At 37.5% G+C, this 288358-nt stretch overlaps 4 protein-coding genes across 5 annotated transcripts; 1 reads left to right on the forward strand and 3 right to left on the reverse strand.

Annotated features, from left to right (window-relative positions):
* Nucleotides 1–4920: 4920 nt before the first annotated feature.
* Nucleotides 4921–49818, reverse strand: prmt3 (protein arginine methyltransferase 3). Of its 2 annotated transcripts, XM_055037072.1 has the most exons (16): nucleotides 49722–49818; nucleotides 49351–49474; nucleotides 48200–48282; nucleotides 48067–48116; nucleotides 47848–47953; nucleotides 47444–47597; nucleotides 46879–47020; nucleotides 45458–45523; nucleotides 43575–43696; nucleotides 40128–40227; nucleotides 30812–30890; nucleotides 23898–24085; nucleotides 22311–22397; nucleotides 14762–14812; nucleotides 13377–13464; nucleotides 4921–5380 (listed from the first exon to the last, which is right to left on the reverse strand). In XM_055037072.1, the coding sequence occupies exons 1-16, from the start codon at nucleotides 49816–49818 to the stop codon at nucleotides 5271–5273; spliced, it is 1647 nt and encodes a 548-aa protein (XP_054893047.1). In that variant the 3' UTR covers nucleotides 4921–5270. The 2 variants fall into 2 exon arrangements, with proteins under 2 accessions (XP_054893047.1, XP_054893048.1); XM_055037073.1 differs by lacking the exon at nucleotides 49722–49818 and having other exon boundaries at nucleotides 49346–49446.
* A 755-nt stretch (nucleotides 49819–50573) lies between these two features.
* htatip2 (HIV-1 Tat interactive protein 2) lies at nucleotides 50574–56180 on the reverse strand. Its single transcript, XM_055036322.1, has 7 exons — nucleotides 55846–56180; nucleotides 54253–54442; nucleotides 54065–54172; nucleotides 52985–53122; nucleotides 52154–52215; nucleotides 51299–51528; nucleotides 50574–50903 (listed from the first exon to the last, which is right to left on the reverse strand). The coding sequence occupies exons 1-6, from the start codon at nucleotides 55956–55958 to the stop codon at nucleotides 51312–51314; spliced, it is 828 nt and encodes a 275-aa protein (XP_054892297.1). The 5' UTR covers nucleotides 55959–56180; the 3' UTR covers nucleotides 50574–50903; nucleotides 51299–51311.
* Nucleotides 56181–91738: 35558 nt separating this feature from the next.
* Nucleotides 91739–97159, forward strand: dbx1a (developing brain homeobox 1a). Its single transcript, XM_055036859.1, has 4 exons — nucleotides 91739–92094; nucleotides 92182–92283; nucleotides 95347–95549; nucleotides 96509–97159. The coding sequence occupies exons 1-4, from the start codon at nucleotides 91794–91796 to the stop codon at nucleotides 96800–96802; spliced, it is 900 nt and encodes a 299-aa protein (XP_054892834.1). The 5' UTR covers nucleotides 91739–91793; the 3' UTR covers nucleotides 96803–97159.
* A 388-nt stretch (nucleotides 97160–97547) lies between these two features.
* Nucleotides 97548–218512, reverse strand: nav2a (neuron navigator 2a). The gene is given in 50 exon segments (XM_055036821.1): nucleotides 97548–101408; nucleotides 102057–102257; nucleotides 102615–102733; nucleotides 103143–103339; nucleotides 103420–103491; nucleotides 103662–103813; nucleotides 104669–104904; nucleotides 105053–105227; nucleotides 105611–105706; nucleotides 105780–105880; nucleotides 106773–106959; nucleotides 107043–107196; nucleotides 107931–108103; nucleotides 111962–112134; nucleotides 112746–112869; nucleotides 112947–113030; nucleotides 115324–115398; nucleotides 116314–116337; nucleotides 118490–118542; nucleotides 122703–122885; nucleotides 123770–123927; nucleotides 124420–124482; nucleotides 125259–125324; nucleotides 126603–126633; nucleotides 126636–126737; nucleotides 126740–126878; nucleotides 128110–128329; nucleotides 130524–130683; nucleotides 130686–130871; nucleotides 130874–131218; nucleotides 131627–131936; nucleotides 134402–134531; nucleotides 150535–150657; nucleotides 156421–156837; nucleotides 157162–157270; nucleotides 157350–157405; nucleotides 157407–157457; nucleotides 158345–158728; nucleotides 158730–158837; nucleotides 158839–158973; nucleotides 158975–159092; nucleotides 159095–159232; nucleotides 159235–159477; nucleotides 170778–170911; nucleotides 172555–172611; nucleotides 173629–173872; nucleotides 174556–174628; nucleotides 183921–183973; nucleotides 186598–186715; nucleotides 217774–218512. Coding segments are annotated over 50 exon segments (7371 nt in total). The 5' UTR covers nucleotides 217969–218512; the 3' UTR covers nucleotides 97548–101282.
* Between the last annotated feature and the right edge of the window lie 69846 nt (nucleotides 218513–288358).

Here is a 288358-nt window from a genome sequence, read left to right on the forward strand (position 1 = left end):
GTGCAGCTTCCACGCGTGCATTGACACGTCCCACAGGATCACCGGAACCCGACTGGGACGGAAAATATGGGTTCATGGTGGAGTTTTAAATCTATGCTGAGTAATAATCTCGATCAAGGCCTTTTACAGTAATAAAGTTTGGTTTTTATGCCTTCCGCACCAAATGGGAATTGATTTATTGAAAAAGAGAAAAGAGTTAAGAAAGAGTTGAAACTTTGGCTTTTAGGTATCTGATTTGAGGGAAAATCAAGGGTTAAGTTGAGCTAAAAATGACCTGAACTATAAATAGTTTTTCACACACCCCCCCCTCCCCTCCCCCCCCCCCCGCCCCCATCTTCCAGCTAGTCGGTTTTACGCACAAGGTGCTTGAGACGAGATGCGTCACCAATAGAAGCATTGATCAAGTTTAACCAGGAAAAAAAAAGAAAAACGGGGCAAAGTCTATACAGAGCTACTCGTTTGTTAAAGTCTTCCACAGGAAGAAGCTTGTTTTATGAACTCACACGCGTCAGGAGGACCCGGAGCCAACCACTGGAGCCTCCACTGGATGCGGTGACAGCTGATTCCAAAACACTGCATTGCGCATACCATTGTCCTGCTCCTTCTGTTACTGGAGGATGCAAAGATAAAAAAAAAGTCAGGATTCTGGTTGTAATGTCTTTATGTCTCCTTTGTCTCATCACTTACAAAGAAATCGTGAGGCCTCGTCTCCTCTTCTAGTCGTGACAACAGCAGGCCGCCATAAAGTGAAACTGCAGACACTAAAGAAAAATGAACTCCGTAAAACTAACTCGTTATATTGAGACACGAAGCCGAATTATTTTTTTCCAGCTCCGATCTCTCATCTCGGGTCAAACTGCTCTGACATTTCTGCTTAATTCGTTCAAATTGTCTTTGGGTCAGATCATGTTTCATCATTTTAATGATCAGATTTTCTACAAAACAGATCATGGAGAACTATTTTATATTCTCAGTTGTCAGATTTGATGTGACCCGTCAATGATTCCAGCTCCAATTTGACGCAGTTGCCATGACGCAGAGAGCTGTCTGCGTCACGGCTCCATTTCGTACTCGAAACAGTTTGGTACGAAATAGCTGGGGAAACAAGGATAATGCAGCTCCACATTTAAAAAGAAATGTGATAATTGGTCACAATTATTCAGTTTTATTCAAGTCATAAAATATTATTCAAGTTAATATTTTAAGTTCTAAAGGTTAACAATTGATAAAAAATTAATTGCTTGAGACCTATAAACACATTCTCTCTGTTTTCAGTGCGCAAATAAAAAGGTACAAAAAGGCGAGTCCAAATGGTTAAACCAATCAGCGGAGGCAGTTGCCCAGGGCGGCAATAAAAAGGGAGAGAGGGAGTTTCTAGAAAAATAAAGATAATTTTATTTTTATTCTTAAGTTTGAAAGCTCTAATTTAAAAATGTCAATTTGCTACATGCAACTCATTTCAACTTGTCAAATTTACTTTAACATGGCAACATAATAAATTTAAAATATTTATATTTTCTTTGAATAAATTTAATTTGATGACTTTTTGTATCACCTTGTTTTCTTTTTTCAGAGAATCTGAAGGAAGTTTCTCTGGTGAATCCTGGGAAACTGGATTATGTGGTTTCTGCTTGGGGGAAAAGATCTGATAATTGCTCTCATGTTAATTAACATAACAAACAATTAGGCAATGATGCTTTTCAAACCATCCTGCAAGAATCACCCAGTTTGCCTCAATCTTGCTCCAGAATATCACCTTTTTGTCTTTTTCCTATTTCTGTAAACAAACCACTTGCAGCATTTGTTTAAACTATGATATATGTGTTTGTTTTTCCAATGCAATTTCATCCATTTCAATATTTCACAAATAGTTTTATAATATTTTCTTAAATTGTCATTAGTTTTGATTAAAATATGAGGGAATGTGGCCTTGGATCCAACTATAATAAATCTAAGCGTCTTCAAAACAGTGAGCTATTAAACGACCAAACTGCAAAAGAATGAAATGAGAAAAGAAAATAGAGCGTCAATTAGAAGTCTTTAACATAATAAAATCATAATCATCAGCAATAATTGCAACCATTATATTCCAATTAGACTTTATAATAAGTTTATATCTATATTACTGTCAGATATTTCAGCAGTAAAATGGCCAAATTGGAGTCACTGATTTTATAAACAGGTGTATAGAAATTTGTAAAGTGATGTTGCACTTTACTAAAGAAAAAGTAAAAAGTTACTGTCCAAGAAATGACTCAAGTTCGAGGATCCAGACATTTTGCTCCAGTAAGAGTAAATAAAGTACTTCATAATAAAATGACTCAAATACAAATAAAAAGTACAGAATAGTGAAAATTCTCCAAAAAGTACATTTTTCCAAAAAAGTTACTCACTTAAATGTAACTCAGTAAATGTAACTAGTTACTACCAGCCTCTGCCTTGGCTGGGCTGCGCTGAGCCCATGCGGGGCAGCTGCGGGTTGCGGGGCAGCTGCGGGTTGCGGGGCTGCTGCGGGTTGCGGGGCAGCTGCGGGTTGCGGGGTTGACTCGCTCTCCTCCCCGCGCTGGATGCCGCGCATGAGACTCCGGCTCTTCTTCATTTGCACGCTGCGCTCCTTCCGCTTGTAAATCTCCCTCCGCTCCAGATAAGGAGCAGAAGCGGCTGGATTAGCCGCCGCCAGGACTTTAATTACATTGTCAACAGAGAATAATTGTAATTGATTTCTGCTTCTCGAGCTCAAGGACTGACGCACACGCAAGAAACAGTTCAGATGTTTCATTCATCACTCCCGCAGAGAGTGGTTTGCACGTTTCAGCTCCTAAAAATGCGCATAAATGTAATTTAAATGCATTAAGTTTCTGGTTTGTTCCGCTAATGAAAGTTATCGTTTGTGAATCTTACATTGACAGAGAATAGAAGTTGATTGAGTAGGCATCATGGAGGAGTGTGTGTGTGTGGAGGGGGAGAGAGGGGATGTTTCCGGTGTCCCCTTGCGCCTGTTAATTACGTGAGATGGCGCAGTTTAATTGATCAGGTTCGCTGTCGCCTAGGAGATAAGAGGCTGCAATCATTGCCAGCGCGTGGGAGGCGGTGATTCAACAGAGGGGATCAACCATCATCATCATCATCATCATCATCATCATCATCATCATCATCATCATCATCATCATCATCATCATCATCATCCCAGTTTCTGGTTTGTTTTTCAAGTTATTCGAAGATCTACATTCACTTTCAACAAAATTATATTCTTATTTATTCATTTGAGAAATTATCAACTTAAATCAAGCTCCCATATCTTGCTGAAAAGTTACTTGTAAGTCATTTTTGCCTTCTTTCAAGTGAACTAGGATATTTTCACTACAAATTGGACAAAAAACACTTTTCAGTGTTTTTTTCAGTGTATTTGCTTTTGAGCTGCATACCAGAAAACACTTTTGAGAAGCCAGTGTCACTCATTCTAGCGCCATCATGTGGTCAAAATCATCAGACTGAAGAATCAACACTTTCAGGAAACAACCTCCATCAAGTGGACAGTTATTGTTAGAAATGGGGAGTAACTAGTTACTTGAGTAAAAAAATTGTTGCATCAGTGCGATTCTTACCCGAGTAGAATCTCTAAGTTCTCTACTCACTTGTGCATTTTTTGCAAACAATACTTAAATTCATCCAATGTTTAGTCATTAATAACTTTATACAGAAAAATCCATTTGAGACGTTCTAGCTTTCAAGAGAGAAATATTAAAACGTCATAATGTAAAACCCAAATCTATTCCAGACAAGCATCATTCAAATACTAAAAGTAACAAAAGTGGGCAGAACAAATCATTAAAAGCATAATAAAATGTGATGCAAATACACACAAAAAAAAGGTATAAATTTTGATTAAATTCTCAGAATCCTTTGAAGAATATTTGAAAGCATTCAAATGTAACCAGTTTCAGAAAAAAATTCAGAAGTAGCAGCAGAAATACATCAGAAAACATGACCACTACAGACAATTATATGGTTCAGAGTTCAGGATTCATCATCACAGGCAGAAAAATATTTAATTGTAAGCAGAGCTGCTCAGTGAAGTTTGTAAAGAGGTTTAAGTCTGCCTTTTTTAAGCTAAAGTACCTTTTCGTATTGTCCCTGGAAATCCGTGGAAGATGGATGATGCTGCCGGTGAAGTCTTGTGCAGTTCAGAATAAAACAATAAGAGGAAGAAATTCTTGGCAAAAGCACATAATCTCTTCACAAAAGAACAGTCAGCTCTGAGGGCCTTTTACATTTTCTACTCATCACTGAATAATAATAAATAACATCTTCTTAGTTTGTAGTTTCTGTCTAATGAATTTAATTTGAATCAATTAGCAAAGCAAACATTCTTTAACAGCTTTTTTTCTGCAATTTTGTAGGACATTAATCTCAATTTCAGGTATCTGGCTTTTTCCGCCTTTTGTTTTCTGTTTTTAGGTGAGAAATTAAATAAAGAAGTTTGTTCAAATCAAAAATCCTTCACACAGGAAATGGCAGCGCTCCCAGGAGAGCAGTTGCCAAAATGACTAAAGTTTTAAATCATCAGTCATAAGTTGGCTCCAAGCAAGAGTCAGGAGAAATTATCAGCACTTCTCATCAATCAATATGAACTCAATGTGGACAGAGGTCACTTTATAAACCACAGACATCTTCACAGCAAAGGAAACCATTTTAACGTCTTTCTGCCAAAAAAGATGAAACTGAAAGTGGGATTGCAGGAAGAAAACCGTTTGGAGTTCAGGTGAAGGAAAAACATCTTAAACTGGGTCATTAATTAAATGGTTATTTATTGAAATAATTCAACAAACTTAAAGTTTATAGGCGCAAAAGTAAATGTAACAACTGAATTCTGAGATTAAGATTCAAATTCTGAAAAAAAGTCAAAATTCTTAGATTAAAGACAGATATGAGAAAAGTCATTTATTTCAGTGGCCTTATTCCTCTTTTGTACAATTTTACTTATGAAAGCCCAAACAATAAGTGTTGCATCTTTTTTGTGTACTTTTATCAGTAAGTGATAAAAAAGTTTTCCAACTTTGGGAACATTTATCCAACTAACTTTCTAACACATGCTTACAATGACACAAAGAATAAAAAGAATGTAAATAATAATTTTAAAAAAGTAGACACAATGCTGATGAGCAAATTATCAAGACTTTGTCCTTTATTTTGCTCAGTACATGAATTATCAAAAAAGTAAAATAAAATCAGAGCTATAATTGGTTACATAGACACTATGATGGGTGACATCATTGGAGGCTGTAAGTCTGCTTCCTGCCTGGAAGGTCAAAGGTGACAAAGAGTGAGCGCGGATCCTTCTTGTTTTTACGCACGGTGATGTTTCCCTTCAGCTCTTCTCCTGAAGCAAACAGGAAGACAAACAACACACTGGTTTAGATTAACATACAAAATATGGAAGGCCCTGTGGTTCAACAACATGAGCTTCACAGCTGAAAATGTGCTGATGCTACGGAAGAAGAATAGAGGAAAAAGTAATTTAGACTTTATTTTTACTCAGAATTCTATGTGTGACCATCTATGTAAAAATCCAAATATCCTTATGAGGATGTCAATTCTGTTAGCATATGAAAAATAATCACATAACTGTTTCGTCCACATTATAGGATTTGTAAACCTGCTATTTATCCACACAAAGTTAGGCTTGAACAAAATTTATTTGGTAGATTTTAGTTGTAAGAACGGATTTGGCAGATGAAGCAAAACAATTTATACAATTCTGATTTTGAGATAAAAAAAAAATTCAGAATTCTCAGATTAAAGTTCAACTTCTGAGGAAGAAAGTTTGAATTTTGAAAAAAGTAAGAATCCTGAGAAAAAAATCAGAATTTTTAGGAAAAAGTAAATATTTTGAGGAACGAGACAGAACTCTGATACTAAAGTCAAGATACTGAGAAAAATTCTGAGTAAACTATTCAAAATTCTGAGAAAAAAAATCACAATTTTGAGAAAAGCGTACTAATTCTGAAAAAAAAGTCAAATTTGAGGAAAAATAGACTGGTTTCTGAAAAAAAGTCTGACTTTTGACTCAAACCTCAGAGGAAAAATGTCCAAATTTGATAAAAGATTCCAAAAAGACTAAAGTTAGATTTCTGAGCATGAATCCTTCTTTTTTCCAGTGCTCTGAATCCACACTCCTCTTTGTGTGGAAAAATCTGCATGTCTTTCACGACAGATGCACCAAAACAACTGTACTTGAAAAGTTCATTTCATTTCTGTTGACTCCAAAGTTCAAGCCGCTGTAGTTAGTATTTACGTTTGGGACATTCTCTACGCCATTAAACACAACAGCCTACCAACGCACCCATACATCAAACTTGAAGTGAAATGAAAACGCACCAAAAGACAGAAAACACCGAGTCAGACATCGATCAGAGCGTTCCTAACAAAATGAAAGTCTTCCTGATGCCCTGCAGCAGAACGCTGCTGCTGACTGCGCGAGCTCGGGCCTCTGCAGCATGAGCGCTCTGCTGCTTGCAGAAATGATGATGTGCATGAAGCCAATATGCTTTAATGTGTCTTAATAAGCAGGACTGTGCATGGCAATGCAGATGCTCTCATATCTCCAGATGGCAGATGCGAGGAAACACACCTACAGCGGCGACGCAACGTTATGACGCATAATCGCTCCGATTAACTTCCCGTTTGACTGCTGGAGGTAAATGAATGTTTAGTGAAACGGCAAACCGCCGTCCTGCCGCGCTGCGCTCCGCTCGCAGGACGGGAGGAGGAAAATGCTGACTGCGCCCGTTTCTCCCGCGACACGTCCGTCGTCGCTGCTGCCTCGTCTCACTCGTTACCGTGGCAACGTCACGGACCCGAGGCGCCAGGTCCGACGGCGCTGCTGCAGTGGCGAACAATGCAAAACACGTTTTATTCCTCAAAATATTCTTAAAATGTGTCAAAGTTTCATAAATATTTGCAATTACAATCTAATGAAAAATATTTAAATCAACCACTCTGATTTAGAGATTTTTTTTTTTCGGAATCAAATATCTTACCAGAATCTTACCATTTTTAGTAGTTTCTGGCAAATATCTTAATTCGTTAAAAAAAAGGCGAAAGTAACTTAACAAGAAACTGCAGGTATGTGTAAAAAAACAACAACAAAAAAAACCCCAAAAAACAAATAGAAAACATTTTGATCGTCTGATCAAAGCTTCTTCCACACATTCTGGCAATATTTTTGTTTCCTGCAGCGCCTCCTCCTGGTGCTTCTCTTACAAATTAAAACAAATTTTGACTAAAGATTCTTTGATTTACTTTTTACACTTCTGATACCGATGCAGACATCTGAAGTTTAGTATCGACCAATATCGTTTCAATACAGACAATCAGTGCTGAATTGACTCAAAACATTTCTATTTTTTAAAAACAGACATAAATGTACAGAATTATAAATTTATTTGAAAACTCTGCGGCAGTACGGCACACTTAAATACACAAATGGCTTCACAAGATTGGTCAAATGTGTAAAAACAACTTTCATTTGTTCAACTAGTGCAATTAGGAGTATAACAGAAAATGTGAAATAGAAAAACTGAATTAAACAAGGGGTTGACTACCTGAACCTTTTAAATGGTTCAGAATTACAATTAGGACTTATGAATATGTTGCAAAATAAATAATAAAGTTTGACGTCACTCAGAGCACAAAGCATGGAATTAGAATAGATCTGCCATTGTGGATTGGCTTCATGGTCACCGATATCCGTTGTAGAATTTTAAAAAATCTTTACCAAAGAAAAAAAAGACACTGAATGCCACAGAGGCCTGAGTTTTGACAACATTCTGGTATAAGACAGAAAAAAACGGACTTTTCCCCTAAAACAACTTTGCAATTAACTGTCCAAGTAATCCTCAGTGTTTCAGATTGAACTGGTGAAGCATACAAACAATCATTGACAGAATGTGTGTTAAGTCAGGGTGCGACTACAGCGGCCCTACTGCAATCAGTCAAACTAAACTCCCCATGGAAGAGGGGCCTGGGAGCTCTGGGTAAACTGGCCGCTCAGATCCCAACGAGTTAACCATGTGTGGAAATGAGTCGAGGAACGGAGCAGGGCTTTGGCTGCGGCGTCGTACATCACCATGCCACTGTCATTAAGCACAGGCAGACCTCTGGAAACAGCTTGTCTCAGCCAAACGCTGCTTTCCTCCATGAAATTACAATCAGAATATACAGCTCTGCAGATTGGAGCTATTTATGTTGCAACCACTCTGCACACATTTCTACTGCATCTGCATCCACACACTGCATGCACTGGATTGCAATTGTTATCAAATTGTTTAACAATTGCATCATCAGACAAACCAAAATGTAAACATTTCCACTAAAGATTACGAGAATAAAGGCAAAATAGTAGAATGAAGTTAATGTTTTGAGGATAAAGTTGTACAAGAATAAGGACAAAATAATACGAGAATAAAGTGAAAACAATAGAAAAAAATCATAATATTTCAAGAATAAAGTTGCATGAGAATAAAGTCAAAATAATATGAGAATAAATACATCATAATTTCAGTAAATAATTGTACAAGAAAAAATTCTATAATACAAGAATAGTCATAATATTTTAAGAATAAAATTGTACAAGAATAAAGTCAAAACATTTACTCTCTTATATTTTACTCTTAAAATGTTATCACTTTATTCTCAAAATGTGACTTTTTTTCTGACATTGTTGATTTTATTGTATTACTTCAACTTTATTCTCATACAATGTTATTCTCAAAATATTATGAATTAATCCTCACAATACTCTTGTATCATAATATTTTAACTTTTTTATTTTCTATTTTTTTAGCATGGCCCTTTGTGCCATCTAAAAATCTAGGATTTTTCCACTTCCTAGATCCTCCATCTTTAGTGTAGAGTCAGTTAAAAAAAAAGAGAGAAAAAAAGAAGTTGTATATCACAAACACCAGCTTCCACACAAATCCAGCCCATGTGTTGAATAACAGCCACAATAAACTCGAAGCTCGACTTTGGCAGTTCAAGGACCTTCAGGGTTTAAACAATGGAGGAAGAGGAGGAGGAGGAAGGCCCAAAGCGCATGAACAAAGCGCTTGGGGGGGCGGGTAGATATGGAAGAGGTCCACCTCCACACAGGACAGAAAAGGTGAGTCATAAAAGCAACAAAGACCACATGACTGACCAATAAAAGGCCGGACAGGAACTCACACACGTGTTTCAGAGGATCTGAGCTCCTGTAAGCCGCCTCACCTTCAGCTTAATGGGACTTTAACTCACAAATAAAAGTATTAAGCAGGTAAAAATGTAAAAAAAAAAAAAAAAAAGAAAAGAGAAGCCCATCCTTTTCAATAGCGGAGCTACACAAACACAACGGAGCATGACAAATGATTTGCTGTTTAATTTATTATGCTGCCAGCCAGGAGGATTTGCTGGGATGTTTTGTTCCAGGCTGCTGGCTGGCTGTGTTCGCCCCTCTCCCAGCACAAACCTCCCACAGCAGCACAGTGCAAGAGTTAATTACTGCTCCGCTCGTACCAACGCATCAAATAAGATCCGGCCTTTGTCACAATAAATCATCACAGCCAGAGCGAACATCAAACAGCACGATGTTTTGGCCCGGACGTTCTGGAGATGTCAACAGTCAAAAGGAGAGGAAAGAGTTCAAGCTTCTTCAAGGTCACTTTCCTGCAGGAGAGTTTATGGAAGTTTTGTGACGCGGTCTGTGTGCTGTAAAGAATGCCGATGGATGCCGTTAAAAACTCTATGCTGGGTTTACGACTAACTGGAGGAGCAGATCAACACCCAACACTCACTTTCTCCTGCCATTAAACTGCTCCAGTCCTCTGATGTACAGGTGCATCCAAAAAATGAAAGCTTCATTTCAGAAATTAAATTCAAAACGCAAAACCTATTTGTAGTTTAATTACATGAGAATTGACATATTTCACATATTTTTGATCATTTTCATCATTAATAGCCCAATTTCTCACTGCAAAAACACAAAATCTTACCACGTAGTTTTGGTCTAGTTTCTAATGCAAATATATTTATACACTTGAAATAAGATATAACTAACTTACAAGAAACTTTTCAGCTTGTTTTAAGCCAATAATTCCTTAATATTGATGAAAAAGTATTAGTCCCCCTGGCAAATTATTTAACTTATAACAAGGGCATAAATATCTTATCATACTAGAAAAAACAAACTTCCAAGTACATTTTTCGTATTTTAGTTCCACTGGCAGATTAGTTCACTTATAACAGGACATTTCTCCAGAAACTAAACAAAAAAAATACTTGGAGATATTTTGTATTTTTGCATTGCTGTTTCTTAGAAATCTTTTTGATTGTAGAAATGTTGGCCAGCTAAAAGATATGCCTGCACTCATCGAGAAGCAGCATTCAGTTTCCAATCGCCACAAATCTGGAACAAACTTCCAGAGAATTGCAAAGGTGCTGAAACGCTGAGTTCCATAAAATCTTTAGAGTTGAATTTGATTAGTATCAAGCGCAACATTGTTCAACATATTTTATCATTTTGATGATGGCATTTGACTAGTTAATTGCTTGTTTCATATGTTTTTGTGGCAGGAAGCACTTTAAACTGAAAGATAAACCTTACCATTTCCCCTAAACATTTGGTTGCGGCTCATTTTGCTCGAATTATTCCATCAGCATGGAATGGATGCAATAATCAGCCTGTGGTTGTGATGTGCAACTGTACATCTTTGAAAAGCAGAAGTGGAGTCTCCTGCAGAACCAACAAGAATGCCTCGCTAAGTAGTTTAAAGATGGCAAGTCAACAACAAAACACTAGCAGCCATTGTTCAGCACATACAGCGGTAAAACCAGCTGACCAAATGTGCTGGGGTTGTTAGGTAACAGCGATGGTCTTGGCTGGCGTTGATGCAACTTATGGCCAAAAAAAAACCAGTTGGTTATTTTAAGAGTTTGCGTTGTTTTTAGAAGCAGCTGATACTGAAACAGAAGTACAAAAACAGGCAAAATGTGGATTTTCTATAATAGATCCACTTCCTTGTGTTTCTAGATGGAAATAGCTCAGGACTGCAAAGAAACAGATTTGTCAGGCGACCTCAGAGAATATCCTGCTGAGTTTGGCATTAGGACGTTGGAAATGGATCCACTGGGTTCTGGAGGTTGCAGAGAAAAACCGCTGAGGTTCAGGCTTACTGAAGCAGAGCCCACTGAGGTGCGATTAGATTGGGATCTGTGGGGTTTCAAGGGCGGGCCATTGCCAAAGAGTCGTTGGTGCATTGTAGCTTTTTTAAACCTTAAACTCACTAAACCAAATATTTATACTTTCCAACAAAACTATTTTACATAAATTTTATGCTTTTCGAGACTCATCCTTTTCAATCCTATTAATAGATAAAAAGGTTCACTATTCACTGTTGATATTTTTTATAGTAGTCATACAATTAATAAATAAATGGATCAATAACACATGGGATAGAAAAGAAAGTAGTTAGATGTGTGTGAAAATTTGGGAAAAAAATCTAACTACTTTCTTTTTCCCAGTTAATTCCCCCCTGGAAAATACAATGTCTTATTATTTCATTTATAACAAAACATTTTTCCCATAAGTAAAAAAGAATCTGCTGTAAATTAAACATACTGCATTTTGATCTATAATCAAGGATTATTGACCTAAAACAAAATCCTATCTTGCTGAAAAGTTACATGTAAGTTAGTCTTGCACTGTAAAATTTGGTGGTTTTGAAGTTAGGAATGCAGAGAAACAAATAATGCATTAATTTACATGTTTTTTTTCTTAAACATTTGGCATCACCTTCCTCTTTCAAGTGATGTTTTCACCTATTTAATACAATAAAAATGAATAAAAAAATCCCACCAATGTTCTGACATGAAGTTGTATTAAGTTCTCCAAGTTTTTGAGAAGACTCAGGAAGTATAAACACTTCTGTATGAAAGGCACCCCGGCATTTGCGACCAAAGTTTTGCACTGAGTTGATATCAATCTCAAAAACAAACCTGTTTTATGCTTCTCCTTGTAATTCATTGTTCTCTTTTATATCCCCTGAATTGTTTATCTGAGGCAGCAAAGCTTAAAGTGTCCCACAGCACTTGCGCAGCGTCAGTTTTTGACGTTCTTATCAGGATGGCAGCAGGCGGCGGAGCGCGGCCACAGGCTATCGGACCACCTCTGTCGCAGCGTGGGTCATTTATTACCGTAGATTTCATCTGATTTCTGCTCAGGAAGTCGACAGCCAGTCCTGAGCTTCATTCATCGGCACATCAGGGTAGAGTAGTCAGGCGGTTGTGGGTTTGATTCTCCCCAAGTGGCCAAGCAGTTTGTGTGTTAGTGTAAACATTCGCAGAGTGACAGAATCAAATTTGTCATCTTTTTCAATTATTGATATTATTAATTTCTTAAGCTTAGGGCATAAGGCTTTGTTTTCTGAGATACTTTTCTTTTCAAACTGTAACAGAAGAATTTCCCTCCATTTCAAACTGTACATAAAGCGATTTTAGAAACATTAATACTGCTATTCTTTTGTGTCATGATTCTGCAGCAGTCAAGCTGATATCTGATGAAGTTTTACATGTTTTCTCTGATGTGTGATTTGTTCTGATCCTTCCCTATCTCTGTGGGTGACGGATTCAGGGCGTCAACAAGCCTGTCTGAGTCGCTGTCACAGATTACCTGCTGCAACTTGCAGAGATCCAACCTCAATGCATGAGAGAGCCAAGTAAATAAATCACAGCTGAAGGATATACAGCAGGTAAGAGAAGTGTCGAAAAGACTGGCAGCTCCATTATTTCTAGAAGTGTAATTGACATAAAATTCTCACCAGACATCTGAGAACCATGAATTATGTGTGATAAAATAAAAAAATACAGAAAAAGAAGGTGTGAATAGGTGGTGACACCAGTAATTAAGAAAATAAATTAAGTCATTTAGAAAACAAAACTGAAAGAAACCAATAATGCACTTTACGGCTCTGAACTTTCAGTACGTTGAAACGTGCTTAAAAGTTTTCTGAACATCAATAATTAATTAATTGATGTTTTGTTGTGTGAACTAACAACAAAAGTGACAATAAGAACTATTTATTATGTCTTCCTTAGCTAACTGTATGCTGTGACATGGGATTAAAAACACAAACAATACAAATTTTAACTTATATCCTCAAACTGCATGTCATAACTACGTTTTCCCATATTTTTAAGTTCATTGGTGAACACCATAATTGGATAAACAGTGGGAAAAAATAGTGAAAGTAACAACTCGGACAGTTTTGGAGGGGTGTTTTAAATCATTAATTGGAATTGATCATGAAAGAGATGAATAAAAATGATTCCAATGAGTGGTAACTGACCTGCTTTAACAGAAATGGGCTTTTCCAGAAGGAAGACCGTCTGTTTCCAGTGGGTTTTTGTAACTTGAGGGCCTGTGGAGAATGTTACCTAGTAAAGAAATAAAAGATTATTTCAAAACATGAGGAGAATCAGTCTCCTCTACAGTACTAGGAATATATAGTTTAACTGAAACATCTAGTAATAGAATCAAATATTTCAATCCTGAAGAAGAAACATTGTTCTCAAAAACAGTGAATTAAAAATAAGCAATACAATTAAACTCACTAGATTTAATATTATGGAAACCTACATAAAATCTGTTTTTAAGACTAAAATATAGCATTAAGGCTGCAGTGTGTAACTTTTATTTTAAAAAATCCCCATTTGTTGAAAAGTATGGTATCAGACATAATGCTAGAAACAACCAATCAGGGCAGGAGGCAGGCCTTAGAGCTGTCAATCACCCTCTGTAAGCCGCTTGCTCTGTGCTAGTTAGCTAGTTAGCACGGCCACCAAGGATGGCAGGTAAACGGTTTAGTTCCTTAGCAGTGCGTTTATGAGGTTGATTGACAGCGGTAAGACCCTCCTCCTGGCTCTGATTGGTTATTTTTGGTTCAGCAATAGAAGCTAAGGGAGAAGGTGGAGGAGATTGAACACTTAACAGATCATCTCATATTACGCATCTTCGTAAAAAGCTTCGTAAGTCATCAATTTCATTCTGTAAAGTGAATCTGTTTCCACTAGTTGTGCACTATTAGCAGTTTTTTGGCTGATATCTGATTACCGGTCTTTTACATGCCAAACTTGCCAATCCCGTTTTTGAGCGATAACATTTTTTTGTCTGAAATACAGCAAGAAAGTTGCTGAACCTGTTAACTGTAAACGTGCAGACATGACCTGGTGGGCTGGTCTGTCAGTCTAACCCAGACATTTACCAGAGTAGATAAGATCGGTAGATATGATCGGCTTCACATGTAAAAATTGGCCAATCAATATGTCCCAAAATTAAGAAAATCGACAGTGATAAATCGGTGCACCACTAATTTCTACAACTAATTTTAAAATCCCTGATACCATAACACTCTTAAAGCAAAAAGATATTACTGTTTTCACATTGTTCCAGCTTCAGCCCCCAGTGGAAACTGTAATTTACTGGTTTAGCCACTGCATGCACCTTGGTTCCCAGGTACAATGGAGGTGCAATCAAAAGGCACGTCTGTGTTGCTCACAGAGCTTGGCATCAGCTGTTCCAACTGGTCAGGCTCTGCTGGGTAAGTGCTTGTATCAGCAGTTGGCAAAGACGCTCGTCGATTGCCAGTGAACGCCTCAGGGAGGAGAAACACGCCAAGGCGTGAACATAATTGAGTTTCTGTTAAATGGCTTGGATGTTGCTGCTGCTGCTCACCTTGTTGCTGCAGCCTTTGTCGAAGAAAATGTCAAAGAAGCCGACAATTGCCTGCAATGAAATATGAGGGTTGTGTTAAATTGCGGCAGTAAAATAAACCCCTGAATTTGTTTGACTACACAGCGGTTCTGGCATGCAGAGCAGAAAAGTCAGGTGTCAATGAGTACAACAGGACTTAATAGGATGTTTTTGTCCAGGAAAAATATATTAAAAACTGTTTAAAATATTTCTCTAGTGGTTTTCTCCTGGCAGATGCCAAACTTTTGCAGCTTAACTACAAACTACAGCTTCATACTCCAAAAAAAAGACACAATCTTAGTTTCTAGTCGAAATGTTTTAGAACATCTGAAAAAAGACAAAACTAACAAGAAGTTTTTCAGCTTCCTTATTATTGATGAAAAACAAATAGTTTAACTGGTAGATTTTTTTCACAACATAAGAAAAATGTCCTACAAATAATCTGCCAGTGGAACAAGTAGTTAAATTATTGACTAAAAACAAAGTCCTATATTTTGATGAAAAGTTATTTGAAATTCATTTCAAGTATATTAAGAAACTTACATCATAAACTTGATGAAAATACATAGTAAGATGAAAATACATAGTAAGATACTAGCAAATATTAGAAAAATCCATTTAATGACATGTGAATCAAAAACTGAATAAACATGTGTTTATTCAAATGCAACCAGATTATTGGCTTCATATGAACTATTTTTCACTTTCTCACCTTTCAGATCCACCAAGTGTATATGATCTCGGAACTAAAATATCCCAATTGTTAAAGATATTGCAAGTATGTCTCCTTAAACCTCAATTCTAGAATAAAACCGGTTCAGTGTGGCGTTGAGTATTCATGCTGAGTCTGCAACACGCCCCATGTGCTTTCCTTCACCTCATCAGAGACTTGTCACTGGACAACAGAAATAAATTATGAGGCAGCCACCAACAACGCAGAGGACATTTTTGCTGATGACAAAAAAAACAACAATAAAGATTGCTGCAGTTCATAAAATTAGCAAAGGTGGCTACTTTGATGGGAGTGTTGCAATAATATAAAAAATCCTCAGGAGAGAAGGGGGAATAGGTTATGAGAAATAACTCTTAAATGTGTTTGCTCCAGTGGAGAATAAATGTCTGGATGAAGAAATTAAACAAGTGACAGATTTTCTAAATTGCATAATATGCAAATTTTGCACCATTTTGCACATTTTGCACCATTTGGTACTTCCATTTGGGTTTCTACTGCTTCTAAACTCAAACAAAAACATTCAGCTGGTTTTTGGCAGTAAGTTAATGTTTTTGGTGTCAGAAAAATGAGCCGTTTCAAAAACCTTTGTAGTGTAACGTCACAAATCAGCAGGCACTGACCCTCACCTAGTAATCTGAATGATGTAATGGTCCAGGGCACCAAACAGGCCAGGACCTTCCCTGCATCGTTGAGTGAATAATTTCATACATCTACAAAAAACTGAGGGTAAGTCCAAGGCCAGAGTAGCTTTAGGCGGCAATAGCCAGATTTGTAGGGGGAAAAAAACACCCGCAGGCATGTTTTCTTCCTTCATGTGCCCCTCCTGAAAGAGGAAAGCCACTCTATCAATCTCAAGAGCACACTTGTAGTGGCAATGATGCAGAACTAATAGCTTTTAATCCTGACGCAGCTGACAATGTGGAGGCCAGCTCTCCTAGATAAAGAAGAACCGGATAAAAGGAAGGAAGGAAGGGAATATGCGAGACAGCGGAGCAAAGGAGGACGTCAACATGAACGGGAAGACAGATTACTAAGAGAGTGGAGGATTAAATTAACCTGTAACATCATGTAAATCCAGAGGAAGCATTTCTTTAAAAGATGCTTACAACACATGAAGAAAGAAACTAATGAAATCCACAAACAGCTTCAACAAAACAAAGTTTTTTATAGAGGATAAGGGATATGTAAAGTTGTACAACCTCAATGACCACATTGTTCAATACCCTCCCCGCACCAAAGCTTCAATCAACCTTTATTGACTCAGACAAGCAGAGGCAGCACCGCTAGCTCACAGCTAAACTGCCAGAAAAGAAGCCAAAGTGGATAAAAGAGCATGTCAACCCAATGCAATTATGCCGTTTAATGAATAGTACAGAGAAGCTCATAGCTGAGGTAATTAGGAAATTAGCTTTAATTACTCATCAGGCAGAGCAGACTCACCTCTCTCAGTCAGAAAGGCAGAGATCACCCTCAACGCGGCGCGCTGATGACAAGGCCTCGTAAGCGAGATTGATTGTCACTTCTTCGTTGTGCAACTTTCACCAGACAGCCAGGATGGGCAATTATAATCTGCGCTGCCGCGTGAAACTTGGAAATATAAAACCGACTAAGCAGTTTGGCAACTCGACACTTCATTAAAATCGCATTTGAGAAAAGGAGGAAGAAATGTAACAGCCTCAGACATTAAACACAGAAGATGTGAAAGTGTTCAGATCAGCCATTAAAGACACTGATGACGCACATGCTGTACTAAATCTAACAAATCAGTGCCTTTCAGGCTTCTAACCAAAGAAACGGAAACCATCAACTAAAAACTTTTGTGCAAGTTAATTCAAGGTGTGAAATTATTCTGAGATTTGTATTTTTGTTATAGTTTCTAGTGCAAATATCCTAACAAATTTGAAATACGACAAATGACTTAATGAGTTAACTTTTCAGCAAGATAGAGGAGCTTGTTTAAAGTCAATAAATCCTAAATATTTAGGAAAAATGAGGGAATATTGTCTTTTTATAGGTGCAATAAGATCTTTTCAGTCTTATTTTATTTTATATTGTACTTGGAATTTCTAATTGCACTTTCTGAATCATTTTAAAGGAAGTTTGCTGGAGTTTAGTTTTTACATGTTCTGTTCTACTTCTGATTGCATTGACTGAACAAATTAAAGTTGTTTTTACATGTTTAACCAAGCTTCTGATGCTATTGGTGTTTTTAATTGTGCTTTATGGCTCACAGTTGTCAAATACAGTTATATTTAATTACATCTACGTCTGTTTAAAAAGATAAGAGTTTTAAATCAGTTCAGCGCTGCTTTCCTGTATCGAATCGGAATCGGAAAAAAAGTGGTTTGCGTTTATCTTGGATATTTAAAATGTCTTCCAATTCATGTGTTAAACATTCGTAAGAATTTGATGTTTGAGAATGTGTTCTTGGATTACTACGCTATTAGCATTATTAGCTGAAAATGGTCTCAGATTAACAATATTATCATTTATCACAATAACTTCTGGAACAATTTATCATCAGCAAACAGGCCTAAGAAAGTGCAAGGAAAAGACGGAGAAAAAATAAGTGAAACCTTAAAGTGTAGCGAGACAAACGCCCCAAAAAAGGACAAATAAGAATGAATGCATTTCATTTTCATCAGCGCTAGCCTTGGGCCTGTGCTCTTGTCTGCGATAAAGGATGACAGCGGGCTTCCTGACGGCCCACAGAGGAGGATCAGAGATGCTGCGGCTCTCCGGCCCCCATTCTACGGGAAGAGCGAGGGGAAAATTAATAATTATCATCATGGATAACACCAACAGGGAGCAATTCATCATTGCTCTCCTTTTGCCCGACTACATGTCAGTGAGATGCGTGGACCGGCCAGATACTATTATACGGCGGCAGAGGGGGAGGCTGTAGAAAAGGAGGCGGGGGGGTTAAGTAGAGGCAGGAGGAGGGGCAGTGAGGTGGAGGGGAGGGAAAGAGGGCTAATGTGCTTTTGATGGGGTTTATCCAGGCATGGAGGCGTCAAGCATGACCACCTCTAGAGCAAGACGGCGTGAATTCCCCCCACAGACGTCAAACTCTCCTCTTGGCCTTTCAGCACTGCAGCCGAGATCAAACACCACCACATCTCGTTTCCAGCACGCCTACAGGTTGCTTTCCTCACACGTGTTAAACCAACAAATCTACTGCAGGTTTTAAGCTGTACACCTTGGCTTTGTGTGGTTATTTTAGAAATATTGTGGGAAAAAAACGAAAACCTAAAGTAATTTTATGTAACTGGAGTGTTGCTTTGATTAGTTCATGAATGCTTGAGAAATCCTTTAATCCCCACGACTGCAGACTAGCCAGCAATAATTAGTAAATACCTGGTTGGACTGCATATCTGCTGAGCTCACTATACAAGATACTTCTCAGTATCTTGTATAGTGAAAGCATTTTCAGATACTTTCTGAAAATGCAGTTTTAGAAAGAGAATAAATTTTTAAAGAGACAGAGACCCAATGTCAAGGGTTACATTTTGAATTTGACATATTTAGCATTTTTAGAACAACTAAAGGTAACAAAGTTACTTGATTGTGCAATAAAACAGTACTATGTGCCTGGAAAATAATAATAATAATAATAATAATAATATAGCCCCTTTAATGTTGCACAAATTAAAGTTCTGAAAAGATTATTTTACCTGAAGTAGTTTATTATTTTACTTGTAACTTAAATCTAACTGTGTAATTAATTGGCTTTTAATTGCAATCTGTTTTCATAATGTCCAACAAACAAACAAACTGTAAAATAACGTACAAAATGTTGAAATGAAATGTGAATTTTAAGCAAATTTAGTTTTGGGGAAAGTTTGCTGAGTTTTTGAATATATTTAGGCCTCCATATTTGTAATCTCAGGCAAAAAAAGAAAAATAATAATAACTAATAAAACTAAACCAAAAATACTGGGTAGGTTTCAGTAATTTTACAATGCAGCAATTGTAAATGCCCTGGAATTACGTTTGGGTTGGTAGGTAAAGGGATAGTGTTGCTGGAGTTGCTAGGTGACGGACTGGGTTTTCCTGGCGTTGCCAGCTGAGGGGCACTTCCTGCTGATTTGTGACGCTACATTTCAGAAGGTTTTGAAACGGCTCATTTTCAAGAAACCAAGAAACCTTAACTGAGCGGATGGGTGTTTTTTTAACACCGTCTTCAGACACTTAAATGGAAGTAGAAAATTGAGCCTTTACATAAATAAATAAACAAAAAATGATCAAATAAATTTGTTTCTTGATCAGTCTCAATCAAATGAACAAGAGAAAATTGCCTGCAATGTATTTTTAATAACAACTGCAGACTTTTAAGACATAGTTTCCACTAGGATGTTCTGTATTGTGTAAAAAGAGCTTCAAAAAGTAATGAAACAGCTTTTCAGATGATCTTGACTTCAACGTTCTGACTTGGTGAGGTACATTAGATAGTGGATTTTTCCATTAACAATCCCTTTATTAATGTACTAAAGTTTGTCCTTGAAGTTGACGAGAGCCTGACCCGACACTCCAGAAGGCCACGGCTCCAGACACACAATTTAAATTTGATGGAAAGCAGGTTAGAGATGGATTGCACAGATTTCTTTCCTCCTTCTCAGCACGACCACAGTAACCACGTCAGCAGCGAGACAGCACTCTTCACATTAATTACACACAGAAACTTATTCTCTCCTGCCACACCATCAGCATACATCATTGGGCAAATTTCAGGTAAGCGATCATGACAGTAGGAACACCGAAGAGCCAAAAATGAGACTGAAAATGAAACGTCCAGCATATATGTGAAAGCAGGCGATGTAAACGTGGCACAAGGGAGGGATATTTAAAAAAATTAAATAAATAAAAAAACACAAAGCAAGAGCAGAAGGATTTGTCTTATGCTGGAACGATGCAGACGCAGGGGTAGTGCTGTTCATTTAATGCAAGGTTAGGCAGGCTGAGCTGATGAATGGACTGTCGGCGGCAGAACAAAAGCAGCCGTTCAATCACAGGACAGGAGAGGCAGCAGCTACCCTCTTACCAATCCCAAAGCACTGGTCCAGGACCAGTTTACCCTTCACACATTATAGCCCTAACTACCGGTAAGACGCTATGCCTGTTCTGACAACAGATCAGTATTGTAAAGGTGGAAATGTGAAGAGGAAGAGGAAATCAAAGTGAAAAATCTACAGAAGATTTGTTTTTGTGTGTTTAATTAGAACAGAAAGAAAGCAGCTACACATAAAAGGAAGTGAAGGTAAACATGTGATCGAATCATTCGTTTTGCTGCACTGGACTCCAAACACGTCTGGACTTTAAAGTCTAGAAATAGAACTGGGATGTTTTCAATTACAGAGCAGAGAAGACAGGAAAAATGAGAGGATGTTTACGAATCCCATTATATCCAGCAGCTTCACCCAGAGAGCACAGGCCAGATAATAACTACTTATTGATTGTCCATTAAACCAATACACCCGACAGTGCAGCGCAAAAAAAAAAAAACACAACACAAAGCCACTTGGACACAATGAGGTCTGTTGCAGACTGATCACTTCACACAGCGTCAGGGTCTACAAAACTGGAGCCACTCTGTAGTTACTGCTTGCATTGTGGAGAGAAATGTGGCTGAGACACAGTGGGAAGACGCTGCCAACAACCCACAAAACACACATAGAAACTCGTTTTCACAATCTGCTTTTACTGGACGATACATCCTGACACAATCGTTCACTCAAACTTCTTCTAAGACGTATTGTTATTTTAGTTTCATTACAATATTGACAAAAATATGCAGAAATATGAGGAGAATGAGGATTTTTTGCAAAACACTGCAAAGTCTTACCAAGAATTTTTATTCAGTTTCTGTTGCAACAACACTTACTCCACAAAACCAACTAATAAGTAACTTTTCAGAAAGACATATGAGTCGATAATTCCTTAATATTGATTTTAAAAAGTGATACTTCCAATGGGAGATTATTTCACTTACAAAAGGCATTTTTCCAACATTATATGTGAAATAATCGGTCAAGGGAGCTAGTACTTTTTATCAACATGAAGTAATTATTTACCTAAAACATGCTCATATTTCTTCCTAAAAAGTTACTCATGAATTAGTTATTATTTCATGAGTTCTAAAATATTTATTCTAAAAACAAGACCAAAAATGCTTGGTTTGATTTTGTGTTTTTGCAGTGCATAGTGCTGCAGTGAAGCACTGTTGTATACACTTATCAAATAATATGAAATTAGCATCTTAAATGTATACGAGTGCTTTATTGATCTGATTTTTGCTTGATATTAATGTCGTCTTCACAGAAAATTAAAGTAGATTTGAAAAGAATCATGTAGCATAAATTTGCAGTGACAATTGCTTAAACTTCAGTTTAAAATAACAGACTTAATCTTCCAGGTAATACACATTTATAAGCTTTTCCCTATAAACACTGGACATTATTTGTAAGATCTTTTTAAAGTCACATTTACTAATATCCTTGATTCAAGCTGACAGCATCTTGAAGCCAAACATTTAGTCATCAGGGTCTGAATGATGCCTTGTCTGCCTGGCATGTTTTTTACACAACATTTCTGGAAAATGACAGGTGAACAAACGTGTTTCCTGCTACATTTTCTTTTCTTTAATGTTTGTGATACGCAAAAAAAAAAAAAAACTTACACCAAGATACCAGATAACATTTCTGCAGCATTAAATTATATAAAACGCGAGTTAAATAGTTGCTTTCTTCTCAGTAATCCAAAGTGGTGATAATAAGGTGAATACTTGTTTGTAATTCTTACCGTGCAGTTTGTGGTTTTTGTTATCTTTAGCTGAAAATCTGTAGAAAACTCAAGTTCTGACAGGCAGACCGTGTTACAGTCCAATGTCTGTTGAAACAGAACAAATATAATGAAACATTAAACAAAACGGTAAACAACATCAGATCAAACAATGCAAGACAAAGCAAAAAATAAAATGGATTTATAAAATCATTATATCATAAAATTATTTTGCATTTTACATTTCATGTAAAATTCCTAATTGCACTTTTTGAAAGGTGTGTGACAGATTGCTTTCACATGTTTGGGCCATTGTTCTCGTCAGTTTCAGCTTCTTTGTCATTTATTTTTACTTTGGGTGTTTTACTTCTACCTGAACTGACTGACCAAGTAAAAATTTTTTACATTCTTGAAGCCATTTGTGTATTTAAGTTATAAAATATATTTGCGATTAAATACATTTACGTCTGCTTAAAAGAAAACAAAAACATTTTAAGTCAATTAAACCAATTTTTTTTCTATCGGATTGGTATCAACCGATACTAAAACTTAGATATCGGTATCGGAAGCTGATGGAGATTCCTTACATTTAAGTGGCAGCAAGTTAACATTTTTGAAGTAAAACAGTTCAATCTATTTTCACTGAAGTACAAAAAACTTCATCTGTTCAGTGGGAATTTATAATTCCACAAAACCGCTTGCTCTCAATTTTCCGGAATTGCAGCCAGCTCTAATGGAATGCTACTGGATCGTATCAACGGGAGGCAATAGATGAGAGTCCTTGTAATTTGGGCAGAGGGGGTGACTATTTGTCACTTGAGGGGAGAAGCTATCGATTAGAGGATTCAAATTCCATTACGTCAATGTTCGCCCCTCATTCATCACCCGCCCTGATGGCTGGAGGACGCAACACTTATCAGAGGCGCTAACTGGCAAAGGAACACAGCTCCGGCGCCGTAAGAAGGGCTTTTCTGGGATTTCTTTGTTCTCACATGAGACACGATTTCACTGTGTTTGTTTGTGGGTTTTATCTCAGAGAAAAGCCTGCAATCAGTTTGTATTTGTAACGAAGGAACTTAAACAAGGATTAGGCAAATCCATCATCACAAACACTTCCTGAAACTCCAAGAGCCCCTCTCTTAGTCTAGAGCTAACTCTGGTTCTCATTCTTCATATCTAAAAGCCTCAATGTTTCTGTCTCAGCAAAGCACACCAGGGACTTACATAACTGCTTCCCACTGCATTTGTGTGACTTACTTTTAAATAATTAGGATTTAAGTTCACTGAAGGTGCTGTTTAGACTGCTTTAACCCAACTCTTGTTCATTTGCGTAGAAAGTCTGGTTTGTTTGTAGAGGTGTGAATGCGCCATCAAACTCTGATGGGGACCAAAACAGTAAACCCTGGTCCGCTCCGCCTACAAACCTAGTGCAGTCTGAATATATATGTGAATGCCAAGAAAACCAAAGCAGGAAGTGGACTACAGCACATGGCACTCTGGGTAAATACAACCAAAAGAAATGCGACAGTCCAATACCAGAAACGGCTCATGGTCTTTTCATATTACTGTGTGGAGAGGTTCTGATTTTTGGATTGTCAGGATGTTTACCTGTACAACAGCAGGTTCAGAGATGAGTGTCTCCGCCTGCACCACTTCCACCACCGCCTCAGGCACCACCACTGTCTTCATGCACGCCATATTGAAGCCGTATACGTCCTCCCAGAATGCAATGCGGTCTTGGTGCTTCTGTGCGTCTCCCACAGCTGCCAGGCTGATGTTACAAAGATCTGGATACACTGGAATAAGAAATAAAAATGACACACTTTTAAAGACAAGTCAAAACTTTAGTTCACAAAAAAAAAAACTATTAATTGAGAGAAGTACAATTAAATCTCAAGTTTAAAAGCATATTATTCAACCCAGAGATGTCAAAACTATTTGCAAACCTCAACAACTGTAAGACTACAAGTAGTTGTTGGGCCCAAAAGTGGATCTGTTCTGAAAAATGCAAAACCAATTTTACAAACTAAACACAATGTTTTAATGATATGTACCAGTCCAATTTATGTACAGAAATTATTTGCATTTTATTTGTTTATTTAAGAATCCCTATTGGTCTCTTTGTTGTTGCTTAAGTTTTCGAATTTAAGATTATTTTAATTTGCTCACATCATTTATTTTTTATTTTTGATGAGTGAAAATTTCACCTTGATTTTGTTTTAAGGATTTCAATATCAAATGGTAAATTGTATCTGTGCTACTCTTAAATTGTGGCCATACAGAATCATTTCAAGGGCCGCAAAATGTCCCCGAGCCACAATTTGGACACCCCTGTGGTAATCCAAGTTAAAAAAAAAAAAAAAAAAAACACATTTAAATAAAATAATTTAAAGATTTAATTTATCATTGTTGTCGGGACTTTCTTTCCAGACAACAATGATTTAATCCATTAAGATATTTATTTTACACTAAACAAAAGAACATTAATCATAACTAGAGGAACGGGAAGAAAGTTTCAGTCTGAAAAAGTCAATTCGGTGATGAGTTGTTTTTTTTTTTTAATATCAACAAATATAATGACTAACAAACCATTTTACAAATTCAATCATAGAACAGTCGGGCATGCAGTGGGTGTGGACATTTACATCAATTTTATGATTGCGCCGTAATGACTGTATCCATCACATGTGAACAAAATATGGCCTGATGACCACTTTGTCCTACTTTAACTTTTCATACTTCATGTTGCACAGCTCATCCCAGAAACAATGGTGCACCGCTTTGTCCCAGAATGCAACATATGGCGAATTAAAGCTCTTACAGCAAAACAGAAACTAGGTTTTTATTTAAGATGTTTGTTTTTTTATTCACCTGGCTGATGGACGACATCTAAAAGTTACAAACTATCCAAGATTAATACACTTTTAATTTCACTGGATAAATTTGTAACATGTTGTCAAGCACTACAAAAAAAAACTATAACCACTAAAGTTTCATCATTTATGTTAATTCATAAACTTAAAAAATAACTTACTAGAGAAAAAAGATTGTTTATACATTTATGATACCCTATAAAGTTGTCCTCTCTATAGATATACTTTTGATATAAATGTCTAAGATTTACATCATATTTCAGGCTATAAAGTAACAAACAAAAAGGTCATTTTAATTTGTTTAAAGCAAAAAGTTGACAAAAATGAAAGAATATCAAAGCTTTAATCAGTTGCTGACAAATCGAGAAATATGTCAAACTTTGAGTGCAGCTATTTGCAGGTAATAAATCAATCCTATAGAGGATCAGAAAATAACATTAATAAAGGTAGACATTGAAATGAATTAGTTCTGCATTTTGTTTTATGTATATCGTTTTATGTTTGTGTTGAAAAATATTTGCATATTCTAACAAAAAAACTTTGTAAGTGTGTTTCTGTCATTGCTGTAGGACAATAAAGTGCAAAGCGATTCTTTTCAGCCTTTATACTATGCTTGGCATAATATACTAAATAATAATAGAGAAAATAAATTTTTAAATCAGACAGAAAAATGCAACCCACTTTCTTTTCTTTATTGTTCTCTCAAGGCTTCAGGGTAAGAGTGATAATAAATCTTTACAAAATCAATAACAGCATTACTCTGCTTTAAAATTTAATTCAGCAGCGAAACTAAATTATTCCCAAAGAAATAAAAAAAAAACAAAGATACAAAGAAAAGGTATGATTAATGGCTGCACCACCACCCAAAACGTCAGCGGAGTTATTGTGAAATAAAACAGGAATGCAAGCAAAAAATAAACAAATAAACAAGTGACAAATTATGTAACGGTTTTATTATTTCAGATGCAAGAGTTTTCCTAGATTTGTTGCCTAAATAAAATTAAACATAAAATAAGTTGGGTTGTACAATGTCATAATATTAATTTATTATTGTTTTGTCTTTGTAAACTCTTTGTGTAAATTACCAAATGAATAATTTATGACCTAAAATGAACATTAAGTGCAAACTTTAATGTTTGGTCATTGCAGTTCCACATCAGAATACTCATATCGGTTGTGAAAAGGCTTGGACGGCTAATATCCTTGGCGATTAGACACAAGATGCTTGAAGCCAAATTTATTCCTGCTGTGAAGCAACATTAGCCAACACCAACGGCCTGACTACTTTCATGACCATAAGTCAAAACTAAACCAAATTAAATGTAGGAAGAATGCAAAACAAAGTCAGATGATTTCAACAAGAAGTGGAACATGATACAATATTGTTATTTTTACATATTATGGTAGATCTGATAGAAAAAACAAAAACATCAGTTTCAAAACTAAATATTTCTAACTTTTGAAACTCAAAAATTAATTGTTCCTATGGATTTTTTTAGATTAATCTCAAAATTAACCTAAACCTAATCTTTCTAGCAAATTTGGGATTTTTTCCAACTCTGAAATTTTCACCTTTTTTCTCATAAATCTGTGAGGTTCAGCTAAAAAAAAGTTTTCTAGCAGATTTTCAACCAAAAATATACAAAACAACAAAATGTTCTACATCTTTTTATGAGCTAACTAAATGATGCAATATTCTACTGTTAACACATGGTTTGCTACATCTTTCCAAACCTTTTAACTGTTAAAAGTTGAAAAGACTGCATTAAAACAAAAATCTTTGGGAGAGACGATGAACACCTTAAATTTGACAGCTTGCACATTTAGCAGCTTTCTTCAAATACTTGAGAAATATTCTCAGCCCATGATGATTGCATCGCAAATCATGAATGTCACTGTGACTATGGATGCACCGATCCACTTCTTTTCACAAATATCAGAGGTTTAGCATCAGCCAATACCGATCCGATGGGAAAAAAAACATCAGGGAATCAACTTGAAACCTCTCTCTTTTTGAACATAGACAAAAATGTGAAGAATTACAAACTTGTAGAATTTGGTGCAGACTTTCTACAACATGTAAAACATAAACAGTAACAACCCTCCTTTCAAATGGTTCAGAAATGCAGTTAGGAATTATAAATATTATGTCAAATAAATAATAAAGCATGGTGTTGTTTCAAGCACAAAGCATAGAATTAGATTGAATAGATCCACCCTTATGGGTCGGGAAGATTGTAACGATGCCCAATCTGAATTTCTTTCAGATATTAATATTATAATATTAATATTAAATCACTGGATCTCCTGAAGTACTTTATTTGAATCCCTTTGAATCCCCAATTTTTCAGCAGATTCTGAAGATTTAATAATATAAACCATGCATGTAGGATGTTTTATTTTTCATTCCAGGTTATGCGTGAAGAGCCTAACATGATGTGTGAAAGGACAATAACAGACAACTGATTATCACCATGTTTACGGATAATGTACTCAATTATTTACACACGCAAACAGAAGCTTTGTCAGTTCATGTTTTTCTGACTACAGATGTGAGTGAGCAATGATGCAACTGACTGGTGAAGGTGTAGGTGCTGAGTAGACAGAATCAGGCAGGCCCGTCTGTAAGAAAGCAAGAGCGACAAAGCGCCGAATGCGGGCGTAATGTGCAGAAATACGGAAAAACGAGGAAGGGTAGCATCAATAGATTCATGGCTTTGACATCTGCGTCCTTCTCGATTCGCTGCTCACAGGCCGTTTGTCAAGAGCCGCACTCCCCTTCACCCCCACCCTGTACTTTAGCTGTGTTTGCCCCTGTCCACCCCCCATCCCATTGGTGGCCTGTGAAAGAGGGAAAAGAAAGTGCAGGAAGGTGGGGGGTTATAGTACAAAACAGATCTCTTTTCCCTGGACACTGTACTGTGCCAGGCATGTGGGGACACATTTCAGGATGAAGGGGAAGTTAATGTTGTGGGGAAAATGGGGGAGCTGCTGTAACTCTGCTCTAATGTAGCTTAAACACACATATAGCAGCAACGCTGCAGGCCTGGACTAATAACTCAGCACAGGCATGTGCACAAACACTTTAAATCCAAAAATACGCGTTGGAATAAAACTGGAGAAATCCAACACAGCACAGTGACTTAATGGATTTGCAATTTTTTCAGCACTGCACTCAACTTTATATTAACTAATACAACATAAAGGATCTCCAGTCATAGCAAACAGTGTTTCCTGCACACAAACATAGCAACATTTTATTAGTTTGCACATGATGTGGTAAATATGGGTGATTTAACAAAGTTTCCAATATTTATTGGACTTATTTTGATTTGTGATTTTATTAATAAACTCTCTTTATTTGACGTGTTTTTATTTTTATTTGTTTACACTGCAAAAGCACAAAGTTTTACTAAATATTTTTATCTAATTTCTAGAGTAAATGTCTTGGGATTCTTAAAATTAGATAAAATTACCTTACAAGTAAATTTCTAGTAATATTTGGAAGATTGTTTTAAGTCAGTAAATCCTTTATATTGATGAAAAAGTTCTACTTTCACTGGAAGATTTTAATTTTGACAATACATTTTTCCTTAACTAAAAAAAATCAGTGGGCAAAAAAACTCCAAACAATATGGACACTTTAGGGCTTGGGCCTAAACAATATTAACTGGAATTTACTTTGACAACAAATTGGAACTCTTACCATAATTAGAAATTTAGCACGATAAATGATAAACGATTCAAAAAATCATATCAATTCTCCAAAATTCAACCCAAAAGCTGCAACTGAGGGAAAAATGGAGAGTAAAATTCTGGTTAAAAATGCCATGAAAGCCTCATAATTACCAAAAATAATTTCCTTGTCAAGAAATAATAATTAAAGACAAAACTCGGAAGAAGCCACGCCCCTCTTAACACACCTCCATTATCAACAAGACTGGAGGTTGCTTATCGGACTTCTCCTCTACTTTAAGACACGGTGTGTAAAAAGAAGATAAAAGTTTCAATTTGAATAGGATTTTATTAATAAATAGAATTGATTTAGAACATGACTGATATTTACTTTTATGATTATTTAAAATGTTTATTACGGTAGGTTGCTCTGACAAACAGCTTTGGTGCTGCAACAACACGGATGTTTAAAATATTTTTAAAAAGACGAAGCGGAAGAAGCAGAGCACAATTTAGAAGAAAGAAACTTTATTCCTCCCTTTGGGGAATGAATAAATTTCCTCAGGGGAATTGTAGTTTAATTAAGTTTGTCAAGTAAATTTAATTAAATTGTTCAATAATATTTATTGGTAACTTAGTATAGTAAAATTTTTAAAACTTGATTTAGTTTTAAAAGAAAAGATAGTTGACGGTTTGTCCCCTGACTCTCTCAGGCTTAGTTCACTAACAGGGTGTAATTTGTATTATAGCTGAAGCTATTAATAAAGTGGGTACATTATGCTTTTCGGGAAATAAAAGAACTTTTACAGTTATTAGGCAATAAATTAGTTGTGTAAACCTGAATTATGCGCTCAGTTTATTAACATATGGCTTGATTAGAAAAGTGCTGGACAGCAGCCACTGGCTCGTTAAACCGAGAGAACGTTGATTTCAAATTCTCGCTGGTTTTGGAGCTGAAAGCAAAAATAATTCAGTAAGACAATATCTAATGCTAACGTTTGCTAATTTTAATATTATTTTTATAACTATTAAAAATACATATATTGCAAGTTGGTACCAAAAGTCATTTAGCACTAAGTTAGTGTTCAAGTTCAGTTTGACTTGTAAATTCAATTACACTGAGAGAACTTTCTCTACTGCAGTTGGGGAAGTTAGTTCTTTTGGAAGATTGGAGAAATGGTCTGGACGGCGCTCTCTTCATGACTACTGTCTTCAAATGCCGTCTTCAAAGCACAACTTGAGTTTTCAGACTCAATTTTCTCCTTTTCCCAGCAAACTTCCCCAGTCGGGGAAGGTTCGAAAAGAAAAGCGTCAAAAATATGAAAAATATCTACTTTACCTTTAACCATTTGAAGCTTTGAGCATTAGACCCAGGAAGTGACAGTGAGCTCAGACCATCAACGTCTAAGTTATGAAGAACCATACGCTGACCTCTGACCTGTACGTTTTTGTCCCACTCAGGTCATGTCTCACCCGTCCAAATCTTCCTTTCATGCACATTTGTCTCTATAGGTGCTTGTCATTCTGGCTGCCCCTGTATGTGTGTGTGTGTGTGTGTGTGCGTGTGTGTGTGGGGGGGTGTGTGTGCGTGTGTGTGTGTGTGTGTGTGTGTGTGTGTGTGCGCGCATGTGTGTAAGTGTGAACCTTTTCATGTCTCACGGAGCCAGTAAAGGCAGTGAGGTGGAACCGTTTCCCAGCATGGTCACATCTGACACAAATCGTTACATTTGTGCCAAAGATGTGATGACAAAAGAAAAAAATAAAATTATTTCAAAGTGTGTCAAGTTAATATCTTTGAGTTTCTTTATGTCACCTCATATTCACTGTTAAAAAAGCCCATTTTTTATTCAGTAGACAATCATATTTGAGGCTAGCTGCTACTGAAGCAAACCTAGAGCAATCTAGCTAAAGGACTGAATATAAATTGTATTTATATTTTACAAAACACAAACATCAAATATTTATACCACTTACCTGAACCACCGTCAGCCAAGTAACAGTCTCTGGCATACAGGACAGAGTCCAACATGGATTCAAAGAGCAAGAAGTAACCCTGGTGTTAAAATAAATAAAACCATAATTACTACAGGAAACTTAATTTTAGAGCTTCAAAAGTGAACAAAACAAAAATGCAACTCCAACTTCATGATCAGATTAATATAAATATAATATAGTCATTGCAATAAATCATGTTTTGGGACAATTTTCAAGTAGTGTAACTGTAATACCATAACAAAGCAAGAATATATTCTCAAAGATCAATAAACTTTAAATTTTAATGAACATTTAAACACTGGAAGTGGAAGACATTTTAAATATCCAAAATAAATAAAACAACAGAACCAACAAATAAAATGAATTATGAAACCTCTGTGAACAAAATTATCCATAATTATCCAAAACACCAGATGAAGACTTTCGTCATCCAATCTTTTATAGAAAGAGAGAAAAGAGAAACTTGTGAGAGGCCTAGAAATAAATAAGAATTTATAAGTTTGGGATTCAAAACTTAGGAACTTTTACAGGTTTTATTAGAACAGTCTGAAGTACAAATCTTTCATTAATGGAACATTTTTATCGGCTCAACATTAATTCAATAATTCCAGATACTCCAATTTATCTGAGGTTATTTAATACAATGGTGTCGCCATTGTACTTTAGGAATAATAGTAATGTGGGTTTGTTTTGATCCAAAATGTTCCAATAGTCTCCATATTAATATTGGCTGTAAAGCCAAACTGGCATTTATTCATGAGTTTAAACGTGATTATAAATGATTAGCAAAGCTTCTCTTTAACTTTATTTAAAATGTGATTTAGGTATGGTACATCAAGGTTGCTCCTTCAACAGATGATTAATGAATGACTTAATATTTAGTTTAAATTCAGCATTACCACAGACATTTAAATTAGCAGTAGCTGTGAATTGGGTGCTGCAGCCACGTGACCAGATGTCTAAAAATTTGACCCCGAGTTGCCCTTGTGTTCTGCTCCAGAAGACAGCACATTAACCGTGGTATTATTCCATTAATGCTGAAATTGAGTTCTGTCCACCTCTCGTAGGTTCCTGCCTGAGTGGCGGATAGTGCTGACAAATGGCTTTTTCTACCTGCTGCCCCCCAGCAAATGTATAAACCAATCAGATCAGCCTTTCCTCTAGAAGTTCAGCCCAAAAATATGTTCTTTTTCAATATTTGTTACAACTTATGGGAGGACATATCTCCATCTGGGATGAGAAGATGGAGTAACAATAAACTGTCCCAGAATTTAACTTGATAAATGACAATATTGCCATCTTGAAACCATTTCTAACTATTACAATAACAATATAATATGAATGCAAGTACACCCTCTTGAAAATAAACAAACTTTAATTCCCAAAGAATGCATAACATTGGAACTGGAAGACATTTTAAATCTCCAAACTAAATAAAGAAATGGGCTGTGAAGTCTCAATAAAACAAAACTGGCATTAAAAACATTAAGACATTAGCCTCTGGCAGGGAAAAAACTCAAAACTGCTACTTAGGACTTTTGTTAAATAAAAAAGAGAAAGTACAAACTAACCACTTTCTACTGTGTTAAACACTTGCAGCATTTTTCAAAATGGCGGCTTTAAGCAAACTATACCAACAAAAATGAGACGAATGATGTAGGCTCAGTATCAACTTCAGCTGTTACTGCTAGAAACTGGAAATCAGGCCTGGAATCGGACAGACTCTGATCTGAACCTTCAGAGTCACATAAAGATGGTTACAAAGTCAGTCTTCTATCACCTGAAAACTATAATATTCACCACAACACTGGAACAAATTTCCAGAAAACTGGAGAACAGCCTCAAAAATCAAGGCTGAAACCCCAAATGTTTAAAGTTGCCTTTCGTTAGTTGTAAGTGCATATGCAGTGCATATGATCAACATATTTGATTGATTATTTTGTTGACAAATTCTAATGTCTATTGCTGGTGACTATATCATGTTTTTATGACAAAAAAGCTGTTTGGACTGCCTTGTTGCTGAAATTTGCAACACAAATGAGCTTGACTTGACTTTGAAATGAACAGCAATATGTTTACAATTCAGGGATTCAAACTGCTGCACAGACAGAAAGCTTGATCAAGTGATACTTGCCACCACAAAGTTCCTGTTTTATTACAAGAATGAAAGGAATGGTTATTGAAAAACATTAAAGTCTGTTGAAATTTAGAGATCTGATTTAATCTAGCTGGTTGTAGAGCTGAGGAAATGGTTCACAACTCCAACACCAGAGAGCAGATCAATCTAAGTTGGATGTTTACAGCTTCATAGTGAGACAGCTGATTAAATTTAGCCTCAACTCAACAGTCAAAAGAAAAGGATGGCTTGAGCTGCTTTTGGGAATCCAATACCTCTACTTTCTCTAGAATGGAGGTAAAGAGGGACAAGGAGAGGTGAGGGCCAGGGTAGGAGATAAAAACTAAATGAGGAGTGTGAGTGTGTGTGTGTGAAAGGATATATGATTAAAGACAAAGTGGAGAGTGGGAAGAGCAAAACAGGGTGATAGTGAGAGAATGTGGTGGGCAGCAGAACAGTAACTCAATGAGATAAGAGGCTTATTATTCAAATAAATACAACATTTCACTGGAAGGAGGAGCGCATACCAAGTCAAACAGCTCTGATTTATAACCGCAATACCAAAATCTTCACCATCTCTGTCATGGGCTGGAGCTGATAGTGATGACAGTGATGAAGCTGATATAACAATCTCATCCTCTGTCTTTTTATCAACGCTGGACCAGACAAAGCCAAAGTCAGGCCCACAGACCGTCTACTGCTGACTGCTGTGGTCCAGTCAACGTCCTTAGCAGCTGAGCGGATCGTTTTTAAAGCCTTCACACGGTCTCGTAATTTAGAGCCCAATTTCACGGGACACTGGTTCATGAAGGAAAGAGGATATAAGAGGTATGCCTGAAAGCAGAGTCACACCTTATTTTTATCATCAACAATCTTCCTTAGACATCCTGAAAGTGACACGTCCTACACAAAACCCTAATTTAAGCATCTGCATTGTAAACAAAAGACATAAAGAAATGTAGAGGCATGAGTGTTCAGTCACTAAATATCAAGAATAATTAGCCAGTAATGGACATGTGATCCTATTGAAGAGGGTTGAGGTCACCGAAGAAAACTCTCAGAATTCAGAGTTTAGATTTTTCATCTCAGGATTCTGTCTCGTTTGAAGGTCATAATTCCGAGATTAAAGTCATAATTCTGCAAAAGAAAGTTATAATTCTGAGAAAAAAAGTCAGAATTTTGAGATTAAAGTCATAATTCCGAGATTAACGTCAAAATTCTCAGAAAAAAAGTCAATTCAGAGATTAAGGTCAGAATTTATTTTTCCAGAAGAGGCCATAATCCTCTTCTGAAGTCATAAATGAAAAAAAGAAGGCACCAAATGATCAAAAGCAAATCCTGCTTTAGTTAGTGTTTGGTTACTTAAAACAAAACAAAAACAGTCCATTCGTTTTCAGGAACATTTCTCATTTTGCCTTTGGTCTACTTCTGATTGGTTAACGATCCCATCGTGATGACTCCTCTTCTGGAACCAGAATGAGTCCTGAGATTCGGTCACAAAGACGTGTTTTTCCTGTCCGATTCAGCTCTGACACGTTTCTTCTTGCATCACACCTTTTCTGTTTTTGTCTCATTTTTACGTGTAACTAGTTGTTGGCAACATTTACCATAAAACTGCGCAATTTAACATTTTAAAAATATAATCTTCTTCCTGGTTACATGCTAATGTCAAAAACACTAGTTTTTTGATGAATGGTTTTGTTTTGTTTCACAAAGCCACAATGGAAACACTTTTTTTTTATAGACAAGCAACCACCAGGTACGAAGAAGACTACGACAGGAAGTCATTGGAGGATGTTGGTGTTTTGGAAAAATGTGAATAAGTTTGTTTATGGGATACAAGTGATTTTAGTTGTGTTTTTGATATAATTTAAACACAACAATTGCAAAATTGTGTTTTTTTTCCAACATTTATAATAAAAACATAACTAACTCCTTGGGAGAAAAGACTCATCCCACTATTATAATCAATTTAAATGTAATATTCCTTATGGAAAAGATTAAATCCATCAGTAAACTGATTGTTTTTGTAAAAATACTTCCTGAAATCAATAAATGTCTGAAACAACACCAATGAGCAGAGGCGTTACTGTGGGCCAATGACTCCCTTGGCAGATGGCAGTGTAGCCACTGTGCATTTGCATGAAAGCAGCTAATGAAAACCTAATGACAATGGGCCGAAACAGCTTATACACATTAACATTAGCATATAAAACGCATTCCCATGGGGGAGCTAGCATTTACATATACAGCTCAAGTATACAAAAATAAACACAAAATTGCAAACACACTTTTATTTTTGTGCTTTTCTGTTGAAATTATATCTTTGTTATGTCTTGTTTAAGAACAGGTATCCGCAATGAGAAGAAGAACTTTAAACTCTTGTAGTTATTCAAAGAAAAATGAACAAAAATGTCATCAATCTTTAGGAGAAAGTGCCTGTAAAAAATCCTCGTCAGCACTTTTCACTTTCACTGCCTCCCCGCTCTCCTTTTGCGTTCAGCTCTCATCTTCCTCAATTACAGCAGATCATCATCACGTCCAGTCCCAGGAGGGGCCGATCAAAACAAAAGCAGCTGAATAAAACGCATGAGTGTGTTTGTGTGTGAATGGATGTGTCTGTGTGGGAGCAGCACAGGACTGGATGGGGAGACGGGATTGTTTCATGCTCCGCTGAATACTGATGGAAGCAGCTCCGTCGCTTTGCTCCTCTTCCATTCAAACATATAGGATCAGATTCTTAATTAGCACAATCACATTACACATATCCTAAGATACGATGTCGCTTGGTAATATCATCAACTAAAGAAAATGTACATGAAAATCAAAGCAAAAGTAGGAATATGATAGTAGAAGGTTAAATCTTGAATCATAAATTACTAGACAAAAAGGCCCCAAAAAACACTATGAAAGACAATGATATTAAAAGCTAATTTAGGAAAAAACATAATTCCTTTGCTCTCGTTTTGTTAACGTTCCTGAAATTAGATCAAATTATGAGTTCACAAAGTTGTTGCGAGTGTTTGACATGAATTTTTGAGAAGTTTGCCTTGAAAGATCATTCCCACTTGTGTTTTACCACCAACTGGAAGCGAAAACATCTAAAAACAATCCCTGCTTCCTCTAATCTCAGTTGTGTGTCTCATTCATCATATCACTGATAAAAGTCCAACTTTATCAATGATATGATGGGTCAACTATCAAACAGTCTCTTCTGAAGTGTGACTTGACTGACAGAAGAACTATAAGAAACCCGAGCAAAAATTAGTTAATTAAAGTTTTGTAATGCAAAATAATAGTTTAGAGTCTTGAGGTTGGAAGTATGCCAATAAATCCTAATTAGGCAGACTTGTGACTCAGTACCCGTGTGTGTTTGTGTGTGAGCGTCTGAGTGACAGCCCACCAGACTGAAGGACAAGGTGACTGATGAGTGCCTCGCTTTTCTGAGACAGTTTAAGGTTCTTGTTACATAACGTGACTAAAGCTGAAGAGTTTCCATTAATAGGACTTCACAAAATTACCAAACAAATATTCAGATCAGAAATGCTTTATGTTTTTAATCATAACTAACTTAACTAGAAGGATAATCTAAACCAGTAACAGAGAAGGTTTCTTGTTCCTGATTGTTTTCATTGTTTAAAGCTAAACACTATTTCAGCTCATGGTGAGTAAATAAAGTCCAAAATAACCTTACATTGATCAATATGTTCACAATCTTGAATATTGTTAACTTTTGTAATTTTAAGATGCAAAGAACTTTGAACAACCATCATCTGTGATCGATGTTGGAGCGACAGTCTTAATTTGGCCTTTGGGTAACTCCGCTTCCCTCCTTCCTGACAGCGCTATCCCGCGCTCTCTTATCTTCTCTGAACTGTTTGCTTCTTTGGCGTGGAGAGAAAGAGAGCAGATCAATGTTGTGAGTTATGAAATGACAGAGACGCTGCTGAAGGCACTCTCTCCATGAGACAGACCCTCATTTTCCCCCTTTCTCCTCCACCACCTCCACAAACACATCGCATCCGTCAAATATCTGGCTTAATAGCCATGTAACAATCGTCTGTCTGCTTAGACACACAGCGGGATTCAACCCTCTTGTTTTCTCTGCATCGTTAATTATTAATTACAAGTAAATGTAAAGTAAATATTTTGACATTTGACAGTAGCACCGATACTGATATCTGAGATTTAGTATCGACCAGTATAGAAAAATGTGTGCTAAATTGACTTCAAACATTTCTTTTTCAAAAAATATAAAGACATAAATATACTGAATTACGTAATTATTTTTAAATGGTTCAGAAGTGCAATTAGGAATTTTAAATAAAATGTACAATAAACAATAAAGCATGATGTCACTCAAAGCACAAAGCATAGACTTAGAGTGAATAAATCGGCCCTTGTGAACATCACATATTATCACTGATACACACACCAAAAAAAGTGATTTATTGCTTATTGGGACTGTATAGACAACAGTATCGGATCGTTGCATCTCTAGTATAAAGTGTTAAATCTCTTATAAAATACATTTTTTTATTCAACTAGTAGTTTTTGGAGTTTTTCTGGGTTATGATGAGATCCTTTATTTAATAACTGATAACTGATTGCTAATCAGAAAATATATAAATATTGTGATTGTACAATTATTTATACCTAACCAAAACTACAATGTGGCCAAAAAGCACCAGAAAAAACTGATCATTTTAAAATCTTTTTAAGGGAAATGGTGCAACATGTTAAGAAATGTGGTTCTTTCTTACATTACAGAGTGAAAGAAATCTGATGCTGTTTATACAGTCAGCAAAACATGTTTAAAAATGAAAGCGCCAGAAGAATTTGTTTGGATGGATTATAGCATTAGGATTAAATTAAATACACCTTTAGTAGTTTTTTTCCCATTAGAATCACTAATCCATTAATTTACAAGTTCTCCAAAAAGCCCATCTTTCAAAGCTCTGCTGATTTTATTATAATACGTCTCCCATTTTCAAACCGAGGAACATAAAGGATTGACTTATTTGTTGGTCTGCTCATATTTTCAAATAAATGATGGCGTCTGTTGTGAGTATAAATCAATGGCTCCCCAGATAGAGCAAGCATGAATGTGAAGATCTATTAATTGAATAAAGTTCTAACTTATTACAGTTTGGTGATGCAATAAATCAAACAGTCTTCTCTAAAAGTTTCTTATATATTTGGCTATGCTAACACATTTAGATTTTAGACAATGCATGACCATATGAAGAATAAAACATAAGGAAATCATACTTTTGGGCCCTTCCACAAAGCAAATCTTTAAACATAATTCTGAACATAAACAGCATTTTAAGAGCAGCCCTTAATACTTCCATTTGGGTCTCTCCTGCTCCTGTAAGCGCAAGAGTTTAAAAAATTTCTGTCAGTAAGTTCATGCTTTTTGGTGTCTGGAAAATGATCAGTTTCAAAAACCTCCAGAACGTAATGACACAAATCTGCAGGAACTGCCCCTTACCTCGCAACCCCAGCCCATTACCTAGTAACCCTAGCTAAGCTCTACTGAAATCTACTAAAATCATTAAAATTGATTTGGTCAAAAAATGGAATGAAACACATTTTGTGCAACCCAAAGACTTATCCTAACCTGTTCAAGGAAGCATGACTGGCCACAATCAAAAACACCCATAGTCAATAGAAGTCAAAGAAACTCAAAATATGTGTTTTTTATTATCTAAACTACACTTGGTATTCTTACATTTTACAAACTGAGGAATCTGTAAAGTTTTGGAAATTTTGACAAACTTCTACAAACACGGTTCCTTTGATTGATCTAAAGCTTCAACAGTGATAAAAACAAACAATTACAAGAAGTAACAGTAGAGAAATCCCATCCACAGTGACTCTCCGTTAATAAGACACGACCTGAAGTCATCGAAGTTATATACAATCTAAAGAAACTGGTCAGAGCGACTTCTCCTAAGACTGCTGTCATTTTTCCTGTTCATGCCGACAGATCAGAGAGCAGCTTTTTAAGTCTGAGCCATTCTGAGAAATGTCTGCCATTGCCGCCTTGATGAGAAGTGACTGGGGAATTCTTAGATTTATTAGCACTCAGTGAGCCAGTGTCATCAGAGATTACGCCCCCTATCCTTCACTGCTCCACTGGCATGTCAGCCTCCGAATTTCAATTTCCTCCACGAGAGGATGGGAAGGCTCTGGCTGGCGACCTGTGCTTGTGACCCTGGGGTATCACAATGAATAGGCGGGGAGGGGAAGAAGGGACAGATACGGGATGCTCATGAATTAGGGATGAATTCAGTGGTGCATTCAACTTTGGCTTTGGCTGTATCGCCACGGAGCATCTCACAGACAAATGGCAATCAAGGGATGGAAGGCTGGCCTTCCTGGTTATTTATTCAGAGGAGGAGCTAATGGACAAACTTAACTCCTGTTCTTATGACGCCACGTTCATGGCGTCTCACTTTCGCAGGCTTTTGGGGTGACATGCCATGCCCTATCAGAAATGGTGCTTAGCATTGACTTTTAAACATAGCTAAATATACACTTTGATTTAAAGTTTTCACTTGTTCACATCTTTATCCTTTAGTTTGGACAATAAATCAATAACAATATATAGTGTGATAGACACATGAAAAATATCGACACACAGTACACCTGATAAAACATTCACTGAATTCATTCTGGGGGATGAAGGCGGAGGAAAGGCTTTAGCTGCTCATCCTCTCACCAGCTCTGCAAGGTTGGTGGCGTTGACTAACTCATTCACTCTTCTGTTTACCTAGGAACAACCTGCTAAGCAACTTGAAAAGTAGCAGTTTCAGTTTTTTCCCCATTGTGCCTCAATACGCTTAAAAATTTAAAACAAGTGTGGAATGAAAAACAGGAAAAGAATAGATATGAGTCATTTTCCAGAAAATTTAAGGTAACACAGACATTAGAGATGAGAATCTTTCAATTTCTATTGATTCAATTCAGATTTTTAAGATGGCTATTTGATCCAGAAACAATTTTTAATTCCATCAATTTTCTAATCAAAAACTATTTCCAATTTTTCGATGAACCCAATTTTTCTATTCCAAAAATTCAGTTTAAATTCTATGACAGAAAAGAGAAAAAGACGGCGTAAACAAACAGAGTGCAAAAGTGGAAGTTATGTTGTGCTAATGAAACTGTACTGACCATCCATTCTGAGATGATGATGTCAACCTTCTGCACAGGAAGCTTGATGTCCTCGATGCGACCTTTAATCAGAGTGATGATGTTCTCCAGCTGGTTGGACCTGCAAGGAGACATGTTGAAACGTACGAAACTGCAGAAACACTAAAAATGTTTAGTTATGCTATTAAACTGTTATCTGAACTTTTATTCCAAGTTCAGATAACTTGTTGTTTTTAGTTGTTTGGATTGAAGTGTTAAACAACTAAAAACATTACAGGAAGTAAAACTGTCCCAAACTAAAGTAACTTGATAAAATCAGAGTTTTCCCCCTTTTTTTACTGCAACCTCTGTGATATGTTTATCACGTTTGGTAAATTATCTCTCAAAACTTATCCCATGACTAGAAGAAACATTTTTTACACATCACACAAGTCATGTGATCAACAACCAGACGTTACTACTGGCGGAAACAACAAAGAAGACAACAGGAAGTGGTAGAAGGATGTTTTTTTAAATGATGTATCGTTTTAACAAACTTATTCAGGTGTTATTTAAATTGCATTTATTTATTGGAAACAGCAGTAGTGAAATTGTGTTTTTGTTGTTTTTTCCAAATTAGCAAAATATCAAAGTTTTACGCACATTTATAAAGGAAATGCAGCTGGAGAGACAGCAACTTTAATACACTGGTAGCAGTGTAAACAATCAATAAATATGATGAAAATTTTCCATTTTATTTTTCTTTTTTTTTAATTTTCAAAACTTTTCATTGATCCGCAGTCAGCATCTTTACTCCTCTGCACTCAAGTCTCCTCAGACTGAAACAGAAACCTGAAAAGGACAAAACTGTAAGTATGAGCCAGCAATATGTCTGCTTCAGGTACAAACTGTAAGATCACCGCTGCCGTTGAAATGATCCCTCCTTTCTGAGCGGCCCGTTTGGGTATCAATCTCTGTGAATATTCCATTATCGTGACAGCTAATGTTACAGAGGACAGAACAATTACTCACAGAGGCCCAGGGAGCATTTCTGCAGCAACGATCCTTATCTTAAACTGTCTCTCCCATCTTGGCTGCTCCTCTAGTGCCGCTATCACCTCCTCCCAGAATCCAACACTCTCCCCTGCACCCATAACCCCCCACCATCTCCGCGTCCTGTCCTGCCTCCTCCACCTTTCACAAGAAGGAATCACTGTAATCTCATTATTGGGGTAATTTAGAGGACAATGTCAGGACTCTGGGGACAGAGTCGGTATCTCGGTGTATTTGTGGGGGTGTGAGAGCAATGTTCACAAATAATTACTTTCTAGTGTAAAATGTTCACCATGTCATATCATTTGTTTTCATTACAGCTTACATGACGAAGCAAAGGGATTAATACTTCAATGAAAAGTTTTAACTTAATCTTTCATCAGATTGTGTTACTGCCATCAGCCCACATTAAACAAAACAAATATAATTTAATGTATACAAAAATGATATCCTGTTGTATTTATCACCTTCATTTAAACACTGCTCCTTTCAAAATTCTTGGAGATATTTTTTTTTTTATCCTTTACAGGTGATTTATTACAATTCTCTGAACAGGGTGAGATAGATCTGTGGGTGATAGAAAACCTCCTCATGAGACCATTATTAAAAAAACTGTCTTTATTCAGAGGCTTCTTCAAAGGTGTTGTAGCACAGACCTCTACAGGAGATCTTTCCTGCCCATAGCCATCTCCATCTACAAAAATAATTTTTAACTAATGAGTTACAACATTTCATTTCCATTTGAGATCAATAAAGAAAATGTTAATTTTATTAAATAAAAACCTACTTAGTTTATCTACAAAAAAAAGTAGATTTGGAGGTTTAGTAACACTTTAAGGTACCTTCAGACACTCAGTGCAGCGTCTTTTTTAGTTGTGTCTATTTTACACTTTTACTAATATAAAGGCACTTTTTATAAATAAATTGGATTGAAATTTGAATTCCCGTCTTTTCATTTATTTTTTTTACGGGATTTAAGTACCCATTAGAAGAGTGACTGAGAAAAAGAGAACACATCAAGCTTTTCATTTAAACTTTGCTGACAGAGCAGAGACAGGAGATGGATGCTCCTGCCCAGCCAATAGGCACAACTTTAATTAGAATCCTCATTTTAACATTGAGAGGAAGTACACACACACACACACACGCACGCACACACATACGAAATACCAGCTTTAAAGTTATGCACCAAGTCATCACTTGATATTAAATGGTGTCTCTTTGTCACTATGTCTATATGTGAACAAAAGTGTGAAAAAGGATCCAAGCGAGCGAGAATTAAGGGCATCTTTCTTCACTGCTGGCGAACCTGCTACATAACCCGCACACTGACACACACTTCAACAGCAAGTCAGTGGTCTGTAAAATTAAAACATCCTTTCCCTTCAGCAAACCCTGTTGTTTTGCTTATATGTCGCTCTCTTACATAACGGTAATAACAGCAGTCATAATGGCCTCTAATTCAAAAATGCGTTTCAGTAGCAGGGGAGTGATGGCGACTGCAGGTAGTCATAGTAAAAGCAGAAGCTCCAGTAGAGGTAAATGGACTCCAATAGTGAGAACCAGCAGCTGGAAAACTGGAAACACACTGAACCAGAAATCTGACAGAGAACTAATTCACAAACGGTAATAAATCGCGGCTTTTGTGTGTTCTGTACGTTTGTGTGGATGTGGCTGCGTCGTTCGGACTGCAGCAAAAAAAGCCAAGGGACAAACAAGACGAACTGCAGGTGTAAATTATGTACATTATGGCGATGCCATTGACAGCAGCTCTATTGAAATCAGCCAGCTGCAACAAATAAAAGGTAGATGGAGGTCACACTAAGCTCTACTTACTCCTGCTGTTGTTGGCTGTATGCTGAAGAAAACATCCATCTTTAATTCAATAATATAAGCATGAAACAAGTAGTTTCATTGACATTAAAGATGCAGTAACCTTTACAAAAATATGTTTTTTACATACTTATTCAAACTGTCACCATGTGACAGCAAAGAAGAAGAAAAAAAAAACCTAGCTCCTCCATATCTAATGCTACTATTGTAGTCTGCAAACATGCACCGGTCCCAGTCCAAAACATCCAATGAGAGCCAGGAGGAGGGTCTTAGTGCTGTCAATCAACATGTAAGCTGCTAAATGCAGCAATGGTGGAAAAAAGCTAAATATTACAGGAAAACTGCTGGCTATGCTAACTAGCTCTAGCTTAGCATGAGAGTGATTGGCAGCGCTAAAACCCTCCTCCTGTCTCTGATTGGTTGATTCTAACTTAGAGGTGTATTTCTACAGTTATCTGTCTTATATTATACTGTCATGACATAATGTTAATTATGACAAATATGTAAAAAAATATTATTTTTAGAAAAGGTACATACTGCAACTTTAAACTAAAAAGTTTCATTCACTTTTAGTCGAATTACATTCCATGCTGTTCGTCTCACCTGACAATGTCTATTGCCTGATAGATGATCTCTGATTGATCCACTGCAATCACCTTTTTGGCCCCAGCTCTGGCGGCAAACATGGACAGTATGCCAGTCCCACAACCCACATCAAGCACCACCTGCAGAACAACAACAGCAGGCGATGATTACAGGTGGAGGCTTCATGCTGAGCCCCAAAATTTATTTCTATCACTATCTGAAGGAAATGATGAAATCTAGTCATCCAGTGAATTTCATAATAACCTTCATACTTAATGACATCTATAACCCAAGAAATACTTCAGGGCTAGTGATGGGTTTAGTGATGATTGAATCACTAAACTAACTCAAAACAATATTGCTAAAAAAGTTAACTTCTGTTAAAATGTAAGATTCCTTCATTATAAAACACCACAGTGGAATTCATCCTTCTTTCTTTGCTAAAATGAAATAAATGATCTACTGATCACTGATCAAGTTAGTCATAGGAAAATTTGAAAAACCAAATATCTGGCCAATCAATTGGTTCATCTTCACTTATTTTCCAGAGTACAAAACAAGTCAGACACAAAATTATTGTTTTAATTTTTTTTTTTTTTTATCAAAACTAAACTAAAATCAATGAAATAACTGAAATTGAGAAAACAATTTCATTAACTGAAATAAATGAAAACGGGGAAATATTATAGCTAACCGGAACGATATAGTGCATTTATAAAAGTAAAACATACTGAAATTATAGCAATATAGGAAAAAAAATATAAGTAAAACTAAATGCTTAACTAACTGTACATTGAGCGTATCAATAGATAAAACAGTATATAGAATATTCAGTATATAGAAAATTAATTAAGTATTCTGGACGATGTAGGCAGAGGAAAAACTTCTCATTCAATCTTTGGTTACCTAGCAACAACTTGTTGAGTAACTTGCGCAGCAGCAGTTTAAAGTTTTATAACTGCTTAAAAATAAAAAATAAAATAGCTTAAGTGCAAACTGTGGACAAAACAGGAAAGGTCACATCACCAGTTTGGCAGTATTTCAGACATTTAAAACAAAAAACGAATCGATTATCAATAGAATGACAGGAAACGTTTATATTTGTATCAGCCTTGATAGTACCTAATAAAAACTAGGACACACACTCTAAAAACTAATTAAAACTAACTGAATTAGACAAACAAAAGGTCACAAAGATGTAAAGCTAAACTATAATGACAAGCCCAAGCCATAATGAGCTTGGTTGGCACAACAATTAATTGTTTAAAGTGAAATTCTAACTGGTGCTGGGGAAGCAGCTACAGTGTATCCATCAGTGTTTGGTTGCATCTCTATTCAGGGTAACTCAGTGAGTATCCTGCTGTCTTTGTGAGTTCACAGAGTGTCGCAGGAACAATGCTGACACGACACAACTCCTCCTTTCTTTCTCCAATCCTGATGATACCATTGTGCTCTCCTCGCCGTCTGCGACTGTTAAAAAAGACACTTCCTTCTCTGCTGACTGAGTCAAGCTGACAGCGGTAATGCAAGTTCCCATCAACACAAGCAACCTCTGTCCTCTGCAGCCTCATCCGAACCAGCAACTTCCCATATAATGAAACGCTATGTCCTCCTGGAGCAAAAAGCTGCGAAAAAGAGCAACATGCAGGGGGTTTGGCGTTCGTGGAGGCGTTCTGGGTTTGGTAGTGGATAACACGTCTGTTATCAGGACCAGGCAGTCGACGTTTGAGGCGTTAATAGAGAGCTGCACGGCCTCTTAAATCAGACATTGTCTCTTTATTAATGTCCTGTCTGGAAAACGCAGACCTCCATTGCCTTTAATGGGATTTTCTGTACATTATAGCAGTTAAAGCACGAATGTAAACAAATTAAATCACACATGCTGCATTGCATTGGCTTACCTTATCTCTAAACACTTCTCGGTTCTTGTACATGAAGTCACGATAGCTCTCTGTCCGCACTCTGTCCTGGAAAATGGAAAAAAAATAAACGCAGCAATATCAGTTAATATTCTGAGTTAAAGTTGGTCCACAAATGTGAAGGATATTTGAAGAATAAATGCAAAAGTTTGCAATAGATGGACAACTGTTGCAAAAACAAAATCTTATCAAATATTTCTCAAATCTAACTTACATCCAACTTTTCAACAAGATAAAGAACCTTGTTTTAAGTTAATAATTCATTAAAATTGATAAAAATGAAATAGTTCCACTGGCAGATTATTTCACTTATCACTGAAAAATACATTTGTCAGTGGAATTAGTACTTTTTCATCAATATCAAGAAATTATGGACTTAAAACAAGCTCCTATGTTTTTCTGAAAAGTTACTTTTAAGTTAGTTTTTTATGTCAACTGTTCAAATATTTCTGCACGATAAATTAGACAAAAATACAACATGGCTCCTCTATTATCCCTTTAACAACGTTTTTACCAGAGTTTCACTGAGAAGTAGTTCCTATAATGAGTTCAGCAGAAGCTCAGTTCCACCAGGTGTTTGCTAATTTCTGCTGGCTAGTCTGAAGGAGTTGAATATGGGAAATGCTGCTCTGTGAGCCGGAAGCTTGTTCAAAGGCGGAGTTAGGTCCACCTGGGCATTTTGGAGCCGAAGGGTTGCAATGGAGATTAAACAACGTCTCAAACATGCATGAACAAATCAAGGAAACCCTCCAGTTATGTTTTTGATGAGGGAATAATATCATAACATGAAGTAAAGCTCAAAACACTACCCCTTTAAATCTAATAAGTATTAAAGTTTATCCAAATATGTTTAATAACAATGATATGGTCAAAACAATCAGTTGCCTAATTATTAAAATCAAACGACTGTTCCAGGAGAAACGTACTTTTAATCTGAAGAGAACCTCTCTGACACAATGACTGCATGGTGACGCTGTTTGACCAGGATGACCTGGTGAAACCAGCGTCATCGTGTTCCTGGCCCCTCCTCGGGCTCTGATGAAGTTTTCAGACTGACGCACACGCAACGCAAAAACTTTACAGCGGTTAGCACCAATCAGGAGGAGGAACATGTCCAAGAACTGCAGTCAGGACGAAAACACACACACCCAGATGAACGTGTGCTGACACTTTCAGGTTTCAGCGCTTTAAGGCGTGTGAAAATTAATTTCCATGTTCTGTACGGACTGCAGCGTCTCACATGAGAGCCCCCCACTTACTGCTGACTTGTCACTTTTCAGAAGATGTCGTGTCCTCATTATGAATCTCTGATGGTTTTCATTTACATGCTACATTGAGATCTTCCAACCAAGTTACGAGCCGACGAGCCCAGCCTCACAACAACTTATGTGCAGGACTCAGACCTTAAGCATTTCCTCGTGGATGCCATAATGGCCGTAAGAGCTGAAGTAGGCTTCGTCCTCATCCTCCCGCAGCTCGGCGACGGCGCCCAGGTTGCCGGCCCGGCTGGGTTCTGAGTTCAGCACCAAACCCTGAGCCAGCAGCCTGAAACAAAGGCAGACAAACCTGCAATTGACTTCTAGTACTGGGACAAAGACAGCGACCAGAAAGGAGGACGTGCAGACAGGACAAAACAGTAAAAGAAGAAGATGGGAGGCATTCATCTTTCTAACTCTCTTCCACTCCCTCTGTAATTTTCCCTTTTCTCTTCCTCCCTTCAGCTTCCCTGCTGCAGTGGAATTTTCCCCTTCTTTTTTTTTTTTTAATCTTTCCTCTTCCCTTCAAACTTCTTCCACAGGGAACTCAGATCAAATTTTGTGCAGAGATCACTGTGTCCCCCTGGTGGTCTAAAAAGGGAAATGCAGGAACATGACACCACTTACAGGACACATTCTGATAAGTTTAAAAAGATATGGTTTCCCACTGAATAAAGGATGAGAAAAAGGGAAAGAGAACTAAGTCACTAACGTTAGTTTGTGCACATCCTCCATGAGTCTGGCCACCGCCTCTTCTGAACGCTGAACTCGTTCTTCAGCTGTCATGGCTCTGCAGAGCAGTTCATCCCGGGAATCGCCTCTGGATGACGAGCACGTGTCGTCGGTGCCACGCAGCTCCTCCGGGTCTGACAAAAACACATAGGCATGAACGCAACACGTAAACACAGTTAAAACCAGATGGTGATGTTTGTTTTGTTTGCAGTTTAATCACATCAGCTCCACTTCAAAATCTAAGCACATAAATGTGCTTTGAACCAGATGCAATCTGCACCATCTTATTAGGAAAGCGGACAGTGCAATGCAAAGCGGACTCATGGCTTCCAGACCAACAAAAAGAAAATATGTGGCAGTGATTTAGAAGTTGCTTTTAGCTACCTGTCTGCAAGAGTGGGTCATCCTGAAGGACTGGTTTTAGGAAGTCTTCACTGTCCCAGGGTAGGAGGCCCTCTGACAGCTCCATCAGGCAGGATGCAGAACATTTCTAAGCATGCAGACAAATGAATACTTCTGTGTTTTTTTATGATTATACAACTCAAAACCTGTTATTACAATAAATATGTAAATGCTGCCACAGAAATGACAGACAGAACTTACTGTTAAGCGAATGAAATTAATCATTTTTATATAACCGTAGTCATCTAAACCTAAAGGGAAACAGAGCATGAATGACCCCAGCAGAATAAAACAATCGTCTGGTCCTGGGCACGGTTTAATTTTGTGTACTTACGGTGCTTTCTTATGATGTCTACAAGGTTGAGCTGGTGTTCAGCTGCGCAGTGCTGAAGGGTTGCAGAAACAGAGTCCAAAATCCTGAACACAAGTGAAACACACAAAGTTTGTTTTAGGAAGATTCAAACGAGCTATAAAATCCATCCATTTTTTTCCGCTTATCCGCGATCTCGTTCTTCCGGTCATGACCCAAAGCTCATGACCATAGATGAGGGTGGGAACGTAGATCCACCGATAAATCGAGAGCTTTGCTTTTTGACTCAACTCTCTTTTCACCACGACAGACCGGTACAGCGCCCGCTTCACGCCAGACGCTGCGTCGATCCACCTGTCGATATCTAGCCCTGGCTGCCCTTAATTGTTATAATAAAAAATTAATTATAGTTAATTTTCAACTATAAAAGTTAAAATTAAAAACAGCTTCTCTTATGTAAAATATGTCACATCTTAATCTATAAAGTGTGTTAGTTTTCCACCTTTGTGTATGGTTATATTGTCATTATCCCTGTTTTACACTTTCAGGTAACCCAGAACTTTTAAGAATTTTTAGGAGGAAGGAATTTTGAAAAGTACAGAAATTACAATAGAATAGTATATAATGTAATAATCCTTTATTAATCCCACAGTGGAGAAATTCATTTGGTACAAAAAAACTGTAAGAAAATGCACAAATTTGAATATATTTTTTATGTTTGTACAAGATAAAACAGCCATTTTTAGGTGAATCTCAGAAATTTTTAAGAAAAAACTTTGACTTTTGGAAACTGAGAAATTTTCAAATTTTTTCTAGCAAAGTTTTGGATTTTTGGAGCTCAGAAATGTCCTTGTTTTTTTCTAGAAAATTACTCAGATTAGTCTAGAAAAATTATTTAAAAATGTTCAACTTTTCAAACTTTTTTATTTCTTTAGAAAATTTCTATGATTAATGTAAAAATGTCTGAGTTATTCTTGTAAATTATCACCCTTGCAAACACAGACATTTCCAAAAATTTCTGACAATGTAGAAAATTTACTTTTTTTCCTATCGACAATGGATAGGAAATATTCTCCACAGTAAAATGTAGCAAAATAATTTCAGTGCTGTTGAAAAATTTAGAAATCGAGAAAAAGCTTCAAACAAAAACTTGTAAATCAAAAAAATCACCTCACTTTTCACAGAACAAGCAGGTAACTGTCTGTCTCTCCTCCTCCATCCACTGCCATTGCTCTTCATCGCCGTCTACATCATCATCATCATCATCTTCGTCAGAAAGTTCAGGCATCTCTTCAGCATCTATCAGAGTGAAACCTCATCATAACTTCAGAGAAACAACAGCTCCAGTCCGACAGCGAACAGCAGCAGCGGCCATAGAAATCTGCAGCAGCAGCATTAGCTGCTAGCACGGTTAAACTGCACTTAGCCGTAGCACACGTCTCGTTGCTCAAATACTCAGCAGCAGGCGTGTATAACCCAGTAATAAACCTTTACATTTAAAATAAAATCGTTTGAGATGCTTTGTTTTGCTGTAGAGCAAACTCACGTGGGTCTGTGTTGGATGCCATGATGTCGCCTTTGGAATCGGAGGACTTCCTGATGACGTATCGTGACGTTCCGACGGGCGGGCTGTAAATCAACATCCCGACCACCAGATGTCACCAAAAAGACGGATTTTTCTTTTTAGGGTTATCTTTAGGGTTATCTTTAGGGTATGCTTTGCTTTTGCAAAGCTGCATACAAGGAACACCTGAGGGTGTTATTGTGATGTCAAGTTGAAGAAACTGTTCAGCTGCTGGGAGAATCAAACCAGCACAGCTGAAACTCATCGTAGCTAATTGAAAAAATGAAACAGGTAAATTATCTTACTAATCTTAGTTTAAAAAACTTTAATATGTAATTTGCTATCTGTATTCTTGCATAAGTTGTGTTGTGTCACCTCATCAGTGTTCAACTAATAATGTTTTGCAGAAAGTAATGTATGCACTGAATAATTAACTTTTTGCCCCGTTCATTGATGGGACAATGTTCGGAGTACGGGTCCTCATACAGCAAATGAATTTAGAGCTACGTGTAGCCATTTTCAGCCACAAGAGGGAGATGTTGCATCATCGACAAATATTCAAACTATGTGAAGTAATTAAAAAAAATACATCAGTCAAAGAAGTAGAATAATTGGATGGTTCAGTATAAAGACAGGAACATCTTTTTAATATTTTCATAAAAACTAGGGTGCATTATATTATGAATATTTATCATTGATGCAGAGAATGTGAAACTAAGTTGTCATTCATTACCTGAAAATTGATTTCAAGATCTTTTTTCTTGCATGAGGTGCATGAGTAAAAGACAATATTGCAATACTCACAAATGTCTGATATGGCACAGGCATAAACACTTATAAATGTGAAAATATTTTATTGATTTTTAAACACACACATAAATACGTAGCATCATTTACTGAATATTTGCAACACGTATTCTGTGTATAAAATGTCAACACAGTCAGCTTAAGGCGGAGGTTTAGTGTGTTAGAGCACAAATGAAAAGGCCAAACAGTTTGGCATATTCCCCTGATTTACAACACAAAACAATAAACTGTACTTTATGTACAGTCTTTGATTGGAAGTAGGAATAAATATAAGAATATCTGTTTTCAAGTACTTCAAATATGTCTTGATGAGGCTCTTGCAGAACGTGGTCATATATGTACAGCAGCCACAATGACCTGAAAATACAAAAATAGTTTTAGCAAGTTAGTTTTAAATTAAGTGCCTGGTGTAATGCACTTGTATCACAATTAACATTTACCAATATTTATTGATCAATTAAGATAATCCAAAATAAAAGATGGGAGGAAAAGCTTTGCAAGAAAATTTAACAAGTGATAGTAGATCCAGTTTGACCAAAAATTATTCAATTTTGAATGTTTGTCATTTACTGTCAAAAACTAATTGATTGAATTAAAACCTTTTCAAATCTTCCAAGGATGTGAATAATTCATATTTTTATTCCTATAAATGTTATAAGTGTTCCTATAATTTGTGTGAACAGTACATATCTGACTTCCAGAAGTATTGCTAATTCAGTTTAAACAAATAGCAGTTTTTCAGCATTTTGTACCTTCCATGCTCATTTATTTCCCATTCACTTTTCCTAGACTGGCAATGTCCTTGTTCTCCAGAATCTCCGCCTTCTGCTCCGGCTGCAGCAGAGTGTTGGACACCATCGCTTTCGCCACCGCTTGGATTGAGATGGACATGGAGTTGGAGCAAACGGCAGAGAAGGCGCCGAAGAACTTCCTGGCGAGCCACTCTCCGGGTCGACTCTCCTGTCTGTCGACTAACAGAACCCTGTTGGAATGAAATGGTACAGTCCAGAGACGCTTTTGGTTTAAATTCTCAGTGGAGTCATAGCTGTAGGACAAAAGTTAAATCAGTGGCCATTTTATTGCAATTTTTCACATTTTTAATTTAAATACAGTTTTCTTCTTTTAAATCAGGGATGTCCAAAGTGTGGCCCATGGCCCATTTGTGGCCTTGGAGTAGTTTTGTGTGGCCTCTTGACATAACTTAAAAATAGTTTAAATAGTTCTCCAGAAAATTGAGTTGGTGCAGATGGATACTTTTTTGTCTTTTTTGATTTTCAATAATTTAATTTAGTCAGTAGGGCCACAAATCGCATCCAAAAATTAAAATGGGCTAAATGCTGTTAGCAGTTTTCAAAGACAGTTATCAAACTAAAACTGGAACCTTGACCAAAAAGTTAGGAAACTGTACAAGGTTGACACTCTTAATCAGACTTTTCACATTAAAATGCATGGTAATTTGTTGCAAGGTGGAAAGAATTTCCCATAAAATAATTTAGAACTGAAAAAAAAAGAAGAAAAATACAAATAAACAACCTTTGATACAAGTCTGGACACCACTGCTTTACATACTATTTGTGTCTATTCTCTTAAAAAATGGGATCACTTACCCTGGTCTGTAAATGGCTAATCTGTCAAAACCCAATGCCTCAATTTCAGCTTCAACTTGGCCCTGGAAAAAAACATCTATACCATCAGATCTCTTATTTTCTGTTTTACCTGAAAGAAACATGCTCAGGAAAAGGGATTTCAATACATCACCACTGAGAACAAATATGTTTTTCATCCAGTTTCTACAGGAGTTTAAGTCAATAATTCCTTAATATTGATGAAAAAGTTCCTTTGTGAGATAATTTCACTTAAAACAAGACAATTATAAGTGAATGTCTTATTTAACATTAATTTATAATATTAGTGCAAATATATTTGCAAATATCTTTTCCATAGAAACTAGACCAAAAGTACTTGGTAGCATTTTGTGTTTTTGCAGTGTAGATTATTTCACTTTTAACTTTAAATATGACAAAACTAACTTACAAGTAACTTTTCAGCAAAATATATCAGCTTATTTTAAGCAAGTAATTCCTTAATTTGATGAAAATGTTCTTGTACCACAAGAAATTGAATAATCTGCCAATAGAACTAATATATTTTAATCAACATTAAGAAATTATTGACTTAAAACAATCTATTATGTTTTTCCAGAGAAGTTACTTAGTTAGTTTTGTTGTATTTAAAATGTACTAAAATATTTGCACTATAAACTAGACAAAATTAATTGATAAGATTTTGTGTTTTTGCAGTGTAATTGCTGAAAAGTTACTTGTTACTTTTGACTTTATTTCAGGTGTACTAAGATATTGGCACTAGAAACTAGACCAAAATACTCTTTAGATTTTGCGTTTTTGTAGTGAAGTAGTACAAAAAAGCTAATGACTGACCTTGACTTTGAGGTAGAGGAAGCTACTCTTTTTATCGGCTCCTCTGGAGGACTCCAGGTGAAACTGTGAGCAGCCTCCAGCCTTGGCGAGCTCTGCAGATTTCAGAACGTAGTCATGATCAACTCTGACGAATCCGTCCTAAAAACCAGAAATAATAACAGGAGATAAGGATTCAGTTTGCCTTTTATACCTCAATCATTTGGAAATTACTGACACCATTTGCCTGGTGTCACAAATTAGCATCATACCTAAATTTATGCTAAACGTAGATATAATGTTCAAACTAATTATCTTTAACATCTGACTAACAAAAAAATAATCATTTTTCATACTATAGGGTTGAACTTTACAATGTCTAGCTCAATATTTTCACATAGGCTAGCTAACTCAGCTACGCTTGAGAGGCAATGGCAACCAATCCTAAAATAAATGTTGATGCTTAGTTATTGCCAGAGTTGGGTAGTAACTAGCTATATTTATTCAATTACATTTACTTTAGTAACTTTTTGGAAAAAATGTACTTGTAGTATTTTTACTATGCTGTACTTTGAGTAATTTTATTATAAAGTATCTCAGACCTTACTTGAGTAAAATGTCTGGATTTTCTACCCACTGAATGAAAAACATGTTTTAACCAGGAATTCACCAGACACAGACACACACCTACACATTTTGCTAGTTTTTTATTTGAGAAAACTGATTTGAAAATGTTTTCCTTTTGCCTGATTTTGTTTTTTGTTACCAATATGAATTATTGGCATTTTTGTGCCTGAAATAACTAAATTTACTCTTATCGTTATGTTTTGGTCAATCTGATGGAGTAATTTTTAAATATTCAATGATCAATCATTTGATCAGCTACTCACTACTTGAGTAGATGTTTTCCCAAATACTTTGTTTACTCTTACTTAAGAAATATCTTGCTACTTTTTACTTGTACTTGAGTAAAAGCAAGTTGTAGTGTTGCTACTCTTACTTGAGTACAATTTTTGGGTACTCTGGTCATTGCTACTGTTTCAACAATGTTGAAATTTGAATTAAATTACAGCTCATCGCCCACTTTATATGACATTTACTTACAGCCCCTGCTTTTGCCCTGGTTGTCCCCAGGCAGCAGTAGCCCACATCATGGCCCTTGAAAGCAGCAGCATAGTCATCGAGTTTTTCAAAGTCAACCACTTCCTGTATCTGCAGGGATAAATTAAAAAAGTCTCAAGAAGAACATAAAGGGTTACGTTATAATGTAAAAACTGCATCCAGACACCAACCAGGTTGTTATACGCTTTATCTTCAAAGCTCAGCTGTCTTCGTCCAATGAGGGTTATTTTGGAGAAAATGTTTCTCTCCAGCAGTTCTTGCAGCAACACTTTCCCTGTTTCCCCAGAAGCTCCCAGGATAAAACAGCTCTTGTTCTGACCCCTGAACTTCTCCTCTGGGGTCTTCATGTCCTCAGCCATGCTATGAGACAGACGGACATGAGGCAGAAGGGCTATCACTTATCTGGAACAGGTGATGAAGTGCCAAACGCTACAGAATTTTAACGCGTTTCAAATAGAGCTGGACAGTTTTGATTTTAAAAAAAGTGTTACTTATCAGTCAATATTGGTCATTTTTGTTTTAAATATCTGAAATAATGGCAAATTGGTAGCAAAACATTTCCTGTTTTATCCATATTTTAACTCAAAACTTGTTTTTCTTCATTTTAAAACAGTTATGAGGTGCCAAAAACCTTAAGCTTCTGCTTTACAAGTTACTAAAGGGTATTTCTAAGTAACGGGGTGAGTGATCTAACTAGCTATCTGTCTAGTTAGTTAGTTAGTTAGTTAGTTAGTTAGTTAGTTAGTTAGTAGTTAGTTAGTTAGTTAGTTAGTTAGTTAGTTAGTTAGTGCCACCCACTTTGCTTTGCTAGCAATGACAGGTTGAGCGACTACAGCTATCTCTGCCTACATCTCCCAGAATGCTGTGCGGTTGTTGATAATAGCTGTGAATGTTCTATATGTCAAATATATAATCAGATGTATTATCTACTGACAAACTAAACGTTTTTAAACAGTTTTTAAAAGGAAATCCCCAAAAATATGGCCACTTTCTAATAGATTTCTTGCTATATTTTGGTTTTATATTTACTCCTGGACCAGGTGACACAAAGCAGAATATAAATATCATTCAAATTTTTGCTAACTATATTCTGAAGTATGTGATTTAACTGTGGCATTGATTTAATTGTCCGCTTTTATAAATAAACTAATAATGGTTTAAATGTGCCTGAAATATAATGTCAGTACAAACACATCGAGCAGAAATGATTGACAAATGGTGAATTAGTGACAGTAAATCATTGTTAACACAACTACTATAAAACTAGTTGTGAATAAGTAATCCTTTCTATATCAGCAGAGCAAATACTTTTAATTTATGTGTTATTCTAAATGACAAATCTGTTCAATTTGATATTTATTTCTCATAAACCTTTAAGTAGGTTTCAGAAATGCACCAAATAACCACATTTTAACACAGAATCTTGGAATCAGGCATTAAAATATAAATGTATTTTAATGCTCTGTTAAATAAAAGCATTTGTTTTATTTACTACCACTTCAAAAAGCTTTGATCTGTCAGATCAGGGCCCCCTGCTGTTCAGGAGGCAGTACCAGTACGCAGACACCTTCGGCCGGCTCTGCCTTTTGCTAAGGAAGCCTGACCAAGATAACGAGTCCAAAGATCCCGGATTGTTTTATTTACCCCGATCTGTCAGCCAGATGTCTCTGACTCATATAAACAGGTGAACCAAGAGGAAACATGTCGGTCCTTGTGTCCATTAAAGCAAAACGAATCTTAAAGAAATCGCGTATTTTATTTACCTGCTGTATTTGCTTGGAGAAGTGTCGTCGAAATAGTAAAGCACCGCTGCAACGATGGCAACAGTGACGGTTAAAATCCCAGTCGCTGTCCCCAGGGTGGAGCAGAGTTTCATAACATAAACCAGAGATTATCAGACACTTCCTGGTTGCTTCATGTCCACAAGCAGCTTCCTGCTCCGGCAAGAGCAGCGGGGCAAATAAAAACCCTCAGAGGCTCTCACGTCGGACTACACGGGTTAAAACATCTATTTCTGAAACCGTAGATAAAACAGAAAGACGCAAATGGCTGGATCTGAGGCTGCAGCAGCCACCGACCAAAGATAGCGCACTGGAGATGACGCATGCGCACTGGAATCTGGACGGTTTGACGCTCGAAGTGAGATGTCACGTTTTGGACCAAAGTTTATGATCCCAGTTTAAAACTGAGATTCATCTTAACCCATGGAAAAGCATCAGTGAAGTAAGCTATATGTTTTACTGGAAAATTAAATTATCTTATCGGAAAGAAATTAAGAAATGTCCAGAATGACTTGCTTTTAATTTTTTCATCAAAAACGAGTTTACTGTAGCAATAAAGGATATTATATGCTAAGACTAATAGTTTAACAAATTAGTTATTTTAAGCTTTCAATTACAAATTTGTACTTTTCAGGTGGATCTTATGTTTAAGAGCATTAAGAAAGCATCTAATCTGTAATATATTCAGTTTTAATCAGCTCTCCAATACAGCAGGATACTGAAATACTGATGACATATGAAAATACATGGAGAAAAGCAATAAAAGACCTTTGCGTCCCTTTTTATGTTCTTAATATTTGGGACAGATGTGTAAAATGAGCAAAATGTTCAGTCTATCTCTATAAAATAAAATCAAAAGTTGTTAAGCATCAGCTTACATGTGCAAAACATTGTTGATATTTCGCTAATGTTGAAAAAACAATTTCAGAATACTAATTCTTCCACTAAATATGAAACACACAAATAAGTTTGTTCACTGAAAAGAAAACATGGTCATTAAAAACATGCAGCGCCACATCGTCCTTCTACTTCCTGTCATCTTCTTTGTATTTCTGCCAGTTGTTGATCACACGAACTGGTGTGATGCAAAATAAATGTTTGTATAGCAGTTTGGCGAAATACAGAAATTTTAATACGGCTGAAAAACTGCCTCATATTTTTACAGAAAATATTTTATTTTTAATTTTTTTTTTTCAGAAATTAAATTTGTGCAATTTTATGGTCTATAAAGACGGAAATCCAATTTAGAATCACTGGCAAGATTTTAACATTGCTGTTGACATTCTCCATTCAATTAAACGTCATTAATAGGAATTTATTGTGACAAAAATAAATTATCATACTAAGAAATTTATCACGATAAATGATAAACGATACAATGAATGCCCACTACTAGCATATAAAATTCAGAAAAATAAATTGGAGTTTGCGTTAATATTTTATCACTGGCAAAATATCACTAATCTATAAATAGCGACTCCTCTTATGATCAAGTTTCTGCAGAAACGAGAATGGTAATTTAATATTCTACAAGTTAAAAAGTTAGTTTTGTTATTCTTTGAAGGAAATCTAGAGTGGAGTGAAGGTTGAATCTTTGAAAATGTTTTTTGCCTTTTGTCAGACCTCCAGGGGGTTTCATTTGCCAAAAGCTGCGCACAAAGAAGGCAAGTGCAGTCACATGCAATGAATTCATCAACACCCCATGTTTTTAACACCCCTGCCACTTTGAACACAAGGCATCGACCCAATCTAATAGAAAATGATGCAGCCAGGGATGATCCTTTAAAGATGTCAGCAGTAAAAGACAGAAAGAAAATGGGCCGAGGTTGGAAAGAAGAGGCCTTAAACTGGCACTCTGCTGAAATGAAATGTCGTCTCTTTGTTCCTGAACCGCAGGGGCTAATTGGGTCCAGCGGCAGGGAAGAGAGCTGCTGCTGGGGTCCTGTCTGTCGCACCTGTTGAGTCATTGTCTCTCACATTGATTAGATAGGAAGTTGGAGTAAGAAGGCTTATGCCTCTGTGGGTGCGTGGCAGAAACGTGGTTCAATTTCTTTTTAGAACGCCACTGTTGGAGGTGGAAATACCATTGGTGGTAAGTGATCAATTGCGCTTAACCATTGATTAGCAGACACTAAAAGACATATGGATTAAGATTATTTTTTTCCCTTTTTTTCACGCCGTCCTCGTTCTTCTAACCAAAGGCGCAATCCTTTCAATGTGCTCTTTATTATTGCGTAATATGATTGATTCACTTCTTGACGCCAGGACTGAGTTTCTGGCAGCAGATTCTACAAAATAAACCTTCGGAGTCTAATTTATTGCTTTTCACACAAAATAAGTAACCTATGTTTCCTGAAGTGAAGTCAGATTTAGGCAACACGTTTGATTTTACTCAATGTGCTTAACCAAACACTCTGGACAAAAAAAAAAAAAAAAAACAATTAAATCATGACATGAAGAAACAGCTGGGCATTTTATCTTTGTAAAATATATTGAAAAGAATGTATTGGTATTGTCAAATTGTAACGTCTTCAAATTAGATAACGAAAACAATATGGCCCCAAAAATTCTGCTATTTTTATAATTCTGCTATTTCATCCAAGATATCCGAATATCTTGGATACGATGGAATTCATTCATTTACTCATATATTTATTCATCAATTAATTATAATAGATTAATAAATGTATGTATATTAATTATACATTGACTCATTCATTATTTTATTCATTCATATATTTATTCATTATTTTATTTATATATCTAGTTATACATTATTTGATTCATTTAATTTATTTGTAGATATTTATTCATTCATTTGTTAATTTATTTATGCATTAATTCTGGCTGAAATGGCTCTCCATGCATCTCATCCAAATCTCATCCATTATTAAAAATAATGGATGAGATGCTTGGACATTTTACCTTTAAATTACAGCTGCACTGCAAAAATACAAATATGTAAATATTTCAGTGCACTAACCTACAAGTACCTCGGATTAGAATCTTGTTTTGAGTAAATGATTCCTTAATATCAATTTTTCAAAAAAAAGTACTAGTTTCATTGGCAGATTATTTAATTTACAATATGGGAAAAATGTCTTGTTATAAGCAAAATATTTTGGTAATCGAAACAGAACTATTTTATCAATATTAAGGATTTATTGACTAAAACAAGATCCTACATCTTGCAGAAAAATAAGTTAGTTTAGTTTTATTTCAAGTGTACTTTTCAAGATTTAGTGTTTTTGCAGTGTGAACTACATGTAAACACTCATGTTTAGAATAATGGTATCGACAATTAAATTGACTAAAAACCCAAATGACTGCATGGCTATAGATCAACATCTGACTTACATTAAACAAGCAAATCAAACAATAAGCATTTTGCATTACCTGATAAGTAAATGAAAAATTTCTTAGCAGTTGTTTTGATTCTCCATAACCTGAATTTAATAAAAATATTTCATGTTTACATTGTTATTAAAGACATATTTATTAGCAAGTCATGCATGCCTGCATACATATGTGCCACATGCTGTACCCATACACAGCTTAAGGCTTAGCAGTCCAGCTCAGACTCTGAAGTGTGATGCTAATGATGCTAATTAATGGGCCCTGACAGCACAATCTGTTGCTCATTGTCTCCCAATAAACAGCTTTACAGTCCGCAGGAGCCGCGGAGGGGATGAAGGTTTAATCGGAGGCCTGAGACAGTGAGAGTGGGACACATCCACAGTGGAGGGTCAGTCCTCCCGGGACAGTGCTGATCTTGAAGTGGGGATTAGTTCAATTAGAGAGGCTCTGTCTGATCAGAATGCAGGCTTCGATGTGTGTGTGGTCATACTTGTGTGTTTGTTACAAAGGAGACCTTAAACCTGATTTGTGGCTGTCTACATTGATGCAGCTGGTGTGAACAATAGTCAAGATGATGCCTCTTTGCTTCCCAGTAACCTTAGCCATAGATATCCATTTATTATCATAAATCTGTGAGCTAATTATTCACATTTGTGCTTTATTATCCAAATAAACACCCGATCCATGAATATTTCAGTAAGCTTAAAGTCAAAACATTACTGATGAAGGTGTTGTTTCTACATCAGCCTTAGACTTCATTTGTAGTCTCCACCCAAACCAATTTGTAGTCTTTTGATTAAAGTGTGTGCATTGTGCAACAATATGAGTTGATCCAAAATCAGTAATTCATGCTTAAATGTATTTTTTTTCCTGCAAGGTTACTTGGTCTTATTAGTTAAAATGTGGGAGATTTATTTAAAATTGGTGCAGTTTTGCTACTTAATGGCAGATTTAGTGAACATTTAATATTGTCCTGTCAGCACTTTCAGGTGTTTACCATTTAAATTGCTATTAAAATGATTATATTATATATATATTCACATATTATGAACTATTGTGTTGAATATGTGAATCTTAAGATATATGTGTAGCAGAGAAAAACATAACTAATGAAATGATTACTAGATGATTACTAGATGATTACGAGACTGAACTTCACATCAGTATTATTCGTAAAACATAAAATTTGATTAGTATAATTTTAAAAAGTTTAAATACTATTTCTGGTAGAAACATAATCCAATGGTAAGTGAAGAGAAAATGGTTTAAAGATTTCTTTTAGGGATTTTTTTTTTTAATTTATGTAGTCTTGGTCTTTACATAAAATATCACTTGGGATGCATTCAGTTTATGGATGTGAGAAAATGTGAAAACTTCAAAAAGTATAAATACTTTCACAAAACATTTAGAACTGAAATTGTAAATTTTAAGTCAACATGTTCTCTCTGCATTAGATGTGCCATTTAAAACTTACAGAACAGATTAAGTCATTCAAGTCGTTTTTGTTGTGCTTGCTTCTTCGTGTTATACCGGGAATTACTCAAAGTTGCTCTCTTTCAAACATCTGCATCGTAAAATATAACTAAGATATTTAGAAGCACCTGAAACGAGATGCACTAAAGTTATTACCAGGGTCTCACTGGCCACAAAACCAAGCGGTGGCGGGAAAGAAAACAAAACATTTCACCAAAGAAACGTTGCAGATGGTCTTTGTTGCAGACTCAGGCTTGAGGCTCAGACCTTTGCAATATGTTTGAGACGAAGCAGAATGTCTTCAGCAGCAACAAATGAAACATCCTTTCTCTGAGGAACAAAGAGTTCATTAAAAGAGCAAATAGATTATCAGTTTCTTTCAGCAGAGCGTCTAAAAGAGTGTGAAGGACCGGGCAGCTCCCAGCAGGTAGACCAAAGACACATCTGGCTAAACTGCTGCTTTTGTCTCATGAAATCAATGCTTTTTGCTTAAACTTTTCCTAAAATATGCTTGAGAAAATCCCATTCTTTTAAAAGTTAGATGTAAAACATCTGCTTGCAATTAAGAAGTGCTTTCATTATGATGTGTGTAAAAAATAAGTCTCCATTTTTACTTATACTTCAACAACAAGCTGCATGGTACTCTAAAGTGCTTTTTCTATAAAAATGAACTGAATCTTTTTTTAATTTGTTGTTTTTTTATAGGCTACATCCTTCACATGCGTGTTTGTATTGGATTTACGCTGGAAACAAACGAGGTAACAAAAAAAAAGTTCTAAATATTAAATGAGTTAAGGTTGTTAAAACATTTAATACAAAGTGTCTGTTTTCCAAATGCTTCCACTGCACATTGTTATGCAGCAAATATTACACTTGGATCTGTGATTCAGCATAAAACTGCACTTAATTATTAAGTGCATCAAAAATTTAAAAATCCCATGTCTTTCAGAGCATTAGATCTATTTTTAAGGCAAAAATCAGAACAGCAACTGACTTTATATCCAAATAAGCTACTTCTGGCCACGTCCCCCTAAACATGTTTCAGGGGTGTATTTCATCGCACATGAAAATGGCTGCAAACAGATGTATAACTATCCAAGTGTACATCTTTAAAGAGCATTAGTAGAGCCTCCTGCACAACCAGCAAGAATGCAGGAAGTTGTTTCTGGATGGCAATCAACAACAAAACACTTGTCTTTTTCAGCAGCCATTGTACAGTGTTAATACCAGCTGACCAAATGTGCTGGACCTCTGCTTGAGTTCCTAGGCAATGGGTAGTGCTCTGCTGGGGTTGCCAGGTAACTGGCTGGGTTGCTAGGTGAGGAAAATTCCGGAGGCTTTTAAAATGGGTTATATTGCCAAAAAACTGAAGGGTTTTAAAGCATTTTGGCTGTTTTGGGAAGCTGTAGAAACTCAATTGGAAGTATAAAAAATGTTCAAAATGTGACTTTTAAATAATATGTCCACTTTAAAGGGGAAAAAAATCCCCAGAACATCTAATTTTGTCAGATTTTTTCCCATAATCAGAAGAAAGCAAAAGTAAGAAAAAGGAAAAAAGACATTTAAAATCAGGATTCCAAATGTTAAATTTTAATACCTTATAATTTCACCCTCATTTAAATGCAAATGAACAATACCACTTGTAGGATATACTGCTGTGATATTGCTAATGCAGTGGAGTTACTAAAACTACTTGTTTTCACAGCTTAGTGTATGATCCTAATTATACTTTAGCATTTTTTACTTGCAGCTTGATTTTAGAGAGACTTTCCCAGGAGAAAATTAAAACTTGAAACAGTTAAATGTGCTGGGTTCCTTTTATAGGATAATAATGGCATAATGCACAAAAGCCTCTTAGTGGATATTTGTGTTTGGATTTGAGTTTTTACCATCAGATGTATTTGCTGTCTTAAATCTCTCCTTTGTGGTGGGGCGGGTAAAGCTTAATGACTCCTTTGAACTGCCGCCATCTTTAGCAGAAAGGCTTTGGGAATGTCGGCCAGCTAACCTTTAGTCTGTTCCCACATCCAGCAACAGTGAAGGCCATGTAATACCCAGCTTTCCATTCCTGTCCAGCTCCTGTATTCTTCATGGCTTAAACATTTTTTTTCCTCCTGCCAATGCAAATAAGAGGAAATAATGATAACATAAGCAGCCACATAAATGAATTTTCAGAACTTAAACCAAGACCATTTTTTTTAAACAAGTAAACATAAAGTTTATGAAGAACCCGAGTGTTTTTAAGGGATTTTCTTTAATTTCAGGAAAAATCTAAATTAGTTTGAGCCAAAACCCATTTAGAGACTGCAATCTAATGTCTGCTTTTTGTGTAGCAACACATTTTTTTCCTAGGTAACGTTGAAGTGCCCAACAAATGTGTTTTAAGAAACTTAAACTTGTTGTCAAAAAATTAGTTTGTTGGGTTTTTTAGCATTTGGTTGTTTTTAGAAGCAGTAGAAACAAGATGGAAGTTTAAAAAAAAATGCAAGGTAAACTCTTATGAAACCATTTAGCAAAGTAAAATAACTCAGCCAGGAGGCAAATATTCACATTTCCTTAAGAAAGACCATGAGTAGAGATTATGGAAAGATTTGAAAGTGGTATAAAAGGTCCATCAGAACTGGAAGAACACCTAAATTTAACCCTTAAAGTTACAAAATCTTTCAAAATCTTCACTGACTTAAGGTAGCAAACACTAAATATTATCCCCTAAGCATAAAAAAAAGGTGCAGTAGCATTCTTATCATGTCATTTGTCCTGCAAAAATGCCACCAGTCTTATCAGTAACCCTTTGAAGCTCTTACATATTCATCTTTACTTTCCACCACTGTTGGTGATGTTCTCTGCAGTCCTGTGATGCATCAGAGAGGAAGGGAGATCATGTCGGATCATGATGGACCCACCACAGTACAGAGACCTCCCTGCTGATGCATAAACACAACTACAAATACCTCAGCTAGCTGGACAATCATGGCGTGAATGGAAGCTAATTAGCTGGAGCCTAATGCCAGTTTACTAACACCTGTATTAGCGTGCTGGCTCAGCGGGGAGTCAGGGTTGGCCAACAAGCTCTAATCCCTCATAAGCCAGAAGTGCTCCTCCTAGGAGCATTAGCTTTAGCATATTCTGGTTTAGCCAGCTGTTGGTCACCAGAGTTCAGAAGAGAGGAGGAGATTTCCTCTGGGATACAAGGGGCAAAATTCACTTCAATTGTACCTATTATCAGTTATATCAAAACCTGATGTACCTGATTATAGGTACAGCCATTTATTTTCACTGATAAACGGCTGATAGAAAATAAAAAAGTTAAACTCAATACTTTTGTCATCTTAGCTTAAACGGAGAAACCAGAACCAGTAGGTAATGTTTTAAAACCACTTATTCCACTAAATCATCTGAAACTACAAGTAACTCGAGTTTTCACCACATGTATGAAACATTTAACACACTTTTCCCCTCCTCCACCTGTTGCTGTGCACTTCTGGTCTTCTATCTGAAAGACGGCAATTGACAATCCCTTGCAACCAGTGTTGGTCAATTTATTTGGAAATTGCACTTCATTCATAATGTTGAATACTTCCCAAGAAAGCAATTCATTTATTTTAATTACTTATTTTCAAAAATAATTAGTTACTTAATTACTCAGTTACTTAAAAAACATGCACGGCCTGAACAGGCACCAACAGACTATAATTTTCTGTCCAATGTGCATGTTTGCTAAAAAAATAAGTTCTACTTTTCTGGTCAAGTATGTCTGAAAGAAATGAAAATGGCAGTGCTGTAGATACAGCTCTAACAATATGACATAATATTGGACAGAAAAAGGAATAGATTTCCACAAAAAAAAACAACTCAGAAATGTTGAGTATAGTCTCATAAATTTGCAAGAAAAACTTGGAGATTTCAGTTTTGAAAGTGAAATATTTTTAAACTGAAAATTTCCCAAAACGTTGTGCTTTTGTACTTTTGAATCTGAGATAAATTTTTTTTCCTACTAAATTTCTGAGATAAACCTAAAAAAGATTTCTAAGATTTCATCAAGAAAAATGTCGACTTTTTAAACTCAGACACTTTTTTTCTGTAAAATCTATTTTTTTACGAAGGAATTTACTCCTTTTTTTTTTTTGCTTTTTCTACGTACAATGGCTCTAATACACCATTGTAGTTATAATCACTCTGGTAGCAGTAGAAATATTTTTTAGTAATCTAGAAAATAGATAATAATGTACCGTTTTGAGTTTAATTTCCTATGTAAATACCAATACTGGTGTTTTTAGTCGAGGTTGTGATACCATGAGAATGACCTACCAGGCTATGGCGAACTTATATCCTACCACATTTGAACATCCACAAAACAATTATCTTCCTTTTGCTTTAATCCTCATATCATGATCACTTTGCCTTGGAGGAGCCGTGTGTGTTTTTCTGTTTCATGTCTTTGCTCTTGCGTTTCTCCCATCCTGTCCATCTGCCTGGGTGGTGGAGTGATTACCATTTGTGCATCAAAACAAGTGAGAGGCCAGGGTGGGTGTGTGATGGATTAGTGAGCTCTGCCATTAATATCACGACTGCACTGGCTACATTCCCTCGGTCTGCTGATAATTTGAGGGGAGGAGGAAAGCGGTTGGTCCATTAGCCCAATCTGTTTGCTTAGTAGCAGTCCGAGTCTGATCCTCTATTTTCCGTCACCTTTTTCCAAGAGGATCTCTGGCTTTTGTGCCAGAGGAATGGGGAGATAAAGGGTGGGCCTGAGTGGTACATTGATTCAGAGATCAGCATTCTTCAGGCTTTCTGTACTCCTACCAAACTAATCAGCGTGTGTAAACACAACGAGACGCGTTGAGGGCTGCCGGCTAAAAGGCTGGGGTCTCCAGGGTTGATTAGGAAGAGCTTTTTGATGGACCACACTCAGTGTCTGTATGCTCTGCCTTGGACGCAGCTTGACTCTTGCATCACTCTGTTGTGCCTGAGTGTGGGTGGCTGGGCAGACGCTGATGCACACGGTGTTAAAAAGACCAATCAGGTGAGTTCTGATGTCCAAAAGGATTTGCAGAAGAGCCATCAAGGAAAAGAGAAAGTGTAACAAAAACAGTTAGAATTCAAATGACTTAATTTGAGCCCTAAATCTTTGTTCAGTTTCCTGAAGAACAAGTTTTTGATAAAACAAAAATAGATTTGTTTGAAAAGGAATGAGAAGTTTACCATCATAAGCAGAAGTTGTTATGAGTGCTATAGTCTTTCCACATGTCTCAAAGTCGTAAAACCAGCTGACCAAACATGCTGGATCTCAGCGTAGGTTGCTAGGTGACGGGCTGGGCTTTGCTGGGGTTGCTACAGGTTTAGTTGGTGATATTACATTTGGGAGATTTTTGAAATGGCTCATTTTCCAGACACCAAAAACCATAAATTTATTGCCAAAGTACTGCCAGTTATAATATGTAAAATACATTTTTCCCTTGTCATACATGACATAATCTCCCAATGGAAATGGCACATCTTATAACCAATATTAAGAAATTATATAATTAACTATTCCCTATATCTTGCTAAGAACATATAAATTAGTTCTGTCCTATTTCAGGTAATTTTATTATGAAGTATTGCTGCTCTTATGTGGGTAAAATTTCTGGATTCTCTATCACTGAGTGAAAAACAAACATGTTTAACCAAAACTTCGCTGGACAGACACTCACCTGGCATTTTGGTTGAAGTTTCAGAGTTTTTTTATTGAAAGAAACTGATTTGGAAACATTTTCTTTTACCTGATTTTGATATATTTTTGTTACTTATATGAATTATTATAATTTTGGTCCTTGAAACATCAACATTTCCACTTATCTTTATATTTTGGTCCAGCTGATGATGTAATTTTTAAATATTAAATGGTCGATAATTTGATCAGTTACTCTGTATTTTTTACCAAATACCGTTTTACTCTAACTTGAGTAATTTCTTGGATGGCTATTTTTAATTTTGCTTTACTTGAGTGCAATTTTTAGGTAAGCTGTCCACCTCTGCTTATATTCTCAAGTCATGGTGACAATTTTAACAAATTTCTTCTCCATATAAAAGTTACGTACTGCAGGTTTAAAATAACAAATTAAGATCATCGTTGACACGAGGGGCTTGTGTTATAACAACCTATCAATCATCAGATCATAAGCCTCGTCCCACAGGAACACCATTCTCTCTACAAACGATGACTCAACATCGTCTTTACTTAAAGCGGACATCAGCTCAGATGTCTCTATCAATTCCCTAGAGTTATGACCCCTCTTGAAGCCCCTCACAGCCAATTAGGGGAAGCACACCTTCAATGACAATCAACAGTAGCTGGTTAGCGCTCCACATGCTGCCCCACTAGTGGCTATCAGGACGGATAAAGCCTAATGGGCAATCACAGGGGGGCTTATGTTGCAAATCAGTGCCGATCCGTGGAGCTCTACAGGGGATTCCTGTCCAGTGTGGGCTGATGCTGGAGCTTATGATCCAGTAATGGGAGTTCTGGTTGAGATCTGAGGCGGTCCAGAGGGAATGTGGTGTCAAACTGGCCCCAGCTTCCTCAGGCTAAAAGGTCCTTTGATAGGTGAACGGGTGCAGCTGAGCGGACGTGAAGGAACAGGTCCCAGCTGATACGATGTGTCACTGCTAACTTGTACAGGAGCTGTTGACTCTTTTCTTTTAAAAGGGCAGACAGATTAGAAGACTAAACCAAGAATACTAGACTTGATAACATTTTATGTTTGTGCAGTGCAGTACTTTCTTAAAAAGCACTAAATATATTTAGATTTTCTCACAAGTACATTCCAATTAGTATTTATGGAAACACAATAGTTTGGAGTATTTCAGACAGTTGAAAGTATCGCATGTAGTAAAATTAACCTTTGTTAAACTAAAGTTCACCAACTTGTCTTATCTGTTTTGTCACTATCAATACAAAGTTTCATTTTCTAAACTTTCCACTCAGGGATCTCTAGCGCATAAATATGGAGGATGATTTGGGACATTGAACTAAAATCTGACTTTTTCTCAGAATTTTAACTTTAATCCTAGAAAGAAGTAGGTAAAAATTCTGACTTTTATTTGAAAAAAAATTATATTTGAAATAAATGACGAGTTTCAATTCAGCAAATTTGTTTTTGTAATTCTAATTTTCATAAATGTGTGTTCAATGGAAACACAGCTACTGTCAACAGCTGCATTTTCACTGCAAAACTTTGTCAATATTCTGCGATACGACTAACGTCAAAAAACACGCTTTTGCAGTTTCTGTGTTTCCATTAAGTAAGAAACATAATTAAACTCACCCTTAAGAAAATTTTACGCAATAAGTCATTATGCCATCATCCTCCTTTTGTGATGCAAAAGTAAAAAATTCACTTCATCCTTGCACTATAACTTAAAAAAATGTCATGTTTCCATTCAGCAAATTTATTTTTATAATTCCAAATTTGTGTAATTTTAAGGTCAATTGAAACACAGCTTCCATTAAGAAGCTTCCATTAAAAATGTGCTCAAAACACATTTGTCTATATTCTGCTAGTATTGAAAAAAGAAAACTTCACATTTGAAAATAAGAAATGTAATTAAAATCCTGCACGAATCAGTTTGTTCATGCAATGAGTCATAAAAAAACACACAGCGCCACTTCCTGTTGTCACGATGTTGATCATGTGACTCGCCATGTGAAAAAAGTTTCAACACAGCTGAAAAACTACCTCATCCTAAAAATGTTTTTAGTGAAAAATGTGTTTTGTTTGGTTTTTCGAAATTGGTGTGTTTCCATGTAGCAAGTTTTCTTTTGTAATTCCAACATGCCTAATTTTGTGGTCACTGGAACCACAGCTAGCATCATAAGTTGCGTTCACATTACAAATGTAAGCAAAACTTTGCCTATATTCCACTGATGTCAACAAAAAAGAACTTTGAAATTGCATTATTTCCATTAAATAAAAAACACAATAAAAATTAATGTGAATAAGTTTGTTCAATTCCAATTTGTGCGATTATATTTTGAATGAAAATGCAGCAACTGTAGGGGTAAGAACTGGTTTTTGTTCATCTTTGTTGCTCACTGTCCCAACTCTTGAGATGTCATTGTTGCCTTTTCATGTTGTAAGTGTGTTTTATACATATCTGAGAAGGAAGTTTTGGCAGATTTGTGTTTGGGTGGGTGTATTCTGTCTGTTTGTCATGTCAGACGATGGGAGGGTGGACGCGTTGTGAAGAATGGTGAAGGCAGGTGGTGTGACTAAAGCGAGGACTGGACCGAATTGGAGGAGATGGGACCGGGTGTCCCCAGTCGACGGGGCCTGTCCAAAGCCGGGCGGCGCACCACACCCACCCAACTGTTCCTCTTTCACCACCCTTCTGCCCATTTCTTCCCATCACCCTCTCTCACTCTATCTTGCTTTATCTCTCTTTCTCTTTTCTTTTCGGGATGCATTGTTAACAAAACGGTTTACAAACCCTGGCTGGTACATTATCCACGACCGCCTCCTGTGAGATTGATTTAGGCAAATGGATTCAGGAAGGGAGGGAGGACACAGAGAGGGGTGTGTTCCTCCATGCAGCAGCTTTAGAAAACCACCACATGGGCCACATTGAATATTCCTTTTTCTTTTGCATTTTGAAAATGCCATACATTAAACGCTCATTATGCAGCCTTTATGTGCCAGAAGTCTCTCTGTACGGGTGAAGCGGCTGAAGACAGGCTATGATCTCCCTGTGCATGCATGTATGGCCCATCGTTAGAGGCTTTCTGACATGTATGACATCATCATGACCGAGAGATTTGACTTTCATGCTGCCTGGCTCGGGAAACGGAGGGAGTGTCAGAAGCAACGGAAATGTTTGATGCAGTGAAACAAGTTGGCAAAGATTAGTTTCTACTTATTTTTTGCTTATCTGTTTATGCAGGTATGTTTTACATTCATAAGAGTGATAAACTTGTAAAAAAAAAAATACATTAACAGACACAAAGTAATTTGGAATTTGAAATTTTTTACTCAGAATTCTATCTTTAATTTCAGAGTTTTGACTTTCTCAAAGTTTTTACTTTTTCCTCAAAACTCTGACCTTTTCCTTCAAAGAATTATGTTTTCTCAGAAGTTTTAACTTTTTCTTAAAATTCTGACTTTAATTTGTGAATTCTGACATTGTTCTCAAAATTCTGATTTTAATTTCAGAATTCAGACTTTTCTCAGAATTCAACATTTGTTTCTCAAAATTCTGATATTGAAGTCAGAATTCTGACTTTAGTCTCAGAATTCAGATTTTTATCTCAGAATTCTGACATTTTTCTCAAAATTCTGACTTTACCATGAGAATTCTGACTTTTGATCTCAGATGTTTAGCCAGAATTCTGAGGAATAAAGTTGGTGTTTTCAGTCACCCAATCCTCTTATTTATAATTCAAACAGATGTAACTATGAAAGTACAAAAACAGACATATATAGGTGAAGACTGATTACTTTTGTCAATAATTATCTGTCATATCTGTCAGCTCGTCATCATTTCCATCTATATTTCATTTTTTGTCACATCTTTTAAAGTTACAAATCAAAACAGAAGAGCATCATAAAAGCAGAAATCAGTTCAATTTATTTTTTATTGTTATTTTTGCATTGTTGAATCTTTCATAAACATCAATGTACATCCACAAAAATTTTATATAATAAATATATGTTCTGATTTAAGAATAATAGTTGCACAGAAGTCTTTAAAAGAGCTCTTTAAAGTTTCATCCAACAATTATTCCATAATCAAGATGCAAAATGAAAAACCACCATTCCACCAAGTTTTAAAAAATTTGTGGAAATTTGATTGGAAATCATAAATCATTACAGGAGCAATGTGATAATAGCACTAGTATATTTTTAACTAGACAAAGATACCTGGTAAGATTTAGTGTTTTGCAGTGTGGCATGATCCCTCCCATCTGCTGAAAAGCAGTTTGAAGCACATTGAATAAAAATGATGTAATCTGCATAGAAGTGTATTTGCATTCCTTCCACCGTTATTAATTAAAATGGGAGATAAAAACGAAACATTAATGGCCGCCTCCTCGGTTCTTCTTTTGTAAAACCAAAGAAAGTTTCATTTTTTCACTCATGATTGATCTCTTATTTTGAATTTGCTAATTTTTCTACTCATTTTTGCTTTTTAAACAAATCATTTCACTTTGGACTCCACTTTCTCAGTCTGCTTTCTTCCTTTCTCCAACAATAGCATCCTGTTTCTACGGGTTCTAGAGGTGCGTGTGTGTGCATGTATGCACTGAGGGGGCCAAAGGTTGAACTGGGCATCCCATCATGATAAATCACTGGTTAATGAGGAGTCCATTGTGTCCTCTCACATTGTCTCCCCTCCTCTCTGTCCCTTCCTCCCCCTCATGTCCCTTAGACCGCTACCTTCGGGTTGTTAAGCTGACACAGATAATGAACTGGCTGCTTTGAACTGTCCTCACAATATTGACTGGTTGCACACAGCAGATGTCTCCCTGGCAGAAAGCAACTGGTAAAAGCACATTAGGTTAACAAAAGGGGCTTTGCTTTTGGTGGGTGGGGACTGCGGAGACAGTGGCAGAGGGCTCCGTGTGGGTGTGTCGTGTGGTGGGAGGACGAAGGGAAGGGTGGGGCAGAGGGCAAGCTTTAGAGTTGACAGATCTGGAGGATTATATGAAAACAACAGAGTAGTCGATTATATGGCAAAGAGAAGAAGCAACAGAAACATGACGGTATGTTTTTAAGAGAAAATCCTCACAACAGGCTTTGGGGACTTTTTGTAGGAAAATAAACTCTAAGTGCACTGCGAAAACACAAAATATTAAGTGTTTATGGGCAAAACTAACTCATAAGTAACTACTGAGCAAGATATAAAGCGTTATTTAAGTCAATCATCGATTAAAATTTATTTTAAAAATACTATTTAAAAGTAAAATTGTCTTTGATTTTTCGTATTTAAAGTGTACTAAGATATTTGCACTAGAAATTTGACCAATAAGACTTGATTTGCAGTGCGAAAGCAGATATACTGCAAAAACACAAGATCTTACCAAGTAATATCGGTCTATTTTCTAGTGTGAATATCTTAGTACAGTTGAAACAAGACAAAACTAACCTAAAAATAACATCAGCAGCAAGTGAATAATTCCTTAATATTAATGAAAATTGCACTAGCTTCATTGGTGGTTATTTAAATGAAAAGAAGAATATTTTTATGTCATAAGGGAAAAAAACTCCAGTGGAACTAAAACTTTATTATTGACTATAAACTTTATTATTGACCTGAAAAGTTATTGATCAGTTAGTTTCATTTTATATTTTCACTGGAAACTAGAACAAAAATATTTACGATTTTGTGTTTTCGCAATGACTACAAAGAAACTGACTTAAAAAAAACTTTCCAAATCTCAAATTTGCAGAGCGATAGTGTGAGTAGGGCTCACAACTGTTTACGTTGCGTCATATTCTGTTATTTTGAACTACAAATGGTCTAATTTATGCATAAACGTAACAATCATCAAAATTTGTCACTGATGGGTTCATTAATTCATGGCTCAGATAACAAAATGATCAGTGAAAGCGGCTCGGCCTGCGAGCCGGCTGGTTTCTTTCTGGCAGTGGGACGGGTGGCTAATGGGTCAATAATAAACCGTGACTAACCGTCTCCCAGAGGAGCGGCCCGGCCAGACACACACTCTCAGAAAGCAGCAGAAAGGTATGAGCTACCAACACTGATTACCATATAATTGGAGCCATTGTATTTGACATGGAGAATTAGCAGCCTGCTCGGTGGCTAACTGGCCTTTTATTCAGCTGTGGAGTGGACAGGATGCACACGCAACCAGAGGCTCCTGTGTACAGCTCACATCAGTAGCACAACTGTTACAGTCTTATCTTTAGAAATGTCTCTAGCATTTAAATGTGTTGAACAACTTCCAACCCAGAATTTTTGAAAATGGATTGCTTTTTACTCTGCCCTTCTTTTAGCAAAAAAAAACAGAATATTAAAAAGATAATAGAGCTATAACTGATTATATTCTGAGCGTATCATCAGGACCGAATGGAGAAACACCAACATTTGCTGTTTTTACTCATATTTTCATTATTTTAGGGGCTATTATGTTGTCATGTTATGCTTAGAATTTGATTTTAATATTTCGTCACCTTCCTGAAATAATGGCCAAAACCAATTTTTGCCAAAATTGTTTTTTTTGAGGAAAAAAAAGAGTCTGCTTTTCTTTTTTTTTTTTTTTTTTTTTTTTTTTTTCTTTTTCTTTTTAAATAATTATTTCGGGGAAAAAACAACATTTTGGCAAAAAAACAAAAAGGCGATTGTTGTAGGAAGGTGACAACTTTTAAGAAAAAGAAATGGATTGGTGCTTTTGGACATACATTTTATGAACAGTACTTCATAAATAATGTACATACATATCATGAAACAATGCAGAAAATATGGACTGTCTGTGTACATACAGCTTGTACCTCTGCCGTCCCCTCGTTAATCACATAAGCATAGTCACAAAGTCGGCCTTCTGTCACCTGAAGAACATTTACAGGCTAAGATCTCAGGAAACTCATCCATATGGTGTGTTCACAGGTCTGTGTAAAAAAATATGAGACAGCTGCGGCTAATCCAAAACGATGCTGCTGACGTTCTGACTATTCTAAAATGCATGGAGAAGCAGATTTCAGTTTCTATGCACCACAAATCCGGAACAAACTGATTGCAGAGCAAAAATTTTTTTTTATTTCCTCAGATTTTTGCCATATTAAACTTGGACTGACCAATAACAAATATGTGAGAGCAATACAGACAAATTTGACACACCTGCTCCCCATTGATTTCTTTTAGCTGTTACATGAACTGTTCATATTTATTATTGAGTGTATAAAATAAAAAAGGAAATTAAAATTGAATATTCACCCTCCAAGTTTTAGAAATTTGTTTTTTGGGTAAGGACAACAAGTCTTTACTTTAAGTCTCGATCCTGTAAAATAACTCCATCACCGCTGTTTTCTTTAAGAAATAAACAGATAAAGGCTGATTCTTTGGACTGAAATGTCTACAGCATTCTAAAAAATTTGCAATTTAAATCGAAGATGGCAGAGAATTTATTTGAACAGCATTTCAGAACCAAAGTTGAAGAATACATGAAAACTTTTCTTCTTTGAGTTGCATACTAATTTGAAATAGTTTGGATTTGAGGAGGGTTAACTCTCTGTGGCGTCTCTTTAGCCCACGTGTGGCTAAATGATCACTTCCCTTTAAATCTCTTTTCATGATCACGTTTCTCTCCATCTCTTTCCTGCCTCACTGCTTCTTTTTAAACCGAGGAAAGAGAATCAGGGATGGATTTTTTTGTGTCCCCTGTTGAAGGTTTTTGTGTGAGGACGGCTGAGTGAGCGTCTGTTACAGAAAAGGCTCCAGACCACCACTGGATGACCCCGCTAGGAGCAACAAAACCCAATTGGTCACGGCCGCCATCAGCTAATGGGCCAGGGAGGAATAGTCTTGGGTGGGTAATGACTGTATTCTGCAACTCTTCTTCTTGTACCACTTCACCTTCGTGTTCCCCTGCTCTCCTTTTATTAAGTCAAGTTTATTTGCATTGCACATTTCAGCAGAGGTGAGCAAAGTACCCAAAAGTTGTAATCAAGCAAAAGTAGCGCGACTTCCACATATTTTTACTCAAGTGAAAGTAAAAACAACAGACGTCCAAGAAAAATAAGATTTAGCAAAAAGTATCTGATCAAATTACTAATCATTTAATATTTAAAAATTACATCATCATTCGGACAAAAATGTGAAGTTAAGTCGAGATTTTAGTGAATTAAGGACAGAAAAATAATTCATGTAAGTGCCAACAAATAAGAAAATCAGGCTAGCACATTTCTTTTTAAAAAACTTAGGAAACTTTAACAAAAACTGTTACTTCTTCACTCAGTGGGTAGAAAATTCAAAAATTTTACTGAAAAGCAGTGGTACTTCATGATAAAAGTACTCAAGTAAAAGTAAAAATTACAGCTACGTAAAAATGCTTTATTACACATCAGAGATGTTGGTTAACGTTACATTGATTGTTAATCATCAATCCTCTAGTGGACCCAGCTGCATGTTGTCTGAAAAAATAAAAGTAAACCATCATCTTATCACCACTTCCTGTTGTGTTCTTCATCATTTCTGCCAGTGGTAACATTGGCTATTGATCCAAGACTTTTATGATTTGAAAAAAGTGTTTTCATTGAATTTTGTGAAATATTTCTTTTGCAATAAATCCCCAAAAAGCACAAAACAAAACAAAAAAAAGAACACCTAGTAACAAAACAATTTATTTTTCAAAAAACTTGAATTTTCAAAATTGACAAATTTCCATTATTTTTGTAATTTCCATTTGCGCAATTTTATAGTCAATGGAAATGCAGCTACTGTCGCAGTGATCAATAAAAGGGATGAGTTTCTCTAGATCCAGCTGAGTCCTCTAATCCTGGAAATTATCTTCAGGTCATTAAAGGCCAACTTTGTAACTATCTTTATGTGACTCTGAAAGTTCAGGTCAAAGTCCATCACTACACCCAGATTTCGGTCTAATCTCTGGTTTCTATCTGTAATAACTGATCTAGATTGTTCCTCTTTGAATCCAAAGATAATGGGGTTTTTTTCTGTATAAGAAACTCAAAAGTCAGATTTCATTGCATAAATATCGGCTGAAAAAAATTTTTTGTAAGGATGGTTGCAGATGGTGACAATGTGTTGGCTGGCAGAAAGCGGAGGCACACGAAGCAGACAGGCAGAGGAGTGGTTGTGGTTGTGGTGGTGATGGTGGTGGGCCGTGACGTCTTTCAGGCACTAAGACAACACCACACAGAATGATAGACTCCTCCGAATTGTTTATCGCTCTCAGGCCGCCCCCTGAGTCCCCCCTGTCTCCCTCAATGGCACCCTTAGCTGCACATGACAGACTCTCACAGGTAGCGAGTGTGTGTGTGTGTGTGTGTGTGTGTGTGTGTGTGTGTGTGTGTGTGTGTGTGTGTGTGTGTGTGTGTGTGTGTGTGTGTGCGTTTGAAGGGTGGAGTATTAAGGGGGGGTAGTATTTTAGAGATAAAGCCTCCGAGTCCTATGGTTGATTGCCCCACTATAGACACTAACTCAGTGGCTCTGAAAGGCTCCCTCAGACACCAGTGAATAAACTCTTACTATTGCGCATCCATACATCACCCTCCACCCTCCACTCTCACTTTAAAATTTTCCAGGGATTTGAACACAAACTCTAAAAACCCTCCTCCCTCCATTCTGAAGGTTTCCTCACTTCTCCAGAAAGAAAGTCTTTGCTTTCATGCTTGCAAATGTTTGTGACTCACAAAGACGCATTTGGAAGTCAAAACTTCCATATTGACCACAGAGCACAAAAAAAGTCCCTGTTGGGATATTCATGACGAATCTTACAGACACAAAATCTTACCAAGTAATTTTGGTCTATTTTCTAGTGCAAATATCTTGGTACACTTGAAAAAACGACATATGAGTTTATTTCAAGTCAATAAATCCGTAAATTAATGAAAACTGGTAGATTATTTCATTTATAACACGAGAAAATTGTCTTAATAATAATCTACTAGTGGAACATGTACTTTTTCATCAGTATGAAAAAATTATTGAGTTAAAATAAAAATATTTTCTGAAAACTTACCTGTAAGTTAGTTTTTCTTATTTGAAGTGCACTTAGATTTTTGCAATGAAAATTAGACCAAAATATTTGCTAAGATTTTGTATTTTTGCAGTGTTGAGCGCTTTTTAACATCTGTGCAAACTGTTGTTGCTTTTAACTACATTTATCTACTCAGTAAACCATCTTTTTTAAAAATCTCAACTTAAACACTTTTTTGCAGAAATAAAAAGCAAACTAAAGCATTTCAGTAAGCAGACAGATAAAGCCAAAGTATTGACCCTTTCAATAATGCTCAGCTGCTTTTTCTCAATGCTGTGGACTGGTGCAGTGAAGATGAACACGGTCAATACAACCTCAAAGATCTGGGCGGTGACGTTTTTCCACACAGCAGTTTGATCGACATCGTCTATCACAGGCAATGAACTCAGCTCTTGAGCTCCTTTCTTTTTCTGCTTACGTAAAAGCTTTGCTTGGTCTGTTATGATAATTGACCAAAATTACCAAAAAGCAAGTTAAGCTAATAACACTAGATCTCTGACTGTAGCTCCATTTCCATTAACCATATATTTTGGCAAACTGGAATTGCAAAAATAAATTTGCTTAATGAAAACATGTCAATTTCGAAGAAAAAGTCATAATTTTGAATTTGCGCACTTAAGATGAGGTGGGTTTTAATGTACCACACAAAACTGCAAAGGAAACACTTTTTTCATCACTTGAGTCATGTGATAAACAACCAGATGTTACTACTGGCAGAAAAGACAAAGAAGACAACAGGAAGTGGTTGTAGGTTGAAGGCGCAGATTATTTTTTTAATCACTCATCACTTGAAATAAATTATGCATTTGTGACTTTACTTGTTTCTTATTTGATGAAAACAACAATTGCAAAATTTTGAGGGATTTTTCCAACATTAGCAGAATATCAGTAAACGTTTGGCACATTTGTAATGGAAACGCAGCGTCTCCTGCTGGCTGTGTTTCCTTTGACCACTGAAATGAAAACTGAAGTGTGTTTGAAAAAAACCTCATGTTTTTTAATGAAAAGTTTTTGCATTAGGATGAGGTGGTGGTTTGGCTTTGTTAAAATTAGTGTTTTTCACAAAACTGCAATGGAAACTCTTATTTGGCAGTGCACAAATCATAATAATCAACAACCAGATGTTACTACTGTCGGATAATACAAAGAACATGACAGGAAGTGGTAGCCAGAAAGATTTCGCTTTGTCTTTATTAAAGACAAAGCGAAAGCAATCTCAGATTGCTTTAGCAAACTCATTCACATATGATTTTAAGTGTGTTTTTTATTCAGTTGAAACACTGCAATTGTAAAATTGTGGGGGGGGATCCACATTGACAGAATATCTGCAAAGTTTTGCATTAATTTGTAAAGGAAACACAGCTTCCCCTGCTAGCTAGCACGAGCCGGACAAATTTGTCAGCTGTCTCAAAATTTGTGTATTTTGAAAAACAATAAAACACTTTTTTTCCGTCACACCAACCATGATCAACAACCAGATGTTACTTCTGGTGGAAATTACGAAGAAGACAACATGAAGTATGATTGTGCAGTTTTTTTTTTAAATGACTTATGACTTGCAAAGAATTATACGTGTTTTTAATTATTTCTTAATTAACAAAAACACTTCTTGTTTTTTTTTTTGTTGTTGTTTTTTAGTTTGTAATGAAAACACATTTCCAAACTTTAAAGCCAAGCTGAGCTGAATGTTGCCTCTTTATGGCTCAGCTTTCCTTTAGCCATTCAAATTCAGGCTCTGAGTTGCAGGGCTTTGCATATTCCTCTGTCCTCTGGGACTTGAGCCAAGGCAGACTTACCTTTGTCTGCACCTCAGCTTGCAGACCTCGGGGAGTTCTTCACTCTGATCAGCGCACCATTTAAACAAATCAAACAAAACCACCATTTAGAGCAACCAGGTTCCCTCCACTGGAGGTTTATGCTGCAAGCTGTTACCCTTCTGTTCTTGTTGCGATGGTGTGTGGCTGCTCTTTAAGTCTCCCCATTGTTCTGTAATTGTTAAAACAAAATCTATTTCATTTTAGTTCATTTCTGTAATTTCCAAAGGTGAGAATTTTTTAACAGATGGTAAAGTTTTGATTAAGTTTGTGAGGGAAAAGTTGCTCGTTTTCTTTTCAGTGACACATCCAGGCACTCCACGATCTTCTTCAACAATAGATCTAATATAAGCGACCCTTCAAGCCTTCTCTCTCACTCCTGTTCCAATCATTTCGTACACTTGTGAGGAACTATAGCTGAATTAGTCTGCTTGGAGCTAGAGAAGTGCCTTAATTAAAACTTTGTCCGCCATCCAAATCCCCCAGCAGCGGACAGAAGGGCGACATCGTTGACTTGGCTTTCAGTCTTTCACCAGCCTCTATAGAAACCCCACCATTAGATACAATGACATTGCAAATTAAAGGAATGACTGTCCAAATTAAATCAAGCAAGGCGGCTTCATGCGTCCTCCCTCCTTCACACTCTTGAGTCTCATAACCGAGAGGTGAGCAGAAAGAGTGAATGGAGAGCTTTTTCTTCTTTGGCGTTTCTTGAGATGCTACTTCTTGCTAATTAACTGGAGTTCTTTGTCATCCCTTCTCAGAGGACGAAGGACGTCGGACGGCAGCTGAATAGAGCTTTTTCCAACTGTCTCTTACCCACATGCCCTCTTCTTTCTGCTGTTTTTATTTGATGTTGCAACAGTGAATGAATTGATTGAGCTTTTATGAATTAGTTTTTGTGCACCAACACCACTCCTTAAAAGGAAACGGTCTATTGGAGTGAGCATTTTTGTGGATTCTTGTCATTAAAACTGAATTTTAATTTAAAAGAAAATAGTGAGTGCATGTGTGTGTGTGTTTGTACGTGTGCGTGCGTGTACGTGTGCGTGTGTGTGTGTGTGTGTGTATGGTGTAATCTCTTTGCATCTGAATGCAGCTGTGATCCCAGGACTCATGAGACCGGCCTATCATGGCCTGTCATCTTTAATCCTTAAAATATTGTCCCAGTTCAATGAATGGTGTAAAATTGGAACATATGTGTCATTATTCTGTAAATCTTTCATTATACCGGGCTTCACAGTTTCTCTCTTTATCCTTTTTTATTATTTGTCCACAGACCACTCTTCACACACTCTGAGTTTCCCATGCTGCACTAGGAAAAGTATCTATAGCCCTTTAAATATTTTCATCAATAATTATTTTTCTGACACTTTACAATTATGTGAAGCAGAAGAATAATGGTGTATTTTTCAAAATATTTTAAAAATAAAAAATTAACGTGTATTTGTATTAAGCCCAATACTCTGATATCCCTAAAAAAAACAGTGTAACCAAATATTGTCACCTAATTAGTAAATAGTCTGTCATGATAACCAATCAATTAATTGCATGACAAATTAAAATGATCCTTACCAATTAATTTTGGTAAATATCTTAGTCCACTTGAAATAAGACAAACTAACTTAAAAGTTACTTTTCATAAAGCTAAATAGGCATCTTTTAAGTCAAAAAAGTAATTTTTGACTTAAACACGCCTCTATATCTTGTTGAAAAGTTACTTTTAAGTCAGTTTGTCTTATTTCAAGTGTATGAAGATATTTGCACTAAGTAGACAAAAAGTACTTGATTAAGATTTTTGTGATTTTACAGTGTAGAGATTATGCTTGCCTTCCAGAGATGTAATACATTGAGGTGGTTTAAATCTAAACATATCCGTGTGTTAGAAAGGAATAAACAAAAACCAAACCAAAATGTAACTGGAAAAATTCTGGAAGAAAAGTGAAAGAAATTGAAGCTGAAAATATTTTAAATGGAAGTAGCAGGGCGTTAAAGAGCATAAAGAATTTGCTGAATTTTGTGGAATTCAGAAGATTTTTTATGCATTTCAATGGCATTATATTTCATTCACTTTATTTATGCCACATTGATTTACAACAAATGTCATCCAGAGATACTTTACAAAGTCCAGTCCAATCAAATCCCCGTTTGTTGATTGGAAACTTGTAGCTCTGTGTGTGGCACAGAGCTACCACATGTCTTATCTTTTGTCCCGACAAAGAAAGGTGTAAGAGCATCGTTGACCTGCTGCATACTTTTAAAGACGACATTTCTTCTTAAAGATTTACCTCGAGTGAGAACTAACATTCCTGTTCTCTGGCGTCTTGTGTTTGGAGTGGACTCTCACTCAGGCCTTTGTGCTCTTCTTGACCTTAAGTGTCTTATCATTTGACCTTTCAGAGCAGAGGTCATCCTGCTATAGGTGACCTTACCCTGTCTGATCCATCTTACTTGTGCACAAGAGTATAATGCATAGAAGAGGGTTGTAAGTGGAACCCATAACTGAACATAAAGAAACTTTCATCTTTTTTACTCAGAGATCCTAGTACAGCTTTTAATGAGTTTGCACAATTTTGATTTGATTTTAAAATAATACAAAGAAGTTTCAATATTTCAGGATTAGTCACAATGGTGCAAGAATAACGTATGAGAATGAAGTTGAATTAATATGAGAATAGTCATAATATGAGACACTCGTTTATAAAGTCAAAACAATATGAGAATAAACTCAATAATATTATTTTTCTTTTAATATTGCAACTTTATTCTTGTAATTTTATATTTTTTATTTTCTTAGCGTAGCATAACCTGTCTTTGTGAAATAATTACACAGCCTGGTCAAAAACCTGATTCGAGTCATGATATTTTATTGCTTTGAGAATAAAAGCAAAACGAGGGACAGAAGTTTCTCTAATCTGGATAAACTTCTCTGCTCAGCTGAAATAGGCATGGAGAAAAAAGAAAGCAGGAATGGGACGCAGTTGATGTGAAAGAAATGGTTGAGTGATGGTTTACAGAGCTGACAAGCAGAAGGGGGAGTTGGGACCTGCGGGGTCAGAGGTCAGCTCACCTACAGCTTATTAGATCCCCATAAAGCAGTGATGGGATCAGTTTTAGGCCGCAGCACAGGCCAGCAGTTCCAAATGGCCGCAAGTGACTTTGAGAAGCAGGAGTTCGGAGGTTCGGGGGTTGAATCTGGTTGTTTGGAAAGTCAGTCAGACCAAATGGCTGCTGTCTGTTCCCGGCAGTAATCCAGACCGCCCGGATGGTCATCATGCCTCACAGAGTTTCAACAGGTTAAATGGACCGACTGATGGTCCGCATCCGGGTTGGGGAGAACCTCAGCGGCACACAGAGCCACGCAGCTGATTTTAAAAACTTCCCAAGACAACAAATGCAATCCTCAGTCAAAGGTAGAGAAAAATGAACGATGCAATAATAATAAATCCATTTTTCACATCTTCTGCGTGCCTGTATGTAGAAGATGTGATATAAATTAAGAGCCCACTGCACTGAACTCCATTGAATATTGATTTCTGAACTCTTCCTGAGTTGAAACATTAGTTTTGCTGATATCAAGAAATCAAGAATACGATCTTGATTTCTTTGCATTATTTGAGGTCTGAAAGCACTGCATCTTTTTTGTTCTTTTGACCATTTTTTCTGCAAATAAATACTAAACATCTGAGACATCTTGTCAGTAGTTCAGTACTCAAATAAATGTTGCAATTCATTAAATCAAAGAGTCATTGCAGATAGAGATGATCTCCTGTAGCCGTCTGTATTTCAGAGACTTTGAAGAAGCCTCTGACTGAAGCGAGTCTCATGAAGACAATGGTCAGCGTTGTTGCATAAGTTTTTTGATTTTATGAAGAATCCTTCTTGCATCAATCCAAGAAATTCTTAGAATATTAAGTATCTGGGGTGAAAATGTCTGTTTAAATCAGTTTCAGTTTTCAAAGCTGAAATTTATCATGAGTAAGACAGATTAAAAAACTGGAGCGGGAAAGAGTAGATATTTTCTATGTAAAGACTTCGAAAATAAGGCGACATGTTCTGTTTTAACTCTTTACGCTGCAAAAACTCAAAGTATTTTTTCTGGTTTCTATTGAAATGTGCTAGTTTTGGCTGAGTTCAAATGTAATAACTTATAAGTTACTTTTCAGCAAGATATTGGAGCCTGGTTTAAGTTGATAATTCCTTGATATTGTTGAAGAATTACTAGCTTTTTCCTGAACATTAAGGAATTATTGTCCTAAATCTGGCTCCTATATTCTTCTCTTTACTTCCAGTGTAGTTGCATATTTTCACTAAATTAAACCAAAAGTATTAGGTAAGATTTTGTGTTCCATTTAGGTGGGCTGATTTTGCAAGTAGTCCTTCAACTAACCAAAGAAATTAGTCAGAAAAGCCTAATGTTTACATGTTTTCTTGTTGGGTTTTTAATTAATCATGAGAGACCAAGTGTATGGTCCAGGTCCACCCTTCTTAATATAAACACACACACAGATACACACACTTGTGCAGTAGCAGCAGCAGCGGCACTGAAAAAGATCACTAGTCCCCCCATCCTGTTATGCAAATGAATCAAAACGCTTGAGTGAGAATTATATATGAATCCAATGAGGCTTTTTCTCTCTTTTAGAAATGCTTAGCCGCAAGTAGTGGGAGCCCTCAATGGCAAGCGTCCGCTTCACTCCCTGGCCATGCGTATTATTCAGCTTGACGAGACGCAAACTGACATAAGCACCCAGGCTCACTTTCACCCACTGGCAATCCGATTATATGGCCAACACGGCATCAATGCTGCAGGGCCAACAGGCAGTGAAGTCCGTCAAGCATCCCCTCCTCCACCCAAGCTTTTTCTTTCTCCATTCACACCACCTTCTACTCCACGGTCTTCTTCAGCTCCCAAGCATACTTGCACACTTCCTCTGCGCTGCAGCCGTGGAGGACAGCAAACTCCGACCGCCTTAAGCATAACTTACAAATGAACATGTGAAGAATTTGATTAATTAGACTAGAAATAAAGGGGACGTATTATGCAAAATTAACATTTTGGACATTTTTTTGAACTTCCGTTTGGGTTTCTACTGCTTCTACAAACAGCCCAAACTCACCCAGCACCAAAACATTTTGGGCCATTTTTTTCTGGTGTTTGAAAAATGAGGCGTTTCAAAAACTTCCTTAATGTAACGCCACAATTTAGGATACACTGACCGTTACCAAGCAACCCCAGTGAAGCCCAGCCTATTACCTAGCTACCCAAGCAGAACTCCACCACATTTGGTAACATGTTGTTTTTGGTCTTCAAGAGCTCCTGGAAAAGACAAGTATTTTTACTGTTGACTTACAATCCAGAAACCACTTAGTCTTGGATTCTTGTTGGTTGTACAGGAGGCTCAACTTCTGCTTTTCAAAGCAGTATGGTTGTATATTTGTGTCTGCAGATATTTTCATGTATGAGTGTAAATGTTAAGTTCGGGGAGCGTGTGACCAACGGTGGCTTATTTGGATTTAAAGTGATAAGATGGCCTAAAACAACCGATGCACTGTGTTACGGCCCGATGCCTTTCCTCTGGATCTCTCGAACATATACGGTTCAGAACTCCTAATTGGTGCTGATTGGCAATGGAGGCAGTTGGCCAGTGTCTCCAGAACAACAAGAGATCCAGCTTAAGGTCAGTGGAGGAGAAAGTACTCATACAAAGTACTTAAGTAAAAGTACAAATGAACAGACAAAAATGTACTCTAGTAAAAGTGAAAGTACCACATTAACATTTGTACTTACGGTAAGTAAAAGCACAAAAGTACTGGCTTTCAAAAATACTTAAGAATTAAAAGTAAAAGTACTTGCTGAATGTAAAACTTAATTGCTAATACAATGTAATTAATTGATTTATTGTGAAAATTAGACAGACATTTTCTCCCGCTCAGAGGAAACCACTGCGCATATCCTGGAGTTCCATGTGCGAGTGAAAGGAGGAGGTGATGGGAAATTAGTAAGTCACGTTATTGCTTGGAATTTATAGCTCCTCGTTAAGTCCCTGAACTTCACATTTTAACAAAAATAAGCACAATGTGACTTGGATGTAATGAGTAACGCAACGTTTTTGTAGAAATGTAGTGAAGTAGAGAGTACAGACACGGACTGTAAATGTAGTGGAGTAAAAGTCAAAAGTATCCTAAATCAAATCTAGTTTAGTAAAGTACAGATACATGAAAATTACTTGTACTTTGTTATTTCCCACTACTGCTAAAGATGCACTACTCTCTCTCTCTTTTTGTCACTCTCTCCCTTTTCTTCCTCTCCTTGCCTTCACTTCTCCATCCAGCCACCATGTTTTTTTAAATAAATGTAACTTTTAGTTATGGTTCTACAGCCAGACCATAACAAACTGGGGGCTCGTCCGGGAGTTGAGCCCAGGACGAATTCTTTGTTTTGGTCTACTTTCTAAAATACCTTAGTACACAAAAACTGACTTGCAAGTCAATTTTCAACAAGGTATAGAAGCTTGTTGTACGTAAATATTTCCTTAATACTGATGAAAAAATACTAATTCCATTGGCAGATTATGTCATTGATAACAAGACATTCTTCTATATTTAAGTTAAATAATTTGCCAGTTGAACTAGCAAATTTTCATCGATACTAAGGATCAACTTAAATCAAGCTCCTATATCTTACTGAAAAGTTACTTGTAAGTTAGTTTTGTCTTATTTTGCGTGTACTAAGATATTTGATCTAGAAACTAGAGCAAAAATATCTAAGATTTTAAGTTTTTGCAGCACAAGAATACAGGACATTTTTTCCATGTTATAAGTGAAATAATCTACAAATGGAGCTGGAACTTTTTAGCAATTTTAAAGCATTTTTGTACTGCACAATTTGTTTCTGTACTTGAAGTGCAAATAGTTTGTGCACTGATGGAGACAACAGCATTTCATTTAACATAGAATTTGTTTATTTCTTATCAGCAATAGATATTGGCACCTACAGTATGTCTATATTGTGGCTCTGCAGGTCGGGTCAAAATGTCACAAAAGGGCTCGTAAGTTAAACCGGGGTTGACAACCACACAGCCTGGCCGTCATGTCGGTGCAGAGCAGCGGCGCTTGGGTCCTCAGCAGCAGTAAGTGTTTACATGACGCTATCAAAAAAAGACTGCCAGGTGCTGAGGGGTGGGGGGCAACAGTTCGGGGGCAAATCGCCCCAGATCCGTGAAACTAATGTAGAGATGAGATTAGACCAGCAGAGAAATACATTTGCAATTGATTAACACTGAGCCACTGTGACAAATTGCATATACTTTTGAAGGAGTGTGTGCAACCCTTAGGGGGGCATAGGGGTGAAACTGGGTTTTTTTAAATATGGGTACCAGATTATTGCTTAACCTGGAGCGATTGGTTAAATGGCAGCAACTCCAGCAGCTGATTTGATATTTTAAGCATTAATGTTAGAAATCAGAATCCACTAAATAAGCTTAGCATCTCAGATAAAGTTTAACACCTGCATTTCCAATCTAAAACATGGATTTAACTGCAAAAATAATAAATAAATTCTAGACGACAAATTACGTTTTTTTTTTAAACCGTTTAGGTTAATATAATGTTAATGGGATAATAATTAATACCTGGTTAGATTTTGTGTTTTTGCATTGAGGACATTTTTTCAACTAGTTTTAGCGCTGTACAATGGCTGCTGGAAAGGACAAGCGTTTTGTTGTTGATTTAACAAAACTCTTGTCGACTTGTTGCATTATTGTTGATTATGCAGGAGGCACCACTTCTGCTTCTCAAAGGTATAATATTGCCTCTGTTTGCAACCATTTTCTATAAAAATGATAAATTGTGGAAATGGAAATTATTGAGCTCATTTTAATTTATTGTGTGACTAATTTATTTATTGTGTTAAGCCTTAAAAAACATTTCATAAAGTATTTTTGTGTAGCTTGTCTTGCAAATATCTCATTACACATGAAATAAGACAAACTAATTCGTAAGTCATTTTTAAGGTAGTTAAAAGAGCTTGTCTAAGTCAATAATTCCTTAAAATTTATGAAAAAGTTCTTGTTCTAATTTAAGTTATAATAAAACATTTTTTGATGTCATAAGTGAAACCAGAGCTTTATTAATTGTAAGGAATTTTTAATGTAAAACAAACTCCTATGTCTATCTGAAAGGTTACTTTTAGTTTTGCCTAATTTTGAGTGTACTAATATATTTGCATTAGAAACTGGACCAGAAGTACTTTAGATTTTATGTTTTTGCAGTGTAAAGGACCACTGTTTCCTCTGCACCCCTCTGTATTTGTCTGGTATTAATGAGCAATTAACTTTGCATACAAGGTCACAGACAATGGCATCTGTTGTCAGATTATGCTAATGTGAAGGCTGTGGCTGTGCTGAAAGAGGATGGGGATTCACTGTGAATAGAAAAGGTTGTGGCCTTTCTCCAAGATTAGAAAACTATATGCAAACTGTACCAACATGCGCTATAAGAGGATTAGAACACCACTCGACATCCATACTGCTAATAAATGAGCATCCTAAAGGGGAGGTGAGCGTCTGGAGCAAAAACTCTGCGCCAAGAGTGGAACTGCTGAATCAGAAGTTCCTGGAAATGTGAAATGCACGGTCTGCGTAATGTGATTTTTATGAGTTGTAAACCTGGAGGCATGAGGATGAGGCGCACAAACGGCAACAAAAGCCGAACTGAAAGAATTCAGTTGGACAAGAAAGGAGCCTGGGGTGAAACTAAGAAGTTGAACTCCCATGACCAAAGCGAGAAGGAACAGGTGCAGCGCAGAGCTCAAACAGAGCGCTTTGTGCACCGACGTGGCTTCGCTCCATTTGGGGATGAAGGCGGGCCCCCATGTTTAATACAAAGTTAATATCGATTTAATGCTTGTCACTGTCCTTCTGAATCTTATGGCATCACTAATTCGCTCAGTGTCGGGTGGAGCTTTTTCTCCGCTTTGCGGCAGATGCTGCAGGGACCTGGAGCGGCGAGGTGAAGCAGCGGCCAAAACGCCCCGAGTGGGAGCCGCCGCGGAGGTGAGGCCCGGTCACGAACTGAGTCCAATGAAATAGATGTTTGGTTAACCGCACATGGCAGGAGCAAGAACTCGCTGCAGCTTAGTCTGAGACGCAACGCTCCAATACACTGCAAAAACACAAAACCTCACCAAGTAAACTCCAGGCCCACGGGCCAAATCCGGCCCGACATGAAGTTTTATACGGCCCAGAAGGAGTAACCACTGTTGGCTTAAATAATATTTTATCAAGCAAATGAAAGCAGATTTCAAAGGAAAAGGGTTTGGACACCAAACAAACATTAACAAATCTGACTTCTTCCTTTGAATTTACAAGAAGAAAACATTCTGAGAAAAAAGCTTAAATTCTGAGGGAAAAGTCCAAATTTGGGGAAAATGTCATAAGTAAAATAATCTGGTAATGGAACTAGCAACTTTTGATCAATTTTAAGGAATTAAACTCATGTTGCTGAAAATGTATTTGTAAGTTTGTCTTATTTCAAGCCTATTAATTTATTTGCAGTAGAAATTCCACAAAAATACAGTAGATTTTGTGATTTTGCACTAAAAGTGCTATTTTAGTGAAAGGGGCACCAAAGTAGTCCGCAGTGCAGCCCAGGGCCCAAACTCTTCTAAATCTGGCCTTGACCATGATCCCAACTTAACAAGTACAACACAATTTATTATTATTATTATTATTATTTAATAAAAAAAAAGATTTATCACAGTGTTACATGAAAGTTGTTTCCTAATTTAAATCACTTATTGCACGTTAAAATGTTCAGCACACAATTAGCTTTAAGAGACTGAATGTAATTTGGACCAATGGTCCAAAATTAATGTTATAAATTAAAAAAGAAAATAGAAGGTAGATCAGTACCCAAAATAAAAAGTATTATTCCTTATCATTTTGTAAAACAGACTGACTAACGTGATTGTCAAGCAGAACACTACAAAACAACACGTGTTGACAGTTGAACTTAGAAATGTGGAGAACAGCAAAGTGGATCCCTGCTGGTGAGTTATGCAACCTTGGCTCTGCTCTGGGTGGATCTTGGACTGGGACTGGTGACCAGTCAGCACAATCTGTTCACCCCTGACGTGAAAGAGCTGGGAGTTTCCTTGCCTTGATGCGCCCGCGTCATTGATAAATAATGAGGGAATAATAAACAGTCAACCACCTGTCGGACCCGCAGCACAATGCAGGGGCCCATTGAGAGCCTCTCATGCATGGATAACATATTTACTCAATCCCCTTTCACTTAGGGACGCAAAAAGGGAGGCAAAACAATGGTTAAGTTCATCTGTTTGGTAAAAAAGTGTTGGGAAAACACGAAAAATAAAATAAAACAGGCGAATATTCAGTGATGGAAATGTTTATTCTTAGAGTTGAGTTCAGTATTAACTAGTTGCATTTTCTCAATTATCTTTACTTGAGTAACTTTTTTGAAAATAAATACTTTTAGGAGTTTTTTTTTCTGTATCTCTAACTTCAAGCAGCTGAATGAAAAGGAAACATTTTAACCATGAATTCACCAGACACACACACACACACGCACACACACACACACACACACACACACACACACACACACACACACCTGCAGTTTGTGTTAAAGTTTTAGAAGTTTTTTTTTTTTATTGAAAGAAACTGATTCGGAGAAACTTTTTATTTTTTGTTACTTATTGACATTTTTGGTCCAAACTTCCTCTCAATTTCATATTTTTGTCCATCTGATTGTGTAATTTCTAACTATGAAATGATTGATAGTTTGATCAGTGACCCAGTAGACTTTGTATCAAATACTTTTTTTACTCTTACATGAGTTCACTTTTTGGCTCACCTGATTATTCACGCAATGTGTCCCGCAAAATGACGCGGAGCACCAATAATAATAAACAGTTACATCACGCGACATATTTCACTTTCTAACATGATTGTGACTATATATCAGATCATATTGGTAAAAAGTCCAAAAAAAATAAGACAAATATTCAGATGCATGAGTTACCAGATGGCAACTTGATATCAATCAGATGATAAAGAGCCTTAAACGCATGATAACCATTTAAAGGTGATAAGCGTTGAAGGGAGGGATGGTTGTTGTTACTGTTGGAGGTTTTATCCCAAAGATGTGCTTTTAATGGCCTTAATTCATCCGCAGCCAGCTGTTTTTTACTCGGCCTGGTAAAGAAGCGGGGGACGTGGCAAGCTTGCAAAGCTCGTAGAAATTAGTCTCGGTCAGGCGGAGCAGCTCCTGCTTCCTGGTAACCATCTGCTTACCGCGCACAAAAGACGGATTTCTGCCCGCCAAGTAAAGGAATACGGGCTCATAAAAAACCTTTGAAGACCTCGTTACTCATTGAAGATGTTGCTGCGCTGCGCCAATTGCGCAGTAAGTGCGGATTGCGCGCATAAGCGTTGACTCTGAGGCTCATTTCACGGAGGCGTTCCCTGTTAATTATCGGATTGCGGTCAGTTACATATTATGTTGATGTATTGTTATTGAAACTTAAGTGATGCATTTGCGGCAATCGGAAAAACAGCCTTCAGGAAACAACAGGATATTTATTTGCTTCTTCATTTAATCTTATCACATGTGATATTTTCTTGGCCAGAAACATTTTTAGGGTCAAAATTACGTTTTTTTTTTTTTTTTTTGGTTTGCAAAAGAAGAGGTTTATTTGCATATTCATTGAATTTATTCATATAAACATTGAGTTTGTTTTTATATAATCATATAATCACAAACTTAGTATAAACAGTTTGGGACAAAAATAATAATTAAAAAAATATTTCAACGAGCAAAAAATAAAATAAAATTGCAGAATGTTTTTGGGTCAAAAATTCTTTTAGGGTCATAATCGCTTTTTAAGCTAGAAAAATGACATAAAATACTATTGTAGGAATATTTAGTTTGTTAATATTACTTCAACTTTAACGATTTTTTAAATACAACTTTTTTATGGGAAAAGCTGACGAAACACGACTAACCGTAGGAGTTGTATCTGGGGGTCTGAGTGTGCGCTCATATGAACGCGTTTTAAATCAAATCACAGATGCATTTTTATTCAGTTGGTTAAAATAGCAGAACAAAACCGTCTTTAGAAATAAATCTTCTCTTTTCTTTTTGTGTTTTTAATACCACTGTGCCTCTTTTCGCGGGGCGCCTCCTCCGCAGCTGAGGGTGACAGTTCGTTCATGGTTAACAGGATCATGGGTCCACGGTGCGGCCCGCACACTTTCTCCGTGCGCGCTGCGGAGCCGCCGCCGCGCCAAATGAGTGATATTTAACACATCTGTTAAAGCGTTTTGATAGCAGAAATCCGTTTAAGGCATTATTCCATGACGAGAGGCAGATTGAGTGTTGAGAATCCCATGAAACCCTAAAGCTGATTTACATGAGAGATGCTGCCAGAAACGGGGGCGGGAAGGTTTATTTGGTTCTTTTGCGCACTGCAAAAACATCTTGAATACTGAACTAACTTAAAGGACGCATTTCAACAAGAAACTGGAGCTTTGTTTAATATTGATTTTAAAAGTGAGGAAATGTCTTGTTAAAAGTAAATAATTGACTTAAAATAAACTCCAACATCCTTCTGAAAAGTTACCTGTGAGTCAGTTTTGTTTTAATTTAACAGTGCCAAGATGTTTGCACCAAATTTGGTCTCTTTGTCTGATTTTAATGAACAATTAACTCTGGATACAATGTCAAACTATGGTATTTATTGATAGATTGTGGTTATAATGGTTATGTAATGCGCAGCAAAAACACAAAATAAGTCATTTTGGTATTTTCTTAATACTTAAAATAAGACAATAATCACTTAAAAGTAACTTTTCAGCAAGTTATAGGAGCTTGTTTTGGGTCAAGAATTAAAATACTAGTTTCATTGTCAGATCATTTCAATTATAATAAGACACTTTTCCCATGTTATAAGTGAAATAATCTTCCAAAGCAACTGGAACCTTTTTATCAGTATAGAAATTATTCAGTTAAACAATCTGCTATAACTGAAAAGTTACTTTTAAGTTAGTTTTGTCTTATTTCCAATGTATTAACATATTTGCACTAAAGCAATACTTTGTAAGATGTTCTGTTTTTGCAGTGCAACCACTTCATTTGAAAGTTATTCATGTTTCAAACGTGCAAAGAAAAGGATAATTCTCCCTCTTGTTTTATACATCACTTCTCCTGCCTTTGCCAAAGGAGACAAACTGAAAGGAAAGTGGCCAACATGGAGAATTGATGGCTGGCCCTCCTTTGTGCGCTTTACTTTCTCCATCGCTTGATTATGAAGACTAATGCAATCATAAATTGCGCGGTGTGGCCAATCAGCGGCCATGGAAGCGACCCATGTGGAGAACTCTGTTGCGCTCCATTGTTGCGGCTCTCCGCTCCCAGAGGGCTGAGGGGGGCCGCCAGCTATAAAACTCCTCTCCCTGGAGTGACGGGGCCAGTTCGCAGGACTGATTCGCGGAGTATTCCTGATTCCAAACTGAAACTTTTTTTTATTTATCCGCCATAAAGCCGGGATTATGATGATCCCAAGTGTCCTCGCGCCTCCCGCTCTTTACCCGGGGCTGTACCGACCCGCCGCGGCTGTGCCGTCCGTCTTCCCGGCTCACTCCAGCTTCTTGGTAGAGGACCTGCTGCGGATAAGTCGACCCACCGCCTTCATGAACCGAACCGCCCCGCCGGTCGACGCCTCCATGCCCGCCGCGTCCTATAACGGAGCCTCCGCGGTGACGCGCGACTCCTGCTCGCCCAAAACCTCCAAGGATCCAAGTTTCCTCAAGTTTGGAGTGAGCGCGATTCTGGCTCCGTCACCAAAGACAGGTGAGTTAAAGAGCGCGTGAATTTGAACCGGTGGCTCTTTTATTTGACGCAGAAATCATTTCCTAACACGTCACGTTTCCTCTGCAGCATCTTCACCTCCAGCAATCCACAGCCTCCACGCCAAGACCTTCCCAGTGCCCTGCTTTGACGGAACCTTCCACCCCATGTTCAGGACGCCATATTTACCAGGTGGGCATGTGTTTATATTGACCATATAATCCCGCGAATTGGAGCTATGAAAATAAAATTGCATGAAGAAAATATTCCAAATTGGAAAGCTTGATGAAAAAATAAGTTTTTGCGCCAGCATGATGCGGTTTTCAGGCAAATAAGTGAATTAGGGCTTGAAGATAGAAAAAATGAGCAACATCCGCCAAAAATCTCCAAATTTTGTCAGATATTTTCTAGAGAAAAAGTGAAAATATCTGAGTTTGAAAAGTCAGACATTTTCCACTTCTGAAACTCAGAAAATTCTCAAAAGTAGAATTGAATTTTTTAAAACTTTTTAAACTCATAAATTTTCGTGTGTTCTTCAGAAAATTTCTGAGTTTTTTATTGTAATTTAGCAACTTTCTGAGCTCTGGAATGTTATTGTTTTTTATTTGAATTTCCGAGATTATTCTTAAGACGAGTTTTTTTTTTTCTCACATATTTTTGACTTTTGGAGATTAAAAACTGAAATGTTTCCTAGAAAACATCTGAGATTAATCAAAATTTTTTTTAGCTTTTCTCTCAAGTTTTTTTAAATTTGGAGCTGAAAAATTTCCACTTTTTGTGGGAAATGTCAAAGATTAATCTCAAAATTTCATGGTTTTTTTTCTCCTCAAATTTTCCAATTTTAAACTCAGAAACTTTAGATTTTTTTCTAGAAAAATTCTGAGATTAATCTAAAAATGTCTGAGTATCTGGTGGAAATTTACTTATTTTTTTCTATCTAAAATGGCCCTATTATGCCGTATTTGTCAACGCTGCCATTTTCCACCTTGCACAAAAACCGGATGTTACTACTGACAGAAACAACGGAGAAGACAGGAAGTAGAAGGATGATGTTTATGACTTATAGAGTGGAAAAAACGTTTTCAGGCGTGATTTTAATTGTGTTTCTTGTAATTGTGCTTTCATGAATGGGGAATATCTACGAAGTTTTGCAAACATTTGTAATGGAAACACAGCGCTAATTGCATTTAAACCTGAACGTTGTCACCCCTGTCATATGTTTTAACAAAAATGTGAGGAGAAAAGGGGGCAAATAGCCAGAAAAGAAGAAATCACTGTCTCATTAACGGGACCGCCGGCTCTGAACCCTGTCAGGGAAAACCCACCCACCCCCTAATTAACCAATTATCCCAAATCGTCACGCTCTAAATTTGAGGCGGGGTGGCGGGTTCTGGTCCCCCTGCTTCCCATTGGGGGCGTTCTTGGCATTTCTCCGGGCCTGCGGATTCCCACAGCGGCCCGGTGGCAACAAAGCCCGGCTGCGCCGTGACCAATCGGTCAGCTCCCACCGGCCGAACCACCCACACACCCCGGAGAGTGACTTTTACCAGGCGGGCCAACCAGTCATGCACTAATTTCCCTATTAGGGGCTATTGAGCGTTTTCAATATTCTCACAAGACCACATAGAGGGTCGTTGTTCCTGACGCCACCGCGTCCGGAAAGCAAATTTCACCCTAAAAAAATCGTCCAGCTTCGCAGCTCCTCCCTGTCTTCACCCCGCGCGGTGCGCCCTAAACGGTCCCGCTTTCTCCATCCGGGCAGCGAACGAGTTGAGATAAAGAAGAATCCCTTAGAAAAGTCTATAAAGTCGCTTTCATTCAGACTAATCAGAATGGAGAAGGAGTCTTTTCATGGGCTCAGCTCAGCGCCTCAACAAAACAATCCCAGCGTCCTGAAAAGCTTTTCGTGTTCATTTAATGAAAATGATTTGAGGACAAGAAGAAGAAGAAGAAAAAACGCACCAGTCCCGGTTCCTCTGCTCTCCCCATTGCCCCCCCGCCGGGCATCAGTATTCTGGTATGCAGTTGTGTTTAGTTTGAAAGTGTAAATCTCCTTTTGTTGCGATAATATATGGCCTTCGCCGCCTGTCCGCAGTCTTTTCTGCGTTAGTTCATTACTACACAATTACCGTTCACGGTTTATTAACTCCTCTATCCGCCCTCGCGGGGCTCCTTTAAGGGTGCGCTGCCTCTTTAACATACCAATGCGCTCGAGGACCGACCAATGTGCTAATTAGTCACCTCGTGCCATTTCAAAAAAATCCCTGAAAACCGAGGCGTCGTTTTGATTCACATGTGGACAAACATTTCAAAAGTCCAAGCGTTTAAATGTTTATTTACATAATAAAGCAGTTATGAATAATTCAATGCACACATTACATATTTAATTCATTATATGTAAATAGCTTATGATGTTTAATTTGTTTAATTCAGTTGGTTTAGTTGTTGCTGTCAGCGGTTGGGGTTTATTTCATGACATTTTTTAAATCATTTAGTGGAGCAGAAATGATGAAATTAATACTGAAAGTCAGGCTATAATCAATCTAATAAACTAACTGTATTATTTTATGTGACTAATAGGTTATTTAAGTGAAAGTATGTATAAATATTCAAAGGATTGTGGCATTTTTTAGTGAAATCTGGCATTTGCTATGAGCCTCTATGGAAGAAGATTAGTGCCCACTAAAATAACAAAAAAAAATTCTAGAATTAAATTTTTTCTTAGAATTTAATAAAAAAAATTCAGAATTCAGATTCTTTTCCCCCCAACAAATCCAGTTTTTCTTCTAATAATTCTGACTTCAATATCAATTTTGAAGTCAGAGTTATGAGGGGAAAAAAGTTTAAAAATATATAATCTTCTTGTGTAGGTCTTGTGTAAACACATGTTTTAGAAAATGAAGGCTAGCAATAAACATTGGAGTTGAGTCATTTCTGTCACTCATCTGTTTTTGCATTTCGGTGAATGATATCTCACCAAAGATTTAATGATTGCTGTTCATACATGCATTCAGATTGTAGATGCAAACAGAATAAATAAATAAACACAAATGGAAACATTCAGCTAATATCAAAGTAGCACTTTGGATGTTTACATGTGATAAACTTATAATTCCAGTTAAACCCACATTTATTCATAACTATTGGTTGTGAGATTTCATGAAGTTATGAGAAGTTTTAAGAGTTTTTGTGGTTTTAGAAATGAACTTCTTGAAAGAAATTGAGCATTTTCAAAAAAAAAATTCTGTTTTGCAGCAACATCCTCCGTTGTTCCCATCCCCGGGACCTTTTCGTGGCCCCTGGCCGCCAGAGGAAAACCCCGCAGAGGAATGCTGAGGAGGGCCGTGTTCTCCGACGTTCAGCGCAAAGCTCTGGAGAAAATGTTCCAGAAACAGAAATACATCAGCAAACCCGACAGGAAGAAACTGGCGTCCAAACTGGGCCTTAAAGATTCGCAGGTAAAACTACATCTGTAGAAAAACATTGTGCAACTTGTGCTGGGTACATTTCCATTGACAATAAAAATGCGTGAATTGGAAACAAATTGGGATAAAACTCAAATTTTTCTGCCGTATCAAAATTAGTGCATTTCAGAAAACTGCAATGGAAAAACTTTTTTTCTATCACACAAGTCACATGTTCAACAACCGGATGTTACTACTGTAGGAAATGACAAAGTAGACAGAAAGTGGTAGGAGGAGGATAAGGCAACATGTTTTAATGACTTTATGTGTGAAAAAAACCTTTTCAGGTGGGATTTTAGTTGTGTGTCTTATTTAATCTTATTTAAAATTATTTTTTCAATATGAGCAGAATATTAACAAACATTTGTGCATATTTGTAATGTAAAGCTACAACGGCTTATTAGGGCCAGTGCAGATAGAAAAAAGGAGTACATTTCCCCCCATTAAACAGCCAAAAATTTTCCTTAAAAAATTTCTCAAAATGTTGAAATTTTGTGAGGAAAAGTTCAGAAATTTTCTAGAAAGAACTTGGAGACATTGGAAACCTAAAAAATGAACATTTTGAACTTAATGAGCTAAAAAAAAAAATCAAAGTTAGTCCAGTTATTCAAAGCAAATTTTAGATTTTTTTTCAGTTGAGAAAAAATAAATTAAATAATTAATTTTTTTAAAGAAAAAAAATTATTTTGAGATTAATCTAAAAGATTTCTGAGCATTTTTTTGTTTGCAAATTTTAAAATTTTGGAGCTCAGAAATGTAAAAGTTTTTCCCAGAAATTTTCTGATGGTAATCTAAAAGTGTAAGTTTTTTCTTACAGATTTTCAACTTTTGGAACTCAGAAATCTTCAATTTTTCTCTAGAAAATTTCTGGGCACTAATAATTCGTTGCCAAGGGCAGCTATTTCCATCTCTTTTTCTCTGTTTCTCACCATCCTCTTTTTTTGCCCCGTTAGGTAAAAATCTGGTTCCAGAACCGCCGGATGAAGTGGAGGAACTCCAAAGAACGGGAGCTGCTGTCGTCCGGCGGCTGCCGAGAGCAGACCCTTCCCACCAAATCCAACCCCCACCCGGACCTCAGCGACGTGGGGAAGAAATCCTCCGCCGAGGACGAAGAGGAAGAAGAGGAGGACGAGGAGTTTAGAAGAGAGAGAATGAGCGTGGCAGGATGCAGCGTCTCCTCGCCCTCCATGTCCAGTAAACACTCAGACTTCTCAGAGTCAGACGACGAAGAAATAACGGTCTCTTAATTTATTTTTTTATAAAAACTTATAATTTGCGAGTTGTTTTCATGTGACTGTGAACTGATTTGTAACAACTCATTGCATGTTTCTCTGTTTTGTTGCATTATGCGCACTGGACAGGTTCTGCTTCTGAGAGCGTTTGCTGTTTTTGCACAGCTTTGTTCAACTGTACAGTATTTTGTACAATTTGTATGGAAGTTTTATGCCAAGAATATTGAGTTACTTTCACCCCGATACTGACTAGAGTTGTTTATTGAGAAAATGTAGCTATTTCGTTAATAATTTATATAAATTTGTTTAAGTATGTTGTATTATGTCTTGTATATACGTTTCGTTTCACCACTTTTGTACAAACACCAAATAAAACTGCAAATGATTCAAGGCTAAATGTTTGTTTTGTGCAACACACATCTGAGGAGGAAAAAATGAAATAAAAACATTTGAATGAGTTTGGATCCAAGTAACTAACAGAATAGCAAAGTGAAACAATTGTTGATCTAAAGTATATAAACTAATAAGTTTATCCAGACAGATCCTGATGGCAGCTGATAGGATGTGGATTATATTCATGTGAACTCTGAAGTTTGGAAATTACAGTCATTTCAGTAATTCTTTTAGTCTTTGCTCTTTTAATCTGTATTATTTGGTCTGTATTATTTTAAGATTGTTCCAGATCATATCACATGACCAAAAAAAAAAACAATGCTGTGAATCGTGGTGAGATCAGAACTGTTATTACAAGTGGACACAATTCAGTTATAAATTAATAAATTTATTGAATCACAATAACTTAAGACTAGTACAGTGATATCAGATTCAATTCTCTGAGTCCTGGACAAACACGTGATGACAAACTGCATCGATCTGCTCTGACACAAAGACTGTACACAAAATACCAATTTTCAAGTATTATACCAAATCGGCTAAAAAAGTCATCAAACTGCTGCAAGATCAACAGCTATTTACAAAGTTATCTTACATATAAAAATGTACATGGCTATGAAATCTAAACATTCATTAAGTTTGTGAGTAATAAAATGATGGACCAGTCAAAGGCTTCAGACATTCATACCTAACAGAGCTGGCTTTGCACGGACTTGCAGAACATTTTGTGCTTGCAACAAGAGCAGCAGGATTACAAAAGTAAAGCAACCGGGAAACACAAAGACAATGAGAACTACGATGGTGCATCAGGGCCACTGCGAATAGAAAAAGCAAATTTCTGCCCCAAAATTTTTAATTTTGAGATTAATCTCTGAAAATTTTCATAAGGATTTTTTCTGAAACATTTTTGAGACTTATAAGAAATAATCATTTGCTTGGAAATGTTTGACTTGAAATTTCTAAGTTTCTTCTGAAAACATTTCTGAAATTAATTTCCAAATTAATTTCTTATACATTTGACATGAAACTCAGACTTTCAAGGAAATTTTTGAGCTCCAAGAGTTTAGAAAAACTTTCCTAAAAAAAATATTTTTATTACAAATGTTTGATTTTAAACTTTCAAGGTTTTGCTTTACAATTTCTGAGATTAGTCTCAACTTTCCAGTTTTTTCTTTGCAAATATTTGACTTGAAACTGAGAAATTTGCACTGAAATTTTTGAGTTCCAAAACTCAAAAATCTGCTAGAAAAAACCACATTTGATATCAACCTCAATTTTTCTTTCTCTCAATTAAAAAAAAAATTCTGAGATTAATTTCAAAATTGATGAGTTTTTCTTTTTCTTGCAACTATTCAACTTAAAACTTGGAAATGTAAAGAAAAAAAATACATTTCTGAGATTTTGAATTTTTCAAACTAGGAAATTTCCCAATTTTTCTACAAATTTTCTCAGATTCATTAAAAAATTTCTGAGCTTTTTGTTTGGCAGAAACGTACTCTTTTTATCCGGTCTTAAATTGCTGTCGTAGAACGCTGGCCACAAAGCTAGTGCCATGCAAAACATCTTCAAACTGGGGGACAAACATATGTTCAGTTTTCATTTCTGGATTAAATGTTGCATAGGATCGGTGAGTAAAATATTGAAACAGTGGACTTGTAATTCTCTGGATTTAAGCATCTCTGAAGGCAGGCTTGGAGGTTTAAGGGAGAAAATAAAAGGTTTTAAAGTTATAAACATGCCAGACCATTTTTACTCATTTTTCACACGTACCTTTTATATTAATAACCTCTTACGTATATTTTTTTAATATAAACAAAGCAGCTTTAAAACTAGTTCAACATGTCTGAGTTTTGTTCATAATCAGAACAATGAAAAAAAAAAACAGTTAAAAGATGGGAGGTGAGGTATAAAATCAAGTCTTTTACTTGCCTCAGTCACCAACAGGTTCTGATTTTAAGCACCAAAACACACTGAAATATTTTTCTTTCTTGCAGTTCATATTTACAATCTTGTCAGATCATTCATGCAAAAAGAGCAACAAACAAAAAATAGATCTTTAATTCAAAAGTACTGCTTCTGATTCGCATCTATTCAACGTTCCAACGGCAACGGTGATTGATATGAGGTCGACGGCGCTCCTCGATAACTGCAGCCGCTCGAGGAGAGCTCGACTTTTGGAGCCCTGTTACGTTTTACAGCCATTCAGACAAAAAAAAGGTTAATCAGCTAATGCACGTAGTCTGGTAGCAAAGAGTAAGGCATTGTTTGTTGGAACTCAGTCCAGCACCAAAAGGAGATTTGTGCTACAAAAGCCTGCATGGGCCAAATGTGCGAAGAGAGATCAGAGGGCTCAAAGAAAGAAGCGATGAATTAAAGAAATCAGGACACAGATCATCTCAGCCAGCCATTTAAAGGACAAATCCCTCCAAAGTGAATTCCAGCTTCAAAGTCACCTCTGACGCTTCCTTGAACAGGTTAGGATCCTTTTATAGGAGATGTAAAACATGTTTGATACATTTTTGCCACAAAATCAATCTTAAATATGGAGATTTTAGTCTGCAGCTCTTTGAAAAGCAGACGTAGAGCCTCCTGCACAACCAATAAGAATGCAGAAACTGGTTTCAACAACAAAACACTCGTTTTTTCCAGCAATCATTCTACATATAGCTTTTACTGCATGTCCTATTTTATTTTAATACATATGTTTTTGAACATACTATGTATTTCAGTGTTCTTTTTTTATGTTTCTGTGTGATGTACTGAGAGCTCTACTTGTAGTTTTTTGTGTTTAGAAGAGTTTAGAAACTGTTATGCAAATGAAATGTATTTTAAATGTATCTCAGCTTTTTACCTAGCTTGGGTTGTTAGGTAACGGGCAACGCCTGGTGATTTGAGACGTTGCGTTTCAGACGTTTTTGAAACAATTCCTTTTCCAGACACTGAAAAACGACAACAAAAAAACATTAAAATGCCGTCAAAAAAGTCTGGGTGAGTTTTTAAGAGTTTTTTTTAATGAGGAGTAGAAACCTAAATAGAAGTACAAAAATATGAAAAAACTAAATTTTTCACATTTTTCTTTCAAGTTTTAGAGTAAATCTGATACATTTTCTGCTCCATTTTGCTGTCTTTATTTCAGAAATATTTGTAAAAAAAATTGTGTCAAATTAGGATCTGGTCAAATAGGCAAAATATACAATATGTTACAAATATATTTTCCTAATATCTGCTTTTAAGGAATCTGCCACTCATATATGAATCTGTTGAAAAATGTAGCAAAAATTCAAATGTTACTCAGAAAAATGTATCAGGCTTAATTATAAGAATGTGTCTTGTGTAATAGTTTAATTAGATCATAAAGCAAAATAAGACATATTATTAAGTATTGATAGTTCATAGCAGCACATATTTGTTGATTCTCAGCCCATTTATTCTCATCCCATGACGTAAGAAAAATAATCTGCCAGTGGAATTAGTACTTTTTATATCAATATTCAGGAATTATTTGCTTAACATAAGTTTCTCTGTCTTGCTGAAAAGTTAGTTTTGTCTCATTACTAAAAACTAAACCAAAAATAAACTTTTTTGCAGTGTGTTTTCAGAAAGAAAATACTGTGTTTTGAACTGAAAATTCACTTTGGCCGGTTTTATCCAGCAGTCACTCAGACGAGTTGGTCTGCAGAGGATGAGCTCATTGCTCATCGTGGGTCGTTGCGCTGGCTCACAGTGCAAGAGAGCATGGGTTGGATCGCCACCTGCAGGCGGGTCCGGTGCGCTGCAGCACGGTGGAGGATGCCGATCGCTTGGCTGGTGTTAAAGTAAACTGTTGACTCATGATGATGGTAACAGGGACGCCTCATCAACAGGCACAGGCTGTGTGCTTCTACTTTCTGCTGAAGCAGACGTCAGACTCCTGACAGAGGAACCAAGGGCCACAGCGGTGAAGGAAAAAATAAAAAAATCACGGCAGTGCTGAAGAAACTGGTCTTTTTTTTAAACACTTGGGTTACCTGCACCCAGATAAATGTGGCTGCATTTTGTGCCAGGAGTTCTCATCACGGTGAGAAAGGAGTAGAAACAGTGAAGCTTTTGTGCTCCTGCGACGTCATAAGGTCGACTCCAGGGACGAGTCCAGGATGTCATCATGGTGACTGTTGCTGTTGGAGTCGCTGTCGTAGCTCTGTGGGCTCGATGACGTCGCCGCCTCCTTCAGGCGCATCAGCATATTCATCTGCCGACAGAAACAAAAGTCAGCTGGAAGAACGAGATCGATGAGAAGCTTTAACTCAGAGGTGTCCAAAGTGTGGCCCGTGGGCAACATGTGGCCCTTCGGCTGATGTTTTTCTGGAGCCTCCAACAGCAGTTCATGAATGAAATGGACATTTTTTAGAAAAAAAAATCCTGGAAATTTCAGAGTTTAAAAGTCAAAAAATTCTAGAAAATTTCTCAGTCTCAAAATTTCTGAGATTTTTTCTAGCAAATTTTTAACTTTTCCAACTTTTCATGATTCTTTTGTAGAAAAGTTCAGAGAATAATTGAATTTTTTTTGCAGAAATTAATTATTTTTTCGATCTATTATGGCTGCTGTCGAAGATAAAACCTCCTTTTTTGGAAAGGGGGGAATAAAAAATGAACAACGGAAACATCTGTCATTTTTTATTGCATTTCAGCTGCTGTAAACTTTGCAGGCTCTACATGTCAAAACATTGGATGATTTAGCATACAGCAATGTACTTACATGAGAAAATATTATTTGTACTTTTGAACGTTTCAGCATTTTCAAAAGCTTAACTTGACTAAATTTTAAGTGGAACTTTCACTTGTAGTTGAAAGCTTTGTCCACTTTAGTCTGACTTCAAACTCTGTTGCTTTTGCTCACCAGTGGATCTGCGTCGCTGTCGCTTTGCGGCGGCTCTTTCCTGACTCCTTCTCTTGGTGCAGAGTAGCCGTCAAAGCCGACGTCTTCTGGGCGGAGCTGCAGCAGCGGAGGCCAGTCGCCTGGAGGTGGCGTCGATGACCAGGGGTACGAGTCGATCACCCAGGCTGCTGGATCCTCCCACGCTGCCCGGCGGCCGTAAAGCTGCACGGAAAAACCAAACAGTCACAAGGAGAATCTGAGGGAAATGCTGATTATTAGTTCAGATTGGACAATTTCTAGCTCATGAAGAATTATGAGCACAGATTTGGATCTCAGCAAAAAACAAAATCTTCAAAAATGTTCTCTTCCTTTTACAAATGACATAATCTGCTTACAGACCTACTACTTTTTCAACTATTAAGTTCCATTTTAAAAACAAATTTTAAAAAAGCAATAGCAACTCTTCAAGGCAGTGCAAAATAAAAATAACTAATAAGTATATTTAAATAATAAAATCACATAAAAACAGCCAGAAAATGATGATAGTTCTGTGAATATTTAGCCTTTCAGCTCTGTTACCTGCAGTCCTTCGCGTACGGCCTCCAGCATGTAGGGGATGATGGAGTAATTCCACAGGTCAGTGAACCAAACCCTGGATCCCTCCACGTCCATGGGGCATGACAGAAAGAGGCGGGGTCCTGCAGTCCACAGAACCAAAACATAAACACCCAGATCTACCTCCAATCTATCACCTTCACTGCAAAAACACTAAATCCTACCAAGAATTGTTGTCTAATAAAATAGTAGAATCAAATAGAAACAATTTCTTTATATATATATATATATATATATATGTATATATATATATATATATATATATATAAACACTTGAAAAAAGACGAACATAACTTGTTTTAAGTAATGTCTTAATATTGATAAAAAAGTACTAGTTTGACTGGAAGATTATTTAGCTTAAAACTAATACTTTTTCATCAGTATTAAAAAATGACTCACTTACATTTGCATACCATTTACTATCTTGCTGAAAAGTTACTTGCAAGTCAGTTTTTCTTTTTGTTTAACAATGCTAGCGATGCTTCTTCTCACCGATTGTGACGTCAGAGGAGCTGTGAGTCTCCAGGAAGCGGTTCAGATGGTGCCAAACCCGCGGCACCCAGTCCATGATCTTCACCAGCTCTGCGTTTCGGGTCCGGCTACCGATCTCCATCTCTATTAGCTTCCTCCTCAGGTATCGACCAAGGAATCCCTTTACTGGCTCAGTGTGGTTGGCACACAGGACCCACCTTCATGAAGAACATACAGCATTTGGTTTAAAGTGAATGTGCAGTGGAAGGAGGATCTCACTAGTAGTTTGGTAATATACCGGAAGTTATGATGAAGCTGGAGGTTTGGAGCTGAAGATGTGGCTTGGCTCATGGTGCCGATAATGTAAGGACTGAAAGGAACAAAAAATGAACAGATTTTACTCACAACTCTGCAAAAACATGAAATCCTACCAAGTATGTTTGGTCTAGTTTGTAGCGCAAATATCTTAGTATAATTGAAATAAGAGAAAACTAATTTATAAGTAACTTTGTGTTATTATGCAGGTGAAGCTGAACTGACCAGTGCTGGTAGTTGCAGTTGAAGAGGCCATTAAAGATTTCTCCCAGAGAGCTGATGTGGTGGAGGTTGTCCAGAATGACCACCAGGGGGCTGTCTTCCCCACAAACACTGTTGCATTGCTGTGCTAATCCTGACAGGTACTGACGAAGTTCCTTAAGAAATAAAGTTTTTCACAACTATTTGTAAAAAAAGCAGTATGTAACATTTATTTAAAAAAAAAAAAGTCTGTTTTCTGTGTTATGATAGTGCGGTATGACGGATAATCTGTGAAAAAAAAACAAGATCCTCCACCTTTTTGCGTATTAGGACTGTTGTAGATGGAAAAAACTTCAATAATGAGTAAATTTCTGCCCAAAAAACGTTGACAATTTTTAGTTAGTTTCAAAAGTCAAAAATTTCCAACTTTTGAAACTTGAAAATTTACTAAAGTTTTCTGCTAGAAAATTTCATCCCTCGCCTTCCTGTATTAACTGGAGAGAGAAACCAGAGAACTAAAAATTACACTTCCTCCGACAATTTGCCATTTTTTTTCTGGCAAATTGTCGACTTTTCAAACGGAAATTTCCAAGTTATTTTTCTAAAAAATGTCTGAGATTCATCTTAGTTTTTTTTTTTTTATTGCCATCTGAAGAAATTCACAACCAAAAACAACAAGAGCCAGGAGGAAGGTCTTAGTGCTTTCAATCATCCTCAGGAATGCGCTGCTAAATGCGTTAGTAGAGGAGAAACAACTTAACGTTACAGAAACATTGTACATCCACCATCATCTGTAGCTATGCTAACTAGCATTAGCATTTATGTCTAGCTCTGATGTTGGGAGTCATGGCTCCTGGCTCCTGGCTCTGATTGGATTTTCTTTAATTAGCACCGGTAAAAGAGTAGCTCACATTTTTCACAGATTATCTAACTTATGCAAAAAACATTTTATAAAAGTTACTTATTGTAGCTTCAAGTCTGGGAAACTGATAAAAACGGAAAAACACAAAAACTGAGCTTTTTTTTTTTACCTTGCTGGACTTGTGATCCACGTTGAAAGTGACGACAGCGTTCGGGGTCAGAGGTCGGCCCTCGAGGAGCAAAAGGTGTCGCGCCAGCTGATTGGCCAGGTAGGTCTTCCCGGTGCCGCTCGGCCCGGACAGGATGACCCGTCTGTGCTCCCTCAGGAGGGAGACGTAGCGCTGCAGCATCGGCTTCGGGATCAACGTGTCAAACACGAGAGAGTCGACGTTTTCACTGCTCGCACCTGCACACAAACACAACATGAACCTTTTTAACCAACAATAACATGGGAAAACTAGATAGTTTTGTCTTATCTCAAATCATTTGCATTGAAACCAGATTAAAAATCCTTGGTACAAGTTTGTGTTTTTGCAGTGTGCAGGCTGCGATACCTTTGAGCTGGATGTTGATGGTGTTGTCTCCCACCAGGTAGCCGCAGGGCAGCAGCTCAGGCGTACTGGCTGTACTGGAGCTGCTGGGCCGATGGATTTCACCGATGTTGTAGCCCTGAACGCTGTCTGTGCTCAGGCCGAGCTGGCTCACCGGGTCAACATGAGTGATATACTCCTGCAAAAGATTAAAGGACCAGGTTTTAGCTAAATGTGTTGATGTGCAACCATGGATGAGAGCTAACGGTGACGTATTATGCTAGGATATGTTTATGGGCTGTTTCAGGGCTTCCTGCCACTTTAAATCCAAATAAATTGTTGTTGGCCAAATCTTCTTATAAGTCAGTTTTGTCTTATTTTAATTGTACTAAGATATTTGCATTAGAAACTAGCCCAAAAATCCTTGGATAAGACATTGTGTTTTTACAGAGAAGGGATCTGGAGCTCAGCTTGGGCTTCGCTGGGGTCACTAGGGGTTACAGTGACATTTTAAGTGTTATTTAAAGTCGCCTTCAGAAGCAGTTGACACCAAAGTGGAAGTACAAAAACGTGTCTATTTACCTTAAAGAGGCGCCGGACCACTCCATCCAAAACATCCCACTTCGTTTTGCCGCTCACTCCGATGCAACCAATCAGGAAGTGGCGAGACTGACTCTCCTAAAAAACACAAGCAGCTGTCAGACTCTGAGCTGCGCTCTTCACGCCACTCCTGTCACAACGCAGGTCTCACCTCCCCCCATTTGATCTCCGCGTCGAGGCTGACTACAATCTTTACGTGCCGACCTTCCTTCCTCGTCCCACCGTCTCCACCCGTGTCTTCCAGCAGCATGTCTGACAGGAAAAGAAATGAAATACAGTTTTATTTTATTTAGTTTGAAGGCCTATCACAATAAGTAATAAATCAATTAATCACATTATAAATTGAAATTAGCGTAATAATTTCCAGTTGAACAATTATAGTTAGAGATTGTCCTCTTTAATGTCACTGAAAAGCAGCCATTTTGAAAAATCCTGAAAACATTTAACACACAGAATAATGTAGTCAGTTTTCTTTTTTTTTTTTTTTTTTTTTACAACTAACTGCCACTTTGCTTATTTTTTAGGCTGACAACTAACTAACATTTCTTTAAATGCAATTTTGGATGCAAAGATTCCATAATCCTTTTTAATTATAATTGTTTGTATTTTATTTTAGATATTTAAAATGTTTCAAGTGGCTTAATCTTCAGAAATTTAATTGCTTATATACAAATTTAAGTCACCAAAGTACAGTGACTTAAATCTCAAAATTCAAATGGTTTTCTCAGAATTGTAACTTTAATCTCAGAATTTTGAGTTTCTTCCTTCTGAATTCTGACTTTAAAAAAAAGTAAGAATCTTGATTTTAATCCCAGAATAATTTTTTTCCTCATAATTTTGACTTTAAGCTCAGAATTCAAACTTTTTTGTAAAAATTTTAAAATCAGAATTCAGACTGTTTTTCTTAGAATTCTGACTTTATCTTATATCAAAATTTTGGCTTTTTAAAATTTTATTTAGTAGTACTATTGTAAGGAAGAAGAGTACAGACACTTGAATCTCAGAATTCAGACTTTTCTCTCAAAGTTTTGACTTTGTCCAGAATTTTCAGAGGCCCTAATCCTCCTCTACACAATAATACCACACAATATGTTGATAAAACTTATTCATGAAGTTTTCCAGGTAGCCAGCCTGTGCGTCTCACCCAGACTGGTGGACTCGCTGGTGGTAAGGTTGAGGCTGTGCTGGGACAGACCCGCAGCGGGGCCCGCGCTTTGGCTTTGTGTGTGAGGCGGAGGAGACGCTGAGATGGACGCCTGCGATCCCGTCCTGCTGCCCTGACTCTCCAGCTTCAGGCGGTCATTCTCCGACTTCAGCTTCTCAATCTCCAGCTGGCCGAACCAAAGTCAGAAAATGTTAACCGGCAGGGGAATAACGAGGTTTCGGTCTGTTTGGGTTCTGCGGATCTGCGGACCTGCATGCGGTTCATGGCCTCCCGAAGCTGGTCCAGCTGATGCGCCGAGCTGAGGGCCTCCAGGCGAATGTCGGTCAGCTTCATCTCCTTTTCCCTGAGTTCACTCCGCAGCTGCATCACCGTCTCGGCCTCGCTGTCCAAACACTCCGACAATCTGCAAAAACACAAAACATTTGAGATCATTCCGAGAATTCACCTTTAACAAGGACTGCATATTTACTTAGGAGTGGGAATTGATAAAAAATGTATCAATACTGACTCCCAATATCAACCTCGCTTATCAATTTATATTGAGTTACACTGGAAAAACACAAAATCTTACCAAGTATTGCTGATCTACTTTATTTTGCACTTGAAATAAGAGAAAACTAACTCAACGGTAACTTTGCAACAAGAAATGGGAGCTAATTTAAGTCAAAAACTGTGAAATAATCTGTCAGCGGAACATTTTTCTCGTTTTATAAAATCAAATATCTTGTTCCACTGGCAGATTATTTTACTTATAAATAGCACTTTTTAAATCAATATTAAGAGTTATTGACTTAAAAGAAACTTATAAGTCAGGTTTGTCTTATTTCAAGTGTACCAAGATATTTCCAGTGGAAACTAGACACAATTACTTTTGTGTTTTTGCAATGTAAGAAATAAACTCAACATATGCACCATGTTGAATTCAATTAAAATGAATTGAATTCAACTATTGAACTAATTGAACAATCCCTCAGTCAAATGAACATTTTTTAAGAAGAAATGCACCTCTCTGAATGTCCACAATTTTTGTGCAGACAAATCTGCGTATTTGCCTTTTCCGGAAGGACCTTTCAAGACTGTAGGTGAGTCCAGCTGTGGAAAGCTTTCATATTTACAGCAGCTGAGCATCAAACTTACAGAGTGTTGGAGTGTGTGTTCCTGAGGATGTGGCTGGAGGCTGAAGTGCCGTTGTGAGGCAGTTTGGGGGAGGACGGCAGGGATGAGTCCGTCATTTCCTCGATGTCTGAGTGAGACGAGGCGGATTTGGGAGATTTCTTCTTGGTGAACGCTTGTTTAAAGGAACTGCGCAGCTGTAAAAAAAAAAAGAAAAGAGAAATGGAAGGTAAGGCGGCGAGGTTGAAAGGTCATAGTCAGAGGAGGATGTAGCGGGGATAAAAGCTGCAGACAATCAAACAAAGGCCTAGGGAGAAAAAGAATCACAGGCAGAAAGTCTTATGACCGATTTTGAGCTTTTGAAAACATTTTATAGTTTAATTGCTGCAGATAAAGCAGTTTGAGAAACTTCAAAACATTTGCAGTAAAAGATGCTCAATTAAACACACAGTGCCAGTTACATTCATGGGCACAACTGGAAATAATGTGTAAAATATGTTCAGGTTGAAAAAAGTAGTAAAATCTCACATTTAATTTTAATGTATTTATTGTGCATGGAAAAAAATGCTCCTAACGAACTTACTGGTAACAATAGCAACCAATATTCTTTTCACATTTTACTTCCTTGTTTTTCCAAGAACCTTTAATTTGTAACTTTGTTTTCTTGAGGAACACATTTGATGTGACACAGATGAGATAAGTAACTTTTCAGCAGATATATGAGCTGGATTTAAGTTAATTCCTTAATATTGATAAGAAAGTACAAATTTCACTCCCTATTTCATCTTTTAGACAGGACAAATGTTTTGTCACAAGTAAAAGAACCTTGTTCAAGTAAATTGTACTTAAAAAAATTAATATTAAGGAATTATTGACTTGCAACAAGCTTCTTTGTCTTGCTGAAAAGTCACATATAAATTAGTTTGGGCTTATTTCATGTGCACTAAGTTGCACTAGAAACTGGGACAAGAATACTTGGTATAAAAAGCTTTTCAGAAAAAAACAATACAAGCAAAATTATTTATTAACATAGTAGAGATTCGCATTGGCCACATTAAGGTAGAATTTATTTCAACACTTTTTACACATCTTTACCAGCAGAACCAATAAATGTATTCAGCAGGAGTGTGTACCGGCTCAAGTCATAAGAACCATTCATAAGGAAGTGTTGGAGAGGAAAAACGGATCAATCGGGAAAAGAAAGGAAGTGTGGTTAGTAACCTAGAGGAGGTGCAGGGGTTAGAGTCTGGTTTCTGTTGCAGCATACCGCTCTTACCTCGTAGACCTGCCGCACGAAGCGAAGCAGAGGAAGACAGGGAGACAAAACAGCACATGTTCATGCGGCTCATGTTTTTTTTAATGTTCTACGGAGGGACAAAGACTCAGCTAGAGATTCCTACAAGGTCGAAAGCCACCAACGACCTTGAAACATGGGAGTCTTTCATCCTCCACTAGAGACCCCCCACTTAACGGAGCCCCTATGCACTCAGCATGACACACCTGTGAGCAACACCTGCAGCCAGGAGCTGCTGACAAAACACACACCCACACACACACCCCCACACACACACACACACCCACACCCCACCCCACCCCCACACCCCCCCCCCCCCACACACACACACACACCCCACACACACACACACACACACACACACACAGGAAGGGAGATCAAGTTCTGTCTCTACACTGCAAAAACAGAAAATCTAACCAAGTATTTTTGGTCTCATTTCCAATGCAAAAACATTTGAAACAAGACAAAACTGACTTACAAGTAACTTTTTGGCCAGTTTTAAGTAAACAATTCCTTAATATTGATAAAAAAATGTCAGTTCCACTGGGAGATTATTTCAGTTATAACATCACATCTTTCACATGTTATAAGTGAAGCAATCTGTATGTGGAACTAGTACTTTTTTTTCATCAATATAAAAAAATTATTGACCTGAATCAAGGACCTATATCTTTCTAATACTTGTAAAATATTTTAGTCATTTTTTAAGTGTGCTAAGATATTTGCATTAGAAATGAGACAAACATACTTGGTACAATTTTGTGATTTTGCAGTGTATGACCTAAAAGAGGAATATTTACTGACAAAATGTCTCTAAACATATATATATATATATATATATATATATATATATATATATATATATATATATATATATATATGAGGATGTACACTGCAAAAACACTAAATCTTACAAGGTATTTAAGCCTTTTTTCAGGCACAAAAAAGGAAAATACCCTACAAATAATATAAAAATATATTGCAAGTAACTTTTTGACAAGATACAGGAGCTTGTTTAAAGTTAATAATTCCTTAGTATTTATTTTTTTTAAAGTACAAGTTCCACTTTCAGATTATTTCACATTTAAAATGGGAAAAATATTCTAAGTAAAATAATTTGTACTTTTAAAAAAATTAATATTAAGGAATTATCGACTTAAAACAAGCCAGAAAGTTACTGCTAAGTTAGTTCTTTGTTATTTCAAGTGTATTAAAATAGAAACTAAATAGAAATTGGTCAGATTTTATGTTTTGCAGGATTTAAAGGTTTAAAATAAAAACAGGTTGCATACATCATCATCCTGGATTTGTCCAGTGGTGCACAAAAGTGCCTTTTGATTGCAAAAAACAAAAAAAAGAGAAGAAGAAGAAAAGTTTAAGTGTTAAGTTGCTGTTTTTCTAAATGTTTGCACCAACCATGTAGTCAACATTGATTTGGTGATTTACTTCATTTACCAATTGAAAGCATCTTTTGGACAGTAAAAACACCAAATCAAACCTTTTAGTAGGACGTTACAGGACGACACGGAACTACGTCTGGTGTATTCACCTTATCCCCAGAAAAAGTCGGCTGAAGGAGGAAAAACCCAGAAACATGTGACACCAAACAGGAAGTTCAACAGAAAAACAGCAAAAAGTCCTGAAATTCTGAATCAGAACTGAATGAATTCATTTATAATATTTAAAGGTTCATCTCGGTCACTTAGAAAAGATAATTTATTTGCCAATTCATTATAGAGTTTGATACAATTCAAATATTTGTTTCTGTTTATTTTGATGATTGTTGGATTTTCCTAATTTGTAACCCAGAATCCACATAAACAGAAATAACAATTGAAACGTAACAAATGTATATTAGAGACACACAAATCTGATACTGATGCTTTATTATTTATTTTATGTCATATTTACAATTCATAATTGCACTTTCTGAACTATTTGAAAGAAGGTTTGTTGCAGTTTACTTTTTTACATATAATACTAAACTTTTGTTTTTGTCCATTTCAGTTTCTTTATAATTTACTTTGCATTGGCTGTTATCCTCCGAACTGCACTTACATGTTTGTCCAGGATTTAGAAGCTATTTGTGTTTTGGTGCAGAGTTGTGAAATAAATATCCAATTCATTACATATTTAGAAATAAGAAACAACTTTTAGGTTATTTTAGCTTTTATTTTCTATCAGATCAGCAAGATAGAAAAAGAAAGAGGAGACAATTTCCACCAATTAATTTTGAGATTAATATCACATATTTTCAAGACAAAAAGTTGAAACATTTCCGAACTTGAAAAGTTTAAAATTTACTTGTTAAAAACTGGAAGCTGAAAAGTAAAAATAAACCTGAAATTTATAGTAAAAAACTTGAAATTTCACTTTTAAAAGCCACAAATTTTCAGCTTTTAAAACTCAGAAATGTTAAAGTTTTTCCAGAAGATTAAATCTAACAAATCTCAGAAATGTCTCAAAAATTTCAGATTTTTGTCTTGCAAATGTTTGACTTTTCAGAATCAGAAATTTTCAAGTTTTATTTAAAGACTTATCAATCCCAAAATTGCTGAGCTTTTGTCTTAAATTTAGTTTTTTCTCCAATTGCCATTGGCCTAATATTCCATTGTAGATGTCTGTATTGGTTTCAAAGTGAAAAAAGCGGATCTGCAGCCCTAATTTATTTATGAGTTTCACTTTGAATTACTGGAACAAATAAACTTTCCAATAATATTCAAATTTATTGAGCTCCATTTGTAAATCTCCAGACTCTTACCCAGTTCTTTTTGTTCTTCTTTTTGTTCTTTGCGTCTGCGTCCATGTTGGATCCCACGCTGGAGTGGCTGGTGGCGCTGGCGACGCTGCTGACGCTGTCGGAGGAATGCTGCCGCCTGATGCGCAGGTCTGGCTGCTGATTCTGCTGCTGCTGCATCGTACCGTTACTGCCAGCTGAGAAGACATGGGGGAAGTTTGCATTTAAGCATGTTTCAAATTAGCTCAGATTTCAACATTTGGGATTTTTGTTTCTGGAGAGAAAGATTGTCAGTCAGAAAGCAAGCAACAATACATTTTTCTAACTATTTTAAAATTTCTGATAGCTTTGTTTACCACCTGGCTGCAGACACATGGTCAGTTCTTTGCTAATTGTCACGAAATTAGGAAGAAATTATATTTGTATTTCATTTGTCCACTGAAATTTGGGCCATTTTTCTTATCATTTATCCACTCAACTGTATGTAACATTTTTGGATCAGAAATTATTTCATCATGCTGTGAAAAACAGAAAATCTTACCATGTAATTTCACTCTTTTTTAAAGTGCAAATTTTAGTTCACTAGAAATAAGACAAAACTAACGTACAAGTGACTTTTCAGCAAAGTATTTGAGCCTGTCTGAAGCAAATAATTCCTTCATATTGATTTTGAAAAAAGTATTGGTTCCATTTGCAGATTATTTTTCTTATAATTCTTGTTTGAAGTAAAAATAATCTGCCAATGGAACAAGTATTTTTTAGCAATATTAATGAGTTATTGACTTAAAACAAGTTTTTTGTTTTTTACCTGTCCGATCTGCTTTGGGAACAAGTTCAGGTGTGTTGATGACTCCGTTGATGGCCGCCTGAGCAACGGCGTTCTGCTTCTTCAGCAGCTCGATGGTCTTCCTCAGCTCATTCAGCTCAGAGTCCTTCACAGGAATCAGGATTAGAGGAAGTTAGACCGGAGAACTCATCGGCTGGAGGTGACTGGAGGAAAAGTTTTCACCTTCTGCTCTGCAGTCAGAGTTAGACTTTTCAGCCTGATGGTCATGTTGCCCAGACTCTGTTCAAAAGCTGCAACCAGGTGAGCCTGTGGAGCAAACCAAAAACAAAAACAGGTTTTAGCTCAAATTTTACTGGTACTCATGATTTCTGTAAAATAAAAATAATCTGCATCAATATTAAGGAATCATTCACTTAAAACAAATTCTTACGTCTTATTTAAAAACTACTTGTAAGATATTTGCACTAAAAACTAGACCAAAAATAGTTTTTAGTGTTTTGCTGTGTACATAAAATAAACAGTAATTTGTGGTTCAGAAAAAAAAATCTTATTTACCTCAAAACAGCAACATGCTTAGCTAAAATTTGATTTTTACCTGGCAGATCTGTGCCACGTTATATCCTGGAAATTTCTCCTGTTGTTTAATGGGATCAATGTCTAAATTATGCTGTACAAAAATCAACATTAGCATGTTGAAACTGGCAACTGTGCCTCGTCCTGGCACAGTTGAGCTAATCGCTGTAACCTGGAGGCTAAAGCTCAAACATGACGTCAAGAGAATGTAACAAAACCCAAACAATCACCAAAAGATAACATCCTGTGATAAATGACTCGCTGCTGATGATCACATTACAAAACACCAAATCCAAACTGCTCAGCCTAGAGCTGACACAACTCATATCTAAAGTCTCACAGAGTCCAAGATGAGCCTGATGGTTTTCTACTGCGACTCAAGCTGATCCTTCCAGCGTCACAAAATGATTCCATGAGGGTGAAATATCAATATATCTGAGGATACAGCTAAAATAATGCATGTCTGCTCTGAAACAAGACAAACCGGAATTACTTTTTGGAAAAACACAGATAAATGTGTCCTATTATGTTTCCTTGAACAGGTTAAGATAGGTTTATGAGCTAAACAAAATATGTTCAATAGGTCTTTGAAGGGGTTGCTAGGTAACGTGCTGGGCTTCCGGGGTTGCTAGGTGACGCGCTGGGGTTCAGGGGTTGCTAGGTGACGCGCTGGGCTTCCGGGGTTGCTAGGTGACGAGCTGGGCTTCCGGGGTTGCTAGGTGACGCGCTGGGCTTCCGGGGTTGCTAGGTGACGAGCTGGGCTTCCGGGGTTGCTAGGTGACGCGCTGGGCTTCCGGGGTTGCTAGGTGATGCGCTGGGCTTCCGGGGTTGCTAGGTGACGCGCTGGGCTTCCGGGGTTGCTAGGTGATGCGCTGGGCTTCCGGGGTTGCTAGGTGACGCGCTGGGCTTCCGGGGTTGCTAGGTGACGCGCTGGGCTTCCGGGGTTGCTAGGTGACGAGCTGGGCTTCCGGGGTTGCTAGGTGATGCACTGGGCTGGCAAAGTCTTGACATTCCATTCCAGAGGTTTTTAAAAGGGCTAATTTTCCAGACACCAAAAAGCATCAACTTATTGCAGAAATGACTTAGTTGCTTTATCTAAGTCTTCCTCAGGTCATTCAGCTGTTTTCAGAAGAATTCGAGATCCACATGGAAGTACAAAAACATGCAAAATGCGAATATAGCACCACACATCCCTTTAACCACACTGGGTGAACAAACTCCTCTAGATTTGATCCTGTGCTGGCTGATTTGCGTGTTCATGTTTGGTCTTTTTCATTTTTCTGCCTCAGGGGCATCAAGGTTTGCTCAGACAATTCATGAGCCTGGGACACAACGTTAAATATTTCAACAATATTTTGTCTCTCTCTGCATCTCTGCGATGCTCCTGCTTGTATGGAGGCGTCACTTACTGTAAAATCTTTGCTTTAAATCTACCGGCGGTGTGCCGGGACTTGAGTACCTGCTGTTTTCCAACAACCTTCCTTCCATATCTTTAATCCAGAGGAGAGCACGCACTCTGGGAGCCAATTACCAGCAGAGCGTGGCAAGACTTGTGCAACAACGGCAGGAGGCAGGCAGAAACATTCGTGTCTAGAGATGCTTTAAGAGATTCTCTGATGGCTCTGCCAGTAGTAAAATTATACCTTTTGTGTCATCTTTCTGTAAGGGATTAGTAAGTACTTGTGTTTCAGTGCGTGATGGAGACAAATTTTCTCTACTTTGTGAAGCTTTAAAAGACAAAGTCTGAAAAGAGGTGAACTTGTTTTTAAAAAATAAGCTACAAATAAAAGGAAATTCAAATACAATAGAAGGTGAATTTGGCCTTCTATTTCAGTTTTGTGCTTAAATTTACAGTTTATAACATCTGTTTTAGTATTTTTAAAAACTGTCTTCTAAAAACCAAACAAATATAAAGAAGGCAAAATTATTGATTATAAAAACAGCCACTTTTAAAATCCAGGCCCGTCACGTACAGGTGTGTGATGCAAGTCTTCCAGTGCGTGTGTTGATGTCCCTGTTCACTTACATTGGCGCTCAGCTGCGTGGTGAGGGCAGAAACCTTTTCCTGGGAGGCATCCAGCTCCCGGCGAAGTTTTCGGATCTGTGGGGTCAAGATTAAAAAAAAAAAATAATCAAACACGCAACCAAATGCATAATAAGAAAAACACCGCAGTCACAAACAGGGGAGGATCCCTGATCTGAACAATTTGTTCTGGGTTCACTGGAAAAACACAAAACCTTACCAAGTAATTACAGCCTAGTTTCCACTGCAAATATCTCAGTGCACTTGAAAAGAGAAAAACTAACTTATTAATAACTTCTAAGGAAGATATAAGAGCTGGATCTTGGTAAATAATTTTGTAATTTGAATGAAAAAGTGCTAGTTCCACTGGAAAATTATTTCTCTTATGACATGAAATTTTTTCCATGTTATGAGTGAAATAATCTCATTGAAACTAGTACTTTTTCATCAGTATAAAGGAATTATTTGCTTAAAAAAAACTCCTATGTCTTGCCAAAAAGTTACTCATTTGTTTTTTTTTCTTATTTCAAGAGGACAAATTTATTTGCAGTACAAACTAGACAAAAAATACTTAATATTTTGTGTTTTGCAGTCTAAAATCATATTTAAAAAGTCCACTGTTTTATGCCATACACTGCAAAAATAAAAAATCTTTCTAAGTTTCTTTGTCTAGCTTTCAGTTAAATTATTTTAGTACACTTGAAATAACTTTTCAGCAAAATGCAGGAGCTATTTTAAGTCAAATTTCTTAATATTGATGAAAGCATATTGGTTTTGACAAGATATTTTTCTCATATTTGAAGCAATCTGCCAGTGGGGCTTGTTCTTCTGTGTTTTGCAGTGTACAGGTTCAGGGTAAAGAAGGTCAGTCACAACATGGCTACCTGTGTAACTGGATACAACTGTGAAAACATGCCCATGTTCCAACAAGTCCAGCTAGTGAACGCAGAAAATTAAAGAGGCTGGGATCGCTGTGGGCGTGCTGATGCTTACCTCTGACTGAGACTTCTCCTCGTTCTGAAAAACAAACAGCAGAAGAAGAGAAAACCATTAGAGTCTTCAACCTGCCGCGGGTCAGACCGCACATTTCCTGACTCCGGTTTGATTTATTAGCTCCTTGGAGACAAGCTTTATAAACTGTGGAGCGTATTGTCTGGTGTAATATGTCTGGGAAGCAGAGATATCCTCCTGAAGGCATTTCACCGTGTGTTGAGCTTCATTGTCAAAATGGAACAATAGCCAAAAAAAAAAAAGAACTAGGTGGTACATAGACATACAGTGCAAGAGCATAGAAAACAGATGCTAGCTCGCACGAACGCAACACGCCCTGATGCTGGTCACCAAAACACTGGCACATGCAACACCCACATTTACATATCAAAAAGGCTCTACCTGAACTTTTATTTATAGATTATAACAACGGCTTCGTTTGGAGCTAAATTTAAGGTGAGTTTGACTTTTTTTATCTTCACCTGCAGCGACTCGCTGCTGCAGCTTTCCTAGCAGTGGATGAGCAACGAACTTTAGCACATCTGGACTGTGGCATGCGGTTTACAAAGAGAATCAAAAACACACAGAGAGACACAACCAGCTGATCCTAGAAACGCAAACACAGAAGTTTGTCCTGGAAACGCAGCCAAAACGCAGAAACAGCTCACTCTCATGCAAAAATAGCAGAGCTGGAGCAGCTTGCAGCACAAAAATCTTATTTCAATTCACCTTTATGGACACAAAATTATGTGATTCTAACCTACATTGCAAAAAAACCTAAATCTTACTAACTATATCTGGTCTACTTTCCAGTGCAAATATCTTAATTCAACTGAAAGAGACAAAACAAGCTGACAAGCATCTTTTCAGTAAGATATAGGAGCTTGTTTTACGTAAAAAATATCTTAATATTGATACAGTTCCACTTTATCTTGTTTTAAATACAACAAAACATTTTCTCTATGTTATAATTGAAATAATCTGCCAATTGAATTAGTACTTTTCATCAATTCTAAGAAATTAATTACTTAAAACAAGCTCTTATGCCTGGATTAAAAGTTAGTTTTGTTCAATTTCAGGTGTTCTAAGATATTTGCAGTGGAAACAACACAAAAACACTGGATGAGATTTTGTGTTTTTGCAGTGCAACCACCTGATCCTGGAAACAAACACAGCAGTTTGTCCTGAAACGACTCACTAACACAAAAACATCATCACTTGGTTCCTCCAGAAGCTGATTACAGCAGATCGCTCTTGTTTCAAAGAAACTTTACAGCCAGAAAACAACCTGCCTCTGACTCACTCCATAAAATCAGAAACCGTAACACTCTGCTCCTGTTTCCTACCGTTTGCTGCCAAGCCGGGACCGTTCCCGTCAGCGATAAAGTCGCCATCATTTTGGCTCCGCTCTGATTTCCAGCCTGTAACTTTCAGGCTGTGAGGGTCAAAGCTCGTCTGAGAGATTCTGTGCTACACCTGCTCAGGTGAGCGAACAAACGCAGAGGGAGGAGGAGGAGCTTCACTTTCTGTGTGCACATGTGGGCTGTTCCCCGTTACTCTGTGTGCCTACGACTAAACCTTCTCCTTTCAGGATGTGTGAGTCACATATCTGTTTGAGTGACTGATAAACTTTAATATTTAAATGAACTGAAGCGGTTTCCACATGAATAAAAGTGATTCCTATTTTGTCCATTTTGGGTTCAACAGGGTATTGCAGCCACACTAAGAAAATAAAAATAACATTACGAGAATAAAGTTATAAAATTATGAGAAGAAAGTTGCACTAGAGTAGAGTCATAATATTTCAACAATAAAGTTGTACTATTAAAAGAATAAAGTTAGAATGTTACAAGAATACAGTTATTTTAGGAGAATAAAGTCATAACATTATGAGAATCAATAATTATGTTAAATTATTTTTGTAATATTTTGACTTTATTCTCATGTTAATATGACTTTATTTTTGTATGACTATAATTGTAATATTACAATTTTCTTCTCGTAATAGATTTAAAAAAAAATTTTATTAGCAAGGCCTTAAAAAAGCTGCTGGATGTAAAATTATGCTCGGCTTTGACGGCACTGGTAAAAAGTAAAAAATGTGTGACAGAAGAATCGTCGCCTTCAGGAAGATAAAAATATGAGCACAATTCAGACCAATTCTGGAGTGTAAACTCACCGTGGAGTAAATGGAAGAAGTGCTGGACACCAAAGACAGAGATGAGCCATGAACTGCAGAAACAAAGAAAAGGTTTCAGTGACTGTTTGGCCAAGACTGCATGGCAGAGCGTGAACATAAATACCGAAAAACACACCATCACATAACGAAATGTGATTTATGTCACTAAATTTATTGGTACTTATTTATGTGATTGTAAAAAAAAAAACCTGAAGAATTTTAAAATATATATATTTTAGATCTATTTTTTGACATTAACTGTGATTTATCATGGCAATGATAAAACTAAATTATTACAATTACCAGAAGTTTTAAAGAAATGAAATGTCAGATTTGTCTTTTTTTAAATACACTAAAGTATCTGTACTAGAAACTAGATTTTATGTTTTTGCAGGGTGGGGTTATAATTGGTGGGCAGGAAGTTGGGTCCCCAAATCAGCTCAAAGCCCCAGACAACCTTGGGCCGGCTCTGCTGCGATTACCACCAGACCTCCCACAGTCTCCCCACACAAACTACCCAGTCTTCCCAGTTGTGTCCAGGCGGAGTCTAATTCCTGGCTACAAAGATAAAACTCCTCCAGATATACAGCCCAACCATAGCGAAGCTAATGACAAGCTGAACTTTACTGCAGTGACTCAGCTGCTAATCGCACATGTAGGGAAAACAGTGCCGTTACTGTTCCCTGTCTGGGAGCAGATTAGAAGGGATCAGCAGTGTGATGTCAGAAACCACGGCGAGAGGTCGGCCCGATCCGCAAAAGAAGCATTTGTTCTGTTAGAGGAGGCAGATAGGAGTTTACAGAAGATTCACTCTTATCTTTGTTGGGTCTACACAGGAAGGTGTGCAGGGACCCACACGAAAGCAGAACATTTAGTTTTCACTGAGAGACAAAACAATCAGGCTGCACTGCTTTATTAACAACTTAGCCAAAAATGTGATTTTTGTTTTTAAAGTGGAATGGCTGTTTTAAATTTTTCAGTTAAATGAAAACGCAGTCAAACTTTATTGCAAATTCATGGACAAATTGCAAATATACAGTTCAAGTTAATTTAATCTCCAACTTGTCCTTGTCTCTTTGGGTGGGCGACTCATTGTGTCGAGAAAACACCAACAATTGATCTCAAGGTAACGAGATCTTCAGCTCGTTTTGTTTTGATAACAGTTTTACGTTGTTATAATGAGACTTTATCCTTGCTTTGTTGTCGTGGCTGTTCAGCCGCAGATATCGTTTAAAGTTGATCATTATGCAATGGGATATACAAAACAAGTTCATTACATTTCTTTGCACAATAATCATACTTAGATTATGAGATTTTCATCTGCCCACTTCTGCCTATTGTGAAATGTTTTATGGCCTCCTGTCACTTTAAATCCAAATAAGCTGCTGCTTGCCACGCCCCCCAACTCAACTTTACACTCACATAAAAATGGCTTCCAACACTTGACTCTTCAAGCAGACCTCGTACAGCAAATACGGCAGTAAAACCCGCTGACCAAAGGTGCTGGAGCTTGGCTTGGGTTGCTAGGTAACGGGCTGGGTTCCACTGGGGTTGCTAGGTAACGGGCTGGGTTCCACTGGGGTTGCTAGGTAACGGGTCATGCCCACTGATTTGTGACGTTACATTTCAGAGGGTTTTGAAATGGTTCATTTCCCATTTTTCAAAAAACATCCACTTATTGCTGAAAACCACCTGGGTCGGGTTTGTTAATTTCTTGGTCTGTGTTTAGAAGAAGCAGAAACCCAATTTGAAGTACCAAAACATTAAGAAGGTGAATTCAGCATAAAATGTCCCCTTTAAGTTGTAAAAGTTTGATTTCAGACTCAGATATTTAACCAAACTTTGAAAAAAAATCCCAGCATTATTTTTTTATATATATATATATATTTCAAGTTTTTGAACCCTCTAAATAAACCAGCAGATTCTTGGGCTATTGGAAAACTGCAGTCATGTTTCATCATCTCCTGTTATTTCAAACAAATACTTTTTAATCCATCCATTCATCCATCCTGAGCCTAACCCTGCAGCCAGTGGGTGAGAGGTAAGGAACACATGAAACATTATTGTTGCTCTGATTTTTTTAAAGATGTTGGTGGTTAGCAACTCATGGCTTAACATGTCCATCAAGAAGAGCGGGTCTGGTTAGTTCGGGGACTGGGGAGAGGTGTTTGTTTTTCACACATCCCACTGGGAGAAAGCCTCAGGTAGACCCAGGACCCAGCAGAAAGATTATATCTTCTGGTTGGTTTGGGAATGCCCCTCGCTCTGCAGCAAGAGGTGGAGGAAATAACTGTCCTTATGTCCTAAATCTATCAAAATAACCAAAATTGTAATTGCAATAACATTTTCATTAACAGAAAAAAAAAAAATGGATGGAAAATGGTAACTAACTGAAACTATAGTGTGCATTTATGAAACTAATTAAAACAGACAAATTATACATGTATTGTCCCTCATTTTTGTGTTTATGATTCTATTTATTCACCTTCTGAACTGATGTGACACAAGCAGTTTACATCACTTGTCAGTAAATTACGGTACTCCATAATCCTGGCAGCGTTTATGCTAGTCTGCAAAATGGCGACAGTAAAAATTGGGAGAAAACTTCAGTCAGTTTGCTGTTCAACAATAACTGAATTAACTTTGGTTAATTCAGTTAACTGGAAATTAATAACTGTTGTTTTCTGTTGACTATTTACTACCCAATAGATGTAAACATAATCACAATACAATACCACTAACTTGTGAATTCTGCAAAAATTGACCAAGTAATGAACAAAACCAAATTACTTTAAACCTTCCTCAATATAAAAACCTGTAGAACTGAGAACTGTTGAGAAGTGGAAGATTGCTTAATCTGATTTCTGCTACAAGATAATTGCTTGCATTTTAATGCATCTGTGTGCATATTCATATATTAAATGTTCTAATCGATTGGCAGATTTTACATTTTTCTATACTCTCAGAGCCTTGAATGGAACCAGTAATGAATTGAGTAGTTACCACTAATTTGTAAAACTTTCACCTTTTTAAAATCATCTTTCACTCGAATAAAATAAAATGAATCCCCAACTCCTAGTTCAGACAAGCAACCCAGAAGCTGTAAACTATCATTTAAAATAGTAAATTTATGTCTGCGTTTCTCCTTTAAGCTGAAAAAATATTTGCAAACATAAATGTGAGCAGGGGGGATTTAGTTTGGTGCGGATGAGATGACAAAGTGCGGCGTTGTTGCTCTCGTTAAGCACAACAAAGTGTTTCAGGGATGATGCGCCTTTTGTGTCTGGAGGAAAACTCTAGACTTCAGAAACATGAACATGCACACAAGCTGCATGTCACAGCAGAGGCAGCAACCAAGACAAAGAGTGAAAGTGGGAGGGAGTAAGTTTAGCTCGGCGGTTTTTCTAAATGTCGCCACGTCTCACTCACACCTCACACAGCGATCCCTGTAATTATCCCCTCTGCTGAAACGAGAGGAGGACAGATATGTTACAGGCGCTTGAGGTGAAACAACATGCCTTCATCTGTGATTTTCAAACAGACGCAAGGCTTTCAAGACAAGTTGTTCAATGGATGACGGACAGCTGCTCATGCACAATAAAATAAGCTAAAACACGATACAAACTAGAGATGCTCTGATTAATATCTGTACCAATCCTGATATTTAAAACATTCCATATTGGTTTTTGGAAACAATGTGCACGATGAGGGAAGGTCTATACTTAGTTCTGCAAAAACTCCAACTTAATACATTTGTAAGTTTATCTCAGAATGGTTCAAAAAGAACATTGCTCTTATTTCATTCAACCACATGAACCATTCCTCTGAATGCTGTTTAGTTGGCAAGCCGGAGCTTAAAACAGCTTTTAATTCACTTCTGATCTCAGCAAAACATCTACGAAAATGGTTACTTCGCTTTCTTGTTATTGATTGCAACTTTTGTTCGTGTTTTAAAACTTTAATGTTCATTTCCCCAATTTTACACAAATCGGGTACCAGCAAGCTTTTAAGTTACATTTTTCTCGAGCCATGAAACTTAAATGGTCCCTTGGAAAACAATGGCTTTTCATGTTTAATGTTCTATTAACAAAAATACTAATAATTGTTTAAGTCAAATAAGGAAGCAGAAGTAGGAGACCTTTGAACTGGTTCACACGTATTTAAATCTGATTTCATCCCAAGTGTGAAACAGAAACAACAGCAGAGTTCTTACCTTCTTCGAAGCCGTCTCTGAAAGATCCCGACCGGCTCATGGTGCGGGTCTTCTCGTCCAGCGACATGCACGAGTTTCTCAGTCGGCTGTCGCTGCACGGGTCAAAAGGAGTGTCCTGATTGGTCAGGCTGTTGTTGCGCATACCAGCGAGGTTGATCTGACCTGCAGAGGTTGGGCTGGATGCTGCAGAAACGATACAACCAGAGCAGCATTTATGTGCAGGTTATATTATGTAAAATAAGATATTTTGCATAAATTTAAATACATGAGCTGGTCGAGTTAAAATGAACCAGCTCTCTGTCCATAATGTTACAGTGCTTCACTAAGGTATTCATGTATGATCCTGACAGACAAGCTTTTGTGTTTTATTGGGATTTTATGTGATAAAGCAACACAAACTATTGCATAATTAAAACAGGAACAAAAAGCAAACATTGTTCCAAATACAAATCCTAAAAATGTGACCTGCATTTATGTTAAAGGGGACCAAGTACACAAAATTCACATTTTGCACAATTTTGTATGTTCATTGTGGTCTGAACTGCTTCCAAAAATGCGTAACTCAGCTGTTTTCCAGCAAAAAGTTAATTGTTTTTGACTTCAAAACCTTTCTGGTTGTTGAGTCACATTTGAGCAGCAATGGGTCGTTACCTAGCAACCCCAGTGGAGCTACAGCATGTTTGTTCAGCTGGTTTTAATGCTGTATGAGCTGCACAATGGCTGCTGGAAAACACAAGTGTTTTGCTGTTGACTCACCATCCAGAAACCTCTTGCTGCATTTGTGTTGATTGTGCAGGAGGCTCCACTTCTGCTTTTCTAAGATGTACGCTTCTGAAATTGCAGTTGTTTGCAGCTATTTTCATATTTGAGTGTAAACATTGAGAAGCAGATTATTTGAATTTAAAGTGACGATCAAATCACACAGAAAGGTGGAGTGACTTTATTAATTATATGTCTTTAAAACGATTGATTGACCTGGATTTAGTAAGCAATACCAAAGTAAATGCATGCCACACTTTACAGATTTGCCAGTGAATATAAGGTTGTTTTCTTTGTGAGTGGCCTACCCAGCTGTCCAAAGTTGAAGCGAGTTCCAGAGGGAGAGGTGAGGCTGGAGCCGGGGGAGAACGGTGAGTTACTGGCGGAGTCCTGCAGCCCACTGGTGGAGTGGGAGCGCAGCCAATCACGGTCCTCATGACCTCGCAGCTGCTGAGACGGACCATACCTGCAGAGAGTCAAAGAATTGGGTTAAAACCGAAGCCAGGGCATCAAACTGGAGATTTTGTGTGGAGGATATGGGATTTTATAATTGTTTTAACAATAAGTGAGCTGGATTTTGTTGTTTATTTTGCTTCAAGCAGCCAGATTAATCACCAGGATCTGACATGAAGATGAGACAGATGCTGCAGCAACATATTACAACTGCATGAATGTTTTAAAAGCTTTGAGCAACGGAAAAAAGCAGAAAAGACGGGAAAAAGAGAGAAAAATTGACCCCCGAAGCAAAGACAAAAAAATCATGCCTGCCCCAACACACTGATAAATCTGTACAGGGACAAACACTCGACACGACAACACATGTGCTAAGTGCCAAACAAAATCTTGATTTTGAAAAGTGTGAACAGAAGCCTTAACAAGACGATGTGGACGCTGCGAAAAAATAAAAAAATAAAGCAGAGGCTGGTAAACCGGAGTGGAAAGGTGCAAAGTGCCCAACAGGAAAACAAATGAGGTACCTGAATCCTTCTTAGGCAGAGTGTTTCTACCACAATGTGGCCCGCTGTGGGAGAGAAACACTTCAGAAGAGGAACACAAATGGAGGGAGGAGGCAAGAAACGTGTCTCTGAATAAATAGCTAAAATTATTTTAACAATGAAATATCTTTGCTGCAAACTACAGAAGAGGAGAAGGGCCACTGGAAAAGAAAATCTTATTTTAACATCAGAAGTTTGAGAAAATTAAAGTCAAACTTCCAAGAAAAAAAAGTCAAAATTCTAAAAAAAAAAAAAAAAAAAAAGAAAAAAGTCAGGATCCAGAGATTAAATTTCTGAGATTAAAGTCATACTTCTTTTGCTTTTTTTCAGTGGCCCTAATCCTCTGTTATAGAAAGCAAATAATGTCCAAACTGGATAGTTTTATTTATTTATTCATTTTTTCAGAACATCAAAAGCTTTAGCAAAAATAAATAAATAAATAAACAATATTTTTCAAGATTAACTAGAAAACTAGACAAGCAAGGACTTCACACTCAAGTATTTTTCAGATATTTAATATTTCAGTGGAAACAGAAAAACCCAATTGTGGTGTAAGCTCTATTCTCAACCACAAGATGGCAGCATGTGACAGCTAAACTAAAACGCATAACCTGAAACTCATAATTTCCATTCATCTCAAGGAGTCCTAAAAATAACCACAGACTACCACACAGGGACAAACGCTGAGGCTAGATTACAGGTTGTAATCCCAGAGGCCGGGGCTCCTGTGTGGCAGCAGGTGGTGCTTTAGCAGGACCACCCACCTCAGCAACAGCCTAAAACTGCACACAGGTACATTTACCTGTCCTGCCTCCGAGGTAGCGTGTTTCGGCTGAATATGGGGCTAGCGGAGGGCGAGGAGAGGGGACTGATGGAAGACAGCAAGGGGAAAAGAAAACGCACAACAGACACAAGAGAAACAGCAAAGTTTTAGAGAGTCAGACAGATGAAGGAATGTCTCAAAGCAGAAATCAACAGCAAGGATTCAGCAGAGAAACCTCACTAATGTCACAGTCTGGAGCTCAAATGATAAAATGTTTCCTTTGAGGCATTCTCGTCACTTTGCACAGTCAAGCTGTCAGGAAGGAATCTGCTACTGACAAGAATCAAGATAGTTTTCCTCGCCACAGCTGCATACAGATTACGAACTACAAACGACTCCAACAGCATGGCTGCTTTATGCAACTGATCAATTCAGAAATTTAAAAAGGAAATAAAAGGATTGTTTAGGAGGTTTTGGATTTCCTGTCTGTAATAGAAGTCTGGTCCTGCTGTCTGACAGTTAGGAAAAGCGTATATACGATGCCAGATAAGGGTCATTGCAAGTAAAAGAAAAATATCAAATTACCACCCAAAAAAACTGAAATTTTTAGATAAAGCACAGAAATTGCCGAGTAAAAAAAAGTACATTTCTGAGCTTGAAAAGTCAAAAATTTACTAGAAAAAAACTCAGAAATTTTGAGAAGGATCTCTGAAGTTTTCTTTAAAAGGACATTTCTATCTTGAAAAGCTGAAAATATTCTTCAAAAAACAGAAAAGTTGAGATTATTGAAAAGCTCCCGGAAGAAATATGGAAACTTCTGAGTTGGAAAAGTTGAACAATTGCTAGTAAAAAAAATAAATTCTCAGAAATTTTCTGGAAAAACAAGATAATTTCTGAGTTTCATAATTCAAAGTTTGCCAGAATAAAAATAATCTGAAATTATTATTTCTATTATAAAATAATTTAAGATAACTTCTTATTGGCAGGTTGTTTTCTTAAAACATGGGAAACATATCTTGTTATAAGTAAAATAATCTGCCAGAGGAACCAATTCTTTTTCATTAATATTAACAATAATTTATGTCAGATAAGCCGTTATTCCTTGCTCAAACGTTACTTGTAAGATATTTTAGTGTTTTTTCTAACTATGCTTAGATAGAAACTAGACAAACTGGGTAAGAGTTTGTGTTTTTTACATACAGTGAAGTTTGTTCAAAGAATGTAAATATTTCTGCAGTGAACCTGAGAACAACGATGCAATTATCAAACAAGTACGTTAATAGTTATGCAAACTTTTTAACTTGTTGTTCAGTAAAATAGCAGCAAACAAACAAAAGTTTCCATCTCCTAGTCATTCCCGGAACACATCCTGTCCGTCTTTACCTCTCTGACATGCCGGTCTTGACGCTCCCGCGCGACCCAGAGCAGAGATGGTGTCCTCCTGGTGTGTGCCGAGTCCGCCGGCGCTGCTCAGGCTCATGTCGATGGACTCGCTGCTGGTGTGCATGCTGCTGACTGAGGGAATCCCACACTGCCCGCCCCGCCGTGCCCACCCAGGGTGCCCTCTCTACTCGGCACAGACGAGCTGCTGAAGGTGGTTCCCCAAGTCAGGCTGTTGGAGGGACCGGTGGAGGAATACATAGATCCTGGGCTGGAGGTCTGCAAGATAAATGTCCAATATTAGGTCTGCAAAGGGACAGGAAATAAATCAATAATAATGTATTTCAATATAGAGAAAATTCCCTGAACCCTAATCTAAAACTGCACAGGATTCTGGGAGATGTATGCAGAGGAAAAGCTTTAAACACCCAACAAGTTTAAGCTTTCCCCACAGTTCTTCATAACTGCTTAAAAATAAATGAACAAAAGTATGGAGTAAAAACTGTGGATAAAAACTTTATTTCAGATATTTAAAACAAAAATTCAATCAATAATTAGCAATATTTACTGACATAAAACACTTATATTTACCGTTTCCAAAATCTCTCTAGGAAATAAATTGATCAGACATCCTAATATCAATCAGATGCAACTTCTCCATTATATTGAGAGGAAGACTTAATAATCATTAATCAAATTCAAGTTGCAGCCCTGAAATTATGTACTCACATTGTCCGCTTTCATTCCAGAGTGAATTGAATCTAAAGTAATTTAATAAACTTTTGAACTGCCTTCTGTTTGTGAAGACATGACTTCTCTTTCGTCAAACAACATCTTGTGTGTCATAACGTGACTCACAGACCATCCAGCTCAAAACTTCTGAATCATGTGAAAACGTGAAGCAGAGTTCATGACCAAGCACGCTCAAACATCCCGGTCCTGACATGAATTTGATCTGTAGTGTGTAAAACGGCCGTCTGCTCGACTCATCTGCGCTTCACCTGAACGGAGTTGAATGAAGAAGTCGGCGTGTTTGTGGTATTAGTAAGGTGAGAGCAGAATAATCCCAGTGTCCCCACCAAAGGCCTGTAAGTAGCTCTATAAACACACTCCCACGTTTAACACCGCCACAGTTTACTCTTGTATCAACTGAGGACACAAACAGTTGCAGCTTTTAAACCTGGAATTAAAGTTGACCAGAATTCACAGGACTTAAGTGTGTAATTTTAAACTTAACTAAACGACTGAAAATGAATTAAAAAGGCCAAACACTGATCCCTGAGGAACTAAATCTTTGGAAAGCTACTCATATGTTTTCCAAACATGCACTGTGTTTTAAAGGCGGCTTTTAAGCCTTAAATATTGTAAATATGAGCAACATTTGGAGAGAAATTACTATTTTTTGTGAATCCATGATGAAGATCAATCCACATTTGTTTTATGTCAGCAGTATCAGCGGAAGTGAAATATATGTTACAAAATCCAGTTAAATGCGGTTGAAGCGTCTCACCTGCTCGCTGCCCAGAGTCCCAGTTCCTGACCCCAGGGCTCGGCCTCCAAACAGGGGGCTGCTGGTCTCGCTGTCCCCGCCTCCCAGCACGCCATCAGGCGACTCCAGCACCGTAGGAACGTGGTTCATGGTGGCGTGGGGGTTGGAGATCACCGTGGAGTTCTTCAGGTTTTCAGCTGTGGTGACTGGAGCTTGTTTGCTGGCTTTACCACCAAACAACCTGAACGTGCATCGACGAAGGAGAGGAGGAAGTTCAATGTGGTCGAACCGATAAATCACCGAATGAACAACAAAAATTCACCATAAAAAGACAAACACCTGCAGTTTCTGTAAAAGTTTAATAAATTTTTTATTGAAAGAAACTGATTTGGACATTTTTTTAAAAATTTTTATTACTGATATGAATTATTGTCATTTTGGTCCAAACTTTCCACTTGACTTTATATTTTGGTCCATGTTATGTAATTTTTAAATATTAAATTATTGATAATTTGATCAGACTTTTTACCAAATATTTTTTTTACTCTTACTTGAGTAATTTCTTTCACAGCTACGATTTATATGTTGAAGTTGTTCTTTTCTTACTTCAGTAAAATATTTGGATACTTTGCCCAAAATACTCCTACTGAGGTAAAAGTAATTGAGTAATAAATACAACCAGTTGCTACCAGAATACCAAAAAAATAATACAATAGAAAGAGCAAAACTACTTCAACATATTTTTACTCAAGCAAAAAGTAAAAAGTAGCCGTCTAAAAAAAATGACTCAAGTATTTGTTAAAAAGTCTATTCAAGTACCGAGTAACAGATCAAATTATCAATCATTTAATATTTAAAAATGACATCATCAGATGGATCAAAATAGAAGGTTCAGAGCAAATTTTGGTATTTCATGGACCAAAATGACAATTTATATTAGTAACAAAAAATACATTCAGGCAAAATATTTTTTCCAAATCAGTTTCTTTCAATAAAGAAAATTCCAAATCAAAATAAAACTTATGAAACTTTAACAAAAAAAAAACTACAGGTCTGAATCTGGTGAATTTTTGGTTACAACATGTTTGTTTTTCATTCAGTGGGAAGAAAATCCAGAAGCTTCACTCAAGATTAGAAATATTTCTTAACAAAATTACTCAAGTAGAAGCAACAACAAAAAAACAGCTTAGCAAAAATACTTCTAAAGGTAAACTTTTTCTAAAAAGTTACTTAAGTTAATGTAATTGAGTAAATGTAACTAGTTCAAGGGCAAAAGAATCTGCTGAGAGTTTCTAATCTGACTCATAAAAACAGTGAAGCAAAAGGAAGCCCTTTCAGTCAGTGCAGAACGAAGTGGCGCTCGAACCCACAACCCTCCTCTTGTTCCCGGTTTCGGCTAATTGGCGGGCTGCGATGACAGAAGCCGCGGTGGGGGATCTCTTTGAAGACTTATCACTGCCTCACATTAACGAGAGCAGAGTGCTGAGGTAAGACTCCATCACCGCGCGCCACACCCTCCTGTTGCCCCTGCAACCTCACCACCAAGGCTGAGGCTTGGCAGCTGATCAGCCGCGCTCAAGGCCTCCACTCACAATGGCCTCATTTAACCCCACATACTGAGTGTGTGCAAAACAGGCCCACACGTGTGATCCTTTACTCATGATTAAGGTTTTTTTTGGGGCGGGGGGAGAAGTCAAGTTCACACAGGAGGGCCCCACTTGGAGTGGCTCATTATGTCTGGAGGGTTTCTTTAAAAACTAGGGCCGTCAACATTAGCACGTTAGCTAGTTCATGTGATATTACACTGCAAAAAGACAAAATTTTACCAAGTGTTTTAGGTCTAGTTTATAGTGTAATTATCTTAGCACACTTGAAATAAGACAAAAGTAATTTACAAGTAACTTTGGAGCAAAATATAGCAACTTGTTCTAAGTGAATAATTCCTTAATATTAATGAAAAACTGCTTGTTCCAATGGAAAACAAATTAACTTATGACGTGGGAAAATTGTCTTGTTACACGAGAAATAATCTGCTAATGGAAATGGTATTCTTTCACAAATTTCCTTAATTTTGGGAGATTGGTTGATGCAATAAGGGAACCAGATCTTATCTACCTCAGTCTAAAAATCAGCCATGTCTGCACGTTTCCTACTATTAATAGTCAACCTGAGACTCTGAGACTTTATTTATATATTTAGCGACGTTTCAGACAAAAAAAAAAAAAAAAAAAAAAGATTTCAGCCAAAATCAGAATTGGCAGGTCAGACTTCCTAAAGATCAGTGATTGGACAGAAAACTGCAGCCCTTGAGCAAAATAATGCTTCTGAATATAAAATCCTCAACAGAAAAATTGGATTCAGGATTAAACTGTTTCTGAATCGAATCGTGACCCTGAAAATCAGAATCTATTTCTAATTTGAAGATGTGTGTTTACCTGCGCAGCGTTGGTGATGAAACCTGCTGTCTTCCCGCCGCCGGGCCGCCCTGCATCCCGCTCCGCAGGTTGTCGATCTCGGAGACGCCCTTCTCGCGATCCGTCTGATTGGCCAGGAGCGCCGCTGACCCGTTGGGCTTGGCGACGCCAAACGAGTTTTCCCGTGAGACGTGACGGAGAGCACGGCCGCCTCGATGCTGCTGGTGGACGAGCGGTTGCCGTTACGGGCCGCGGCGCCCGAGCGGCTGGGCCTGGGCAGGCTGCGGTACTGCAGAGTGGAGCGGGCGCTCATCGGGAGGAAGCCGTCATCATGGTGACCCAACGCAGACCCCGCGTCCTGCCCGCCCGTTTTAAGCCGCCCGACAGAGAGCGCCCTCCGGATTTGGGCATCTTCCCCAACGTGGCCGAGCCGCTGGTGATGGTGGCGCCGCTCGCGGTAACCATGGTGACCATGCCGTGACCTTGCTTCTTGAAGCCGAAGGTGCTGGTCGGGGTGCGGGTCGACAGCATGAGCGTGTGAGACTGCGGGTCGGAGACGGTGTGCGTCAGCGGGGCGGCGGCGCGGCCGGCGGGGACCGGCTGCTTCTTGGCCTCGTCGCCGCTGCTGCGCCCGGCGTCAGACGGCGAGCGCTGGAGGCCGTTTGAGCGCGGAGAGAGGCGACCTTTCTCCGACACTTTTACGTCGTCGGTTTTACCTGCAGGACAAAAGATTCAGGTTAACAAAACCAGAACGCTTTCACATGACATCATAGGTGGGAAGAGTCTCCAGAAATTTTACTCAGACGTTGGAGCTGAACAATATGGCTGAAAAACATATCACTATATAAGCCAGAGGTTTCCAATGTGAGGCCCGTGGGCCATTTGAGGCCCCTGGAATAATTTTGCGTGGCCCTCCCTTCAGTACCAAAACGCCACAAGTCTGATTCTTATGCAGATGGAGACAATGCAGAAACCCATTTTTGTAATTGGGATAATTTTATAATCATCCTAATTACAAACAAAAAATGACATCCTAGGAAAAAAGAAAAAAAGAATAAAAGTTGCCAAATTCATTGCTTATCTTGATATATTTTTCTATGTTTAACAATGAGAGTTTGATTTACCCGAGCCGTGGCTTTTCAGGCCGACTGAAACCGTGGAGCCGGTGCTGCTGGTGCTTTTAGTGCGGGGCGACGTCACCCCCACCTGCGCGCTCATGCCTCTCCTCCAGGAGCCCGTGTTGGACACAGAGGCCGTCTTCCTCCCCGAGCAGCCCTTGTCGGACTCGTCGGACACGTCGCAGTTCCTGCGGCTCCACTTGGCGTCCATCCTGACGCCGCCGTCCAGCCCGCCGTCAGGCCGCTTCGCCTCGTCTCTGGTCCAAGCCTGGTGAGCTGTTGTAGAGGCAGAGTGCTTCTCCGCATCCGTCACAGGCTGGAAACAGAGGAACAGTTAGGCAAGAGGTTCTGAAAAGTACAATGGCGTTGGTAAAAAACAGAAAAGGAGTAAAATTCTGCCAAAACACCCAGAAATTTTGAGATGCATTTCAAAAATTTTCTAGAAAAACATGGACATTTCTGAGGTCCAATAGTCAAGATTTGCAAGAAAAAAAAACTCAGAAAGTTTGGAGATTAACCTCAAAAATGTTCTTGTTTTTTCAAAAAAAGAGAGAAAAAAAAAAGTTTTTTTCCATACATTTTTGAGTTTTTGGGAAAATGTACTTCTCCTTTCTCTTCTATCTACAATACCAATACACTCTCATCATTTTCTAGAAAATTTCAAGGAATCTTGCAAATGTTTTACTTTTGGAGCTCAAAAATGTAATCTTTTTGTCAGACCTTTTCTTGTTTTTTTTCTATCTACAATGGTCCCGCTACGCCCCCACGGAAAAGCGCTCGGTTCAATCAGACAGCAGGACAGCACACCGTCTGATCACATCACAGCTTGCGAACTAAATGTTCTAGTAATTTAAAAGATGACTACACTTTCATGTCAGAGCAAGCCTACAGTCTGACAAAAAGCAGATCTTCAGATTACTGAATCCTGGTTAGTGAACTGATAATGACCTTCTCACAGGAAATGTACTTGACGCAAACCAAGAGGAACATTGTTGAAGCATTTCAGCTGCATGGTTAATTAACATTTTGCCCAGGCACATTCTTATTTTGAATTTGTATGCCAACCAGAGTTCACTCGGCATTCACACTGCATTTTAGACTTATTAAAAACCTGTTCCCCTCCCCACCTGCGGGGGCGCTGCACTAAGAACCACTGAAAGAGACAACAGAAAACCTCTATAGGAAGCAGGAGCACAACTTTAAGCCTCACAAAATCTGAAACTGGAATGAAAACATTTTTTTCACATTACTTGTAAAAAGCTTAATTTTTTCATGTGGAAACACCACAGTTGCAGAAGCATTGGTTGAAAGCAAACTAATTATGCATCCATTTAACTATGTTGTGTTGTGTTCTTTCCAGTGAATTATATCGTGAAGTGTTTTGATTTTTGTGCTTGCTTGTCCGAAACCACATAAATGAAATTAAATTAAAAGACCAGGAGCCATTTTGCTGTTATCGCTGGACTTGTATGCTTGTGTTGGTTGTATTCACCCAGAATGTCCTTCACTGTCGTCCATTTCCTGCTTTTGTCCTGCTTGGCGTTCATATATGCATTCAAACTGCACTCGAGTTCACTTCAATTGAGCCTTTTTGATCCGCATCAAAGATCGATTTTACATTTACACCTCCACAAGCGAACCAAACTTTCTACACAAGTGAACTAAAGTTTGATTAAAGCAGCGCTGGTGTGAATAAATATTCATAACTTTCCTACTAAAACAGCTGGATTTGTTGCAAAGACAGTTCTGCAGACACCCAGGCAACACTTTTGAAAAGCTGCAAGCTGATCTGCTGTGAGATCTTCAAAGTCCAGCCGACGCAGGCTTGCCTGAGGACAGACGAGGCAGAGCTCATTACCTGCACTGTGTCGTGCAGCGGCACTGAAAGACACTCTGTGTGCCTTTCTTTGTTATTCAATCAGCACCTTGACCTCTGCAGCAATAATGAAGAGTCATCACAAATGGGATGGCCTCAGATCAGGCGAAATATACTGATCTGAGCATATGTATATAGTACAAGCACTATACAACCTATTGTATAGTGCTTGTACAATAAGCACAAGAGTCCGCTGACGTTTGACAAATGCAAGCTTAGAAAAATTAGCTTTAATGTATAAAAGAAAGATGTGCTTCAACTAACCAACGAATGTTAGAAGCTTCATTCAGGGAGTTTTCACCTGATAGTCCAATAGACTCAGTTTAATTGTGGACCAAAAATGGAACATTTGATACATTTTTAGCTGCTGCGATTCTTTTTCACACTGCACTGTGGCAAATGATCCAAACTAATCAAACACCTGTTCCTCTCCTCACCTGTGGGACGCTGCAGCAAGAACTACAGAAGGAAACAACATGGAAACCACCACAACTTCCTTCTTCATGACATTTTAAGACCAGTAAAGAGCAGTATGAGTGAATTTTAAGACTCAGAAATGTACAAAAACTAGCATAACTTATACAACAGTGCCAAACTACAAAGTGACAAAGACAAACATCCAGCCAACAGGTATTAGTTAGCACTAAAAAAGCTAGCTAGTTAGCAATTGTATATTAGTAGCTAGCTAGCAGTAGCCTCGACTGCTTTGAGCAACAGAAAGTAATAAAGATGTCTGTTTATGGCTCAAATATCAGATCGATGCGTCTCTAATTGAAACGAATCATGTAGGAATATCCCATAAAGACACTTTACGTGGAAGTTCAATCAACTTCCAATTGATTGGATTTTGTTTCACTGTAGGATACAGAGTCCTGCTCCATGAATGCGTGTTTTCTCTGACTTACCTGTGTGTTGAGGCCTTTGCGCTGAGCTGCAGGTGTGTTGGTGTAGGAGGAGATGGAGGAACTGGTGTTGATGTCATCAGTGTCGATGTTGTCGCTGATGCCGCTGCTTACCGAACTGCTATCATCCCAGCTGCACAAGAAGAAGAAGAAGAAGAGACATGGAGGCTTGTTTCAGTCCATGTAAAGAAATCGTTTTTGGGAATGAGGAAAACTACAGATTAAGACCTGTTAGAATAAACAATAAATCAGTTAATTGCATAATAGTTTCCATTTGTTTTTCAGAAATATCTTCTAATTCCAGTGTTAGAAATGAAAGTTTATTCATTTTTCAGAGGGTGTACTTGCATTATCACCCTACATTTCTTGAAAATTGTCTCAAATTATAGTTTATTGCAATAACTTCCGAGGCAATTCCCACAAAGAGACTAACTAACGTCTGATATAATATAATTCTGCTTTGCATTATCCTGCTCAGAAGAAATAGATTGACTTTTAGAGTTAATGTGTTTAATATCACCAGTTGGTCATAGATGCATGCAAAATTACCATATTCATAGATAACTTTCTATGAACAGGAAAAGACGAAAAATGTTAATTGGAGCATGAAACGAGACTGAAAGAAGAATCTGGTGACTGCCTGGTGATTCTCCTTTTATTCTCCATAAAACTGATTGCAACTTGGATACACACACACACACACACACGTCTGAATGGGGCTGTCTGTCATACGAACAAAGACTCGATGGAAGGGTGACATCATGGTGCGTTTGTGTGTCTGAGCTGTTCAAACAGACCCACATGAACAGAGCAAACGTGCCAAGAGTTAAGGATATCTGCAAATATGTCTGTGTGTGTCTGCTGGTGTGTGTGTGTGTGTCTGCTTGGAGGCTGCGGGGGACAGGAAGCCCAGCCACTTGGCAAACATTGGTCTGAAAGGAGCAGAGGGAGGCTGATGGTGACAGCCAGTGCACGGATCACACACACGCGCGCACACGCACACACACACACACATGCACACACGCACACGCACGCACACACACACACACGCACGCACACACACACACACACACACTTTGTCCAGAACTGAAAGGATAAATACATTTCAAATTTCATCAGCTAGTATTTGTTACCTTTGATATAATTTTCTTCTGACCCAGATGATTTTGATGTTTATTAAAACCTAAGCAGCCCAAAGAGGAGGGTACTTATGGTATCATTTATCATTTATGGATGTAAAGATTTAAAAGAAACCCAAAACGTTCCTTAATGTTGGGATTGTCAGTTTTTATATTTTTTCCTCAGTTTGTTCAATGAAAGCATCAATGCCTCTGCAAAATCAAAAGTATTTTTATTGCTAGAAAGAAGACAAAGCTCATTCATAGGTCACTTTTCATGAGCTTGTTTTAAGTAAAAATTCCTTAATATTTATGAAAACGTAGTCATTTCATTGGCAGATTATCAGACATTTTTCCAGCTTTATTAGTGAAATAATCTGCCAATGCAACCAGAACTTCTTCATCAGTATTAAGGAATTATAGACTTAAACTCCCCTATCTTACTGAAAAGTTCTTTGTAAGTTAGTTTTTTACTCTATTTCTAGTGTAACATATATTTTCATTAGAAAATAGACCAAAAGTACTTGGTAAGATTTTGTGTTTTTGCAGTGTAATATTCTGTTTGACTCAGTCCATGTGTTTATGAAAAGAGGAATAAAGAGGAATAAATCATTTAATAAGATGATGTTGGTTGATCCCGTGTGTCAAGGTTAATAGAGAAAACATTCACATATTAATCTAAGCTAATGATGCTGATGCTAATTCAAATGTCTCAACATAAAAGAAGAAAAGGATTTCTGTTTTAATTGTGTGAATTTAAGAAATATTTCCAAAGCAACCAAATGAACCTACATGGTTCATTTCCCACCAACGTACAGTATATCATCTTGTTTTAATCATTCATCCCTCCAGTTTGATCTTTGTACAAAAGCAAAACAGAGGCAGCTTTGGTATAAACAAAACCAGAGCGGCGTTGCTCAGTAGTCGACTTACACGCCCAGAACTTTCCCACCAAGCAGCGAGCTCACATCATAATTATGGCTTCAAACTAAGAAGCTAAACAAAAACAGACATTTCCAATGGCACAATTCCCAGATCCAACAGAGAACTGCCAAAACCTAATCAGCTGGTTCCTGACTACCATCGGACCCAAACACCAGCCAATGACCCACTTCCTCCTGGATTTAACCAGCTGAATAAATCAAGCAGAAGCTTAGCGCAGACACGGCTTATAGAGCTGACAGCATCCGAGGAGAGGAAAGAGCTGAGTGGTGATGAGAGATTTAGAGTGACCAGAACCAGTTTGAGTCTTCCACACGGACACTGGGGGTATTTCCCACACGCAGAAAATAAACATGGACAGCTGCACTGCAAAACACTAAACTTTACCAAGTAATGTTGTCAAGTTTCCAGTGCAAACTAACTTTTCAGCAGGATGTAGGAGGTGGATTTAAGAAAAGAGTCCCTTAGTAGTGAATAAAAAATATAAGTTTCATTGGCAGATAAGTCATAAGTTAAATAATCTGCCAACAAAACAAATATTTGCCATCAATATTAAGATATTATTGACTATATCTTGCCGAAAAGTTACTTAGTAAGTGAGATTTGTCTTATTTTAAGTGCGCTGAGGTATTTGCACTATAAAATAGACAAAAAATATACTTGATTTTATGATTCTACACTGCAAAAAACACAACATCTTGCCAAGAGTTTTTCATCTAGTTTAATAATTTCTTAATATTAATTAAAAAGACAAAATTACTTGGTAAGATGATTCTACACTGCAAAGAAAAATCTGGCAAAGTATTTTTAGCCTAGTTTCTAGTGCAAATATCTTAGTACACTTAAAAAATACTAAAATAACTTACAAGTAATTTTTGGCTTGATAAAGGAGCTTGTTTTGAGTAAATAATTTCCAAAATATTACTTTCACTGGCAGATTATTTCACTTCAAACATGAGGAAACTCTTTTTTTGAGTGAATTTAACTGACAGTGGACCTGGCACTTTTTCATCAATTTTAACTTATTATTGACTCAAAATAAGCCCCTATATAAGTTACATTTAAGTCATTTTAGTCTTTTTTCAAGTGCACAAGAAAAATTAAACAAAAATACTTGTTAAGGCTTTATGGTTTTGCAGTGTAATAATCCAAACACTGGACATGACATAAAAGCAAACATTAAATTTAGTCTCTTTTTCTTATTTACATGTCTGGTATGTACCTGTTCAGGGTGCCGGTGTTGCTGTGGGAACCGGGTCGCTGCGCGAAAATGCCAAACTGGACAGAGAGCTTCATGACTCCATGCTGCTGAAAGGATTCGCAAAAATAAATCTCTCTCCTCCTTTCTCTCTTTTCCTCTCTCTCTCCCTTTCTCTTTCTTTCTCTCTCTCTTTCTTTTTCCGCGCTCCCTCTCTCGTTCTGGATAGAGGTTCTTTGTCACTTGCTGCAGCGGTGTTTCATCCGGGCGCTGTTTGTCTCTGTCTGCGCCGAGTGCTGAGCTGAAAGGATCTGAGCAGAGGACCTGCCCCGCTGCCGGTAACCTGAGCCTCCCTGGAGACCGTTAACCACTTCACTGCTGCAGCAGCGCCGCTAAACGCTGCGCAGCCAAACACACGCAAACACACCCTGTGCCCTAAATAAGCCACTTGAGGCTTGACAGGCATCAAACAGGCGGGACGAGTCAAAGCCGCGCCATCGCAGACAGATTGAGACAAAAATGACAATTCTCATCCTCCACTTGCTCTGCTGTGTGGTTCCCAGCTCTGGTTTATGTATGCTGACTGTGTGTGTGCGTGTGTGTGTGTGTGTGTGTGTGTGTGGGGGGGTGTGTGTGCGTGTGTGTGGGTGTGTTGTGGTGTGTGTGTGTGTGTGTGTGTGTGTGTGTAAGACTGCAATTTCCCACACAGATCCACCCTGAGCAACTGACAAGCCAGCGCTAATTAGAGATCAGGCCAAACGGCGGGCCCAGCCCTCAGCATCCTGCTGGCAGAGCAACCCGCCTGTTACCAACCGCCGAGCTTTTACGACCAATCACAGGAGACCGAGACGCTGACCACGGGCAGCGCTGGCAAAGACCGGGTCAACAGCTAATGGATCAGAACCAAAGGGTCCGTTTATAAATGTTTCTGTGTCTTAGGGAAGGTAATACTCTTTCACACCTGAAGTTTGTTTCATTTTCAGCTGGGTAGTAGTTACACTCAGTTACATTCACTTTTTTCCTTTTCTACGCTGTACTTTTTACTTTTACTGGAGCAATTTTATTGTGAAGTATTTCTACTCTTACTTGAGTAAAATTTCTGGATTTTCGACCCACTGAATGAAAAACAAACATGTTTTAACAAACAAATAACACCTACACTTTTTTTATTGAAAGAAACGGGTTTGGAAAAAAAAATGTTTTTGACCGATTTTGTTAATTTTTTGTTACTGATATGAATCATTGTCATTTCCATCCTTAAAAGCCCAAATTTCCACTAAATTTCTCATTTTGTTCCATCTGATGGTATATATTTTTAAACATTAAATGACTGATAATTTGACCAGTTCCTCAGTACTTGAGTCGACTTTTTACCAAATACTTTTTTACTGTTACAAAGTATTGGATACTCTACCCTCCTCTGGTGAGGAGCCATATTGATAATGCATGACACTTTAACACCTGACCATATTATTAATGGAGGCCTCAAGTTCCCACCCTCAAATGAACAAATTCAAACTTTTTAAGATCTTACTGATTATGGTCATTTAAAAAGCTTTCCTTATATTTTCTGAATATTGCAGATGTTTCTATTTTGTTGGAAAGAGTTTTTCCCCTCCCGGTCAGCAGGGGTGCTGCATCAAAATCTACTGAAGGAAAAGGCACGATAACGTCTGAAGAAGACACTGACCACAGCTTCCTTCCTGCTTCACAAATCGTAAATAAAAATGGAGTAAGATCAGAGTTTTTTTCTTTTGTCTTTGGTAAAAAATGAAAAAATAAAAATAAAACATAAGGCATTTATTGCTTTAGCACGAGATTCTTGTGTTTGTTTGGTTGTGTTATTGAAACTGAACTAAAAATTTGATTCATTACAAAACCTGAATGGGGTTCCCAATTTAACTTGGTGAAACCAAAGGTGCAAACTCCTCCTTTAGTTCTGAAACAGGCCCATAAACCAGTCAGAAAAGGACAGGAATGGAGGACAAAACGAGACCCAAATCAAGACATTCCACACTAGAACCTAGCCTCTTGCCTAGACCCTTTAGATTAGGCTTTCTCCTCTCCAAAAAGGGTCAAAGTTCAGGGGCCAAACTTCCTTAAAGAGAAACACAGGGTTAAGAAGATGGGGGTTGGGTGGCAATGAAAAAAATGAAGCTCCCACGTGGGACAGCCAATAATGGTTTCTGTGAGCGTCCTGAGAAACAGGCAGTGGATTTGTTTGTTTTAACTTTCCCTATGCGAGGCTCCCGGGACCGTGGTTGGTTGGACGGTTGGTCTGCTGGTCATTTCAGTTCACCAGCGACTCCCCCAGCCCCCAACCTCAGGAAAAAAACCAACTCTGGCACGAGCACACAGAGTGTGTGCCGCAGAAATGTACACACAGACATGCAGCCACAACAGAGCAGCCAGGCAGAAGTAAGGGGATTTCCTGCATGTGAGAGGAAACTACTGGCCTCTTCGCCCCGCAGCTGTATCACATAACCCCCAAATCTCTGGCTGTCGGGGGCCGGCAGGCAGCGGATGGTATGACGGTGTGTTGGGGACATTATAGAGAGAAAAAGGAATTATATTTCAATCAAAAACCTCAGAAAATTTGAGATTAATCTCAGAAATTTTACAGAAAAAAGCAAGGAAATTTGTGAGCTCCAAAAAATTCAGAAATTTTGAAATTAAACTTAGAAATTTTTGTAGAAAACTTTGAAATTTTTTAAGTCCTAAGGTAAAATACTTTTCCAAAAGTCAAACATGTTTGACTTTATCAGTTCAGAAGATTTTAAAGTTTTTTCTAGAAGATTTTTATAGATTTTCTTTTTTTCACTGTTCTTCACTTTTGGAACTCAGAAATTTCCACGTTTTCTTTTTCTAGAATATTTCTGAGAGTAATCTCAAAATTTAGGAGTTAATTTTTCAAGTTTTGGAGCAAAAAAAAAAAAATAATTTGTCACAATTTTTGAAACTCATTTATCTAGAAAATTTCTGAGGTTGATCTAAAAACTTCTGAGTATATTTTACAGAAATTTACTCTCTTCCTCGCCTATTATGTACATTGGTCCTAGTTCACCATCATAAGACAAAGAAAAACTTAATATCTTTGTCGGAAGCAGATAACGTCTCACTGAAACTGTCAAGACAATTTAAGTAAACATACAGACAGAAAAGCCAGTTTTGTGGATTAACACAAAACAAGCAAAATGAAATTTTATTTTTGGTGGTCTGACATCTGGAGTGTCAAAGCAGGAGATTTATCTTTGCTGTTAAATAAAACAAACTGAAATGTGCCTTGAGACGACATTCCTTGTGAATTTAGTGCATTAAAAGTAAAGCAAACTGAAACTGACTGAATACAGGAACACATGAAATAAAACTTCAGGTAGTCTCCAAAGCTCAGGAAGTTTTATCAGAAATAGGTTTCTGACTTTATGTCTTTATTTTAATGTTTTGTTTTTTCTACATTTGTACAGCAAGAAAACTTAGGAGGATTCAAGGAGACCTAAAGATGCATAAGAAAGTCCCAGATTGTTTTTGTTTTTTTTAAATAAAGAAACTTTAATTATTCTGTCTTTTGGCTTTCCTACTAAAATCAAAAGTAGATCAAGTTTTTGGTTTCTAGGGAGAAAAAAAAAATCATGTTCTGAACTGTACGGTCAAGCTGAAAAGATGAAGGAAAAGGAGAAAAACGGGATTCTGGGACATTCCGGGCCGGATCCCAGGAGTCCTGCGGTATGAAAATGACACAGCTGTCCCCACTTTGACAGGGAGAGACAGAACCGGAGCGGACAGCACAATGAGCCGGGTTTGTCTTCAGCTTATTGGACCTACCGTCTCCTGTCTCAGAGAAAAAAAATCGCTGCTCAGATGATTTATCGCAGCACGTGTTTCCTTTAAACGCTCGCTTTCTCTTTTTGTGTGTGTTTAACGTGTAAACACTCCTATAGATCTGACCGACTGACCCCGATCTACAGAGAACACACACAAAACTCTGAACACGTGTGCATCACTTCACACACACACGCGACCCCTCTGTGATGCAGTCACTACAGACAAATGAGGAATTTCTATCGGCAGCGCAGATGCTATGGTCAAAACATCTTTTTTGTTCTGGGGGAAAAAAACTCATTTTGGTTTAATGCAGCTTACAGGTAACAAATTATGCTTATTTGAACAGGTTAGCATAAGTCAAGACAAGTTTATTGCGCAAAAATGTTCTTAGATCTTAATGTTTACATGTGGGAATGGCTGCAAACAGATGCACAATTATGCAACCATACATCTTTGAAAAGCAAAAGTAGAGCCTCCTGCACAGTCAACAAGAATGCAGGAAGTGGTTTCTGGACGATAAATCAGCAACAAAACACTTGTCTACCATCGTACAGGGCTTACAGCAGTAAAACCAAGTGCCCTAAAAGCAACAGAAATAAAATCTTACCAAGTATTTTTGTTTAGTTTCTATTGCAAATAACGTAGTTCTGCTGGGGTTGCTAGCTAACTGCTTAGCGCTCTGCTGGGGTTGCTAGCTAACTGCTTAGCGCTCTGCTGGGGTTGCTAGCTAACTGCTTAGCGCTCTGCTGGGGTTGCTAGCTAACTGCTTAGCGCTCTGCTGGGGATGCTAGCTAACTGCTTAGCACTCTGCTGGGGATGCTAGCTAACTGCTTAGCGCTCTGCTGGGGTTGCTAGCTAACTGCTTAGCGCTCTGCTGGGGTTGCTAGCTAACTGCTTAGCGCTCTGCTGGGGTTGCTAGCTAACTGCTTAGCGCTCTGCTGGGGTTGCTAGCTAACTGCTTAGCGCTCTGCTGGGGTTGCTAGCTAACTGCTTAGCGCTCTGCTGGGGTTGCTAAGAAACGGCACACTGCTTGGTAATTTATGACGTTACATTCTGGAAGTTTTTTTGAAACAGCTCATTTTCCAGACACCAAAAAACATTAACCTCTTACCAAAAACAACCGGGCTGTTATTTATTTGTTTGTTTGTTTGGTTTTAAGGACTCTGGTTGTTTATTAGAAGCCAAATAGCAGAACAAAAATGTTGGAAAAAGTGATCTTTTTCTCTGGAAAAGTCCAGAGACTTTAAAGGCAACAAATGATAATCCTCTTTAGAAGAACAGAAACATATTTGGGACTTTCAGCTACTAGAGAACCACTTGCTGTATTTTTCCTCCACGTTTCCCATATAAAAAAATTTATTTATAGACAAAACGAGAAGGTCTGCAGTCCGTCTCAAGACACGAAGCAGACTAAAACTTGGATCCGAATTAAACTTCAAGGTTGCACTAAAAAGTTTAGTTAATAGACGTTTGAAGGATTCAGACTCTCCCTGTGCTAATGGACCAACAAAGCTCTCACAATAGACGGATTCTCCTTTTGCTCCACTTTGTCCATCTACGGTTTCGTCCCAGTGGTCTCGGTCAGATTCCAGACTGGACCAGAACCGTGGGGCTGAGATTCTGAACCGCTTTGCTTTCCTTCAGAAACTCGAAGCTCGGTGGCTTTAGAGCACTGACCGCCTTCAGGGAGCAAATTTAAAAATAAAAAAGTGTCTGATTTACAACTGATCCGTCAGTAGAATCACTCTGTGTGTGTTTTTGCATCTCTATAGTGAGGCTGTTTTGTTTACAGCTAATAAAAACTCCGGGTGGTGATCTGCAGGTATGGTAGGGCTTTGTCTCAGTTTGTATCTACCTGCTTGCAAACAATCCTTTGTATTTATCCTGTTTATGATATAAGCCCCAGTTAGAAGATGAGAAATTATAGCATGAAAGGAGTTAAAATGTTAAATGATGCATTCAAATAAATTATTTGAATTTCTTTCTTAGACAGGAACCCAGTTCCTCCATTATTATTATTATTATCATCATCATCATCGTCACAGTTCTGATTACAGACACTCTCAGTGAGTGCCGGTTGGAGACATCCTCAAAGGAAGCGGATCCAAGTGGAAAACCATATTTGAAAGATATAGAAGATATAGAAGATTGGAGTCACTGGAAAACAAAGATTGGAGTCACTGGAAAACAAAAACAAAAATTAAGATTTTTCTCAATTTTGACTTTTTTCTTAAAATTTTGAGATTAATATCAGAAAAATGAGAATAAAAAAACATCAAAATTCATAAATCAGACTATTTTCTCAGAATTCTTATTATTTTTTCCCAGAATTCTGATGAAAGTCATAATTCTGTAAGAAGAAAATAGTCCGAATTTTATTTCTACATTTTCTGTGCCCTCCTCTGTAGGAAAACCAGATTATACCAGATGGGATATCTGTGTGGGCGCTTCAAAACATACTCAACCTTTAGAGCCACACAGCGGGCTCCATAGTTTCTAGCCAGCAGGGCTTCAATCCAAACATCACGCACTGGAACAATGTGAAACTGCTCATGTTTTCAAAGAAAAAAATGATTATTTGTACAGTGATCTATATCTGAAGTTTGTGAGTCAAGATATATATTTATATGAGAGAAATATGTTTCCATAGAAAGGTAGCTGAACTTGGACCTAAGGTGAGAAACTTCAGGTGGATCTGGGGAACAATTAATGCTTTATAAGAAATCAGCTGAGGTGGATTGGAGGCAACACAAGGAGAGCTTTGGTAGATTTTGTCTTGCAGGTTTGCAAGTGGTGCGAAAGAGGATTAGAGCCACTGAAAACAAAACTAAACTCGGCTGACTACGGCTTTTTGGGCAGATTTCTGACTTTAGATCTCAGAAAATTAACTGACAATTTTCCAGTTAAAGTTATAATTGTGAAATGTAATTTAAGTCATAACTCTGACATTAAAGTAAAAATTGTGTGGAAGAATGTCAAATTCTGAGAACAATTTCCAAAATCTGAGATTAAATCCAAAACCTGAGAAAAATTATGAATTGATATTTTTTAATGTCATAATTCAGAGAAAAAATGTCAAAATTCTGAGAAAAAAGTCAGAATTATCAGAAGTCTGAGAGAAAAGTGAAAATTCTGAGATAATTAAATATTCTGAGAAAAAAATCCACAATTTTGAAAGTAAAATATAAAATATGAAGAGACTAAAAACAAAGATCTGCAGCATTAAAAGCAGAAAAATTCTGGTGGGAGAAAAAAAATGTATTTTACAATAATAATAATTATCACTCTGGAAATAACCACAACATTACGTTAATGGGGAAGGGGGAGAAACGGCCTGCTGGAGAGTAAAACGCCTGCAGCTGCAGGTGTTGGAGAAGCAAAAAGTTGATAAGGTTAAAAACATTTTGTCTTTTTCCTCGAGGCCAACAGGAAAACTGCTCAAGTCCAGACATGACAGAGAAACGATCGGGGTTCAAGCATCTGTCCGTCTGATTTAAATAACCTCTGCACTGTAAAAACACTAAATTGGTCTGTTCGTATAGTGAAAATATTACTTGAAATGAAACAAAACTAACTTACAAATAACTTTTTTATCAAGATACAGCAAAAGTTCCAGTTCCACTAGCAGATTATTTCACTTTTAACACAGGCAAAATGTTACAGGTAAAATAAATACTGGTCCTTATTTTGCTTGATATTAAGAATTTATTGATATAAAACAATTGTCTTATTTCTACAATAATTTTCTCTAATAACTACTTGTTTATTACTTGGTAAGATTTAGTTTTTGCAGTGTGTTCAGCAGTCATGCTCTACTTCGCACAATAATGCATCATCAACATGTTTTGGTGCAGACAAAACAATTAGAGGATGAATCACAGATGAATTATCATAACTAGAGAGGATTTCAGCAGGAGCAGGCGAAGCAGAGAAGACACATCAGCTGTCAAAACATTACAAAATGATTCACTGCAAAGAAAATGGATTTTATCACCCTGGAAAGTTATAGCAGTGTTGCACAAACTGGGTGGTGTAATACAGTGTGTCACATTGCTCCGAGGTACAACTCAAACAAAGCCTGCAGTTTCCTCTCCCTATTACTAGTGGAATAATAAATCATGAGTCTTTCTATGCAGTGTAAAGGACTTAAGAGATTAGTTGTTGAGAGATTTAGTGGGAAGCATTTGTTTTATTTGCTTAGTGAGTCTGAAAAGGCGAAGAAATGCAAAGATGTCCACAAAAGCATGAAGTTTACAATGCAAAGGGACGGCGGCAGAAGGGATCAGGCTTTAACGAGCGCTGATGAAGGAGTCTGTTGGTGCATTAGACTGAGTTTACTTTACGATGCATCACACAATGCCTAAAAAACAAAAACACTGCACAGGCCAGCAAAAACTAATCCTACAGCAGGCTGTTCCTCAGTGAAAAAAATCACTTTGGCTTGTTACGGATCACAAATTCATTATCAGAATCAATGCAGCGGATTTTCCATATAGGGAAATTTTTTCAAAGGATAAAATGCTTTAGGGCAAATAAAAAATGAATTATTTAAACTAAAAAAAAAAAAATCTAAATACATCTTTTTCTTTCTCCTTCCCATGAACGACCCCTTCCTGGAAGCTGCAGCCTTTCACAAATAAAGCTTCTCACACGAAAGCTCTTAACCCGACACTTCTCTTGTTTACTTTCTTTTGACTTTTTAAACAAATGAACATTTATTTCCTCGTGTGCAACAGACAAATGATACTCAACAGCTGCATTTCCATTACAAATGTGCAAAAACCTTGTGAATATCCCGCTAGAATGTAGAAAGAAAAAAAACACAACTTCACAGTTGTAATGTTTCCATTACGAAAGGAAAGCGATAAAAATCACGTAAGTTTGTTCATGCAGTAAAAAGCACAACATACCCAACATACCATCATCCTATCGTCTTCTTTGTCGTTTCCGCAAGTAGCAACATCCTGTTGTTGATCACATGACTTGTGTGATGCGAAAAAAACACTTTCCATTGAAAAGCGTGATTTTTTTTAATTGCTGTGTTTCCATTAAGCAAATGTATTTTCATAATTCCAATTTGCAAAATGTAAACACAGCTATTAGTAAGAAAAAAAAACAAAAGAGAAAAAGATGGGGGTGGGTGCTTTGTGTTCCCACAGCAGTTTCAGACAACAAAGACCTCTTCTTCTTTGTCTTCTTTAACAAAGAGGATTCAAACCGGAGGACAGACCATAATAGATTGCTTCCTCTTTTCTCAGCCACAGAGATTAATGACAGGATAAGAAAGCTCTCTTACACATAAGTACAGTTTCTATTCTCTATTGTCTATTGTACATTAACGGTCTGCTGTTTCATGACTCAGCTTTGGTTCCACTTACTTCAGGTACATTAAATATGTTAGTCATTTTGCACAGCTGCTGAGCAACACGTCATGTTTCTCCCCCGTCTGCTCATTAGTCTAGGTCTGGTTTGATCGGAAAACATTCGGCGTGAAAGCTTTAAAGGTTTTCCTAAATGTGAACCTCAGCCCTTTGAAGCCTGTGACCTGAGAGTTCAGGGGTCATGGCGTTTTTACCCCAGCGTCACGTGAGCGCCCGACACCTCCCGCCCTTCAGCCGCCTGCTTCTCCTGAACACTTGGCTGCTTCGCAATCCAGAGAATACAGAAGGAAACGCATAGGTCAGAGAAATCCACAACAGATCGCACAGATGCCTGGACTTTTGTGTGAAGCTCGTAAATTAAAGTCCTGAACATGAACACTGCTGCATCTACCTGCATCATTAACTCGCTTTTCATCAAATAAATTAGCCTCATCTTTTACAAGAGGAAACCAGTGACCCTTCTTAACCCAGCAGCTCCAGGACTTTCCTCCAGTGTGCCAATGCATTTTATACAATCGTTCCCCAAATTATGAAAGAGGATTAGGGCCACTGTAAAAAATTTAAAAAACCTTTTCTCCTCGAAATCTGACCTTAAACTTATGAGATTAAAGTCAAAATTCGGACTATAAAGTCAGAATCCTGTGGAAAAAAAGTCAGAATTTTGCGAGTAAAATCATAATTTTGAGGAAAAAAATCGGAATTCTGAAGAAAACGTCAAACTTCCAAGAAAAAAAGTTCAAATTTTCAGAGTAAAACCGGTATTCTGAAGGAAAAAAAATCTGAATTCTGAGTAAAAAACTGCTGGAATTCTGTGCAGAAAAGACTTTCAAGGAAAAAAAGTTACAATTCTGACATTAAAGTCACAGATATGATTATAAAGTCGGAATTTTGAGAGTAAAAGCAGAATTCTGAGAAAATGAAAGTTCAAATTCTTGAAAGAAAAGTTAATTTCCAAAGGAAAAAGTTGAATTCTGAGGGGGGGGGGGGGGAAATTGAAATTCGAGAGTAAAAGCTAATTTTGAGAAACAAAATTCAGATTCTGAAATTGAAGTCAAAATTCTGAGATTAAAGTCATTCGTCTGGGAGTAAAACCAGATTTTTTCAGGAAAAGTCCAAATTCTGAGAAAAGGGTTGGATCTCATGTGGCCTTAATCCTCATCCGAACCAAACCTCCTGATTAATCCCATTAATTTTAAAGAGGTGAGATTAATCAGACAGTCCTGGAGCGGTGAGTGGAGACTCACCTCTCCTTTTTCCACTCTTTTCTCCAAATATAGAATTAAGCCGCAACATGATCATGATGGAAAAATGTGAAGCTTCAGGAGAGAAGCAACATTTGCAGTGTCGGCCGATTATAAACCTCGCAGAGAAACATAAAATAAAATATGAGAAGTCCCCCAACTTTTATCATTTAGCTGCTTTTCATGTTCTACTTATCACACTCTTTAATCAAAACAAGCAAGAAAGAAGAACCAAGAGATGAGAGGAGAGATGCATGAAAAGAGGGGAGGAAATGGGAGATGAAAGTCAAAGGGAGGACAGTGAGAGAGAGCGGGAGCACTGCAAAAAACCAAATCCACATAGTTTTGGGCTACTTTTTAGTGTGCCATTGTGGATTAAAAAAAAGTAAATATTTCTTGAAAACTTCTGAGAGTAATCTCAAAATATCTGAGGTTTTTCTCACAATCTTATGACTTTTGGAGCAGAGAAAGTGCCAAGGTTTTTCTCTAAAGTATCTTAGAGTTTTTCAAACTTTTCTAGCTATGAGGATGTTTTTTCTTGAAAATTTCTGAGTGTAATCTCAACATTTCTGAGTTTTTTTTTAAATTTTTTTTTGCTTATTTATGACTTTCTGAGTTAAAAGAATTTTTCTTTTTTTCAAGAAAATTTCAGACATAAATACAAAACTTTCTGCATTTTTTGGCTGTAATTTACTCCCTTTTTTCTTTCTACAGTCGCCGAAATACGCTGTTGTAAGATTCAGATTATAGATGCAAATAAACTTTAAACTAATCTAGTCATAAGCAGAAATTAATCACATTTTTTTCCTTCCTGTTAGGAGCTGGTGATAGCTGGATAAAAAATGCACAAACCAATCACTCTGCGTCTGTTTTCATCCACAGCAGGCCTTTGTCTCGCTTAATTTACCCCTTATTCATTTAGAGCCGTCTCCATCCATTCTGCCGTCCATCTTCGCATCATTTTATTCCCTCCCCCATCGCCCGTCTTTCTTTCAACCCCCTCATCTTTCTTCGGCTACATGGTGGGGCGCAGCTCAGCCTTTATTCGCTTCTGTCTGACAACTGGCCAATTCCTTCCCCGACTGTCTGACAGGACAAAGGCGGCAGCAAAATCACAAACAAAACTGTCACAGATCGAGCAGAACTGTCCGTCTTCTCTCTGTGTGACATCCAACACGAACTAACATCTCAAACGATGAATACAGCCTTAAAGTGAGACATAAAATTCAGATCCAGAAAGATATTTTTAAGCTAAATGATCTTATTGAGAAGTTTTTCTGCCTCAGGTTCTGAAAAGGTTCTGAAACTGGGTCATATTAACCAGGTGCTGCCTCACATATCGTGTTTCAATGTTTGACATTTTTCTCTCTCCGTATGTCAACACACAAGTTTCATAACATATGCAAATATCACTTCTATCTACACTTTCAGAACAAATATCTACTGTTTTTAAAGGGATAAGAGAGAAACAACTGACTATAAACTACAGGTGAACCAATACATTGACCCAGATTTCCTTAATTTTGGGAAATCTGAATCTTTGTCAACATTTCGCTAATGTCAAAAAAAACACAACTTCGCAATTGCGATGTTTCCATTGAATCAGGAGATGCAATTAAAATCACATGTGAATAAGTGTCTTCATGCAATAAGTCACTAAAACACATGCTGGCATCATTCTCCAACCACTTCCTGTCATCTTCTTTGTTGTTTCCTTCAGTAGTAACATCCAGTTGTTAATCAGCTGAAGTGATGTGAAATAAGCGTTTTCATTGCAGTTTTGCAAAATAAGCCAATTTCAATGCAGCTAAAACCTTTCAGATTATCTGAAACTGATTTATTGCCATTAAGTAAATTTATTTTCAAAATTAATTGTGCTATTATAAGGTCAATGGAATCATACCTATTGTTGCTGCACTTGGCAACTTTTCAGACAAAAAAAAAGTGCATCAGCCAGAATCAGATGATTATGAAAACAAATTGTCCAGAAAATGCGATCGGTGCACCGCTAATATATATAATATAACCACTGAGATTCCAACACGCAAGAGACGTCACTATTTTTACAATTCACATGTGGAATAATTACTGTCAAATGGATCCTGTGAGATGGATTAATAATAATAAATGGAGAAAAGAAAATCAAAGAAGACTTTTCCCATGAATAAAATATCATCAGCAAACAGTGTGATTTTGTTTTAAAACTCGTTTTTTAAATTGGGCTCAGCCAGATTTAGCAGCAAAATTTAAGTTAAAAATTAAAGAACATGCATAAGTAAAATAATAAACCAAAAAGCCCCAGATCTGCTTAAATGCCACTTGTAAGTTAGTTTTGTCTCATTACTGGTGTCCTGATATATTTGCAGTAGAAACTACACTTAAAAACTTGATAATATTTTGTGTTTTTTCAGAGCGAAAGAAGAAAAGTACCCACCTGTCGGCGTCTCCCTGTCCTGACGACGCGTTCCGATGGAGCGTCTCTCGAACTGCAGCCATGCTGTCAGGCAGTCGGTTCAGGCGGCGAGTGTAGAGACCCAAACCGCCATCAGTCATATAGCTGCAAAAAATAAAATAAAATACAATTTTAGGCACCAGCATGCAGGGTTGGAAAAATGCAGCACAACACTTCCTGTTTTTCATTCAGTGGATAGAAAATCCTGAAATACTTCATAACAAAATTACTAAAGTAAAAGTATAAAGTGAAACTAGTCCAAAAAGCACATCTTAAATGTAAGTAGTTATTATCCAACTCTGTTGAAAAGAAGAGGCTGCACAATAGACAAAAGATGAGTCTGTTCTTTATTTTACCAGAACAGAAATTTATTACAAAAACCAGTTCCTGCCTGTCAAATGCTGACGAATAGAAGAACTAAAGATAAGATCTGATATAAATATAGCGACTACTTATCTACAAAAGGAGACTAAGTGGTGATTAAGTTCATTTCGCAACAGAGAGAAACTTGATTTATATGTTGGGAAACTGAAAAGTGACAGGAAAAAAGACAGGCAAACATATTTACATGAAAGTGATTCGTTTGTGTTCGTTTCAAGTGAATAATTTCCTAATTACTATTATTTCTAGTGCTATAACTGAAATAATCTGCCAAGGACATTACTAATGTTGAGTTTTATCTGTGCATCTTTGTTTAGTTTGTTTTACTCATGAACCACTTTGTGATTTCTATCTGTGAAAGGTGCTATAAATAAAATGTACTTATTTAATAGTAAGAAATCTGTAAAAAGTGCAAATGATCCATTACAGGATATCCTTAAGTATATAATCTGCCTTTTGTACATATGAGAAACACAATGTTTTGACACTAAGAGAATGAAATAATGTATGCAACCTTGTTTTAAATTAAAAAACAAATGCAGTTAAAGCAGGACTTTGTCCAGACACAGGATCCAGTCGATAGGGGGTCGAAATCAATCATCACACTGCAAAGTCACCTTGGAGATGACCAACCAGAGACAAACACAAGCTCAAACATCACTCTTTCACACTAATAACCCCGCTCCTATCCACTCGCCTCAGTAGAAACGTGTCCAAACATGACATTTTATTGTTTTCTGGGGTGAAAAAATCACATTTTCCATGTTTTTGTACTTCCATTTGGGTTTCTATTGTTTCTAAAAACAGACCAAGCTCTTTTAAAAAAAAAGCACAAACAGCTGTTTTTTGGCAATACATTCATGTTTTTTTGGTGTCTGGAAAATTAGCAGTTTTGAAAACCTCCAGAATGTTGAGTCACATTCAGTAGAAGGTGGGGGGGTGGGGGGGAGTGGGGCAGTGGGGGGGCGGGAGGGGGGGAGTGGTCCACCGTTACCTAGCAACCCCGGCTTGGCACCGTCACCTAGCAACCCAAGCAGGGTTGCTAAGGTTGGTACAGAAATCACATTTTGCACAATTTTATTCTGTTGCTTATAAAAACAGACCAAGCACTTAAAAAAACCCACCGCAATGTTTTCTGGCAATAAGTTCTTGCTTTTTGGTTTCAAAACCTTCTGACTGTCAAGTCACATTTGACAGGCGCTGCACCGTAACCCAGCGACGCAAGCTGAGCTCCAGCTTGTGGTGAGTTGGTTTTACAGCTGTATGCACTGTACAATGGCTGCTGGAAAAGACAAGTGTTCATTTGTTGACTTACCATTTAGAAACCAGTTGCTTCATTATGGTTGGTTGTTCAGGAGGCTCTACCGATGCTTTTCAAAATGTGCAGTTGTATAATTGTACGTCTTTTTGCATATATTTTCACGTGTGAATGTAAATGTTGAGTTGGGGAGCGTGGTCAGCAGCAGATAATTTGGATTTAAAATGGCAGGATTCCCTAAAACTGACTAAAATCTCAAAGTCTTAGAATCATTTTGTGCAAACAATGTAATTAGCATGTTTTTTATTGTCCATAAACATATCCTATCCATTCAAGTTAAAATAATAGGTCACCTTTAAAATTAAGAGACATCTTTCTCCTGAAGTTTTATACAAATAAAATCATGTTACAAACCTACCTGTCAGCCTCAAACATGTCAGCCAAAAGCAAAATCAAACACGTCCAGGTGCTTTTAGCTAGCCGATTAAAATCTCAAAAGAAAAGCGTCCGTTTAACCGTCAGGTCTGCACCGAACACAAAGATCAACAACACCAGCAGGTGAGAGCGAGTTTCATCATGGTGAAATGAAGCCGACCAACTTGTGTGTGAGCTCAGGGTTGGTATGAGGCGGCTCTCCTCTGCTCCACATGCTGATTTTCCTCCCCTGATAGGAGGTTGGGTCTGGCAGAGGAGAAGGGAGGGAGGAAGTGGAGGATCAGACAGTTTCCCCCCCCGAAGCGTTAGAGAGCCAGAGCTGGTTCTCCGTTCATCTCTGAGGGACAGAGAACCAAAACACCCAGGGGCTATGGACTGAAGAAAACCACTGCACTGCAAAAACACAAATATTTTGATCAAGTGTCAAGTGAAATCTCTTAGCACGCTTGATAAAAGATCAGAAAGATACAGGAGCTTGTTTCGAGTCAATAATTTTACCATGTTATAAATAAATACATTATACAGTGACCTCCTAGTACAGTACAATCTGAGTTAATCTTTTAATGAATGGCTCTCCAGTGTTGGAAAGAGAAGCAATTCATTTCTCCACAGGGTTGATTTTCAAGGTGGGCTAAACTCCCTGCAGATTTACAACAGTTGAGAGTTTCCTGCCCTGTTTGAAATGCTATAAAAAGTTCTGCCATGGTGGCAGGAGTGCAAAGACATAAAGTTTTACCAAGTATTTCTAGTACAAATGTTTTAGTACACTTTAAACAACTTTTCAATAAGACTTAGGAGTACATTTCCCCCCATTTTAGTCAATTACAGTCTTTTTTCAAATGTTCCTAAGATATCTGTGCTTAAAACTAGACAGAGTTGTTGGTAAAATTTTGTATTTTGCAGTGTTATTGTGCATTTTTGTACCCCACACTGGAAAAACAGAAGTATTTTAGGTCTAGTTTGTAGCACACTTGAAATAAGACAAAACTAACTTGTATGTAACTTTAAGATATGTACATGTTTTGAGTCAATAATCATTTAATATTGATGAAAAAGTTGCTAAATATAAATAATAAGTTAGTTTTTTTTTCAAGTGTACTAAGATATTCACACAAGAAAGTAGAAGAAACACTTTTTTGTGTACTTTATTTTGTGTTTTTGCAGTGCAGTTAAAACCCAGCTCCTCCTCTGTGGGTAAACGTCCCAGCACCGGTGTGGAAGAACCAGTTACGTCTGTACTGGATGCCGACGCGCTCGCAGTGGAGGGAACCGCAAAATGTCCCGCGGACGAGGAGGAAAGTGGGAGGTCATCATCAGTCTGTTTTAAATGGTTAACCCACAGGGTGACTCCACCCACACACACACACACACGCACGCACGCACGCACGCACGCACGCACGTAACAACAAAGAGCCTCATATAGGCTCTGTTTAAATAAAAGCTGTTTTCCCCGCCATCCATCACTCCTTCCTAAAGCTTTATAAAAATACATCACTCTCACCTACAGAACGTTAACTAATGTAGAGGAAACATCAACGGAAAGTCATTTGTCAAACAGTCCAGACATCAACAAGATCTGGATCCTAACAACAGAGGATTTGTGGATTTTCTTTGATTTATGATGTCAAGTGAATGAAAAATGAGAAATGGTTTCAAAACAGAGAAACAGGATTTCAAAGGGACTTGAAAGTAGAAAACGGGAATTATTACAATCATTTAAAGATCATTTAATCATGGCATTGCAAAAACACAAAATCTGAAGTTTTTATGGCTTAGTTCTCAGTGCAAATACTTAGTACACTTGAAAAAAAGTCTAAACTAACTTACAAGTAACTTTCCAAGACATAGGAGTCAATAATTGATTAAATCTGATTAAACAGTGCTAGTTCCACTAGCAGATTCTTTCACTTATAACATGGAAAAAATGTTGTGGTAAAACCAGAATTGCTTGGTAAAATTTTGTTTTTGCAGTGCGGACAGTAATTCTGCATTTCTGCTTCAGTTTTTTGTCTTTTCACTTCAAAAACACAAAGTCTTTCCAAGTTAGGTCAGGTTTGTAGTTAAAATATCTTTATACACTGGAAATAAGAACAAAACGATTGTTTCAAGTGAATCATTTCTTGATATTGTTAAAAAGTAATAGATTTATTTTTTTACCTGCAGTAAGACATTTTCCCTTAATAAAGTGAAACAAGCTGCCTTTGGAATTGGCATTTTTAATCGATATTGAGGAATTAATATTAAAACAAGCACCTTTATTTTGCTGAAAGTTACTTGTAAGTTAGTTTTGTTTAATTTCAAGTGTATTAAGATATTAGCTCTACAAACTAGAACAAAAATACTTGGTAACATTTTGCATTTTTGCAGTAAAGAACAAAGTATGAAAACATCCTTCCAGAACAACTTTGACCAACAATCCAGAAATCATTTGGTGATGAAAAATATTTTGTTTTGAGCAAAAACTGCGTTGTGAACTAATGCAGATCCAAATACTGAAAACGAAATAAAAATTAGTGACCATTTGCCTCGAACGATTTTATCTAGTCGGTTTACAACTAGATAAAATCAACAAGTTTACTGTAAATATTGATACAGCAATATTTCACAGGAAATATTTCACCAGGAAATGTGAATCAGACATAAAATTGAAGCATTAGCTTCCGGTGCCTCTGCTTTAGGCTCCTTTTGGAAATCAGGTCAGACTCATGCAGATGTTTTCCAAACTTCATCTGAATCTTTCAGTCTGAAGCCAACTTGGCGCCTTTACCTCTTCATCTGACAACAACGATGACAGCAGAGCTTTGGATAAGTGTAACAGCCAAAATATGCAAAGAGCATGTTATAACATAGACAGTGGGTTTGTGAAAGAAACATAAACAGTGGATCTGATGATCAGCATTAATGCCTCTGATGGTACATCCTGCATGTTGGCTTTGAATCATTGTAGATAAATGTTGTTATAAAAGCTGCACACACAATAATGCAAAGCATTTTTGGTCTATTTTTAGTGCAAAATATCTTATAACACTTAAAATAAAAAAATTTAAAACAACTAACTTACAAGTAACTTTTTAACTAAATATAAAAGCCTGTTTTGAGTCAATATGTCCTTTATATGTATTTTTAGAAGTTCAGTCATTAAGGAACACTACTGCCCTCTTCTGGTTTGTTATAAAACTGTATATGAACCATTAAAACACCAACATTTGAACTTGTATATAAAATATATATTCAATTAGCCGTCGTAACCTTTAAAAGTGATCTGTTATAATTCCCTGAACAGGTTAGGATAGTTTTATGGTCTACTGAAAACATTTTCATTACATTTTTTGGCATAAAATTATTCTCAGATAATGACATTTCAGTCTGATCTGTTCTGCCTTTTTTCAGTTCCCTTCAGATTCAACAGTCACTTTAAATAGATCCAAAAAGATGAGCAATTATACAACCTTTGAAAAGCAGAAGCGGAGCCTCCAGTACAACCAACAAGAAAGCAGCAAGCGGTTCCTGGATGAAAAGTCAACAAAAAAAAAATACTGCTCCTCTTCTCCAGTGGCCATTGTACATCAAATACAGAGGTAAAACCAACTGACCAAACATGTTGGAGCTCAGTATGTGTTGCTAGGTAACCGACTGTGTTTTCGGGATTGCTAGGTAACAGGCAGAGCCTGCTGATTTGTAACATTTCATTCTGTTTTGTTATTTGAAGGCTTGGGCTGATTTTAAAAGTAGTAGAAACGCAAACGGAAGTACAAAAACAGTGAAAGTAAAATCTGCTGCCTCCACCCACTTACCCACTGGTGACATCGTCAGTGCGCATGACGTTCTTGCTCAGCACATCTCCGTCGCTCATGTAGCCGGTGACCTCCACGGCGGGGCCGTCCAGCTCCATTTCGTCTCCAGCTCTGTCCCCCAGCTCCACGCTGCACAGAGCACCGCCCCTGCCGGCCAGCTGCCTCCGCAGGTGCCCAGGGTACAGGTAGCGCCCGCCTCGCCCGCCGTAGCCGTTCCCAACAGAAGGGGCGTCGCCCGCCTGCAGACGAGGGCTGGACTGCCCCAGTCGCCACGGTGACAGCGACGAGCGGGCGGAGGTAAGGCTGAGGATGCTTCGACCGCTCCCGCCGCCGCTACTGCTGTTGCCGGACAATCCGCCGCCGCCGGCACTGCTGATGTCTGTCGTAACGCTGCCGTCAAAGGTGGTTTCCAGAGTACTGAGGAAAAAAATGTAATTTAAAAAACAAACAATCAAGCAAAGAGTAATCAGATAAATGAAAGTAGAAAAATGGGAATTTTATTAACAGAACCGCAACAAAAAAACAGGCAGAAGATTGAAAATAGGGCTGAAAAACCCTGTCAGATTTTGGTATCGTATTGGAAAGTAGTGGATCGGTGCATCCGGACTATTATCACCATCATTTTTTTGAAAAAGATTATTAAAATAAAATTTAGTTGATGCCTCTATGTTCAGATGAGAAAGTAAGTGCAGTCAGTTGCGGTTTAATATTTAACCATCAGTATTTTTTGTTATTATTTACCTGTGAGTGACCTGAGTTCCCCGCAGACTAGACATGGTCTCTTCTAAATTTTGCCGTAGGTCTGCAATGTTTTTGACGGTCCGCAGCCGTCTGGTCTCTGGGTCTTCACCTGAGCAAAACATTGTTTTAAAAAAGTAATAAAACTGAGATTTAAAATGTAAACGTGGACAGAAGCAGGCACTGCCTACCTGAAAGGTCTTCGATGGAGGTCTGGCTGGTCTTTGAGCAGGAAATGTCTCCGCCTTCCCACTGAGCCGCTCTCCGAGTTCACCGTTCCCTCGCCATCTGTTTGTGTTCTGCCAGAAAACAAATTGTGCGACTGATTAAAGTGAGGGAATCATTTTGATTGTGAATTATGGCGTACTTAGGGGGAACCTGATATTCAGAAAATTGTCACGAAGGAGGGATAAACCTGATTAGACTTTAAATCTGCTGCATTTCAAGTCTTGTGACTGCGGCGTGAAGCGAATGCCTGCTAAAGCCTCAGAGTTCAGACGTTTTGTCTCTGAAGGATAAATCAATACAACGCTGCGGCTGAACTGTGACGTTTGAATGTCTCGCTCATGTGCTGCCTTTGCTCTTTGCCCGACTCCAGACTCGCTGACTAACTCAGCTGAGCCTTTAGAGTCACTGAGGAGAAATAACGTCTGAATTTTAACGACTCACTATCCACAAAAAATGTTTTAGCAATAAAATAACACTTACTTGGTTTATTTTCAGTGAAACTTTCTGCATTTTTGTAGGATTATGGTTTATGGGAGGCAAAGTCGACATAACACAAACAGTAAATACATATTTGACAAGCAAACAAAAGGAAATTAGCTTTTTGTGTTACGCAATGTTTTCTAATTGTGTTCATTCTGTAATTTTGTCATGTTACAACCAAAAGAATCGATATGTTTTGCTGGATTTCAATGTATTTCAATGAGATTCCAAAAACCTGAGAAATAAGCAAGAATTTTGAAAAAAGGTCAGAAGTGTAAGAATAAAATCTGAATTATGAGTTTAAGGAACAGATTAAAAGTAAAAATTATGAGAAAACATTTTAAATTTTGTCCTTAAAAGTCTGAATTCTGAGATTAAAGTCATAACTCTTGCAACGATTCATGCAGCTCCTCCTCCAAAACCAAACCTTTGTGCTGTTCACAAATATTTAAGCTCCCAGGATAATCCGGCCTCCTACCTGTACATGAAAGGTGCGACAGTAGCCGTGTTGGGGTGGCTGTGCAGTTGCTGCGTCTGAGGTAGCTGCACGCTGACAGTGTTGCTGGCCGTGCTCTGCGTAGTGCCTAAACCCGCCACCGGGGCGGCGCCGGACTTCCCTTCAGTGGAGGCCAAGCTGGAGGTAGAGCTGGAGTGCCTGCTGTCCCTGTCTCTGTCCAGAGTCCCGCGGTGCATGGCGAGCCCGCCTCCGCCCAGCCGCATGCTCCGAGGCCTCTCCGCCGCCTCCTTTGCTGAAGAAGCTTTGCCCCCAGCTCCCGGGGCTTTGCCTCCTGGCTTTGGTATTCCGCTTTGTGCTGGGGTGGAACTCTCCTTTTTGGCTACTTTTCCACCCTTGGAATGAAACTAGCAATTTTGGACGTCTTTTGTTGGACGCCTCCACATCCGGAGGAATTGGCGTTACTTCCTCCTTAAGCTCCCCCCTTAGCTCCGTTCTGTCAGAGCCGCGTTGCCCAGCTCCTTCCCTTTCTCCTTCTCCTTCCTTTCTCCTTGTCCAGGCCTTTCACTGAACCCTTCTTGGCAGTCAAAGCTCTGCTGAAAGTGCGTTGGGCAATGCCCTTCAGAGCAATTTTGGGCTGCTGGCAGTTGTCGAGCTGTCGTCCCGTTCATCCCTGGTCGCAGGTTGCCGTCTTCTTCCTCTAAAGGGTCAGTGTTGGAGCCGTTTTCCAATCTCTCCAGAGGTGTCCGGACTGGGGCGGCGCTGTCCGGTGGGGCATTGCCGCTTTAGATCCTGATTTGCTGTTGAACAGCTTAAGTTTCTCAAGCATCGACTTCTGGGTGGCAGCTTTGGGAGGAGCTTCAACCTTGGTTGATGCGTCCTTCTCTGGCTTGTTGGACTGCATTACAGATGCGGGTTGCAAGTGGACGATGGCGGCTGGGCGTTGGTGTGCTTGGCGCTCACTGACTTGCTCCTCCAGGGTTTGCTGCTGCTGTTGGGTTGGGGGAATGGCGGTAGACGGGGAGGAGGAGAGGAAGATGGAGGAACCAGGTGGGAGGTAGCAGATAGGACGCTGGTGGAGGAGCCGATGGTCACTGCAGACGACGAAGCATGTTCAGTCATCACAGAGAGCTGTGAGGTCATGCCGTCCAAGGAATCTGCACCAAACAACAGACATTTTACCAAACAATGAAGAACTTATTTAAAGGGACTCAGTGTTTCAGCAGTTTTGCAGTTTTTCAGAAGTTTGTTCCAGATTGTGGTGCATAGAAGCTGAATGCTGCTTCTCCATGTTCTGGGGATGCAGAGCTGAACCAGAACCAGAAGACCTGAGAGGTCTGGAAGGTTAATACAACTACATATTTGTTTAAAACTGTCACATGTTGTGACAGTTTGGCACAAGACAGATAATTTGTGGAAAAAGAAAAAAAAAATCGAGCTCTTCTGTCTTCTTCTTCCAGTGCTGACTAGAAACAACCAATCAGAGCCAGGAGGCGGGACTTAGCGCTGTGAATCACTACACAGCTATCATAGCATGTTGTAAATGTTTACCTGTATAATATTACACTATTACAACATAGTGTTAATTTTAACAAATACTTAAAAATAATCATTAAGACAAATGTCATTATGCCTGTTTCATTAAAGTATTACTTGCTTTTTATTGTTGTGCATATAAAGAAGAAAATAATCACAAAACAATTTTTTTCTGCTTTTAATTGGAGAAAATTTGGCTCTTGAGAACCTGCAACTTGGAAGTTTGATCCTTGGTACAAAAGTTAGACACCCGTGTGCAAGGGGATAAACCTGCCTTGAGTTTGTTGTAAAAAACCCGTAGCAATAACAATAAGGGAGTCCATCATAAACTGTTTAGAAGAGCAGTGCGGAGCAGAATCGAGTGCTTTCAAGCCTCTCCAAGTAAGCCACATCAAGAAGCAGTGCTGCTGCACTTATAAGGCCTGCTTTTGGTCAGAGTGCTTCTGCTCTGCAAAAAAAAAAAAAAAAAAAAAAAAAACAGCAAGATGCATGAACTCAACCTCGTCTAAAAACAGAAATAATCTTGCAACACCTCGCTTTAGTTCCTGCGTAAATCTGCACCATGTGACCCAAGAAGCAAACTTACCGGGAGCAAACACAGATCTTCCTGCTAAAAGTTGCAGCCTGTCTGAAAGTAAAACTATCCTGAGGGTTTCTGAGGTTGGGAACATGCACATTGCAGCTCCAACCGGCAACATTTGAATATTCAAACACCAACTGCCAGACAGAGAGACAGAGAGAGAGAGAGAGGGCCTGAGCGGGGCGGACAAAGACCCGCACCACAGTGAGACAACACAGACAAGGTCTTCAGGCCAAGTCTCTCATGCAGCCGTTTTCTCTAGTTTACATAATCTATTTGTTCTGTTATCTTATTACAACTGGAAACTAGAGATAACTTGGATAGACTGTTTATATTGTGCATAAGCCAAGATATTTAAAAAAAGCCCCTAGTTAAAAAGTCACAGTTTTGGTTTTGGAAAAAAATGAAACCATGACTGTCATTTTTAATTTCAGGCAAAACCTACACCACCCTGCAAAAATACAAAATCTTACCAGATATTTTTGGTGTAGTTTCTACTGCAAATATCTTTAATCAACATTAAGGAATTAGTGACTTAAAACAAACTACTAAATCTTGCTGAAAAGCTACTTCTGAATTATTTTATCATATTGCATAAGATATGTGTGCAATAGAAACTAAACTAAAATACTTGCTAAGGTTTTGTGTTTTTGCAGTGCAGAGCAACATTCTTGTTTTTTAAGAGCTTTCCTCATCATATCTGCTTGTTTTTATAGGATATTGCTCCACAGGCTTAGTGAGAAATGTAATCAATTATCAGAAATGACTGGACAAGTATTTAAATAAAAGGCATAGTGAAACTACAGACTGAATTACGTCTTATTCAAAATAAAGTATCAGTCCAAAGAATGAATGTTTTATTCACACCAGCATTTATTCATAGTGGGAAACAAACACACTTTTATACTGTATGCACATTTTCATGAGGATCTCCCCTTTTATTCATGTTGCCAGTTCTTTCATGTCCTAATTGGGAATCTCCACTCACAAAGCAGCCTTCGCTTTCTCCTCCTCTTCAGCGTTTAATGTGAGCAGCAGGAAACAAAGCAGCCATTAGGAAGTAATTATGGCCCAATTAGATGCGCTAGTAGTTAGCTATTAACAAAGTGGGTCAGGTTTCTAATAGCTGAATAAGATGGGAACCACATCGAGCATAGTCAGGGGCCATGCAGTTCAGGTTTGGGGTGAATGAGGCTTTGATGTGGGCCAGCAGGAAGGTCCGGGCTCCCACAGAACTGGGTCAGTTTGGATTTTGGGTCAGAAAGGAACAGAGAGAGATGAGTTGGGCATTAGGAGGCTTTTGACTTGGAGCCAGCGGGTCGCAGACAAGACCGGACCGTAAGGGACGAGGACTGAAATGTTCCAGTTAGGCTGCCAAGTCGGGAAAAGATAAAAATGTTCTCCAGAGTTATGAGAGAAAACAGAACATTGATTGTTTCAGGGTATCTTGTCACTTTAAGTCCAAATAAGCTGCTGCCATGCATGCAGCCCAAATGAAACGTTTACACTCCCATCTGAAAAATGGCGCAGTCATACCATCGTTCATCTTTGAAAAGCAGAAATAGAGTCTCCTGCACAACCAACAAGAACACAGCAAGTGATTTCTGAATGATGAGTCAACAACAAAAACACTTGTCTCTTCCAGCAACCATTTTACAGCTGTACAACCGGACAACCAAATGTGCTGGAACTCTGCAGGGGTTGCTAGGTAATCAGCTGGTGATGTTACATTCAGGAGGTTTCATTTCATTTCAGTCACTCCAAAGCATTAATTTATTGCCAAAGCCTGTCTGTATGCGCTTGTCTTTTTAAGCGTTTGGACTTTTAGGAGCCACAGAAACCAAAATGTGCTACAATAATTTGCACAATGCACCTCCTTTAACTTCAAAAATAAGCGGAGCAATTCTTACTTTTTGCTCTTCTTGTCTGTTTTTCCAAAAGATCTTTAAAAAATTTTACATTTTAAAGTGACTTACACTTCAACAGAGATCTATGGGAAACTTTCCCCTGTTTTGAGATGGTGGACTGAAGAATACTGAATGAAAGGATAAGGTTTTCTGGCAAAACTGCTCCAGATCCAGAACCGCTACTACTAAATACCCAGAATGCTTTAAAACTAAAACATAAAGGTCAAAGGTTATCCAGCTAATCTTTTTCAAGTTTAGCTACTTTTAATTTTAAATTAGTCACTGACTTTTTTATATGGTACTGCAATTTTTTATATATATATATATATATTTGAATGGTGTCAGACAAATCACTTTATAATATAAGCTAGAAAAACAAATGGCTTATACCAATGACCATGAAATTAGATTTTCTACTTCAATATGTTTTTCTCTTCCATTTCCTGCAAAAAAAGCCAGTAAGGAAGCAGTTTCCTTCCAAGATAAACAAATTATTCCTTCTGTGGTTTCGTCAACGGGTCACTAAGCGACCCCGTGCAGCCTGAGGCCGAATCCCAAAATTGCACTGGTCACATTTGTTCATTTTGCTGATTTAGGAAACATGTTGGAAGAATTTAAGTATTTAACTTAACTGCTTAATTGCTGCAGTCATTACAGATTAAAATGAAAAGCAGACCACCCTTCCTCGACCCCCTACACGTCTGAACATCCTCTCAGTCTGCGTCCTCTCCTCTCAGCATGAGGATAATATAAAAGCCTCTCCAGAATTCACACAGAATCGATTTTAAAGTTCTTTTCATGGCTCTTCACACTCATGCGTCTGTGAATATGCATGTCTCCACCAGATGAAAAGGGGTTGCAATTTCACATGGTGTCAGCACTCGAACCGTCTGTGCATACATGTCTGAACACGCCTGCCAGGTTAGGCAGAAACGGTTGGAGCCGTGTACATCTGCAGGGCCAGAAACTGAGGCGAATGCAGTCTGGAGAGCCGACGGAAAACAAGCAGTAAAAAGAAAAGCGGCATCCGCTGCTGAGCCTGACGTGATTTGGATCAAAGCCTTCCGAAGTCATGACTGTACCAGTCACAAGATATTACTGCCCGACTTGGGAACAAATCACTTGGACATACAGCAAGTATGTCTGGACAATAAATCAATAACAATATATATGGCAATGGACAAGTGATCAATAAACAGACAATTACATTTTTGATATATAGAGCATTCACTGAACTCTGATTCAGAACCACACAGGATTCTGGGGATGTAGGCAGAGGAAATACGTTAGCCGCTAACTAGCGAAGCTAACTCACTAACTCTTTGGTTACCTAGCAACAACCCAATGAGTAACTTGCGATGCTAAGATATTTTCACTGGAAAACAGACAATAATACTTGGTAGAATTGTGTTTTTGCAGTGCAGTTCCTGTCGTCACTTTTATTGTTGTCACAGTAAAAGCACAAAATGTTGCAATAAAACTTTAAGGCCGTACAAGTTACCCTCTGATGGAATAGCACTTCTTATGATTTAAAAGATATCATAATAAAAGGTTGTCAGTATAGTTTATCCAGAATAAAACATGGCAACGGTTAGGCATTATTTTTATTTACAGACTCATTCACTGATGCTCCATTTCGCCCTGCAGGTGTTTGCTTCAGTATCTGATTTCAGACGGCTCCCTCTCGCTCCTCACGCATTGTGCTCCAAAAGCAAAAGGGACAGGAAGCCTTTGTAATTTTTTTCCTTTTTACTTTTTAAAGTTTCTCCATATGAATACACTCAAACAGTGACGCCACAGCGCATCAGAAAGCTGGTCACTCAGTAAAGGGAGAAAACGTTCAAACTCCACACAGAAACACACAGATGCACCCTGCACTGCAAAAACACAAAATCTTAACAAGTACTTCTGTCTAGTTTCTAGTCCAAATATCTTAGTACACCTGGAATAAGACAAAACTAAATTGCAGGTAACTTTTCAGTTTTGTTTTAAGTAAATAATGTCTTAATTTTGATTAAAAGTCCTGGTGTCATTGGCAGACGTTTCCTGAAACAAGTAGATGTGTTCAGGGAACAAAAAAGCATTTTTAGATAAAACTGTTTTAAAAAAGATGTAATAACTGCATAAATGTGCACAACTTTCAGCTAAAACTTTATTCAAGACAACCTGAAATATACTTCTGACATCCTAAACAGTGTAGCTGATATCACTCTTTTGTGTTGTTTGGTTAAAGCCAGAGTTGCCCAACATGTTACAAAGGATGTATTTGTACAAAAGGTATCAGTCAGGAGAAGGCTAAAAAGAATCCACAGCATTATAAATATTTTATGTTAACGTGAAAATAGCCCTCAGTTATTGGAAAAACTACGTGGCATTGTAAGAGTTTTAAGAACGTCTGGCAAATAATGATTTATTTAATATGTAAACCATATGACATAAGAATATGTAAGATGGATTTCCCTACACTGCAAAAACAGACCAAAAAGTATTTTTGGTATAATTTCTACTGTGAATAAAACAAAATTAACTTGCAAGTAACTCTTTACCAAGACATAGGAACTTGTTTAAAGTAAAAAAATGATAAAGTTAAAAATTTCTTAATACAGATGAAAACATTGTAGTACCACAGGCATTATCATTTCACTTACAAGTGTTTTGTTAGAAATAAATCAATTTAAGGAAAACAGGCTCCCATATCGTGCTATTTATAAATAATTAAGACATTTGCACTAGAAACTAGAGCAGAAACAGTTGGGAGGATTTTGTGTTTTTGCAGTGCGCTCTCTCTGCTCAGTGTAAATTAGCGAACACTCAGATTCTGTCAGCTCCTATTAAACAGAGAGCAGGACGCCTGGTGGCATGACTTCATTCTGGTGTCACAGCCGCTGACACAGAACAGCTCCGGCCCGAACATCTGAACCTGCAGTAGCAACGTTTTAAACATGCATGCAAAATTACAAGTTAGGAAAAAAATCTATAAAAAGCCACAATTAGAGATTGGTTGCTACCTCAAAAGGGGGGAAGAAGAAACTAATCTAAGCTTTATAAATCTGTTGATGTTACCATTTCTGGAGGGGAAATAGAAGTGGAAGCTGACAAACCTGGCTGGTGCTGCAGACATCAAGCAGGAAAGTAAAGTAGAGAAGGAAGAAGATGGACAGCAGAGGAGAGGAGAGACTCAAAGTGGCGCTCAGGGAGGCGGAGTGTGGTCCGCAGACAGGACTGGGGCGGAGTTTGGAAACATGACCACTGTGGTCATTTTTAACTCTGCACAGCCGTCACATCTCCAACTTTATCGCACTTCATCACGTTACGACCAAAGGCTTTAATTTGTTAGGCTAACATAAAGGAGCTTGTAATTATCAACTGGAGAGAGGAGAGAGACGCACAGCTTTCAACCTTTACAAATAAAAAGTGAGGCGTGTTTATCTTTAGCAACCTTAAAATGAAGCTACACAATATGTAATAATGTCATAAAATACACAAATACATTGTGCAATTCTTTATTCCAAAATATGTAGTAGTATTACTGATTACTACAAAATGCAAAATGCAAAAACATAAAATCTCACAAAGCATTTTTGGTTTAGTTTCCAGTGCAAATATCTTCATAGACTTGAAATTAAAAAAAGTAACTTACATTTAACTTTCATCAAGATATCGGAGCTTGTTTCAAGTGCATAATTCCTTAGTATTGATGAAAAAGTTCTAGTTTATTTAACTTGTAACCTGTAAAACCCGTGTTGTTTTAAGTGAATTTATTTACTAGACAAAGTAGAGCTTTTTCCATCAATATTAAGGAATTATTTACTTAAAAAAAGCTCCTATAACTCAAGCTCCTGAGATATTTTTTCTTATTGCAAGAAATATTTGAACTAGAAATTTGATCAAAATATATGGCAAGATTTGGTGTTTTTGCAGTGTAGAAACATTCTCAATCAAGCTTTTTATACAATTTTCTTTAAGTAACTACAACATCCTCAGATTTATTAAGTTAACTGTAGTTATACTCACTAAACCTGCACAAGTAGCTGTTCCTCAGTTAATTTAATGGAAACTGGAAAAATTTGAGGCAATACATATTTTTTATGTAAAAAAGACGTTTTTGAGCTTTATATCACCTTATAATTTTATGTCCTCATCTAAAGCACACCTGGAGTGTTGCATTGATTCTTTCATGGATGTTTAAGAAATCTTAGCAACTATTCAGATGTGAAAAAACGCCTCGCAGTGAGGCCCTCCCTTGGTCAGCTCCTTCAGACTAGCCAGCAGCAATTAGCAAACATCAAGTGGCATTGTGCATTTCATGTTATAAGCTACTTCTCAGTGAAATGCTGGTTGAAGAAAAAACAAACAAAAAACACTGTTAACGGGTTAATAGAGGAGCCATGAAGGCGGAGCTTCAGAAAGAGAAGGAGCTTCCAAAAGAGACAGATTCATTTCCTAATTTCAAGGTGGTAAATTACAAAATTAAATTTATTTTAATATTTGATATATAGGCATTTTTATAATAACTGAAGTTAAAGTTGCTTGATTGTGCTATAAAAAAAGGCACTAATACATAATACTGCCATTTTAAGTAAGAAGAACTACTTAGGTTTTACAGTGTATGCGCTCCATTGAAATGCTTATAAAAGCTCTTCCTTTATTGGAGTATGTTGGACATTTTTTCATTTATTTCCACTCTGCTCTTCCTGAGAGTCTGAGCAGCAGACAGTTTGCAGGTAATTGAGATCATCTGCTTCATTCATGCTTCGCCCGTCAGCTGACTGCTAACATCCCAGCCCGTCTTCATGCAGCTGAGACCATTTACTGCTGCTTTTATGCACCTTCATTCAGCATAATGTGAAACCGTTCAGCAAAACAGCCTCACTTTATTCAATGTGAACAAAGGGACTCTTTCTTTCTGGATTGAAGCTAAGACAAGCTTATTTAACAGCAAATGAAGAATCAATTAAAGCTGCAATAGATAATTTTTTAAAAATATGTTTTTTATATAGTTCTTAAAACTGACACCATGTTGTTACAGTGTAATATGAGGCAGATAATCTGTGAGAAGATCACACTCTGAGCTACTGATGAAATGCAGCGCTCCTGACCAAAAACAACCAATCATAGCCAGGGGGCGGGTCTTGGCGCTGTCAATCAAGCGCAAGGTAATTCTACTTGTATGGCACATTTTCAGCAGCATGCCATTTCATTGCTTTACTGAATTAGAAGGAGAAAAACAAACAAACAACAAACCAAAAGAAACACAAGGTAAAAGTATAAAACTACATTTTGGTTCCCCATGTTTAATAATAATAAAAATACTATAAAAACTAATAATATAGAAAGTACTAGGGGTTTCTTTGGATTCTTGTTCTGATAAAACTAAATGTTGGTTCTCCATGTTTGATTCTTTTTCAGGGTTGTCAAGTAGATGGTACATTATGACTTTTCTAGAAACAAGAAAAAACTAACTTACAAATTAACTTTTAAGGAAGATATAGGAGCTTAATTTACATAAATGACTCCTTAATACAGTGCTTCTCAAATAGTGGGGCGGGCCCCCTTTGGGGGGCGCGGTGCGATACCTGGGGGGCGTGTGATCCTGGGGAACAGGCTTTTTTTTTGGCCATACTAGTATAAAGTGTAATTGCGCACAGTAGGCGGCAGTGGCGCTCTCATTGTTACTTCTGTCACGTTTGCGACAGTGCAACATTTTACGACTTACAAGACAACAGGTTTGCCTTGGGTAGCAGTGTTAAGTCAACAAAAAGCTCCGACTGCGTTCTGTCTATGGCCTCCGTTATTCAACAACCCCCAACATAAAAAGTTTTTCACAGGGATGAAAAGAAAAGCGGAGAGAGACAAAGATAATGAGACAACAGAAAGTCAACCGAAAGCTAAGAAGAGGAAATACGACGAAGCGTATTTAGCGCTTGGCTTCACTGTGACTACAGTTGGAGAAGAGGAAAGACCGGTGTGTTTGCTGTGTCTAAAAATGCTCGCAGCGGACAGCATGAAGCCAAATAAATTAGCGCGTCACTTAAATATGTTACATCCCAATCACGCCGATAAGCCACTAGAGTTTTTTCAGCGAAAAAAATGTTAATAAGGAAAAAATGTTATGCAGAGATGGATAGTCACGGTGGGGAGTGGGGGGCGCGAATAGTTTTCTTCTTGCTAGGGGGGGCGTAATGGAAAATAATTGAGAAGCACTGCCTTATATTAATGGAAAAAGTATGAGATATACAGTCAGATTATTTCACTTATAACATGGAAAAAATGTCTTGTTAAAAGTTAAATAATCTGCCAGTTGATCTATTACGTTTCATCAGTATTAACAAACTTAAAACAAGCTCCTACATCTCACTGAAAAGTTAGGTTTGTCTTATTTGAAATATATTAATATATTTGAACTAGAAACTACACAAAAAAAGGTAAGATTTTGTGTTTTTGCAGGGTTAGCCTGGCACTGTTTAACACAATGAAATCGCTCTCTCTCCCAGTCTCTCTGGGCGGTCAAAACTCCCTGTGTAATTCTGGGTAATGAGTTTAGATGTCGGACACTAACAAAGTCTATATAAAGGTCGGGTCAACTGAACGGTCGCTTCAAGCACCATTTATGCTAAATCTGCTGCCAAATACCTGAAGCAGATTGTAAAAACAGAGAAGCTGCAGGGGTTGTAGAGGAACATTAACATGTTTGCACTCTCGTTTTAAGAGGATCCTCTTGCTTTTCTTTCCTGGCTTAACAATTCGACCAAAACTGAGTGCTGCTTCTTATAAAATAAACACTTTCAGATGGCTGCAGCATGCTGATCAAGGCTGAACCAGAAGTTCAGGGGAGTTGCTCTTTGTTTTCACTGCATCTCTGAGTAAAAACAGCATACATTTCAATCAGGGTTCAGTAAACGTCATCAGCTATTCTCAGTATGATGTGGTGCGAAGCGACACAGAATGTCCTGTCCTTATGTTGGACCGAACCTTTGATACGCTGACCGCCACATCAGGTTGAGGTACTGGCCTGCCGTATCGTGCGCTGCCTCTCCGTGGTTTTCTTCATATCGTTCCAATCATTCCTTCTGTGGGGCTGCTTCAAATTATAGGGCTTCCTTAAACCGTTTTCATTTTGGTGTACCTCAGGGTTCTGCTTTTGGGGCCCTTGTTATTTCTGGTTTTATATGCCACTTGAGCACATTTTGGGCAGCTTTAAAGATGGCTCATGTCAATGCTAATCTCGACATGCTTGTTGCTAAATAGCAATATCTGGCATCACACGCTTTTCTTTTAGGGTGCAAAACAAGAAGCTACGACGATTGGCCAAGCATCCAACCAGGCTCATTCATTCACTTCACCATAGACTGGTGTACCTCAGGGTTCTGCTTTTGGGGCCCTTGTTATTTCTGGTTTTATATGCCAACTTGAGCACATTTTGGGCAGCTTTAAAGATGACTCATGTCAAAGCTAATCTCTTCTAGGCCTCATGAATTATGAAAAAAAAACATTTCTGACATGCTTGTTGCTAAATAACAATATCTGGCATTACACGCATTTCTTTCCTGGTGCACAACAAGAAGCTATGACAATTGGCCTAGCAGCCAACCAGGCTCATTCATTCACTTCACCATAGACTGGTGTACCTCAGGGTTCTGTATTTGGAGCCCTTGTTATTGTTAGACTTACATGCCTTTTGAGAACATTTAGCATTTCAATGCTAAACTCTTTTAGGCCTCAAAAGTTATCAAAAAAACATATTCTACATGTTTAAATCTAAATAAAAATAGTTGTCATTACTTCTGCCACATAATTAAATTTTTAGAGTGCATGCATGATAAGAAATCTTTGCATATGATCAATCCTCTTACTAGTCTCACTCACATAAGAGTTATGAATTTAAACCATTTTCATTTTGATGTACCTCAGGGTTCTGTATTTGGGGCTCTTGTTATTTCTGGTTTTACCTGCCACTTGAGCCCATTTTGGACTGTTTTAAAGATGTCTCATGTCAATGCTAATCTCTTCTAGGCCTCATGACTTATTGACAAAACTTATCTTTCATATTTTTTTCTAAATAAAAATATTTTGCATTACTTTTTCCACAGGATTTCTTTTCCTTTGACAGATACACACAAATAGTTTCAGTATCCACAAAGCATTGGCTGTGTTTCCAAAACCAGTCACATAAAAGAGTGATTAAAATAATTGAACTGCAAATCGTACCTTCATTTAAGCATATTTTTAAAGTTATTGATGCTTAAATTGAATAGTCCATAAAACAGTAAAACTAGCAAGCCCAACAATGGGGTCTTTTTTTTAGCATTACTGGAATTAAGAATAAATTAAAACAATTTACAATCACAACAAGTTAACCAATGTTCTTGTGATTCTTGTTAGGATATAAGATGAAACTCTATGCAAAACTTTCTCCATTTATGAAATTTCTCACCTTTGTTCGGATGTAAACTTGCTTTGGTCTTGTCACTGCAGCCCTGACTGCGCCGGTTTCCAGCAGCGCTGACCGAGCTTCTGGGAGGGACGTCACCGCCAGCAGTGGACACCCTTGTTGTCGGGCCAGGAAGTCTGATCAACAGATCAGGGAAAAAAACAAAAAAACAATGGGAGAGGGGAGTAATGAGGCCAGACATCTGAGCTTTCACAGGGAACTTTAAAATATGTGAACATTTGATTTGACACAAAAAAGGACTTTTTCACACAGAACAGGTAAGAACTGGTTTAGGAAGGTCAGCAAGAACTGTTGTACATTTCTAATTCTAACAAAAAGTCAAAAACAAAGAGACAAAAAAATTTTTGGTTTCAACATATTAATGCAAATATGTTATAGTTTAAGTATAAAGATCTGGATTTGAGTTGCAAATACTCATTCTTTTTTAAAAAAAAAACTTCTAATTTAACATTTATGAAGTTATTCACAACCAAAAGCCACAATAAAAATATTTAAAAGTTATAAATGTTTTTTTGTTTTATGACAAAAACACACTGGCTATGCCACTAGAAACATGGCTCATTGTCAATGCACTTTGCTGACATTAGATAATATTTCATCTAATAAATGCAGCATTCTATGTTTAAACACATTTTAACAAACATATTCAGAATAAATGCTGACAAAAATAATATATTTGCACATTTTATTACCTTTAACACACATTTTGAGTATTAAAATACATATAAATACATTGAAATAACCAGGCATCTACAGCAATGTCTTCACATTGTAGTTATGCAAGTTGACCAGAAGATGGAGACATTGAACCACATTTGAGGGGCTGTAGTGTCTACAGGAGGCAGGTGCAGCTTTGGGACGGGCTGCATGCAAAACCAGATCTTGCATTCAGTTTCAAAGAGAAAGTTATCACTTTAGAGTAAAATGCATGCTGAGAATCTGACAAAACGTCAACAGAACCAAACGAAACAGAACAAAGGCAAGTTTCTGTCACGCATCACTTCAAACGCACAATCCCTGCTGCAGGTTCTGTGTTAATTATTAATGTCACATTATATAGGGGAGAGGGGGACGTTCTTGTCAAGAAAACCAACCCACACACTTACTTACTTAAGGGTTATCTAAAGGTCTTTTACAGCCCATTTAGCAGACCGGCCAAATGAGGCGTGATGCCAGAAACAGACAAGAACCCTCTGAAAGTGGAGCCAGGAGCTTTAGTGTCTATCTGCGGAGCACCATCACTCATGCATTATTGATGGTGCTTGTAGTAGAAATTGCCCTTAATCACAGACAAAGAAGCAATAGGAACCTCATAATGGTTGAAAAAATAAGTTATCTCTGATTAGAGGCGATTTCTAGCTTTCTACACTGTAAAAACATTCAATCTTATCAAATATTTTTAATGCGAACATCATAATCCACTTGAAAAGGCAAAACTGACTTTTAAGTAACTTTTCAGCAAGAAATGTGAGCTTTTTGTGTCAATAATTGCTTAATATTGCTGTATATGTAATAAATTAAATAATCTGCCAATGGAGTCAATGCTTTTCCTTGAATTTTAAGAAATTACTGACTTAAAACAAGTTCATATATCTTAATAAAAAGTTACTTTAGTCTTATTTCAAGTGTACTAAGATATTCACACGAACGACTAGACGAACACTTGGTAAGAGTTTGTGTTTTTGCAGTGTAATTTCAGGTGAAAGTGCTGGTGAGGTGAAGGAAAGGGCAGGAAATCAGGAGAGCAAGTGAAGCTGACCTAGAGCTCTTTTTCTGACCAATGGAAAACTTGAGAAGTTTACTCTGACAAGCATCCCTGGAGGAGGAGAAGAAGAAAAGAGACGGGAGACGTGGAGGAGGATGGGAGAGAAGTCATGTTTAGAAATTTAAATGATATGAAATGTGAGCAAGAAGATAGAATGTCAAAATGATGGATTGAAGAAAGTGAAGCAGAAAATTTCATCCAATCCTGTGTCCTGGTTAAAGTTGCAGTATGTAATTTTTGTTAAAATATATATTTTTTTTACTTATTTGTTGAAACTGTCAATTTGTCGTGACAATTTACAGATAATTCGTCTTCTCCCAGAGCTAACTAGAAACAACCAATCAGATGATTGAATGCTGAGCTGTCATGAAGCTCAGGATTCATGACTGGCTATGCTAATAATGACCTTTTGCAATAAGCAACAAATCAATTAATCGCATAATAAATTAAAAGTATATCGATAATTACCATTTGCATGGTTTATTGGTTTTTTACAATTCTAGTTTTGAATTGTCCTGGTTTTTGCTCTCAACTAGCTGTTATTTGAAGGACATTTTTGTTTAGTTTTACTTGTTTTATTGTTTTGTTTATTTGTTGTGGATATTTAAACAGTCTTCTAGTTCCAGCATTAAATGTTATTAAAATATAAAGTTTGAGCTTTGAGAATGTGTTTTAGCATCATTATTATTATTCCATTATCATTATATGAATTGAAATAATCTCAAAACATTATGGATTATTGCAATAACTTCTGGGACAATTTCTTGTTTAGCAAAATTTGTAATCATGACAAACCTAAGCGTAGCCAACAATGATGGACGACTTTCTGCAGCCATAATCTGTTTATCCACCATTAGCGTGTACATGGGTGTGATTGACAGCGGTAAGCCCCCCTCTTGGCTCTGATTAGTTGTTTTTGGTGCATTTCTTCAGAAGGCACTCGAGATCACGTTTTCAGTCACAACAAGGTGACAGTTTAAACAAATATGTAAAAACGTTTTGTTTGTTTTTTTGTCAAAGTTACACATTGCATCTTCAATCTGCACTGATTTGGCGAACAAACCTCACCTGGACTGCATCTCGGCCTGTGCTGCTTTCTGTGCTGTGAGGGCGGGCGTCCCATGCGGAGAGTGGCTGAGCTGTGCCGGAGCGCTGCTCTGCTGGCTCAGGGAAGGGTGTGTGTTCTGGGTTTGGGCCGCCGGCGGGAGGCTGGGCTGGGAGTTCTGCCGCTGGGCCTGCTGCTGCTGCTGTTTGTAGCGGGATAAGCTGAAGAAGAGGCCGAGGATCGCCTTCAGATTCCCATTACGAATCTCTGAGGGTCAGACAGAGAATCTACCTTATTTATGTGAACATTTCAGCAGTTTAAAGTGCTTTGCACTGTGAAAACATTAAAAAACATCAGTCAACAGTCAATAGTTGTGAAAACCAATAACAGACGTTACATTTTGTCACATTAACTGTACTGGTCAATGTTCCAATGTTGACCAGTAAAGATCAACGCATACAGGAGTTTCTCTAGATCTTCCCTGGACCTGAACTCTGGAAATGTTCTTCATGTGACAGAAAGCTGACTTTGTAACTGCCTTTATGTGTCTCTGAAAGTTTATTTCTGAGTTCATGACTACACCCAGATTTCAGGCCTGATCGCTGGTTTCTGGCTGTAATAACTGACTAGATTGTTCCTCTTCAGGTCCAAAGATAAAAACTTCAGTTTTGTTTCAGTTCAGCTGAAAACAAAATATTGATAAAATACTGTTCAGAGCATTTTGTTCAGCATGATTTCACCTGGTGACATTGTAATATAGAGCTGAGTATCATCTGCATAGATATGATAACTAATCTTACAACCTGAGGCAGTGGGAGCATCATGAATGAGAGGAATCCCAGGATTGTACCTTAGAGCACCCCAAACTCAATTTTAGAGAAAGCAGAACATGTGAAGTATTGAATTAGTAAAACCCAAAACATTCAGGGTCATGCATCAGTCTAGCTCACCTTCTGCAGACAGACCCTGGATGTTGACTCCTTTAGCTGCCAGGAAACTCAAACAAGCATCAATGTTCTCAATCTGGAGAGGAAAAAACACAAGAGCAAGTCAACAGAGTCTTTGTCAAAGACTCCATATTTACATTCTAATCTATATGGAGTAGAGGAATTACTGCTCTGGCCTTTGCATGTTTGGCGCTGAAACATTTTCTTTAATTATTTTAATTATATCTATTATATTTTTTTAAATTCTGCTTCATGGTGAATTAAGACTTATTTTGATGACATTGGTGAAAAAAAATCAATCATACATGTGTCAGCAGTTCTCAACTGAAACAACCCCTCTATTGCAGCTCAGCTGCTATAACGACAGCCCTGGTAACCTGCTGAGCTGCCATTGGACAACAGGAGGATTTGAAAGGCAGACTGGCTTTGTTTCGGGATTGTCTGACCCATTATGCCCAGAATGTGATGACCGGGTCACGTGATTATAAAGTAAACCACATAAAACAAGTCATTAAATGGGGATGACCAAAGGTTGTAGGCGATGAGTAAACACAAAGGGTGACGCATAAAAGATATCAATATGGCGCAAAACACTCCTTTCTTGTCAGATATGAGACTCTCAGATGAGCAGAACATTACAGAACCGGCTTCACAAACTAACAGAAACCCCAAAAAGGTGAAGAATGTAAGAAAGTTGGGAAAACCTGGAACACTTAAACATAAAAAAAAAATAAATCAATCCTCAGAGCCATCCAGAAAGTAAAACACATATAAACTACACACTAACTCCATTGGATGAGGGCAAAAAGCAGTTGGGTGCCATTTATCCAGCGATTAATGACACCATTACACTTAATATGCAGCAGCTAAATATAGCCTGACCTACAGATTCTCCGGTTGGGATGCCTCCGACTTTAAGGGGAGAAGCCAGAGGCAAAAAGGGATTTTTACATTTTCTATCATGTGAACTTTTAAATAAATAAAGAAATTCAATGATGGTACATAAACCAAAGTAAAGCTTGCATCTATTTTGACGTTGGTCCTTCTTGTTCACTACAACTATGAAGCAAAACATTTGGATGAAAGACACTACCCGAATGTTGGCTGGACTAATTCCTATAAGAAATAAATCAATAAAACTATTTTTTATTATTCCAATTGCATGATTTAAAGGTTTTCTCTCTCTCTCTACAAAAACTTGATGACAAAAGTCTTCATTCAGCTGCTATTGTCTCAACTAGACCATTTTTTAAAAATTATTTTGCTTCCAGAGACTCCATAATTCATTTTATTTGCTGTTTCTTATATTTTGCTTATTTATTTTTAATAAATAAGCAATAAAAAAAAGTGTTTATTAGAATGCAAAAAAAAAATAGCTTTGTTGCAATGTTGTTTGTGAAACATCTGGCTCTCTAGAATTGGATGACATGGAAGTGTTTCATATAATTCAATATCGATACTTATTTAAGTTTTTGTTTTGCTTCAATATCTGAAATGCTGCCAAACTGGTGAACTGACATTTCCTGACTTATCCACAGTTTTCACTCCACGTCGTTGTTGTTTATTTTTAAGCAGTTATGAGGCAAATAACTGGCTCAACTGGCAGTGGCACTAAAGCCTTTCTGTCTATTGATAGATATATAAATATTATTGATTTATTGTCCAGTCCTATGTGAGTGTCACCAACTATCTTTTAATTTAACTCCTGTTAAATTAACTCCTGTTAACTCCTGTTTAATTAAACCTCCAAGTGCTATTTTGGCGTATGAGCAGGTCAACTGACTGAGTCAAAACTCCCCTGCTGACATATCTGTGATCTCTGATCTGAGAAACAGCTGTCAGTATAGCAGACATATGCTGTCCGTCTAGATGACACGGCGTAGAGTACAAGTAGGGCAAGAATGGGGACTATGTCCTTCTTTGAATACCACAACTACCCAAAAATAACCCTCTTTGAAGAGCCGCCCTCACCAAGTCTTTCTTCAATACCCTGAATCTGAAACCTCACTTTGGTGACTGAACTATTCTCACTGCCACTTTCTCTGTTATAGCTGCAGTCTGAATAGCAGTCACCTTCAGAGAGTCTCGTCGTAAATGCCAGGCCTGTCCTGCTGAGATGTACCCAGCCACGCCTCTCCGGGGGGTAAAACACTGAAACCTTGTGCTATTTTAAACCTGCAGGAAGATGAATGCACAGCAAACACAGAAACTTCGTTCAGAGGTCCAAATCTGCAGCAAAACTCATATTTATGTGGCTCAGATCCGTCAAAATTCAGATAAAAACATCATAATTCTGATCAAATAAAAATCCTGAGGAAAATATCACAATTCTGATATGACAGTCAAATTTCTGAGAACATTGTCCAAATTCTCAGATTAAATCAAACATTCTGAGAAAAATATCAAACATCTTCTGAGATTAACATCAGAATTCAGAGAAAAATGTAAAAATCCAGATAAAAACATCAAAATTCTGATCAAAAACATTACAGTTCTGACAGTCAAATTTCTAAGAAAAATGTCCACATTCTCAGAGTAAATCAAAATTTGGAGAAAAACACAACAATTCTGAGAAAAATAGTCAGAATTCTGAAATTTATATTTTTTCCACAGCTGTTTGTTCCTGATTTTCAGTAGTTACAACATGAGAAGTTAAAACCAGTCATAATGAAACTGTCTTAAAATGCCAAAGACTTTAACTAAAACACTAGTTAGTCTCATCAATACTCTTTGAGACTACAAGCTTATGAAAAAAACCTTCCCAAAACCACAATAAAAATCCTTATAGAAAAAAAATCTATCACAATTATTCTTCAGCATATGAGAAAACACTCTGTGCTGAAAATGCTGCAAACTGTGACTGTTAAATCTAGAAAATCCAGAATAAAGCCTCCTTATCTGAAAATACCTCTAAACGAGTCTGAGGCCGACTTCTCGCCACGGCTCTGCCGTCGGTCACCGCCTGCTCCGGTTCCTGACAGCCGCACTGGGCCGGCCGGCCAACAACTGAACAAACACTTCCAACCATCACAGGACTGCTATTGTGTGTATGAGTGTGTGCGTGTGTGTGTTTATGGGTGTGTGTGTGAGAGAGAGAAAGAGGAAGAGAGGTCAGGAGTACTTTTTTTGCAAGAGCAGGATTTTGATGGCTTACAGTTACCATTGGTGACTTAAAATTTGACAACTTTTGGTGTTTTGCATTATATTTCATTGTTTTTAAGCTAAGCTAAAGCTACGTAGTTTCCTGTTTCTCAATATAGCTTAGCAATCACTGTGATTTATCACTCATTTGACATATTAATGGTTGCTTATCATTTTCCCAGCTCAACTACATTAGCATGAGATCTGCACTACAATCTGACAACAAAAACCTTTCCAATAATATGGAGACATGGAGCAAAGAATTGTTGCTAATGCTAAATAATACAGAACTGCACTGAAGCCAGATGTTGGTCTGTAAACTGTACATTGTAAAAAGTATTCCTCTTAAGTATTTTTGGTTTAATTTTTAGAAGTGCAATAAGACAAAACTAACTGAGCTCAGGAAGATTTATGAGCTTGTTTTATATCAACAGTTTATTAAATATGCTGACAAAGTGTCAGTTCTACTGGTAGGTTACTTTACTTTACTTATAACCAGATATTTTTTCCTTGTTAAAAGTGAAATAATCTGCCAGTGGATCTAGAACTTTATAATCAAGTTTAAGTGATTATTAACTAAAACAAGCCCTTATATCTTCCTGAAAAGTCACCAGTTTTGTCTTATTTCAAGTGAACTAAGATATTTACAGTCGTACAAAATCTTATCTACTGGATGAGATTTGTTTTTAAACTCTTAGTTTGCAAAATGAGACAATAATGGAAGCCACAGATAGATTCATACTAGATAAATAAGAGCTAGTATGGTTCTCTACCTGTCATTTATCATTGCCTGTTATTCTATCGTTTTATTTTCAATGAACAGTTCCTATTTAGTTTTTAGAACATGCCTGAACTAATGTCTGTATTTTTAAAGGCCACACTTTTCCCAGATTCCTGGAGGGAAACTGTCTGCGCTGCTGATCAGCTGCAGATGACTTTTTGCTACAAAACAGGAACACTGAGTGCATCTGCAGCCAGTGGCAATGCTCTTCTCACTGCATGAGAAAACCAAACCCCAGGGTCAAACATGGGAAGTTTTCTCCGTTCAGCTTGTTATTTCACCCTCTGCTGCATTTGCGCCATTTTATTTTCCCAGAGATAAAAAAAACAAAACAGCAAATGATTCACTTTTTCTCTTTTTTGTTGCTTTGCAACAGAAACTAAAGTTGCTCTTTTCTTATCAGTTCAACATGTGATCATCTCAGCTCTGACTTGGTGACTAAACATGGGATTTTCCCACACACTCTCCACTGAAACACTCTTTTTTTCTTACACTGTAAATTGTTAGATTTCAAACTATCTTTGGCAATTGTTTTTGTTGACACTAACAGTTTTGTGAATTCATATTAAATATTTATGTGGTTATATCATTTGCATTCTCCAAATCCAAAAAAAAAAACCTCTAACAGCAACAGACATAACAAGAAATGCACAAATAAATCAACTGTTGATTGAAATTTTTACACTGCAAAAATAAAACCTCACCAAGTATTTTCAATCTAATTTCAGTGTGAGGATCCTAATAAATTTTAAATAATTTAGAAGTAACTTTAACTTTTCAGCAAAATACAGAAGCTTATTTTAAGCAATAAAAGAAGTACTGTCACAAAGGTCAATAGTGCAGGGCATTCTGGGTAAATACAGCCAAAACAAATGAGTTAGCCTAGCGCAAGCAGGAGAAGTGACTCATTGTCTTTTACCAAAAACAAAAGAGAAATCCTACAACCGTTACATCTGATGCTACTCCATTTCTGTTTACATTTTGCGAAGAAGTAAGTCGCGTTGTTTCCTTCAGTGGTTCATGCTGCAGCGCCCCCTCAGGTGAGGATGGGAACAGGTTTTTAAAAGTGTTTGGATTATTTGATGCAGAGCAGCAGCTGAAAATGTAACAAATGTTGCAACTTTGATCTCGAATTGAACCAGGTAATTTTTGAGGGCTCAATCTAGGAAGGCAAAGAAAAATAAAATTAACTTCTTGACTCTAATATCCTCCTATTTTATAATTCTGAAGGAGAAAATAAAGTCAAAGTGAAAGTATAAAAATTCAGACTCTTTATACCCATACTGCGAAAAACAAAAGTTACTTTTCAGTTAGCTTTTGGTTGCATTCACACTGCAGCCTGAAGTGACCCAATTCTGATTTTTTTTTTTTTTTTTTTTTACATGATCCGACCCGTATCCGATCTTTTCGTGACCGTGACAGTCTGAACAACACAGTTCGGATTCTTTTCGAAGGCCGCTTGGGTATCCAATACGCATCCGATTCAAATGCGACCAAACGTCCAGGTCGCATTCATCCGAACTGAACGTCAACAAAATCTCACCATCCTGCGCCCTGATACACGCCAGCGAGAAGAATAACAACAACCAGGAAGGGCTACAAAGAGGATTAAGTTGTTAATATGCTGCTCCGGTTGGACAACAACTTCAAATGCGTAAGCTATGCTCCACCATTAGCATCCATGTTTAAACATGGAGCACTTCTTCTTTTTATTGGCGGTTGGCAGAACACCGAGAATGACTCCGCACTTTCAAATCATTTGCTCGTTCACACTGCAGAACACATACAGGTGAACGGCCCGGCAAAAATATCTCATTTGTCAAAAAATTGAAATTGGGTCACTTCAAGCTGCAGTGTGAATGCAGCCTTTATCTTGTTTTAAGTGCAATAAGTTATTTGCTCAGGAAACTTTTTCTCCAGCTTTAAACTGCGAACATGCAGCATTGTGTCAAAGAAACCAAAACGGTTGTAAGTTTCTGTGCCTGAAGGTGATTTAAATACCAACTGTCTCTTTATAAATCAATGCCAAACTGTGGAAACAAATTGTCACACAATTTAAATTTTTATTTTTTGAACATTTCTGGAAAAAAAACTCCTTACAATTTTCTCACAGACAGAATAAAATATCAAACGACTGTTTCTAAAGTACGTGTCAAGCAGCTAACATGTTTTAAACCAAAGCTTAAAAGTCTAGAAAACGACACTCACCCGTCATGAAAAAGGAAAAGCAATTAAAATGTCGCTGAGTGTCGATTTAAACTCAAACTGACTTTCAGAGTGAAACCTGGAAGGATACATCTCTGTACAGGAAAACCTTAATGTCAGTTGAGATTTTAAACAAGTACACACAAGCAGGAAAAGCCATTAAATACCCGGCCCTGCTGGTTTCCACCCAGGTATAGCTGTCAGTCTCCCATTTCAACTCTGACAGTTCTGACAGCAGCAGGAAAAAAAAAACTACAGGCCAACAATCATGCAATGAGCAATCAGAAAACAAGCTAAACTCTTCCTGCTTTTCATCTGGACCACTTTAAAAACCAAACTCGTGTTTTACTGGCATCCTGTGTGGTTTTCACAGCTCAGTGTGAAATCCACACCATTAATCTGGACTAAACCAACAAACTAAAACTAAAACTGGGTGGTTCAGCACTGACCGGTTCATGGGGGTCCGTTTAACAAGGACGAGTCAGCTGTAAAAACAGAAACTCCTTCTGAAAACTACAAAAACACTAAATCTAACCAAGTATTTTAGCTCCATTTTCTAATGCAAATATATTATTTCCGTCTCACAGGGGAATCTGCCAGACGTTCCCAGCAGACCCTCACAACCCGTTTGGGCCTGCCAGGTCTGACCGGCTTCCTCCCCTTAAGCCGGACAACTCCGCACCTTTCTGTCAAAGACATACGGCCGAAGAGACGAAGAGACAATGACACGATGACAAAGTCCACCATCGAACTGCGGCTTCAGGTGTCCTGGTGCCAAGTGCATATGTGGGCACCCTTATGCCTGAGCAAGGTGTTCAACCTCACACTGCAGAAACATTTGATGCTTTTGCAGTTGATGTGTTTCTTTTTGACATTTAGAGGCCCGGGTTAAGCTAAGCGCTGGTAATTGGCAACATCCACTGGAAGCTTTGGGAGTTTAAAGTGGAGTTTCTCCAAGCCAGCTGTCAAACAAACTCCCCAAACCTGCGCGTGTTTGTTTTGACGGCGCTACAAACACAAAGCAGATTTTAGCATAATGACTGCGGTTGCACCTGCCCTTCACGGCGCCGCGTTTCCTTCAAAGCTGACGAAGTTGCTGAGATTACACCCAGAGATCCAATAATACCCACTGAAGCTCAGCATATAAAGGCTCATTCAAAGCTAGCCACCATAAATTAAACGCACCGTCTAAGAATAACCAAGATGAAATGTGTTTTTAAAGCCTCATTTGATGGTCTTCTGTAAAGTGGAGCTATTTTTGTCAAGCTAAGGGCAAAAGGAACCCAAGAAACAAAGAATAACTTTAATTCAGATTAAAAAAAAACAAAGCATGTGGTGAAAGCTTATTCTCGTTCAACTTTATTTCTATCTTTCTATTATTTCTACTTATTCTCATATGGCTTCATGTCTCTAAATATCATAAGTTTATTCTAACTTTATTTTCTGAATATGATAATTTAATCTCTACATTTTTTATGACTTTATTCATTAAATATTCTAACTGTATTTTCTACATATTGACTTTATTGTCTAAATATTCTGACTTTTCCTCTTATTATTATAACTTTAATCTTTTAACATCAATCTCATACAATCTTATTCTCGTAATAAGATCGTCATCTTATTTTGACTGCATTCTCATAAAATTTCATTCTTATACTGTTATGTTATTTATTTACTCGTGTGTAAATATGCAATGAAACAAAAAAATATTTAAACACATGAAAACAGACCAAGATCTGTTCCAGGAGGGCAGTTTAGATGCCCTCTGGGTTTGGGATCAGCTGTGGTTCCACCTCTGTCTCAGATGTTAAATCTGGGTGTGCTCGTCTCTCCGCGTCTCTCTGGTGCTTAGAAAGGCTTCAATAATCTGGCTGGTGGCCAGAAATATCCCCGCTCAGCTGGCACACCGGCCCAATTTATAGCCCATCACACACAGCGGAGGGCGGGCCGGCCGGCCTCGGGATGCGCCGCCCGTTTCCCAACAACAACAGAAAACAGCGTTTAAACGTTGAGAAAATCCGCTGCTCCTCACTGGTGGAACAAGATGAGGCATAAGTGGCTCTGAAACCCAAACCTGCGGTGCTTTTAACTGGGAGCCAACAGCCCGAAGTCTGGGCCAGATGTTTCGCAGACGGTAGCCCACTAGACCATAAAAGTAAATATAAATGGACTTTCGGTTCCCATCTACAATCACTCACAGGGATTTCTGTACCGCAGCTTCCATAGGGGAGAGTTACTACACACAGATGCACGCACACACACTGCTACACTGCAAAAAACAAGTTTTTCTGATCTCATTTTAGTGCAAATATGTTGGTCCACTTGAAAGAAAACAAAAATAACTTAAAAGTAACTTTAAAGGAAGATAATTGAGTTTGTTTTAAGTGAAAAATTCCTTAATATTGATGAGAAAATACTGGTCCAGTTGGCAGATTATTTCACATTTTTCCTGTTATAACTGAAATAATCAGCACTGGAACTAGTATTTGGACCCTCTGCATGTTATTGCTTACATCTGGATGACTACCGTCTGTGTCGGCTGCGCTACATGCAGACAACGCCACCAAATGTATCAGAAGTCCGTTACAGTTTCATGTTTTCAGGCTTGATGTTTATTTTGCGATTATTGATAAGTGATTTCTGTGGCAGATTAGCTACCACTGCTATTCGCTAATCAACCAGCGCGGAGGTAGATTAGCTCATTTAAACACCTGCTCTTGTGATGACCTGTCAGAATTGGTGTTCTGGTTACATTTTGTATTTTTCAACTGAACCGAAACACACAGAATCCCACAGCACACCTACACGTTAAAGTTGTCATAGTCAAGCTAGCATATCACAACTACTTCCCTCTCCTTCACTATTTTCTTTCTTAACTCAAACTTTTCTGTCCTTGTTATCTAGTTGTTGTAGTTTTGACAATTAGTAGCAAAGCGTAGTGTTCTTTGTCCTGTTTTATCTGAAGTGTACATTTAAGATTTAATGTGTTATATTCACAACTAAATAGCTAAAGCCAATAATGGTCGTCTTAGTCAGCAAGCAGGTTTTGCCCTCCAGCGTGGAGATGTTGATGGGATCTTGAGTTCACGCTACAAAAGAGTCAATATGTTCCTAAAAAGTTACTTGTAAGAGTTTTGTCTTCATTCAAGTGCACTGAGATATTTGCACTAAAATGTGGACCATAAATACTTTGTAAGAGTTTGTGTTTTTGCAGTGAAAAAGTTTAGAGGTCACTTACCATCTGAGAACGGCTTTTGGGACACCCATTGATATCATCAATCTTCTCATTGGCTAAAGAAAAGACAAAAAAAAGGAAAAAGAGAGAAAATGAGGGGAGATTAGAAACTCATCTGAGTTTATTCAGTAAAATAATCCTGTTTTAATCCAAAGGATGGAGACTTCAGTATGTTTGAGTGCTGGATGGTCGATGCCTGAATGAGGAACATGAAACATTATCCGGCCCCAACAAATGGGAGCAATGCATCTGAGGCCCCGACCAGCAGCGTTGTGTTGCTTTTTTTAACGTGTGTGTGTGTGTGTGTGTGTGTGTGTGTGTGTGTGTGTGTGTGTGTGTGTGTGTGTGTGCGTGCGTGTGTGTGTGCGTGCGTGTGTCGGGGGTGTTAAGGATCACTCCCAGCCATTAAAGGCCCAGCCCACAGCAGCTGAGACACGGCCGTCAGATCACAGCTGACAACTGTGCCAGCAGGACAGATTTCTGCTTCTGAGACGCAGCGGGGCCAAAAGAGCCGCTCCATCACAGAACCACCAGACACAACCAACTAACCTTCATTTGTCCTTCAAGCTAACCCCTTATTATTAGGATCAGTCTACGGTCTATAGAGTTCATCACAGTTTTTTTGTACAAAATCATTCGGAGATAATGAGATTTTAGGCTGTTTCAGGGCCTCCGTCACTTTAAATCCATTAAACATATCGGCCAGTATTCTACCGATGTATTTGATCAACCAAATGAAACCAAATATATTGGTTCCCTTGACCAGATATGGTCAGTGGGATCAAATAATCTGCTGCCCCCTTTGCTCAACATTTACACTCGCACATAAAAAATGGCTGCAAACAGATCTGCAATCATGCAACTGTTTGTTGGAAAAGCAGAAGTGGAGAACACACCGAGCGGTTCGGATCGTGAGTCTTTTCCAGCAGCCATTGTACAGCGCATCAAGAGGAAAACCAGCTGACCAAACATTCTGGAACTCAGTTTGTGCTGCTAGGTGACGGCTGGGTTCCGCTGGGGTTGCTAGGTAAAGGTTTTTGAAGCGGCTCATTTTTCAGACACCAAAAGACAGAAACGTCTTGAGAAAAACCGCCGGGTATGTTTTTTAAGTGCTTTGGTTGATTTTAGAAGCAGTAGGAACCCAAACGTAATGACAAAACCGTGAAATATTAACTAACTAATGGTTATCTTCTCTATTTATTTAGCAGTTTTTCTGATATACTTTTGTGTTTTTGTCCCTTCACAGCCAAAGACAGTTTATAATCCAGTTTCTTGTGCAAATATCAAATAAAAAATAAAAAATTCTGATTTTTTCCTCAAAATTCTGAGAAATAAATGTCAGATTTTTTTTCAGTGGGCCTAATCGTCTTACCTGACAGGCAACTTTTTAGCTAGGAACAGGAGTTTATGTCAAGTAAATAATGTCTTAATATTAATGAAAAATACTAGCTGCACTAACAGATTATTTGACTTATAAGAAATTTTTTCAAGTTAAAAGTGAAATAATCTGCCAATTAAACCACAACGTTTTCATCAATATTAAGGAATTATTTACATAAAATAAGCTCCTATGTCTTGCTGAAATGTTAGTTTTGTTTTAATTCGAGTCTACTAACACACTGTTGTTAGAAAATAGACCAAAATTACTTGGCAAGATTTAGTGTTTTACAGTGTAGAGCAGCACAGCGACAGATTCACCGGAAATAAAAGCGATTCAACAGCTACATTATGAGAACAGAGGCCGTCTTCAGATGAAGGGGAAGTTTAAAATCTGGGTCAGAGGTCATGGGGGAAGAGCCGGGAGACGAAACAGTCACTGACATGCCGAGTCAGCGTTCGGTCGGCTGGCGTCGGCCCGTTTCAGCCTCCAGTCTGCCAGCAGACGCAATGACAGCACAAGGGCGGCCGGACGAGATGACAAGAACGATGATGATGACGACTCTGACGGGGGCAAAGTTCAAGAAGGCGCAGAAACAAACAACTTTCACAGCCTACTTCAGGCGGCTACTATGGCAACTTATATGGATTACTAACTTTGGAGACATCCTGCATTACTAGAGGCTGAATTATTAACTTAAGTGGGAAACAGTTTATAGACGGAGCACATCACAGAAAGATCCCTCAGGTTGCAGAAACACAAAATATTACCAACTTAAAATCAGCTTACAACTATTGAGAAAGACACAGGAGCTTGTTTTAAGACAATAACACCTTAATATTGATAAAAGTGTTATTATCCAGAAGATTATTGGCAGATTATTTCTCTTATAAAAAGACATTTTTCCTTGTAAGTGAAATAATCTGTCAGAGGAACAAACACTTTCATCAATATTGAGGATATACTAACTGAAAAAGCTTTTATATCATGGAAATTTCTGAGTTGAGATTTTTCTTTCAACTTTTGGAGCTAAGAAAAGTTTTATTTTTTCAAAAGTAAAAAAAAAAAGACAAATGATGTTTTTTTCAAAAAGATTCGTTTTTTCTCTCCTATTTTTGAGTTTTTCAGCAGAAAACTGCTCCTCTTTTTTCTATCCATCTGTGATGGCTTTAAGAAGTGAAACTAAATAAAAGTTACTTCTTCTAAAACCAGTAATGTATCCTACATTTTTCTCCATCCAGTCGCCACGTGAACAGAGTTGGTTTTAATTAGCCAACTTTGTAATTAAATCAGCGAACTTACCGACGACCTGTATGATCTCGGCCAGCAGCACTCCATCCGTAACGTCCGTCTGCAGGTCCTTGATGAGCCGCTTGTGTCCTGACTTGGCAAGGTAGTGGTTGGCCCAGTCCGTGTAGATCTGCATCCAGAAGCACAAAAAACACCCGTCAGCTTCTAGACCCACCAAAAAACAAAATCCGGTCCCAGAAATTCAGAGTGTCTCAAAACTCTGCAAAGACACTTGAACACCAACAAAAGGCATAAACGGTTGTTGCAAATTCACGGTTCCAGGAGTAACAGCATGGCTAAACGGGACCGGAGCAGCCCCTGGTTCTTTTGTTGCAGCTCCGATCCGGAGTGTATCCGCGTGGTATTCAAATTGGGGCCATTGTGCTCAGCCGGGGCATTCATCTCTGAGCACACGGCGGCTGTTTTCAATGGGCCGTGCTGACATCACTCTCTGGGGACAGAAAAGACCCTTCACTGCCTGGAGGGGGGAGCAGAGCAAGCATCTGAATAATCTGAATGGCTTCCTTCATAATTAGTTACCAAACTCACGCCTGTCCTTCCCTAAACTCACAACAGGACCATCAAGTTTCTATTTCTGAGGGAATAAAAGAGGGCAGGAAGGTTGAGAAGTGATCCAAGTCTTAATAAAGTAGTTATACTTAAGAAACGGACAATTTATGGATCTCGTCGCTTCAGATCCTCTCTGCAGGGATTCAACATGAGTGGCAGCTCATCTTCCTGTTTGACATCTTATTTTTATCATTCACCACTTGCTGATATCTGCTGGGAGAAACGGCAGTAATGGGAATAAAAAAGCATGGATTTTCACTAGGAAATGTCTTATAAAGGATCAGCGTTTTGGAGGGAGTATTCAGTGGAGATGCAACAATCACAGATAAGAGTTGGACAATTTTTACCTATATCATATGCAGAATTCTGAAATAAAGTAAGAATTCGGAGAAAAGAATCTGAATTTTAGGGGGCAATTTTTTTTATTTACAAAAAATTAAATTTCTGAGAAAATATTTCAAAACTCAGAGTCATAACTTTGAGGAAAAAAAAGTATTTTTTTTTTCTGGTGGCCCTGATCCTCTTCTGCAGAGATCTGATTGGAAAAATCAGATCATTTACCCTTTCATCAATAAATGCAACTTTAAAACACATCAACCAACTTTTAGAGCTGAATGCATATACAGTTTGGGAACATAACGCTTTTATGCACAAACATAAAATGCCCAAAGAATTCCCATTTTTCCCGAAGATCAAAGGTCCTGCAAGTTCGAAGTGTAATTGGTAAAAGACAGAAAAAGCCTGAATCTCATGTTTCCATAGGAGGAGAAAGGACTTGATCAAGTTTTGTTTCTGAAAAATCAAAACCTTAAGTTGTAACCGTTGTAAACCAACCTGAACATTGACGAGTTGTAAATACGGCGGCGGTGTCTGGTTACGTTTGAGAAAATCTCAGAAGAGGGAAGACATGACTGCAAATTACAGGGCAGCAAACTAGCAACATAAAAACAGAAGCAGCTACTCCCCTCAACAAGACACAATCTTTGTTTGGTTTTCTCTCCTAAAACGTGCAAACTTTCTCCACTCACAAGAAAAAGAACTGGATTTGTTTTTATGGCTGTGAAATTGAAGAACATCTGTTAATCTGGAAGGGACGCCTGGCGTTGAGGTTAAAAAAAAAGCAGCATTTCGGGTTTGCCATGGCGGTGACCTCTGGTTCTTTTGTGTTTGCACTGTAAACACACTCGGGGCTTTTTCTGCTAAAACACTACAAAAAAAGAATGAATCACTGCTCGTCATGTCGCTTTACAGCAGGTGTTCAAACTTCAAAGACTAGCGCTCAAACGCTAACTCATGTTAGCATGCAAACGGTTTATTAGAGAGGCAACCTCAAATTAAATACAAAAATCTTCAAAGCAACATTTAAAGGTCACTTTGACACTGCAAAAACTCAAAACCTTACCAAGTATTCTTTTGTCTAGTTTTAGTGCAACTATCTCTGAAAACTTTAAGAAAGATAAAACTGACTTACTTACAAGTAACTTTTTAACAAGACAGAGGAGCTTGTTTTGAGTGAATAAGTTCTTAAAATGTAGGGAAAAGTACTAGTTCCACTGAGATTATTTCATTTATTTATAACAAGACATTTTTCCATTTTCTAAGTGAAATGGAACAAGTATGTTTTTATCAACATTAAGGAATTATTGACTTTTAAAATCTTGTATATCTTAAAGAAACATTACTTAGTATAACTAAGATATTTGCTCTAGAAACTAAAGTACTTGGTAGATTTAGTTTTGCAGTGTAGATGCTAAAACTGTTATAGATTTTGATAAACTTACATTTAGCTGTTACAGGAGGTCAATTTCTTTACTGTATTTTACATAAATAGAAATCTTAGTAGTGTGGCTGTTGAATCATCTTTTTCTCTTTATTTCTCACTGAAAGTCTGAATGGATCTGTTTTCTCAGGTTATTTGAGCCACCCTTGTTGGTTTCAGTGCGTTGAATGACAGCTACCCGTTTCACCTCGGTCTTTCATTGCAGCCCAAACCCTCAATTTGCTTCCCCGAAACTGCATCAAAGAAAGCCTGCACGCTCGCACAAAAGCTCCTGAAGATCACACTTCCTCTATTTTGAGAGAGCAAATTGAAAGGATGAAGTTTAATCCGATTTTTTTTAGCTCGTTGTCTCACTAGAGACTGTTTTTATTCTCACTGAGAGTTTGTGTTTACACTGCAAAAACACAAAATCTAGTCTAGTTTCTGGTGCGAATAAGACAAAACTAACTTACAAGTAGCTTCTTTTGTAAGTTTTAAATTAATAATTTCTTTAAATTGATGAAAAACACACTAGTTCCACAGGCAGATTTTATTCCAAGACATTTTATAAGTCATAAGTTTAAAAAGCTAATTCATCTTGCTAAAAAGTGACTATTAGTTTAGTGTATCTGAAATTAGACAAACTAAGAAACTGGATAAAATATTAAGATTTTACACTTTTGCAGTGTGACTTTCGTCACTGCACTGCAAAAACACAAAATCTTGCCAAGTATATTTCTAGAGCAAATATCTTAGAGCACTTGAAATGTGATGAAACTAACTTATAAGTAACTTTTCAGAAAGATATGAGAGTTTTATTTAAATTGTCAATTCCTCAATTTTGATTTTAAAAAAAAGTACTTCACAGATTTTTTTACATTTTTCCAAAAGTCTTTTTGGGACAAAAAATCTGTATTGTTTTCTCTATTTTCAGCACTAATCATCTTCCATAGCCATCTGTAACACTATTCTAATGTATTTAATGACAGGTCTATTATTGAACATTGAAATCCGACTATTTTCTGCTTCTATCTTTCCATATTTCAACAGTAGAAACATTTAATCTGGATGAGCAGCTGTACAGGCATGCTGTTTCCACATGGAAAATCCCACCATTCCCAGTGACTCCCAGAAATCCCAACTCTCCCTCTTCAAGGGGACACAGGTCTTTTTTAGGATCTGATAATTGGTGCAGGGGTCAGGGGTATTCCCGTCATCAGAGAGAAGCAATGTGACACCAGATCCTTCATTCGTTCATTATGAAAACTCTTCGTTGTGCTGAGTCCAGCCCATCAACGTCCTGTTCTGGTGATGATACACCAGCATTATTAACAGTTGGCTTCTCTTACGGCAGAGGTGTCCAAAGTGCGGCCTGGGGGTCATTTTCGGCCCTTAGAAGAGCTTTGTGTGGCCCCCCGGGGTGCATTTTAGGAATGGATATAAATGGTAATTAGCTAGCACTTTTTTAAAAAACTAAAATTTCACCAGACCTACCTGCCACTTTTGGCTGTTTTCCTGTCTGAGATTTTCCTGTCATTATTTTTGAAATGCAATTTTGGTTACAGAGACTTTATAACCCTTTTTAAAATTATTTTTGGATATTTAAAATATTTATGTTCTTTAGAAACTGAAGTTCGTTTTATCTTTAAGTGGCTATGCTTGCATTAATATGTCATAATTGTTATTATATATGAAAATGATCTCAAAATGACAATATCATTTATCGTGATAATTTCTGGGCCGTTTTATCATTCAGCAAAACTTCCCATAGATACTTTTACCTAAAAAAGAACCAGTAAATAGTTTTAGTATCACTTTTGTTGCTACAACAAAAGTACCATAAAATATTGCGATAAATCTTAAAGTCCATGTCGCCCACCCCGTTCAAAACACTAAACATGTTAAGTTTTGGTGTACAAGCCTGTTCTGCATGGCAGCTGTGCACTGTCTCATAATACGCATTTAAAACCGTCAGTTCTTCAAAGCTGTGATGAGTCACTCCCCCAGCCTGATGCAACGTCTTTTCACACAAACACAAAATGTGCCTCGGATCCAACACGCCTGCCGCCTCGCCTCGCTGAGTCACCAGCCTGACAACAAAAGGCGGCGATGGACGCACGCCATCCCCGCTGTGCAGACTCTTCTTGTTCAGGCCGGGCTTCACGCCGCCACGCTGCCCTTGAGCTGAAGGAGACATCCAGTTTTCCAGATGAGCCAAAAATATGAATCCAGGGGCTTGGAATTGTTATTATGATATTTTGTGGTACTATTACAAAAATAAATATTTATTGCTTCTTTTGTAGCAATTTTGAAGATAAATTGCCCAAGAATTTATCGTGAGAAACAATATTGCCGTTTTGAGACTATTTTCAACTAATATGGACCCTGTGCATATGCATGGTCGATTGCCATCCAATGCAAAAAGACGATTCCTTCACATGCCATCCATTATCACCGCGTTAGAACAATCGAATAAATGATACCTGCAGACTTTTGCATTTTTGGAACGTTTGAATCAAAGCTTTGCTTCCATAAACATAACATTCAGTGTCATTACTTCAGTTATTGTGAAATATGTCTGGTAAAAGACAGCAACTGAAAGTAGTTTTTGTTCTTTTTGGTTAGTTTAGCTTAATTTGCATCATATTCATTTTTGGAAAGTTATTTGTGCTTCTAACTGAACCCTTAATATAATAAGAATACATAAACATAATAGCTGAACTGTGATGGACAGGCTTGCGTTGTTGTGGTTTGATTTAACGGTATGATGGGAAACATTTAGTCACTCCTTTGTGGTTTACAAGCTTGAACTTCAATGGACAGAGTAAATGGTCCTTTAAATGCCTTTCAGTAATGAACCGGGATAAAAATACATCAACATTAATAAGGTATAAATACCCAAGGTGGGGTGCAAAAATCTCTTGCATAGTCTGTGTTTACCCAGGATTTGTTTCAAAAAGGTGTCATAAAAAATCCTGAGAAGGTGAAGTTTGTGTTAAAATTAGTTTCTTTGGATTATTGTCCCTGCACAGCACACAACAGCAATATAAATATAAATTATAACAACAATGATTAATTACAATTTAATGCAGTTCGTTCTGATGGAAGAAATAATATAACCTGACTTCTTTGATGCTTTTTGTTCCAAAGCGACAAAACATTAGCCATGTGGCTGTTTAGCATGCTACCCTCTGAAAACACAAAATCTTACAAAGCATTTTTGTTTCAAGTGCAAAAGACAAAACTAATTTACAAATAACTGTACAGCAAAGACACAGGAGCTTGTTGAAAGTAAATAATTCCTTAATATCGATTAAAATAATCTCATTGGTAGATTATTTCACTCATATCATGGGAAAATGTCATGTTATAAGTGAAATAATCTACATTTTTCAGTTCTTTTTCATAAATCAAGACTGAGGAATAAACTTAAAACAAAGTTCTATACCTTACGGAAAAGTTTTTTGGTGTTTCATTGAATGTATTGGGCCAAAAATACTTGGTAGGATTTTGTGTGTCAGATTAACAAAGTATCTTCTGCTGTGTGAAGCAATAAATCCAAACAGCTACTGCAGATCTGGTTCTACTCATGACAAGTCTATTTCAAGCTGACCTTTCCTCTTTTATGCACTTAAGTCTGTTAAAATCATTGCTACCGGCATGTTTTCCGACAGGCTGTTTGGTTATTCTACAAGCGAATCAGGAATGACTTGATGTTTGCCGCATTTTCCATGTTTCTTTCTCATTTCTTACCACTTTGTAGTTCTCACATGAGAAGCGGCTGTTGCTCCTGGGCGGCACCTTGAGGCCGCAATAGAGCGCCATGCGAGGTCGTCACCGAGATGAAGATTACTGACAGACCCAAACAAACAGCGAGACATTCCTGAGGAGATGAGAGCAGTCTGAGCGAACAGAAGCGGTTCGGGGCCACTTGCCGCTGACTGTCTTATCTCCGTCGCAGGGTCTTTATGGGCTGCTGCCAGTTGGAACATGACATGATTTACCCCTCTTTACAGGAAGGCTTCTCTTTATCTGCCCCCCGCCCCTTTTCAGACGGCTCAGCGAACCTTCAGACATCCTGACACTGTTGCAGCGCCCTGCCCTCCCGCCTCCGTCTCTCTGAGTGTCATTCAGTCTGAGTCAAGTAGGCCGACGCAGACTTGGTTCCTCTCAAGGTAGAGACATGAAGCATGCAGAAATGGAGACGTTTATGTCGGGGTAATAGATTTTTTTATGCAGTTTAAATTATTAGGGACACTTAAAAAATATACTGATTTAACTTAATTAAAAAACAGAATTGTAATATTAAATTCAGCAATGCGAGGCTATCTAGTTTGTTATCTATAGTTCTGTTCAGTGAGTTGAAGTTAGTCAGCTATCGACAGATTAATTGAGGAGACTGAAGTGCTTCAGGTTGTTGAAGTTAGTTAGCTTTCCAGCTAGCATCAGAAAAAAGTTAGCTAGAATCTATCTGTTACTAGCCAGCTATTGAGAGATAGTTTCAGGGTGTTGGCGTTACCTTGCTAACTACAGATTAATTCAGCAAGTTGAAGCTAGCTAACTATATATAAGGATTCAGCAAATTCAAACTACTGTGCTAGCTACTAGCTAGCTATATATAAAGATTCAGCAAATTCAAACTACTGTGCTAGCTAGATAAATTTAGTAAGTTGAAGCTAGCTAGCTATATATAAAGATTCAGCAAATTCAAACTACTGTGCTAGCTACATAAATTTAGTAAGTTGAAGCTAGCCATCTACATGGTGATTCAGTGAGTTGACGCTAGCTTAAATAACGCTAGCGGCACATCCCCTCTGATTTATTAGCATACAACAAGAATACAAATTTTAAAAAATAATTATAATTTAGTTGAGTTCAGTTTTGACAGAAGAAACAATATATATACAATGTTTCCTGACTTCTTTGATGCCTTTTGGCAACATTTGTTTTATTCTTTTGTCTTCAGAAGATGAAGGATGAACATTTCACAACCTGAAGGCTCTTTAGAAATATCACAGAGCATATTTGGTAATTGACCCCCTCCATCTGCTCACTTTCATCAATAAGGAGTCAGCATGTCTCCACGCTGCCGTGCGCTGAGGGTGACATGTGGCGGCACATCCCCTCTGACCCAAGCTGGGCCGTCCAGCAGATGGCTGCTGGGAGAATGATGGATGGACTGATTGAGTCACTAACACAATAATCTAAAAAAGACATACAGTGAGAGGCTGCAGCTCTTCGTAAGCAGAGGTAGATATGAACAGATGTCTCCTGACGCGCCAAAGGACCACAATCTGCTGCAATTTCATTCATACTTTTGGATTTGAACCACCAAATTTCCCCCTTTTTCTATGTATATTTACTAATGTACATATCTGTAATTTTATTTCAATACATGCAAATGGTCACATTGACATTGGGTTTGAATAAATGGCTCACCATTAGAGCCTGCAGCAATGCATTAAAAAGGAACAAGAAACCAACATGGAAAGGCAGAAAACTGATTCTCCTTTAAAAACCACTTTGTGTTAGCCAGGGCCGGCACAGAGATTTACAGAGCGTTAAGCAGAATTTGATTTGGGAGCCCTTTTTCTGTTAAGCTTATCACCACCTCTACCTCGTTTAGGGTCCATTCATGTCAGCAACTGTTCAGTTTGTTTTAATCAAGATTTTGTTGGTTTGTCTGGAAAATCCAGTTTGTTTGTGGAGATGTGAATGCATAAACCAACTCTGGTCTGCCTAAAAACCTCTGTCTCGCTTTCTATGCTAGCCCAGCATAGAAAACGTGAATGAATGGGATTTTAAATATAGTAGAATATACAGGATCCAAACAATCTTTTGTCATATGGATTATTAGAGGTTTATCAACAGTTTCAGCAGCATCTAGAGCCGATCAACCAGCAGCATCAACTGAAGTCGGCTGGTCCGTGGCGCTAACCCTCCCTGCCAACCGGCGCAACACACAGGCCTCTAAAGTGGCTTCAGCCCGCAGGGAGCCGAAGCAGGCCAGCTCTAAATAAGCCCTCATGTCCCTGCTTGTACTTCGTTTGGCGCATAAAACATGTGGTTTAGAGAAGCCTTGCGAGGCACAAGGCAAACCAAACAAATTGGCCTTTACCCGGCTGGTGGAGCATGGGAAACAAAGTCTTATGCTAGTAAGCCAGAGGGATGGGAGGGAATATGAGTTCCTGACATCTGATGGGAAAATTCATATCCCTGAAACTGCATTACTCTGCAATGACATGCAACCTGACCAAGACGTTCTGGTCTAGGTTTTAATACAAATATCTTAGTGCACTTGAAATAAGACTAAACTAACTCACAAGCAGCTTTTATGCAAGATATAGGAGTTTTTTTAAATCAATAATTTCTTGATATTGATGAAAAATCTCTAGTTCCACTGGCAAATGAATTCACTTATGATAAGACATTTTTCCAAACTTATAAGTGAAATAATCGGCTCATGAAACTAAAAACTTTTTCATCAATATTAAAGAATTTTTACTTAAAACGAGCTCCTATATTTTGCTGAAAAGTCACTTGTAGGTTTGTTTTGTCTTATTTTAAGTGTTCTAAGATATTTTCACTAGAAAGTAGACAAAATTACTTGGTAAGATTTTGTGTTTTTGTATTGCAATGTTATTTCTAATAATAGTTTTAACAATTATGCAGGATAACATCGCCTTGTTAGCCGGTTTAGAGACTTTTATAGTTAAATCAGCTTATTGGTATCTAAAATAAAAGAAAAACTGGTTTAAAAGTTATTTTTCTGATCATTAAGTAATCAAATTTATCATTTCATTTATCTGGGCTTTTGTTGTTTGTTTATATGTCAAATTTGGCCTGAAAAATTGAGGATTTATGATTTAATTCTCATATGTAGTAGATATGAGTATCAAAGCACACGAGAAACATTATTTATCACCAGGTAATATAAAATAATGTCGTTCTAATAACTGAGTAAAAACTAAGGTTATTTTTCAACATCACATTTAAATCTCATGATTTATTTTCATAAAAAGTACCAGAAGGAGCTTTTTCAAAGTCCTGTATTAATCTGTAAAAATGTTATTTCAGGCTTGGTTAGTGGATCAAAGTCCATGTTAAAATAAAACCGCATTAGTTACCATTTTTCCCCGAGGCTAAGGCGTACGCCAGGTGGGTGAAGACCTGAGATAAGCTCAAGGTTTTAACATTTCAAACAATTACAAAATGCAAACAAGTTTGACACATATTGTTAAAAATAACAGTTTTATGATGAAAAATGCAATAAAATAAGCTTCAAAATGGATCAAATGCCTTCCCTCTGCAAGTGGCACAATAATTTTGATTTATGGAAAGCAGGTCATTTGTTGACATGACAACCATGACGGTCAAATAATCAATCGAACGGAATAGATTACCGAAATTGACTGCACTTCATAACGCAGACGGCGGGTCATTTTAATCTTCTCAATGTGCTGATGTTTTCATGCTTATGTTGTCAGCTCCACTTATTTTTTTGTTGCACACATATGCACACGCCCACACACACACTGGCGTAGAGGTGTGTTGTTAGCTGGTGTGTGTGGGGGTTAGCTGTGTAATTAAGCTAGCTTTCTTATCAACTCATCTAAGAACCTCCACTGCTTTCCCTTCCTCCAGAAGAGAAGCAGATAAGAAAAGGAGAAGCAGGAAAAAGAGCCTCAACAGGGCGCTTACTGAATAAAATGACTTTTAATAAATCTACTGCTTTTAATGCTATCACCTCTGAAATCTTTACAAAGGTTTGATTTTCCATTTCTTTGCTCCACATGTCTTTTCTGCAGCTGACCTGCTTTGTATTTTATCTCTGAATCCCAGACTCTGCTGAATATTTACCACCTCTGCATCACCATATTGCCCTGAACAGTCAGTATGTGCAACAATGCACAAAGCAAGGTAAAAGAATGATGTTTTGAAAATGATTCAAAGGAAAATAGACTTGTGGACGCATGTGCTGCAGAACTCTGAAGGAGTAATTGACCCGATTGTAACTTTCCCAGCAGACATCAAAGTGAAAAATGGAGTCAGGTGAAGGAAAACCACAGAGCATTTCCCTTTATATTAAACCCCTTGCTAATCCGCGGCCTTCTAGTAATCCAACACCGAAGCTGCTGCATTGTTACAGCCTGACGAGACAAGCCCTATAAATAATACATCAACATCGGAATATACAGAAAAGACTTAGGGCCACAAAAAGAGGGGAATTTTGACTTAAATCTCAGAAATTCTGACTTGAATGTCAGAAAATGTAGTTGTAAATTCTGCAAAAAAAGAAGAAGAAAACTGAATTGTGAGATTGAAGTCAGGATTGTAAAAAAAAAATCAGAATTCTGAGAAAAATTTTGAATTCTGCAGAAAAATAAACAAAATTTTGCAAAAAAGACAAGTGTTGTGAGCCTTTGTGAGAAAAAAAAGTTGATTAAACGGAGGATTCTGTAATTAAAGACAAGATTATTGGAAGAAAAATCAAAATACTAAGAAAAATTCAAAAATTTTGAGAAAAATTTGGCTGAATTCAGAATTCAGAGGAAAAAAAAGAACTGAGAAGATAATCTGATTTCTTACATTAAAATCAATTTTTATTAAGTTAAAGTCAAAATTCTGAGATTAGAGTCAGAATTCTGTGAAAAAAGTAAAATCCTGAAACAAAAGTATATGTATACCAAAAAAAATAATAAAGTCTGAGAAACAAATTCAAGATTCTGTGAAAAAAGTCAGAATTATCAGAAAAAAGCCGAAATTCTGTGACTCAAGTCAAGATTGTGAGAAGAAAATTCAAAAATTTGCAGGAAAAAATGTCAATTAAAGTCAGAATTCTAATCTACTTCTGTAGAAATAACCATCCTAAATTCAAGAATGTCTGTAGTGGCTTTCAGCAACCTGAGAGCTTCAAAATGTGACATCCTGTCACATTTTGACAGAAAACACGTAAAGCTGATAATTTCCCAAATCTCAGCTGGTACTTGACCCTGGAAGTGACCCACCTACCAGTTTCATGGTGAAATTGTTCTGCTCCCAGCGGCACAACATCAAACTCATGGTGCTTCACACACCTGCCTCACATGCAGCAGGACGGCCGGCGGACCCGTCGGGTCCTGATGGGTCACATCAGGACTAACTTTAACCCAACAGAACCGGAGTGGGAAAAATCAAAATCAAAAATCCAAGCAATCCCAGACAGTTTCTCAGGTTGAGGACAGAGCTGCTGCTTCGCTGCGACCCAGCAGGTCTCCGGCTGCCTGGACCAGAAGAACCGGGTCCCTCCAGCGTCTCCCCACCCACTCTGGACCAGAGAGGAGGTGAAAGGCGAGAGGAGCTCCGCCGCCTCTGCTGCTGCTTTGAGCCGCTGCCAAACCAAATGCAGGATCCCTCTTCCTCCCTCTCCTCCTCCTCCTCGCCCACAGCAACACATTGTGCAATTGCTTTTCAATAGACCTTTGGTCAAACGGGGAGGAGGCTGGAAAAGAATGGGACAGATCTCATCCCCCTCCCCCGATAAAGCACACCTCCCCCAATAAAATGGAAGAAAAGCAGCAAAAAGACGACGATGAGTGAACTTTTAATCGCAGTGTATGGAGACCAAATCTTGCCAAGTATTTTTGGTCTAGTTTCTATATCTTAGTACTCTTGAAATGAGACAAAACTAACTTACAGGTAGCTTTTCAGCAAAATATAGGAGCTTTTTTTAAGTCAATAATCACTTATTAAAAAGTAGTTCCACTGGAACATTATTTCACTTATAACATGTTTTTGACATGTTAAAATTGAAATAATCTGCCAGTGGAACTACAACTTTTTAATCAATTTTAAGGAATTATTGACCTAAAATAAGCTTCAATATCTTGATTAAAATTTACTTTTTAATCTCTATTTTTATCTTTTTTTCTTTCAAATGTACTGATATATTTCCAATAGAAACCACTGTATGTTTTTTGACAACATTAAATAATATTTTTGCAGCCAGAATTAGATTCTGACTTAACTTTAACCAAAAACTTAAAACGTTTTGCTGTCAGTTTACTTTCTTTACTGGCATTATTTATCATTTTTACTGCTAGTAGAACTAGTATTTTCTACCAATATTCAGGAATTATTGACTTCAAACAAGTTCCTACATCTTGCTGAAAAGTTACAGAAGTAAAAACCGGCTGACAAAACATGCTGGAGCTCCACTTGGGTTGCTGGCTGACCAGCTGGGCTTTGCTGGGGTTGCTAGCTAACGGAGCTGCGCCTGCTTATTTGTGACGTTACATTCCAGAAGTTCTTGAAATGACTCATTTCCAGACATCTAAAATTATTAATTTGAAGTCAAACAACAGCTGGGTGTGTTTTTTAAGCCCTTGAGCTGCTTTTAGAAGTACAGAACCAAAATGGAAGTACAAAAACATGCAAAACATGAATTTCAAGCTCCTATATCTTACTAAAATGTTACTTGTAAGTTTCTTTTAGTCTTTTTTAGTGTACCAAGATATTTGCACTACAAACTAGACTAAAAGTACTTGGTTTGTGTTTTTGCAATGTGAGAAATGAAAAAGCTTAAAAGCCAAACTACTTAAAACTCCAGACCAACAATCTCCTTTCCAGTTATTATTATTTCTTTAAACGGCTTCTTGCTGTGAAGAAAAGCCAAGTTTTATGTTCCGCAAACACAGATGGACCAAACCGCTCTCTGATCAGCCGTCACTCACAACTCGCTGCCCGATGCCGTGTATTTATGTGCATGTGCTCCGTGGGTTCATAGCCCAAGTATTTATATATTTGTGAATGTGGAAGAGAATCCACAGTGCAAGATGCTCTCCGTTCAAGCTTGTGCGCACACACACACACACACACACACACACACACACACGCTCCATTCCTGACCACAAATTACAAGCCGAATTTGAATTTTGGGAAAGACCCAAGATCTACAAAAAGTTCCCACAGCAGCGGGAGGCCTGATCACTTCCAGCAGGCTGAACAAAATGCTTTCAACTCCTTAAGATAACAATATTTCTGATTTGTGAAAAGTGATATTTCCACCTAATTCTCTGCAGTGCCAAAAGTAATACGCAGTTCAATAGCCGTGAAATGATTTATATCAGTCTAATAGCAGCAAAATAGTGAAATCTAACACAAACATATACGTCAAGAATGGACTCCCATCTTTTTCATTTGCACCAACCACGTTTTTTCTTCTGGGTTGTAGAAATTGCTGTTTGCTCACAAACACTTTTTGTAATTAGGTTAATAAATCAGCAGCCATAATTTGATTACGATGATGATTATGAGTTATGATTTCTTTCCATAAACGAGTGTCCCTACAAACATTTTCATCAGAGTACAAAGTAATAAAAAAGTCTAATAATGGCCACACGAAGAACCCAACAACAGTGAGTTGATTCTCCCACCGAATTGCTGCAGAGCGAAGCACCAATTCTTCCTGGTTTACCAGCTTTAAATTAATTCATATTTTATCGAAATCCGATAAGAAAGAGGGACAGAACAGTTTTGTGTGGATGATTAAACGCACTATTGCACCTGAATGTGCGGATTACAATCTATAACATATTGATGACTGTAGGTCAGAGTCTGGAAATATCTAGTTATAGTTATTTAATTTAATTTACATGAGTAACTTTTTTTGGAAAAAAATTACTTTTAGGAGTATTTTTACTGATTTTACCAGGATGCATCGCTGTTCTTACTTGAGTGAGGTTTCTGGATTCTCTACAACTGAATGAAAAGCAAACTTGTTTTAACCAAAGATTTACCAGACAGCAGCTTCTGTTAAAGTTTTATAAGTTTTTTATTGAAAGAAACTGATTATGGACCTTTTTTCTTTTGCCTGATTAGTTTTTTGCTACTTATATGAATTATTCTCATCCTTAAAATACCAAAATTTCCACTTAACTTTACATTTTGGTCTATATGATGTTGTAATTTTAAATATTACATTTCATCAGTGACTCAGTACTTTTTACCAAATGCTTCTTTACTGTTACTCCGAATAATTTCCTGCTACTTTTTACTTTTACATGAGTAAAAATATGTTGAAGTAGTGCTACTCTTACTTGAGAACCTAATTTATTGATTTTATTTGTTCGTTATTTATTGTATTTTATTTGATTTATGTTGGAATTAATACGGTGAACCTGAGTGTGTCTGAGATGAAGTCAACCTACTGGACCCGAGACGACCACAGAAGGGTTGCAGATGTATTATCAAAGCACTGACCTCCGCCGTCCTCTCAGCCTTTGCAGATTCCCGTTGCTCTGAACAGCTTTGCTTCACTGTCCCTGTGGCTCCAACCTGGGAAACTGTCAGCATTTAAAGCTTGTGTTCAACAGTTTTAGTGGAGGCTTCAAACAAGCTCATTAAGCGCCGCCGCAGCGAATGGACAGAGCATTGGTTCCTTTCACAGCTCCAAATAAAACACAGTGTATCAGGGACAATAGCGGGGTAACCCCACCGAGGAGGGGCTTTTGTTTTGGGGGAACCCTGTCTTTAAGCTCTCAAAGCTGGGGGTGAAAACTACGCTGATGACGGAGCAGACGGACCTCATTCGTATGGACTCACTTTTGGTTCAAAGACTTAGTGGGTTGAGACAGAAGCTGTTGGACCGATCAGAGTTTACATTTCTCTGAAATTTGTGAACCGTCTGAAATGAAATAAATGGTCAGTTTTCCTTTTATAGACACAAGTCCACAAGTAGCACTTGGACTTTATAGACTATGTTGCAGCTTCACGTCTGCCTGCTGGAGGGCAAAACGTTGCTGGCTAACAATGACTGGCATTGGTTTTAACTGGCAAGTTGACAACATAAAGCACTGAATCTTAAATGTACATGTGATATATACATATTAAAAGTTGGTTACTGGACTTCCGGGTGGCGCCATGTTGTAGAAGGCACGAGAAAAGACTGCTCTGTTGGACACGATTAAAACTAGCGTTTAAACAAGGTAAAAACGATAGAACATAAAGAAAACTCGCTCTTAAAGTTAAATAGAACACCCATGGAAAATATGGTTAAGAAAGGAAAGAATACGGAAGAGAAAAGCGCAAAAGAAAAGAGTACCGGAATGGCGAAAGCACAGAGCCATGAAGCGGAATACTCAGATGCGTCGAACGAGGACCGTGACTCGGCCATACTTCTCGAGCTACGAGGGCTGCGGAAAGAACACGCGGAAGCGGTATCAGACAACAAGAGAGCACTAGCGAGGCTCGAAACGAGCATTGGGGAGCTCATGGTCAGGACAACGTCCCTGGAACAGAAGGTAATCGATATGGAGGAGAGATTGGGAAATAACGAAGACAAGACGACGCGGATGGAGCGGGTGGCGACATTTCTGCTTCGGGAAACGACTAAATTATCAGAGAAATGCAATGACTTAGAGTCGAGGATGAGGCGCAATAACATAAGAATCCATGGCATTCCCGAGGGAGCAGAGAAAAACGACATCGTCAGCTTCATAACACAATTTATTAAATCTCAGATTCAAATCGTAGCCGAGAAGGACATGTGTATTGAAAGAGCTCACCGCTCACTGGTGAATAAGCCAAAGGACAGTACAGCCCCCCCGAGAGCGATCATTGTACGCTTCTTGGACTATAAAATAAAGGAACAAGTGATAAAGCAGGCCTGGAGTCAGAAGATTTGCTATGAAGGTCGGATCATTTACTTCAACCAAGACTACACAACGGAGGTCCAGAAGAAAAGGAAGCAGGCGAGAGAAGTGATCAAACAGCTGAAGGAGAGGAATGTGAAGGCGCAGTCCCCCTATCCGGCCCAACTCAAAATGTTTCTGGACACAGGAACAAAGATATTCAGCACAGTGGAAGAAGCGGCGCCTGTGCTGAAGGAGATGGGCATCGAGGTGAAGGAGGACAGAATGGAGAGAATCCACCACGTGATGGCGCAGAAGGCAAAAGGGACCAGACACGGGGGAAAAAAGGGACAGTCCGAAATCACAGAGGCGGATCTGAAGGCTCTCCTGGAGTGAGAAATCATCTGTAGCGGCACTGTGACAATGGTTAACGTAAGTAGATATATATATATAAGGGGAGTAACTGTCATAATTTGCAAAGAAAGGAGTGTGATACTCATCTTAGTAAACAAAAAAAAAAAAAAAAAAAACGTTAGTTATAAAACGACGTACTAGACTACAAGATAATCGTGTCCACTAGAGAGTAAGATTGAGGAGTTTTAGTCTTTAGGGCTTTAGACAACTACTAGAAAGTTGTTGATGCACAAAGTGCTTGTTCATCGGAGAGAAGGCCACAGCTCTCTGATGTTGAGACTCTTGGAAGACGTTTGTTCATGTTCCAGTCATTGTTTGGGGGTTCTTGTCCCAATAAGTGTGTTTACATTATGTTTACGTTCTTCAGTTTCGGTTAAGGTTTTGTCTTGTGTAGTACTTATTTATTTATTTTTTTGTCAAAGAGGTGTCAGGTACAGTGCAGCTCCAGATTAGGTTGTAATATGAATGGGCTAAATATAATATCCTACAATGTTCATGGTCTGAATCACCCTATTAAACGGAAGAAGATCCTGACTCAATTAAAAAATCTACAGTGCTCAATAGCTTTACTACAGGAGACACACCTAACTGAGAATGAACACAATAAGCTGAAAAGGGAGTGGGTTGGTCAGGCATTTTATGCTTCATTTGGTAAAAGGAGGGGGGTAGCAATTTTAATCAAAAAAGGGATATTATTTGAAGTTGAGAAAGAGATTAAGGATAAAGAAGGAAGATATGTAATGATAGTAGGACGAATCAGTGATATGACAATATCAGTAATAAATGTATACTTCCCAAATGAGGAGAAGGACAGTTTCTTGAAAGAAATAGTCGATATAATGACTAATGATGCAAATGGAATGATTATGGGGGGAGACTTTAATACGGTTCAAAATAATATTCTAGATAGATATCCTTCTGATTACGGGCCACCGACAACAAAATCTAGAATGCTGAATAATATTACTAAAGAGCTTAGTCTTGTTGATGTTTGGAGAAATGCCAACCCCCAAAAAAGAGACTACACCTTTTACTCAAACCCACACAAAAGCTACTCCCGAATAGATTATCTATATATATCTCAGCCACATATACATAAGGTATCAAAATGTAACATAGAAAATATAACTATAAGTGACCATGCACCTATAAGGCTAACTTTAAATATAAATAAGGAATCCTGCTTCAGATATTGGAGAATGAATGTTTCAATCATGTCTAATGAAAATATGGTCAAAGAGATCAAGGAGTCACTTATGGAATACTTTGAAATAAATGATAATGGGGAAGTTTCACCAACAATACTATGGGAAGGAGGGAAAGCAGTGATAAGAGGGAAAATAATAGAAATATCATCCAGAATGAAAAAAGCCAGAATGAAAGAACAGAAGGAGTTGGAAAATAAGATCATAGAATTGGAAAAGGAACACAAACTAGGGAATAAAAACGTAATGGGAGAGCTTAAAAATGCAAAAGATAAGCTAGAGGAGATACTTACTGTGAAAGCAGAAGGTTCTCTACGCTTTACAAATCAAAGATATTACGAGATGGGCAACAGGGCGAGTCGCCTCTTGGCATTTCAACTTAGGAAAGCTCAAGTAAATAGGCACGTCCCCAAAATAAAACACCCATCAACTATGCAGACTAAAACACAACCCAAAGAAATAGCTGAAGCATTTGCAGACTACTATAAGAAACTATATGATGACTCAGACAGAGATGATCAGGATGATGAAATATCCTCTTTTTTAAAAAAAATTAATCTCCCAACTTTATCAGAAGAAGAGTCGATAGAAATGACCCGACCTATAACTCCACAGGAAATTCGGAATGTTATTAAAAAACTCAAAAACAATAAATCCCCGGGGACAGACGGACTGCCAGGGGAGTTCTACAAAACATTTAAAGAAGAACTAACGCCAGTATTATGTAGGGTGTTTAACTATGCACTAAGGACAGGTGACCCCCCTAAAACATGGTCTGAAGCCATTATATCTGTAATCTATAAAGAGGGTAAAGACCCAACTATGTGCGAAGGATATAGACCCGTGAGTTTATTATGCAATGACTTAAAAATACTAACAAGTATAATGGCAGAAAGAATGCAAAAACATATAGCGAAATTGATCAACCCAGACCAAACGGGATTTATTCCAGGCAGGCAGGGAGCAAACAACATTAGAAGGACACTAAACGTGATGTCGTATGCAAAATCTAAATTACAAACCTCCCTCTTGATTGGTTTGGATGCCCAAAAAGCTTTTGACAGGGTAAAATTGAGTTTTCTATACCAGACATTACTAAGATTTGGATTTTCACAACAATTTGTTGAATGGGTGAAAATAATTTACAAAAAGCCAAAATCCCGAATTCGAATTAATGGATATTGTTCAGAATTTTTTGATCTTAAGAAAGGAGTCAGACAGGGGGACTGCCTGAGTCCTCTACTATTTGCAGTTAATATTGAACCAATGGCAGAAGCAATAAGACAGAATAAACAAATTCAGGGAATAAAAGATGAAGGAGGGGTGGAACATAAAATATCACTGTTTGCCGATGATCTACTAGTATTCTTAACAGAACCACTCCAATCAGTGCCAGCTCTATTAGAATACATTAAAGAATATGGGAATATTTCTGGATATAAGATTAATGAAAGCAAGTCGGTAGCAATGATGCTATCAGGTGAATGCCCAACGCAGCTAAAAGAAAAAGTAAAGTTCAAATGGACCAATAAAGGATTTAGATACTTGGGTATAATTATTACACCTCAAACTTCACAACTATTCAAAGCAAATTATGAGAAGCTGAAGAAGGAAATTATAAAAGACCTGGAAAGATGGGAGATCCTACCACTAACCCTGGGGGGGAGAGTGGAAACAATCAGAATGAATATCTTACCAAGACTACTGTTTGTATTCCAATCACTCCCAGTTTCCATTCCCAACTCCTTTTTCAAAGAGATGGATAAAAGAATATCAAGGTTTGTATGGCAAAATAAAAAAGTAAGAATTAAACTTAAAATACTTCAGTCCTCAAAGAGTAAGGGAGGGTTGGGTTTGCCTGATTTAAAAAACTATTATTGGGCTGCTCATTTGAGAGCCATAGCTTTATGGTTAGCAAAAGATCATGAGGCAATATGGGTAGATATGGAGCAGAGAGCCTGCCCAAACCTGTCCCTAGATACACTGCCCTTTACAACAAAGATGATTCAAAGAAATCTCAAAATTAAAAACCAATGGGTTAAGGAAACAATTAATATTTGGTCAAGAATAAAAAAGAAATTTAACTTTCCTGACTCTATATCAAAAATTCTAAAAATAGCCAAGATTCCAGATTTTATCCCAGCTTCTATGGATACAGGGTTTGAGAGATGGACAGAAGGAGGACTGGTATTTATAGCACAGCTCTTTAAAGGGCCAACAATGAAATCTTTTGAACAAATTCAAGAGGAATTTAATCTACAAAAAAACTGATTTTTATAGATTTCTACAACTTAGACATTATATCCAGAATCATAGTGACTGGCAGAAATTCTCAGCAGACATGACTAAAACGGAAGAAATCCTATTATCAACAGCAAAAGGTGAATCAAAAAAAGGACTCATCTCAAAAATATACAAAAGCCTGCAATATGAATCCAATGTTAACAATAAAGAAATTAAGGAGAAATGGGAATTGGAGGCTAATATAATAATAGCGGATGAGGATTGGGAAGAAACATTTAGATCTGGACACAAACTAACTAACAGCCCGACATGGAGGGAGTATGACTGGAGGGTTAAGATGCGTTTTTTTAACTCTCCAGTCATCACATCTAAATACTGTGGAACATCCCAGCTTTGTTGGAGAAATTGTGGAAATGTGGGGGATTTTACTCATATATTTTGGGATTGCCCGAAGATAGTCGAGTTTTGGAAAAATGTCCAAACAGATATAAAGAGTATTTTGGGCATTCAATTAGATCTGGATGTATCCGTCTATATTCTAGGAATAATACCCTCTGACATGATCAACAAAGATAATAAATACCTGATCAGAGTTCTGCTTCTGATTGCAAAAAGTGCATAACATGTAGTTGGTTAAGGCCACAACCTCCCAATATAGCACAGTGGCGAGATAGGATTAAAAAAGTCTATATAATGGAAAAAACAACATCAAGACTACAACTTAAGATGGGGACCTTTGAAATAAGATGGAGACCTATAACTAAATACATAATGTAACCTTGACACCTCTATATATATATATATATAGATATTTTTTTTTTTTTTTTTTTGTTGATGTTCGTGTACTTTTCAAATTGAGTTTGTATTATTCATCACTACTATGTACTCTCGTCACTTGAGTTGACATTCTCTGTATGTCTATTGTGTGTATATGTTGATATAAAACATTTATTGAAAATAAAGAGTTCAAAAAAAAAAAAAAAGTTGGTTACTAGTTGTTGTAGTGTAGCAACAACTAGATAAAGTCAGAAAAGGCTTTAATTAAAAAAAAATAGCGAGCAAGATGGAAGTAGTTCAGTTAAGCTAGCTTGACTATGACAACTTCAACATTTGGTGTGGTGTGGAATTCTGTTCGTTTCTGTTCAGTTAAAATAATATATGTATTTTTTATTTTTGCACAAAATTTCGGGTTGTAAACAATAACATAGAGGGCATCTGTTGATGATCAAAAAAATTGTGGCTAGCATTAGCAGTTAGCTCAAAACCAGTGAAATAAAGAGAAAACTCAGTACAGCAATGATGTAAAATACTGGGGAGCATTTTACAGTGGATGACATTAGCTGAGGCTGTCTGAAAGCTCTTCATAAATAAATAAGCAGCATGCACTCCTTCAAATTAGATTAACCCCTAAATTCAGATGTGATTTTTGATTTATTGTCAATAATTACTTGGTGTGGTTTAGCAAGAAGCTTCTCGACTGTCAGATTTACAGCTTTGCTTTGGAATCTAGCATTTACCAAAGCAGCTTTCACACTTATTGCCGTTGCATGCAGGCTGAAATGGGAGGCAGAAGACAGCTGGAGAAAGTCTGCAGGAGAGCAGAGCTGAGGATGGAGATGTGAAAATCCGCTCAGTCATCCTTTGAAAGGCGAACGGCGCTGACAGAAAGCCCAGTGATATTTCACAGCTGTTGTCACGTCTGCTGAAAATGAACAATCATGCTCAACACCAGCTGAAAGACGATCAGGTCTTCATCATTAAAAATGTAGAGATGATCTGATGATTTCGATGCTCTGGGGACGGCGACTCCAGTCCCGTTGACCTTTACCCCCCAAGCCTTCCTTCCCATTCAGGCTCCAGCTTCCAGACGGATATGATGCTGATCGTGTTAGTCGAAACGCTTCAGCAGCGCTGATTCTCCAGGGGGCGCCGCTCATAAACCGCCATTTATGCTTCCCAACGAGCTCCATGTGACAACTGACACGAGGAAAGCGGAGAAGCTGGAGTGCGGAGGCACCTTGGTGGGGGATCGATTGGAAGGATGTTGACTCAGGAGAAGCAGATGTAGGCTCTTAATTAATATGGTTATGTCCTCAGCCATGACCTCAGACAGGAAGACAGCAAGGGCGACCACACAGGAAGTGGAATCTGATCGAGACGCATTAGGAAAAGAGGTGAGGTCATTACTCCTGGAGCCAAAACACCATACAGGTTTTCCACACAGAGCAAATTTAACGCCAAGACTTCCAAAGATTATTTATTTATCAATGGAAAATCTGTCCAAACCAACATGGTGATCTATAGTTACTTAAAGAGCATTTACAGAAGCCGAGAGCAGAAGTTTTTCAGATAAACTGTTTCACCAATGGATTTCTTCAGATAACGAGTTAATTTATAAAAAGCAAATGATTGGTGTGTTAAATCTGATCCCATCCGTCAAATGCATCCCATTGTGGCAAAACTTTCTTTTCTTGATAAAACAAAGATGATTATCTCCAAAAAGAAAAAAAACTAAGTTTGTTTTCCAGAGATTAGCTTATCTCTAGAGAAGCATCTGCAAAAGGCATGTGAGGAAAACGGGGAATCAACTCGTTATCTAGAGAAAAACATCAAAATGTAATTTCTTATGTTGAGAAAAGCGTCATGATATGAACTCATTATCTTTAGAAAACCATTGGGGAAAAGATTATGCAAAAAAAAGTAATTTTGGGTAACTGCATTGCATTTTCTCCAATTTATTTTTTTGTGCTCAGAGGTTTATTTTCTAAGGTTTTTCACCTTATTTGGCCTCAACAACCTCCACAATTAAAAGTCAAAAACCAAAGTATTGATTCTCGGTCATTGAGTTAAGATGAAAAGATGTCTGAATCAAGCTGCCTTTTTAAAAAGGGGAAAAACTGTAATTTAAACCCAAAAAGTGGGAACCAATTGATAATAACTTCATAACGACCTCACTTCACACGCCAACATGCTTCGGGCCAAACGTCAGCGTCCCGGCTGCCAGGTTTCTGCCGCTCAGTCGGATCAATCCACAGGACGGTTTTCTTAAAGAGGACACACAGGTGCTGGGTGAAAATCTCTTATCTCTAAAGAGTCAGCTGTCAGAAACGAAAGCAAACGACCTCAATTTGCCCTTGATGACGAATCTACTGAAGGCGACTCTAACAGTGACTCTAAATGAAAAGGTTTAGAGTTTAAATCCATGAGTATAAGAGACGATTCCCAACAGAACATGTTCTTTTTTTCTGTACTTGATCTCTGCAGTCTGTTAAAACCTGGTTATTTCTGTTCAACAATAACATCCCGGACAATAAAACATCCATTAAATCTGGTTTTAACTAGCAGCGCCTCTTGAAGTGACATATGTCTGTGTGGTCCTTTGTCATGGTAATAAAGAAAGCAATATACCCAGAACCCCCAGCAATCTGTGCAGCACCAGACCGGCGGCTATTAGCAATGCAATGCTGCTGATTTTCCTTTCTCCCTCACCTGCTCCGGTCTGCAGGAGGCTGGAGCTGGGAACCATAAAAAAATCATGACTGCATTTCACTGGAAACTGGGAGGAGGGGAGAAGCACCAGTAATAAAGAACAGCCTCTTATTGGGGTCAACAAGGTTGACTCTACATCGGCGTATCAGAGCCACTGGTGATGGAAAAAAAAAAAGTAAATTTCTGCCAAGAAGCTCAGAAAATTTTAGTTTAATCTCTGAAATGTTCAAGAAAAAATACAAAAGTCAAAAATTTGAGAAAAAAATAAACTCAGAAATTTTGAGATTGTGTGAAATTTTCTGAAAAAAGTGATTACATTTCTGAGTACCAACGGTCAAACATTTGAGAGAAGAAAGTAAAAAATGTTGAAATTAATAAATTTATAACTAAAATTTCATTTTCAACTCTTTAAACTCTGAAAATGTTCAAAATTGAAAAATCTCCAACAAAATTTCTGAGATTAGTCTCAAAGTTTCTGAGTTTTTTCTACCAAGTTTTTGACTTCTCAAAAAAGTTTTCTATAAAATTTGTGAGATTAAATTCCAAATTTCTAAGTTTTTTGGCAGAAATCCTTTTTTCCATCAATTCTGGCTCAAGGATGTCGTCGAATGAATCAGTTGAAAATACTACAATGTGATATTTTAAGATTCTTCTATCAATAATATAGAAATTAACATTAGTACTAATTTGAATTAAATCCAGCTTCCCCCGAGATTAAATAAAAAAAGTTTTTACATTAATGTGTATTTCTAGTATCTGTGCAATTTCAGAGCTTTGACCTTTTGTATTTATTTGTTGGTCTGCATTTCCCCCGTTATTGGTCTAAACATATTTTTGGAAATGACATTGCTGCTTTATCGCATATTTAATAGAAACAACACTGCAAAACATCAAATCTTACCGAGTATTTTTGTCTATTACAAACATCTCAGTCCACTTAACTTATTAGTCAACATCACAATGTATACTGATATTCTTTAAATACTAATATGAATATTTTTTAATAATATTTTAAAGAAAGTTAAATGAAATAAATCTTGTTAAACTGTTTCATGATGAAAACTTCTGGATCTAATTTTGACAGAACAAACCAATCAGTTTGACTTTCAGGGTCGTTTCATTAACTTTTTATCTATAATAATCAAAAACGTTCACATATATTTATGTGTGAATGTGTTCACAGTCGATTCAATCCCAGAAATCTTAATTAAATTTATTTAAATTGTGAAATCATAATCTCCAGCATCTGCATCTTCAAAAAGGGATGAATTAATGGGGCTGACTTATCAGACTAAAGCTTTTTATTAATGGATGGGGATTTATTTAAACAGTTCCTGGTTTATTTAACAGATAATCTGGGTAAATATCACCTTCATGATGTCTTCATGTGGTTCAGATTCAGCTCACAGACTAATAAATTCGCACAAAGGCAGCAGCAGTTTGCCTTTCGTCTTCAAAGATGTTTATTAAGATAGTAGATCCTAATCACTCAATTATAATCTATCTCTCTTAGGACGTTAATCTGAATGTTTCTGTTTTCTAGTCTGTATTTTACATTAATTATAGAAGGTTACGTAGAAAAAAGAAAAATCAAAATGTACACTTTAGAAACGTTTCAGAGCTGCAGCAGAAATGAATGGCCTGACGACAGACTTCAGGATAAAACGTGGAAACAGGAGAAAACAGAGGCATTAATAATTAATGAGGAGGCAAATATACTGGCCTTGCATGAGTGCACACACATGAACGATACACTTCAAAAACACAGCATTTCAGTCTAGAGTCCTTATCTTAAGGCCTTAAAATAATCTCATATTTCTTGCTGAAACGTTACTTATAAGTTGATTTTTCGTATTTCAAGTGAATTGAGACATTGGCGATACAAACTAGACCAATAGTAATTGGTAACATTTTGTGGTTTTTGCAGTAAAATGACACAAAAACACAAAAATATTGCCAAGTATTTTGGTCTAGCTTCTAGTGCAAATAACTTGAAATAACACAAAACAAATTTATAAGTAACTTTTCAGCAATAATTCCTTAAAACTAATGAACAGTACTAGTAATGGTGTTAACTAATAATAACAGTGCTAGTATTTTTAATATATTATTAAAAATTAAATAAGCAGGCAGAGAAACTAATACTTTTTTTTTCAATTTTAAGGAATTACTCACTTTAAAGAAGCTCCTATAGCTTGATAAAAAAAGCTACTTTCATGTTAGTTTGTTTTATTTCAAGTGTACCAAGATATGTGCGATGAAACTAGACTAAAATTACTTGATAAGATGTTGTGCTTTTGCAGTGTAAGGCTTGATTTTATGAATGGGAATGGTTGCAAAAGAGAAATTGAACACTAGAGGGCAGCAGTAAGTTTGTGCAGAGATCCTCTCAGCTATAACAGCATTATAAAAGGTTGAAAGTCAGTACAGCTTGTCAGGATATAAATAAACACACACACACGCACAAACACACACGCCCACACGCACAGAGCAGGTGGTTTGACACATTCCCTGACTGGAGTGGCAGATTTCACACTCTGAGCCACAAACACCTGCAGACCTGCTTCATCCCGGCCTGTAAATACTCTGTGGGTGACTCCCTCTCTTTGCTCCTGCTGCTTATGGATTAACTCTTTGTTAAAGGCGTACTGAACGAGTTGGGGCAGCGAGCCAACTGGGCCATCCAGCTGGATGCGTGAGCTGCTGCTGCTGCTCTGCAACCAGTGCTTAACTAATCCCGGACTTACCCTGTCAGCGCTTAAAGGTGTCACGTCCAACTCAGTTTATGTTTCCACAAAAACACCCAGGCATTCAGCTGCTTAATGCATCAAGATTTCAAAGGTGACCTATTGTGCTTTCTTGAACAGGTGAGGATATATCTATGGCCTAAACACAACATTCTTTTCAAAAAATTATTCTCATTCTGCATGAGATCTTGGTCTGTTTTAGGGCGTCTTGTCGCTTTAAATCCCAATAAGCTACTGGTGGCGTTTACACTCGCATGTGAAAATGTCTGCAAACAAATTCTTAATTATACAACCGTACATATTTGAGAAGCACAAGTGGCACCTTCTGCACACTGCAAAATCTCGCCAACTAATTTTGGTCTAGTTTTTGTGCAAATATGAAATAAATAGTTACTGGTTTCACAACTGTCAACTGTATGTTATTTTTATGAGTTCTTATGTTGGTGATTTCATAATGTAAAGCACTTGGACATGCCTTGCTGCTAGACAAATTTGGCTGATTACATCTAACTTTTCTGAACAATATAAGAGCTTGATTTAGGTTAATTCCTTAGTATTTATTAAAAAGTACTATTTCCACTGGGAGTTTATTTCACTTCAAACATGGAAAAAATGTCTTGTTAAAAGTGAGATACTCTGCTAATGGAACCATTACTTTATCGAAAATAATAAGGAATTATTGACCTAAAATATGGTCCTACGTTTAACTGAAAATACTTTTGAGCTTGTTTTGTCTTATTGCAGGTGTACTAAGATATTTCATAAAAAGCAAGATCAAAAATACTTTGTAGGATTTAGTGTTTTTGCAGTGTACAACCAACAAGAATGCTGCATGTGATTTCTGGATGCTAAGTCAACAACATGACGCCTGTCTTTCCCAGCAGCCACTGAACAATGCATACAGGCGTAAAGGCAGCTGACCAAGTGTGCTGGAACTCAAATTGGGTTGCTAGGAAACAAGTGGAACTCGGCTGGGGTTGCTCAGCAACAGCTGTGGTTCACCGCGGTTACTAGGTGAAAGGTCAATGCCTGCTGATTTATGACATTCTGAATCTTTTTTAAACGACTCCTTTTCCAGAAATACTAAAAACATTTACTTATTGCTAAAAACTGGCTGTTTGGGGTATTTTTAAGAGCTTTGGGTGTTTTAGAAGCAGCTGAAACCCAAATTGTAAGTGCAAATTTATGCTAAAAAATGTCAGTTTTGTGTAAGACGTCCCATTAAAGATTACTTTCCTCCTTTTCTTCATGCTTTGCTTTGTTAATTTTGTTTCAAATCAGACTTTTATTCTGTTCACCAGATAAAAAAATTGTCCCCTGGTTAAAAATCAGCTCAGATCTCAGCCCACATCCAGTTGTACTGGATCTAAAGCTATTTGCGGCTCCCTCTCCAACTCCTCAGCGGTCAAATTTTCAGATTAAACATTGTGCAATATAAAAAGACTCAACAGGAAACCATACAGCAGTGGCTTTTAACCTGGGCCCATTACAATTCTGCTCACTTTTCTCCGAGGAGGCAATCCGCAGCTGGAAACTCAAAGTAGAGGAAGTAGCAATATGTTCTTGCTCCTGGTGTACCAACTTCAAATGTTCCCCATTTCATCGTTGGAAATGCTGCTCACGCTGCGGTAAGCACTCGATGCTGAGAGGAAATGACAACGAGACGGAGGAAAGACACCGCAGGGGGCTGATTTTCACACAAACTGATTTTCTTTGTTTGAACAGCTGAATGAAACTGACAATCTAAAATCATTCTTACAATTACACCAGAGTATTGACATTTGAGTAAAACTGCTTCCTATGTTGTTCTATTTTAGCAGGTAATTTATGAACAGTTTTAAGGTTTTTGATATTTAACCTTCATTTTTTAGAAATGCAACACCCAACTGTTTCACCACTACTGAACAAAGAACTTTAACACTGAACAAAATATTAGAGTTTCACTGCAAAACACAAAATCTTACCAAGTAATTTTAGTCTAGTTTCTTGTGCAAATATCTTAATGCTCTAAAAGTAACTTCTCAGCTATATGTGGTGTCTTAAGTAAATATTTCCTTAATATCGATGAAAAAGTACTAGTTCCTTTGACTTATAACATTTTTTTTATGTAACAAGTGAAATGATGTGCTGGTGAAGCAGCCGTTTGACTCTAGAACCATAACAAACGTAACAAATGTTCACATACATGCTGGTGTTTGAACAGTTTTCTACAAATTTTTAGATTGTATTTTTGTTGTTGCACAGTTTTTGTCACTAGCCTGATAATTTTGCCCTTTCAGTTACCGGAATGTAACATCACAAAACAGCTCACCTAGCAACTACAGTGAAGACTGAGCTGTTACCTAGCAACCCCAGCCGAGTTGCGCCCATCACCTAGCAACCTAAGCGGACCTCCAGCACATTTGGTCAGCTGGTTTCACTGCTGTATGTTCTGTACAATGGCTGCTGGGAAAGACAAATGTTTCGGTGTCAACTTAGCATCCAATTGTTGGTTGTGCAGGAGGCTCCACTTCTGCTTTTCAAAGACGAACAGTTGTATCATTGTGCATCTATTTGCAGTGATTTTCACTTGTGAGTGTAAAGGTTGAGTTGGGGGAATTGGCCAAGAGCAGCTTATTTGGATTTAAAGTGACAAGACGCTCTAAAGCAGCTCAAAATAGGCAGAAGTGAGAAGACTTAAACCTCACTATCGAAGAATGATTTTGTGAACAAAATGTCATGAACAGATTTCATGTCACCCACAGACCTATCCTCACCTGTGCAAGGAAGCACAACAGATCACTTTTAAAGGGTGTTTTTATTTTTTATACTACTGGTTTTCAAGTTTAATGAACCCCAAATATAACAAAAAACCCCTAAATTAACAATGCAGGACTGTGAAACAGCCAGACTGGATAGAGTCCAGCATATGACTGCAACATTCAGGTCGCTGCCTCTGTTCAGAAAGGTCGAGGGTTAACATGGCCGAGGGTGACGAGGGCTGCTTCATCAGCACCACAGGGATGAGGAAGAGGAGGAGGAGGAGGAGGAGAGACAGAGGACAGAGGGGAGAAAGTCATGTAAAGTAGGTCAGCGAGAAAATGTGATTATCCAGAAAAACAAACAGCAGCCTCATCCCATGTCCAGAAACACTGGCCTCCTGTATCTTCTCCTAAATCGGCGCCCAGATTCGTCTCCCAGCGACGCTCAGAGTCACACTTACTGGACAGGTTGGCACAAACACAGACGAGGAGACAGCTCCTTCTCCCCGCTGCCTTACATGGTGCTGGAGCGACTGCAGCCCTGCTACACACAGCCAATATTTCAGAAACGCAGCAGAACAGCCACCCTGGCGTCCCGCTATGGCTCCGTTCTCCGTCCCAGAATGACCAGGTTCTGGGACGCTGCTGCAGGAAATCAACCGAATTCAAACAATTCAACAAGGCCCCAGTTTTCTGGAAATATTTAGAGAAATCAGTCAATATACACTGAAACAACTGTTACTGTTTTACAGGGGAACTGGTCATTCAAAAGTCACATTTTGCACATTTTTGTGCTTCTATTTGAGTTCCTACTCCTTTTAAAAGAGCATAAGCACTTAAAAAAGATATTTTTTGGAAATAAGTTAATGTTTTTGGTGTATTAAAAATTAGTCATTTCAAAAAAACTGACTGTTGCATCCTACAGCGCCATTACTTAGCAACCCAACCAATTTTTTGGTCATCTGGTTTTACTGATGTACGAGTTGTGCAATGGCTGCTGGAAAACATAAGTTTTTTGTTGTTTTCATTCAAAAACCACTTGCTGCATTCTTACTGATTGTGCAAGAGGTTCCAGATCTGCTTTTGAAAGATTTGCCATTGTATGATTCTTGTATAATTTGTTTGCAGCCATTTTCACATGCGATTGTGTGAGCTGAGTTGGGGTTAGCTTGCACCTTTTTCTTTATTTTACAAAAGTCCTAACTGGCAGTTTTGCCTGTTTTCCCTATTTGAGCCGAATGATTAATATGATTAATATGTTTTGAAGTGTAATTTTGTGCAGAAAGACTTCAGTGACCATTTCATATAATTTTTGGGTTGTTTTTCATTTATTTTTTTAATATTTAAATTATCTTCTAGTGTCAGTGTGTAAAATGTTCTTTGGAAAATGAAATTTTATTGCTGTATGAGAGGGTGTACTTGGCCTTTATCATAGGGCAATAAATCAATAACAGAATATCGTTATAACCTCGTTATCAATATCAGTATCAATTAGTTATACATTTGATACAGTTTCTAACTATTTCTACAATCCAGAACCGCACAGCCTTCTGGGAGATGTAGGCAGTGGAAAGACATTAGGCGCTCAACCTAGCTTAGCAAGTGGTGAACTCACTCACTCTCTGGTTACCTAGCAACTCACTCACTCTCTGGTTACCTAGCAACTCACTCACTCGCTTGCTACCTAGCAACTCACTCACTATCTGGTTACCTAGCAACAACTTTAGCAGGTTGTTGCTAAGCTGCAGTTCAAGGTTTCGCCACTATGCCTCAAAAGGGATTAAAAATAACGATGTGGAGTGAAAATTGTGGATAAAAGATATTTAAAAAAATCAATAATTATCAATATTGACCGATATGAAACACTTATTCTGTGAGAGGTTAGTTAGTCGTATTAGTTCTACTTTATCGTTGCTGAAAATGGTCTCAAAACATCAATTTTATTGTTTAAATCAATAACTTCTGGAATAATTTATCTTCCAGTAAAATCTGTTATTGTGTAGGCCTGTTGCAATAACCAATCAATCAATTAATCGCATGATCAGTTAAAACAAATTCATTAATTTCCATTTGATTTACTGCTTTTCTATAATTTTGTTTATAAAGACTTCATAATTTGTTTTATTCGTTGTTTATGTTGTTTTGGACTTCAAATGTCTTCCAGTGTTAGAAGTTTGTTAGAAGTTTGTGTTCGTGCATCATTACCATTTATAAATGGTCTCAAATCAATATTATCATTTATCCAATAACATCGGGGACAATTTATTGTCCAGCAAAATTTGTCATCATGACAGTGCTTTTCTTGCATTTCTTATTTTGGTGAAATTAGAAATCATAAACCAAGACCAAACAAAATGTGACAGAAATGAGAGTTGAGTGAGTAAGCAGGTGTGGATGATATTGACACACCTGAGGGTTTCCAGCCTCCGACTCCGGAGAACTCCTCGGCGGTCTGATGGACACCTGCCGGCTCTTGAGTGGCGCCGAAGGCAGCGCTAAGGCCGACGGTCTGCTGGGGGCCTGGGGGATGGGGAGGGCACTGTGAACCGGTTTGGGTTTCGGGAGTCCTGACTTCATGGCTGAGGCCACCAGGATGGCTGGCATCTTCTCCCCCGAGTCCACGAAATGACCGAACCGCCCTCCACTTCCACCAATTTCTGCTTGCTCGCTTCAGATCCCAGTGTTCCCAGAACCGAGCAGCACACACCAAGGTTGCACCTGATTGAGGTGCAATTTGTCAGCGTCTGGATCTTTGGCTGCAGAGAAGTGGGGAAGCCTTGCCAATATGCAGCACAGTGGGGTGGGGGGTTAACCCTCACATTTCCACCTGTTTCCCATTACAGGCAGCTTCAGTTCTCAAAACACAAAAACAAATGTCCAAAGATTTCTGCAGAAAAACCAGCAAATAAATCCCAGGGAGGAATCCCCAGCTGCCTTGCAGCGTTGCAAAAAATCCCTTCCACTCACCTCCAGTTCAGAGTGAGTCGGCAATTAACCAAAATAACCCTTCATCAGCTCCTCTTCCTCCTCTTGAATGAAATAATTGCCTGAAGTCGTAGATTTGTGAAGAACACAGCAGAAACAGATGGAGGGAGGCGGCAGCGATGCAGCAACTGTTCGCTTCAGCGACTGCTCTGCTTGTGACAGCGCAGCCTGAAAACACACTCCACACACTCTCTCTCTCTCTGTGTCTGTCTCTCTCTGTGTCTGTCTCTCTCTCTCTCTCTCTGTCTCTCTCTCTCTCTCTCTGTCTCTCTCTCTCTGTGTCTCTCTCTCTCTGTCTCTCTCTCTCTCTGTCTCTCTCACTCTGCGCTCAGCAGCAGGTGTGGCTTAGATCAGGCTGACATATGTGGAGACGGGCTCAACACACACTGGTGGCGTCTTCATCCAGCCTGCCGCTCTCTGATCCCGTTTGGCTTAACTCCTCACCGAAACGTCACATTTATGAAGCCGTTTGCTCTCAACTCCAGTTTGAAAACAATGTTACAACGTGAAAATCATCAAAATGGGGTAAATCAGTTGCTCAATATGCAATTCTGAGGGGGGAAAAAAGTCATAATTCTGAGATTAAAGTTATAATTCTGAGAAAAAATAAACTTGTTTACTTTTAATCTATAGTGCGAAGGAGAACATCGTGTTCAGTTCTTGGATATTTCATTATTAAAAATTAGTTTTTAAATGTAATGCATTATTATTATTCCCTGAACAGGTAAGGATATATTTATGGATGATATAGAACATGTTCATTACATTTTTAATATATAAAGACATTTTAGTCTGATCTGTTCTGCCTATTTTGAGCTGGTTTAGGGCCTCTAATAGTAATTGTATTAAGAATAGTACTATTATTCTCATAATAGTACTTTAAAAGGGCAGAATTTTGTGTTTCCCGGAGCAATAATACCATTTTATAATGTAATCAAGTAACTATGTCACCATCAGTGGTTCTAAAAATGCTGTACGCATCAAATATGACTTAAAAGACATTTTACTTTGTAATTTATGCCTTGAAATTGAGGCTCTGTCTCTTTCTGAAGCTCCGCCTTCAGGAAGTCACCACAACACTGATCTTCTATTAACCCTTTACCGACATTTTTACCAGCATTTCACTGAGACGCAGCTCCTATAATGAGCTCAGCAGATGTGCAGTTTCGCCAGATGTTTGCTAATTGCTGCTGGCTAGTCTGAAGGAGCTGAATGAAGGCTCCTCTGGAAGCTCTGGAGATTGGAAACTGCAGCTCTGAGGAGGAGCTTCGTCCTTGAAAGCAAAGCTCGGTTCACCCAGGTGTTGGATGGTTGCCATGGACACTAAAGGATTCCTCAAACATGCATGAAAGAATCAAAGTAGCACCGCAGGTATGGTTTTGATGAGGGAATAACGTCATAACATGATGTAAAAAAAGTCAGTTTTACATGGTACCAAATAAGCCGCTGCTGGCCCTGTCCCCAACTCAACATTTACACTTTTCTGTGAAAATGGCTGCAGACAGATGCAGAACTATTCAATTGTATTTTTATTTTTTTTTGAAAAGCAGAAGTGGAGCCTCCTACAAAACTAACCAGAGTGCAGCAAGTGGTTTGTGGATGCTGAGCAGCCATTGTACAGTGCATGCTGTGGTAAAACCAGCTGACCTAATGTGCTGGAACTCAGCTCGGGTTGCTAGGTAAGGGTCAGAATTCTGCTGGGGTTGCTAGGTAACGAGCAGTGTTACTTTCCGGAGGTTTTTGAAACTGCTCATTTTCCAGACACTAAAAAACATTAACTTATTGCCAAAACCGGCTTGGTGGTTTTTTGAAGTTTTGTGCTGACAGACGTGCTAATCGATTACTGAATTGACTGAAGATTGATCACCTATAATTCTGCATGGAGAAAACAGAGGAAAAATACATGCTGCCTTTTCCCTCTGTTTATAAAAACATTTAAACTAAAATGTTAATATTGTTATTTAAATTTGAAATCATTATTTTAATTCAGCTTTATGGTCACTTTATATTTGTGTTTCTTCAGCATCAAAAAACATTTATTTGCATTTTTATCAGACTCCTCACACACACAAGGACTTTTTTTATTTTTTTACTCATCCCTATACTGCTGGAGCAGCTGAAAACTCTTCCAGTGATTTACTCTACAATGACTGCTTACTTATAATAACAGGAAAACCATGTTAAACTCTGCATCTGCCTACAAGAAACAACCCAAACCAAACTGATTAGGAGAAATTACCAGCTTCAGAGCCACGAGAAAGTGCAACTCTTGTGTTTAAACATCTCAGAATGAAGAAATCATTTCGCTTTGTTTTTTGAATGTAACATTTAAAAACCGACCAACAGAAGCGGGTGAATATGATAATCCTAATCCTGTTATATTAATCCCAAATTATGCTAATGCTGATATCTGATTAAGTTTAAGTGCCATGTTTTGTATTCGTGTGTTTTCAGTTTGTGTTTTTAGCAACATAAGGGCTTGAGAATCCAAATAAATCAAACTATTCATCCAGGTTTTTCAAAACCAGTAGCCTAAAAACCGGACAAAAAAACTGCACTTTTAATGTTCCTATTCAAAATATATCTTTAAATCTGTCACAGTGTAACACTACAAGCCTTTCTTTTAACAGTGAAACATATAGGAAAATACATTAACTCCACCCTGGCTGCCTCAAATGTCATTCTCTCATTTGGAAAATGGAAAAAAGGAGAAATCATGCGAAGCATAACAAGGGAAATTTCCATTATTTTCCTTCCCCTGTGATGATAAACATATGTCAGACCCACGTGGATCACAGAGCTGCACTTCACAGAGGCACAAGAAGAAAAAGAAAAGCAGTGAAATGTGATTTATGCTGCAACCTTTGAAGATACCTGATGAGTCCAGTGGAGTCTAATAATAGAGGCTGTTTGGCAGTAAATGGGCGGTATTGACAGTAATAAGTAGGACACCCACCGCTGTGCTCTGCTGTATGTTTATACTGTATTTCTGCCAGAATAATAAACATTCATGTGGGGTAGGTGGTGGGTGTTTTCAGTGAGCTGCAGTCAGATTCATGTCAACAGAGATTATATAGGAACTCTATAGGAGGCTTGCTTAAACATGTATATCTGGGTGCAGCTCTGCAGAGTTCTGACATCTGTGTTCAAAAAATACCAGTCCAAGCACCGCTCAAAAAAACTCTGAGGGGTTAAAGAATGTGACGTATGAAAACACGTAGTGCAACTACAAATGTAGTCATCACTTTTCAATCAATATCAGCATTGTTAGTGCAAAAGTTGAATTTTGCTTAGATTGCAAGATTGTCAAGAATAGTCCACATTAACACATTGCAAAAGCACAAAACTTTACCAAATATGTTTTGTAAGAGTGTAGTAAAAAAAACTTAGTACACTTGAAATAGGACGAAGTAATTTTTCAACTTGTTTTAAGTCAATAATTCCTTAAAAAATGTCATAAGTGAAATAATTTGCCAGTGGAATGTGCTCTTTTTCTTCTATATTAAGGACGATTATGCAAAATTCAGCTGCTTCTGACAAAATGCCCCAAAAAAACACCCAGGTTTTTTAGCAACAAGCTAATGTTTTTGGGTATCAAAAACCTTCTGAATGTAACTTCACAAACTAGCAGCGCTCCACCCGATACTAAAGGTAAATGTAATTTTATTTATATAGCACGTTTTCAGCAACAAGGTAATACAAAGTGTTTTTACAGAAATTAAAAGGAAATTTATGTCCTAAGCAACACAAGTTCACCTCCTGCTCATCTGGTACAATGGCTGCTGGAAAAGACCATTGTTTTGTTGTTAACTTACCATCAAGAAACCACTCGATGCATTTTTGTTAGTTGTGCAGGAGGCTCCACTTCTGCTTTCCAAAGACGTGTCTGTTGGCAGCCATTTTCATTTGTGAGAGTTAACATCAAGTTTGGTTAAGAATAAGAATAATTTTGTGCAAAAAATGTACTGAACTTATTCTTTAATCATATTTTTTTTTGTGATTTATATTTGAGGAAGGTGCTATATATAAATAAAACTCACTTTTTAACTCACTTTATAAAAACTGGGCAAGCAGCTTGTACAGCATTTAATGTTTTGGGTCCCTTACGTATCAAAATACTTTAAGATCAAATTCAAGCGACTTGTTAAATATCTTTCATCCCCAAGCCACGATTCATATTCAGGCTATTCAAGATGCAGCAATATTTATGCATCATAAATTAAATTAACTTGCAGACACACGCACATCGACACACTTTTATTGCTGATTGTTTTCATCAGCGGAGTCAGCAGACCGGAACAACTGGGCCGTCTGCGGCAACATGAGCAGCACTAACTGGAGCAACAACCTGACATTTCCACCGTGCCGCCACAGGATCTTTGACTTGACCTACACACCGTTTGCTTCATCGCTTTGCCCCCGCCCCACGCAAAACCTCTCCTGGTAATGAAAGGTGGCAGCCAGCAGGGCCCTGGCACCGCTGCAGCACAACATGCAGTCAAAGCACAAACACACAAATGACAAAGTCTCTACACACACATTCAACACAAATTAATCTCAAAGGAATCTGCTGACTCAGCTAAAGTAAGGACAAACTCATTTTTGCCTGTGAAACACAAAGTCAAATTGAGATAATAAAAAAATTAAAAAAAAACAATAAGGAGAGTCAGAAAAGAGGCAGGAGTCAGTCGGAGTAAATTTGTGCATTAGTGTCAGCCCAGCTGCAGCACATGGGTGTGCACGTGTGTATGTGTGTGTGTGTGCATGCGTGTGCGTGTGTGTGTGTGTGTGTGTGTGTGTGTGTGTGTGTGTGTGTGTGTGTGTGTGTGTGTGTGTGTGTGTGTGTGTGTGTGTGTGTGTTTGAGATCTAAATGGGTCTTTTGGCCTGTATGTGGGAAGCCAGGCATCCTGTCATCATCCTGTCAAATGTCACCAATACAGAGAGTTGGGTTCATGCTCGTATGGAGCATCAAACATGCAAACAAGCAGCAAAATCATGGACACATAACCCTAAAGCTCCACTTTCATTCTAAACTGTTTGGATTTATTCAAACTCTTTCGGCATTTAATTTGAAACGATCTATAATTAGTTGTAACCATACTTCATTTAAGAAAAGTTTACAGAACGAATGTGTTACATTACAGAAAATGTTTAACTGTCCACAGAAACGGCTTTTGGAAAATCAATGGTGTTCACACTGAAAAATAACTGTAAACTTGTTATTAGTGATTACAGAGGAGAATTTTGACATTTAGTACTACACTGCAAAAACACAAAATCCTACCAAGTATTTTTTGTAGTAATTTTTCAGTAAGTCAGTAAATTAGTAATTCCTTAACATTGATTTAAAAGCACCAGCTCCTTTGGCAGATTATTCCACTTGTAATAAGATATTTTTTCCCAGCCTGCCATGCCACCACAGAAGGCAAAAAGTGTAATAGATTTATAATTTTTACATTATTTTAGGTTAATAAGAAAATCACAACATATTTAGACCAAAATGTAAGCAGGATGATGTAGAGTGCACACTGTACATAAAAAAAATTACATTTCCCTCAAAAAAGTGAGAGAAATTCAGAAATTAATCTAAAAAGAAAAATCTATTTGCAGTTTTGCAAAATAACCCAAAAAACCACCTCATCTTAGCGGAAAAAGGTTTTATCAAAATTGTTGTTTCCCTGGAGTACATCTATTTTCACATTTACAAATTGTCCAATTTTATGGTCAATAGAAACGCAGCAAATATTCTGATCACAATTTTACAATTGCGGTGTTCTAGTTAAATAAGAAATGCAATTAAAATCATGCATAATAAGTTTGTAAGTTTGCACAGTCATGCGTCTACCAGTTCCTGTCATTTTCTTTGTCATTTCTACCAGTAGTAAAATCCGGTTGTTCATCATGTGACTCGTACGATGCATTTCTATTGCAGAGAAATAATCCCATTCAACATGGCCAAAAAAAAACAACCTTTTGTCAAAAAAAAAAAATTTTTTTTTTAAATTGGCATGTTTCTATTAAGCAAATTTATTTGTCAAATGTCAAATTCTGCACTTATATGTTCAATGCAAAAGCAGCTCCTAAATTGTTTTCAAGAAATTTGTATTCACACCATAGTTATGCATCTTTTGGTCAGTAAATCTAATTAAAATGGAAAAATGGAATTTGGGAAAAAGAAAACATAATTTTGTAAAAACCTTCTGAGTAGTTCAAGTGCAGTAGTAGTTTTGCTTTATCATCTGTGCATGACTATAACATGTGAAAGTCCCAGTTCAGGCATCATGACCTGGTTTGAGATCAAACACAAAGAGTTAAAGTGAGACAGAGGAGACAGCAGCAGCCAAACAACAGTCTCACTCCAGAAAATGGGCTGACAAACAAGGAGACCAAGGAGACGTCACTGCGGGCGCAGCTCGGAGGTGTGTGCATGTGTGTCCTGAAGACCTACTTTACTTTCCGTCAAAGGTGAAACACTTTGGATCTGAGAAAATTCACAGAGAGGAGATATAATAAACCATGTCATTATGTAATTTCTAATGCCGTCTGTGAAATTAGCCAGTGCTAACTGAGCTTTTACAGCTCGTTTAGGGCCCATTAACCGAAAGGCGGAGTTACATGTGAGCACATTATGTTCGACACGTTTTAATGTTCCCCAGAAATTAATTACGCAGCAGCTAACACTTCCAACAAGCCTGGATTTGAAGTTATCTGTCATGTTTTAACCTCTACTTTACTCAACACAGGAGACGGCGGTAAATATTTTATGAATGGGGACGAGGGTGAAAGAAAGGACAACAAATGTCTGCGAGCAAAACTGCAGCCTGAAACCTGATGGTGCAAAATCCAACTATCATCCCTCTGATGTTGGTGAATATTAGCAGATTATTGCTAATCATATTGAATATTGCCTCTCTGTGCTCAGACAACGCTGATGGCCTGAATATTTCATATTTCCTGCGCTACCTGAGCGAAAGTGACATTCAGCTGCAGCAGCCGTTGCTCTATTGTGGGACAGTCAGTAAAGGTTGTAACACTGCCGCAATAAAATGTAACGTCAGCCTCAGGCTTTAATGGCAATTACCCCCAACCGTGGCAACAATAAGCCATTTATATCTTTTTCCCCTTTCAGTGACAAAATGTGACACAGTGGAGAGAGAGCAGCGCAAAATGAAACATATAAGATACAGTAGATTGAACCTGCAGAAGATGATTGAAGGTCTGTGGGGGAAAAGAAAAAAAGAATTGTGGCTTCCATCTTTTCGCAGAAAGTCAGAATTCTGAGAAAATGTCAAAATTCTGAGGGAAAAATGTCAGAATTCTGAGATAAAATTCAGAATTCTGAGAAAAAGTGAAAATTGAAAATAAAAAAATATATATAGCAATATTCTGAGAAAAATGTCAGAAGTCTGAGACAAAAGAGTCAGAATTTTGAGAATAAATTTCAGAATTCCGAAAAAGTCAGAATTTCAAGAAAATAAAATCTGTACTTTATTTTCTCATAAATTACAAGGAACCTCTAAAGAGGTTAGAATCTGACCTGCACCATTCTTGTGGCTCCAAAGTATGGAGCAATTTGAGTTTAAGTTTTATAAGGTAGTATCTTTTGTTTGTCCTAATTAAAGGCCTTTCAGAACTCAAATAACTAATGATATAATATGACTTGATAATCCCTTCAAGCGAGCTAAAGAAACATAACATTTGTAGCCTTGTATTCAGACAAGGAGCTACGGTAAATTCAATCAGAACAGACTCTACATGCTGCAGCTCTATGCTCCAGGCAAACATTCAATCCAGGCGTGTAAAACTGTACAAGAACACACAGTTACATCTATTTTTTGATCGACCCAAAAAATAAACAGATTAGCTAAAAAATGCAGAAAGTGTCAAGTTTTGTATCCGATTAATCATAATAGTTGATAGAATAACCAATAACTAAATAATCATTGGCTGTGGTCATAAAAGTATCAGCAAAATGTTTCTGTTCACCTTTTTTACATTTGAACAACATTACACATGTAAAGTTAGTCAGAAGTCGGTTTATTTATTCTTCGTTTTGTCCTGACATTTATTGGCAGCTCCTTTTCTGTCTTGCCTCTATCTGCGGGATCAGCGCTGTGCGTTTTTAGACAAACTTGATTCTAGACGAATGTCCTTATGTTTACTCACTGTGAAAATTACTTTTTATTCACAACAAATCCTCCTTTCAGAGAAGCTGGAAGCTGATATCGTAGATCGTTCAGTAATGAGAAACAAATTGAAAATGCAAACTGAACAAATTGCTGGTTTTGATCAGTTTGCATTTTCAATTATTTCAGGTAATTCTTTACTCTGATCCATTATTCATGTATCAGGGTGCAGGAATGCTACACAACTTGGTTATAATCTCTTTACATACACCCACTTAAGTTTTCTATTAACATTTTCACAACTCATCCTCCCACCGCATCTAGTCCAAACACTTGCATGCATTTGTTCAACTTTTTACATTTCAAAAAATCATCCCTAAATGTTTTCAGTTCAGATGTTGCAGATGTAAACTGTTAAATATTCAGCGGCTCCAACACGCGATGCGAGCGTTTTGTTAAGCAGCAATAAAACCTGAGGAGATGCCACACCCAAAATCTGCCTAACAATAAACACTTGCCTGCCCACAGGCATGAAATGGACCTTAAAAACATAAACAGCAGCTTTCACTTTTCAGTTCAGTTGCATTTATTTAACAATTTAAAGAAAAAGTTTAATCTGAGGCTAAAGTTGCTGTTATTCTTTATGATGCAGATGCCATAAAACCAACACTTTCTTCTTCAGTGATTGCACTTTGGATCGGCTCGAATGCATCAAAACACACAGAGAGGTAATGCTGCCGTACGGTGAAGAGAAAATTCTCTTTAAATTAGTTTCGTATCAAAACTGCTGCTGCGGGTCGCTTTCACACTGCGCTGAGTCAAAAGTACCAAACCGTCTGAAAAGCATGTTCCCCAGAACCAAACAGCTTTCAACTTCTATGCACCACAAATCTGAAACAAACCTCCAGAAAACTGCAAAACAGCTGAAACACAGAGTTCCCTTAAATCCAATCTAGAAACCCACTTGGTTAGAGTTGCCATGAATCATAATAAATGGAGGATGAACCAACATTTTCCACATCTACTGATGATTTTTATGGTTGAAGTCAACAAAATGTAATGTTTGTCACTGGTTTCTCAAATGGTGAATGTTTTTTAACATAATTTGGTGTTTTTATGATGTAAAGCACTCTGAAGTGCTTTGTTGCAGAGATTTTCTGCACAAATAATTGATTAAATTGGTTTGAAACAAAGATGTGATGTTATGTCAGCACTGATGTGTTCACAAAGAACAATGCAGATATCCTTTCTTTCAAAAAAAAAAAACAACACACATATATATATGTATATATATACTTTACAGTGTTGAAAGCTTTACGTAAGAGCAGCCGTGGGAAGGAGAAACTTAACTTAACCTTCTGTGTGGTCGGCTCAGGAACATGCAGCACTGCAGAGAGCAAAAGGTCAGACCAGTCATGAAGTGAGAAAAGATGCTGCGGCATTGAGTGCAATTTTCACTTCGACCAAACCATGAGAGTTCCCCACTTCATGGCTCTGCTTTCCTCCCGACTCCAAACCCAGCGGCTGAAAGCTGCGCTGCTGCACAGAGGTGTGTGTCTGTGTTTAACCACACAACGCACGCAGAAATTTTAAGATTCACCCCACAGCGCCCACACTTGCTCTGCTTAACTCTCCCATCTGGCATACATATGCAAGCTTCTGTTGAGAAGCACTGCTTCTGTCAGAAAGCCACGCTCAGCTGAATCTAAAAGCAGCGTGATGCACAGGAATCGACGAGGAAACGAGCATGAAAGACAACGAAAACAGCTCTTACCTGAAACAAGGAGGTCGGGGCGTCACACAGGAAGGTCGAGCATAAAAATGAAAAAGAAAATTGCACGTTAGTGACCAGAGATTTAAAGAAACACCATTTTTAATTTGCTTCAATATGCTTCAGTCAGATGAGGCTAAAATAAAACCGATATGCAAAGCAGAAGACCAAGACTGAACATGCATAAACTATTACAAATATGCAATGGCAGCATCATGCTCTGTCATTCTTCAGTCAAAAATCTGATCAGAGTTGATTGGAATAAACACAGATCAATACTTCTAGAATACATGTTTTGAAACTCAGAGATGCATGTTTTTTCAGAAACATCAGAAATTTTCTTTGTGAATCTCTAAATGTCTGTTGTAGCAATTTTGGACTTTTCAAACTATGAAAATTTATAACTTTTTTAACAAAAAACTTCCTAAATTGCTCTTAAAATTAGTTTTTTCTAGCTAATTTCTAACCTTTCAAACTCAGATATTTCCTTGAATTTTACTAGAAAATTCTTGATATTAAGATAAAAAAAATTCTGATTTGATCTGATTTTTGTTGCAATTTACTTTAAAACTGAAATTTCTTACTTTTTCTAGAAATGTTCTGAGATTAATCTTGAAATTCCTGAGTTTTTCATCTACTAAATTTTCAACGTCTCAAAAAATTTTTAATTTCTAAATTTTTCTAATGAATCCTGCAGATTTTGAGATTGATTTAACTTCTTAAATTCAGAAATTTTCTTGATTTTTCTACCAAATTCTTGAGACTGAGCTCAAAATTTCTGAGTTTTTCTATAAAATGTTCAACTTTAACTCTGAAAACTGTTTTTTCTGAGATTATTCTCAAAATTTCTGATATTTTTCTAGCAAATTTTTGATTTTTCAATCGGAATTTTTTATTTTATTTTACTAGAAAACGTTTATCTACAGCAGAGTTAATACACCATCAATATTAATACTAAATCGGTGCATCGCTACCAATTCAGCAAGGCTGAACACAAAAGCATGCAATAAAATAAAGAAGGTCATTTTCTTTTTATTTCATTATTATTACGCTACTTTGTGTCATTTTATGTCAAAATCACAATAAAATACATTGGAGTTTGTGGCTGTAATGTGGCAAAATGTGCAGGACACTTTGTACCCGCTTCAAAACATCTAATTAACTCGAAATCCATTACATCAATCTGTTTTACTTCTATGTCATTGAAGAATTCCATTCAAAGAGAAATTATATTGCATATTATGACACATATTAAAGGTACTTTGGATTGTAATGACGTGGGAACAAGCATATCATAAAAAACAACATAAAATGAACTGCAACAGCCTTGAGGACTTCCTGATGTTTGCACAGTAACATCCTGAACATATGCAAGAAGAAAGCGTGAGAAACCGAGCTCAAATAAGGTGTCTTTTGGCTCATAACCAGCTAAAATCTGCAGAGGAACCACCCATTATGTTTATAGTCCATTTCTGCCTGCAGGGAGCCTGAGCTGAAATATCCTGCCAACTGCTGCCCACCCACTTCAGCTTCCTCCATTCAATCTGCAACGCTGTTTACACGGTGACGTAAAACCAATAAAAGGCCTTTTTCACAGCATGCAAATTCAAAATATAATGAAGAAGTCACATCTATGTCAGCTGAGAAATATGTGGTTCTTTCAGGCTTAGAGGAAGAAGTGACTACTTGTTGAATTGGATAGCACCTAGAAGATAACAAGCAACTTAACATCACCACAAGTAATAAACAACAAAAAGATGACCCAATATAAGCAAACTGGTTACGAAGAGAGGAAATCGGGCTTAAGGCCTCATTTCCTGCCTCCGGGCTTTGATGGAACCTAAAGGGTTACAAACTGAAGTTTATGAAAAGTTGTAAAAACCCTAAAACTTTGAAAGCCAAACTGTTAGATGTTCAAAGCCGAACAGCTTGGGAAGCGGAAACGCGCCAACTTCAAAAACCGCAAAAGAACAGAGTTAGAGTTAAAGGCTCTAATTTGGCAGAGGTTGGCAGCAATGTTTCTAATAGGCGAGCAGCAGCACCAGAACAGCAGCTGGCGTGACACGGAAATTAATGCAAAAAAACAAAATGTTCTGCAAACAATGTGTAAAAACACAGGGGCCAAGTGCAGATTTGGTTTTTCTTCGGTTAAGAGTGCAAAATGTGTGCTGACTGAAACTGATCTGAACGCATTTCAGCGCCAGTTTCATCATTTAGAGGAAAACTCACAAACTTTAACCAATGTAGAAGTTCAAGAAAAAACAAATACTTGTGATGAGAAGGTAGCGACAAAGGCTTTGACAGAACCTTCTTAAAGAAATCATGTGATAGAAACATCAATATCTACAAAAAATACATCTGACAGAATAATCAATATTTAATAGGTAGGATTCATAACCGCACAGCACTCTGGGAAACGTAGGTAGAGGAACAACTTTAGCCACTCAGCTAAGCTAGACTAACGCACTAATTATCTGGCTGCCTCGCAACTCGTTCTTTCTTTGGTTACCTACCAACAACCTGTTGAGTAACTTGCGCAGCAGCAGTTTAAGGTTTCGCCTCATAACAGCTTAAAAATATAAAACAATGCCGTGGAGAACAACTGAGGATGAAGCAGGAGAGGTTCGGCAGTGTTTCAGATATTTCAAACAAAAACCAGCAGTTATCAATATCGACTCTTATGAAGCAATTATATCACGATATGTTTTTGCCGTTATAATCGGTCACACGTTCAACACATGTCTGGATTAAGTTAAGCGTTTAAAAATGAAAATATTGTATTTTTGTTGAGTTTCTAGTGCAGATATCTTAGTACACATGAAAAAAATACTAAAATAACTTGCAACTAACCTTTGATCAAGTTTTAAGAGTTTTTTTATGCAAATAATTCCATAATATTGATTTTTTTTAAAAAGTACTAGAACCACCGGCAAATTATGTCACTTGTAACATGGGAAAAATGTCTTGTTATAACTTAAATAATCTGCCAGAGGAACTCGTACTTTTTCATCAATATTAAGGAATTATTTACTCAAAACAAGCTATCAATCCTGACCGTAAGGTTAATTTTGGAGAGTTTTAAACATCATTAATTGGAATTAATTGGGATGAAGATACATCAACATTCTTGTCATTATCAGAAATTTATCACGATAAATGGTAAACTGTAGAATAAATGCAATTTCTCAATTACATTTATTTATCTTTTAATCTAGATATAAGTGGAAAATCATAATTACCAAAAATAAAAGCTTAAAAATATTCCTGTGTGTAATTAATGAATTTGCAGATAAACAAGATTATGAATATTAAATTATCGTCTCGCACCATCCAAATCCTGATGACATTGTCCTTGACTGTTTATTTCACCCAAAGTCATTCTGACCAAGCCGGAGTGTTTTCCTTTCAGCTGCTGCTTTCTGTGCAGCTCTATTGTTTCTGACAGCAGCAATCTGGAGATCAGATTAGGAGACGTTCTGTGTATCAGCCAGCAATCTTTTAAAGAGCTTAGGAGAGGGTCCGACCCGTCTCCAGCAGCGCGCCGGGTCAGGGAAGAACCCGCTTCACGTCTCCCACTATCTGCAGCGAGGTAATCCTGTTGTCTGCAGAGAATTACAGTCGAAGCCAAACACCCAGAAACGAGAGAGGAAAACACAAAGTCACTCATTCACTGGATTTGATTGGCTGATTTTTTCTGTCCATTTATGCAGAAATTACAAAAGTATTAGAAATAGAAAAATATTCGAGTAAAACTAAAAGTACAGGTTCAACTGTTTTACTCAGGTAAAAGTAAAAGAGTACAAGTTTTGAAATGTACTCAAGTACAAAGAAATAAAAGTTATTTTCACCTTCAAGAAATCAAAATGACTTTCGCCAAGTCAACAATACTTAAGACGTTCTTGTCATAAAAAATACATTGTTTTTCTTTTTCTTTGTGTTGGTATAGACATTTTTAAAAATGCTAATGAAGCATTTTTATCAGCATGTTTCAAACTAATTGTCATTCAGAATACTTTAACACTTTTCTTATGAGCAGTGGACTTTTTTCCATCATTATTTTTTTATCATGGAATGCAAAAATATAAGGAGTAGAAAGAACAGATATTTCTCTGAAAATGTAGGGAGTAAAAGGACAATATCCTCAGAAAGACAAATACTCAAGTAATATAAAAATACCTGAAAAATATACTTAAGTACAGCAACAAAGTATTTTCACTTTTTTTACTTGGCAACTCTGCATCTCTGTTATAGTTTAAAAAGGGATGCTAACTAATTAGCTTCAAAATTAAGAATAGTAGTAAGAATTGAAAGTTAATTCAAAATAAATTAGAGTTAAAATGATTTACTGGATTAATCACGATGATTTGAAATGATCGCTAACTAATTTAGTAATTGATTTATCATTAACCGGAGTACACCGATTCTAAAATAGGTTATTTATTGAAAAACAATAAGAGATTCTTCTCTTCGCTTCTGGAGGAGCTGCGCCTTGAAGGCGGGGCTTCAAGACTGTCACAAGCACGCCTCAACGAATCAGTTAAACTTTCAGGTATGGTTTTGATTAGGGGACAACATGACGTAAAGCTCAAAATAGTAAATTCCACACAATACTGGCTCTTTAAGAGAAGCCAAAATGTAAACGGAAACTTTAAGGCTGAGCTAATTTAGCTATCTGATGCTAAGGATCCTTGGTTTGACTTTGCCCTCGGCAGGGTCACTCAACCGTGACGTGACGAACAAAGAGGACAGGGATGCACCTCATCGCTACAGACCAATCCAGAGCACATCATCACTGCGACAGCGAGAGAAAATCACCAAGACGCCTCAATTAATCCCCAAGTAAAACAAAACAAAGCTATAAAACATTCCTGCAAATTGACTGAACATCAACAGGAATAAAGGGACAGACAGAGAGATGGGTTAAAAAAGGAAAGAGGAAGAGGAGGGTGGGCCATACACTGCAAAAAAAATAAATAAATACAGTTCAATAAAATCTTAAAGTATTTTTGGTTTAGTTTCTATTGCAAATATCAAAAATGATAAAAACCTTCAGGATGTAACATCACAAATCAGCAGGCACTGACCTTTGACCCAGCCGTTACCTTGGCAACCCCAGCCAACCGAAAACAAGCTCATATGTCTTGCTTAGTTTTATTCTTATAACAACACAAAACTAAATTTTCAACTTTTCAAATTCAGAAATATTTTTAAATTTTCAAGAAAATTTCTCAGATTAATCTCAAAATTCTTCCTTATCAAACTCTCAGCTTTTCAAACTCAGAATTTTTCTTGTTTTCTGTTTTTTGGCAGAAATTTACTCCTTTTCTTCTATCTAATACTCAACAACCAACATTCAATTCAAATTAGATATTCCAAATGTAATGTAAAATGAATAGACTTAGACTGAATAGATCTGCCCTGATGGACCGGGCACATTTTCACTGATACCAGATCTAGAATTTCGTCCAACATTGGGATTGATACAGATATTAATATGCGATTAGTGCATCTCTAGTGTTATTTTAAGTGTGATAACATTTTTACACTAGAATCTGAACAAAAAAAAAACACATTTGGTAAGATGTTGTGCGTTTGCAGTGTACTGGTTTGAGCCTGAAGTCTTTGAGGCCCAAAGCATCTTTTACAAGCTGAAACCATGTCAGATCACATCATAGTTGCTGCCAGCTGCTTCCCCACCCTCCACACTTCTGGACCAACAAACAAACAAAAAAAAAAAAAGTCTGCACACACTCGTGAAGAAACGCACAAAAACCTTGAGAAATGCCTTTGTGGGATGATTTCTTAACCCTTAGATCATCTTTTCCTTTATTCTGGAGCCCCTGTGGGTCCAATTTCACGGCAGCAGCTTACAAAGGCCACACAGGGACACGCACAGCACTAATCGTGGATGGATACGAGGACATTCAGTAGCCGCCTGAACCGTTTGTGTGATACTGAGAGTGACAGACAAGCCCCCACCCCGGAGGATTTTTCTCCCCGGTTTTTCCTTCCTCCCAACAAGATCCAACTCCTCTGTCTCTCTCTCCCTCCATCAGTCCGCCTGACCCATTTCAGCTTGAGCGGTTCAGCATTTTCCCTCCATTAACAAGCACACAACTTTCCTGAGGATGAGCGCATTAGAAGAGCTGCATCCTTGGATGACTGTCTGGGGATGGCTACAGCCACAGCAGCAGCATGCATGAGAGATGATGACGCCTTGACCCGAACACAAAGCCGTGACTTTCTGGAATTAAACCAGGACGTTTTCTAGCTTTAAAAAAAACTGTGACAGGAAATATAGTGGTATTATACCAAAAAGGATGGCTGGTTTTAAAATCAAAAGTGACAATTTTAAATTATTGGCAAAATCCATTTGTGTGGGTTTTCTGAAGTTCTTTGGCTGTTTTTGGAGATGCAAAAAGAAGCAAAATTAGAATTTTAGATTTAAATGATATTTTGACATTTCTAAGTTCGCTCTATAAATTTTTTTACTTTAATCTTAAACTTTCTGACTCTTTTCTTGCATATTTTAGACATTTTACACTCAGAATATCCAAAGTATTTTATAGAAAACTTCTGAGTTTTTTCTTGACTTTTTAAACTCAGGAGTTTCCATGTTTATTCAACAAAATTTCTCAAATAACTCTAAAAATTAGCCTTTTCTCACAAAATTTTAAACTTTTTGAATTTAGACATTTCCAGGATTGTCCTAGAAAATTTCTAAGTTTCATTTTAAAATTTCTTAGTCTCTTCTCACAAATTTTAAACTTTTCAAACTCATAAATTTCTCAATTTGTTCTCAATTTTGGTTTCATCTCAAAATCTGAGCCTTTTCGAACTTGGAAATGTCAAAGTTTGTTCTAGAAAATTTCTAGAACAAACTTTCTACAAAATTTCTAACTCAAAGTTTCTGTGTTTTCTGATGAAAATTTACTCCTTTCTTTTCTTTCCACAATGCCTCCAACTATTCCGAAAAAACCTTCAGATTAAAATTCATGGTGGATACTGCACTGAATTCCCTCACGTTGTTACGTAACCACTAAACACAAACTCCACGTTGACATGACCACAAAGGAAAACTCAATTTCCTTCTAGGATGCAAAGCATAAACAGAATTTAATTTGTTATCTCTGACCCGCCACAGCGAGGCAAAACGTCTGATGAGCTCTCCGGTTTAAAGGAAACGCTGCTCCGCGTTAAACGCTCCTCTGCGGTTGGGGACCATCCGCCCGCCGCTGGTCGCCACCCCGAGGCGGCTCCTCAGAAACCATTCAGCTGGCAGCGGTTGGCAGATGCGTGCCAGGATTTTAAATCAGAGGAGCGCCTCTCTTCTTTGCAGGTTGCATGAATTTATTTGGACAAAAATAATAGAGTGATAGATTGCTTAGTACACTAAGGAGGCAGCTGAGGATGCTCTTTCTCCTCTTCCTCGCTCATTCAGTCTCTTTGCACTGACTGGGATAATTGGCTTCACTGGAAAAGAGCAAAGCGTTCCTTCAGGGCTTCAGAGGAGAGAATCCAACTTTCCCTCATACACTAATTGTCTCTACTTGACGTCAAAATGAAGGGCACTAATCTACGACAAAGCAACTGTAGAATTTCAGCCAAATATTTTAATATTTCAAGATTAATCTCAGAAATTTCCTAGAAAAAACATGGACACTTTTTAGTTTGAAAAGTTGAACATTTACAAGAAAAAAATCAGAGGTTATGAGATTAATCTCAAAATTTTAACAAAAAAAGAACTGAGTTTGAAATGGCAAAGAATTGCTAAAATTAAAAAAAAAAGATATTTTCAGATTAATCTCAGAAATGTTCTGGGAAAAATAAGAAGAAATTTCTGAGTATGAAAAGTTGATCATTTATGACTTTTGAAACTCAGAAAATTTCAGATACTTCAAAGAAATTTTCTACCAAAACAAGAAACATTTTTATTCTTGTCTCAATATATTGAAAAATATTTTTCAGTTTTTTTACTTTTCAATCTGATGTTTTGAGAATAATTTTTGAAATTTTCTAGAAAAAACACTTGATTTAGAAAATGTTCCACTTTTGGGAGATTTTGGATTTTGACCATTTTCAACTTTTCAAACTCAAAAATCACCATGATATTTTCATTTCAAAACTGAGTTTTTTGGCAGAAATATACAAATTTACTCCTTTTTCTTTTAGCTACTATGACCCAAAGATACAACATTGTTGTAATGCAACAGAAGTATTGCACTGGTTGACCAACTGGATCCAGAGTCAGCCACTGGTTGTATTTATGGCAGCTCCCACTGGAAGAGCGCTGCTATGAGTATCATCATTTACACGGGCCCTGGGGTGGCACAGATCCAATAAGAGGAAATAAAAAGTGACAGAAGCTAATCTCCAGTTACCCAACCCTGTGAGGAAACTAATAACAGTTGTATATTGTCCGATCAAATATGTATGATCTCACAGAAACCCAGATTTATCATTGTTCACCTCAGGTAACCTCAGGATATGAACGCCACTTTGGAGGAACTTTGTCTCTTTGCTTCTAACCAAATAAGTGTGAAAAATTTATGACCTCAGTTCCTGGTGACGTCTGATATTTATGAAAATACTTTTTACACATGTCGTAAACAGAATTGTTTTAATCGACTGTGTAGTTTTGTTTTCAGAAAACACCAGAATACACTTCAGAAAAAGGCTCACTGCGCTAAATTGGTTTAGTTGGGACAATTGTGTGTCATTGAACCAGTACAAATCAGTATGTTTACTTTTACTTGAGTAATTTTATTATGAAGCATCCACAGGGCAATGTTACTGCCATAATTTAAGAGCACCCATTTTCAGTTTGAAAATTTAAGTCTTTATTCTCCAAACTTCTGCTGTCTTTCTCATATTCTCTGTGCTCTCTCAAACCTTTCTCCTGTCACCCAAAACTTCCCTGCTTGAATCAAATCCACACTCGCAAATCTCTGTTCGCTTGCAAATTCTTTTCTGCTCGCTCAAGAAACAAAACGTTCTGTCGCCTGGCAACCACTCAGCCAATAGAATGAAAGAGCTATGCTGGGTGCGTTTGTTTCCTTCTCCTGGCTCTCCGTGTGTAGAAACTGTTGATAGTAGCAACCTGCGCCCCCTACTGGATGTAAAGAGAAACAATGACATCAACTGTTACAACTCAGAGAGAAGAATTTTACCAACACAGTCTGTGATGAATCGCTTTGCATTAACTTACTTCTCATTATTTTGTCTTTATTCTCGTAATATTAAGATTTTATTCTCACATTATTACGACTTTAGTCTTTTACGAGTTTATCATTGTAATATTATGACTTTGTTCTCAAAAAGTTATGACTGTTCTCATATTTCAAATTTATTCTCATAATATTCCGAGATTTTATTCTCGCCCGAGTTTATTCTGCAACAAATATTTTATTTGCATAATTTTATGACTTTATTCTAGTTTTATTTTTGGCTTTGTTCTCGTATGGCTACTCTTCCAATATTAGAATATTTTGCTTGTTTTGTCTTGTTTTTCTTAAGATTAAAAATTAAATTGCAAGGCATTCCTCTAGACTTCTTTAATCCAAGATCTTCTAACTCCATTGTCCTCAGATTAAAGGGTATTAAAAGAACGTCACAGATTACATAAAGACACAAAACTTTATACTTTCAACAAGCCATCGTTTTAAGCTCCAAGTGTTTTCAATCAACTCGACTCCGCTTACAAGAATATTTTGCGCGTTTTTGGTCTCACACCTAAAACTGAAGCTTCAGATCGATGTCTTTTCCTAAATTACCCTACTAGTAATTTAGGAGGCAATTAAAAGGTTTTTGGTAAACCAGGGCACACAAATAAAACTGTGTCATGGTTTTGACTCCCTGAAAACTTGAGTTGTTCAGAAACCATCAGGAATGGAAACATTTACAGTAGAAAAGTCCCTAAGTGGGAAGAGACCAAAACAGGTAGTCGGATCATCTGAATAATCCACTTCGGTTGGTAATTTGTGCTCAACAGGAGGTCCCTGGATAGATTTGAACTCGATGGCCCAATCTGGAACTGGTCCAGACAGCTACTGGCTTTTTCCCAGCACCGCTCCTGCTTAACTGGCTCAGATCCAGTGGACTCTAGAGGCGCATGACCTGAGCAGTGGAGGGTTTAGGTTTGGAGCCAAAACACCAACAGAAGCCGCTAGAGGCTAGCTAAAAGTGCTGCTCACTACTTTTAATCTGTTGGAAACCTGAGCCAGGATAGGCTTATAGGAAAACAAGCCAACTTGGCACCAATGGCAGACCTTAAATGCTCGGAGTTAAGAGGCAGCCAAATGGAAATTCATTCAGTGATTTCTTATCTGCAGCTGCAGAGTTTCAAGCTGTGCAGCCGACAGATAAGAAAACAACTTTACTCCAGAAGATGGAGTATTTGGGCAAAGCTGAGAAAATAAAAACATTTTGCAAAAATAAAGTCACAGTATTACGAGAAGTCACTTGTATGAGAATAACTATCATTCTCATAATTCATAAATCATCATTCATGACAATAAAGCATGACTTTATTCTGATTTATGACTTTTTTCTCATACAGCTGTTCTCATCCGACTTTATTCTCATGATTGCGACAAATTGTACGACTGTTTTGTCGTACGATTTTATCCTCATAATGTCTTGTAAAAACAATTTTATTTTCCTAGTATCATTTTAATCCCATATTAATAACTATTTTCACAACATTTTAACTTCATTGACAAAATGACTCAACATTCTCATAACGTTATGACAACATTTTCATTTTATAACTTTATTCTCATTTTGCAACTTTATTCCTGTACTTTGTTCTCGTAATGCTACAGCTTCTTGTATTACTTATTCCTCCATCTTATGATGAAAGATATCGCCAGCTTCCTGAAATAGTGACCTGAATCATCTTTTGTCAAAAAATAGTGACATTTCAGACGTAGCTGCTGAAAAATCCTCGCTTTGTTTCATCCAATCCTGATATTAAATTTTCCAGAGTTTGACATAAAAATGCCTCATAAGTTGAATTTCCAGCTTGTAGACCTTGTTTGAATGGAGTCGGTTGATAAAGCAGCTGCTTGATAAAAATGTCACAAAGCGCATCATGAACAGCTGAGGAGCGCGACTCAAATCAAATCTAATCAGCATCGGTTTCTTTTTCTCCTCCTCCTGAGAGCTTCATGCCTGCAGGTTCACACACAGTAATTGTGTGATCAACACGAGGATTGATTGGGATGAAGAAGTTGATGTGCTTCTCTATTATGTCCAGATTCAGTTTTACTTCTTATTTGTGATTTTAAATAATATTCCTACACTTGTTTTTGTCACTTTGTTACAAAATATTGTGGTTTATCATTTATTTTATAGGAAATGTTTCTACTGTGGTTTGTCTTTAAGGATAGAAACACAAAAATAAAGGAAATTCAGAGGCAACCAAAACAATAACAATTAAAGTCAAAAAATGCAAATATTTATTTTCTTTATTTGACTCAATCAGACCTGAAAAAGTTTAAGAAAACAAGAAACTTGTTTTCTTAAACAAGTTAAGAAATGTTAAGAAAATTTTCTGTCAAAATTTGACAAAAATTTTGACAGATCAAAATTTTTCTGTCAATTTTGATCAAACTTATTTTATTATACCAATGATGTAATTATACATTTGTCAGTTGAAATGTGTATTTAAATAAACTTTGTCTTGACACTTTAGTCAATTTTGATGCTATAGCACAAATATTTAATGATTTTAACCAGAACTATAACGTTTTTTTTTTGCTGCTGATTTAAAACAAACAACAAAAAAATTTTGCTTTTCATAAAAGTAGCAAAATTTTCCAAGACACATTTCAAGAATTCAAACTACAATCAGGATTAAAAGAAATTATAAAACAATACAAAATTTAGACATTTGAGTAGGTCACAAAGAGATCTATATAAAAAAGAAAAGTTTTTTACATTTGTGTTTAGAAAATGAAAACTCAAAACAAAAATAGAAATATTCACCAACTAAAAAGTCAGGAACATTTCAGTGACAAAATGCTTATTGTGTATATTTTTTACACTCTGGCAGCAGCTGTGCAGCCTCCAAACTAGAAATCATTTTGGATTACAAAAACGAGCTCGTTACAATCTTACTAATTAGAAAAACTTTGTAGAGAAAAAGCAGAGAGGCCGTTTGAAAACCAGGAATCTTTGCCAGTAGTTTCACTAATCACGAGTCGTTTAGGATTATTCCAGCTTGAAATCTAACGACCAGCCAACAATCGCAAGTAAAAACCCGAGAGCAAAGCAGATGTTTTTTATTCCTAATGTGATGGAGCTCAAGATTCATAATGCAAACACACACACACACCTAAACTCAGGCCTTTCTACTTCCCCCATGCATCCCTGGTCATGGTCTTTGTCTGCTGTTTCCATGGAAACATCCCACCTCACGCCGCAGTATATCGATGAAACGCTCTGAAAAGCATAGAAAACAGCAGAGAGAGCTATTTCTGCTCATTAGGCACTCGGTGGCGGCGTCAGACAGCAGCCGTTCGGAGGCTTAATATCGCTTTCCACACGGCCTGGTCGCTCCCACAACGAGCGCCTCGTTCAGCGCCACTCTGTTCTCCCTGCAAGCAGCCCAGACGAATCCAAACACAGAAAACATGCAAGGCAGATGGAAAAAGACAGGCGGAAATGTTTTTACTGGTGCCCAAGTGACGCACGTGCTGGTCATGTGGTTGGAGGTGTTGCTGCTGCTGCTGCTGCAGCTGCTGCAGCAGGTGGCGAGTCGGGCGCCAGGGACCACCAAGAACCCCAGAGCAAGATCATAGTGTTACATAAAAGTTTCAATAAAATTCATCCTCGGCTAATTTAGCAGTTTCTCTTAATGTAAAAATGTGACAGAAGTATCATTTATGATGCTAAAGTAAAGTAATTGTTAGGAAATCTACTTTAACAAACACATCATTACATTATGACAGCGTATTAGGGTCGTTGTAGATAGAAATAAAACATGGAGTGAATTTCCACCCAAAAATCTCAGAAATTTTTCAGAAAAAAAAGACAAGAAAATTTATGACTTTGAAATTTTGAAAATTTGCTAGAAAAACTCAAACTTTTATATTTTTCTCCAAAAAGATTCTAGAAAAAACATGAACAGTTTGAGTGTAATCTAGAAAAAACTAGAAATGATCTAAATTTGAAAAGTTGAACATTTTCAGCTTTTGTATGTAATTTATCTCAACATTTCTGAGATAAGTGTCAACATTTCTGGGTTTTGTTTGTTAAAAACCAAAATATAAACAAAGTGTGCAGGGTGAGGAGGTGAAAGCACAGAGGAAACTAAAATCCTCTCGTCTTAATTGACCTCCAGTCATAATACAATAAAGCTAGAAGCGCCACATGGGATCCTCAATGATGGTCATCATTCTGAGCCGTTAGTCAGAGTCGATATATCTTTATTAGGAGTGAATTGCTACTTTATTCAGGTTTTCTTCAATTCATTACACAGCAGGGAGCCATTTTCCTTAAACAGCTGGCACTGCACATGTGACACAGTTCAAACATGAACACAAGTTTGGCATGGTGCCACCACAGAAACACACACACAAACTAAACGTAAGGACACGCTCCACATGAGCCAAACAGTGATGCAATTATATTAAACCCATGACGTAAAATAAGAGTCTTTATTTCCATGAAAAATGTCCCCAAAACCTCTAATGGAAGGCTGCGGGTGACGTGGAGAGGAGGGAGCCACATGAAGGGAATCAAACAGCTTTTGGTTCCACATGGGCTATTTTTCCATTTCCAGACATGGAGCCGAACATCTGGCATCCAACACCCTCGTCCTGCACCACCCTCTCCTCCACCCCCTCGTCGTCCTCTTCCTCCTCCTCCTCCTCCTCCTCCAATTAGCCAACGTTGGCGCTCCCGCACCTCCAACTCCCTTCACCAACACGTTGCTGTGAAGGACATCGTTATTCACCATTTGCTGAATTTCAGCGCCTAAAGAGGAAAGTTTAGTCTCAAAGGTTCGATCCACGGGTTCTTTGGAAACCGTTTTTCACAGGAAAACGTTTAAAGGTTGCTGAGATTCATCACATCTAAAGCTTTAAAAGGGATGAACACAAATTAGAGCCGCGCCAGGAAAATGAAAAATATCAAATTAAGAGAATAAAGTCATGACATTACAAGAATAAAGTCGAACAAATACAAGAAGTTGTGGTATTTGCATAGTATGACTATTCTCAAAATACTACAAAGTTATTGTCGCAAGACTTTATGCTCAATATTTCAACTTTTTGTCACATAATATAACTTAATTCTTGTTATATTATAGATTTCAATTTCTTCTCATGCATCTCTTCTCATAATATTGACTTTATTCTCATTATTTCTCCTTTATTCTCGCAATATTATGACTTATTTTGTGTTGTTTTTTACTCCATCATAGTTCGCCATGACAGTGATTACAGCAAAAAGTGATTCAAGATGACTGGCTTTTTCAAAATTAAGCAAATATGGGATCATTTTCTTCTTACTTTTTGATTTTTTCAGTTTTCTGCAAAGCCTTCCTCCGTGCGTCAGTTTGAGAAGGTCACACGCTTACATAACCGTCTTCAGAAAACAAAAAGGAAGTGGGCGATTCTTCCAGGGACGCGGGCCATGCCTTACACGGAGGCCTGGGGCGGCCGTGGCCCGGCTCAGCGACTCCTGCCAGGAAAGCTTCAATCCAGGATAACAAGTCGTATAAATAGACGTGCTGGCGGTGAAGCATCGGAGGGAGAGGAAGAGACGAGAGAGCATCAGGTGTTCGGCCCACAGAATAAACACGGCCACGCGTCTCTGTCCCGAAAGAGCCGAGAGTCAAACGCAGGACAGAGAAAACTTCGCTTATGTCCAAACACGAGCCCTAAAACCCAAAGCAGTGCTTTGCTTGGCAGCCGCCGCGGTGCAGCGAGCCCTGAAGCAAACAGCAGACTTATTTGGTTGTTCTGGTACCAGCATGATGGCCAACACAAGCAATAACACAACACAAGTTAAGAGTTTAGAAACACACACTGAAACCAAACTGTTTCACTGAAATAGATCATTTTTAAAGGCAGTTGAGCATCAGGATTCAGAAAGAAAAGATCTGTAGAGTAAATATAGGCCTGCGGTTTGACCTCCAGCAAAGAAAAACCCAACAGAAACACAGATGGGAGAGGCACCGAGGAGGCAACAGGAGGTCTGACAACGTCAAACTACAACAATTCACACCTTTAGATGAAGGAGATCTGTAGGTACTGCTCAGCCCGCTTTAATCCAACTCCAGTTCATTTGTCTAGAAAGTCCAGTTCGGTTGGGAAAGTGTGAAAACATAATCAAACTGATGGAGATAAAAAAAATTTAACTCTAAAAACCTCGATCTGGTCTCGGTTTGAATGCATATGTGAACACCAAACAGACTATGGACTGCTCCAAAAGCAAAAAATAAAACTGCAGCACAGGGCATTCTGGGTAAATACAACCAAAACAAATGGCTAACGCCGCCAGGAGGAATGACTTGTAGAAAATAGAGAAATCCTACAACTGCTAAATTTGACTCTACTCCATTTTTGCTTACATTATGTGAAGGAGAAAGCAGCGCTCAGTGTCTTTTTCTGTTTCTTATTGTTTCTTTCAGTGGTTTTTGTTGCAGCGCACCTGCAGGCGAGAAGAACAACTTTTTACAATTTTTTGAATGATTAGACATAATGCAATGTGAAAGCGAACCGCACCAGATAAAAATTAAACAAATGCTGCAACGTTGCTCCCTAATCGAATCTACCAGACTATCCGATGTGAAAACAATTTGAGCAATTAGACATACAAAAATGTATTTGCTTAACAGGAAACATGATGTCAGTGACAAGACGTAAATATATTTCGCAAAAATGCAATGAAAACACATATGATTAACAACCGGAAGCTACTACTGCAGGAAACGACAAAGACACTGATATCATATATAGGCCTACTTAAAATACACTATTTTGCAGTTGTGTTGTTTTTTTTAGTAAGTAAGAAACATGGCCAAAATCAATATTAAGAATTAGTTTGTTCATGCACCATCATCCTTTTACCACGTCCGCTCATCTTCTTCTTCATTTCCAGCAGTGGTAACATCCAGTTGTTCATTATGTGACTCATGTGATGCGAAAAAAAGTGTTTCAGAACCACATCATCCTTCAAGTTGGTGTGCTTTCTTTAAGCAAATTGTTTTCATAATTCCAATGTTTCCAAATATCTGGTCAATGGAAATGCAACCAATGTTAATCTCAGTCCTACTAGCAAAGAAAATTGATGCAAAACCCTGTCAGGCTTGATTATGTAGATCATGAAAAAATTTGCAAAAAAATTATTTTTCCCTAAATACTTCAAAACAATTCAGCTGAACCAATTTTCTTCCTTTTCCAACTCAATCTGTGACATGTTTTTGTTCTCCAGAACATCTGTGAGAACGGTTTCCTTCTATGGAGAGGTAAAGAAAACTTCTTATCAGTTTTACAAGAAATGGCAGAGAGCACCGTTATCGGCAGGAACAGAGCAGAGATACCGCTAAGCCACTTACCGGCAATTACAGGGACGGTTACACTCTCACACACACACACACTTGAATGGCTTTGCACAGTCTATCATCGTCTGTCTCTACTTTAAAATCTGTTTGAACCCAAACAGACCTCAGCCAGTCTTTGAACAGCAGCCACTGATCAAAAACAAAGATCCAAAGAAACTTATTTCTGTCTTAAATGACTATTTATTTGTCTTCTTCAAGCTTTCCTGACACCTAATTCTTATTATTTCCTCCTGTGCAGCTTTATTTGATCAACTATCAGGGCCACATTTGATCTTTTCTAAAGTATCAAGAGTTTAGAAGTAATTATTTAGCAGCAGGACAAAGATTGAGGTTATATTTCTTTACAAAATGTGTAAGCATATGTTTTATTTTTAAAACCTAGAAAAATTTTACGTTTACAAAAATATCATATTTCACCTGCTATTAAGGATGAAATTAATTTTCAATTTAACATCTCAAAATTCAGGGTAAGCAACAGCGCCCCCAAATGGTCCATTTAAAAAATGCAGATGCTGCACTGAATTAAGCTGTGCTTCAAAAACATTGTTGCAACGTTTTTTAGATGTAATTAAAAAAAAACATTAACAAAACTAAAGCCATCTGCCTTTTTGTGATGTATGTAAGTCAGTATATTTTATTTTTGATGCATTTTAGGATTTGAAAATCTCGCAGAGTTTGCTCCATACTGCAAAAATACAAAACTTTTCCAAGTACTTCTGTCTAGGTTCTGGTGCAAATACCTGAGTACACTTGAAATGAGTTAAAACTAACTTACAAACAACTTTACAGCAGAAAATAGGAGCTTGTTTAAGTCAATAAATATTTAATATTGTTGAAAAAGTTCTAGTTCCACTGGCTGATTTTTTCACTTATGGGGAAAATGTCTTATAATAAGAGAAATAATCTACTTCTTATCAATGTTAGGGAATTATTTCTGTCAAAAAGTAATGATTAACATCCAAAACTTTCTAAAAATAACTTGGAAATTTCTGAGTTTCAAAAGTCAAAATCGTTCTTTTCCAAGAACGTTTCTGACACTCAAAGCTTCAGTTTGTTCATTAAATTTTTGGCTTTTAGAGCACAGAAATTTCCTCATTTTTCACAGAAAATGTCAGAGATTAATCAAAATTCCTTTGTTTTTTGGTGGGAATTTACCTCCTTTTTTAATACGCCATCACAGAAATAAGCTAGCAACATTTTAAAAATAAACAAAAAAGAAAGAGCTTCCTTCATTTAGGTGTGGCATTTCAGAAATGCCTTCCTTTGCAGACGACTACTTGAAAACATCTCCACCCCTTTACACCGCCACCAGGAGCCTGGAGGTTTAACACAAAGCAGTGAATCCAGGCTTCCTTGTTGTTTATGCTAACTTCTAACCTTACCATCTCATTGTGCAGCTAGAAGCAAGATTCTTGACAGCCGGCAATCTTTTCCAATCTGCTTCCAATTTTGGTGAGCCCATGTAAATTGTGGCCTCGATTCTCATATTATGTGGTATTCTTCATAAGCTTCAAGGTTCAGCGTGTTCTGCATGAAGAGTTGGTGTTCTGCACGCCTTTGTTGTAACCAGCAGTTGGTTGAGCTACTAGACGCTGTTCTATAATCTTGAACCAACCTTTTTATTCTCCTGTAGTCTCTGTATTTAAAGCAAGCACCACAAACTGGATATTCTCATTTTTGGATCATGCTATGACAACCTAAAAGATGGTGGTGCATGAAAGTTTCCCTTCAATTAAATACCCTTTGATTTTGATGCTCATTTTCAGCATCTGTAAATTATCTTCACCATGTCTAGATGCATAAATTGGTTTATATGAACAGGTGTACCTAAAGTCAAGTGTATGTTAACCATATTGTGAAACTGAACTGTACTTTGATGAAATTAAAGAATTAAGTTTTGTTCTGTAAAACAAGGATTTGAAGTTTCATAAGAAGCTACAGAAGGACTTTGGTGGTGTAATACACGTAGAAATACAGTTTGGATTAATCAGGGCAGCAATAAATGATCAGTGCTGTAGCCTATTTGAGAAAAAGAAGGTTAATAAAAGCCGCTAGCGGCGGCGTGCGGCCCCTCACAGCCAAGCGCCGCTCTGGCCTATTGGCCACCGGGTGGTACTAGCAACCGCCGCCCGCCAGCCACCACAGAAGCGCTCACACAGTTTTCAGCACCTCCGCCCGCACCGCAACGCAGAAGCTGTTGCGCAGTTTCCGCGCCCGTCCACCAGGCGGTACGCTTTGATGCGTTCGGCGGCGCTCCCTGACGACACACCAAAAATGTGGTGCAGATTGGTGTATTTAGCGAGGAAATATAGCTGGTGGATTAACCTAAGGGGCACAGTAGACTCAAATTACATTTCAATGCTGTTGGGCTGTTTAGAGATGAACAAAGGTCATACATATCCAGTTTGGCGCCAGTCGGATGATCCATGTGTGATTTAGAGCCGATCGTATGCACATGGCGAAGGACTGCAGTTCGCCATTTCTACACCCCAATGCGGTTCGGTCAGCAGCCAGCATTCACAGAGTTCATCTTCTTATCGTTTTAAGTGAGTTTTCATGATGAAACCCATATAAATGATAGAATAACAGTAAAACAGAAAAAACAGGTGACTCGTTTTAAATGTAAATAATTACATTTAAAAGTGGGCGGGGCTAGGGTGATGTCATCAAGTGACCATGGAATCGTGTTCAGGATTGTTCTGTAGAGAGACATAGGAAGTGTGAGGCAGCTGTGATCTTGCATTTGGAAGTTATTTAATCTTGATGTTTCATGGCAAATAGTCAAAGTTTGACACTAAGCCACGCCCACATGCTTTGATGTAAACTACAACTGAGATCTAAATGCAGTGCAACTTCAACCTTATCCTAAAATGAGTCAGGAAAATGGTAAAGATTAAGATGTACCAGTTAAAATAAACCGTACTGGTCAGTAATAAACTTTTAGATGTGCCTCTGCTGCACCGCATCTGAGTAGAATAATAGGTCTAGAGAACTGATCTATACAAGGAGGAGGTAATTAAGTCATTTCATTCCTGTGTTTTGTACCAGGGCACATCAAAAAACTGCAGGACAGCGGCCGTCGAGGACTGGAGTTTGACATCCCTGGCTTAGCTGCTCGGGCCTAATTATTTTTAAAAAGGGGAGCACAGAAATACAGCCCTGAGGATCACCAGATGTGACAGGAAATGGCTTGAAATGGAAGGATTTGGATGAATTTGGTTCAAACGGATGCATAATTTGATTATTACTAAATTAAATCAGCTTTATATAGATACATTTATAAATGTAAATTATGGGGGGGGGGAGTTTTAAATATTCGTATCATTAATGAAAATACAATTTTTTGCAAAAACAGATTATGTTTTTGGGAGAAATCATCAAAGTAAATGTATGGAAAAAGATTAGGGGCACTGAAAGAAAAGAATTACAGTTTTCCTCATAATTCTGATATTGTTCTCAAAACATTTTTTTCCCTCAAAATTTTGACTTTTTTTCAGAATTCCAATTTTTTCTTCAGAATTAGACTTAAATCTCAGAATTCAAACATTTTTTTTCCAAATTTGATCTAAGAAGTTTAAATCTATTATTTTTAAACGTCATCTGTATAAGTGGGCTGATATTTACTTATTTTATATAAACATGTTATTTTAGTTTTCTCAGGATTTTTGTACTCCATTTCTAGTCCTTGATCAATTTGAAATAAGCAGAACTCCTGCGTTTCTCCTGAAGTGTGTGACCATTAATATCAACTCCACAGGAAGCGCTGAAATATTCACTCATGTCTTTCCTCTCGAACTCGAGTCTTTCAAACAACCAGCAGCTCCTAAAACAACACAACCAGCCGACACAGTCGCAGATTCCTGGGCTCAGTTTCATCTCAAACAAACTTCGATCACTGCATGCTGTCAGCGTTACGGACAAAAGAGCAGACTCACAGTTTTATAGCCAGATAAAAAATATTTTTGTTCACATTGTAAGCATTCAGAGTTATTCTGGGATTATAACACAAAAATCCATAAATATTAACAAACATAAAAGGACAGATTATCTCTTGCAAGCTGCCATACACTCCAAAAACACAAAATCTTACCAACTATTTTTAGTTTCTAGTGCAAATATCTTAGTAAACTAGAAACTAGACTAAACTATCTTGACAGTTACTTTTTTCAGGATTTAGGAGCTTGTTTTAAGTCAGTAATTTCCTGATATAGTTTTAAAAACTTAGTAGTTCCAATGCAGATAATTTACACTACTACCAGGAAAAAATATCTCATGAGTGAACTAATACTTTCTCATCAACATTAAGGAATTATTGACTTAAAACAAACTACTGCATCTTGCTGATAAGTTCTAAGTTTTTTTTTTATATTATTTCAAGAGCAGTATAATAGTTGTACTAGAAACTGGACCAAAATTACTGGGTAAGATTTTGTTTTTGCAGCATTGTTGAATTGGCAGATAAATTCACTTACAGCAAGACATGTTTCCCTTTTTTATAAGCGAAATAATCTGCATTTGTCAGTAATTTTTCACCAACATTAAGGAATTATTTACTAAAAGCAAGCTTCTATATCTTGCTGAGAAGTTACTTGTAAGTTAGTTTTATCTCATTTCAAGTGTGCTAAGATATTTACACTAGAAACTAGACTAAAATCACTTGGTAAGACTTTGTGGTTTTGCAGTGAAACTCAGGGAGCCTCTTTAATTAAATTATCTCTCAGCAAGTCCTCAATAATTGAGTTTTTCTTTCTCCCTAGAATACGCCCCAAAATCTCTACTCTCCCCTAGAAAGAAGAAAATGCATTCCAGGGATATAGGATGTGCTAATTTGCATAAATATTTCCTTAATCACGACATTACATATTGTTTTTGTGCATGAACACGCTTATATGTAGAAGCAGACTTGCATCCAACCTTGAGCAGTGTGGGAATATAACATGATTAAAAGCTGCCTGCAGACATCCGTGTCGGGTGCGATTTCACACTCATTGTTTCTGCGGACAAAAAGGATTAAGCGCTGCAGAGTGAGACGCGTCGCGGCAAGATTCCCAGCAGGAAAATATATTTTTTCAGCTCAGAGCACCGAGGGGCGTCTGACAGGGGAAACCCTGCTGCCAGCAATGATCACACAAGTAAAATAGCATGTTTAATATCAGGATTCATTTTACTTTTTAAGACCAGATAAAACATTAGCAAGCACCAAATCCTGGAAAAATTTACGTCAACCTCAAGGCCTTTTCCACATCTAATGACACAGCCACAAATTTCAATGCATTTTTAAAGAAAGGAAGACGTTTACACTGCAAAAACACAAAATCTTACCAAGTATTTTTAGCCTATTGTCTAATGTAAATGTCTTAGTGCTCTTGAAATAAGACAAAACCAACTTACAGGTTACGTTTCAGTAAGATACAGAAGCTTGTTTTCAAGTGAATAATTCATTAATGTTGACAATCAGTTTGGATTTTTTTAGTGTCTGGAAAATGAGTCGTTCCAAAAACCTCCCAATAGTTGAGTCACGTTTCACTATCGCTTTCCTGTCACCTAGCAACCACAGCCCCGTTACCTGGCAACCCAACCTGAGCTCCAGTACATTTGATCAGCTGGTTTTACATCTGTGTGCGCTGTACAATGTTTTCTTGTCGATCTGCCATCCAGAAAACACTTGCTGCATTGTTGTTGGTTGTGCAGGAGGCTCTACTTGTGCTTTTCAAGCTTGTACAGTTTTAAGTCGATAATTTTTTTATATTGGTTAGAGAAAGTACTAGTTCTACTGGTAGATTATTTTACTTTGACATTTTTTCCATCTTACAAGTGATAAAAATCTACCAGTGGAACTAGTTTTTTTTAATCAGAATTGAGGAAATATAGACGTAAAACAAACTCCTATATCCTGACGAAAATCTACTTGTAAGTTAGTTTTCTCTTATTTCAAGTCTGCTAAGATATTTGGAGTAAAATCTCGACCAAAAACACTTTCATCTAGAACCAATTTGCTGCAATCTTGTTGATTGTGTAGGAGGCCCAACTTCTGCTTTTCAAAGATGTGCAATTGTTTAATTGTGCATCTGTTTGCAGCCATTTTCACATGCGAGTGTAAATATTGAGTCGGGGTTTGTGGCTAGGAGCAGCTTATTTGGATTTCAAGTGATAAGACGCCCTAAAACGGTTAAAATCTAATTATCAAAGAATGATTCTGTGCAAAAACATAAATATTAAACATGTTTTTATTGCCTATAGCGCTTTCTTAACCTATTGATAAAAGGAAAATTTCCTCCCAAACTGTCTTCTGTTTGTGCCAACCATGACTCACCACTAGGTGGGAGCAAATAGACTTAAAATAAACCAGCTGTCAGACCTCTACATGGGTTGAATTTTAAAATAAAATAAATGTTTGCTTTTGCAAACTTAAGCACACAGAGAGAAATATCAAACCTGATATGCTTCTTGTTGTAAGAGACAAGGTTTCAGTATCATGAGACAGAAAAGCCTCACATGGGAGTAAATGCTCGTAGTAACAGAAATAAATAATGTAGAAAGTAGAGAAGAGCGTCTCTAAAACCACACCTACTCCCAAGATATCTCTGCCTCCACATCCAACAGACACAAGAGCAAAACATCCAAGCAAACCCCACAGCGCAGTGTGAATGTGGACCAGCAACAGTGGCGAAGGAGGCAGGTCACTCCGCATAAAGGAAGGTAGCAGCCGGGTCCATTAGAGGGTGTGTGGGAAACACAACAGCTGAAAAGGGCTTCCAGCGGAGAGGCAGCCCGTTACCTCATTCTAGCACACAAACACATCACAGCAAGCCTGCCAACGCCGCCCCACCCCTCCAACGGGTCTCTGCTGCGGGACAGAACCAATTAAAAAGCCCCGCTCATGTTTTAGTGCCACCTCACTCGGACGGGCAAGACAGAGAGAGAGAGGGAGAGGGAGAGACAGGGAGAGAGAGAGAGACAGAGAGAGAGGGAGAGAGACAGAGAGAGAGAGACAGAGAGAGAGACAGAGAGAGAGAGAGAGAGGGAGAGAGAGAGAGGGAGAGAGAAAGAGGGAGAGAGAGAGAGAGAGAGAGAAAGAGGGAGAGAGAGAGGGAGAGAGAGAGATGGACGAGAGGCAAGAAGGGAGTCAGAGGGAAAATCTAGGTAGTCTTGGAAACCAGAAAGCAGAGGATCAAAAAGCTCTGCTTTGTTTTCTTTAGCTGCTTTTACAAACTACACTAAGAACTCACAGAAATGGTCTGCTTTCTAGTGCAAATGTCTTAAAAACCTTCATTTGAATTGAAAGAAGAGCAAAGGACCACTGATCCAGTTCAGGCTCTACAAAGCAAAAACTGTGAAGTTTCAAGGGAAAATATGTCAGTAGATGTGAAATTAGACAAAACAAACTTACAACCTTAAAGACATCTGTGCAGAGAGCGATTTCCCCCTGCACGATTTCCATGCACCTTTTCCTCTTTTTCAGCAGGATGTAGCAGCTTTTTTTAGGTCAATAATTCCTTCTAGTTCCACTGGCAGATTATTTCACTTATAAAATGGGAAAAAAGTCTTGTTATAAGAGAAATTATTTGACAGGAGAACTAGCAATTTTTCATCAATATTGACCTAAAACAAGGTTATTTTATTTTAGCCAGTAAATTTTAACAAAAAGGCAATTCAAAGTGATTTGCATGAATTAAAGGGAAATACAAACAAAATAAACTAAGGCGCAAAAGAAGACAAAAAATGGAATCCAATACTGTTGATCCAAAATAAATAAATCTACATAATATATATGAACTAGATACTAATATTCAGATAAGTATAAGTAAGTATCTTCTGGTCTAATTAATTTTCTAGGTTGGAAGAATAAGAATCTAAAACGTAGTTGCTAATTTAGTTTTTCTGGATTCTTAGTTTCTTCTGATCCCTGGTCTGGGTTGTTGGATAAGTATAAGTAAAAATAAAACCTAAATTAACTATATTTTAGATAGTTACTAATGTCTCGCTTTTGTCTTATTCCAAGTGTTCTGAGATATTTGCACTAGAAACTAGACCAAAGATAGATGGTTAGATGTTGTGTTTTTGCTGTGCAATACTTTAAAGAGGAATTATTTTGTATTTTAAAGGCACATTATGTCATTTTATAGCACAGTTAGGGAAATATTTTACCTTCAGGTGTTAGAAAATGCTATATACAAAGAGAAAATTAAGAGGACAAAGTTCTAACATTACAAAAAATAAAGTCACAATGTTAAATAAAGCTGTAATATTATGAATTTATTCCTATATTTAAACATTGTTCTCGTAATAAGACTTTACTCTGCTGTACCTTCAAGACAATTCAATTTTGTTTCATTTCAGTTTAAAACAGAAATGTTGTAATAACTTCTGTTTAGGTTGCAAGAATATCTTTACATGTCATTGCTGCAATATGTTAACATTTACAAAGTATTTTCAGAGTTAATCAGAAATATTTACCTAAATAATCTTTGTAAATTCCTGTGGCACGGTATTAAGCAATGTTACTGAAAGTGTTTGGGTCAATGCTGAGACTGTTAGCGCTGCAGCTCTGCAGGTTAACCCGACTGCTGCTTTTCCCCTGGGAAAAAGAAAGATACACGGGTTTCGGTTTAATGAAACCATTACTGCTCTGCCTCTGGGAGCAGCAGAAACACAAACACACACATAACTCAGCCTGAGCTCTTCTTAGAAACTACAGACAAACTGGAGGGTAATTGCTAACAATTTCAGATTTCATCGCTTTATTTCTGTTCAACACATTAAATTTCCCATTTTCTCTTGCAGTCAATTATATTTTTAATCAGCATCATCAAGTCTAATTGATTTACCTTTGATTTCTCCTGGTATTTATCTGCTTCTCTTTATCATCTTTTAAATCCTCACTTTTTTCTCTTGCCTCAGAATACATTTTAATATATTTTGAAGTGTATTTTTAGTACAATTAATATTTTGCCCTCTTTTTAAACTTTATTCAAAATGTGAACAAATCTACGAGAGCAGTCGTGTTATAAAAACAAATGGTATTGCAAAAATAAAGTCATAATATTATGAGAAAAATGTTGAAAATATACAAGTATAAAGTTAGAATATTATGAATTTATTCTCATTATTAAAACTTTATTCTTTTATTATCTCTCCTCTATTCCCAAAATACTGTGACTTTATCTTTGCGATATTATAACTGTAATCTGGTAATGATGACTTTTTTCTTGCATTCTGAGTTTATTCCCTTAATATTATGACATGATTCTTGTATTTTTTTATTTTTTTCCTAGTATGATCATTTTTATGGATCAGATTGAGCTAATTTATAAATTTAGCATAAATTAGTTCTGTAAATTTGGCATAAACTTGAACAATATTTAAAAATGTGAGAAACTAAACTAAAAAAAAAAACAACCTTATTTCTGTGTGCTGACTCATTTGAACAGACAGCGTGTTTCAAACTGTAGTCTGGCTTTTATTTTTTCTGCTGCGTCGGTTGCTAGGATCAGTTTCTCCTTCTGCTGTGACATCACTTCCTCCCTCCCTCTAAAGCACCTGAGCATCTAATGGGGATCTGCTGCCGACATATTTTCTGCAGACGTCTCCCTCCCTTCCATCTGTCTGCTGTCTCCAACTGCTCAGTGACGGCTCCATACTAGAGGCGAACACACACACACACACACACACACACACGCACGCACGCACACACACACACATGCACACACACATCAGTAATACATAAATTCAAATTCAAAGCAGGGCAAAACGCCAGTGCTTCCCCTCTAACTCCAGAGAAACACAGAAATATACACACTCATTGGGTATTCTGACACAAATTACAGCTTATTTACTCAAATTAACCTAAAAATGTGTGTCATGTAATGACTGCATGCTCTGAACATCTTGACTTAGCCAAACATATAAGGTTTTGTTGCCGTTTTTGTTTTTAATACAGAGAAAATCATAGGATTTTTACCAATTTGTAGAAAAGGTGCCACGAATTTCAGCAAAACCTAAAAGAAAATCCATTTCTGGGGTTTTCTGAAAGTGGCCATAAAGCACAAATTAAAGACACAGCAACGTGCGGCTTCCCTCAGTGGTTGCTAACCCCAATGTTTCATATGAGAAATCTGCTGCAGAACTTCAACAGTAAATAACCAGATTGAATCCAGACAAACTGATTCTCTGCAGTCTCTATATTCATAAAATATTTAATCACGTCATTTTCTGTGTCCACTTACAAATCCCTCCTCCACCGGGAAAAACCAGGACTCATCTTCTGCCCCTTAAAGGCAAACTATTATGTGAAATTTATGTTTGGTACATATTTATTTTACTTCCATTTGGGTTTCTACTGCTTCTAAAAACAGGCAAGCACTAAAAAAAAACCAACTAGGTGTTTTCTGGCAGTAAATTGGTTATTTTTTCCGTCTGGAAAGTGAATCTTTTCAAAAGATTTACATCACAATGCATGCTTGAAAACTATGAAAATTTCTGAGTTACAAAAGTCAAAAATGTTCAACTTTTGAAATTAATTCCTCCTTTCAAAAATAAATAAAATGAATAAAAAATAACTCTGGGCTCTACACTGTAAAAACTGTGCAGCTTCTGGTGAAAATACCTTATTACACCTGAAATAAGATACAGGTAACTTACGAGAAACTTTTATGCAAGACAGCAAAGCTTATTTTAAGTGAGTAATTCCTTAATATTGATAAAAAAGTACAAGTTTCAATGGCAAATTATTTAACTTATAAAGCGGAAAAAAGCTGCCGGTGGAAATACCGCTTGTTTTTTTGTTATTTTCATCGGTTTTAAGAAATTGTTTATTAAAGCAAGGTATTATACAAGCTTTCTGAAAAGTAAATTTGAAGTTACTTTTGCCTTATTTCAAGTGTAATGAGATATTTGCACTTGAAAGTGGCCCTAAAATATTTGGTAATATTTTTAGTTCCATGGCTTAAACTCAAAGAAGAATTTTTTTTTTTTTTTTTACTTTGTACCAAAGTGACACCTCTTCTGCTTTTGCTACTGAATGCTTTTTGTCATTAATTTCACAAGAACTGACACCCAGCGCTGCATATTCCCATTGTCCCTAAACAGGCCGAGGATTCATTCCGATAAAATCCAATTTCTCTGGCTGACAGGTCGACTTTTAATGCCCAATTGATTCTGTGACCTTTTTGTTCCACAACAACACAGGCAGCTAATGAATGAGCTGGCCTTCACACTGCGAGCCCGTGACCCCAGATGGATGACCCCGACCGGGACGGATACCAGGCAGCAGAGGGAGAGGCGGACGGAAAACCAGGGCAGAAAAACAAACTGAAGGAGGCTCAAAGTTTTCTTTTTCCTCACAGCTCAAACCTCAGAGATGCTCTGGCCTAGTTTACTATTTATACAAGTGTGGAGTCCACGGATGTGCAGGAACATGTGTGTAATGATGTGGACATAATGAGGACAAGATAAGGTCACTCTGGCAGAGGTGGTGGCGCACCTGTAGGATAAATAAGAGCCGTGATGTATGAGAGCGCAGACAGCATTCAGATTCTCAACTTCGTCGGCCCAAACTTAAAGGAAAAAACAAAAACAAGTCGGCGTTCGCCATTATCACAGCCATCGTCATCCCCCATCCATCATCACCTACACAGCCTTCGCCATCATCATCATCCATCATCCGACGGAAAGGGGGAGTGTTTCTCGCTGGACAAATATAGGCAGGGTGAAAGGAATCGGTAATGTGGCTCCGCTCTGCTTGGAAACAGATGATAACTATCATCATCTCAAAGAGATCATTTCAGTCTGCATCGCTTCCAGCTTATGTCCTGTTTTCTCATGAGATGATTGCTTACGTTGACAACAAAACAACTATTTTTACTCCTTATGGGGAAACATAAACATGAGATTCAGGAAAATGGTGAAAGTTGCCCTCAGGGTAAAAAGGTAACATTGAATAATAATAAAGTATTTCACTGAAATTGAGACAGGGGGAATTGATTTAAGAAAATTAGGTATTAATTACTTGCTTTGCAAGTCCTTAGTTAATGCTGCAAGCAAAACTGTGCATAATTTTGCATAATTTTGCATAGAAAGGAACCAAACAGAGTGAATCCAGTTCACACTGCAAAAACAAAATCTTACCTGGTATTGGTACATTTGAAATAAGTCAAAGCTAACTAATGAATAACTTTTCAACAAAATGCAGGAGCTTGTTTAAGTCAATAATTCCTTGATACTGATGGAAAAAAGAAACTATAAGTGAGATGATCTGCCAGTGGAACTAGTAAGTTGTGCCAGTTAGTTTTGCATAATTTCAAGTGAGCTAACATATTGCAGCATGTGAACACATACACTGCAAAAACACAAAATCTTACCAAGTATTTTGGTCAACATTTACACTTGCACATGCGCAAACAAATGCGCAATTATACAACCGTACATCTTTTGAAAAGCAGAAGTGGTGCCTCCTGCATAACTAACAAAAAGGCAGCGAGTAGAAAAACACAAAATCTTACCAAGTATTATTTTGTAGGACAAATACCTTAGTTCACAAGACAAAGCTAACTTAAAAGTATCTTTTTAGCAAGATACAGGACTTTTAAGTCAACAACTCCTTAATATTGATTTTAAAAAAGTACTTGTTCAATTTCACTTAACATCGGAAAATATTTTCTTATAAGTGAAACAATCTGCGAGCGAACTGTTACTGGTCTCATAAATATTAAGGAATTTTTTTTTTTTTTTTTTTATTTTTTTTAGCAGATCACCACAATAATTGGCAGAATTATTACACTAGTCACTAATTAAAACAGCCCAACATTATCTGTTGCATCATTCTTGAAGGCTGTGACATCCACAGAGTAAACGGGGTTCCTGGGCCATCGAGTGCACATCAGTGCGGCTCCGCGGCCCACGGACCTGAAGCGACGTTAATGTCAGAGTGGCATTCTGAGCGCAGCTGCCCCCCAGGGTCCAAACCAATCACGAAAGACAACTCCAGCTATGTGTCAGCTCGGAAACCAGCCAACGGAGAGAGCAAGAGGAGGTCAAACCCACCGGTACCACAATAAGTCAAATACTTCAGCAACAAGGTCAAGCAGCGTTACGGAAGGCCAGAAAATGTGCTTCATCATCTTTAGGAGGATTTCTGCAATCCAAGGAGTTCTGTGAGGAGGAAGTAGAGGTGAAATACGGGTTCACTGACGTCTAATACTTTCATTTGGGCTTCTAAAAAACAGCCCAAGGTTTAAAAAAAATATGGTTTTATACACTGCATGAGAAACATGATTAAAAATATTTGACAAGATTTTGTGTTTTTGCAAATATCTTAGCACGCTTCAAATTAAACTTACAAGTGACTTTTTATCAAGAAACAGGAGCTTGTTTTTAGACAGTAATTTCTTACTGTTGTTGAAAAAGTAATTCAACTGGCAGATTTTTTGTGTTAAAAGTGAAAAAATCTGCCAACGGAACTAGTATTTTTATTTTTTATCAATATTAAGGAATTATTCTCTTAAAACAATAGTTTGTTTATAGAAGTCTAAAACAAACTCCTACATTTTTCTGAGAAGCTATTTGTAAGTTAGTTTTCTTTTATCTAAAATGTCTGTACAAAAATACTTGGGAAGATTTTCTGTTTTTGCAGTGAAGTCATAGTATTAAGAGAATATTACTACTTTATTCTAAGTTTATTGACTTTGTCCAAATAATATGTCCTTATCCTTGTATTAGTATGACTCCTCATTATTTTACCATCCAGAAACCACTTGCTGGGTTCTTCTTGGTTGTGCAGGAGATCCCACCTGTGCTTTTCGAAGCTGTACAGTTGTATAAATGAGCATCTGTGTGCAGCCATTTATATTCGAGAATATAGATGTTGAATTGAGAGCTGTGGTCAGCAGCAGGTTATTTGAATTTAAAGTAACAAGATCCCATAAAAAGCTCAAAATAAGCAGAACTGTTCAGACTGAAATCTCATCATCTAAGAATAATTTTGTGCCAAAAGGAAGGAAGCATAAAAGGTCAACTTCAAAGAACTTCTGGAGAGAAAAAGTGATGATGTAATCTGTCTGTACAAATTCCCCCGTAACGTCAGATCCTTCTTTCAGAACAATCGCTCCTCGGACGTCATTTTACGTTTGGTGTTTCCAAAACTCTGCAAATGGAAAATCTCCAGAGACGGGAGGTGAGAAATGAACAAATGAGCAGGCGAGTGGGAAGGCAGCGACTGGGGCAGGTGTGGGATCCTCCACAGTGACGTTTGGAGCTGAAATGTTTATCGAAACAGACATGCTGGAGCACTGTGTGCAGAGATCACACTGAATGGACAATGACAGCAAATTTAACTTGATATTTCTGCCGATTCCCCGTAAGCCTCCTATGAACCCGCTCTATAAAGTTCACATTCCAAGTTTCATGCACACTAATGCCTATTTGATATCTAGTGGGTGGAAACAAGTAAATAACTGGTGTCACTAAGATTTACGCCAAGATTCCCAGAGCTTAAATTGGTCATTTAATCCAGCTATTGACTGCTTAGGAAAACGTTGAGTACCTTATTAATTGTGAAGTAGATGTTTTGCTGATTGGATTTCTCCTCAGTACACTATAAAAACACAATTTTTTCATGTACTTTTACAAATATTTTTTGGGCAGTGTGCAGGAGCTTGTGTTATGTAAATAATTCCTTAATATTGATGAAAAATGCTGATTTTATTGGCCGATTATTTCCCTGTTTGCAGTACATTTTTCCTGTGTTATAAGTAAAATAATCTCCCAATGGAACAAGAATTTTTTTTATTATTATTATTATTAAGGAACTACTTCACAAAAATGGAGACAAATATTTTTGTACTCTAGATAGGAGAAAATTAACTTAGAAGTTTCTTTTCTGCAAGATTCTAAAGCTCGTTTTTAGTCAATACTTAATGTACTTGATGAAAAAGTGTTAATTCCACTGGAAGATTATTTCATTTATAACATGGAAACAATTTCTTGTTACAATGTCACTGCTATGATGGAAGCGAATTACAAATGAAGCTAATGATAGCAGGTATATTTCACACAGATTAATTTAGGAATGATAAAGTATCTGGTTTTAGTATCTTGGTGTAGGGGCCGCCAAAAATTAAAGTCCGCTTCGGGCCCCAAAAAGGCTTTGGCCGGCCCTGGTTGCCAAGTCAGTAAAATTGTTTGAGTGTACACTTTGGTGTTAAATCACTGAATAATTAACCAAATTTATCCAGTTTTTTTTTAGCAGAATCATTGCATCTCAATGCACCAGAATGAACCTTAACACACCATGAACTGGCATTAAGTGAAATAAAAGTGGCAGTGGCCATGCGGCGAGGCGGGCGCCTCTAAGAGGGAACAGCACATCTGCAGTGATGGAGTTTTTATGGAGCCGGGGCACAGTGACGACAGCACTTACAGCCTCATAACGCAGCGATTAGACTCCGATTGCATGAGGTCTGGTGACAGCACGGCTCTCTGGGGAGCAAAGACATTGTCAGAGGAGCCTCTGTAACTGCAGCTTGCAGCCAGCAGCTCGAGCTGGCAGGGCCCCAAACTCTTTTCCATGAAGAAGTTATAAATCAGCCGGATCCTGACAGCAGCAGCGCAGAGACGAGTCACCTTGGGCGGAGCCGCTGGCTTCTGCACTGGAAGACGTTTGCTTGCTAATGATTCCTTTTCCTCCTCATATCGCCATTTATCCTCATATTCACACACAGAGATCTCCAAGATCGCAGCAGAGCCTGTTATAATATATATATATACATATATATATATGTGTATATACAGTGCAGAGTTCTCTTTATTTGCTTATGTCTCTGTAGCTGTGCTTCCACTACAAATGTGAGCAAAACTTTGTGCTCTGCTAATGTCAAAAAACGATTTCGTAATTGCTGTGTCTCCATTAAGCAATAATTCAAATTCCACGTGAATAACTTTGGGTCACACAGTCATTAAAAACATGCTGCTCCAACAACTACTTCCTGTTGCCGTTGTCTTTGTCGTTTCCGCCAGTGGTAACTTCCAGGTGTTCATCACATGACTAAAAAGTGTTTCTGTTGCTGTACTGCGAAATACTACTACAGTTCTTTTGGGCCACGACAAAAAAGATAAATAAAACTGATTCTGTGCCTTTTTGTTCAACAACACGGGCAGCTAATAAATGAGCTGCACTTCAAAATGTGACCCCAAACTTAGACATTTTGAGCTAAATCTCAGAACTTTTCTAGAAAAAAACTTGGAAATTCCTTGAGCTCCAAAAGCTGAAAACTATTTTCCTGTATAAGCTAAGAAATATTCGAGATTTATCTAGATATTTTCTAATAACATCAAAATTTGAGTTCCTTCAAAATTCAGCAAATTTATCTTCATAACTCAAGTTTGCGTCGTAATATAGCTAATAAAAATGCAGCTAATGTCAAAGCTGGTCTACATTTGAAAAGGAAAGCGGACCTGCATATCCAAACAGGTGAGAAGACGTTGTGCATTGATGGACTAAAGCAAAAACATCCATCTGTATTTCCTCATCCTTGTCTGACAGGTTGATGCCCCCATCTGTCAACTACCTCCATTCAGGACCCAGAGAGAAAATATAGTTTTAAAACATCTACATCTGCCTGCCCCCACTGCTCTGACACAAATTATTGTTTACAGGGTTGGACCTCAGCATGTCATTTGATCGCTTTGTCTTTTCAAAGTCAAACACAGCTGCATATCAAAGCAAAGTTTGTCCATTTTCTGCAATACTTGGCTGTTTGTGAAGGCCTGGTTGGATTTGCTGCCTGTTTGGAAAATACAGTTTAATATTTTAATGTTGAATTATTCTTGTTTCATCTGACTTTTGCAACGTCACAATTCAATTGTATAAATTAATCACTTAGGATTTTATCTTTAAGGTGAAGAATTTATGGATCAAAACAGAATATTGCTAGACGAAAGCACTTCAAGGTTTTATTTGAAACAACATTCCTTATTATGAATTTGTGACTTTGACAAATCAGATTCATACATTCAATTGGGCAATAGTACAACCGTACATCTTTGAAAAGTAGAAGTGGTGCCTCCTGCACAACCAACAAGAATGAAGCAAATGGCTTCTGGTGGAAGTCAATAAAAAATCTCATCTTTTCAGCAGCCATTGTACATTGCATACAGGGATGAAAACCAGCTGATCAAACATACTGGAGCTCTGCTAGATAATGAGGTAGGATGGAGGAGTTACTAGGTAATGGCGAAGTGCCCGTGGAATGTGACATTATTGGGAGGTTTTTGAAACGGCTCATTTTCTTGACACCCAAAAAACATTAACTCAGTTCCAAAAATCAACTGGGTGGGTTTAAGTGCTTGGGTACTTTTCAGAAGCATAGAAACCCAAATGGAACCATAAAAACGTTCCAAAAGCAAATTTTGCACAATAGGTCCCCCTTAATAAAGACTACCAGATGTCTAAACTATTTTGTAGACCAGTAAGTATTCACTGAATTCAAAAACCCAAATAATGAACCCAATCTTCTGCACAAAGAAATTATTAAAAATAAACATATCAATTCCAAATGTTTATGCCATGTAAATGCTGGAGATGTTAATTGAAATATTTGTTTAATATCCCATAAAAACAAGATATCGAAGCAAAACATAACTTACTTGTACGTCTACAACTCGTGTGCATTTTTTGGTCATCCAGCTTCTACAAACCTTTTGGCACAGCCCTTACTCTTTGCACTTCTTAAAATCATCAGAAACCACAAAATATGCAAAGATTTCCCATAAATGTCTCTTTGAATTAAGACCATGGAGAAAAATCCAACCTCAATGCAGCTCTGCACATCAAACAGGCTGAATGTTTGATCTTGATCTCACTTATGCTAGAAACAAAAATCAAAAGGCATGTTCAATTCAACGCTGCTTAATTAAGGAGAAATCACTGTACAACATCTCCAAACAACTTGTAGAGGCTGCATTTCGGTTACAAATGTACACAAAACTTTGTCATCATTCCACTAATGTCACAACTGCAGTATTTTCATTAAATAAAAACACAATCAAAATGTATGTTTGTTCATATAAAGACATTAAAAAAACATGCTGAACCATCATCTTACTCCAACCACTTCCTGTTGTCTTCTTTGTCATTTCCTGCAGTAGTAACACCCTGTTGCATCATATGACTCGTGATGCAAAAAAGTGTTGCCATTGTAGAAGAAAGGGAATAAATTTCCTAAGAAATTTTCTAAGAAAAACAAAATTCAGAGCTCAAAAATGAAGCTTTTGACCTCTGAAAATAAGTTCATGTAATTTCGAAATTTCAAAGTTTGTTGGTCACATGACTAATATGGTGCAAGAAAACTGTTTCCATTACAGATTTATGAAATACACAAATTTTTTACATATTTTTTAAAAATAAAACAACTTGCAGCAAAAAGAAAGTTATCAAAACAGTGAGTTTCCACTAAGCAAATTTAGCTTTCCGCTAAATTTTGGGGAATTTTCTTTTTCAAAAAAAAGAAATTTTCTTTTTACGTCAATGGAAACTCAGCTAATGTTCCTCCCCAAGTAGAACAATCAAAAGGCATGTTCAATTCAATGAATGAACGAGTTTCCCGTCAAAAGACAAGTTTGAAGATTAACCGTCACTAGCTGCGTTCCACCTCACCATGTAATGGCGCAAACTGAAATTACAAAAATAATCTTGCTTAATGGAATTGCATCATTTTTGAAAGTGTATTTTGCAAAACTGCAGTGGAAACACTTCCTTCGCACTTGAACAACCGGATGTTACTACAGGTGGAATTAACAAAGAAAACAACAGGAAGTGGTTGGAGAATTATAGAGAGGGATAATTTTTAATGACTTATTGCGTGAACAACTTATTCACATGTGACTTTAACAGCATTTCTTATTTAATTGAAACGCTACAATTACAAAATCTAGACATAAAGAGTATCGAAAACAGATTTACGCACATTTGTAACGGAAGCACAGATAATAAATATATTAACTCTGCAGCTCACCGTTTAAGGCTCCATCAAACACAAATGAACAATTGTGGTTATAAATAACATCATCAACATGTTGCCTAAAAATAAAATGCAGGTGAGAGAAGCTGGAAACCGTGAAAACACGAATGATGGGGAGAAAATAAAGTGTTAATTTATTAAATTATTCCGCAAAAGTGATGGTTTGCAGCTCCAGGCCTTTCAGCGCAACATCTCCAGGGTCTTCTTTCAGTTTTCTCACATAATCAGCGAGAGTGTGTCGCTCATTTTAATTAAAATCTCTTCATCCAGAAACGTACTAGTGGAGAAGAAAATGCTGGCAGAAAATGAAGAAAAAACTACAACAGAAGAAGATAGTAGACTGCGTTTGTGTTTTATTTTTTTGTGTATTTTTCATTAAAAACAGTTAAGAATCTAAATTTATTTGATCTATGATATTTTGTGAGAATAAACATCAAAGCTATCTGCAGGGAAATGCTTTTAAGGGGATTTTATTTTTGTTCTTAGCTTTGAGATCACATTGAGATATTTATAGAAAGTTTTGATCTGAAGTTTTTCAGATCTCGAGTCGTAAAGGAAAGCCGTTTCTGAAGCTTCTCTACAACAAGCAAAGATTTTCTTTCACAAGAACAGTTACAGTCATTGCAACCCAATATGGCTCTTTAATCGAGTTTCCTTTGAATTATTTCTGAGACAAAATAAAATGTTATTACACCTCAGAGTGTTTTCTTTATCTCTTAATATAAACTTGTTTTACATCAAGCATCAAATCATCGTTCTTTTCTAAATTACATTTTTCTTTCTCAAGATAAATCTTGATGGATTACAGAGAATGACAACCATAATGAGCAAAACTTTTAAATTAAATTATAAGAATGATTTTTTTTCTTCAGATAATCAGCAGCAGTCAGTGATCTGTTTCTGTTGGTTTGAAATAATTTAGCTGATTAATTTAATGTGATTTTCTCTCTAAGAATTAAAAACGTATGTCTTTTTCAACAGTTCTTCTCCACTGGGACTTACGGACATTGATGTACATCCGATAATTGACTTTTGTTTCCCCCATACGAACATCATAAATAAGCCATTTGACACGATTTAAATCAAAACAAATTAATTGGGGAAATTAGTGTTTCTAACAGAAAACCCACCTCACAAACGGGCCAATTAAGAAAACACACACAAGACAAAGAACCACAGACAAACACAAGCGCACAATGCAAGCCGGGGTTACCATGGCGACAGGGCTGCGGACATACCGAGGGTTTATTAAAAAAGCCTCTCTGGCAGCGTTATTCTCTCTGGCAGCGTTATTCCCTCTGCAGAGACGCTCCGCGGCCCGATTGTTTGGAGAAACAATATTCAGCATCATGCTTGTCATGAGGATAATAAACATCGTTAAGCGTCAGCATCTATGGCGGCGAAATGATTACAGCTACTGCTAGCGAAGCTGTGGGGAACCAAAACGTCCCCGAAACAAAAACACATAAATCTGCGTCTCAGAACACTAAACATGGCGACGTGGATTAGGACAGAAAACATTTTCACCAACAAAACAAGAAAATGTTCTGAAAATGTTCAACCTTTGAAACTCAGAAGCTTCCGTGTTTTTTTCTAGATCATTTCTGAGATTAATGTCAAAGTGTCTTAATTTTTTCCAGCAATATTTTGACTTGTGAACCACAGAAATGTCCAAGCTTTTTCTTGAAAATTTCTGAGATTAATCTAGTTTTTATCTAGTAAATGTTGACTTTCAAAACTCAAACCTAACACATTTTATTTCTAGAACATTTATGAATTCATCTAAATAATTTCTAGGTTTCTTCTAGCAAATGTTGGACTGTTCAACTCAAGAATTTCTAGATTTTTTTTCTCTAAAATTTCTAATAGTATTCTCAAAAGTTTTGAGTTTTTTCACCAAATTTTCTACTTCTGAGAAATTTTCTGAAATTCATCTCAAAATTTCAGATTTTTGTGAGAAATTTCCAAATGTTTTGACTTTTCAAACTCAAAATCTTTTTTTTTTTACCAGAAACTTGCTCTTTGTTTTTATAACAAAATCCAAACAATTGATCAACTTAATTGTCAATTCATGCTTGTTTACTAGATTCAAATTGGAGTTTGAGGGAGCATAAAAGATCCCCTTTAAAAAAAAACTATACTTTCTTTAAGTAAAATCCAAAGTAATAAAGAATGATTCGAGAGTTTTGTAAACCAAACTCTTCCTCCTGCTGTGCTCAGAGATCAAGAGGAAAGGAGTTCAAGCCCAAGAGACGGCAAGAGAAAGAAGATAAAAGAGATGATGGATGATGGGTGGATGTTGGATCCAGCAGTCCAGACTCCTCTTTCCATGAAGGAAAATCAGTTTTCCCTCGTTTCCCCTCAGGCCGTTCATCCACAAAGCAGTGCAACGCCGGGCCAGCAAGTCTGTGACATTTAGCAACCAGGATGTGAAAGGAACGGCAAACCCAAGACGAAGAGCCTGTCTGTGATTTGATGAACATTTCCCTCCCAGCAACAACCTAAAGTCGGGTTTTACTCCGTGAAGCGCCAGGATGGGCTGAATGTGGGACTGACGCAATAAAAAACTGTCACAGGAGGTTTTGTAATAAACAATATTGTTGTTTTGACACTGTTGTTGTGATAATGGCATAAGAATGCCATTATCACATATTCTCAAATGTCAATAAACTTTCAATTCTAATGAATTTGAACTGGAAAACATTTTAAATATCCAAAATAATAATAATTTTTAAAAAACTGCAAATAAAATTAACTATAAAGTCTTTGTAAACAAAATTGTCCTTCAAAAAGAGACCAAAGCACCAAACTGAAGACTTTTATCATCCAGTTTTGGGAAAAATATGTAGAAAAAAAGGAAAAATTATGACTCCTGAAAATGAAAATCAATTTACTATACGATTAACTGCTTTATTGATTATTGCCACAGGCCTGTAGCTGAATGCCGGGAAGACTTTTGGAAACTGGAAGTGGAAACAGGATAGAGATAAAAGGCCGTCATTCCCTTTCACTGAAAAGATCAAATCCGACTTCTCTGGGACATGAAAAGCTGATGAAACAGGCCAGCGGAGACAAAAGCGGAGCCAGGCAGGATTAATGTGACTGCTGGTACCCATTTGTAACATCTTCAGCTCACCTGAGAGTTTCCTGGCGACCCCCACTTTCACTTTATCAGCGCTTCCCGCTGCCCCGACTCCCCACCTTTGAAGTTGCCTCGCGTGCTGAATCTCTTTATGAGAGAACGGGACGACGGCGAAGAGGGGACTGATTTATATTCTGGATCACACAGACACAGATGCTGCACCTCCAGCAAAGCTAAAATAAAAAAAACTATCAAGAGAAAAAAAATGGCACAACTCTGCTGCTTTAAGCCAACCGGGGATTCTGCCTACGCATCCACACTTGTTTCAGCGTACGCAAAAACTGAAACGCAAACACACACGCTGCAGCCTGTGTGTGGGCGGATGTGGAGGTAATGGGCGCTGGGGAACAGGAACAGGTAAATCTCTAATAAAATTACTGCTGGCGTTTAATTAGCTTGGTCTGCAGAAACGAGATCGCACAGAGAGATAACGTCGACCCTCTCAGCTGAGAATTAAAACATGCTTTTAATGCGTTTTTACACCAGAGTATTCTTTTCATATCAGAGGTATTCGGCTGCTAACTTTCTGCTAATGTCGAAGAAATTGGACAGTTTTGCTTACACAGGCAGTTTTACATGTTTTCCAGGTACATATAAACATTTTATAGCACAAATAACTAACTATGTTACCTTCAGTTGTTATAAAAATGCTCCATAAATCAAATATCAATTAAGAAAATTTCCTAATTTAACGTCTTGAAATTGGGCCTCTGTCTCTTTAAGAAGCTCCTGATCTATCTGAAGCTCCAACTTCAGGAAGTTAAAACAACATGGCTTCTCTATTAGCACTTCAACAACATTTTTACCAGAGTTTAACTGAGAAGTAGCTCTGACAATGAGCTCACCAGGTGTGTGCTAATTGCTGCTGGCTAGTCTGAAGGAGCTGAGTGGGGGAGGAGCTTTATCCTGAAAAACGGGGCTAAGTCCACCAAGCATTTTGCACAAGTTGTCATGGAGATTAATTGATTTCTCAGTCATTCATGGAAGAATCAAAGCAACACTCCATGCCTGTTTGATGAGGGAATAACATTCTAACAATGAAAAGCTCAAAAAAGTTGATTTTGCATAACAATGCCACTTCAATTAATAAAAGGAATAAAAATTCACAATATTAATCATTAATAAACATGTCACGTGTTCTTCTTCATGGTTTGCGTTAGTAGCAACATCCAGTTGTTGACCGGGTGTCTTGTGTGATGCAAACAAAAGTGTTTCCATTGCAGTTTTGCAAAATAAAATAATTTTTATACAAGCAAAGAAAAATCTTACCTTAACACCAAATCATTTGATCAAAAAACAACTTTTTTTTTCAAAATTGGCATATTTCCAGTAAGCAAATTTACTTTCAAAGTGTCAAATTGTGCAGTTGTATAGTCAATGAATCTCAGCTACTGAGATCTAGTTACTAACATTTTCTCTTGAACAAAAATCAAATATTTTGTCTTTTATGGTCTTCCTACCACTGTTTTCATATTTTCAGAACAAATGGGCGCAAATTTTCACCAATACACAATTTCATATTTGCAGTGTTTCCATTAAATATGACACAATTAAAATTGCACGGTCATTAAAGAACATGGCATGCAATCCTTCTCCAACCACTTCCTGTTTTCTTTGTCTTTTCCTCCAGCAGTAACATATTCAAGAAATATATATGTTGTGTATCTGTGATGTCTGTAATATTGGAAAAGCCCTTTTACATAATGGCCACTGCTGCTAGAAAAATAGACATCAAAGCTGCCTATAATTATTAAAAATAACTCAGAATTGCTCAAAACTGATGTTGGCAGGTCAAAGCTGCACAAAAATGGATAAACATTGGTCACAAATCTCTTATTAGTGCACCACAAAATGATTCTTATAATCCACATTCAAATATCAACAGGTTTGTTTCTATTAAGTTTTAGTAATTTTTCTAAACCCGAAAGCTGTGTCAGCTCCATCCAAAGATAAAAAATGGTCACATCCTAGAAAATATGGAAAACCATTTAAAATTAATAATGAGATGCAAGGCTTGAAGCAAAATATCCAGAAATGTATCAGTTTCTTTCATTTTGCTTTTATGTGTAATTTAATTCAAAGGCGTTATACGAAATAAAAACGCTTCCTCTCTTTTTATTGGTTGTGACAGCAAAACGAAGCCATAGCTGTGACGAGGTGCAGAGATCAAGGTGATCACAATGCCTCACTTTCCTCGTCTTCCTCCCTGAATTATGCATTTATTCATTTCACTTTTCTCCAGACTCTTATATCTGATCTGCCCCTGCATTACGTCTCATCTCTGATCAACAGAAATCGGTCTGTCTGGAAAAAACCCACATGCAGACTACAAAACAGATATGAAGATCAAACAGAGGACGAAAGTTTCACTTTCTCTTCCTCTCCCCGAAAAACACATAAAAATGTTCAACATATACAGGTTCAAAAAGATAACTTTTGTGCAACTTTCACAGGAGGGCTCACACGATTAATCGGATTAATCACAAATCATCAATTAATTTAGTAATCAATTAATCTATACAGTCTCAAAAAATGGCTATTTGCTGAAAAAATAACATATTCAGAATTAAGTAACTAAGCCAAAATTGTAAAATATATGCATGTGTGTGTATGTGTACAGAGAGAGGAGAGTTGGTGTTTAAAATTAAAGCATGTTTCTTGAGATGTTTGTTTTGCATCTTAAAATTATAAATCTATAGAAACACAATTTTTTTATATAAATCCAAAGTATCTCACAATTTAACTTTTTTTTTTCATCCTATAAATGTGGCCAGTTTTCCTAAATCCCTTAAATCCACATGGCCTGTCAGTTACATATCCGTAAAGTGAAACAAATCCTTTTTCCCTCAAATTACGGCTTCAGAAACAGCAGCCAAGTCATTAATTTGACCAAAAAAAGAGAAGAAAACAGATTAGACTAATAGAAAAAAAGAAAAAACTTCTGCTTACCAAACTTCATCCTTCCCACTGCCACTGAAGGAAAAGTTAGAAATCGACTCCTGAGGCGCGTTTCTGGAAAAGTCAGACCTCAGTGTTTATATTCAAAACTCAGTTGACCAATTACCAGCCGCCGCTGCTGCTGCTGTGAACTTTGACCCTTCAACCTATATTGCTCACTACTGTTTCCTGTTGGACATCATGTGAAAAAGGTTGATTATTAACAATCAGATTATCAAAGATAGAAACCTGGAGCATAAAAGGTAATAAAGAAAAGAAACAAACCTGACAAGTTAAATAAATGACCATTTTACAAGCAACTTTTCAGCAAGATAAAGGAGCTTGTTCAAAATCAATAACTGATCAATAGTGTTGAAAACTATTGAAAATAATCCACTGGTAGATTATTTAACTCAAAACATGTTATGAGTGAAATAATGTAATTATTTCTGGTTATAACCAGAGTTGGGTAGTGACTTGCTAAATTTACTCAATTACTTTCACTTTAGTATTTTTTATGTACTTTTTTTTTTGCTATGTTGTAATTTTGACTTTTACTTGAGTAATTTTATGATGAAGAATTTTACTTTTGTTATTTTTTTGCTGTTTCTGTGAATTATTGTCATTTTTGTCCATAAAATACCAAAATGTTCATTTAACTTTCTATATTGGTTCGTCTGACAATGTGGTCTTTAAATGTTAAATGATTGATAATTTGATCCGTTTCTCAGTACTTGAGAAGATGTTTTACTAAATATGGCTTTGCTCTTACCCATTTCTTGAATGGCTAATTTGAACTTTCACTTGAGTAAAATATGTGGAAACTCTTACTAGAGTATAATTTGCGGCCTGTTCTCATCTCTGCTTATAAAATATCTGGTTATGAGTGGAATAATCTGCCAGTGGAACAAGACTTTTTCTCAGTATCTTTCCAAAACAACAGTTTTCAGCAGGGCTAACATCATACATCGCTAACCTCCAATTAGCAAAGAGCTAACATGTCACACAACACAGCCATTATTTTAACTTGGTCACAATATACAAAGACAGCTCTATATATAGTTAGAAACCCCTAAATTAAAACCAGCAAGTAGAATACAATAAATCTATATGGTAGAAACAGTTTCCAGTTAGCAGCTAAGCTAGCGGGCAGCTAGCATGCTAGCGCCGAAATGCTAGCACAATAGAAAGTTATTTTCCTCTCAAAACAGAGTAAACATAAGACTGGTTCACTTAATAATGAATGTTATTGAATTTAAACTTTATGACACTTATATTTTGTGGTGCTTACTAAATGTAAACGACCTGTAATTAAACAAAATGTCCTTCTTTATGTAACTGACTGGTTCGGCAGGACGAAAGATTGACTAATCTGTAACAATGCCACCCTGTGGTGAACCTCGGTACAACACCCCAATCACATTTGTCTTCTTTTTTAGATTTCTTTAACCTTGTTTTAATTCCACCAAAATATCAATAAAACTGTGATCACACCTTTGTGAGTGTCACTGTATATTTTATAGATCATTCCCACACATTGTTAGTCAGTAGCAGCTCTTTTTGGCAGAAAAACATCAGAGACCTGATAAAAGTTAAATTTATTCCCAGCATCTCAATACTACAACCAGAACCAATCAGCCGTACAAAAAGACCAGCAGCTAATCTGAAGTACTTTACGCTTCAGATAATTAAATGCATGTCGGCCTAATTTAATGTTGATATTTGATAATTAAGAGCTGACATCCCTGCACTGTCATATCTTTCTGTTTTATTCTAACAACGAACAATCATCGGACACCTGAACACCTAGCATACGTCCTAATGAGGTCTTTACAGCCTAATGAGGACTCTGGTGCATAAAGTGCATGCACTGTAATATAGCATTTGTGCTTCGGGACAGAAGAGCTCACTGGAGATGCCATTAGGAACTAATTGATTTCATTTGCGGCACTGTGAGACTGATAACGTACAAATTTTCTCTAAAGAAGCTTAGACCGAATCATTTATATCCGTCACAAGATTACTGGTGGGAAATAAATTGCACATTTACAGTAGGGGGTGGGAATAATGGATATGGATATACCACAAGATTAGATGATGTTTGACAAAGGAAGAAGGATTCAGTGCTTTTTTTTCCCCTGCCTCCCCAATTCTTCATGTACGCAGTGCATGATTCTCTCTGAATCGCAGACTAATTGAATTAGAGCTGTGAGATTACAGCCAGTCTGGTCCCCAGTCCTTCTGTGCTCTGCTGTGAGACAGAAAAGAAGGTGGGAGTGGCGACGTCTGACGGTAATAAACCCTGAAGGAAGAGGGGGTGATTCATAAAACGATGTGAAAGAATGGAATAAACTGCTTACCACCACATAATAGTCTCATAATCTCAACTGAACTGACTTCCTGCTACAGTGGAGAGTAAACTAACTCCGACACGCACCAAACAATTGTTCCATTTGTTCAACAGCAGCTGCATTGCTGTTAGAAATGTGGAAAACACTTTGTCAATATTCCCCTAATGTAATAAAAGTAACAATTTTGCATTTGTGTTTTTACCTTTAAATACGAAACAGAATTAAAAAGACAAGTTTCTTAATACGATAAGTGGTTAAAAAACATGCCTCCATCTACTTCCTGTCATCTCCTTTGTGGTTTGCAACAGCAGCAACATCCAGTTGTTGATCATGTGACTCGTGATGCAAAAAAAGTGTTTCCACTGCAATTTTGCGATATAAACCAATTTTCTGCCAAAAATCCATCCTAGAGTCAAAACTTATCCAAAAAATTCGTTTCGTTGAGACCTTCATGTTTCCATTCCTCTTTTATACGGTTTTCACTCCACGTTGTTTTTTTAAGCAGTTATGAGGCACAGTGGGCAAAACCTGAAACTGCTGCTGCACAAGTTACTCAACAGGTTCCTGTGAGGTCACCAAAGAATGAGTGGGTTGCTAGGTAACCAAAGAATGAGTGGGTTGCTAGGTAACCAAAGAATGAGTGGGTTGCTAGGTAACCAAAGAGTGAGTGGGTTGCTAGGTAACCAAAGAATGAGTGGGTTGCTAGGTAACCAAAGAATGAGTGGGTTGCTAGGTAACCAAAGAATGAGTGGGTTGCTAGGTAACAAAGAATGAGTGGGTTGCTAGGTAACCAAAGAATGAGTGGGTTGCTAGGTAACCAAAGAGTGAGTGGGTTGCTAGGTAACAAAAGAGTAAGTGAGTGAGTTAGCCTTGCTCTGCTAGCAATGAGACGTTGAGCGGTTCCGCATCAGAGTTCAGTGAATATTTTATCAGACGTATTACCGATCAATGTTGATCTATTACATTACATATTGTTATTGATTTATTGTCCAACATGTTGTATTATTGAAACAGTCACGGTTACACGACATCCTGAAACATATGCAGATATATAAGTTAGCAACCAAACTCAGGCTGCCCTCATGCAGTGATCCTAAATATGAAATATGACTCGTCTTCCCGCAGTCTCCCCTTTGGTTTAATGACCACCGCTGTGATTTATTCGCCGGTTAGGCACTATCATAAAGCAGTCCTCTGGATGAAAAGGGGTAGTAGAACGGTTGCCTCACTGGCCTCTGGGTGGATAGAAAAACGACCTTGGACACATAAATCTCAGGGGATCCTTCATTAGCCAAGGAAGGGGGGACGCCACAAAGCACCATGACATGGCCGCTAAATGCTTTACAGTTGGCTCCTTTACAGATCCAAGAAGTCAATTCCCTCAATTTATCAGCTCCCTTCTGAACATGTGACCAGCCTGACTTCTTTTACTGAGTGCTAATTACCCAGGATGCTGAGATGTTTTCACTCATCTCAGACCTGGCACTGACTCGAGGACTCCAGTGTGCGACCTGCCTGCTCTCAGATCACCGGTGCAGACAAGGAAAAACTAATTCATGCTGTCAAATGTGTTACTCTGGCAACTGGAGCAGCAGCCACCCCAACTGGGTGGGAGTTACGGCTCTGCAAAGAACAGCAAGCACTGGATGGACTGAAAAAGCTAAACAAAGAGAGCTCAGTGAGTGAAAGTAAATGTGGAAAGACATCCTTAAGTGCTGCTCCAGGAAGAAAAACAAATGATACATGACCGAAAGAAACTAATATTTAGCGTACAAGCTACTTAGACCCAACTTAGAGAATAACATACCTGTGTTGTATTTGTGGTAATGATCCACAATGATATCCAAACTGCAACCAATTTGATAACACATATGGAAAGTCAAAGTGTTTTTCTTGGTTGCGCTTCTGCACTTAAAAGGGACGTATTATGAGAAATTCACATTTTGCAAGTTTCTTTACTTCAATTTGGGTTTTTCTCGCTTCTAAAAACAACCAACGTGCTTTAAAGAACTCACACGGTTTTTTGTCAATAAGTTTGTGTTTTTTGGTGTCTGAAAAACAAACCATTTCTAAAACCTCGAGTATGTAACGCTAAAAATCAGAAGACACAGCTCCGTTACCGAGCAACATAACCTGAGATCTCAAATGTTTGGGTTTTATTTCTGTGCAATGGCTGCTGTAAAAGACAAGAGATTTGTTGTTGACCTGCCATTCAGAAACCACTTGATGCATTCTTGCTGGTTGTGCAGGAGGCTCTACTTCTGCTTTTCAAAGATGTACAGTTGTATGATTGCACATCTGTTTGCAGCCATTTTCACATTTCCGAGTAAATGTTAAATTTGGGGGGTGTGAACCAGCAGCAGCTTGATTAGATTTAAAGTGATCGAGGTCCTAAAACAGCTCAATTTGAAATAAGTTCAAAATAAATAGTATTTTATTGACCATCTAAATAAGATTTAGTAGTAATTCTAAATCCATCACTATAGAATGTGGTAAACTAATTAAAGCTATCTTTCATTATAAAACACCATGTCTAAAGCAAATCTCCATCAATCCATGCATGAACTCATATTTAATTTCTCCCTTGCAATATTTAGAGTTTCACTGACTTTACATTATCTTGATTAGAACATGTTGAAAGAGAAACGAAGGTGGAAAATATCCTCTGTTTGCTGAAATATGAGCCATTTGTGGCAGAGCTGTGATTCAGATGGTTTGGCAGAAAACATTCCTCATATCTCCCCATACACTTCATCTCAGTCTGGGTAGTTAAATGAGGAAATCCCTGCCGATCTCGTCTCCAGCTTCAAGCTGTCACCTCCACATAATAAATGCCACTCGCTAACTAGACTCTCCCCAGGCTGAGAGACCGGTCATTATTTTGATTCTGCAGGCTAATGCCATCAACCATTTCTTACAAATGGCAGCTCAAATATTTTCTGCATATATTAAATCTGCAAATATGTTTGGGAAGTTTGTTTTAAGGCAGTTAATTACAGAGATAGTGCAGGACAGATTAGGTCTATTTGTTGACTACTACAAAAAAGTAACGCAAAGTGCTGAAGTAAAACTCTGCCGACTCAAAGAGTCGGGACCTTCTTACAGTGCCAAGAATAAACTGGATCCTGCAGATGCAGCAAAAACAATCAGTGCTTCTTTAAAAGTCTTGGCTTGATCTTGTCACTGATGTTCTAAAGGTGAAGAAGACAGAAAAAAATCTCCTCAGCAGTTTGTAAAAGACCAAGCAGAATCCCTAAATGTCACAATTTTTTCCTCACTAAAAGTGTTTATGAAGCAAAGACCATAAATATCAGCAATTAACAACATTTACAAACTATAAAATATAACCTATAAGCTTTTTTGTCTTTATTTTCAATGTTCAGGGGCGATCCTAGCCTGTTTGGAGCCCTGGGCCAACATGCGCCGTCAGTTACATTATCACGTAGATTTGTTTCTATTAATATTTTACTTGAAAAAAATGTAAAAGAAATTAGAATAATACTATAAACACACAAAACAAGGCACAAGTATCCTATCTACAATGCAGTTAAAAAGAAAACAAATTGCACCGATAATCAAACAATTACAAAATTGATTGTACTTTGATTGCATTTTGATCAAGCCACAAATTTCACAGCACAACTGTCAAGGAAACATCTAAAAATTAATAATTCACTTCAAGAAACACAAATTAAATTCCACAGTTGTGATAAAAACATTCGACCCTTTGTTAAACAATTACTGTTCAAGAAAGAAACAGGCTTCTGGTTTAATTTAACAACCGTTTACTTGTGTGGCAGCTAATGCCGCCCCAGACAAGAAGTCACCCTGGGCAGGAGTAAAAACAGAGATCTCATCAGCAACAATTCATTCCTTTTTGTCACTGTAGGCTAACCGCCTTCATTCTGCCATCTTCTCTAAAGTCAAGGCACGACTCCGACCTCTGACCCCAACAACTGATGAGAGGTTTTAGAACCAGATTTGTAGCTTTAGCTCCTATTTTACTGCAGCCTCAGTCTGTTTGTGTGTTGAATGCTGAGCGAATGAAGCGTTTCCACTGAGCCGCTCTGCAGAATTACTGATTTACGACTCGAACAAGGATGACTTTTCATAACCTTGCCGACACTGGTGACATTTTGCGCGAGTTAAATGTGCAGCTGCAGGAATCTGACGGTAGGACTGGTGAATATGTATAATATATTCGTTTCAGTGTAAAATGGATGAGAAAACAAAGCTGGAATGAAGAATGTGTTTTCCTCACTTGTTTTTAGATACAACTGAACATATTTATCCAAAATTTTCAGCATTTAATCCCACAAACATACATCTTTAACAATATTTTTGTAAAAGATTACGTAGTTTGCTTCCTTGAACAGGTTAGGATTTGTCTATGCCACATTCTCTTTGGTCTACAGAAAATATTTTTATTACATTGTTTTTGCACAAAATCATTCTGAGATGAGATTCTCTGTCTAATTTGAGCTCTTTTCAATATGAGCTCTTTTATGTCATCAAAATGTCAATTGGATATATATATTATTTTTTATATTTCCATTCATCTTTGAAAATTATTTTATGACATCACAAAAAACACAATTGTTTTTCTTTAAAGTAAATCTATACTTCCACACATAGTAAGTATAGTAACCGTGGTTAGTCACAAAACAAAGCATGTTTTGTAATAAACATACAAAACATGCTTTGTTTATTCTGTTTTAGGGCATCTTGTCACTATAAATCCAAATAAGTTACTTCTGGCCACATTTGCACAAAAAAAGATGGGCAACCATACAACCGTACATCTATGAAAAGCAGAAGTAGAGCCTCCTGCACAACCAATAAGAATGCAGCAATTAGCTTTTGGGTGGTAAGTCCACAACAAAACCCCTGTCTTTTCCAGCAGCCATTGTACAGCAGTCAGCTGGTAACACCAGCTGACCAAACACAGATTTGCGATGTTGCATTCCAGAGGTTTTTGAAATGGCTCACTTTCCAGACACTAAAACACGTCAACTTATTGACAAAAACTAACCTTATGGGGTTTTTCAGAAGCAGGAAGATTCCAAATGGAAGCACGAAAATGCTCAAAATGTTATTTTTTCATCATAAAAATTTACATTTTGAGCCTCAAGGACTAGCCTTGATAGGTCTCCATCACCATTTAAAAACAATTTATGTATTTACTCTGACTTTATCTGAAATTCAAATTTTCATGATGCTCTAAAGCATTTAATTCTTATAATCGTGCATTAAATGGTCGGAACTGATCTGAAGCAGCAATAAACCTTCCCACCAATGACCAAACAATAAAAAGCTTATTTAAGTTACGACTACATGATGTAAAGTTAAAGAGCCAGCTAAACCAGATCATTGACACATTAGCCTCTTTATCAGCCGTCTCCAAGTGTCCTGGCAGCATCGCTATCCGCAGCATCTCAGTTATGCTGCGGGCTGCTCATCATCGCTGTCACATGAGTTTCCTCGTTTAGGCTTCACCAAATTACCGAGTGGAGTCTGGGCCAATCACCAACACCTGCCAGAAACGCCGCTACAAATCCAGCCGCTGAACCCCGAGGTGCCAAGCAATAAAACGCAACTTCTGCCAAAACAGAGACATCTGCCAGTTAGCATCCCAGAGCTGCACATGAAAACCCTTCTGTCAGTGTCACACTGTTGTTCTGGTGACGGACGTCAGAGCCGCTAAATTACTCAAACTGCAGCGTTTGCTTCCAATACGCCGTTAGGAGGAGTAAACGTCTCCAAACACACTTCTGGGTAGAGTAGAGCTCATCAAGTGAAGGATTATCTTTGTTCCTTAGCGGGATGCTAATGCTCGATTCTCTTGCCTTCTATAAATGTGATGAAAAAACCTTTGCTTCCACAAACCACATGAATCAATACATGAAGAAATCAGATGTATTGATTCATGAAGATTGGTGCCACTGAGAATAATTTAAGAAAGCATTTGGACTTTAATTTCATAATTCTCACTTTTTAAAAGAAATTCTGACAAATTAAAGTCTAATCCCAGAATCCTGATTTTAATCTGTCATAATAAAATAATTCTGAGATTAAATCTGAGACAAAAGTTCTTCTATTATGACACATTAAAGACAAAGTTTTTCTCATGTGACTTAATTCAAGTGAGACAATATGACTTTATCATATTATTTCACACATATCATTTCAACTTTATTGTTGTGACATGAGTTTACAACCAGATAAAAAATAAAAATAAAAGCAAAATAAGATTTCAGCATGAAATAAAATTAAAAGAATCTCAGTTGAAAATCAAGACCTTCCCTTAGCTATGGGAAATATATACCTTAAGGTTTCAAAAACACTGAGGAGGGATTTATTTTTAATACTACTTGGTGTAATTTTGTGTTAATTTAACAGCTTAATCACGCTACAATGTTTTTTGAAGAGCATAAAATTAATTGGACACACTGTCTTTTTCTCTGGCAGGGGGTTGTCACAGTTCTTACCAACATGTTTGTTCTGTAGTGAAAGAAAAGCTGAATCAGGATTAAAAGAGGCGCTTTGAAGTTAAATTTCTTTATGTTCAGCCCCTGCAGCTCCTCTCCTGCTGCTGCAACGCTAAACGTAGAGAAATAACAGGAGCAAAGTGAAGAAAATGTGACGGCGGAACAGAAACCCCAAAGCACTACACGTTATTCTAAACAAGCCAGCACAATTTATTTTTATTAACATCAAATTTCAATTGCTGTCAGAATCAATAGCTCTGCAGGAGACGCTGAGAATTTAAACATGTCCAAAATAAAATAAACATCTTTAGGTTTTCGATTCATCTAAAATATAAACAACTCAAATGTTAAATTAGAGACAAGTTTTTATTCCTGCTGACAAGAGAAATCTCAACCAAATTAACCTCAGGCACAACCCAGGGAACGTGGAATCGTCTTAGTTACAGGTGATGCTTTTTATGCATGTTCAGATAGTGAAAGTACAGCATGAGGGCCACTAAGAAAAAACAAAATAAAGTATGTTTAGCTTCAAAAATCACAAATTTGTTAGAAATTAGTTTTTTAGGGTTTCAATCACTTTTTTTTCTCGCAATTTTTTTACTTTGAGCTAAAAAAAATTCCAAGCTTTTTCAAGAGATTTTCAGAAATAAATCTCAAAATTTCTGGTTTTCTTCCTGCAAATTTACTACTTTTGGAGCAAGAAAATTATTGAGATAAATCTCAGTTTTTTGGTGGAAATGTACTCCTTTTTTCACTACTATGTGTAAGTTGTGAAGGAGGCTCCACTTCTGCTTTTCAAAGATGTACTGTTGCATAATTGCACATGTGTTTGCTGTCATTTTAATGTGTGAGCGTGTAAATGTTGAGTTTGGGGCCTTTGCCAAAAGCAGCTTATTTGGATTTGAAGTGACAAGACGTCCTAAGACATCTGAAATCTCTTTAATCATCAATAATTTTGTGCAACAAAAAAAGAAAAACTCATGTACACATTTTTTTATTCACCACAGACTTGTTAAAGGAAGCGTAATCAAAAAATACCAAAAAACATATAAATTTAATTTAAGAGTAATTTATGAGAGCAGCCACATCCCAGGACCCTGTTTAGCAGCCACATGGTCTCCTCCCCTTGCCAGGATGAACCATAAACCTGCCACCCAAAATGTATGAACACATCATATTACACCCAGGAGAGCTCCTCCTGCTGGATTCACCCCTGAGGCTCCATGATTGGCATTCATGTGCAAAATATTGGCCACAAACTCCCAAACCAGTCACATTAGAACTGGTTAGGGAGGTGTAAACGACACCCAAACCATCGCCACGTTAACACCAGCAGGTGTGAAAGCAAGACGGCGACGTCACGTCTTGGTGTCAGTTTCAGGTCTGGGCCAACGACAGTGAGATTACAGCACTAATCCAATGTTTGTCTGACACCAGCCCTGATCCTTTAATCCAGACTGACGTTGCCGTGCCATCATTGGCTTCTCGGCGCGCCAGCAGCCAAACACGCACCGCAGGATATTAACACCAGCTGCTGCGCTCAGCTGTGTCACAATCCAACAACATGCATGCATACATATATGCATACACAGATGGGGTAAGTGTGAATAGCTGGGGATCACAATGTATTCACTTCAAAAGCTCACAGCTCAACACCGGGCCGGGAAAAACGCACAAAAGCTCATTTACCACATTCATCCTACTGTATGTTAAAGAGCTGATAACAGTGCAGCTCTCTGTGTGGGCTGGAAAAAGGTCAGTTCATCAAGTTATTCTTATTATAAAAGGAAAAATGACAGCTGCAAAGCTTTTCTCAAATACAGCATCCATTTTTCACACTGTATAGAAGCTACTTACACTTTTAAAATGCTAATTTCACCTCCAGGCAACAGGAATAATAATTCAATAATGCAACTGATACAAAAATGATGCACACAACACTCATCTTTCATCCAATGTTATACTGCAAACAAAAAAAAAATTACCAAGTATTTATGGTCTAGTTTCTAGTGTAAATATTTTAGTTCACCTGAAATGAGACAAAACATACTTACAGGTAACTTTAGATATAGGGGCTGGTTTAAGACAATAATTTATCAATATTGATTTAAAAAAAGAAAAGTTCTTGTTCCACTGACAGATTATTTCACTTATAACAAGAGATTTTCCCATGTAACAAGTGAAATAATCTAAACAAGATGGCCACCCTGGGTGCATGACATCATCACATCACAAAAACTCAATAAATACAATAAAATCTATTTAATCTCAGGCGCTTTAAACCAGATAATAGGGAACAACTGTCAGGATAATTTAGCGAAGGTAACTGCAATGCTAAGCGACTTATTTTAAAGCATCCTGAGGATTTATGGCCGACGTGGCGTTCAGCCGGTGAGGCTTGGAAAGCCAGTCGGGTTGTAAATTGGAGCTGTAAACTTTCAGTGTCTGCTGGTGATCTGCAGCAGCAGGAGGGAGCCTTTGTAGCGCCGCTCCAGGTATGAAAACAACCTGTCTCCAGTTGCGGAGGATCATACTCTGGAGCTTCAAGCATCTGGGCTGCATGTGTGAGAATGTGTGAGCTGGCGCTATAGGGGACGTGTTATGCACATTATTGTCCTTTCTTCTGAGTTTCTAATGCTTTTATAAACGTCCCAGTCGTTTTCTGGCCACATCTTGATGTTTTTTTGGTATCTGGAAAATGAGCCTTTTCAAAAACTTTCCGAATGTAACGTCCCAAACCAGCAGGCACTGACCTTTCACCTCGTGACCTCAGTGAAGCCTAGCCTGTTACCTAGCAACCCCAGCCACGTTCTGCCTGTTACCTAGCAACCAAGCTGAGCTTCAGGACGTTTGGTCACCTAGTTTTACATCTGCATACGCTGTACAATGGCTGCTGGGAACACAAGTGTTTTTTATTCAGCCAGAAACCACTTGCTTCACTCTTGTTGGTTGTGCAGGAGCCTCTACTAATGCTTTTCAAAGATGCATGGTTGTATAATTATTTGTCCGTTTGTGGTCAATGTTATGTAAATATTGAGTTGGGGGGCGTGGGCAGCAGCAGCTTATTTGTATTTAAAGTGACAAAACGCTCTGAAACAGCTCATTATGAAAGGAACTCAAACTAGGAAGACTAAAATATTTTCTAAAAATTACTGAGCAAAAAATGTAACGAAAACGTTTGGTATAGATCACAGACCTTATCCAAGTACGTGTAATCGGCACCTTGAAGAAAATGTACATGTTTCCAGTTTCATTTTGTTCAGAGCTTTTCATAATTGGAAGTGGTTGTTCCAAAATGCAAACGTCATTCTTCCATCAAAATCCCCATAAAGTACAGTCCAGGTTCTGGATGTGACGTGACAAAAACGAGGAAAAGTTGAACAGTTATGATGAATATGTTTCCATGACACAGTAAGAGCAATATACAAGCTGAGCCTCCTTCATCTCCTCACATCTCCTCCATCTGCCACTCAGCGTTTCCATCCTTTCACAGCAAACCCTGAGAAACGCCGTTCTCACACTTTCCACGCCGTCTCATCAAACAGGCAATTAAAAGCAGCCTCGAGTGCCGCCTGATTGGAGCTAATGGTATGTACGCGCTATGTTGGTGGCCCTCAAACTGTACAGCTTTCCATTCGGTTAGAAGACACACACACACACACACACACACACACACACACACACACACACACACACACACACACACACACACACACACACACACACACACACACACACACACACACACACACACCAGGCGCTCAGGGTTAAAAAACAAGATGTCTTGCTGTGGAGGTGACAAGCTCTCGGGGTGGAAGCTGGGAAAACAGGGAAACGGCTCCACTGTTATTCTTTCTGCTGGTGAAAGACAAATACACTGCAAAAACACAAAATCTTACTAAAAAGATTTTGGTCTAGTTTCTAGCGCAAATAACCTTCGTGCACTTAGAATAAAACAAAGCTAATTTTCAATAGAGATTGTTTTAAGTCAATAATTCCTTAATTTTTACTAAAAAGTGAAATTTTCACTTGCAAATTATTTCACTTAAAATTAAAAATGGTAAATAATGTCAGTAAGGAATAAAAAAGAAAACGGACTGAAAAAAAAGACTTACAAGTAACTTTTGGGCAACATATAGGAGCTTTTTTAAATCAATATTTTCTTAATATTGGTGGGAAAATAAGAGTCTCACTGGTAGATTATTTCATATGTACTTTTTTCATAAATGTGAAGAAATTATTCACGTTAAACAAACTTCTATATCTTCATGAAAAGTGTAAAACAAGTGTAATGCACTTGTTTTACATCAAGTGTATTAAGATGTCAGCAGAAGAAACTAGTGAAAAACTCTAAACACTGTTTTTGCAGTGTAAGCCTTTCTCTGCAGATGCAGATAAATGTGTCCACCCATCAGCATTGAGATGAAAGTGTTAACAGGGCAACATTTATGCAAATATGTTGCTTAAAAAATGGATTCTTAAGCAAAACTCCATGGGTGGAAAATGTTCCTGAAAGCAAAAATGACTGAATAAAAACTAATCCAAGACGCTCTGTGACCTCCGGGCTCCCCTGTGGGCTGGAGGTCATCTGCAGCTAAACACAGAAACAGAAGATCTGCTTAGAAACAAAAGCTGCAGCTTTTTGCAAGCGCTTTGCTTTCACGTTTCTCCCTACCAAAAGCAGAATAGTCTATTCTAAAGCAAAGATGTTCTGCAAACTTCTTCTTTTATAACTTTTAGGCATTTATAACTAGTTATTGTCTTTTTTCCCCGATATCTTAAGACTTATAAGAGCTGTTTATTTCTTTCTTAAACCTGATGACGTGTCCTGTGTTTACTCTTACTTCACAGGCATTTCCTGATCTTCAAAGAGTAGCTGTGTTTTCATTTCAACGTGTGAATGTGTAATCGATCTCTGACGCAGAACAAAAACAGAATTCTGCCTACAAACCATCGTCGTGGTTCAGTTAAAGAACTCTGGTTCAAATGCATTTAAGAATGCCAGGGAGTGAACTCCAGCGCATGGCATTCTGGGTAAACAAAACCAAAACAAACATACTAGCTTAGGTCTAGCCTAGCGCTAACGGAAGAAATATCTGACTCCTCTTTATTTTTGTTTTTATTTTGTGAAGCAGGAAGTCGCACTTATGTCGTCTTCAAGGGTTTCCGTGTTGTGGTTCTTGTTGCAGCGCCTCCGGAGGCGAGGAGGGGAATAGGCTTTTAAATTATTTTGGTTTGTTTGACAGTGCAGCGAGAAAGCAAACTGCAGCAGTTGAAAATGTAACAAATGTTGCAACTTTGATCTCCAATCAAACCGAGTTTACCAAACTATGCAGTGTGAAAACATCCCAGGTCTTTTAACAGGAAACAGGAAGGCTAAATGTGGTATCGCAATTTTCTTTTCCTACTGAGTTTTCAACTTGGATGTGGGAAATGACAGACAGCTGGTAATGTTGCCCGGTTAGCTAAGGTAGCTCTTAACACAATATGCCAAAATCAGTTTGAAACATTAAATCTTGCTCTCCTCACAAAGCAATCTAGAATCACCACTGATTCTAGTATCACTGAGTTGCACTCAGAGCAGGAAGACTAAAAATAAGTATTTTTTATTTTCTTCTTGTATCTACATTTATTTTAACTCTTAAAGGGGACGTACATTTACTAAATTTAACATTTCTGTACTTTCATTTGGGTTTCTGCTGCTTCTAAAACGTGTTATTGTTTAAAAATCACATACTCCATATTTATGTGGACATGTTCTTTCCCTGCACCAGTTTTTCAAAAACGTTCAAACATTAAAGGTGGATCTTAAACATAAAATGTCAGGTTTCTCGGATGGTTTACAAGCCTTTGCAGGAGCCAAGGGGATGCACTATTCCCAACAGAAACCCCCACGTTTCTGGCTTTCTTCATCTACAATCAATCATGCAGAAAGCGCTGTCATCTTGTTGCATCCAAACACTCAGCCCCTCACCCCTTCTTCAGCAGGGGGGCTCTCATTACTGCTGACAGGTGAGCATCTCCCAGTGGGGCAGCACCAGTGAGGCCAGAGGCATGGATGATGGGGAGACGAACCCAGACGGGCTCTCTGTCTGTGAACCAGTTTGGGTTGGAGAATCAACCGTCCCTGCATGGTGGAGGAGAAGGAAACGCTCCAAAACGATAAACGAGCAGCTTGAGACAATGAAAAGGATTCTACTTATTTTTTATTAAATAAAACTAATTCAACGTAGCTCTGATTTGAAACAAATTAGAGTTTATGGTTACTGTGTATATGGATAACTTGAGTTATGAATGTTGAACCTACAGATATGAATTTCAGCCAACTGCAAATTTTCTTTAAATGTGCTTCTTCAAATGGGTTAGGATAGATTTATGGTCTATACAAAACATGTTTATTACATTTTTTTGCGCAAAATCCTTCTTAGATAAAGAGATTCGTCTGTTTTATGGTCTCTGTCACTTCAAATCCAAATAAGATGCCTCCCATTCAATGTTTACACTCACATGAAAATGTCTGCAAACAGGTGCACAATTATACAACCGTATATATGTGAAAAGCAGATGTGGAGCCTCCTGCACAATCAATGGATGGTAAAACAGCAACCAAACTGTTGTCTTTTCCAGCAGCCACTGTATGGAGGTAAAACCAGCTGACCAAACATGCTGGAGCTCTCTTATCTATTAACACATCAATATCAAACTACTCAAACTACAGAAGTTGAGAGGCTCATGTTACATCTCAGCAACTTTATTCCTCATTAAAACATCTTTTTTCTTGTAATTTTTTGATGTTACAGTAAAATGTTATCTTCAACCTGCTAATATTAAGACTATAATCTTGTTTTCTGGCCCTAATGTTCAAAAGAGATCATTAAAACAAATATTTTCCATCACTTGTAAAATTTTTAGAAAACAAAGCAAGAAAAAATGCATCTGGTATAAAAAATTTATTTTATTTTTAAGCCGCATCAATTTTTTAGACTTAGCAACATGTCATTCTTTAGAAATCTTCCCTACAGAGATGATAATATCATAAGATATTTTATCACTTCCATCTTCTGTCGTAAAGCAAGAAATTTGTTGGAAATTAGCTACGTTTGTACAAAAACATTATATTCAGGAGAATGTTAGAATTATCTGTCAAATAAATAAAATGTTCATATAATTTACCTTTAAAACATATCTTAAAAGCTTATTTTGTGATATATCGGGCAGCTCTTTCGGTAAAGCGAATGTCCTAACAACAAGAATTTACATAGTGAACAATAAGGGAATTAAGCTCCATATTTCAGAGAGTTTTGCATATAAAATGTGTTGCTTCCTTGCATGTTTCTGCTGGGTAACAAGCATCCATCTGTGTGTCTGCAGGCATTTCAAACCAGCGAGGCAAAGCATGTTAAAACACCTGCAATTATCCTCCCCATGCTCACCTTTTCGGCTCAGCTGCAATAAGGTGGTAAGAGTTTCAGCGACGCTACCGTTCCAAAATAAAAATAATGAAGAACATCGAACATGCAAAGAAAGCGTCACTTCCCAAATTATTAAAGGTTCGAAGTGTCACGCCTCCGGCTGCCGTTAGACTCCCCAACAACCAGAGAGCAGAGCGCGTTCAGGGGTAAAAAACAAAAACCCTGGAGTCTCACTGAGCAGAACTCTAACAGCCCATCATGACAAAGAGATGGACATAAAAACACAGACGACTCGTCCCCACTGAGAGCTCGGCTGGAGATAAAAACGGTCAGAGATGAAAAGCAGCAATTAGAGCGACGTGTCCGTCACCGAGTCACTGCAGGGCCGGGAAAAACGAGCGGACGCACAGAAAGGCAGAAATAAAAGCTTATCCATTATCAGCAGAAAGCAGCATGTCATTAGTTTCACAATGAAAAGTCTAAAGTGTTTTCTGAAGTTTCATAGACATCTGTTGCATTTACTGCGAGCTTCCACATAGTGATTGAGCTATGCAAAAAAATAAAATGAAATTACAAGAACAGAGTCAGAATATCATGAAAAAAAAAGTCAAAGTAATACCAGAATAAACATCTGAAACCGACAGTCATAAATTGGCCTGTTTGAAAATCTCAGAGAAAATGTTGAAGCCAAAAGTGGACATGACCTGCTTTTTCCCCATGGTTTTCTCCAGTGACAAGTTTCCAAATTTCTCCAGATAATGGTTTAATTTCTAGTTTTCTTGAGATAATTAACTGATTTAACAATGGTTTTCTTGAGACAAATTCATTTCCAGATTGTTTTCTGGAGATGGCGAGTTAATTTCCCACTTTCTCGCAATAACAGGCTCTTTTCTCGTTTCCTGCTGGTTTCCTTGAGCTAATTTCCCATTTTCTCAAGATATTGAGTTAATTTCAATATCTTCACAGTCGTTATATGTATTATTGTACTTGTAGAAACGCAGATAAACACATTTATGCTTCTGCCAAACAAATTCATATTTAAACACGCATCATGATGTTTGAAATAAACAAAAAACTCCACATCAACTCTGACATCATTTAGTTTAAAATAATCTTGTTTTACAGTGACAGCTCTCACAGTGTTACGTCTCCTCTTAATTTAATCAATGACAATATAAACATTTTAAAAGATGTTAATTTAGGTTTGTAAAAAAAACTCAGGTGTTAAAATCAGTAAAATCTTATCGTTTCCTCAGATGTCGCTGTCGTTCAGCGTCGCTCCCTACGAAAGAAAAACGCTCGCCACGCCACATTAAACAGCTGAAACACAGGATTTCTTTCCAGCTGAGGTATTTGAGCCACTTAGCGAATCCCCCCCTCTCTTAATGTTTAATGTGCGCGGTCTGACATTCACACTGACATTTCTCCCCCTTTTCTTTTGTCTGCAAAATCTCTACAAAACTCCACAAAAGGACGAGGAGGAGGATCTTCTCTCCGCTCCTCTCTTTGCACGCCCTCCACTATTTGTCATCCAGGTGCACAAAGGTCAGGTCATCCTCAGAACGTGAACGCTATTCGTTTTAATTGCCTTTTGTCTCCGCCTCCTTTTCCCCCAGAGGTCAAGGCCTGAATCAGAGGCCAATGTGAAAATTAATGCTTAGAAAATTAGGCTTTAAACCAAGATTTAATCAATACGTTTTAAGTAAAAAAAGACGATAGAGGATGCAAAAAAAAATAAAAAAAAAATTACTGAAAAAATACAAAATACTATTTTTTTAACAGCTGACATGTAATGTTATACAAAATATAGAAGCTTGTTTTAAGTCAATAATTTCTTAATATTGATTAAAAAGTACCAGTAAAGACATTTTTACTGTGTTATAAGTGAAATAAATTGAAATGCTCAATATTAATCATTTATTTATTTAAAACAAGCCATTTCTTGCTGAAAAGTGACTTTAAGTTCATTTTTGTCTTTCTTAAACCAAAATTACTTGGTAATATTTAGCGTTTTTGGACTTCACCTGCAGAAACCGGCTGGGTTTTTTCACATAAAACAAAACAGGAAACACATTTTATATACATTTTCTATATAAAACCCATCCAGATGCGTGACGGCTGCACATTAACATGCAGGTGAGCTCTCACACAGCAACAGGCCGAGATGCAGAGGTCAGATAATGAATATAAAACGC

The sequence above is a fragment of the Poeciliopsis prolifica genome, unplaced genomic scaffold, assembly GCF_027474105.1.
Source record: "Poeciliopsis prolifica strain line A6 unplaced genomic scaffold, Auburn_PproV2 SCAFFOLD011, whole genome shotgun sequence".
NCBI classification, from domain to species: Eukaryota; Metazoa; Chordata; class Actinopteri; order Cyprinodontiformes; family Poeciliidae; genus Poeciliopsis; species Poeciliopsis prolifica.

Coding starts and splice junctions, on each gene's coding strand:
- htatip2 (XM_055036322.1), bottom strand. CDS start 55,958: ATGAAACTCTGCTCCACCCTGGGGACAGCGACTGGGATTTTAACCGTC. Junction 54,443..55,845: donor TCTCCAAGCAAATACAGCAG/GTAAATAAAATA, acceptor TCTGTCTCATAG/CATGGCTGAGGACATGAAGA. Junction 52,216..52,984: donor TCCTCTACCTCAAAGTCAAG/GTCAGTCATTAG, acceptor GTTTTTTTCCAG/GGCCAAGTTGAAGCTGAAAT.
- prmt3 (XM_055037072.1), bottom strand. CDS start 49,818: ATGTTGATTTACAGCCCGCCCGTCGGAACGTCACGATACGTCATCAGG. Junction 49,475..49,721: donor GGCATCCAACACAGACCCAC/GTGAGTTTGCTC, acceptor TCACTCTGATAG/ATGCTGAAGAGATGCCTGAA. Junction 40,228..43,574: donor CAGGCAATAGACATTGTCAG/GTGAGACGAACA, acceptor GTCTCCTTGCAG/GTCCAACCAGCTGGAGAACA.
- dbx1a (XM_055036859.1), top strand. CDS start 91,794: ATGATGATCCCAAGTGTCCTCGCGCCTCCCGCTCTTTACCCGGGGCTG. Junction 92,284..95,346: donor CAGGACGCCATATTTACCAG/GTGGGCATGTGT, acceptor TCTGTTTTGCAG/CAACATCCTCCGTTGTTCCC. Junction 95,550..96,508: donor TGGGCCTTAAAGATTCGCAG/GTAAAACTACAT, acceptor TTGCCCCGTTAG/GTAAAAATCTGGTTCCAGAA.